Source organism: Amia ocellicauda, unplaced genomic scaffold (assembly GCF_036373705.1).
Source record: "Amia ocellicauda isolate fAmiCal2 unplaced genomic scaffold, fAmiCal2.hap1 HAP1_SCAFFOLD_34, whole genome shotgun sequence".
Lineage (NCBI taxonomy): Eukaryota > Metazoa > Chordata > Actinopteri > Amiiformes > Amiidae > Amia > Amia ocellicauda.
In genome coordinates this window covers 615,743-897,183 of record NW_027102909.1, presented here as the reverse complement: position 1 = coordinate 897,183, position 281,441 = coordinate 615,743, and the positions used below count along the sequence as shown (strand labels likewise).

Here is a 281,441-nt window from a genome sequence, read left to right as displayed (position 1 = left end):
ACAAATTCAGGTATAGCACGTGTCCCCCTTTTGAATGGGTTCTATATATAACATTTTAAAACGAATGGTTCTGTGTAGAACGCTATGTTTGGGGGTTCTTCATGTAACCCCTTTGAAGGGGTTCTACATAGAACCATAAAGGGATCCACCAGAGCGATTACTCGAGGAACCCTTTATGGTTCTGTGCAGAACAATTTCTTCTAAGAGTGTGGAGTGTCGCCACACAATTTCTCTCAGAGGGCTTTTGACCAATGGCAATCCAATCCTGAATGACGTCACCACTATCCTGTTGTACTTTATGGGAGAGATGTATTAAGTAGTTTATAATGAGAAGAATAACAATAATCACCTGTTTTTCATAGGTTTTGTATCCATGGTCTCCTTCATATTAGGAAAGGAAGTTGATCCATAGCCTACTCAGAGACAACTGAGAGTTGGTCTCTGAGCAGCAGCACAAAGGGGTCGAGTCTCTCAATGTCCGTGTGTTGGAGATATTCCACCATATTGGTCCCAGCCTTTAAAACAATGTTAAAGAAGATGTTAAAGATATTGTAGAAATATATTGCAGAAGAGCAGAACTACAATCACACTTTTTCAATGCTATTGCTGTTTTCAACCTCCCTGGTGAGGTACCAATGCGGGAAGTTTGAGAGAGTATTTCTAAAATGTGTATGATCCAATACACACAGTTATTTAAAAAGCTGACGTCTTGTACATGCTCACCAGAACCAAGCCTAATTAAATAACACATTTAATATTAAATAAGTACATGTGCAGTAGCCACTTGGACAATTACAGATCCCCAGGTCAAAACACAACAGAAAGACATGGAAGATCGTATTTTCAAATCACATCTGTGGCCCCCATAACTGTAATTTGGTATTAGTGGGTCAAAGGATTTATTTGGTTCAAGTGATAATAAGATCATATTTTGAAAACAAACACTACAGGATGTCATATTTAAAATGACTGTGAGTACCTTTCTTTAGTGACGGTTCTGAGGGGGGCAGGGATTAGTTGTGCTAATTGGAGCTGTGAAGTGTGCAGAGAAAATACAAATGTTTTCTTTTAATATGAAAACAAAGAACTTTTTTTTAACACCGACCTGGGATTGTGTTTCTTTCCAAGTTTCCTTATTGTTTCTGAGAAGAGACTGTTCACTTGCAAAGTGAACTGGACCCGTGTGACTCGCAGGTAAGGAGAGCCCGTGTTGAACTAAGATGGCTACAGTGAGTTTTCCTGGACAAAGCTCGGGCAAAGGATAGCGCAGAGTGCACCTGCACCTGAGATTGTGTTGAGAAGCTTTGTGATAAGAGCAGGTAAAGAGGGAAAAGAAACACAAGTATTTTCTTTGTTTGAAGAACACATTTTGTTTTAACTGAAACGGGACTACAACTTTTGAAAGGGAAATAGTTGCTAGTGCACTGTATTTTTATTGAGTTTATTAGAAGAAAAAAGCTTATATTTTGGACAGAACGAACTCGTTTGGCATGCAACTAGCAGCAAACGATGTGAAGCAAACAAAACAGTTAGCAAGTTAGCAAGTTAGCAAGTTACAGTCTGTCCTAGGTCCGGGGGTGCTTATGGTTGTTTATGGGTTCCCTTACCTTAGCCAGTGTCATGTACGGGTGTCCGTACCTTACTAGAGTGTTTGTTTTTATTATAATATATATATATATATATATATATATATAATATATAATAATGTAATATTTCAGATAAATCGTCACAGTGAGTGACACCAGCATTATTGGTTTTTTGAGAAATAAAAAAACAGAATGTAGAGAAGAAAATGTTGGAAGGAAGTTGGGAGAAAGACTGGTCTCCGAAGGAGCACCGGGACTGGTGGAAGCAACAACAACCAGATAAGACAGAGAAAGGAATTGTGATATTGTGTCAGGTTGGTGAGAATCAAGAAAAGAAAATAACAGAAATGGAAGATCATCATAAACAGTAATGTGAATTGAGAGAAGAAGTTGTGAAAAATACGATAGAATTAATAGAACTACAAGGCAAATTAGAAGGGCAAGAAAAGTGGTCAGAAAAGGTGAAGGTGTAGGTGCGCGATGTGCTGCCGTGTTAGGAGCGCGTCGCGACACAGATCACTCCGAGGACGACAGGCCCGATTGGGATGATTTAGATCGCAAAGCATGGGAATATGAAAAAGGAGGTTTTGCTAGCGCTCCTCCCCCATATAATCCGGAATATAAATCAATCACTGATTTTGGTTATAATAATACATTGTATCCAGATCTGACCGCTCTGAAAACGGTCCCAGCTGCACCCATGCAAGTCAAAACTAGACAGAGTAAAGAGGAAGGTCAATCAATAGTCTATACGACTAAAACCCATGTCCCCTTCTCCCCAGGAGAAAAAGAAATGATATGGGTGTCCCTCCCAAAATTAAAACCAAACCAGGGTAACACAACTTTTTGGGATATTCTAGATGAAAAGATGGTTATTCACCTCCTTCACCCGCACGATGTACACATCATCGTGAAGGCTAAATGTCCGCCCAACATTTGGATACAGTTACTACGAGAATATCAGACCGGGGAGTGGGCTAATGTAGCCTCTACAGATGAGGAGGAAATAACAGAACTTTTTCACAATTGATCAAGAAAACTGAGATAGTGAAATAATGAAATAATCGAGTGGGATTATTTGACATTTTATTCTAAATAATCATAAGCTTAAATAATAAGTTATAAGGGCTGTTTGAGACACTGCAGGGTCAATAAAACATGCCACAGATCGGATATCTGAATTATCTTTAGATATCAATGTGTATGTGCTTTGTGTGTTTATGAATATGTATAGTTTGAAGGTGATATAAGGTAAATGTCTATGTTTTGGCAATCATTTTAGAATTATATTTAAAAATGTAACAACAGATTTATCATATTCATGAGGATCTTTGGCTCTATACAGAGTGCCTCAAGCATCAGAAATCAGAAAGAAAGACTATTATAAGAAAAGTAATCCAAAATATACATTGAATAAACAGATGGATAATAATAGTAATACATAAATAGTCATGGTGTCTCCACAAGAAGAACCAGAATTTGTTTGTTAAACATCATGTTATGGACAAGCTCTGTCAAAAGTCAAATTCAAGGAAACGAAAGGCTAGAAGAGAGCCTGGTGCAGCCCTGACAGCCTGTGAAAGCAGGAGAATGTAAACAGTCTGGTGACATGTTACAGTCTTTCAGAAAATGTTTGGTTATTGGTGCCTAGCATATAATACCTGAAATGAAAGTCAAAGTAGACCATGGTTTTAAGATGAGTGATGTAGGAAAAGGGTAAGATACCGCAGAAGTATAAGATTACAACTATAGAATAAGTAAGCTCAAGTAATATAAAATGCTTTACAGGAGAAAAGTAAGAATGGAAAGGAAGAGTAAAAGAGAAGGTGTCCTAGGATTATGGGAATCATTATTGAGATCAATGGCCTATTGGCTAATATTTTGTTAGGTACATATATGACTTCAATAAACGAATAATGGAGTGACATCTGTATAAATATAAATAAAACATATTGATAAAAAAACCTGAATACATTTCTTGTAAGAAATTAAGAATAGGAGAAAGAATAGCTGTTAGAATGCAGAGCAATGTTAACCAAAGTTGAAGAGGGTTTGAGTAAGTTGACGAGGGTCTGAGTAAGTTGATAAGGCTTGGGAAGCAGGAAAAGGTGAGTTTGATGTGTGTGAGACAAATGTGCTGCCACTTTTAGCACAGAGAGCTTCTGATGGTGATTGAATGAAACGTGGGAAAATAAATAAACTTGATGTAGGATAAATGAATAAATAATTGAATGAGATATGAGCCGCAGAGACCTCCCACATTGGAAAGTGGACTACAGCAGATAATCCTCTCCTCTCCCAGGGCAGGGTGATTAAGTGGGGACGCGTGTGAAGAGTGCAGGTGGACCCAGGTGAGTTGTGAAAGAAAGAAGAAACAAAAATAATAAGGCACGCGTGCAAACAATCAAAATAATACTAAGTGAATAACAAATTAAACAATAAAGTGAAAGATAATCAACACACAAAATAATGGCAATATAGAACCAAACAAAATACACAAGCCATATTGCATAAAGTGAAGTGAAATATAAATATAATAAGTAATGGTGATTAAGGAGCTAATTAACACCGTCCGTGACATTTACATTGGTTGGGTGTGTGGATACCAGTAATAATTTTTGTTTTATTGAAATACAAAATAATTCTATTTTTCCGAAGTGCTGAACTTTAATACAGTCTAGAAAGATTAATATTTTTTGTCTTGGGCTATATTATTATTACCATAGTTTTTCTATTGTATAAGTATCTTGGAGTAGAGGCATAGGTGGGCATGTGGGCAGAGGAATAGGAAGGCCGGTCAAGCAAATAAGCTTGCTAAGGTACGCAGCAGCAGCAAGCAGCCCCCACATCCAGCCAGCCAGCCAGTCTGGCTGGCAGTGACTGAGTGGTTGACAGACGGCAAGCAACGGAATGTACGTGCTCTGTGATGTCATAGCAGTCAGCTGAGAGAGGCTCGTGATGTCATCGCTGAGCTGGCTGGCTGGCTGGCTGGCTGGCGGGCTGGCTGGCTCTGTGTGTGTGTGTGTTTGTGTGTGTGTCTGTTTTTCTGTTTGTCAGTCTGTCTGTCTGTCTCTCTCTCTCTCTCTCTCCCTCTCAATTCATTTGTATTGTCAAAAGCAATTGGACATACATACATTCATACATATATATATATATATATATATATATATATATATATATATATACATACATACATACATGCTAGAAAGTCATTACTATGTTATCTTAAAGGCTAACTAAGCAGAACATATATCATTATCGAACAGAGTTCATAGGTCTATACATGGTATTAGGGAACAGGCACGTAGGTCATTCTGTTTGACATTGTCTCCAAGGGTCTCATTGTAAATAACAAAGAGAAATCAAACTACCTTATGGCCTCCTGACCTTCTAGCTTGACCTTATCTTTCTTAAGTATACAAGAGAGAAAAACAGTTGTGAGAAAAGAATTTCTAACTTTCCTTCCACACATACATACATACATACATACATACATACATACATACATACAAACCAGAGGCATGCAAAAAAATATAAAGAGGAAGAAAATGTTGTATAGCACATACAAAAGGGATGGTGATGAAACAAAATACATAGAATATGTTGAGCTGCAAAGAGATCTTAAGAAAGGGATCAGGAAAGCAAAGAGGGAAATAGAAAGAAACATAGCTCTTGGAGCTACAACCAATGCAATGAGCTTTTTTCAAAATTACAACAGCAAGCGGTCAATTAAGGAGGAGGTGAAACAGATAAAGGGCAAAAATGGAGGTATCTTGGAAAACGAACAAGATGTGGCAAATATTCTATATGAGTATTTCACAGAGGTTTTTACAAAAGAAAAAACAGATGACATGCCACAGGTTGACAATCAATCCAGTCAAACCCTAAGAGAGATCAGGATAAATGAGGAGGAGGTACTAAAGGGACTAGCAGAATTAAAATCAAACAAATCACCTGGGCCAGATGGGATATTTCCAACAGTACTTAAAGAAATGAGGGAAATTATGTATAGGCCGTTAACTCGATTATTTCAAATGACACTTAGAACAGGGGATGTTCCCACTGACTGGAAGACAGCAAATTTCATACCAATCCACAAGAAAGGGGACAAAACTGAGCCAGGAAATTACAGACCAATCAGTCTCACCTACATCACCTGTAAAATGTTGGAAAAAATTATTAGACAGAAAATAGAGGAGCATCTCAATGAAAACCATATTCTTGGAGATAGTCAACATGGGTTTAGACGAGGCAGATCATGTCTTACTAACTTAATACATTTTTTTGAACATGCAACTGCAGCTGTAGATCACGTGAAAGCATATGATATGATATACTTAGATTTCCAAAAAGCTTTTGATAAGGTTCCACACCAAAGACTGATCCTCAAATTGGAAGCTGTAGGCATTCAGGGTAATGTAAGTAGATGGATTATGAACTGGTTGATGTATAGGAAACAGATTAGAGGAGTCACTTCTAACTGGAGTGAGGTTGTTAGTGGAGTTCCACAGGGATCAGTACTAGGGCCTTTGCTTTTTCTAATCTATATTAATGATCTGGACTCTGGGATACTTAGCAACCTTGTCAAATTTGCAGATGATACTAAAATAGGTGGCTTAGCAGATACAATCTTGGCAGCACATGCTATTCAGATGAACTTAGATAAATTCAGTTGTGGGCTGACACCTGGCAAATGAAATTCAATGTGGACAAGTGCAAGGTAATACATGCAGTAAAACAAAAATGTCCACTATAATTACACTATGGGAGGTACAGATCTAGATGAAGTAATGCATGAGAAAGACCTAGGAATCTATGTGGATTCACTTTCTCCATCCAAACAATGTGGGGAAGCAATACAAAAGGCATACAGAATGCTAGGGTATATCGTCAAAAGTGTAGAATTTAAGTAATGTTAAGACAGTACAATGCGCTAGACCTCATCTGGAATACTGTGTACAGTTCTGGGCACCACACTTCAAGAAGGATATTGCTGCTTTAGAGACAGTTCAGAGGAGAGCAACCAGACTTATTCCAGGTCTGAAGGGAAAGTCCTACTCGGAGAGACTGAGGGAACTGAACCTTTTCACCCTGGAACAGAGGAGATTACGTGGGTACTTGATCCAAGTCTTCAAAATCATGAAAGGTTCCTCAAACCAGAGGAGCTTTTCCAGATCAGCAGGGACACACGCACCAGGGGACAACAAATGGAAATTGGGCTTCAAGGCATTCAAGATGGAAAGTGGTAGAAGCTGAAAGTTTGGGAACATTTCAAAATAGACTGGATAGGATCCATGGATCACTTAGATATTAATGGACACCAAACGAGCATGATGGGTCGAATGGCCTCCTCTCGTTTGTAAACTTTCTTATGTTCTTATGTTCTTATGTTCTTATGAATGTTCCCTAAGCATGTTTCAAATGTTCCCTAATTTATGTTACAAATGTGCCTTAGCACCTCTCTCTCTCTCTCTCTCTCTCTCTCTGTCTCAATTCAGTGCATTTGTATTGTCAAAGCAATTGGACATGCATACATACATACATACATATATATGGAAAATAAACAATATGTGTACATCTCTGCATTAATGGTGCCCTAACAGATGTGCAAGTTACATGACAGACAGACAGACAGACACTCACACACACTTTCACACACACACACACACACACACTTTCACAGACAGACAGACAGACAGACACACACACACACACACACACTTGTATACCTGACACGTATAGAAGACTGGATAGGGAGATATAAATAGCAATGGGGAGACTCTTGTACTTGGTGTGGCTCTATCCATATAGTGGGGCCAGCAGCCACTTAGCAGGTGTAGCAATAGAAGCTCAGCCTGGGGAGACTGGATTTAGCATTTCCTCTCCATTTTGATAAGTATCCATAATCATTTCTGCAAAATACTTCTATGATACCTATGTATGTTTTTTACTTGTACTATATTATACTATCAAGTATCAGTGTACACATACAATGTGACCTGTTACATTAATACAGAGGCCACGGAAGGCCAGATCAGTAATAGCCACTGTCCCCTGATATTACACTTTTTTACAATCACTTTGGCACTCATTTCAGAACCTTGATGTCATTTTTCAAAACTCTAGACACAAAACTCACACCCGATGATCAAAATGCACATTTTTCAATTGCTTGGATACAATACACATCAACCTCAGATCATTTGTTCATTGAACTAAAATGATACAACTTAACGTCAAAGTATTACCATTTCAAAATGCAATTCACACATTACATCTGAGATCACTGTCTATTCATTTCATTACAAAGATCTAACTATCAATTGATACAGCTGCTCAAAATGATAAGTGACTGTTGCATTACTCTTAATTCATAGTTTTATGGAAACTGACGAACAGTATTCCATGTTTCGATCATGAAAGTTTCAGGATAATGAGATCCATTGACACCAATAACCGAGGAGCATGAACCAGTTGGACTACATTATCTATGGATGTAATATTTCATCATCATTCATCATCATGTAGCACTTTTCCACACCATGTTTTCAGTGTGGAAGGAAAGTTAGAAATTCTTTCTCTAATACCTGTTTTTCTCTCTTGTATACTTAAGAAAGATAAGGTCAAGCTAGAAGGTCAGGCCAGAAGGTAGTTTGATTTCTGCTTGTTATTTACGATGAGAATCTTGGAGACAATGTCAAACAGTATGATTGAAGTGCCTGCTCCCTAATCCATGTGTTGATCTATGAACTCTGTCCTATAATGATATAAATTCTGCTTAGCTAACTTTTAAGATAACATAGTAATGACTTTCTGATTATAACCAGCTCTTTGATTTTTGTGTATAAAAGCTCTGACTGTTAAAATGAAGGCAGAGCGACTTTGGGATCTTCTTGAGTCACTGTTCCTCTCCACGCTGCGTGTATTAAAGGCATTGCAACTAACGCTCCAACCTGGTTGAAGATGATTGTTCTTCCACATCAGATTTGACATTACTGTATGTATGCAGGCCCTTGTAATTGCTTTTCCAATACTGCCAACTGGTTATTGATGATTGATTTCACATTGTGGTACGAGTATCGAGTGAAATGAGTGCTATCCACCCCAGCAACACAGTGATAACATGGAGCCGGCAAGTCATCCAGGTCACAATAGAGGTCAAGCAGTGGGAGGAGGAAGACGTGGTGGTCAAAGGAATGGAAGGGGACATGCACCCCTTCTGAGAGGTGGTCGTGGGCCTCGTCATAGAGGAGGGCTTAGGCCTCACCAGAGAGGCAGCCATGGGCCTCATTTGAGAGGTGTTGGGGGAACGTGGTAGAGGACAAGGCCACGGACCAGACAGCGGCAGCAACAGCAAATAGTGTCCAGTGAAATCCGAGAAATAGTTGTAGAACATGTTGTAAATCATGGCATGACCATGACTGAGGCAGCTACAATGATTCAATCAAACCTCAGAATCAACTCAGGATCAACTGTGGCCTCAATCATCAGAAATGTCCGTACTGAGAAGCGGCAAGTCTTCAGCATGCACTAAACATTAGGCTACTCTCAATTGTCAAATGACTGTATACTGCATACCAATGTGTAGCACAGAGTATAGTGTGCCTTTTGAAAGAAATGCAGACAGAGTGAAGCAGCTGATGACTGAGTATGTTCAGGTATGTTCAGTTTCAAGATGCCTCTTGTGAAAAATGGTTGTGAGAACCTGAACCTGAACACAGGGCTGTTGGAAATTTAGAAGTACAGTAATCAATCCTTTGTTTTGCTTTTTACACTAAGCCAGGTGAGGAACACTGCAGTTGACATTTTACTGTAGTTTTGTTCGTTTTTGTAGCTAATTATTTTTGCATGGATTCAAAGAAACCTATGGTGTGATTTGATTGTATTGCATCAATACATTTCAGATTTTGTTCAATGATTCCACTGTGTCTGTAGTATTCTCTCTACTAGTCCTTTTACAGTGATGTATTTATGTGTAGTACCATAATGAAACATGTATCACATATTTTGTACTACAATATTTAATGATTGTACGAACAACTACACAGTGAAACTATCGGTATCTTCTGTGTGGGTGATCTAAATAAATGTTACTATGGTATTTCATGATAAATGAATTATTTGAACCAACAAGTCTGCAAGTGCAAGGTTTCTTTAAAGATATGAATGCACAATGCAATGTTTTGAACATTGGACAGCCTGTGTTACAAGTGATGACCGTTTTGAGTTTTGTGTCTAGAGTTTTGAAAAATGACATCAAGGTTCTGAAATTAGTGACAAAGTGATTGTAAAAAACTGTATATTCATCCTATTTAATGTGCTCTTTTAAAATGTACTTTTCTTTTTTATGTTGCCATTTCTGTTCTACCAATGTTTCAGTTGTTAGCCAAAGATTGACAGAGTACATCTCATACACACAGGCCAGACAGCAAGGATTTCTTTTTGAAATTCAATTACAAATGCTGCATGAACTCATCAATACGATTAGAGCTCCTGAAAGCAATATAACTAACTCACTCTACAGCATCTCATTAGCAGTGAAAAGAAATCAAGAAAGTTAGGACAGTCGACTGTTTACCACTATGTAACATCACCTTTTCTTTTAATAACACTTATTAAGCACTTGGGCACTGAAGACACCACTTGGTTAAGTTTAGCAAGTGGGATTTCCCCCCATTCATCCATTATGCATTTCCTCAGCTGCGCAACTGCACAGGGCCTTCGTTGTCTTAATTTGCACTTCATAGTGCGCCACACATTCTCAATTCGGAGACAGGTCAGGACTGCAGGCAGGCCATGCTAGCACCCGCACTCTCTGCCTACGCAACCATGCGCTTGTAATCTGGGCAGAATGTGGTTTGGCGTTATCCTGCTGAAAAATGCAGGGATGTCCCTGGAAAAGACGATGTCTGGATGGCAGCATATGTTGCTCCAAAATGTGTACATCTCTTTCTGCAAAAATGGTGCCCTCACAGATGTGCGAGTTACATGACAGACAGACACTCATACACACTGTCACACCCACACACACACACACACACTTTCACAGACAGACACACGCACACACACTCACTTTCACAGAGACAGACACACAAACACAGAGACAGACACACACACACTCACTTTCACACAGAGACACACAAACACATACACTTTCACACAGACACACACACACATACATACATACATACATACATACATACATATATAAGGAAAAGAAACAATACATTTAAAAATCACAAAAAGATGTAATAAAGTACAGAAAATCTAAATGTAATAAAATGTGATCTTTAATACACACAAATATGTATGGCTGGTCGGATGCGTCTTGGACTCGGGTTCCTCTTCATTACGTATAATGCTTTTGCCTTTTGCTATAGCTTTCCGTGGAGGGGATCGTGGGTGAGTTTGTACCATTCTTGGGAGGCTCTGCCTTGTTGGGGCGGAGCTGTGATCCAGGTGAACAGCAGATCGGACATAGGTGGGCATGTGGGCGGAGGAGGAAGGCCGGTCAAGCAAATAAGCTTGCTAAGGTACGCAGCAGCAGCAAGCAGCCCCACCATCCAGTCAGCCAGCCAGTCTGGCTGGCAGTGACTGAGTGGTTGACAGACGGCAAGCAACGGAATGTACGTGCTCTGTGATGTCATAGGAGTCACCTGAGAGAGATGTTTGTGATGTCATCGCTGAGCTGGCTGGCTCTGTGTGTCTTGCTGGCTGTGTGTGTGTGTGTGAGAGAGAGAGAGACTTTTTGACTTTTATCAGACTTCATTGCCTGTTTGCAACACGCAATAATTCATACAAAAGAAAATAAATAAATAAATAAAAAATAGTGTTCCCCTTTGTTTGTCTCCCCCCAACAAGCATTAACTCCGCCACTGATCTGTACACTTTTAAAGAAAGCAACCCAATACACACAACAAAACAACCATCAAATACTAAACCCTATAAATGAATTACATAATAAAAACCAACTCCCCGTCATACAATTCACAAAGGGCATCATTAATACACCAGACCTGTTCAAAACTCTCCAAATCATTCATCAGCCTGTAATAGTTAAACTCTAGTCTGACTCTGCACTTGACCAGCATGGCAAACACTCTCACTGCATCCTCACTGCCCTCCCCACACACTCTGTTCTTCCTAGTCTTATAGACGGCCATTTTAGCCTGGCCCAGCAAGAAGTTTACCAGCTGGTCCACATGTTTGGTCCTTCTGGTGTATCGCGCCCCTAAAATAAAAACCTTTGTGTTAAAAATCAGGTTAAGATCAGTAAAAAGACGAGTTAAAAGACTAAAAATGGGTGACAACCGAGAGCAAGTGCTGAAACAGTGAAACACGGTCTCTCTCTGAGCACAGAATGGGCAGGCGTCGGACACAGCAGGGTTAAGAACAGTAATAAAAGAATTGACAGCAATAATGGTGTGTAACACCCTCCACTGCAGATTGCCAGCTCTCTTATTGAGGGGGGCTTGTACAGGCTTCTCCAGGCGGGCGCAGTGTCTTCCCCCAGCCCCAGCCTGTAAAGTAATTTTAGGAATCACAAAGAAACAGTTGAAAGTGCTAAATAAGTATTTTGATGCACCATATTAATTTAGGAAATTTACATGTTGTTTTTCATCAGCTTCTGTATCTGATGGCTCCACATCACTGGCTGGATTGATAGCAACGACACTCTAAAAAAAGAAGTGTTAAGTTTGAGCATTCAGGACTTGTTTTGAAGATCCTGAATATCACTGGTCCACAATTTATCTGTGAAACTATGGGTTAATCTCCATATACAAAATACTTTTCACACACACTTTAAATTTACAACTAAATTTACATGTTGATGTCTTTCGTCAGCTTCTGTATTTGATGGCTCAATATAACTGGTTGCATTAACAGCAACGGCACACTACAAGAAAATAACATTATATTTAAACATTCAGGACTGGTTTAGCATCACCTCGAATATCCCTAGCCCTTGAGGTCGATTGTTATTGTGGTCTTCAAGACCAGTGCTTCTCAACCTTAGTCCTGGAGGAGGCCCACTGTCTGCTGATTTTCATTACAACAACATTGTAGGTTATATCAGTGACTGTGGTCCTAAAGTACCCCTATGCCTGCTGTTTTTTTTCCAGTTGAGCTCTTAATTACCTAATTGGCTTAACTGAAGCCATTTAACCCTTTTCCCAGGTCTTTGGTTGTTGATGAGTTACAAAGAGCTGGATTGTGGCCCGCCATGACTGGAAGTGAAGAACACTCACTCTAGGCCTTTAACTTAATGTTCATATGTAGGGGCCTATCCATCTGATTTGTTTTTGCACATTTATTAACAGAAAAATTGATGGTACGTGAAATCATCTGAGCTGAAAAATATAATGTTCCACCAATAATAAAATAAATGTATTAATTAAAATTATAGAGATAATAGAATGTTCACAGATTATTAGTTCAGAAAACAAAATATTTTTTTATATCTTAAATAGAATTAACACTCAAATCAGTTGTAGGGTAAACAAGGTCTATTTTTTGGATTGATTTTATAATTATACATGTATGGCTGCATGAAGCTTACCTGAGAATCTGATATTTTAGTAACTTTGTTGCTTCTTGTTGGGTAGTCCACGTTTGCCGCCGTTCTTTTTCTGTAAATGTAAATCAAAAGGCAATAATTACATACTGTAATTAAAATACAAAAAGTATAAACATTGTATTATTATTTTTGTATCCTGTTTCTCCATCTCGATGCTGTTCTTTTTGGAATTGCATATCTAGGTTTACTTAAATACTGTTTATAAGATTGTAAACTCATCATCCAAATTTCTTCATTTGCCAAACTTTATGTAGTGCGCTTGCAGTTTCAGAAGAAGAAAAAAAACTGTAACAGATGGGATATGTAGTACTTTATACTCGAGTGGTCTATGCGATTACACCCTGTTGGTGTTATTAAGAACGCCAAGTACCAGAATGCAGAGCGGGACTGTTTTTTGTGCCGTGACTTGTCGGGGGAAAAAGGCGCAGAAAAAACGGACGAGAAGGTGAAGGTAGTATGGCGGTGATGCACGCGTTGGTGAAGTGGGAAAGCGGGGTCGACAAAGACTCTTACAGCGTGATTCCCACTGCTTGCTTTCGCAATTTTGATTTATTCAGCATTGCTGATGATGACGAAGAGACGACTCGAAACTTCAGAGCAGAGTGGAGAGACACGAACAAACCTCCAAAAGGTGGATGGCCTGTCCATGAAGCGCAGATCATTATGACTGGTAACAATGTTTATTTAAAAAAAAAAACATTAAAGTCTTTACATGCTATTTGATATATACAATCACAGTATATTTGAAATGAATGTTTAAGTTATTAATGTGTTGTACTTCTAACATACTCTTATAACATGGTAGGTGGTGGTGAGGGCGCTAAAAACTCGTCATACTTGACTGGCATTTGTAAGAACGATTTATTGTGTGTTGTGCTTTACAATAAAATCCCCCAAATCACAAAATAAATTAAACCAGATATAATTTAACTTCAGTTTTGATTCACTGTTGGCTGTTCATCTTAATTTGTATGGTCAAAGCACAGTATTTTTATGACAAATAAATATAATCCCCAAATATCTGTGGACATAATGCAGGGTTTTATTTATTTTATTTTTATTTTAGGAAAAGAAGGCGAACTAAGAAGAAAACTTAATGACCTAACAAAAATGCCCTGTCCTAAAATGAAGACAGTACCTAAACCAAACAAAAAACTTCAAATTTCAGATGATAGTGACCTTGATGAACCACAGTTACCGGTGAGATAATTACAGTGACGATAATAAATGTATTGCAGGATTGTGTTTTTTAAATCATTTTCATATATATATATATATATATATATTCATTTTAAACTCTTTTTCTCTCTGAATACAGCACAAAATAAGAAAGAAAACCGATGGAGCTTCAAGAATTAGATCCCGTCATATTCTACAGACATTTAAAGAGTCCAGTGAAGTTGAGCTACAGCAAAACGTTAAGCAGCTCGAAAAGGAAATCACAAGACTTAAAAATGAAAACCAATGTCTTCGAAACCGTATGGTTGATGGTAAGTTTTTTTATTTATAGCAAATAATTCCTTACCTTGATAAATGTTATTCTTCAGTAATTTAGATTCCAGAGTAATGTATTATAGTTGATCATACTGAAGTAATCTAGAACCACAATACAGACTCTTAATGTGCACTGTCTAATAGTTTAATAATACTGATTATTAAATAAAGTTTTTCAACATAACTTCATAATCCTACATTAATGACTATATGCATTACATTAGACCTGGTAATTCTTGTATTTTATCTCTTTTATTTTTTTCGTAGCTAATGTTAATGACCCACAAAAAGGTCAGTTTGCCAATAACATAGAGCAAGTCTCTCAAGTATAATTGCAGGCATTGATGGTTTTGTTTTCACTTTGTATTAAATATATTACTAGAAATGATTATCATTTAATACTAAGGTTTTTTTCTCCAGAGATTCCAGACCTTTTGGACAATCTGAAAAAAATTGTAACAAAAGCCACATTTATCAGCGATGAAGACAAAAGTGTGTCACCATCAAGTGGTTCTGACAGCCCCACAGCAAATTGTTCTGAATCTGACAAAGAATCACCAAAACAGGTATAACACTCTTGGTCTACAATATTACAAAGACAAGGTAAAAATATATATATTGAAAACAAATATTGGTTGTAAACAATCTAATGATGCTACATTATCAGTTATATTCATAGTTATAGTTGATAATAAGAATGTAATTGAATTATGGGTGTCACAGATTCACTGACTTTATTATGTCTGTAAATTAATAAACTTAGAATTGAGACATACTGTGGTCTTTAATAACACATTTCTGTAACAAAATCACAGCCTTACTGATAATGTATTCCACTTAACATAATATAAGAATAGTTTGGGGATAAACTTGTTTTTTATTTACCATTGTCTTTTAGGTGGAAATATTCCCAGGCACTGGAGTTTACATTGACAAACTGTCCTGGATCCTTGCAGAGAGCTGCAGCACGAATACGTCATATGCAAGAACCCTGACGGTTGCTGTCTTTGACTTTCCAACATTACTAAAGAGCAATCTTCGTGGTGGTGGCAGCAAGAGAGATCCAACTTTGGAGACATTAAGATCCTCATTGATGTTATTGAGGATCATATACAGCTGCCTTCGGAAGGACACGACGTGTTTCAGTTGCGGGGCTTTGCAGCCCAGCGGGACCCTCTTAATGCCGGACATCAGCTGCCCGAGCCGGTGCGGATGAACGGAGGGACGTTAGACAGCGTTACCTTCCGGGCAGGAGCAGCGAGCGGCAACACCGGGGTGAAAGTGTCGTCTAACACTGTGCCATTAGCCACTAGCTGATTGAGCAGATCAGTGGTTTTTAAGAAGATAACAATGGCAGCAGACTTGATATTTTCACACCCTGCTACCTCCCCAACCGCTAACACACACTGCTCTAGGGGGCAGAACTGCACCGGAGCGATCTTGACTCCATGGCGTCGGGTCAGTTTTTCAAAAGATGCATTCAGGGGGTCCGACCCCCCGACCCGGGAAGAACTACCGGTACTCCCCCCTCCCCTCCCCTGTTCCCCCACAATAAGAAAAGCACTGAAAACAGAAGACAAAATAAACAAACTGAAAAAAGTAAAGCAACAAAAAAACGCAGCCAAAGGACAGAGCTCTCAGCAGCACTCCCGCTCACTGCAGACCCCTCCCACACACTCCTAGCTGAGAGAGAGAGAGAGAGAGAGAGAGAGAGAGAGAGAGAGAGAGTTAGTGTCTGTCTGTCTCTCTCTCTCTGTAGATGCATCATAGGGAACATATGTAACAATCTCTCTTTTTGTTTACCAAAAATGAGAATGAACGTATTTCAAGTGGGTGTTGCCTTGGTTGGAAACGTTTTAAGATTATTTATGAAGTGTAAAGTGGATTTGTCTCAGTTCTCCGTAGTTTTCAATGTATGTGCCATTCAGTAGCGTTCATGTTACAGATGTGCCCTATGCAGTGGTAGGGTCAATAAAATGTCAGTAAAACTTTATTTTAGCAATTATGGAGGGGAAGAACTGCAAATAGCGGGTCCCCACTAATTATCTAACTTACCAACAACGTTTAAAATTAGGTCTTGCGAAGCTGCCAAATAATGCTGTATAATCGTATGTGTCTTCATACACCGGCTGCTATAGTCTGATAGCTTTGATTATATATATATATATATATTTTCTCGTGAACCACAAATGCTATTTGCTTGATTTTTACAGAGTATGTTATAAATACCATTCTTATGAAGCCTGACAAATTGTATGCTGTAATTATGAATATTTTCAAATCATTTGTTTGTTTTTCCTAACATGTTACAAATGATCCCTATGTGAAAGATGCATTATATCTTAATAACGTCTAAACAATTACAGATATACAGATTATTATTTTCGGTAAAGTTATAACACATTGCTATTAACTATGTGTGTCAGTAAAAGTTTAAAAAATCCTAATAATTTTTTATTGATCCTGCAAAATAGGTGTTTAGGGAACATTTGTAACATTAGGGTTACGATTTGCCATAGACGCGGAATGAGTTTGATTGTGATGTTAAATGGGGTTTAAAGACGCAGTCGCCTCGGTGCTGATTACTATTGCTGTGTTTCTCCACTTCTACTCCATGCTTGGGAACGCCCACATCCAGTGACGTCAAAACCGGTGGAAAAGCGGGCCGGTTCAAAAAAGATCAGCTGGATCCCAGGCCGAGCAGCAGCTCCGGCTCCAGCACCGGCACCATGTCGCTGGAAAAGCGCTAAGTGAGCTCACAGTGAGCTCAGTGTAATGTCTGCTCTGGTGAGCTCACAGTGTGACCTAGTCGTGAGTTCACGTCTTCACTGGGTAGTCCATGACAACTTAATTGACTCAATTCTTGGGCTTAATTGGTCAAAATGACCATTGGTTGAAGGTACTCAGGGACTGATGTGTAGAGAGACTTATTAAACCTGCAGGATTGTGGTTTTCCCAGAACAGAATTAACCAGTGTAGCGTTATGTTGGGTGTATTCTGATAAGAGCATTTTAGCTCTGAGCTGAAGCACTGATCTAAAGAAGACCTCTCCCCCCCAAATTTATCAGATTTCCTTAACTCATCAGCATGTGAACTGGTTTACATCAAAGTGACAGTCTTGGGAGGATGGCACCAAGAATGGGCCAAATAGCTTGGAATCCCTGCTGTGAGATGTCTGGGGAAGGGGGCCTGTAGGAAATAAAAACTCTTTGAAATGGACGAGAGCCGAAATCCCGACACAGAGCTACGAACCCGTGCCAACCGGCATTTCCAAAAGATGGCATGGATTGACATCAGTCATAAATCAAGCCCCCCTCCAATAGGACACTGGGGGCTGAAGCCGAAATCCAATCTCACAAACTAAAGAACCAATCACCTATTGATCTGACAGGCGTATAAAGGGTAACGCACGGCATCTCTCTCTCTCTCTCACCTAAACCAGTAACTCGCTGCCACAGCTCAACTTGTATTTCTGTTGCCAGAACCGGAACCAGAAACCAACTAAGTCTTTACCAGCAACAGAAGGGTTAAACTGGGAGAAGGAGATTGAGCCGTACGAAGAATTCTTTTAAAGGACTTTATTAAATAAAGAACTTTACAGACTGCGCTGCCCGCCTGTGCCCAGCCATCCAGCTGGACAATTGACTAAGTCGACTGAATACGAAAGTCATTTAAATAGCTATTTGAGTCTTAAGAAACTTGACCCTTGGAACGAACAGGGCCCTGCTTTCCTCAAAGACTTTGTCTTCAAGTAACTACGGTGGAACCCTGCTTACAAAGAAGATTTTGTGCACAACCTTGGAGCCTTCAAACCAGTGGAAAATCTGTTTGGAAAAGACTCTACATTCGCGAAACCCCAACTTCCAGGTGCATCGACTGAGTGGAAGTTCTTGGACAAAGCCGAACCGGACTGCCTTTGTTCCAAACCACACGGACCTCGTGCCGTGTGCTGTTATCTGAGCCCGAAGCCAGAGAGGCCTCTCTGCGACGAAGTTCACATAAGTTTAACAGTTTGGAGTTTGTGATTCATGACATTTGAGAAATCAATTAGAAATGTTAATCTGTGATTCATAACTCTAGAATGTGTAATATCATTTAGTTTTCTTAAACATAAATGTGTGTTGCATTCAACTGTTTTGTTGATAATTTTAGAAATAAAATCTGTCAACGCCGAGAAATATCTTCTCATTCCTGTTTAACTGTTTAGTCTGAAATTGACACAAGTTAATAGACACCAGATTATAGGTGGCCCTGCCTATCCTTAATCATTGAATAATAATCAGTTAAGGGAAATTGTGGTAACAAGTAATGATAGGATCTTTCTCTCCACCTAAACGTTAATGAGACTGATATATATATAACGAGAAGTTACCTGACATAAATACTAACCTGCATAGTTATTGAATGTCTGACTAACAATACTAATGAGAGACTCACCTTCGTCTTACTAACCGGTATTGTAGTCAATGTGTTTATAACCTTTTTTGTTTAATGATTTGTGTGTTATCATATGCGATCCCATGGTCTTTGATTTGGTCACGGAAGTGATTTGTCTTTGATTTGTTGATCTAGAGTTGAATTTTAATTAGTTTTTCCCTTTTGTATAATTAGTGTAGTGCTACATTTAGTCTTTGTTTTTGAATAAATTTGACAATTTATATCTTTGGAATTGGTGTCTGCATCCAATTATTACAGAAAATGAGTTCTACAAGATTCCAGGATTCGTGATAAGGTGATACTATAAATTCACTTCTTTAATTGAATTTTATAAGTGTACCTTACGCTACACCTTTGACCACCACGTCTTCCTCCTCCCACTGCTTGACCTCTATTGTGACCTGGATCACCTGCCGGCTCCATGTTATCGCTGTGTTGTTGAGGTGGATAGCACGCATTTCACTCGATACTCGTACCACAATGTGAAATCAATCATCAATAACCAGTTGGCAGTATTGGAAAAGCAATTACAAGGGCCTGCATACATACAGTAATGTCAAATCTGATGTGGAAGAACAATTCCTTTATCCCTCTGTTCTCCACCAGGGTTGTGCTGATCGCCTCGATTGGCAAGTTTGCAGTGTGAGGAGTGGATCCATGTCGTCGTTCCTAGGCACTTCACAGCTGTGTGGGTGGTCAGGAGCACCTGGTAGGGCCCTGTCCACCTGGGCTGTTGGGAGGACTTTCTCTTGTGTGCTTTGATATACACAGTCATCTTGCTGGAAGGGGTGGTAAACCTGCTGGGATGGTTCAGTCTGGGCGGCTTTCATCTGTGAATGGACAGCTTCGAAAGCACGTGTTAGTCCCATACAAAAAGACAACATAGCATCATCCATCAAGTGGATGTCCATTTCCCTTACAGACAATGGAGGAGTGATGGAGAGTCTCATAAGTCATCCCATAATAATCTCACACGGAGAAAGACCTGTTTTTCTCAATTTGCTGACGATTTCATTGTCATTAGGACTATAGGAAGGGGATCTGGACGTTTGAGTCCTGTTTGTTTGCATATATTAGACAGCTTATTCTTTAATATCCCATTTTGTTTCTCCACTGCTCCAGCTGACTGAGCCTGATGGGGCAGTGAAAATGTTGTTTACCTCGCAGGGCTTTGCATAGTTCCTGCACTATTGTCCCAGTGAAGTGAGTGTTCCTATCACTGGAAATTTCCCTGGAATGCGAAATCTACATATAACATCCCTTAACTGTATTTTTGCTACTTTTACTACTTCAGCCTTCCTACGGGATAGGCTTCAACCCATTTAGAACACCTATATATTATTACAAGTATATATTCATATCCACAACATTTAAGCTCTTGAACACAATCTATTTGCATATTGCAGGATTATGAGCTTGACAAATGTGGCAAGTTCTACAATATTGCTAAGCTGTTACTATAAAACCTGGGGCAAACCAATTTAAAAGACTGATGCACACATCCCCCCTTTGCCCGTGTGGCCAACACCATGCGCCACATGGGCAAACCAGGGAAAGAGTGCCTGTGAGGCAACCAATGCATTAGCAAATGTTTGAGCTCTCTTATGGAAGGTGCAGTGGCCAGTTGCAATTTCCTGGAGCTTTTACAGTGCATCTCAAATTAAATTTCATCCAGCCCCAGGTCATAAAAGTCAAACCCTAGTTACGACATACATAACACATACATTTTGTTGCTTCAAAGAGAATACAAAAGTCAGCAAAACATTCTTTTTTACAAATTCAGTTTGTAAACTGTATTGTACATATATTTGTTGCGTTTTGATTTATAAACATTATACATTGTACAAATCTTAAGTGAAGGGCAATGGACTGATTCTGACTTCATGGCTGTCATTCTATTCATTTGAATAATGTGACATCTCCACTAATAGTACATTATAAATTAAACTATCAATAGAAGAATATGTGCTACTGCGGACGTCATCTGAGCAGTTTCACAATATATTGTAGATTCCTATAATCTGGAAAACCTTTAATTATAGTATTTTAACTTATTTCTCCACTGAGTCAAGCATCACTTCAGCGTAGTGGACCTCAGCATTGGTCTGTTCAAGTTGCTGTGAGGCTGTCTTTAAAGCCGCGCCCTTGGCCTACTGTGTCTCAACAAGAACACCAGCATCTTCTCCATATGGGTCAGACATCGGTTCCTTCAGGACACGATTCATAATATGCATATCTGCCATGTGGAATAAATCAGTCTGAAGACACAATGTGTGGTTCACACAACATCAGAGATCGTCCTTATAAAAGGCATCTCTATCACATTAGTTGACATTCGCACAATCTATAAGGTTTCTAGTAAAGGGACAATTCAAAATAATAATAATCTTGATTCCAATTTATCTCATTTATCAAATTATTTCAGTACAGCACTCAGCTGTCGTCAGCAGCATCATATCTCCTGTGTTTATTGAATCAGCTTTACTTCCTAGTGTAGATACTCTTTTTGTGTGGAGTTGTCAAAGTTTCAAAACAATGTGCTTATCTTTGTCCTTTTATCTAACTTAAATACCTGAGACCATTACAATAACTATTACAGCAGCTCCTTCAACACCATAGTTAATAGTAGTTGGGTAAATGATGGCAGTTATTAATCTTTGTTTCTCAATTCATTTTTTACCAATAAACCATAATTTGAAATTATTTCCATACTCCTATTATTCCTATTTTCATTATTATTAGTTTTATGCGGTTGTCATCTAGTATGTGACGTATTCGTCTGTATCAACATCAATATTATTATCATTATTAATACAAGCAGTGTAAATTACCATTCATTACACTCTTGCTCTGTTTGTAATAAGTTATGAACCCTTACACGTACTTACAGTCTCTGCCTTCTCTCTCTCTCTCTCTCTCTCTCTCTCTCTCTCTCTCATCTCAGGCTGCTTGTCTGCTCAGGCGAACAGGGGGAGCAGAGGAGCACATACGGCCCTTGCCCCCTGCCCCCCTCTTCCTAATTGATAGGGTATTTCTGTTTGTGAAAGGACTATTTCCAAACAGTTTTATAACTTGCCATGACTATGTTTCATTAAATTAGTTATGTTACACCTTTAGTTATACCTGTAGTAACTTCATTATTTTCCCTCATATTCCAGTCAATCACCATCAGAGTCTCTCGTGGCAGTACATTTGTCTCACACAGAACAAACTCTCCTTTCTCAACCGCTTTCAATTTTGGATAACATCGCACTGCATCCCAACAGCTGTTCTTTCTCCTATTCCTAATTTCTTACAAGAAAATGCAAGTTATATTTGATCGATTTGTATTATTACTATTTATATACATTTCACTACATTATTGTAGTTAATGAATGTATTTAATCTTTGGAAAATAAGCCTTTTCATTGATCTCAATAATGATGTCCAGGTACTTCAGGAAAGCACATTTTCAAAAAATGTGTCCAGTCAATGATTTCCCCAACTAAGAACCTGCGTGGGCACTAAGACTGTCCTCCTGCGCGGCTCATGTCTTTATTGTGTCACTTCCTCCTATTGAAGTCCAATCTACACCAGTACAGGTTCAGAAGAACTGTTCCCGAATCCAGATTGAACTGATCAATAGTTAATTTCTTACCTACACATTGTATTTAGGGATCTATTACTAGGGATTTAAAAACTCTTCATTGTGGAACTCATAGCTTCCAAATGAGCACATCGTTAATTTCCTGGAGTATCTGGTTATCTATTTATCAATATGTAAGAAACCTTCACCGAATGTTTGTGGTTGCCTCGGATTCCTATTTCTAAATTTGGCTCTAATTCCATTTCTAACATGTTACTTTTAACTTCTGTATTCGTAAGACCTATTTAAATAACTTAATTTTGTATTATTATTTCTGTTTGCAATAGCATTCTGTGTACAGTTAAATGCTGACTTTCTTGTAGGTCTGTTATTACAACATATTTAACTGGCGTTTTTTAGCTATCATTCTGTAACTATTTGTGACTTATGACTCTCTTAGTCATATTCTGGACTATACAGTACATGAAAAAGTCAAAATATGGACATTTACCTTGCGCAAACTGAAAACGTACAAACATACAAAGAGACACATATTAATTTATATCCATAGTAAATTCAGATACCATGGTTTTGGTTGGCATGTTATATTGACCTGCAGTGTCTCAAACTACCCTTATTTATTACTTATCTAGTAATTTTCCTTCAGTATCTTGAGGACTGTCATTTATACTGAAAAACATATACAGTGGGGGAAAAAAGTATTTGATCCCCTGCTGATTTTGTACGTTTGCCCACTGACAAAGAAATGATCAGTCTATAATTTTAATGGTAGGTGTATTTTAACAGTGAGAGACAGAATAACAACAAACAAATCCAGAAAAATGCATTTCAAAAAAGTTATAAATTGATTTGCATGTTAATGAGGGAAATAAGTATTTGAGCCCTTCAACTTATTACTTGGTGGCAAAACCCTTGTTGGCAATCACAGAGGTCAGACGATTCTTGTAGTTGGCCACCAGGTTTGCACACATCTCAGGAGGGATTTTGTCCCACTCCTCTTTGCAGATCCTCTCCAAGTCATTAAGGTTTCGAGGCTGATATTTGGCAACTCGAACCTTCAGCTCCCTCCACAGATTTTCTATGGGATTAGGGTCTGGAGACTGGCTAGGCCACTCCAGGACCTTAATGTGCTTCTTCTTGAGCCACTCCTTTGTTGCCTTGGCTGTGTGTTTTGGGTCATTGTCATGCTGGAATACCCATCCACGACCCATTTTCAATGCCCTGGCTGAGGGAAGGAGGTTCTCACCCAAGATTTGACGGTACATGGCCCCGTTCATCGTCCCTTTGATGTGGTGCAGTTGTCCTGTCCCCTTAGCAGAAAAACACCCCCAAAGCATAATGTTTCCACCTCCATGTTTGACGGTGGGGATGGTGTTCTTGGGGTCATTCCTCCTCCTCCAAACACGGCGAGTTGAGTTGATGCCAAAGAGCTCGATTTTGGTCTCATCTGACCACAACACTTTCACCCAGTTCTCCCCTGAATCATTCAGATGTTCATTGGCAAACTTCAGATGGGCCTGTACATGTGCTTTCTTGAGCAGGGGGACCTTGCGGGCGCTGCAGGATTTCAGTCCTTCACGGCGTAGTGTGTTACCAATTGTTTTCTTGGTGACTATGGTCCAAGCTGCCTTGAGATCATTAACAAGATCCTCCTGTGTAGTTCTGGGCTGATTCCTCACCGTTCTCATGATCATTGAAACTCCACGAGGTGAGATCTTGCATGGAGCCCCAGATTGAGGGAGACTGACAGTTATTTTGTGTTTCTTCCATTTGCGAATAATCGCACCAACTGTTGTCACCTTCTCACCAAGCTGCTTGGCGATGGTCTTGTAGCCCATTCCAGCCTTGTGTAGGTCTACAATCTTGTCCCTGACATCCTTGGACAGCTCTTTGGTCTTGGCCATGGTGGAGAGTTTGGAATCTGATTGATTTATTGCTTCTGTGGATAGGTGTCTTTTATACAGGTAATGAGCTGAGATTAGGAGCACTCCCTTTAAGAGAGTGCTCCTAATCTCAGCTCGTTACCTGTATAAAAGACACCTGGGAGCCAGAAATCTTGCTGATTGATAGGGGATCAAATACTTATTTCCCTCATTAACATGCAAATCAATTTATAACTTTTTTGAAATGCGTTTTTCTGGATTTTGTTGTTGTTATTCTGTCTCTCACTGTTAAAATACACCTACCATTAAAATTATAGACTGATCATTTATTTGTCAATGGGCAAACGTACAAAATCAGCAGGGGATCAAATACTTTTTTCCCTCACTGTATATATATATTTTTAATTTGTCTTCGGGGCATTCAGATTGAATTATGCCTGTTGTCTTTTCTTTCTTTTCTCTAACAAATGTTTTAAGATAGCTAGCTTTGGTTTCTCATTTCTTAATGCTTTGTATTCCTATTTTGCAAAACCGTTTTTAGGTGCTCAAGTCTATCTGAATCAAAAGTCCCATCTTCTGGAAACCTTAATTTTCTGTCACCTATTGTCCAGTCAAACGCACCGCTTCACTCCATAGTTATCATACATGTACCTTACATGTGTACCTTTAAGTGGCGGGTCGCCCGTCTTACTAGAGCTGTTCCCACACAGTAACACGTTTTCCCATTTTCTATGTATCGTTTTGTACACAACAACCAAGGCGTGCAAGCCCGCAAAATAACAATAAACGACAGGGGAGAAAACATAGCAAAAAACAAGAAAACACAAATAATACTAAATCCTATATAGGAATAACAACAAACATGCTTTTCAATGTTTGCATTTATAGAACTTGTATATAACTTAATGACTTTTCTTCATTTACCATAAACACTATAAACTTCTATAAACTATAAACACGTTATTTTATATTATCACCGGCGTATCAGATATTGAACAATTAATTAGCGCTCCTTTTTTTTTTTTTTTTCTAATAGTAGGTCAAACCCACTTAAGCCTGCGGGAACCCAGACAGGAAAATGCAGTCCTGTTCCTTCACAAACAAGAAGACACAGTCAAGTCTATGGTAACCCTAAGAAACCATGCTCCTCGGTTATTGGTGTCAATGGATCTCATTATCCTGAAACTTTCATGATCGAAACATGGAATACTGTTTGTCAGTTTCCATAAAACTATGCATTAAGAGTAATGCAACAGTCACTTATCATTTTGAGCAGCTGTATCAATTGATAGTTAGATCTTTGTAATGAAATGAATAGACAGTGATCTCAGATGTAATGTGTGAATTGCATTTTGAAATGGTAATACTTTGATGTTAAGTTGTGTCATTTTAGTTCAATGAACAAATGATCTGAGGTTGATGTGTATTGTATCCAAGCAATTGTAAAAAAGTGTTAGAGTTTTGAAAAATGTGCATTTTGATCATCGGGTGTGAGTTTAGTGTCTAGAGTTTTGAAAAATGACATCAAGGTTCTGAAATGAGTGCCAAAGTGATTGTAAAAAAGTGTAATATCAGGGGACAGTGGCTATTAGTGATCTGGCCTTCCGTGGCCTCTGTATTAATGTAACAGGTCACATTGTATGTGTACACTGATACTTGATAGTATAATATAGTACAAGTAAAAAACATACATAGGTATCATAGAAGTATTTTGCAGAAATGATTTTGGATAGTTATCAAAATGGAGAGGAAATGCTAAATCCAGTCTCCCCAGGCTGAGCTTCTATTGCTGCACCTGCTAAGTGGCTGCTGGCCCCACTATATGGATAGAGCCACACCAAGTACAAGAGTCTCCCCATTGCTATTTATATCTCCCTATCCAATCTTATATACGTGTCAGGGTGGGGTGCCTATTCCCCTGCATGCTTTGAAACCTATAGCACCTGGGACGCACACTTGGGATCCGGTTCCTCTGCCCCTCACATACACATGAGGAATCCCAGGTGCTCAATACGTCATACTGTCTCGTTCATCTCATGTGTAAACTATGGACAAATACATGACTAAACGTGTTTAGTTGCTTATCCCAGAATGCTTTGCGCCACGATATGCAAATACAGGGGACTATGATTGGCTCCCTGACATTACCCACACTGCGACTGATGCTACCCATTTCACTACCCAACAAAGACCCATAATATGCGTGTGTCTGTCTGTCTGTCTGTCTGTCTGTGTGTGAAAGTGTGTGTGTGTCTGTCTGTCTGTCTGTCATGTAACTTGCACATCTGTGAGGGCACCACTAATGCCGAAAGAGATGTACACATATTGTTTATTTTCCATATATATGTATGTATGTATGTATGCATGTCCAATTGCTTTGACAATACAAATGAATTGAATTGAGAGGGAGAGAGAGAGAGAGAGAGACAGACAGACAGACAGACAGAGAGACACACATACACACACACACACACACACACAGAGAGCCAGCCAGCCAGCTCAGTGATGACATGACGAGCCTCTCTCAGCTTACTGCTATGACAGCACAGAGCACGTACATTCCGTTTAACAAATCGTTAAACCAAAAAGGTTATAAACACATTGACTACAATACCGGTTAGTAAGACGAAGGTGAGTCTCTCGTTAGTATTATTAGTCAGACATTAAATAACTACGCAGGTTAGTATTTATGTCGGGTAACTTCTCGTTATATATATATCAGTCTCATTTACGTTTAGGTGCCGAGAAAGATCCTATTTGTTACCACAATTTCCCTTAACTGATTATTATTCAATGATTAAGGATAGGCAGGGCCACCAATAATCTAATGTCTATTAACTTGTGTCAATTTCAGACTAAACAGTTAAACAGGAATGAGAAGATATTTCTCGGGGTTGACAGATTTTATTTCTAAAATTATCAACAAAACAGTTTAATGCAACACACATTTATATTTAAGAAAACTAAATGATATTACACATTCTAGAGTTATGAATCACAGATTAACATTTCTAATTGATTTCTCAAATGTCATGAATCACAAACTCCAAACTGTTAAACTTATGTGAACTTCGTCGCAGAGAGGCCTCTCTGGCTTCGGGCTCAGATAACAGCACTCGGCACGAGGTCTGTGTGGTTTGGAACAAAGGCAGTCTGGTTCGGCTTTGTCCAAGAACTTCCACTCAGTCGATGCACCTGTAAGTTGGGGTTTCGGGAATGTAGAGTCTTTTCCAAACAGATTTTCCACTGGTTTGAATGCTCCAAGGTTGTGCACAAAATCTTCTTTGTAAGCAGGGTTCCACCGTAGTTACTTGAAGACAAAGTCTTTGAGGAAAGCAGGGCCCTGTTTATTCCAAGGGTCAAGTTTCTTAAGACTCAAATAGCTATTTAAGTGACTGACACTTTCGTATTCAGTCGACTTAGTCAATTGTCCAGCTGTATAACTCCACTGATCAGGTGGGTCTGTAAAGTTATTTATTTAATAAAGTCCTTTAAAAGAATTCTTCGTACGGCTCAATCTCCTTCTCCCAGTTTAACTCTTCTGTTGCCGGCAAAGACTTGGTTGGTTTCTGATTCCGGTTCTGGCAACAGAGCTACAGGTTGAGCTGTGGCAGCGAGTTTCTGGTTCAGGTGAGAGAAAGAGAGAGAGAAAGACTGTCCGCTGTTCCTTAAAGTCTGTCAGATCAGTAGGTGATTGGTCCCTGAGTTCTTGAGATTGGATTTCGGTTTCAGCCCCCAGTGTCCTATTGGAGGGGGGCTTGATTTATGACTGATGTCAATCCATGCCATCTTTTGGAAATGCCGGTTGGCCCGGGTTCGTAGCTCTATGTCGGGATTTCGGCTCTCGTCCACTTCAAAGAGTTTTTATCACCTACAGGCCCCTTTCTCCAGACATCTCATAGCAGAATTCCAAACTATTTGGCCTCTTCTCGGTGCCATCCTCCCCAAAACTGTCACTTTGATGCAAACCAGTTCCAAGCTGATGAGCTAAGGAAATCTGATAACTTTGGGGGGGGGAGAGGTCTTCTTTAGATCCGTGCTTCAGCTCAGAGCCCAAATGCTCTTATCCAAATACACCCAACATAACGCTACATATGTATGTATGTATGTATATATGTGTAGAAGGAAAATTAGAAATTATTTTCTTACACCTGTTTTTCTCTCTTGTATACTTAAGAAAGATACGGTCAAACTAGAAGGTCAGCCCAGAAGATAGTTTGATTTCTGTTTGTTATTTACGATGAGAACCTTGGAGACAATGTCAAACGGTATGACCTACGAGCCTGTTCCCTAAAACCATGTGTTGACCTATGAACTCTGTTCTATAATGATATATGTTCTGCTTAGTTAGCCTTTAAGATAACATAGTAATGACTTTCTAGCATGTATGGATGTTTGTATGTATGTATATATATATATATATATATATATATATATATATATATATATATATATGTATGTATGTATGTATGTATGTATGTCCAATTGCTTTGACAATACAAATGAATTGAATTGAGAGGAAGAGAGAGAGAGAGAGAGAGAGAGAGAGAGAGAGAGAGACAGACAGACAGACAGACAGACAGCTCAGCGATGACATCACGAGCCTCTCTCAGCTGACTGCTATGACATCACAGAGCACGTACATTCCGTTGCTTGCCGTCTGTCAACCACTCAGTCACTGCTAGCCAGACTGGCTGGCTGGCTGGATGGGGGGGCTGCTTGCTGCTGCTGCGTACCTTAGCAAGCTTATTTGCTTGACCGGCCTTCCTACTCCTCTGCCCACATGCCCACCTATGCCCGATCTGCTGTTCACCTGGATCACAGCTCCGCCCCAACAAGGCAGATCTTCCCAAAAATGGTACAAACTGATCCACGTTCCCCTCCACGGAAAGCTTTAGCCCAAAATAAGGGACACATTCTGTAACAACATAATGGATGCCCACCCAACCTGTGACAAAACTTAGAAAAAAGAAAAACGGTCAGTCCTCCTGGGGGAGGGACACACAGCCACCCTGGCTGCCCAATATGTCAGCGCCTACCACAGCCTGAAGGACACAGTGACACACGAGCACCGGCTGTAAATATAATGTAAATACTCATTTGTAATGCATGTCATTGTATTTCAAAAAAGGAATCTGGAAATAGTAAACCAATTTTCTTTATTTGTATGTATTTAAGATCACATTTTATTACATTTTCTTTTTCTGTACTTGATAACATCTTATTGTGATTCAAAATTCTATTATTTATTTTCCGTATGTATGTATGTATGTATGTATGTATGTATGTATGTATGTATGTATGGAAGGAAAGTTAGAAATTATTTTCTCACACCTGTTTTTCTCTCTTGTATACTTAAGAAAGATTAGGTCAAGCTAGAAGGTCAGGCCAGAAGGTAGTTTGAATTTTGTTTGTTATTCACGATGAGAACCTTGGAGACAATGTCAAACGGTATGATGGCAGCATCACTTACAATTTTGACAGCCGGAAGTCCCGCCCTCCCTACGTACCATAGACCGGAAGGCCCACCTCACCTTCCGGTTACCCCCACCTTTGAACCGGAACTTCTCTCTCCTTCCCATCACCCCCAGGGTTACCCTTTTACCCTCCCTTGTCAGCCATCTTGGATGATATCGGCCATATTGGATGTCAGCCATTTGTAAGGTCATAGGTCATCTGGTAAGATGGGAGCCATTTTGTTACCATTTGTAAGGTCATAGGTCATTTGGTAAGATGGTAGCCATTTTGCTAGGGTGACATCCATCATGGTGAGGGTCCGAGTGTACCTCACCCTGCTTGTGTGGAGGTGTAATGTTTTATAGCATAAACTGTGTTTTTAAGGTTATATTGTCTTATGATACTGTTTTAGTAAATTAAAAAATACAAGTTTTAAATACACACATATATATTGGACTTGGTCATGATAGGGATGGTGTTTCCAAAAGAACTCTGGAGAACTTTTTGAACAGCTGTAAAAGCAGGTACACCAGGACGTGGATCTTTATACAGCATTCTCTTGAGCATGTTGGGGAGGGCATCCACTGTTTTCACAATATCCTCAACCAGCAATGTCACATTAGGATTACCAGTGTCATACAAATCACCAAACTTGTGAGCTATTAGAGTGAGGATGGCATCTTCAAGCAGAGATTCCTCAAACATACGTATACATAAACCCACGGCAGCAGGAGTTTTCTTTCTCTGGAAAAAATATATATAATGTCTTATTGCAAAACAAATTTGTAAAACATCTTATAAGGCTTGTTATTTATAACCTTCTCAATTAATTGTATCACTTACTCATCTACACTTTCCAACAAGTCACTTAACCATCTCGAAGGTAGAGTGCATGTTTCTAAGCTATGCAAAAGAGATTTCACTTCTTTCTCAGTCTGTCTGGTGATGCATAGCCCACATAGGGCACGTGCAACACATAACACAACATTTAGAAAGTGGGTGACACTTATTTTGTTACATATAAGAGCGACACTACTCCAGACACTCCCTTGCTCGTGATCTAAAGTTAGACAGAGATGCTGTGCTTGGCTGGGGTCACCTATCAGACAGGCCTCACACTTATCAACTAATTCACGGCCAATACAATGTTGTAACACTAGCGCAATAATGCCCTTTATGGTGTGTGTCATCACTAGTGTTACATGATCATCATAGTTTTTACAATTATATCTCGGAACTTCCCTGTCTGAATCAAAACTCTTGTGGGTTCTAGCAAGGCAAGAACAGAAGCATGCAATGTTCAATCTTGTTCGGGGTCTTAAAGAGTTGACAGAGGAATCCATATCACTGGTGTCTGGTACTCCACTATTCTAATGAAGAGAAAAGAAAATAACACTTAAAACTGTAATGTGTGTCGGTCAGTAAAGAAGTACACAACTATACACAGTTGTAGGACCTCTATATTTACCTCTCTTTCCATTGATGGTCCAACTCCATCATCAGTGTCTGAGGTTTTATCCTCCCTGCCATGTTCATGGTCCTTGTCATCATCTTCAGATTCATCACCAGTGTTGACACCTTCGTCTTCATCAGACATTGGGAGAGCATCCCTGGGGCTCGGAGGAGGAGCGCTGACACTATTCTTTTGATAAACATACAAAGAAGAAAACATGCATTTAAATTCACTTTGCATTGAAATGTATATATACACACATACGGCCTAACAGCATGTAAACACCGGCATACGTTTAAAATTAATAATAATATTCTAAACACATTTTTAAAGTAAAATAAAGTGTTACCTCTTTTGGGTCCCTGTCTTCCGACCATCTTAATTTTGTGTTAGGTGCCCCCGCATCTTCATCAGCAGCGTGGTCGCTAGGGGGTGTCTTCTTAGCTGGTGTAGCCATAGTGCGCTATGGGGGTTTCCACCAGTTACCGCAGACCTGTTCTGTCCCGAACGGGTGACATGTTTTCTGTGTTTACCAGCATGCTCTTTATACTGTAAATGGTGGCCGGCGGCTCTACAGAGGAGGCGGGGTGTGGGTGGGGTTGGGGGCGTGTGTGGGGACACGTGGGTAAATGGGGGGCAGTGGCTCTACAGAGGAGGAGGAGTGTGGGCGGAGTTGGGTGCGTGTATGGGTGCCACGTGGGTACAGTCATTTGTACCCATTAGGCTCGTGTCCATAACAAATATGTGATAACAATTTATCTCTCCAAATGGTCACCTCACCCAGTGTGTACACGTTGTTTTGAACGTGAGACCATGACCATAGCACGCATAGATACAGATGTCTGTTGGAGATCAACTTTATCGGAGTGAAATAGACACCCCAACATACCGCCCCAACTGAATTCTGTAATAAGAACAACATTTTTGGCGGTTTCCTGGTATGTTATGTGGAATACAATTTTGTGTGATTCTTAGAAAAATTATGAAATACCATTTTGCCCCCCCATAAATAAGCCGCTCCAAGCAGTTAATTTTACACATCCAATATAATATATGAAGGGACACACTCTTCATAATGGCATCTGACTGGGGTCCATTTGATGAGGAAGAGCTAGTAAATGCGTTATCATGTATTGATGGTAAGAATGTTTTTTATAGTAATAGAGTTGGGTTTAAAAGTGTTAGTATATCATGCATAGTTCATGGTTTGTATAATTTAAGGTGAGAGAGAACCGAGATATTACAGCACAGAATAACAGAGCCGAGACTGTCGGGCCGAGCACCCCGCAGGGGACCACGGAGAGTGGAACTCACAACCCCCAACGCCTACGTCCCGAACAGCGCCTTCCAAACCGCAGGAGACACGTGTTCTGAAGGTGGGCCAAAGCAATGTGTTTAATGGCCAGTTTTATTCAGATTTCATGGTATGCCATAGAACAAGTTGTTACATATTATGAATTAATTACATCTTCTAAAACATAATATCGTGTACATTTATGTTTGTTATGTTTGTTTTTTGATTTGACAGTTGTTTAACCCACATAACTACACACTCCCCCACCCACCCCAAGTCACAGAGCAAACTTTGAATGGAGGTGTGTAACATTCACCGTTTTTACCAATGTTATTAATAATAATAATAATAATAATATATTTTGTATTTGTTCGAAATGTAGTGAAAAGTCACTGTATAAAGTGTAATTGACATGTTTGTTTTATTATAGCTAAAAATGCGGCACAGCCTGCATTGCCCTGCTTGAGAGGCTTGTCAAGTGGAAAACAGGTGAAGAGATCCGATCGTGCTGATAAAGGGAGGTCCGTTCTACAGCGGGGGAGACAGCCACCAGTCACACAAAGGGGAAACACAGCGCCCAGAAAAGCCCTGAGTAAGACAAACCGGGTGGCACACGACACCACCGATGTGGGGGTGCAATGTGTGAAAGTGAACCGACCGAGCTCCGCTACTGTAAAAAGAGGTAAACGGGGTAAAAGCACGGTTAAAGCCACCACTAGTGGGGATACTGAGATGAAATGTGATCAATCACCCTGTGTTGACATACAGACCCCTGGTGATTGTAGGGCCCTGGTGTTTAGCAAGATATGCAGTCAGCTTGTGGAGGCGTTAAACACCGCTCAGTGCATAATACATGTTTTGACAAATTTGTTAAAACAAATAGGGAATTGCCCCGTTTCTGATGAGAGTTTGATGAATCTGTAATTCACACTGTGAATCAATCAGTCTCTGCAAGATCGAGAAGGGTTGTTACAAAAAACAACCAATTCTGAAAACAACAATTGACAAACAATGAAAAAGGAGAAGCACAAAATCTGTCAGTCTGCTTGTGTAATTAGGGGGGTAATGCGAAATAAAATTAATGCTGCGAAAAGAATGCTGCGTAGGCTTAAATTTAGAACAAATGTGTCACAATTAGCACGGTCACAGACACTGTTGCACACTCTCCAGACGGGAGGCCATCCGGTAAACTTGGAAATTCAGGAATATATAGATCAGGATGTATCTAAGGAACTAGCATCGGTAGCTAATAACAATGATAATCAGATCGGGGGTGGTGATGCTGCAATGTTAGAGATGAATAATGAAAATGATGAACAAATGGCTGAGGGTGGCGTTGGCGGGGACCCTCCTCGGGGGTTTTTGGAGATTATTCGTCGCTATGACCGAGAAATTAATAGGTTTCAGGGTATGGAGTTTTATGAAGAATTCAGGTTTGTGAACCTGGATCTGGTACAATCTTATATGAATGCTGTCCGTATTGTGCATGGAGCTGTGCAAGGATTGCTAAATGAAATATCACACAATGTGGGTCCTAATGATTTTGTACAGCTGAGACCGAGCTCGGGGTCATTAAATAATCTTTTCTAATCGAGGAGGCGAAATGTGGGGGAGCTGGACGCTGCAGATTTCTTACAGAGCATAGCTAATTTACTACAAAGTCACAACAAAATTCTATCACATGTGAGTTTGCGAATAACGGTCACTGTGATTAGAAATATGCAAGGTGGTGGTGGTGCGCGGAGGCGCTTAAAAGGTATTTTATTTAGTAAAATAATAGACATAAACCAAGGTAACAATTTATGTTTTGCTGCCAGTGTGTACCGCCTGTGGAAGGGTAAAGAATGCACAGATTCCGAAATGTTAGATGGTGCCAAACGAATGCATAGCCAGCTAGGGTTTTCAATTCAGAAAAAAAAAATGTTTTTCAGATATTCAGGCATTTGAAAGACTATTGGGGGTCATTATCAAAGTATTGTACCATGAAAACGGATGGGAATATTTTACTACGGGGCCTACACCTATAAATTCTAAGTATCCGTTGCTCTTATCCTGTATCAAGTGTTGCTCATTGCTTCGCTGTCCTCGTCCTGTACCCTCAGTGTTTTCAGAGCCCGTTCTTGATCTTGTAGAAATATATTGCAGAAGAGCAGAACTACAATCACACTTTTTCAATGCTATTGCTTTTTTCTACCTCCCTGGTGAGGTACCAATGCGGGAAGTTTGAGAGAGTATTTCTAAAATGTGTATGATCCAATACACACAGTTATTTAAAAAGCTGACGTCTTGTACATGCTCACCAGAACCAAGCCTAATTAAATAACACATTTAATATAAAATAAGTACATGTGCAGTAGCCACTTGGACAATTACAGATCCCCAGGTCAAAACACAACAGAAAGACATGGAAGATCGTATTTTCAAATCACACCTGTGGCCCCCCTAACTGTAATTTGGTATTAGTGGGTCAAAGGATTTATTTAGTTCAAGTCATAATAAGATTATATTTTGAAAGGAAACACTACAGGATGTAATATTTAAAATGACTGTGAGTACCTTTCATTAACATTGTTTTAAAGGCTGGGACCAATATGGTGGAATATCTCCAACACACGGACATTGAGAGACTCGACCCCTTTGTGCTGCTGCTCAGAGACCAACTCTCAGTTGTCTCTGAGTAGGCTATGGATCAACTTCCTTTCCTAATATGAAGGAGACAATGGATACAAAACCTATAGGCAACTATGAAAAACAGGTGATTATTGTTATTCTTCTCATTATAAACTACTTAATACATCTCTCGCATAAAGTACAACAGGATAGTGGTGACGTCATTCAGGATTGGATTGCCATTGGTCAAAAGCCCTCTGAGAGAAATTGTGTGGCGACACTCCACACTCTTAGAAGAAATTGTTCTGCACAGAACCATAAAGGGTTCCTCGAGTAATCGCTCTGGTGGATCCCTTTATGGTTCTATGTAGAACCCCTTCAAAGGGGTTACATGAAGAACCCCCAAACATAGCGTTCTATACAGAACCATTCGTTTTAAAATGTTATATATAGAACCCATTCAAAAGGGGGACACGTGCTATACCTGAATTTGTTTTCCAAATACAATCTTTAAAAAATGTATGAGTTCATATATACAAACACACATACACAACGAAAAAATCGCACTACTAGTGAACTAACTTCATTTACATTATATGCCACAACTCCTCAATTTGGAACGCAAAAACAAGACATCTGATGTAAAAGTGTAAACTAATTACGAACAGCACTTTTGATTTTTATCTTCAATTCAGGGGCTACTTATTCGAACAGTAAACTGTATTCTCTCTTCAGAGTGACTGGAATGTTTTTGCCTACATTCAACTTAAATATGAAAGTTTCCAAAAACGGCATAGTTTTCTTTAAGGCTATTCAATGCCAAACACAAAATTCTCTCTGCTTTCAGTGCTTGTCCTTCAGCACAATTACACAGGTTCATGATGTTCTCATTTCAATACATTGTTTTCTTATTTAAACTATTTGACTTTGAGCTTACATTGAGAATAAAATCACTTTTGCAAGTAAAACCTGGCCAAGAAAGGAAGCAGCACTACAATAAAACAATACACAGAATACAAAGCAGTTCCTTCTAAAGTGAAAGTGATAAAGAGTGATGTCTGTCAGTAAATTACGTTGAGATCTATTGCATAATCTACAACACCTTATACATCAAACCCAATTTACTAATATTATTGTTATGCATTAATTTGTCACATCTGCCTTTGTTGGTTAGGATAACAGTACAGGATCATCAATATGTACTGAAACGAAACCTGTCCTAGTAAGGTCGTGTCCTAACTGGATTTGACAGAGGAGCGTGTAGCTGCCACCACCTTTGGTTTACCGGACGGTCCGGTCGAATAACCCTGGAAGCTAAAATTAGTGATGTTAAAGGGAGAGTGAAAAGCCAAGAGGAAGTATATAACCAAGTCTTTTTAATAACCAATTTAATACGCTGGGTACACAATGTGCAATTTAGGCAAATAGAATAACAATCACAGTATCACTAAACAATCCATAAAAAGTCAATATCCATTAAACAGTTAAGTTAATTTCTCCCTCAAATACATACGACCAATTATTATAATAAAACCGCAATTGACCTTCATTAAAGAAATACTAAAAAAAAACATACAATAAACACCAATGTAAGTGAAAAGAAACCACAATATAAACATCAGATAAACCATACAATAAACACACCAATATAAGTTACCACAATTACAACAGCAATTTCAACTAAAAAAGGACACAATACAAACTCTTCAATGTAAAGCCAAAATTCACAACAAGCCAAAAAAAAAAAAAAGACAGAATAAAAGTATGAATGTTGTGTTGATGTGCTGCGTATGATGACATTGTCCCGGCGCTCCCGTTTGGTGCAGCACACACCTCAACACAACATTCAGTCAGTGCGAGTGGTGCGGCCGAGCAGTGTGGCGAAAAAAAAATACGATCTTCCAACCGCAAGTTCAACTACAAAAGAACACAATACAAACTCTTCAATGTAAAGCCAAAATTCACAACAAGCCAAAAAAAAACAAAAAAAAAACGGGTTAATTGCTGTTTTAGATCAATTGATTGGAATATAGCTAATAGGATCAGCAAAATCCAATCAATCAATCACTCACTTGGCCCTGTTACACAGACTGATTAATAGCAGTATGTTTAAGTCTAACCATAAATTCATAAATTAAAGCAAAGACATTGTTACTATTGGCAAGGACTTGTATAAAACCAAGTTTAAACAATGAAAACATGTAATCAAATACACATAATCCCACAAACAAACACATATAGATTTAAAATAGAGTCAGAGAGCTCCCGTCAACTGAACAGCTCCCCAGTGGCTCCAGAGGTTCAGCTCCAGGCTGGATCTAAACATTTAACTGTATATAGAGTGCATATAGAGTGCATAAGGCATCACAAATTATAAATAAATTATATATTCTATTATGAGAATAATGTTAAAGTAATACACAATATACACTAAATAATAAAAATAAAGTAATAATAAAGTAAATAAATAGTAATGGTGTCGTCTAAGACCCAGAAGGACAAGGATTTGTTTGTTAAAAATCATATTATGGACAAATTCTATAAAGTCAAATTAAAGGGAAATGAAAGGCTGACATCCACAGGAGCAGCACTCTGGTGCAGCCCTGACAGCCTGATGTAAAATCCAGGCAGGAGAATGTAAACAGAATAGTGATATATTATAGTCTTATTTTCAGAAAATGTTTGGGGCCAGCATAAAATACCTGAAATAAATTAGACCTTGGATTTAAGATGAGTGAAGTAGTCAAAGGGTACGAATTTGAAGGATACAATAGAAATATAAAATGACAAGCATTGAAGAAGTGAGCTAAATTAACATTGAACCATTTAAAGGAGAAAATAAAAATAAAATACTATTTTACAACCCAGAAATACAAAATAAAATGTTGAAAATTGAATTTGAGCTAATTTCTGAAATGGGAATCTGAGGAAACAGTAAAATATGGTGAAGATATGAATACATAGATGTAGAACCGTCTCGGAAATAAGTGGAGAAATCGTGGAGATAAAGCAAATAGAACTTTAATCAAGCCGCTCGGAAGCCCCACGTCAGGAATAATTCCTTCAGTGAGAACTTAATGTTTACCAACATGAGTGCAGCTTTATAGGAAAATGACGTAACATCTTATGGCCGTTCATCCAATCAGAAGATACAGGTCCGGGTCCGTTTTATGATCTGTCCTCCCGTGAAGAGGTGATGGATCCAAAGCAGATGTCCGTCTTTGATGTGCACTAGGAAGATGCGATCCCACGGTCGTCATTTACCTAGTGTCAATCGCTCGTTAACAGAAACAATTCCTGCCTATCTGGAGAAACGATTAAGTCATAAACAAATTCTCAGCAGACATCTGTAGGCTATTTCGGCACTGTGTGATCTTTCATTTCTGACAGGAGTTTCTAACAAATCAACCTTGTTGACCCTTTACTTGTGCTGCTAAATCTAATCTGCTCAGTCTGTATACAAACTACTTCTAATGCTAGTATTAATATAAAACATTATATAATTATCACAAAACACTTTCTTCAACTTCCTATACAGAGTCTTCAATAGATAACCAGATACTCCAGGAAATTAAAGGGTCGTTTGGTAGCTGTGAGTTCCACAATGAAGAGTTTTTGAAATTCCCAGATATAAGATCCCTAAATACAATGTGTAGGTAAGAAATTAACTATTGATCAGTTCAACCTAGTTTCGGGAACAGTTCTTCTGAACATGTACCGGTGTAGATTGGACTTCAATAGGAGGAAGTTGACACAATAAGGACATATGAGCCGCGCAGGTGGACAGTCTTAGTGCCCACGCAAACTCTTCATTGGGGAAATCATTGACTGGACACATTTTTTGAAACTTTGTTTTCCTGAGGTACCTGGGAATCATTATTGAAATCAATTAAAAGGCTTATTTTCTAAAAGATATTTTGTTAAGTAAATATTTTAGTTAAAATAATGGAGTGAAATGTGTGTATAAATAGTAATAATACATGTCAATAAATATAACTTGAATTTTCTTGTAAGAAATTAGGAAAAGGAGAAAGAACAGCTGTTAGGATACAGAGCAATTTAGTGGGTCTGAGCGATGTTGAGGAAGGTTTGAGGAAGTTGACGACGGGTTTAAGAGTTAATAAGGCTTGGGAAGCTGGAAAAAGGGAGTTTGATATGTGTGAAAGACATGTGCTGCCACTTTCAGCATGAGAGTTGTGATGGTGGTTGAATGGAATATGAGGGAAAATAAGGAAGTTACTGAAGGTATAACTTAATGTAAAATAAATAAATCATTGAATGAGATATAGTTTAAAGTCTAAAGTCATGAAATTGTATGGAAATAGTCCTTTCACTAACAGAAATACCCTATCAATTAGGAAGGGATTCACCCCCCAGGAAGGAGGGGGGGGTCAGTGAAAGTGTCTGTGAGCTCAGCTGGGAAATTGAGAATAGTTACATTACTAATGCTAATAATATTGATGTTGATAGTCTTTGGCAAGATGGGCAAGATGGGCACTGCCTGTGGTATCTGTTCCAACAGAGCTCTCGATTGCTTAATTGAACCTTAATCAGAGCATTTTCATTATTTTTAACTGTAGAGGGTTTAAGTTAAGCATAGAATTGTATGAATAACATATTAAAGAACCAACTATTTTTTACACAATTTGAAAAGTACAATCTAAGCCGGTTGTTCATTCAATGGAGTCATTGAGTGTCCGGTTGAACAGAAAGAAGCAGGTCGGGGCCTAACCGATGAGCCGCTGCCCTCTGCTCAAACCTGCAGCTCGCCAGGCAGGCGAGTAGATCCAACACAATTCATATTAAAGATGCGACTCGGGTCCGAGACCGGCAGCAGCCAATGAGAGTCGAGCACATCCACGAAAACAAGTTACATTATTTTGAGTTTTTGATTTTGACTTTCATAAGTATTGATTCAAATACCTCAAATAACAATAGTTGTTTTGGGGCATCATGATGCAAAAGACCTAAATTCCGTGAAATCCTGCCTGTCGTTAAATGTGAGCAGCCCACCATTTTAAATATCGTCTGGGATTTAAAGAATCGCGTTAGCGTGGGTCTAGCTTTAATTTCAACACTTGTCAAGACACTTTTGGACTTTTGCACTTTTTTTACACAACATGAAATGAAAGCTTTTACTTTGCAGAACAATCTGAAGCAGAGTGACCATGATTTCACTTTGCTGTAAAATCATGGTTGCTCTGCGTCAGATTGTTGTGCAGAGTAAAAGTGTGGAAGTGGAAACAGTGTAGCTCATTGCCAGAGCCAGGGATCGGACCTGGGGCTTCATACCTTCAGTCTGACGCGCTCCCGACTGAGCTACTCGGGCAACTCCGGAAAGACCCGGAAGAGCGCTATTAACTGTGCGCTGTTTCTGCTGTCACTCATCTCCTGCAACAGGCCCGTAGCCAGCCTAGTGGAAGGGGGGTTCTTTTTTTCAAAAAGTGGACCTTTTTGCAGTTTTTCCCCTCATTTTGTATTCAATTATGAGGTTTAAATACTTCATTTTGGTTACTTTTTATGCACTAATTTGTGCTGGATTAGCTTGTCTGCTGGTATCTTAACGAGGACGCTTTTTGATGCACCGAAAATATTTACTACAATGTTGTCAAATTGCTTACCAAGATCATGTACCACCTTTTTCAGTCCAAACACACGCATGCACGCACGCAGACACACAGACACACGCACACACACACACACACACACACACACGTGAATGGAGCGCCGACACATCACACATATTCAGGGTAAAAATCTTCTGAATCGGTCACTGTAGCTAGCTAGTCCCACTGGATGGATAATGGTCAGAATTTACTGTGTTCTTCCTTGACCCATGCTACACCCCTCCACTGAGTTTCGTGAAAATCGGTCTTGTAGTTTTTGTGTAATCTGACAGACACAGACACACACGAGTAAAAACATTAGCTACCTTCTGCGTGGAGTTGACGACTGTTTGCTAGCACGTAGTTAGCGTTATCTATCTCAACTGTTAGATTAGGTAGTAAATATAACAACCTTACCCTGTTTGGCAGTGTTTTTGAACATATGTTCAATATTCTGCGACAATGACGCTGCTGCCTGCTTTCTCTCCCGTCTCTCCTGCTCTTTTCACCCCATACTCACTATCCAGCTTGATGTCGTTTGCATAACGTCAGTTGCTGCGCACAGGGCCAATTTGGTGCCCTAGGCAAGATTTTAAGTGGTGCCCCCTGCATCGCAGGGTCATTGTGTTCATACACTCACAGACTGCATAGCTTTATGTCTTTGAGATCTTCTTTATTTTAGAAACAAAACCCCCACACAAACAGTATAAAAACAGTATTAAAGAAACAAGTGACATAAAATGAATTATAAATACAGTATTAAAAAAGTATTGCACGAAAAAACGATATTACAGACACCTTAGTGCAATATGCATAATGTAGCAATGTTCTACAGCAGGGGTAGTCAATTATGTTGTGTCAGGGTCCACATTTCTTGGTCAAGGTATAGTCAAGGTCCAGACATGGACTAAATCTGTGAATTAGTCATTTACCCCGTTGCTTATATTTAGTACATTCATTTCACAAAGTACAAAAATCAACTGGTTAAATAAATGTATATATTTGTATTAAAACGGTTTCAGACCACTTACATTTTAATTTGTTAAAGATTATTGTAGTCATATAGATAAACATAATAGAAACTTTCAAGCATTTTGTGTCTTATTAGATTAAAGTCTGTACCATTTCCCTTTGTCCCACTGTGCACTGCACAAAATTAGTGTTGAAAAATGAGGGCGAAGACGATTGAGTAATTCAGGGTGCGGGTTCTGGGGAAGATGTTAACAACTGGAGACAAGTCAAAAAACAGCTCAAAATCTCCATGAAATCAGGCAGATTTGGACTCAAACATATCTTTGCTTCACAACCACACATCAGCAGCGGAAAATCCCATATCAAGCAACATTATATATGCAAACTGGACGCGGTGCCGGTGGGTGTGATGGAAACGTGTCGCTGCTGAAACGCGTCTGCACTGAAATCCGCTGCGTCCGCCGCTGCCGGACGAGTTTCTAGGTGAACACAAGCTATGGCACCGTGACCCCCGGTCGTGTGCGCACTTTTATATTTTAGAGGCGAGGTTGACAATGTCCAATTTTAGCTGCTTATGTATAGAAATCAGCAAAACCCAATAGCTGTGTTTGTGTTGTTTTTGACAGTACAAAGTGCCGCTGTTGCCCAGTGCAGAGAGAGCAGGGAATCTGCGCGCAGTCAACTCACTGACTGACTCCCTAACAGCAGCTCTATACAGGACATCCCATATTAACACTCACATCCTATTGGCTAATAACCAGGAATTGCTGTGACTTGGTTCCACACAATAACAAGCACTGAGTGCAACAAACCTCCGTACAAATGTTCACTCTTTCGGGCGCCCCTAGCATTTGCCTGTTCCGATAGGGCCGGCCTTGGCTTCGCATGTAATACTCCTGTAAAGGATCATTTTAATGAAGACAAAAAAACGGACTTTGGCTACAGGCATGTGCAATGCCGTGTTTATGTGAGAGCTGTGACGCGCTGTAGCAGCAACTACATGTTTTCTACATCTCATCTCTAATGTGAGACAATAAATACATGCATGTGCAAATAGTGCTACATGTTCAATGAATCGCCAACATTGGAATCGGCAGGGACATGTATCTATGTATTTAATATTGGTTTAGTTATTTATTCCTGTAGTGTAAAATAAAAACCGCAAGAGTAGAAAAAGCATTTTTGCACGACCACGGTGTATCTCTGCGCTCGATCATTGTAGCAGTGAATGACGTCATACAAGCCCGCTGTGTCAATCACAGCCAGTGGGCGGTGTCCAGTGCGCTTATTGGCCGACATTATACTTCAGCGTTTAGTGTCACCGTCTCACAAACACTGAAACCCCAGAGGAGATGAGATGTAGTAAACATGTAGTTGCTGCTACAGCGCGTCACAGCTCTCACATAAACACGGCATTGCAGGAGATGAGTGACGGCAGAAACAGCGCACAGTTAATAGCGCCCTTCCGCGCCGATGCTCCGTTGCCGGAGTAGCTCAGCTGGAGAGCAGCAGGGTGACGATCCGGAGGATCCGGGTTCGAGGTCTGGCCCGGCAATGTGTGACTTGACATCCAGCCAATGTTTTTTTATTTGCAGGACGATGTCAAGCAGCGACCATGATTGCACTGCGCTGTATAAGTCATGCTCGCACTGTCCCGGGCCTTTGCTTTTGTATGCAGGATAATCCATGCCAGAATTAAAAATGAATACACAGAGAAAATCATCAATGAATCAATACATGTTGAAAGAAATAAATGAATACATCAATAAATAAATAGACATTTAGACAATAGACATAGGTCAATATGCAGCGGCTCGTTTGGAAAACCGAGCTCAACATCCTTCCCCAACAAATAGGCCACGACTTGCCGCAGCCCTGTAGACGGGGCGTCCATTTTCCACATGAATTTACTAGCTAAGAGTTGTATTGTTGTGCAGAAGCTATTTTTGACTTTGTTCTGAATCGCACTGTCTGTTACACGTGGCTCGAAGCCCAATGTTTGCGCTACAATGTTAACGTTCATATTTCACACTTTCTATGTTTGTCTTTTTTTTAGCCCAAGTGTCCAGGCTTTTCGCGCATGTAGACGATGTGCAAAAAGAAGCGCACTTTCCCGCTCCAGCGCCGCGCTGTTATGTCATGCTGTAAATATAGTAGTACTGTGATGAGCCAGTCGGCTCTGTCACTGATTGAATTGGCTCTTATTAACCCTAATTGGACTGAGCATTGCGACCAATCACGGGATGTCATACCGGGAGCAGATGGGGATATAAGCAGTGCTCAGAAGACACAAGAGAGACTCTTTCTACGGCTAGCATTGCTTGTGTTGGTTTGTGTGCAGATAATAGGGGGCTGCTTGTTTTTACATGTGCAGTGTGCAGTGTGCAGTGTGCAGTGTGCAGTGTGCAGTGTGCGCCAAATGCTGGGGAGCTGTTCAGTTGACGGGAGCTCTCTGACTCTATTTTAAATCTATATGTGTTTGTTTGTGGGATTATGTGTATTTGATTACATGTTTTCATTGGGCAAGGACTTGTATAAAACCAAGTTTAAACATAGTAACAGTTTCTTTGCTCTAATTTATGAATTTATGGTTAGACTTAAACATACTGCTATTAATCAGTCTGTGTAACAGGGCCAAGTGAGTGATTGATTGATTGGATTGTGCTGATCCTATTAGCTATATTCCAATCAATTGATCTAAAACAACAATTAACCCGTTTTTTGTGTTTTTTTGGCTTTACATTGAAGAGTTTGTATTTTGATTTTATAGTTGAAATTGCTGTTGTAATTGTGGTAACTTATATTGGTGTGTTTATTGTATGGTTTATCTGATGTTTATATTGTGGTTTCTTTTCACTTACATTGGTGTTTATTGTATGGTTTATTTTAGTATTTCTTTAATGAAGGTCAATTGCGGTTTTATTATATTAATTGGTCGTATGTATTTGAGGGAGAAATTAACTTAACTGTTTAATGGATATTTACTTTTTATGGATTGTTTAGTGATACTGTGATTGTTATTCTATTTGCCTAAATTGCACATTGTGTACCCAGCGTATTAAATTGGTTATTAAAAAGACTTGGTTATATACTTCCTCTTGGCTTTTCACTCTCCCTTTAACATCACTAATTTTAGCTTCCAGGGTTATTCGACCAGACCGTCCGGTAAACCAAAGGTGGTGGCAGCTACACGCTCCTCTGTCAAATCCAGTTAGGACACGACCTTACTAGGACAGGTTTCGTTTCAGTACATATTGATGATCCTGTACTGTTATCCTTGCCAGCAAAGGCAGATGTGACAAATGAATGCATAACAATAATATTAGTAAATTGGGTTTGATGTATAAGGTGTTGTAGATTATGCAATAGAGGGCGGTGACGTGCACTAGGAGACTATACTATTTTGTGCATATGGCTCTCCTAATATTTTCGGTCAGCTTATTACCCAAAATATCAAATACTCTTCAGGATTGCATTCCACAAATAAAGCCAATCCGTTTTTAGTGTTTCTCTGAACACATCCAAGCTTACCTAGGCGCTACATATTATTTTCAATTACCCGTAATTCTGATCTGTATTTTGGCTTGTTAATAGAAGATATTGAAGTTGGACTCCTAATTCAAAATAACCAATATGTATCTCAACGTAATTTACTGACAGACATCACTCTTTATCACTTTCACTTTTGAAGGAACTGCTTTGTATTCTGTGTATTGTTTTATTGTAGTGCTGCTTCCTTTCTTGGCCAGGTTTTACTTGCAAAAGTGATTTTATTCTCAATGTAAGCTCAAAGTCAAATAGTTTAAATAAGAAAACAATGTATTGAAATGAGAACATCATGAACCTGTGTAATTGTGCTGAAGGACAAGCACTGAAAGCAGAGAGAATTTTGTGTTTGGCATTGAATAGCCTTAAAGAAAACTATGCCGTTTTTGGAAACTTTCATATTTAAGTTGAATGTAGGCAAAAACATTCCAGTCACTCTGAAGAGAGAATACAGTTTACTGTTCGAATAAGTAGCCCCTGAATTGAAGATAAAAATCAAAAGTGCTGTTCGTAATTAGTTTACACTTTTACATCAGATGTCTTGTTTTTGCTTTCCAAATTGAGGAGTTGTGGCATATAATGTAAATGAAGTTACTTCACTAGTAGTGCGATTTCTACGTTGTGTATGTGTGTTTGTATATATGAACTCATACATTTTTTAAAGATTGTATTTGGAAAACAAATTCAGTTATAGCACGTGTCCCCCTTTTGAATGGGTTCTATATATAACATTTTAAAACGAATGGTTCTGTGTAGAACGCTATGTTTGGGGGTTCTTCATGTAACCCCTTTGAAGGGGTTCTACATAGAACCATAAAGGGATCCACCAGAGCGATTACTCGAGGAACCCTTTATGGTTCTGTGCAGAACAATTTCTTCTAAGAGTGTGGAGTGTCGCCACACAATTTCTCTCAGAGGGCTTTTGACCAATGGCAATCCAATCCTGAATGACATCACCACTATCCTGTTGTACTTTATGCGAGAGATGTATTAAGTAGTTTATAATGAGAAGAATAACAATAATCACCTGTTTTTCATAGTTGCCTATAGGTTTTGTATCCATTGTCTCCTTCATATTAGGAAAGGAAGTTGATCCATAGCCTACTCAGAGACAACTGAGAGTTGGTCTCTGAGCAGCAGCACAAAGGGGTCGAGTCTCTCAATGTCCGTGTGTTGGAGATATTCCACCATATTGGTCCCAGCCTTTAAAACAATGTTAAAGAAGATGTTAAAGATCTTGTAGAAATATATTGCAGAAGAGCAGAACTACAATCACACTTTTTCAATGCTATTGCTGTTTTCTACCTCCCTGGTGAGGTACCAATGCGGGAAGTTTGAGAGAGTATTTCTAAAATGTGTATGATCCAATACACACAGTTATTTAAAAAGCTGACGTCTTGTACATGCTCACCAGAACCAAGCCTAATTAAATAACACATTTAATATTAAATAAGTACATGTGCAGTAGCCACTTGGACAATTACAGATCCCCAGGTCAAAACACAACAGAAAGACATGGAAGATCGTATTTTCAAATCACACCTGTGGCCCCCCTAACTGTAATTTGGTATTAGTGGGTCAAAGGATTTATTTGGTTCAAGTGATAATAAGATCATATTTTGAAATGAAACACTACAGGATGTCATATTTAAAATGACTGTGAGTACCTTTCTTTAGTGACTGTTCTGAGGGGGGCAGGGATTAGTTGAGTGTGCTAATTGGAGCTGTGAAGTGTGCAGAGAAAATACAAATGTTTTCTTTTAATATGAAAACAAAGAACTTTTTTTTAACACCGACCTGGGATTGTGTTTCTTTCCAAGTTTCCTTATTGTTTCTGAGAAGAGACTGTTCACTTGCAAAGTGAACTGGACCCGTGTGACTCGCAGGTAAGGAGAGCCCGTGTTGAACTAAGATGGCTACAGTGAGTTTTCCTGGACAAAGCTCGGGCAAAGGATAGCGCAGAGTGCACCTGCACCTGAGATTGTGTTGAGAAGCTTTGTGATAAGTATAGTAGTAAAATAGTATTTTCTTTCTTTGAAGCACACATTTTGTTTTAACTGAAACGGGACTACAACTTTTGAAAGGGAAATAGTTGCTAGTGCACTGTATTTGTATTGAGTTTATTAGAAGAAAAAAAGCTTATATTTTGGACAGAACGAACTCGTTTGGCATGCAACTAGCAGAAAACGATGAGAAGCAAACAAAACAGTTAGCAAGTTAGCAAGTTACAGTCTGTCCTAGGTCCGGGGGTGCTTATGGTTGTTTATGGGTTCCCTTACCTTAGCCAGTGTCATGTACGGGTGTCCGTACCTTACTGGAGTGTTTGTTTTTATTATAATATATATACATAATATAATATATAATAATGTAATATTTCAGATAAATCGTCACAGTGAGTGACACCAGCATTATTGGTTTTTTGAGAAATAAAAAAACAGAATGTAGAGAAGAAAATGTTGGAAGGAAGTTGGGAGAAAGACTGGTCTTCGAAGGAGCACCGGGACTGGTGGAAGCAACAACAACCAGATAAGACAGAGAAAGGAATTGTGATATTGTGTCAGGTTGGTGAGAATCAAGAAAAGAAAATAACAGAAATGGAAGATCATCATAAACAGTAATGTGAATTGAGAGAAGAAGTTGTGAAAAATACGATAGAATTAATAGAACTACAAGGCAAATTAGAAGGGCAAGAAAAGTGGTCAGAAAAGGTGAAGGTGTAGGTGCGCGATGTGCTGCCGTGTTAGGAGCGCGTCGCGACACAGATCACTCCGAGGACGACAGGCCCGATTGGGATGATTTAGATCGCAAAGCATGGGAATATGAAAAAGGAGGTTTTGCTAGCGCTCCTCCCCCATATAATCCGGAATATAAATCAATCACTGATTTTGGTTATAATAATACATTGTATCCAGATCTGACCGCTCTGAAAACGGTCCCAGCTGCACCCATGCAAGTCAAAACTAGACAGAGTAAAGAGGAAGGTCAATCAATAGTCTATACGACTAAAACCCATGTCCCCTTCTCCCCAGGAGAAAAAGAAATGATATGGGCGTCCCTCCCAAAATTAAAACCAAACCAGGGTAACACAACTTTTTGGGATATTCTAGATGAAAAGATGGTTATTCACCTCCTTCACCCGCACGATGTACACATCATCGTGAAGGCTAAATGTCCGCCCAACATTTGGATACAGTTACTACGAGAATATCAGACCGGGGAGTGGGCTAATGTAGCCTCTACAGATGAGGAGGAAATAACAGAACTTTTTCACAATGGATCAAGAAAACTGAGATAGTGAAATAATGAAATAATCGAGTGGGATTATTTGACATTTTATTCTAAATAATCATAAGCTTAAATAATAAGTTATAAGGGCTGTTTGAGACACTGCAGGGTCAATAAAACATGCCACAGATCGGATATCTGAATTATCTTTAGATATCAATGTGTATGTGCTTTGTGTGTTTATGAATATGTATAGTTTGAAGGTGATATAAGGTAAATGTCTATGTTTTGGCAATCATTTTAGAATTATATTTAAAAATGTAACAACAGATTTATCATATTCATGAGGATCTTTGGCTCTATACAGAGTGCCTCAAGCATCAGAAATCAGAAAGAAAGACTATTATAAGAAAAGTAATCCAAAATATACATTGAATAAACAGATGGATAATAATAGTAATACATGAATAGTCATGGTGTCTCCACAAGAAGAACCAGAATTTGTTTGTTAAACATCATGTTATGGACAAGCTCTGTCAAAAGTCAAATTCAAGGAAACGAAAGGCTAGAAGAGAGCCTGGTGCAGCCCTGACAGCCTGTGAAAGCAGGAGAATGTAAACAGTCTGGTGACATGTTACAGTCTTTCAGAAAATGTTTGGTTATTGGTGCCTAGCATATAATACCTGAAATGAAAGTCAAAGTAGACCATGGTTTTAAGATGAGTGATGTAGGAAAAGGGTAAGATACCGCAGAAGTATAAGATTACAACTATAGAATAAGTAAGCTCAAGTAATATAAAATGCTTTACAGGAGAAAAGGAAGAATGGAAAGGAAGAGTAAAAGAGAAGGTGTCCTAGGATTATGGGAATCATTATTGAGATCAATGGCCTATTGGCTAATATTTTGTTAGGTACATATATGACTTCAATAAACGAATAATGGAGTGACATCTGTATAAATATAAATAAAACATATTGATAAAAAAACCTGAATACATTTCTTGTAAGAAATTAAGAATAGGAGAAAGAATAGCTGTTAGAATGCAGAGCAATGTTGACCAAAGTTGAAGAGGGTTTGAGTAAGTTGACGAGGGTCTGAGTAAGTTGATAAGGCTTGGGAAGCAGGAAAAGGCGAGTTTGATGTGTGTGAGACAAATGTGCTGCCACTTTTAGCACAGAGAGCTTCTGATGGTGATTGAATGAAACGTGGGAAAATATGGACGTTACTGAAGATATAACTTGATGTAGAATAAATGAATAAATAATTGAATGAGATATGAGTTAGTTTAAAGTCTAATGTCATGAAACTTTGACTGTATGGAAATAGTTCTTTCACAAACAGTAATACCCTATCAATTAGGAAGGAAGTCCATAAATAAACCAGTGTAAGGGATTGAGATTAGGGAACTGCCTTATGAGTAAATGCAAGTGTTCTACTACAAACGGTGCAACAGTGTCTATAAACTAATGTCCTGGGATATAAGGAATGGTTACATTACTAGACGCAACACCACTTTTGCAACAGGGCCTAACCATCCTCACTGCTCCCTGGACAAGTCGGTGGCTCCCCCTGTCCAGTCCACGGGCCCTGTCACCCCCTGTGTCTGGACCGGACGGACCCCCACTTCTACCATGTCTGGATATCGGAACTGGAATGTCGCCTCATCCTCAGTGATAATGTCCTGCTGGTCTATACGGGAGAGTCTAGCCAGTGGGCAGCGCTGGGGCACATCTACAGGGTAGGGGAAAAGATTTAACACTGGCAACGGGACCCTACCCTGGCATACCCACGTGATGGTCCGTGCCACCTGCCGCTCTCGCTCCTCATCCCAAGCCTCGATCAGGACACAGTATTCCGCTATGTGGGGGAACTCTGGCACCTGTGCCCACAGCACCATCTCACTGCAGGGCGGAATGTGGACAGTGGACTGCCGGGTCAGCCTCGTTAACGTTAATGTTAACCCTCTTCTCGCTTTCTCTGTTTGCCGGTTTCCCTGTTTGCCGGTTTCCAGCTGCCCTGCCCACTGCACGGAGGAATACCCAAGCAACACAGCGCCCAGGTTAGTAGGTCCAGTATGTAAACAGACACTGTAATGTTCAATGTCTTTCCTCGATCGCTTATAATCCAAGGAGGGGAGAGGGGTGGGCACAGCAGGAAATCACTCGCAGCTTGGCGTCTTAAACTTCTCTACGTTTCCACACTCCATGGAAATCAGCGAAACCAAAGGTGCACTCACTGTAGCCTCCAGAGGAATCCATCTCTCTCTGCTTCTGTCCTAGTGATGGGAATTCCGGCTGGTTTCAGTGAGCCAGACCATTTGGCTCAATTCAGCAATAAGAGCGGGCTCTTTCGGCTCCCAAATGGCTCTTCATTTAGTACCACTTCTGGCTTTTATAATTCAGGCAAATTTAGCAATGTTTGGACCTATGATTGGTATGTGTGCACATACATCACTTATTCAATGTAATTATACTTAATCTTATAATTTCCAGAATACCATAATTTACATGTTTTGTATTAAAAAAAAAACGTAAATCATGTGAAAACATCAAACACTATTACACGTGTATTGAACGTTTTATTTATATTGAACTATCCAAAACACAAACCATTCCAAGCAAACCACACTCAAAATGGAACCATATAACAAATAAAAAATGAATTACAATGCGCATAACGGCAGCATCCAACAGTTCTAGATGTATATATTACCAGTGACCTTGTCTTTAGTGCAGACTGGCATTAAGAAAGTCTAAGTGCCTCAGCTTACAGGGGCTGATCCGGTTTCTGTTATTATCTGCCCTGTTTTGGAGAAGATTCTTTCTGAAGGGACTGATGTTGCTACGATGCAGAGTCTCCCTGCCATCACCTTGACCAGTCGTGGGTAGACTGAAGCCTCGGTCTCCCACCAGCTCAGCGGGTCTGTGGCTCTTTGGATAAGGGGCTCTTCAAGATAGGATCTTACTTCCAGTATAGCATCTGCTGTGGGATTCCTTCTTGCAGTGTCTCCTGTTGCTCTTTCATCAAAGAACCTCCAAACAGCAGACGTTTGTGGCTCCACTTCTAGTGCCCCTGCTCCCTCTTCTCCCTCTTGGCCTCCTAGTGGTGTAGCCTGCTGGCTGCTGGGGCTGCATCTTGCTGCTGCTGTTACTCTTTGAGGTGCCTCATCAACAGCTCTGTTGTCATTGAAGGACAGCTGTTTGAACCTTGGGTCCATTATGGTGGTTTCTGAGAGAACAGTATTGTATTCCATTCTGTGGAACTTTCTTTCCATAGATGCACAGAGAGCAGTCACCAACTCTCTCTCTTTCCCTTTGGTTACTGTTCCTCCTGTCTGGTGGTGGGCTGTTATTCTCTGCAGACCCTTGCACAGGAGTAGCATTTTGGAGGCTGTCACGTAGCTGAAAAAAAAAGAGAAAACTCAGAATTATGCTTTGTTTTATTATGTGGTATATGGACTTTGTTCAGTTTATTCTTGTCTATTATTACTGCCATTCCCCTCTAATATGCACCTCAAATATGCAATTATGTAATACTAATGTAAAAACAGTTGTCCATTGTACCTGTCTGCACTGATCTCCACAGTGACTGCTCAAAGGGTTCCTGAACAGTGCATGTCTCTCGCACTTCCTCCCACTCTTCTTGGCTCAGAGCATCAACAGGTGCATTGATAATGGCCAAGGTAGAGATGATTGCATCCTTGGACTCCAGAACCCGTTTCAGCATATGAAATGTTGAATTCCACCTTCTTGTTTGGACCTCAGCTCAGGCATACCCATCTGGCGTTGAGAAGACTTCAGCTTCTCTGTGGCTCGTGTGCTCTTATGGAAGAATTCCCGCATCGCCTTCACTTTGTTCACAGTGGGCTTCATCACCTTCAGGGCATGTCTTACAACCAGGTTGATTGTGTGCACGAGACATGGGTGGTGGGTCCATTTCAAGATGTTAAAAAGCTTTGGTGATGTTAGCTGCGTTGTCAGTAACACAGCAATCCACTTTGTTTTCTACTTGCCACTCTTAGCAGTCCCTCTGCCAAGTTATCTGAAGTGTGTCTGCCACTAAACTCAAAACAGTCCAGAAGATTGGACACCATTTTTTATAATTTTCAATGAAGTGACATGTAGCAGACATGAAGGAAGTGGTGGCTCTGGATGTCCAGCAGTCAGTTGTCAGGCAAACTGCTGTAGCCTTTTTAACCCTTTCTTGCAGTGAAGCACATTGTCTGTCATACAGTCTTGGAATAGTTGTTTGGGAGAGTGTTTTCCTGCTTGGAAGAACATACATTGGATTGAGAGCATGGGTGTAGCTTCTAAATCCCTTGTCCTCCACGACTGAGAATGGTTGGAATTCCCTTGCAATAATTTTAGCCAATACCTCATCAATTGTGTTTGGTCTTGCTGGGGTCATGGCCTTTGGCATAAATTGGCTTATAGAACTATGGGTTGCAATAGGTCGCAGTACCTGATGCCTGAGGGGTGGCTGTGAGCACTGCAGCAGCAATGGTTCCAGTAATCGCACAGGTATTTTCATTTTCAGTAGCAGGCATGCTAGCTTGCCTGTTTTCTTCCAACTGCATTGATGGATTTATAATTCTAATGTGTCTGTGAAGGTTGTTAGTAGACCCTGCTTGATATGATACTTTACAATTTTTACATTCTGCCTTTGTTGTTTATATTATCAAAATGCATCCAAATGCTACTTCGTTTGTGCCTGTCACTCATCTTGTTTTCTGACCCGTAATTAAAGATGAACTTTTCGCCACACTGCTCGGCCGCACCACTCGCACTGACTGAATGTTGTGTTGAGGTGTGTGTGCTGCACCAAACGGGAGCACCGGGACAATGTCATCATACGCAGCACATCAACACAACATTCATACTTTTATTCTTGTATTCATTTATAAGAAATAAAAACATAAGAACAGACATCCTTTCTCAGACGGGACCCGGCACATTCGCGAACGACATCACTATTCTGTCCCTGTGCGCCGTGTTGATCTGGGTCCTGCTCCCAGGTCTGCCACCTCCCCTCCTGTCTGCTGAAGTCCACTTTCCAATGTGGGAGGTCTCTGCGGCTCGTATCAGACGCTCCCTCCTCTCCTCTCCCAGGGCAGGGTGATTAAGTGGGGACGCGTGTGAAGAGTGCAGGTGGACCCAGGTGAGTTGTGCGGTGGTGATTGGCTCAAAGAAACACAAATAATAAGGCACACGTGCAAACAATCAAAATAATACTAAGTGAATAACAAATTAAACAATAAAGTGAAAGATAATCACCACACAAAATAATGGCAATATAGAACCAAACAAAATACACAAGCCATATTGCATAAAGTGAAGTGAAATATAAATATAATAAGTAATGGTGATTAAGGAGCTAATTAACACCGTCCGTGACATTTACATTGGTTGGGTGTGTGGATACCAGTAATTATTTTTGTTTTATTGAAATACAAAATAATTCTATTTTTCCGAAGTGCTGAACTTTAATACAGTCTAGAAAGATTAATATTTTTTGTCTTGGGCTATATTATTATTACCATAGTTTTTCTATTGTATAAGTATCTTGGAGTAGGGGCATCTCACCTGTCCTGTAAGATTTGGGAGGGTAGGAATAGTGTAGTTATTTTCTCTGTTTACTTGTTGTGTGCCCCATTACTGTTAGTTCAGGTAGCCACTGTGAATTTAAATCCTGAACCCTACTTTGCCAAATAAGGTCACAGCTTTACTTTGGTATGTAAAAAAAAAAAGAAATAAGAAAGAAAAGAAAACGCAGGATAGGCACATACCTCAAATTTGGCACATACCCCCTGTGGCCCCCCTAACTGGCACCGTGGACAAAACACTGTCAGCACCCCCCCCACCACTAACATCATGGACAATACACCCCCCCGATGATGGCCCCGCTACGATTACAACTGGCCCCAGCCATGCCCCCCGAGATGAAAGGGGCTAGAACCACCGCTGAATGGCTTGTTAGTGAGTTTGACTTAGGATCATGTTTTTAGTTGTTTAATATCTGCAATATGAATAGCCTACAATCATTACACATAAGTTTGATTTAAAATAACTAATTAAAGGTTAGATATACTGTATAACTTTGAATACTATTCTATACGGAGACATTATGTATTCTTACCATGGCAACTTCGATATTCTTGTTTCTATTAACTTTTGCATGTAAAGATTACATATTGTGGTTATGCGATACTTCGTTGCATTTTTTGGCATGTTGTTGTTTTCTTTTATGTGTGACTTTTAACTTTATACCCTATAGGATCCAATAACTTTAAACAGTATAACAATAATAATATTATAAGAGAAGACCAGCTAATGTATTGTTTACATGCAAAACCTTGGAAAAACATACTATTGTAAGCAAATGTAAACTATGAGGAAATATAATATTTGCACCCACAGTATAATGGACTGGGGGATAATCAGTATTTAAAAACTTTAAACTTTCAATATTTCCTTAAGTGACATTACGTGTACATCTAGATTGGTGATTGTTTCGTTACTCTGTAGTATTTCCTTCTTTGCGTCATCCTGCCGAGCTCATGAATTCTTGCCAAGGATGTTTTTCCTTGACTCCTTTGTCTCCGCAGTGAGGCTGACTGGGACGAAGTATGGCTGTGGAGATGGGGGTGTGGGGCCTGCACGGTCATGGTCTCGCAATACCAGCCCCAGTCCAAGAGGATACTGTATATTTTCTGTGACATCTTCCGAGGAACAGTGCCTTCATTGAAACTGTGGCGACATAGAAACTAAAGCAATCTTCTGTCCTGTCTCGAAGCAGTACAAGGAGAAGCTGACATGGGAGACGTCAAACAGCAGTTAGATTATTTATTATTATTTGTAAACCTAATAAACTGCCTGGCTTGAAATGTCTCTATGGTGACATAATGAAAAAAGGTGTTACGAGTTGGACGCCATGGCGTAACAAACTGAAAAAAACAGTTTTCGGCTAGAGAACATTTGACAGTACCTGATATTATGGCAACTGCCCTGTTTTGGAAATTACAACATTTAATATCTTTGGTTTATATTTACAATAGGGCTATTTTGAAACATTAAGGCAGATTGCATGCTTCTCCTGAAACCTCCGAAGTTTTCCTGTCCTGTCTTCCTGTCATGCGATATGTTTTTATTGTATATTGTTCAGCTCGGCTACTCTTTCTGATTAGCCAGCTATGTATTATATTGTATTTTTCTCATTGGGTCTGTGACCCGCTCCTATTGGATCAGGGGTCCACTGCCATGATATTGCGCGGAGGCCGCACAAGTGCTTGATTGCCTACACCAGACATTGTGCAAGTAGATTACGGCCTCGCTCCTAGCTGCACTAGTAGAGCAGCCGGCCTTGTTCTTGTAAGTGGAGGGCATAAGAGTTAACCTCTGTAGCCCCGCTTTGTATATGCTGATAGCAGACAGCTCCCGGTAGAGCGTGACTATGGTCCTCGCTCCTGGACGGCTCAGGTGCGGCCCTACGGGATCCCTGAGGTAACTGTCTGGAGTTGTGTTGCCTAGGCACCCTTGCGGTGCACCTCGTGGCAGGCTCCCTTATCAGCTCGCTGCCTCCGCCCCTGCGACGGCTTTGTTATACAGCAACCCCTCCCCCTTGGGCAGTGCTTCCGACTTGAAAGATAACGATAGGTTGCGTATGCAATACAGTACACACAAACCATTATTTGAATAGGCACACAAAGCGCCAACTAAGCATGAATGATAGTATAAATGAAAAACACTTGTGGCTTTTGCTTTTTCATGTACAGGGCATAGCAGTTTGCAATAAAGTTTATTCATACATGTAGTAAACACACATACACACAGGCATCCAAATGTGTAAAGTATGCTTCCAACAAGGCCGACTTCATCTCCGCCTTCGCCTCCCACCACTCTCTGGATTTCCTCGCTCTCACTGAGACATGGATCTCCCTGGAGAACTCATCCACCCCTGCTGCCTTATCCTCTGTGTTTGTCCTGTCCCACTCCCCCTGTCTTACTGGGTGGGGGGGGAATAGGGCTCCTGCTCTCCCCTTCTCTGCTATTCTCTGTGCCACCCCCCTCTCTCTCCTCTATCGCCTCCAACAGCTTTGAATTCCCTCTCACCTCTTTCTTCTAGTTCTCTACTGTCCTCCTGGTCCACTCACCACCTTCCTGGATGAACTCGACTTTCTTCTCTCCTCCCTCCCCTCGCTGTCCTCACCTACCATCCTCTCCAAACCCTCCCACTCTGCCGGATTTCTTCCTCTCTTTTACTCCTTTAACTTCTCTCTCTCCGTCTCCACCCACTCACAGAGCAGGCTGCCAGTTAGACCTCATCTTGTCTAGAGGCTGTTCCCCTTCGCAACTCTTCGTGACACCCCTGGACATCTCAGACTCAGAATCACCACCGAGACGGCTCTCCTGGCAGTCACTGACTCCCCCCGGTGTGCTCGGGCGGCCTCCCTCTCCTCAGTCCTCATCCTCCTTGATCTCTCTGCAGCATTTGACACTGTCGATCACTCCATCCTCCTCTCCTACCTCGCTGACCTCGGTATCTCTGGAACTGCTCTCACCTGGATCTCCTCCTACCTCAACGACTGGACCTACCAAGTGACATGGCAAGGTTCCTCATCCACCCCCCAACCTCTCCTCATAGACGTACCCCAAGGCTCCATCCTGGGCCCGCTCCTGTTCTCTCTCTACACTCGCTCCCTGGGCCCCCTCATCGCATCCCATGGTTTCTCCTACCACTTCTATGCAGATGATGCCCAGATCTTCCTGTCTTTTCCCTCTTCTGACCCTCTCATCCCTTCTCGCATCTCTTCCTGTTTGTCTGCTATCTCCGCCTGGATGCAGTCACACCACCTCAAGCTCAACCTCTCTAAATCGGATCTCCTCTTATTCCCCCACTCTTCCTCACCTTCTGCTGATCTCCCCATCTCAATCCCCTTGGAATCCACCACACTTTCTCCTGCTTCTTCCGCTAAAAATCTAGGAGTCATTCTTGATCCTGCGCTCTCCTACACCCAGCACATCACCACACTGACAGGCACCTGCAGATTCTTCCTGAGCAACATACGCCGAATCCGTCCCTTCCGCACCAACTTCTTGACTCAGCTGCTCGTCCAGTCACTGGTCCTCTCCCGCCTGGACTACTGCAACTCCTTCCTGGCCGGCCTGCCTGCAACTACTACCCACCGCTCCAGCTCATCCAGAACTCTGCGGCTCGCCTGGTAATCTCTTTCCCTCGCACACACTACTCCACTGCTCCGCTCCCGCCACTGGCTCCCGATACCGACACAATATTATTATTATTTTTTTTATTTCTTGGCAGACGCCCTTATCCAGGGTGACTTATAAAATAAGTGCAATACAAAGTGCAAGAATACAGTTAAATACAAGGCATCAAACATTACAGATTCAAATTTACATTAAACAAAGCAATTCAAGATATAATACATTTTACAACTTCCAATTTATACAGTTAAGTGCAGTAAGTGCGGACATACATCCTGGAAAGTAAAGCTAAGTGCTGTCAAGATGTAAGGTACAGTCAAGGGTTACAGGAAAGGGAGCAAGGAGGAAAATCAATCAATAATCCAAGAAGCATGACAAAATGCTATGAAGTGCTATCTAACTGGGATTAAAGGGACTAATATTACAAGTACTGTCTGAAAAGATGTCTTGAGTTAGCGCCGGAAGGATATATTAGTTGTAATATTAGTCCCTTTACTCTCCTGTAAGGTAGCACTTCACAACATTTTACCATGCTTCTTGCCTTGTATTACTAATACTTGTATTATTGATTTCCCCCTTGCTCCCTTTCCCGTAGCCCTTGACTGGGACCTAACATCTTGACAGCACTTAGCTTTCACTTTCCAGGATGTATGACTTTACTTATTGTATTTACTTGTGTAAATTGGAAGTTGTAAAATGTATTATGTTTTGAATTGCCTTGTATAATGTAAATTTGAATTTGTAATGTTTGATGCCTTGTACTGAATTGTATTCTTGCACTTTGTATTGCGCTTCTATTTTGTAAGTCGCCTTGGATAAGAGCGTCTGCCAAGAAATAAAAATAATACTAATAATGTGTATTCCCGAACATACAGTGAGGGAAAAAAAGTATTTGATCCCCTGCTGATTTTGTACGTTTGCCCACTGACAAAAAAATGATCAGTCTATAATTTTAATGGTAGGTGTATTTTAACAGTGAGAGACAGAATAACAACAAAAAAATCCAGAAAAACGCATTTCAAAAAAGTTATAAATTGATTTGCATGTTAATGAGGGAAATAAGTATTTGATCCCCTATCAATCAGCAAGATTTCTGGCTCCCAGGTGTCTTTAATACAGGTAATGAGCTGAGGTTAGGAGCACTCTCTTAAAGGGAGCACTCTCTTAAACGTACAAAATCAGCAGGGAATCAAATACTTTTTTCCCTCACTGTAACCCATTATCAATACAAATAAGGGGAATGTTTTTTTTTCTTTCTCTCAATGTTCTAACACTCCTCAAACAACAAAAATGCAGTAGAAGAAAAGACATTTGTGCTAGGAAAAAGAACAGAAAAAATTAGGCTACATCTCACCTTCTTTGTGGGTCTGGCCATAAGACTTCATCCACATCACATGCGATGTTGTCTTGAGCCAGGCAGCATGGAAAGTATCGCTTGGAGTGCCATATCCAGGCCTGGCATGACCCCTGATCGATGTCTCCACAAGCCTCCTCCATTGCCTGTAGAAGGGGTATGCGTTGGTGGGGCTGGCGATCATACACCTTCCAACGTCATACAGAGATGAATTCTTCAATAGGATTCAAGAACGCAGATTATGGGGGCGATTGAGTTTGATGAAAAGTGGGTGACCTGTGAACCAATTGCGGACCACAGCAGCCCGGTGGAAACTAACATTGTCCCAGATGATAACGTACCTGGGCTTTTCTGGCACCCAGTCATTAGGGATTAGTCTGTTTGTGGAGGGTGTCCAGAAATGTGATGATGTGTGCAGTGTTGTATGGGCCAAGGATTGCATGATGGTGAAGGACCGCACACATTGTTACGTTGCCACCACGTTGTCCTGGGATGTTGATGATTGCACGGTGTCCGATGATATTTCTGCCGTGGCCGCTTGTTTTTGCAAGATTGAAACCTGCCTCGTCCACATATATTAGCTCACGATGCACTGAATCTGCTTCTAGCTCCATGACAAAACAATGTAGCACAGTATGAAAAGACAGGGATCAGTCAATATGATGTAGCACCGTGCACTTCCAGATCCAGTACCAATGATAGGATAGTATAGCTTACGTGCAGATATTCATATCTCAGTTGTTTTACACGGTCTGAGTTTTGTTCGAAAGGAACTCTGTATAGCTGCTTCATCCCAATTCTATTAAGTTTCAGTAGACGAGAGAGTGCCGAGAGACTCACTCTGTTGATGTTGTGGAATGTGTGTTATCTGCCATTATGTGGTCCTGCAGTTCTCTGAGTGTGATGCAGTTATTTTATATTTACAATGTGCGTTTCCTGCTCTGGGGTGAACAGTCGACCAGATACTGGTTTTCTTGCAGTTCTCTAAAAACATTTGAATGGTTTTATAGTTTTTCCCAATTGCATACACACTATTATACCACAATACTCCTAAACTGTTAACACAATGCCCATAATAAAAAGTCACATCTGCTAAACACACACAGGGGAAAATTCTGGCCTAAAAACTATATACACAGCCCTCAAAATCAAAGAATTGGGTCAGAATCACACACACATACATCATATCTGTTTCTCACACTGAGCATTAAGAATACACTGTGTTTAGAAAAATAAAACTCTCTCCTCAAAATGGAAGATTCATGTAGGAAAACAAAAAGAATCCATCAACACAGACAGTAAAGAACTTTATATTATACAATGTTTGATCCTGGCCAGTCGTGGCACAGTGGTGTGTTGCCTTACAGCTCTAGGGGTCCCAGGTTCAAGACCCAGCTTGGGTTGCCTGTCTGTATGGAGTTTGCATGTTTTCCCCGGGTACATGTGGGTTTCCTCCCACCGTCCAACGACATGTGGGTTAGCTTAATTGGCCATACTAAATTGCCCTGTATGTGTGTGTGTGTGTTGCCCAGTGCTGGCCTGGCATCCTGCCCTGGGTGTGTTCCTGACTTGCACCCTATGCGTGCTAGGATCAGCTCCAGCTTCCCTGCGACCCTAAGTGGTTTTGAAAATGGATGGATGCATGGATGATCCTGCCTACCCAAAAATTATCAATGTATTTATATATAACAAGCAACAAAATGCAATGACTGATAGCAGCCCACATGGTTATGTTTCCACCCCTTTGGCCAGGGACCTGCTCGCTGGCCAATGATGTTCCTTCCCCAGCACCGCCTCTTGAATCCTACCTCGTCCACATAGATGAACTCAATGTGGTCATCGCTGGCATCAAGCTTGAGTATTCTCTGACCATGTAGGAACAGTGATTAGAACATGGTGCATTACTGCACTTCCTGGACCTCTGTCTCTTCCAAGTGCACAATAGTACTGGAAACAGTTTCATACTCACTTGCATGTAAAAGTAGCACATCTCTTTCACACGATCAGAGTTCCTCTCAAATGGTACACGATATATTTGCTTCATGCTCATCCTGTGCCTTCTCAGCAAACGATCAATAGTGGATATTGAAACATGGTCTATGTTCTGAAACATCCCATTATCCTCTATTATACACATTTGGATTTCTCTGAGTCTAATCACATTATTTGCCATGTGCCGTGTGGGTTTTCTCCAGGCTCTGCAGTTTCCTCCCACTGTCCAAAGACATGCAGTTTAGGTTATGTTAAATTGCTGTGTATATGTTGCCCAGCGATGGCCTGGCATCCTGTCCTGGTTGTATTCCTGCCTTGTGCCCTATCACTGCCGGGATCGGCTCTGGCTGCCCCGCGACCCTCACAGGAATTGTGTGTTTTGAAAATGGATGGATGGGTTTGCAGACGTGAAGTGTGTTGTAGTACATTAGCACTTTGAGTTTTGTCTGATGACTCATGTATTGCACAAAAGGTACAGGTGTTTTCTCAATGACAATTGTGCCAACACATTGAGAGTTGCGAGTAATGTTTTGCAACATGAGTGAACTGGACTCACCAATTGAGTTGAAGCAAGGTGAAGGTGTGCATAGTCCTGCAGAAGTGGTTCTGGGATGTTAGCTTGAACCTCGGATCACTCTGTGCATGCTTTCGGTCACAGTGTATAAACGACTGAGAAACTGTAGTGAGAGATCCTTCTCATTATGAAAGTACAGTACATATTACTGTACCAGTAAGACTACAGCACTTACCGGTTTCCATCTCAAAATATCCCAATTATACCTGCAACAGTATAACAGCTCATATTTGATTGAACCCATTGCTCACTTGTTAAATACATTGCCTAAAAGTGTTAATTATTTCAGAGATAGTACTTCAAGAATCACTGTTAGTGTTTAAGCATTCAGAAAAACCTGAAAATTGTCACGAGTGGCAGTGAACAGTGGGTCCAGGGGTGTCGCAAATGGGAAACCCCACCATGCTCTCCCTGGCTTCACCATCAGGATTTATTTTGCCTGGGGCCCCCACATACCCTAGAATCACCTCTGACTGGGTCGCATGAAGTCTCGCTACGCCATCCCAACTGAGTTACGCGAGGTGGGGACTCGCTCCCACTCACTTATTTCCCCCTGCAGGTAAGGTCCCAGGACAGACGTCACCAGTAAATAAGAAAGGTCTTATTCTAGTCCATTAAATAAAATTCACCATGTACAATACAACAGGGGCAACTAGCAGGGCACGAAATCTGACCGTTCTCTCAATGTTTTTTTTACAATTAAAATTGCCTTTAATCACCTGGGCAAAAATAAAAATACAGAAACCTATACAAAAGCTGAAAATATAATAAACTATACTAAATTCCCAAATAAAACTAAGCCCAGACAATACCCCCTATATTCACAATCAAAAAACGTATGTATGAAACGATGGAGAATGGCGAGAGAATGGTCTCAATTACACAGTCCCAACCCGGCTCGGCCTCCGGTTCCGTCCCAGGCTAGAGATCCTCACAAACGAGCAGCTCGTCCGCACAAGCAGCCCCAATCCAGGACAAAGAGCAGTCTCAGGAGGAGGACACGCTCGCTCACTGGCAAGTGCTGCGATCACAAGCTCACAGGGATATTGAGCGCGTCCCTCTCACCCGTCCGCTATGTGCTTCTCCCTCCGGCTGCTGGTCCGGAGCCCCAAAGTGCCGTCTATCGCCGAGAAGCTGGAAACCGCAGAGCCAAGAAGGCAAGTCCAGGAATACAGTCTTGTAGAAGCCAAGTCAATGTCTCTGGCCAGTAATAGTCCCTTAGATCCTCTTGTCGCTGTCGAGTCACTGCGTCCAGCGGCTAATGTTTCTCCAGGCAGCTCCCGATCTGCAGGGACCCGCTCCGACCCTGCGAGGAGTTAGTGCCTACCGGCTGGCACCCTCACAGCCGATATCCTCTCCTCTGTAACCCGTCCCGCAGTCACTGTCCCTGCTGGTGCTCCGCCGTGCCCCTTTGTTCTGGCAGGGCAGCCTTTATCTCCAGCTGAGTGTCCACAGGTGTAGTGGCCATGAGGGAAGGCGGCCGCTGCTCAGTGATACAGGTGCGCCGCATCGGGGATCAAAGCTTCTGCCTGTTCAATAATAGTGAATATCAATTAAAGTCAATCAATCAGTGAATACAATCAATGAAAACAAACAATTTGAGAACACGACTCAATCAGTGAATAATTAAAATTAAATCAAATAAACAATAATAACAGTATAAGTGCAATAAAGAATCACATGGAGCCTTGGTACAGTCTGTGATTAATGCAACACTGTGGAGTAGTGCTTAGGGCTCTGGACTCATATTGTGGGTTTTGGGTTCAAATCCCAGGTGGGGCAGTGCTGTTGTACCCTTGAGCAAGGTACTTCACTTACATTGCTCCAGTAAAATACCCAGTTGTATAGACCAACTCTGCCTCCTCCAGAACCGCTCCTTCTCATCCCTGGCACCTAAATGGTGGAACGACCTGCCCACCGAAGTCAAAACAGCAGAGTCCTTGACCTCATTCCGGCACTTACTCAAGACGCATCTCTTCCGACAGCACTTGTAATATTAGTCCTCTATCCCTGCTAGATAGCACTTCACAGTTGTATTATGCTTCTCGCGTTCTTGATTGTTTTCCTCCTTGCTCCCTTTCCCGTAGCCCTTGACTGTGACCCTACATCTTGACAGCACTTAGCTTTCACTGTCAAGGATGTAGGATGTCACTTACTGTACTTGTGTAAATTGTAAATTGAAAATTGTAAAATGTATTATTTTGAATTGCTGTTTTAGCTAAATTTAATTTGTAATGATTGATTGCCTTGTAGGAGGAGTAGAATTAGACACACGGAAAGGAACATAGAAACTCGTTGCCTAAATCCCACTGCTATTCATAAATTCACTACCCTGTTGCCAAATGCTAGCTTTATCAAAAGAAGGATCTGCAGATGAATTATTAAATAATTTCAACAATACGCTAAGCACTGCTTTAGTAGCCCCATTAAGGACACGACAAATAAAAACCAACAAAACACTCACCGTGGTTTGACGAACACACTCGCTCACTTAAAACAGAATGCCGTAGATGTGAGCGTAAATGGAGAGAATCAAAACTAGAGGTCTTCACATGGCATGGAATGACAGTATAATAAGATACAAGCAGGCCCTGTCCTCTGCTAGGTCTGCCTACTACTCCAATTTAATAGAGACGCATAAGAATAACCCGCGTTTTCTTTCTAATACAATAGCGACACTTACTAACCAGAAGGTAAAGCCTTCAGAGGTCATCCCCCCCAATTTCACCTGTAGTGACTTCATGGATCATTTCAATAGCAAAGTTAACAGCATTAGAAAACAGATAGAACAGGAAATGAAAACAACAACCTGCGCACTAGACCCTATACGCACTAAACTGCTAAAACAATCTCTGCCATGAATTATTCACAGAATACACAATATTATCAATGTCTCTTTATTCTCAGGATCTGTTCCTGAATCATTTAAAATAGCTGTAATTAAACCACTTCTTAAGAAACCCAGTGTCGACCCTAACCAACTTAAACACTATCGACCTATCTCAAACCTTCCCTTCCTTTCTAAGGTTCTAGAGAAAGTAGTTGAAAACCAACTGCAAGCTTTTTTAACCGATAATCATCTTTATGAAGAATTTCAATCAGGCTTCCGTTCCGGCCTTAGTACAGAAACGGCCCTGTTAAAAGTATTGAATGACGTGTTTCAGTCCTCCAATGTAGGGCACACCAGTGTTATTATTTTATTAGACTTAAGTGCGGCTTTTGACACAATCGACCACAAAATCTTGATACACCGCTTAGAAAACCGTATTGGCCTATCTCGCAATGTGCTTTCATGGTTTAAATCATATCTGTCAAACAGACTCCAATATGCACAGATTAACGAGAACCACTCAAATTTAACTGAGGTTAAGTACGGAGTCCCACAGGGCTCAGTCCTCGGACCTATACTTTTTTCATTGTACATGCTCCCTTTAGGTGATATCATTCGACGACATAATATTAACTTTCACAGTTACGCAGACGACACACAATTATATCTGTCAGTAAATCCTAACAACACCATAGACCTAGAAAAACGAATCTGCTGTCTGTCTGAGATTAAAACATGGATGAGAAAAAAAATTCTTATGCTTAATTCTGACAAAACAGAAGTCATAATTTTAGGAGACAAAAATCGAACTGTTCATCATTCACTAACAAAACTGAGTAATGATAACTTTAATTTCTCCCCTAAGGGGATGGCATGAAACCTGGGTGTCATCTGTGATCATAATCTATCTTTTGAATCACACATTCAGAATGTGTCGAGATCTTCCTTCCTCCAGCTTAGAAACATTGCTAGACTAAAACAATTCCTCTCGTTACAGGACACTGAGAAATTGATACACGCATTTGTTACATCTAGATTGGACTACTGTAATGCCATTCTGTCAGGCAGCACAAACAGAGCTATTTGTGCACTTCAGTCCAAAATGCTGCTGCAAGAATCCTAACAAAAACATAAAAACATGAACACATCACTCCAGTATTGGCTTCTCTTCACTGGCTGCCCGTGCACTACAGGATAGACTTTAAAGTGCTCTTATTAACATTTAAAGCACTAAAGGGACTGGCACCTCCCTACCCGTCTGATGAGGCACAACCCATCCCAGAAGCACCTCACAATGGAGGGTCAACGGGGCATCCACACCCAAGGTTTGATGAACCATCGCAACCCAAAGCCTATTGATGGTCCAAACCCTCCACCCCCGATGGCCAGCGAGAGGCCTCCTCCACAGGGAAGACCACAGCCAGCAGCACCGATAAAGAACTTTCTGATCTCCTTGCTGCTGTAATAAGTATACTGCCTGGAGGGGAGGCAACCATTAGGCCTAGGCCCTAGGCCGTGGACCCCCAGAGATTCATTTTCTCCTACATGCCATCCTTAGGAGTTTTCTTGTTTTTCTCTCCTCCGTTCCTAAATGCTTTATTTACTTAAATGTTCACTCACTTTATTCTAGATCATGTAAAATGTTTACAGGTCTATATTTGATTTTATTGTATTTATGTTTTTTATTTTGCTGTACGTTTGTTGTATGTTTACCAGTCTGTAAAGCACTCTGTGGCTACCCTGCGAAGGGCGCTATACAAATAAAAATGGATTGATTGATTGATTGTACTTCACTGTATTTTTGCAGTTATGTTGTAAGTCGCCCTGGATAAGGGCGTCTGCCAAGAAATAAAAATATTAATAATAATAATAATAATAATAATAATAATAATAATAATAATAATAATAATAATAATAAATGTAAGTCGCCCTGGATAAGAGCGTCTGCTAAATGACAAATAATGTAATGTAAACTCTGCCACCTACTGTTTGACATGTTAAATAGATAAATTCTGTGATCAAATTGCATTTCAACGATACAAACCAAGACCAGTTAGGGGAATTAAGAATTAAATATTTGAGACCCAAAGAAAGTAGAGATTAACTTTAAAGCTTTCCTTTTATACAAGTTAAAATGGTATTTCCACAACACAGTCCTAAATTCCTGTCATTTCTTTGGGGATTGTGTGCTGGAAATATATCACATTGACCATTTATAATGTGCTCTTTTTAGGGGTTTTAACAACTGGTACAGAAAACATTGTCAATAATGTATAATATCCTTACAAAAATGAATTATCTATAGCTGTACTTTAAGATTTACTTGCTTATTTATTTGGTGATCCTATTTTTTAACCCAGAAACATTGTGGAAATATCTCAGGTTCATGTTTAACTTACAGTTTCTCTGCTGTTCCTATGGATGTTTTACACCATCCCCCTTAAAGTATTCTTTATTTATTAATATGCTGTAAATGCATTGTTTGCTAGGGCTGTTAAGAGGGACATGAAGTCTTTGAAAATTGATATGTTTCACTGACTATTCAAAATGTATCAACACTATTTTCCTGGAAATTACACACAATTAAAGGTGAAAAATGCACGTTACTGAGACTAATGTGTTAATATATTTCTATATTGGATAATAATAATCATAGTAATGCAGTAAACTAGGTATTTTGAATAGATGAGTAATGCATTACATGCATTTGCTGGCAGTTTGTAATAGCAGGACTTTCTTTATGTTTGTACACTTATGTCCTCATTACTGGCATATTCCACTGAGGAGCTGTTTCCAATTGTCAACGGTGACTGTTGGGGTAAAATTGCCTCCTATGTATTGTATATACCCACTGTATAACTGTTAGAAAATATAGGAAACTTTCCAGTAAGTTACTAGTTAGGAACTGTGAGTTATTCATAACTTTACTTATTATCTATGTCTTATGCACACTGCTGAAATAGCTTGCAGAACTGCTTGTAATCCAAGCAGCTGTGGCAGACACAAAACATGTTGTTCGTACAGTATGTGCTACATTTTCCCCTTCCCGAAACACAAATATATTATGGGTTACACACATCCTCGGACAATAACATTCCCACGAGGCATGACATGTGTACCTGCTTGTGGGAACACTGCAAAATCAGTACTATTATGGTGTGTAACTACATATCGGGACTGCCCCGTAACTATCACTGAAGATGTTTGTTAGACTGTATAAAGGCTGTGTGAAACTTTAAATAAACTGAAGATAAACGAACGGACTACTTCTGTGTCTGTGCATTTTTCTTCCCGAGCGCTCGTCTCCTGCTGAAAAGTCTCCCCTGTAGCTGAAACGCTGACTGGCCTGACTGCCCGATTCACTGGGATCCGAAGGGCTGCTTCAACTGAAGCGTTGTACCTTAACAGTGACCTTGACAGATTTCCCTTCAAATAACCGAGATGTTAGATAGAGTCAGAGGGACATTAGTTATAGAATCAATAGCAAACTGTGATCACAATATGGTCATCTTTGAGGCATTCTTTCTAGAAACAAGGCCCAAGTCTAAAGCAATGGTCTACAATTTTAGAAAAGCAAACCTTGAAGGTATGAGGCGACACTTGGAAGAGGTAGACTGGAGCACACTGGATCAGATTCAGTTGAAAATGGATGGGTATATTTAAGAATATACTACTTGAGGCTCAGGAGAAATTTATACCAAAACTTAGCAAATTGAGGACCAAAAAACATTGGCCAAAATGGTTTAATGGAAGTATGCAAAAAAAATTGAAGAGAGAGAAAATGTGGTATAGCGCATACAAAAGGGATAGAGACTAAACAAAATACAAAGAATATGGTGAACTGCAAATAGATCTTAAGAAAGGGATCAGGAAAGCAAAGAGGGAAATAAAAAGAAACATAGCTCTATAACGAATGCAAAGAGCTTTTTTCAATACTACAACAGCAAGGTCAATAAAGGATGAAGTGAAACAGATAGAGGGCAAAAATTGAAGTATTTTGGAAAATGAACAAGATATGGGGTGGGGGTGTGTGGGGTTTCGGCCCAGGGTTGTGTCCTTGAGGACCTTTGCGAAGATCCTCACACCCGTCTTGTTGAGGTGGATGTGGTCATACAGGTGATGTGGCTGGATGTCTCAGTGGTGTGCCAGGTGGACGTTGGGGAGGAGGGCACATCTTCGGGACACTTCTGCGTTGATGGCCTGGATGATGTGCAGGGGCACGTCTGTGCGGGGCAGCAGTGTGGAGATGGTGATTTTGGCAGTTGGGAATTCCTCTGTGGCTTTCGTTGCCACCTGTCTCAGGGCTGAGGCCACATCGCCCCTGCGGGCACTCAGGTCGTTAGTGCCGGTGTGGATGAGGATGTGTTTGACCTGGCACAGCCTCCTCTTGGAGAGCAGCTCCAGGGCTCTCTGTGCTGTCGGGCACCAAAGCTTTTTCACTTTTCACCCAGGGAAGAGGCACCTCTCATCCTGGAACTTCCCATTGGAGTCGCTCAGAATGACCACCTCTGTGTTGACCTGCCACTCCGGGTTTGCGTCGGGAGTGGTGGGGGCAGCGGGTGTGTTTTAGGGGAGTGGCGTTTCAGGGGTTTGTGTATTAGTGGCAGGTCTGGTGATAGTGGGGGTGTCAGGAGTGGTGGGGAGTGTGGGTGGATCAGTGGGTGCGTCAGGGGTTGGAGGTGTTGTGGGTTCAGTGCAGTGCAGTCTCTGTGCTCCAGTGATGTGTAGCTCCTCTCTTAGCTCCTCCAGCTGGCTCTGCAGGCTCCTTAGCTGGCTGTGCTGGGGTGTCCTGGTCAGCTCCTCCCTCGCTCTGCGCAGCTCCGTCCTCAGGGTTTGTCTCTGCTCCTCCAGGTCTCTCACTGCTGCTCTCAGCTCATGGATCTCAGCCTTGTGCTGCATCTTTAGTCTGTGCATCTCATCCCGGAGCTGATCGCACAAGGAGATCTGGGCCAGGGTGCTCAGGGTCTGCTCCCTGAACTCCGCAAACTCCAGCTCCAGCACTGATAGGCATTCCTTTAGTGTTTTAATGTTGCTGGAGAGTTTGGGGAGACAGGGGGGCAGTCTGTGGGAGATGGGGCACTGTCTGGCTCCGTGTGGCTGGGGGCAGACTGCAGGGTGGCCGGCTCTGGCTCTTGTTTCTCTACCTCAGTCTGCTGCTTTGAGGTGTGGAAGCCGAGAGCTAATTGGTCCAGGCTGCTCTCGCTGCCCTGCACCATGATGGTCCCGTTGTGGTATACATTAAAAGTGAGCATCACACTGTCTGTGTCTTTCTCTACCAGCACTGAGATCTGCCTGCCTCTGCTAATGCCCCTCTTGTTGTTATTGGGGTATGTCTGGCACAGGGTTTTGTGAAAGGCGGTGTAGAACAGTACATTGTTCTTGACCCTGTTTTCTCCTTTACCGGTGTAGTCTAGGATGAGGGTCTCAGGAGATGCTCTCATCACAGCTTGTTTGTAGTCCTTCTTAGCCTGTGCAGAGCGAATGTCTTCAGGGTATCGGATTTCAAAAGGCAGCTCTGCAGTCAGACTGCTGTTCGATAGATTTGTATCAGTCTCAGTGGCAGTTGGGCTCTCTCCTACTGTCACTCTATTCAAATCGGAGCTCTGCATTTTCATTGGCTGAGTCAACTACTGAGAATGCTTATTTATTTTATTAATATATATTGTTTTGTTTAATAATTTGTCTCTATAGGTGAAAGGTCTTACCTCCAATTCTTGTCTTCAGCTTTTCTTTTCTCACTTTTCTTCCAGAACTGTCTCTCTGCTTTCTTCTTTTTGTGTTTTTCTTAAAATTATTATTTTTTGAATACTTTTTCATCTGAATTTCTATTCCATGTCTTCTGTGTATGTTTATAGTGCTATATATTCATTTGTAAATGACAAATTAAATCTGCTTATGTATAAAAACAAATGTTTTTAGGAGCTCATATTCCTCTCTCTCTCTCTATTTCTCTCTCTCCCTCTCAATTCAATTCATTTGTATTGTCAAAGCAATTGGACATACATACATATACATATATATATATATATATATATATATATATATATATATATATATATATATATATATATATATATATACACACACACACATACATACATATATACATATACACGGAAAATGAATAATAGAATTATGAATCATGTAATCAAGTACAGAAAAAGAAAATGTAATAAAATGTGATCTTTAATCTTTATTCTTTAATATCTTTAATACATACAAATAAAGAAAATAGGTTTACTATTTCCAGATTCCTTTTTTGAAATACAACGACATGCATTACAAACGAGTATTTACATTATATTTACAGCCGGTGCTCGTGTGTCACTGTGTCCCTCAGGCTGTGGTAGGCGCTGACATATTGGGCAGCCAGGGTGACTGTGTGTCCCTCCCCCAGGAGGACTGAGTGTTTTTCTTTTTTCTCAGTTTTGTCACAGGTTGGGTGGGCATCCATTATGTTGTTACAGAATGTGTCCCTTATTTTGGGCTAAAGTTTTCCGTGGAGGGGAACGTGGATCAGTTTGTACCATTTTTGGGAGGATCTGCCTTGTTGGGGCGGAGCTGTGATCCAGGTGAACAGCAGATCGGGCATAGGTGGGCATGTGGGCAGAGGAGTAGGAAGGCCGGTCAAGCAAATAAGCTAGCTAAGGTACGCAGCAGCAGCAAGCATCCCCCACATCCAGCCAGCCAGCCAGTCTGGCTGGCAGTGACTGAGTGGTTGTCAGACGGCAAGCAACGGAATGTACGTGCTCTGTGATGTCATAGCAGTCAGCTGAGAGAGGCTCGTGATGTCATCGCTGAGCTGGCTGGCTGGCTGGCTGGCGGGCTGGCTGGCTCTGTGTGTGTGTGTGTTTGTGTGTGTGACTGTTTTTCTGTTTGTCAGTCTGTCTGTCTGTCTCTCTCTCTCTCTCTCTCTCTCTCTCCCTCTCAATTCATTTGTATTGTCAAAGCAATTGGACATACATACATTCATACATTTATATATATATATATATATACATACATACATACATGCTAGAAAGTCATTACTATGCTATCTTAAAGGCTAACTAAGCAGAACATATATCATTATAGAACAGAGTTCATAGGTCTACACATGGTATTAGGGAACAGGCACATAGGTCATTCTGTTTGACATTGTCCTGACCTTCTAGCTTGACCTTATCTTTCTTAAGTATACAAGAAAGAAAAACAGTTGTGAGAAAAGAATTTCTAACTTTCCTTCCACACATACATACATACATACATACATACATACATACAAACCAGAGGCATGCAAAAAAATATAAAGAGGAAGAAAATGTTGTATAGCACATACAAAAGGGATGGTGATGAAACAAAATACATAGAATATGTTGAGCTGCAAAGAGATCTTAAGAAAGGGATCAGGAAAGCAAAGAGGGAAATAGAAAGAAACATAGCTCTTGGAGCTACAACCAATGCAATGAGCTTTTTTCAAAATTACAACAGCAAGCGGTCAATTAAGGAGGAGGTGAAACAGATAAAGGGCAAAAATTGAGGTATCTTGGAAAACGAACAAGATGTGGCAAATATTCTAAATGAGTATTTCACAGAGGTTTTTACAAAAGAAAAAACAGATGACATGCCACAGGTTGACAATCAATCCAGTCAAACCCTAAGAGAGATGAGGATAAATAAGGAGGAGGTACTAAAGGGACTAGCAGAATTAAAATCAAACAAATCACCTGGGCCAGATGGGATATTTCCAACAGTTCTTAAAGAAATGAGGGAAATTATGTATAGGCCGCTAACTCGATTATTCCAAATGACACTTAGAACAGGGGATGTTCCCACTGACTGGAAAACAGCAAATTTCATACCAATCCACAAGAAAGTGGAGAAAATAGAGGAGCATCTCAATGAAAACCATATTCTTGGAGATAGTCAACATGGGTTTAGACGAGGCAGATCATGTCTTACTAAGTTAATAAATTTTTTTGAACATGCAACTGCAGCTGTAGATCACGTGAAAGCATATGATATGATATACTTAGATTTCCAAAAAGCTTTTGATAAGGTTCCACACCAAAGACTGATCCTCAAATTGGAAGCTGTAGGCATTCAGGGTCATGTAAGTAGATGGATTATGAACTGGTTGATGTATAGGAAACAGATTAGAGGAGTCACTTCTAACTGGAGTGAGGTTGTTAGTGGAGTTCCACAGGGATCAGTACTAGGGCCTTTGCTTTTTCTAATCTATATTAATGATCTGGACTCTGGGATACTTAGCAACCTTGTCAAATTTGCAGATGATACTAAAATAGGTGGCTTAGCAGATACAATCTTGGCAGCACATGCTATTCAGAGGAACTTAGATAAATTCAGTTGTGGGCTGACACCTGGCAAATGAAATTCAATGTGGACAAGTGCAAGGTAATACATGCAGTAAAACAAAAATGTCCACTATAATTACACTATGGGAGGTACAGATCTAGATGAAGTAATGCATGAGAAAGACCTAGGAATCTATGTGGATTCACTTTCTCCATCCAAACAATGTGGGGAAGCAATACAAAAGGCATACAGAATGCTAGGGTATATCGTCAAAAGTGTAGAATTTAAAACAAGGGAAGTAATGTTAAGACTGTACAATGCGCTAGACCTCATCTGGAATACTGTGTACAGTTCTGGGCACCACACTTCAAGAAGGATATTGCTGCTTTAGAGGCAGTTCAGAGGAGAGCAACCAGACTTATTCCAGGTCTGAAGGGAAAGTCCTACTCGGAGAGACTGAGGGAACTGAACCTTTTCACCCTGGAACAGAGGAGATTACGTGGGGACTTGATCCAAGTCTTCAAAATCATGAAAGGTTCCTCAAACCAGAGGAGCTTTTCCAGATCAGCAGGGACACACAAACCAGGGGACACAAATGGAAATTGGGCTTCAAGGCATTCAAGATGGAAAGTGGTAGAAGCTGAAAGTTTGGGAACATTTAAAAATAGACTGGATAGGATCCATGGATCACTTAGATATTAATGGACACCAAACGAGCATGATGGGTCGAATGGCCTCCTCTCGTTTGTAAACTTTCTTATGTTCTTATGTTCTTATGAATGTTCCCTAAGCATGTTTCAAATGTTCCCTAATTTATGTTACAAATGTGCCTTAGCACCTCTCTCTCTCTCTCTCTCTGTCTCTCTCTGTAGATGCATCATAGGGAACATATGTAACAGTCTCTCTTTTTGTTTACCAAAAATGAGAGTGAACGTATTTCAAGTGGGTGTTGCCTTGGTTGGAAACGTTTTAAGATTATTTACGAAGTGTAAAGTGGATTTGTCTCAGTTCTCCGTAGTTTTCAATGTATGTGCCATTCAGTAGCGTTAATGTCACAGATGTGCCCTATGCAGTGGTAGGGTCAATAAAATGTCAGTAAAACTTTATTTTAGCAATTATGGAGGGGAAGAACTGCAAATAGAGGGTCCCCACTAATTATCTAACTTACCAACAACGTTTCAAATTAGGTCTTGCGAAGCTGCCAAATAATGCTGTATAATCGTATGTGTCTTCATACACCGGCTGCTATAGTCTGATAGCTTTGATTATATATATATATATTTTCTCGTGAACCACAAATGCTATTTGCTTGATTTTTACAGAGTATGTTATAAATACCATTCTTATGAAGCCTGACAAATTGTATGATTATGAATATTTTCAAATCATTTGTTTGTTTTTCCTAACATGTTACAAATGTTCCCTATGTGAAAGATGCATTATATCTTAATAACGTCTAAACAATTAAAGATATACAGATTATTATTTTCGGTAAAGTTTTAACACATTGCTATTAACTATGTGTGTCAGTAAAAGTTTAAAAAATCCTAACAATTTTTTATTGATCCTGCAAAATAAGTGTTTAGGGAACATTTGTAACATAGTTAGGGTTAGCCACTGGGTAAGGGTTACATCTTCAGCAGTAAGTTTATTCATGTTAATTATTCTCATCAATGTTAAAGAACAATAAGTTCTATTATGTGTGTCGATAAAATGCTGATATTCCATAACGTTTGCTTGTGTATTCTGCAAAACACATATTTAGGGAACATTTGTAACATTAGGGTTACGATTTGCCATAGACGCGGAATGAGTTTGATTGTGATGTTAAATGGGGTTTAAAGACGCAGTCGCCTCAGTGCTGATTACTATTGCTGTGTTTCTCCACTTCTACTCCATGCTTGGGAACGCCCACATCCAGTGACGTCAAAACCGGTGGAAAAGCGGGCCGGTTCAAAAAAGATCAGCTGGATCCCAGGCCGAGCAGCAGCTCCGGCTCCAGCACCGGCACCATGTCGCTGGAAAAGCGCTAAGTGAGCTCACAGTGAGCTCAGTGTAATGTCTGCTCTGGTGAGCTCACAGTATGACCTAGTCGTGAGTTCACGTCTTCACTGGGTAGTCCTTGACAACTTAATTGACTCAATTCTTGGGCTTAATTGGTCAAAATGACCATTGCAAATCGATTCTGAAAAGCAGAAGTCAGGCCAGCAACACACAGACACAGCCCGGTAAGCTGTACAACCTTAATTAAACATACAGATGGGCTCCAAACAGCACAGAGGAATTTAACAAAGCAATCAGTTCTACAGAAATAACCAACATCATCAACTCTTTCCTCAGCTCACAGTATCAGCCTGACATCTCAGGACTAAATCTGGCCATAAATGATATCAATCAAATATTTCAAATTGCAGCCACAATGGCAAATCTTAAAAAGACAAAGAAAAAGATAAACCAGAATCACACACACACACAGACATGGTTTGATGATGAGTGTAAATCAATACGAACAAATTTAAGGCACCTATCCAATCAAAAACATCCAGTTCTGGGAAATGTGGAACAATTTAAATTCAACAAAACAACAAGAATTGGCAATACAAAATGGAACCATTTGGAAAAAATACTTTGAAAAGCTTTATAAAGATATCCAACAAAATGATCTGACACACAAACAAATTGAACCCAGGGAAAAACTGAAATTACTCGAACAATCAATTAAAAATAATCAAAACCCAACTGATGCTCCAATCACCCTACAGGAAATATCTAAAAAGCTCCAGGCACTTCCACCCAGAAAAGCCTGCATCCCGGACAGCATCAGCACTGAGATGCTCAAACACAGCAGCGCACAACTGCAGGAGGCTGAGCTTAAATTGTTCAACATGGTCCTCAGCACCCCTGACTTTAACCTGGCAGTGAAGGCACTCAAAGACAAAACAAGAAGAGCTTTCTACACAATCAGAAGAAGAACACACCAAACCACGCATGCAGGGCAGAATAAGGCCGCTACCCAACTCTCATTAATATAAAGAAAAGAGCACTGCAATTCTGGTGCACCTGAAGAAAAGTGAGTCAGACTCACTGCAGTACAAGGTCCTCCAAACCCAAGAGTTCAGCCCTGAAAAGAGTCCCCTGAGTCAGCTGGCCCTGAAGCTCACGGCACTGACCCCCGCTAATACTGCGAACAGAGACCAGCTTCAGGTCAGCACTGCTTACCTGCCCCCAATTAGAGTCAACCAAATCATAAAGATAATCAAAACCTCCTATCTGGAACATTGGAACAATGAAACCAAATTCCCAAAGTAAACTGGATTGCTATCGGGCCCTAAACAGAGAAAACACCCTGACAGAGTATCTCTTCACTGTCAGAGATACGAAGCAGAGACGCATCCTGACCAAGTACAGGCTCAGTGACCACAGCCTGGCCATAGAGACAGGCCGACACAGGCAGAGCTGGCTGCCCAGAGAGGAGCGGCGCTGCGGTCACTGCGAGACAGGAGAGGTCCAGACAGAGATGCACTTCCTCCTCCACTGCAATAAATATGCCAAAATAAGGGACACATTCTTTAATAAATTCATAAATATTGTAAAATCATTTTCTGAATTGATACATGAAAAACAAATAGCTATCCTCCTGGGGGAGGGACACACTGCCCCCCTGGCCGCCCAATATGTAGCCGCCTGCCACAGCCTGAGGGGCTCACTGTGAAAACATACAGGAGCACCAGCTGTAAACTTGTTAAGTATAAATAAAGTAAATGTACATGTCTATTAAGATTTTATTTATACATTATTTTTCTTACCTTTTATTATTTTTCAATTTATGTATATAATATTAACTGCTTTGGCAACACTACGAAACTGTTTGTCATGCTAATAAAGCACCCTTGAATTGAATTGAATTGAATTGAGAGAGAGAGAGAGAGATTGTGTGAACAGAGCACTGCTGTAATACAGCATGAAAAGAGCCGGTGCAGTGAAGCGATGATTACAATAATGATTATTAAAAGAGTTATATATGATATTAATGATTTAATTGAGGTTATAATGGACAAGTCAAAAGGTTAAAATGTTTGGCTCTATGTAGGTTTCGATCCGCGCTGTTTGGGGGCCCAGTGCTGCTCCGACGCCGCCGCTCTGATGCTCTGGGCGTTTAACCCGCAGCGCAACCGGAGCAGCACCGTAAAACAACTAGAAGACAGATCTTATAAAGTGTTATTTAGTTGTACATATACTGCACAGCACAAGAAACATTGGGAAAACAAGACAGCTATATGAGTGACATGTAATGTTATATGTACCTTGGATATTTTAGACGTTTTATTAAAGCACTGTCCTGTGCTACTGAAATATCATCAACTATTACAATTTGAAAGCTCCCCAAATCCTTTCAGATGCCTCTCCTAATGAAATGTGTGGAATTCAGATCGGGAATATTTGCCCGTTTGTGATCCATTCGCTTGTTCTACGTGCACATGCTATACAAATGAAAAGAATAGAAACCTATTGTGAATCCAAGGTTGTCTATTACTGAGTAAGATGTTCATTAGATTCACATTTGAGTTGTATTTCATGTCAGGATGTGAGCGCAGTTGTGAAGGATTCAGAAATCAGTTCTTGGAATCGTATCCTAAACTGAGTGAGGGGCTGGATTTGAACTCATGAAGATTTCAGGATCTTGGATGTTATTCCTTGCCCTGATGAGGGGTACTCATGAAATATTGAAGGGACCCAGAAATCCACATTGGCTCTGCCATGATCTATGTAAGGCCACTACAAAGAGATCTTAATATGGATAAGGTACGAGCTTATTGTTTTTTGTTTTCATGTGTTTCCTAGTGCCAGTACATGATTATTCACCAGTCTTCTGTCCTGGGTTTTGAGGGTTTCACATGAAGCTGTATTGTAACATTTTTTTTGCTGTGAATCATGTGACTGCTGCAGTGCATGTTTTAGGTTCCTGTACTGTCCTTATCAACTGGGCCCCTGATGACGTGCCTCTTTTGTGACGGAGAGAGAATCACAGTGATGGCTGTAGCAGCGGGTATACAGTACTACATGATCTATTTTTAAAGTCTTACTTGTAGCAAAATGTATAAATGTGTTTAGTTGGTTACAGGAAATATGCATTCTAATTTAGTCTTACCAAAATAAATGTAATGCTCTCATTAAATGATTTCAAAATGAAGAAAAGCTGATTGGCTGCGATTTGATTTAATATCGTTTAAACTGTGATTATATGGTGTAGAACCGTGTGGGAAATAAGTGGAGAAATCATGGAGATAAAGCAAATAGAACATTAATCGAGCCGCTCGGAAGCCCCACGTCAGGAATAATTCCTTCAGTGAGAACTTAATGTTTACCAACATGAGTGCAGCTTTATAGGAAAATGACGTAACATCTTATGGCCGTTCATCCAATCAGAAGATACAGGTCCGGGTCCGTTTTATGATCTGTCCTCCCGTGAAGAGGTGATGGATCCAAAGCAGATGTCCGTCTTTGATGTGCACTAGGAAGATGCGATCCCACGGTCGTCATTTACCTAGTGTCAATCGCTCGTTAACAGAAACAATTCCTGCCTATCTGGAGAAACGATTAAGTCATTTAAGTCATTAAGTCAAACGATTAAGGGGGGCTTGATTTATGACTGATGTCAATCCATGCCATCTTTTGGAAATGCCGGTTGGCACGGGTTCGTAGCTCTGTGTCGGGATTTCGGCTCTCGTCCATTTCAAAGAGTTTTTATTTCCTACAGGCCCCCTTCCCCAGACATCTCACAGCAGGGATTCCAAGCTATTTGGCCCATTCTCGGTGCCATCCTCCCAAGACTGTCACTTTGATGTAAACCAGTTCACATGCTGATGAGTTAAGGAAATCTGATAAATTTGGGGGGGAGAGGTCTTCTTTAGATCAGTGCTTCAGCTCAGAGCTAAACTGCTCTTATCAGAATACACCCAACATAACGCTACACTGGTTAATTCTGTTCTGGGAAAACCACAATCCTGCAGGTTTAATAAGTCTCTCTACACATCAGTCCCTGAGTACCTTCAACCAATGGTCATTTTGACCAATTAAGCCCAAGAATTGAGTCAATTAAGTTGTCAAGGACTACCCAGTGAAGACGTGAACTCACGACTAGGTCACACTGTGAGCTCACCAGAGCAGACATTACACTGAGCTCACTGTGAGCTCACTTAGCGCTTTTCCAGCAACATGGTGCCGGTGCTGGAGCCGGAGCTGCTGCTCGGCCTGGGATCCAGCTGATCTTTTTTGAACCGGCCCGCTTTTCCACCGGTTTTGACGTCACTGGATGTGGGCGTTCCCAAGCATGGAGTAGAAGTGGAGAAACACAGCAATAGTAATCAGCACCGAGGCGACTGCGTCTTTAAACCCCATTTAACATCACAATCAAACTCATTCCGCGTCTATGGCAAATCGTAACCCTAATGTTACAAATGTTCCCTAAATATGTGTTTTGCAGAATACACAAGCAAACGTTATGGAATATCAGCATTTTATCGACACACATAATAGAACTTATTGTTCTTTAACATTGATGAGAATAATTAACATGAATAAACTTACTGCTGAAGATGTAACCCTTACCCAGTGGCTAACCCTAACTATGTTACAAATGTTCCCTAAACACTTATTTTGCAGGATCAATAAAAAATTGTTAGGATTTTTTAAACTTTTACTGACACACATAGTTAATAGCAATGTGTTATAACTTTACCGAAAATAATAATCTGTATATCTTTAATTGTTTAGACGTTATTAAGATATAATGCATCTTTCACATAGGGAACATTTGTAACATGTTAGGAAAAACAAACAAATGATTTGAAAATATTCATAATTACAGCATACAATTTGTCAGGCTTCATAACAATGGTATTTATAACATACTCTGTAAAAATCAAGCAAATAGCATTTGTGGTTCACGAGAAAATATATATATATAATCAAAGCTATCAGACTATAGCAGCCGGTGTATGAAGACACATACGATTATACAGCATTATTTGGCAGCTTCGCAAGACCTAATTTGAAACGTTGTTGGTAAGTTAGATAATTAGTGGGGACCCTCTATTTGCAGTTCTTCCCCTCCATAATTGCTAAAATAAAGTTTTACTGACATTTTATTGACCCTACCACTGCATAGGGCACATCTGTAACATGAACGCTACTGAATGGCACATACATTGAAAACTACGGAGAACTGAGACTAATCCACTTTACACTTCATAAATAATCTTAAAACGTTTCCAACCAAGGCAACACCCACTTGAAATACGTTCATTCTCATTTTTGGTAAACAAAAAGAGAGATTGTTACATATGTTCCCTATGATGCATCTACAGAGAGAGAGAGAGAGACAGACACTAACTCTCTCTCTCTCTCTCTCTCTCTCTCTCTCTCTCTCTCAGCTGGGAGTGTGTGGGAGGGGTCTGCAGTGAGCGGGAATGCTGCTGAGAGCTCTGTCCTTTGGCTGCGTTTTTTTGTTGCTTTACTTTTTTCAGTTTGTTTATTTTGTCTTCTGTTTTCAGTGCTTTTCTTATTGTGGGGGAACAGGGGAGGGGAGGGGGGAGTACCGGTAGTTCTTCCCGGGTCGGGGGGTCGGACCCCCTGAATGCGTCTTTTGAAAAACTGACCCGACGCCATGGAGTCAAGATCGCTCCGGTGCAGTTCTGCCCCCTAGAGCAGTGTGTGTTAGCGGTTGGGGAGGTAGCAGGGTGTGAAAATATCAAGTCTGCTGCCATTGTTATCTTCTTAAAAACCACTGATCTGCTCAATCAGCTAGTGGCTAATGGCACAGTGTTAGACGACACTTTCACCCCGGTGTTGCCGCTCGCTGCTCCTGCCCGGAAGGTAACGCTGTCTAACGTCCCTCCGTTCATCCGCACCGGCTCGGGCAGCTGATGTCCGGCATTAAGAGGGTCCGGCTGGGCTGCAAAGCCCCGCAACTGAAACACGTCGTGTCCTTCCGAAGGCAGCTGTATATGATCCTCAATAACATCAATGAGGATCTTAATGTCTCCGAAGTTGGATCTCTCTTGCTGCCACCACCACGAAGATTGCTCTTTAGTAATGTTGGAAAGTCAAAGACAGCAACCGTCAGGGTTCTTGCATATGACGTATTCGTGCTGCACCTCTCTGCAAGGATCCAGGACAGTTTGTCAATGTAAACTCCAGTGCCTGGGAATATTTCCACCTAAAAGACAATGGTAAATAAAAAACAAGTTTATCCCCAAACTATTCTTATATTATGTTAAGTGGAATACATTATCAGTAAGGCTGTGATTTTGTTACAGAAATGTGTTATTAAAGACCACAGTATGTCTCAATTCTAAGTTTATTAATTTACAGACATAATAAAGTCAGTGAATCTGTGACACCCATAATTCAATTACATTCTTATTATCAACTATAACTATGAATATAACTGATAATGTAGCATCATTAGATTGTTTACAACCAATATTTGTTTTCAATATATATATTTTTACCTTGTCTTTGTAATATTGTAGACCAAGAGTGTTATACCTGTTTTGGTGATTCTTTGTCAGATTCAGAACAATTTGCTGTGGGGCTGTCAGAACCACTTGATGGTGACACACTTTTGTCTTCATTGCTGATAAATGTGGCTTTTGTTACAATTTTTTTCAGATTGTCCAAAAGGTCTGGAATCTCTGGAGAAAAAAAACCTTAGTATTAAATGATAATCATTTCTAGTAATATATTTAATGCAAAGTGAAAACAAAACCATCAATGCCTGCAATTATACTTGAGAGACTTGCTCTATGTTATTGGCAAACTGACCTTTTTGTGGGTCATTAACATTAGCTACGAAAAAAATAAAAAAGATAAAATACAAGAATTACCAGGTCTAATGTAATGCATATAGTCATTAATGTAGGATTATGAAGTTATGTTGAAAAACTTTATTTAATAATCAGTATTATTAAACTATTAGACAGTGCACATTAAGAGTCTGTATTGTGGTTCTAGATTACTTCAGTATGATCAACTATAATACATTACTCTGGAATCTAAATTACTGAAGAATAACATTTATCAAGGTAAGGAATTATTTGCTATAAATAAAAAAACTTACCATCAACCATACGGTTTCGAAGACATTGGTTTTCATTTTTAAGTCTTGTGTTTTCCTTTTCGAGCTGCTTAACTTTTTGCTGTAGCTCAACTTCACTGGACTCTTTAAATGTCTGTAGAATATGACGGGATCTAATTCTTGAAGCTCCATCGGTTTTCTTTCTTATTTTGTGCTGTATTCAGAGAGGAAAAGAGTTTAAAATGAAAATATATATATATATATATGAATATGATTAAAAAAAAAACAATCCTGCAATACATTTATTTAATATTTGCAGTAATTATCTCACCGGTAACTGTGGTTCATCAAGGTCACTATCATCTGAAATTTGAAGTTTTTTGTTTGGTTTAGGTACTCTCTTCATTTTAGGACAGGGCATTTTTGTTAGGTCATTAAGTTTTCTTCTTAGTTCGCCTTCTTTTCCTAAAATAAAAATAAAATAAATAAAACCCTGCATTATGTCCACAGATATTTGGGGATTATATTTATTTGTCATAAAAATACTGTGCTTTGACCATACAAATTAAGATGAACAGCCAACACTGAATCAAAACTGAAGTTAAATTATATCTGGTTTAATTTATTTTGTGATTTGGGGGATTTTATTGTAAAGCACAACACACAATAAATCGTTCTTACAAATGCCAGTCAAGTATGACGAGTTTTTAGCGCCCTCACCACCACCTACCATGTTATAAGAGTATGTTAGAAGTACAACACATTAATAACTTAAACATTCATTTCAAATATACTGTGATTGTATATATCAAATAGCATGTAAAGACTTTAATGTTTTTTTTTTAAATAAACATTGTTACAAGTCATAATGATCTGCGCTTCATGGACAGGCCATCCACCTTTTGGAGGTTTGTTCGTGTCTCTCCACTCTGCTCTGAAGTTTCGAGTCGTCTCTTCGTCATCATCAGCAATGCTGAATAAATCAAAATTGCGAAAGCAAGCAGTGGGAATCACGCTGTAAGAGTCTTTGTCGACCCCGCTTTCCCACTTCACCAACGCGTGCATCACCGCCATACTACCTTCACCTTCTCGTCCGTTTTTTCTGCGCGTTTTTCCCCCGACAAGTCACGGCACAAAAAACAGTCCCGCTCTGCATTCTGGTACTTGGCGTTCTTAATAACACCAACAGGGTGTAATCGCATAGACCACTCGAGTATAAAGTACTACATATCCCATCAGTTACAGTTTTTTTTCATCTTCTGAAACTGCAATTTAGCACTTTCAACTGTTTCTTAGTGATTCCTAGAATTACTAACCGGTATTGTAGTCAATGTGTTTATAACCTTTTTTGTTTAACGATTTGTGTGTTATCCTATGGGATCCCATGGTCTTTGATTTGGTCACGGAAGTGATTTGTCTTTGATTTGTTGATCTAGAGTTGAATTTTAATTAGTTTTTCCCTTTTGTATAATTAGTGTAGTGCTACATTTAGTCTTTGTTTTTAAATAAATTTGACAATTTATATCTTTGGAATTGGTGTCTGCGTCCAATTATTACAGAAATTGAGTTCTACAAGACTCCAGGATTCGTGATAAGGTGATACTATGAATTCACTTCTTTAATTGAAATGTATAAGTGTACCTTACGCTACATATATGTATGTATGTATGTATGTATGTCCAATTGCTTTGACAATACAAATGAATTGAATTGAGAGGGAGAGAGAGAGAGAGAGAGAGAGAGAGAGAGAGAGAGACAGACAGACAGACAGACTGACAAACAGAAAAACAGACAGACACAGACACACACACACACAGAGCCAGCCAGCCAGCCAGCTCAGCGATGACATCACGAGCCTCTCTCAGCTGACTGCTATGACATCACAGAGCACGTACATTCCGTTGCTTGCCGTCTGTCAACCACTCAGTCACTGCCAGCCAGACTGGCTGGCTGGCTGGATGGGGGGGCTGCTTGCTGCTGCTGCGTACCTTAGCAAGCTTATTTGCTTGACCGGCCTTCCTACTCCTCTGCCCACATGCCCACCTATGCCCGATCTGCTGTTCACCTGGATCACAGCTCCGCCCCAACAAGGCAGAGCCCCCCAAGAATGGTACAAACTCACCCACGATCCCCTCCACGGAAAGCTTTAGCAAAAGGCAAAAGCGTTATACGTAATGAAGAGGAACCCGAGTCCAAGACGCATCCGACCAGCCATACATATTTGTGTGTATTAAAGATCACATTTTCTTACATTTAGTTTTTCTGTACTTTATTACATCTTATTGTGATTTATAAAAGTATTGTTTCTTTTCCATATGTATGTATGTATGTGTGTGTGTGTGTGTGTGTGTGTGTGTGCCTGTCTCTGTGTGAAAGTGTGTGTGTGTGTGTGTGTGTGTGTGTATATGTCTCTCTGTGAAAGTGTGTGTGTGGGTGTGACAGTGTGTGTGAGTGTCTGTCTGTCTGTCTGTCATGTAACTCGCACATCTGTGAGGGCACCATTTTTGCAGAAGAGATGTACACATTTTGGAGCAACATATGCTGCCATCCAGACATCATCTTTTCCAGTGACGTCCCTGCATTTTCAAACAGATCACATTTTATTACACTTTGTTTATCTGTACTTTATTACATCTTATTGTGATTTATACTTGTAATGTTTCTTTTCCATATATATGTATGTACAGTGGGGGAAAAAAGTAATTGATCCCCTGCTGATTTTGTACGTTTGCCCACTGACAAAGAAATGATCAGTCTATAATTTTAATGGTAGGTGTATTTTAGCAGTGAGAGACAGAATAACAACAAGAAAATCCAGAAAAATGCATTTCAAAAAAGTTATAAATTGATTTGCATGTTAATGAGGGAAATAAGTATTTGACCCATTTTCAATGCCCTGGCTTAGGGAAGGAAGTTCTCACCCATGATTTGACAGTACATGGCCCCGTCCATCGTCCCTTTGATGCGGTGCAGTTGTCCTGTCCCCTTAGCAGAAAAACAGCCCCAAAGCATAATGTTTCCACCTCCATGTTTGATGGTGGGAATGGTGTTCTTGGGGTCATTCCTCCTCCTCCAAACACGGCGAGTTGAGTTGATGGCAAAGAGCTTGATTTTGGTCTCATCTGAGACCACTTTCACCCAGTTCTCCTCTGAATCATTCAGATGTTCATTGGCAAACTTCAGACGGGTCTGTACATGTGCTTTCTTGAGCAGGGGGACCTTGCGGGCGCTGCAGGATTTCAGTCCTTCACGGCATAGTGTGTTACCAATTGTTTTCTTGGTGACTATGGTCCCAGCTACCTTGAGATCATTAACAAGATCCTCCCATGTAGTTCTGGGCTGATTCCTCACCGTTCTCATGATCATTGAAACTCCACGAGGTGAGATCTTGCATGGAGCCCCAGACTGAGGGAGACTGACAGTTATTTTGTGTTTCTTCCATTTGCGAATAATCGCACCAACTGTTGTCACCTTCTCACCAAGCTGCTTGGTGATGGTCTTGTAGCCCATTCCAGCCTTGTGTAGGTCTACAATCTTGTCCCTGACATCCTTGGACAGCTCTTTGGCCATGGTGGAGAGTTTGGAATCTGATTGATTGATTGCTTCTGTGGACAAGTGTCTTTTATACAGGTAACGAGCTGAGATTAGGAGCACTCCCTTTAAGAGAGTGCTCCTAATCTCAGCTCGTTACCTGTATGAAAGACACCTGGGAGCCAGAAATCTTGCTGATTGATAGGGGATCAAATACTTATTTCCCTCATTAACATGCAAATCAATTTATAACTTTTTTGAAATGCGTTTTTCTGGATTTTCTTGTTGTTATTCTGTCTCTCACTGCTAAAATACACCTACCATTAAAATTATAGACTGATCATTTCTTTGTCAGTGGGCAAACGTACAAAATCAGCAGGGGATCAAATACTTTTTTCCCTCACTGTATGTATGTATGTATGTATGTATGTATGTAAGTGTGTGTGTGTCTGTCTCTGTGTGAAAGTGTGTGTGTGTGTCTGTCTGTGAAAGTGATTGTGTGTGAAAGTGTGTGTGTCTGTCTGTCTGTCTGTGAAAGTGTGTGTGTGTGTGTGTGTGTGCGTGTGTCTGTCTGTGAAAGTGTGTGTTTGTGTGTGTATGGGTGTGACAGTGTGTATGAGTGTCTGTCATGTAACTCGCACATCTGTGAGGGCACCATTTTTGCAGAAAGAGATGTACACATTTTGGAGCAACATATGCTGCCATCCAGACATCGTCTTTTCCAGGGACGTACCTGCATTTTTCAGCAGGATAACGCCAAACCACATTCTGCCCAGATTTCAAGCGCATGGTTGCATAGGCAGAGAGTGCGGGTGCTAGCATGGCCTGCCTGCAGTCCTGACCTGTCTCCGAATTGAGAATGTGTGGCGCACTATGAACTGCAAATTAAGACAACGAAGGCCCTGTGCAGTTGCGCAGCTGAGGAAATGCATAATGGATGAATGGGGGAAAATCCCGCTTGCTAAACTTAACCAAGTGGTGTCTTCAGTGCCCAAGTGCTTAATAAGTGTTATTAAAAGAAAAGGTGATGTTACATAGTGGTAAACAGTCGACTGTCCCAACTTTCTTGGTTTCTTTTCACTGCTAATGAGATGCTGTAGAGTGAGTTAGTTATATTGCTTTCAGGAGCTCTAATCGTATTGATGAGTTCATGCAGCATTTGTAATTGAATTTCAAAAAGAAATCCTTGCTGTCTGGCCTGTGTGTATGAGATGTACTCTGTCAATCTTTGGCTAACAACTGAAACATTGGTAGAACAGAAATGGCAACATAAAAAAGAAAAGTACATTTTAAAAGAGCACATTAAATAGGATGAATATACAGTTTTTTACAATCACTTTGTCACTCATTTCAGAACCTTGATGTCATTTTTCAAAACTCTAGACACAAAACTCAAAACGGTCATCACTTGTAACACAGGCTGTCCAATGTTCAAAACATTGCATTGTGCATTCATATCTTTAAAGAAACCTAGCACTTGCAGACTTGTTGGTTCAAATAACTCATTTATCATGAAATACCATAGTAACATAGTAACACAGAAGATACCGATAGTTTCACTGTGTAGTTGTTCGTACAATCATTAAATATTGTAGTACAAAATATGTGATACATGTTTCATTATGGTACTACACATAAATACATCACTGTAAAAGGACTAGTAGAGAGAATACTACAGACACAGTGGAATCATTGAACAAAATCTGAAATGTATTGATGCAATACAATCAAATCACACCATAGGTTTCTTTGAATCCATGCAAAAATAATTAGCTACAAAAACGAACAAAACTACAGTAAAATGTCAACTGCAGTGTTCCTCACCTGGCTTAGTGTAAAAAGCAAAACAAAGGATTGATTACTGTACTTCTAAATTTCCATCAGCCCTGTGTTCAGGTTCAGGTTCTCACAACCATTTTTCACAAGAGGCATCTTGAAACTGAACATACCTGAACATACTCAGTCATCAGCTGCTTCACTCTGTCTGCATTTCTTTCAAAAGGCACACTATACTCTGTGCTACACATTGGTATGCAGTATACAGTCATTTGACAATTGAGAGTAGCCTAATGTTTAGTGCATGCTGAAGACTTGCCGCTTCTCAGTACGGACATTTCTGATGATTGAGGCCACAGTTGATCCTGAGTTGATTCTGAGGTTTGATTGAATCATTGTAGCTGCCTCAGTCATGGTCATGCCATGATTTACAACATGTTCTACAACTATTTCTCGGATTTCACTGGACACTATTTGCTGTTGCTGCCGCTGTCTGGTCCGTGGCCTTGTCCTCTACCACGTTCCCCCAACACCTCTCAAATGAGGCCCATGGCTGCCTCTCTGGTGAGGCCTAAGCCCTCCTCTATGACGAGGCCCACGACCACCTCTCAGAAGGGGTGCATGTCCCCTTCCATTCCTTTGACCACCACGTCTTCCTCCTCCCACTGCTTGACCTCTATTGTGACCTGGATGACTTGCTGGCTCCATGTTATCACTGTGTTGCTCGGCTGGATAGCACTCATTTCACTCGATACTCGTACCACAATGTGAAATCAATCATCAATAACCAGTTGGCAGTATTGGAAAAGCAATTACAAGGGCCTGCATACATACAGTAATGTCAAATCTGATGTGGAAGAACAATCATCTTCAACCAGGTTGGAGCGTTAGTTGCAATGCCTTTAATACACGCAGCGTGGAGAGGAACAGTGACTCAAGAAGATCCCAAAGTCGCTCTGCCTTCATTTTAACAGTCAGAGCTTTTATACACAAAAATCAAAGAGCTGGTTATAATCAGAAAGTCATTACTATGTTATCTTAAAAGTTAGCTAAGCAGAATTTATATCATTATAGGACAGAGTTCATAGATCAACACATGGATTAGGGAGCAGGCACTTCAAACATACTGTTTGACATTGTCTCCAAGATTCTCATCGTAAATAACAAGCAGAAATCAAACTACCTTCTGGCCTGACCTTCTAGCTTGACCTTATCTTTCTTAAGTATACAAGAGAGAAAAACAGGTATTAGAGAAAGAATTTCTAACTTTCCTTCCACACTGAAAACATGGTGTGGAAAAGTGCTACATGATGATGAATGATGATGAAATATTACATTCATAGATAATGTAGTCCAACTGGTTCATGCTCCTCGGTTATTGGTGTCAATGGATCTCATTATCCTGAAACTTTCATGATCGAAACATGGAATACTGTTCGTCAGTTTCCATAAAACTATGAATTAAGAGTAATGCAACAGTCACTTATCATTTTGAGCAGCTGTATCAATTGATAGTTAGATCTTTGTAATGAAATGAATAGACAGTGATCTCAGATGTAATGTGTGAATTGCATTTTGAAATGGTAATACTTTGACGTTAAGTTGTATCATTTTAGTTCAATGAACAAATGATCTGAGGTTGATGTGTATTGTATCCAAGCAATTGAAAAATGTGCATTTTGATCATCGGGTGTGAGTTTTGTGTCTAGAGTTTTGAAATATGACATCAAGGTTCTGAAATGAGTGCCAAAGTGATTGTAAAAAAGTGTAATATCAGGGGACAGTGGCTATTACTGATCTGGCCTTCCGTGGCCTCTGTATTAATGTAACAGGTCACATTGTATGTGTACACTGATACTTGATAGTATAATATAGTACAAGTAAAAAACATACATAGGTATCATAGAAGTATTTTGCAGAAATGATTATGGATACTTATCAAAATGGAGAGGAAATGCTAAATCCAGTCTCCCCAGGCTGAGCTTCTATTGCTACACCTGCTAAGTGGCTGCTGGCCCCACTATATGGATAGAGCCACACCAAGTACAAGAGTCTCCCCATTGCTATTTATATCTCCCTATCCAGTCTTCTATACGTGTCAGGTATACAAGTGTGTGTGTGTGTGTGTGTGTGTGTGTGTGTGTGTGTCTGTCTGTCTGTGAAAGTGTGTGTGTGTGTGTGTGTGTGAAAGTGTGTGTGAGTGTCTGTCTGTCTGTCTGTCATGTAACTTGCACATCTGTTAGGGCACCATTAATGCAGAGATGTACACATATTGTTTATTTTCCATATATATGTATGTATGTATGTATGCATGTCCAATTGCTTTGACAATACAAATGCACTGAATTGAGACAGAGAGAGAGAGAGAGAGAGAGAGAGGTGCTAAGGCACATTTGTAACATAAATTAGGGAACATTTGAAACATGCTTAGGGAACATTCATAAGAACATAAGAACATAAGAACATAAGAAAGTTTACAAACGAGAGGAGGCCATTCGACCCATCATGCTCGTTTGTTGTCCATTAATATCTATGTGATCCATGGATCCTATCCAGTCTATTTTTAAATGTTCCCAAACTTTCAGCTTCTACCACTTTCCATCTTGAATGCCTTGAAGCCCAATTTCCATTTGTTGTCCCCTGGTGCGTGTGTCCCTGCTGATCTGGAAAAGCTCCTCTGGTTTGAGGAACCTTTCATGATTTTGAAGACTTGGATCAAGTCCCCACGTAATCTCCTCTGTTCCAGGGTGAAAAGGTTCAGTTCCCTCAGTCTCTCCGAGTAGGACTTTCCCTTCAGACCTGGAATAAGTCTGGTTGCTCTCCTCTGAACTGCCTCTAAAGCAGCAATATCCTTCTTGAAGTGTGGTGCCCAGAACTGTACACAGTATTCCAGATGAGGTCTAGCGCATTGTACAGTCTTAACATTACTTCCCTTGTTTTAAATTCTACACTTTTGACGATATACCCTAGCATTCTGTATGCCTTTTGTATTGCTTCCTCACATTGTTTGGATGGAGAAAGTGAATCCACATAGATTCCTAGGTCTTTCTCATGCATTACTTCATCTAGATCTGTACCTCCCATAGTGTAATTATAGTGGACATTTTTGTTTTACTGCATGTATTACCTTGCACTTGTCCACATTGAATTTCATTTGCCAGGTGTCAGCCCACAACTGAATTTATCTAAGTTCCTCTGAATAGCATGTGCTGCCAAGATTGTATCTGCTAAGCCACCTATTTTAGTATCATCTGCAAATTTGACAAGGTTGCTAAGTATCCCAGAGTCCAGATCATTAATATAGATTAGAAAAAGCAAAGGCCCTAGTACTGATCCCTGTGGAACTCCACTAACAACCTCACTCCAGTTAGAAGTGACTCCTCTAATCTGTTTCCTATACATCAACCAGTTCATAATCCATCTACTTACATGACCCTGAATGCCTACAGCTTCCAATTTGAGGATCAGTCTTTGGTGTGGAACCTTATCAAAAGCTTTTTGGAAATCTAAGTATATCATATCATATGCTTTCACGTGATCTACAGCTGCAGTTCCATGTTCAAAAAAATGTATTAAGTTAGTAAGACATGATCTGCCTCGTCTAAACCCATGTTGACTATCTCCAAGAATATGGTTTTCATTGAGATGCTCCTCTATTTTCTGTCTAATCATTTTTTCCAACATTTTACTGGTGATGCAGGTGAGACTGATTGGTCTGTAATTTCCTGGCTCAGTTTTGTCCCCTTTCTTGTGGATTGGTATGAAATTTGCTGTCTTCCAGTCAGTGGGAACATCCCCTGTTCTAAGTGTCATTTGGAATAATCGAGTTAGCGGCCTATACATAATTTCCCTCATTTCTTTAAGAACTGTTGGAAATATCCCATCTGGCCCAGGTGATTTGTTTGATTTTAATTCTGCTAGTCCCTTTAGTACCTCCTCCTTATTTATCCTCATCTCTCTTAGGGTTTGACTGGATTGATTGTCAACCTGTGGCATGTCATCTGTTTTTTCTTTTGTAAAAACCTCTGTGAAATACTCATTTAGAATATTTGCCACATCTTGTTCGTTTTCCAAGATACCTCAATTTTTGCCCTTTATCTGTTTCACCTCCTCCTTAATTGACCGCTTGCTGTTGTAATTTTGAAAAAAGCTCATTGCATTGGTTGTAGCTCCAAGAGCTATGTTTCTTTCTATTTCCCTCTTTGCTTTCCTGATCCCTTTCTTAAGATCTCTTTGCAGCTCAACATATTCTATGTATTTTGTTTCATCACCATCCCTTTTGTATGTGCTATACAACATTTTCTTCCTCTTTATATTTTTTTGCATGCCTCTGGTTTGTATGTATGTATGTATGTATGTATGTATGTATGTATGTGTGGAAGGAAAGTTAGAAATTCTTTTCTCACAACTGTTTTTCTCTCTTGTATACTTAAGAAAGATAAGGTCAAGCTAGAAGGTCAGGAGGCCATAAGGTAGTTTGATTTGTCTTTGTTATTTACAATGAGAACCTTGGAGACAATGTCAAACAGAATGACCTACGTGCCTGTTCCCTAATACCATGTATAGACCTATGAACTCTGTTCGATAATGATATATGTTCTGCTTAGTTAGCCTTTAAGATAACATAGTAATGACTTTCTAGCATGTATGTATGTATGTATATATATATATATATATATATATATATATATGTATGAATGTATGTATGTCCAATTGCTTTTGACAATACAAATGAATTGAGAGGGAGAGAGAGAGAGAGATAGACAGACAGACAGACTGACAAACAGAAAAACACACACACACAGAGCCAGCCAGCCCGCCAGCCAGCCAGCCAGCTCAGCGATGACATCACGAGCCTCTCTCAGCTGACTGCTATGACATCACAGAGCACGTACATTCCGTTGCTTGCCGTCTGTCAACCACTCAGTCACTGCCAGCCAGACTGGCTGGCTGGCTGGATGTGGGGGCTGCTTGCTGCTGCTGCGTACCTTAGCAAGCTTATTTGCTTGACCGGCCTTCCTACTCCTCTGCCCACATGCCCACCTATGCCTCTACTCCAAGATACTTATACAATAGAAAAACTATGGTAATAATAATATAGCCCAAGACAAAAAATATTAATCTTTCTAGACTGTATTAAAGTTCAGCACTTCGGAAAAATAGAATTATTTTGTATTTCAATAAAACACACACCCAACCAATGTAAATGTCACGGACGGTGTTAATTAGCTCCTTAATCACCATTACTTATTATATTTATATTTCACTTCACTTTATGCAATATGGCTTGTGTATTTTGTTTGGTTCTATATTGCCATTATTTTGTGTGTTGATTATCTTTCACTTTATTGTTTAATTTGTTATTCACTTAGTATTATTTTGATTGTTTGCACGCGTGCCTTATTATTTTTGTTTCTTCTTTCTTTCACAACTCACCTGGGTCCACCTGCACTCTTCACACGCATCCCCACTTAATCACCCTGCCCTGGGAGAGGAGAGGATTATCTGCTGTAGTCCACTTTCCAATGTGGGAGGTCTCTGCGGCTCATATCTCATTCAATTATTTATTCATTTATCCTACATCAAGTTTATTTATTTTCCCACGTTTCATTCAATCACCATCAGAAGCTCTCTGTGCTAAAAGTGGCAGCACATTTGTCTCACACACATCAAACTCACCTTTTCCTGCTTCCCAAGCCTTATCAACTTACTCAGACCCTCGTCAACTTACTCAAACCCTCTTCAACTTTGGTTAACATTGCTCTGCATTCTAACAGCTATTCTTTCTCCTATTCTTAATTTCTTACAAGAAATGTATTCAGGTTTTTTTATCAATATGTTTTATTTATATTTATACAGATGTCACTCCATTATTCGTTTATTGAAGTCATATATGTACCTAACAAAATATTAGCCAATAGGCCATTGATCTCAATAATGATTCCCATAATCCTAGGACACCTTCTCTTTTACTCTCCCTTTCCATTCTTCCTTTTCTCCTGTAAAGCATTTTATATTACTTGAGCTTACTTATTCTATAGTTGTAATCTTATACTTCTGCGGTATCTTACCCTTTTCCTACATCACTCATCTTAAAACCATGGTCTACTTTGACTTTCATTTCAGGTATTATATGCTAGGCACCAATAACCAAACATTTTCTGAAAGACTGTAACATGTCACCAGACTGTTTACATTCTCTTGCTTTCACAGGCTGTCAGGGCTGCACCAGGCTCTCTTCTAGCCTTTCGTTTCCTTGAATTTGACTTTTGACAGAGCTTGTCCATAACATGATGTTTAACAAACAAATTCTGGTTCTTCTTGTGGAGACACCATGACTATTTATGTATTACTATTATTATCCATCTGTTTATTCAATGTATATTTTGGATTACTTTTCTTATAATAGTCTTTCTTTCTGATTTCTGATGCTTGAGGCACTCTGTATAGAGCCAAAGATCCTCATGAATATGATAAATCTGTTGTTACATTTTTAAATATAATTCTAAAATGATTGCCAAAACATAGACATTTACCTTATATCACCTTCAAACTATACATATTCATAAACACACAAAGCACATACACATTGATATCTAAAGATAATTCAGATATCCGATCTGTGGCATGTTTTATTGACCCTGCAGTGTCTCAAACAGCCCTTATAACTTATTATTTAAGCTTATGATTATTTAGAATAAAATGTCAAATAATCCCACTCGATTATTTCATTATTTCACTATCTCAGTTTTCTTGATCCATTGTGAAAAAGTTCTGTTATTTCCTCCTCATCTGTAGAGGCTACATTAGCCCACTCCCCGGTCTGATATTCTCGTAGTAACTGTATCCAAATGTTGGGCGGACATTTAGCCTTCACGATGATGTGTACATCGTGCGGGTGAAGGAGGTGAATAACCATCTTTTCATCTAGAATATCCCAAAAAGTTGTGTTACCCTGGTTTGGTTTTAATTTTGGGAGGGACGCCCATATCATTTCTTTTTCTCCTGGGGAGAAGGGGACATGGGTTTTAGTCGTATAGACTATTGATTGACCTTCCTCTTTACTCTGTCTAGTTTTGACTTGCATGGGTGCAGCTGGGACCGTTTTCAGAGCGGTCATATCTGGATACAATGTATTATTATAACCAAAATCAGTGATTGATTTATATTCCGGATTATATGGGGGAGGAGCGCTAGCAAAACCTCCTTTTTCATATTCCCATGCTTTGCGATCTAAATCATCCCAATCGGGCCTGTCGTCCTCGGAGTGATCTGTGTCGCGACGCGCTCCTAACACGGCAGCACATCGCGCACCTACACCTTCACCTTTTCTGACCACTTTTCTTGCCCTTCTAATTTGCCTTGTAGTTCTATTAATTCTATCGTATTTTTCACAACTTCTTCTCTCAATTCACATTACTGTTTATGATGATCTTCCATTTCTGTTATTTTCTTTTCTTGATTCTCACCAACCTGACACAATATCACAATTCCTTTCTCTGTCTTATCTGGTTGTTGTTGCTTCCACCAGTCCCGGTGCTCCTTCGAAGACCAGTCTTTCTCCCAACTTCCTTCCAACATTTTCTTCTCTACATTCTGTTTTTTTATTTCTCAAAAAACCAATAATGCTGGTGTCACTCACTGTGACGATTTATCTGAAATATTACATTATTATATATTATATTATGTATATATATTATAATAAAAACAAACACTCCAGTAAGGTACGGACACCCGTACATGACACTGGCTAAGGTAAGGGAACCCATAAACAACCATAAGCACCCCCGGACCTAGGACAGACTGTAACTTGCTAACTTGCTAACTGTTTTGTTTGCTTCACATCGTTTGCTGCTAGTTGCATGCCAAACGAGTTCGTTCTGTCCAAAATATAAGCTTTTTTCTTCTAATAAACTCAATAAAAATACAGTGCACTAGCAACTATTTCCTTTCAAAAGTTGTAGTCCCGTTTCAGTTAAAACAAAATGTGTTCTTCAAACAAAGAAAATACTTGTGTTTCTTTTCCCTCTTTACCTGCTCTTATCACAAAGCTTCTCAACACAATCTCAGGTGCAGGTGCACTCTGCGCTATCCTTTGCCCGAGCTTTGTCCAGGAAAACTCACTGTAGCCATCTTAGTTCAACACGGGCTCTCCTTACCTGCGAGTCACACGGGTCCAGTTCACTTTGCAAGTGAACAGTCTCTTCTCAGAAACAATAAGGAAACTTGGAAAGAAACACAATCCCAGGTCGGTGTTAAAAAAAAGTTCTTTGTTTTCATATTAAAAGAAAACATTTGTATTTTCTCTGCACACTTCACAGCTCCAATTAGCACACTCAACTAATCCCTGCCCCTTTCAGAACCGTCACTAAAGAAAGGTACTCACAGTCATTTTAAAAATGACATCCTGTAGTGTTTGTTTTCAAAATATGATCTTATTATCACTTGAACCAAATAAATCCTTTGACCCACTAATACCAAATTACAGTTATGGGGGCCACAGATGTGATTTGAAAATACGATCTTCCATGTCTTTCTGTTGTGTTTTGACCTGGGGATCTGTAATTGTCCAAGTGGCTACTGCACATGTACTTATTTAATATTAAATGTGTTATTTAATTAGGCTTGGTTCTGGTGAGCATGTACAAGACGTCAGCTTTTTAAATAACTGTGTGTATTGGATCATACACATTTTAGAAATACTCTCTCAAACTTCCCGCATTGGTACCTCACCAGGGAGGTAGAAAACAGCAATAGCATTGAAAAAGTGTGATTGTAGTTCTGCTCTTCTGCAATATATTTCTACAATATCTTTAACATCTTCTTTAACATTGTTTTAAAGGCTGGGACCAATATGGTGGAATATCTCCAACACACGGACATTGAGAGACTCGACCCCTTTGTGCTGCTGCTCAGAGACCAACTCTCAGTTGTCTCTGAGTAGGCTATGGATCAACTTCCTTTCCTAATATGAAGGAGACCATGGATACAAAACCTATGAAAAACAGGTGATTATTGTTATTCTTCTCATTATAAACTACTTAATACATCTCTCCCATAAAGTACAACAGGATAGTGGTGACGTCATTCAGGATTGGATTGCCATTGGTCAAAAGCCCTCTGAGAGAAATTGTGTGGCGACACTCCACACTCTTAGAAGAAATTGTTCTGCACAGAACCATAAAGGGTTCCTCGAGTAATCGCTCTGGTGGATCCCTTTATGGTTCTATGTAGAACCCCTTCAAAGGGGTTACATGAAGAACCCCCAAACATAGCGTTCTACACAGAACCATTCGTTTTAAAATGTTATATATAGAACCCATTCAAAAGGGGGACACGTGCTATACCTGAATTTGTTTTCCAAATACAATCTTTAAAAAATGTATGAGTTCATATATACAAACACACATACACAACGAAAAAATCGCACTACTAGTGAAGTAACTTCATTTACATTATATGCCACAACTCCTCAATTTGGAAAGCAAAAACAAGACATCTGATGTAAAAGTGTAAACTAATTACGAACAGCACTTTTGATTTTTATCTTCAATTCAGGGGCTACTTATTCGAACAGTAAACTGTATTCTCTCTTCAGAGTGACTGGAATGTTTTTGCCTACATTCAACTTAAATATGAAAGTTTCCAAAAACGGCATAGTTTTCTTTAAGGCTATTCAATGCCAAACACAAAATTCTCTCTGCTTTCAGTGCTTGTCCTTCAGCACAATTACACAGGTTCATGATGTTCTCATTTCAATACATTGTTTTCTTATTTAAACTATTTGACTTTGAGCTTACATTGAGAATAAAATCACTTTTGCAAGTAAAACCTGGCCAAGAAAGGAAGCAGCACTACAATAAAACAATACACAGAATACAAAGCAGTTCCTTCAAAAGTGAAAGTGATAAAGAGTGATGTCTGTCAGTAAATTACGTTGAGATACATATTGGTTATTTTGAATTAGGAGTCCAACTTCAATAACTTCTATTAACAAGCCAAAATACAGATCAGAATTACGGGTAATTGAAAATAATATGTAGCGCCTAGGTAAGCTTGGATGTGTTCAGAGAAACACTAAAAACGGACCTTCCTCACACCCGTCTTGTTGAGGTGGACGTGGTCATACAGGTGATGTGGCTGGATGTCTCAGTGGTGTGCCAGGTGGACGTTGGGGAGGAGGGCACATCTTCGGGATACTTCTGCGTTGATGGCCTGGATGATGTGCAGGGGCACGTCTGTGCGGGGCAGCAGTGTGGAGATGGTGATTTTGGCAGTTTGGAATTCCTCTGTGGCTTTCTTTGCCACCTGTCTCAGGGCTGAGGCCACATCGCCCCTGCGGGCACTCAGGTCGTTAGTGCCGGTGTGGATGAGGATGTGTTTGACCTGGCACAGCCTCCTCTTGGAGAGCAGCTCCAGGGCTCTCTGTGCTGTCGGGCACCAAAGCTTTTTCACTTTTCGCCCAGGGAAGAGGCGCCTCTCATCCAGGAACTTCCCATTGGAGTCGCTCAGAATGACCACCTCTGTGTTGACCTGCCACTCCGGGTTTTGCGTCGGGAGTGGTGGGGGCAGCGGGTGTGTTTTAGGGGAGTGGCGTTTCAGGGGTTTGTGTATTAGTGGCAGGTCTGGTGATAGTGGGGGTGTCAGGAGTGGTGGGGAGTGTGGGTGGATCAGTGGGTGCGTCAGTGGGTGCGTCAGGGGTTGTAGGTGTTGTGGGGTCAGTGCAGTGCAGTCTCTGTGCTCCTCTCTTAGCTTCTCCAGCTGGCTCTGCAGGCTCCTCAGCTGGCTGTGCTGGGGTGTCCTGGTCAGCTCCTCCCTCGCTCTGTGCAGCTCCGTCCTCAGGGTTTGGCTCTGCTCCTCCTGGTCTCTCACTGCTGCTCTCAGCTTATGGATCTCAGCCTTGTGGTGCATCTTTAGTCCCTGAACTCCGCAAACTTCAGCTCCAGCACTGATAGGCATTCCTTTAGTGTTTTAATGTTGCTGGAGAGTTTTGGGGAGACAGGGGGGCAGTCTGTGGGAGATGGGGCACTGTCTGGCTCCGTGTGGCTGGGGGCAGACTGCAGGGTGGCCGGCTCTGGCTCGTGTTTCTCTACCTCAGTCTGCTGCTTTGAGGTGTGGAAGCCGAGAGATAATTGGTCCAGGCTGCTCTCGCTGTCCTGCACCATGATGGTCCCGTTGTGGTATACATTAAAAGTGAGCATCACACTGTCTGTGTCTTTCTCTACCAGCACTGAGATCTGCCTGCCTCTGCTAATGCCCCTCTTGTTGTTATTGGGGTATGTCTGGCACAGGGTTTTGTGAAAGGCGGTGGGGTACTGAGTGTAGAACAGTAGATTGTTCTTGACCCTGTTTTCTCCTTTACCGGTGTAGTCTAGGATGAGGGTCTCAGGAGATGCTCTCATCACAGCTTGTTTGTAGTCCTTATAGCCTGTGCAGAGCGAATGTCTTCAGGGTATCGGATTTCAAAAGGCAGCTCTGCAGTCAGACTGCTGTTCGATAGATTTGTATCAGTCTCAGTGGCAGTTGGGCTCTCTCCTACTGTCACTCTATTCAAATTGGAGCTCTGCATTTTCATTGGCTGAGTCAACTACTGAGAATGCTTATTTATTTTATTAATACATATTTTTTTGTTTAATTATTTGTCTCTATAGGTGAAAGGTCTTACCTCCAATTCTTGTCTTCAGCTTTTCTTTTCTGACTTTTCTTCCTGAACTGTCTCTCTGCTTTCTTCTTTTTGTGTTTCTCTTAATATTATTATTTTTTGAATACTTTTTCTTCTGAATTTCTATTCCATGTCTTCTGTGTATGTTTATAGTGCTATATATTCATTTGTAAATGACAAATTAAATCCGCTTATGTATAAAAACAAATGTTTTTTAGGAGCTCATATTCCTCTCTCTCTCTCTCTCTCTCTCTCTCTCTTTCTCTCTCTCCCTCTCAATTCAATTCATTTGTATTGTCAAAGCAATTGGACATACATACATATACATACATACATACATACATACATACATACATCTACACGGAAAATAAATAATAGAATTATGAATCACAATAAGATGTAATGAAGTACAGAAAATGAAAATGTAAAAAAATGTGATCTTTAATACATACAAATAAAGAAAATAGGTTTACTATTTCCAGATTCCTTTTTTGAAATACAATGACATGCATAACAAACAAGTATTTACATTATATTTACAGCCGGTGCTCGTGTGTCACTGTGTCCCTCAGGCTGTGGTAGGCGCTGACATATTGGGCAGCCAGGGTGGCTGTGTGTCCCTCCCCCAGGAGGACTGGCGTTTTTCTTTTTTCTCAGTTTTGTCACAGGTTGGGTGGGCATCCATTATGTTGTTACAGAATTTGTCCCTTATTTTGGGCTAAAGCTTTCCGTGGAGGGGAACGTGGATCAGTTTGTACCATTTTTGGGAGAATCTGCCTTGTTGGGGCGGAGCTGTGACCAGGTGAACAGCAGATCGGGCATAGGTGGGCATGTGGGCAGAGGAGTTGGAAGGCCGGTCAAGCAAATAAGCTTGCTAAGGTACGCAGCAGCAGCAAGCATCCCCCACATCCAGCCAGCCAGCCAGTCTGCAACGGCAAGCAACGGAATGTACGTGCTCTGTGATGTCATAGCAGTCAGCTGAGAGAGGCTCGTGATGTCATCGCTGAGCTGGCTGGCTGGCTGGCTCTGTGTGTGTGTGTGTATGTCTGTGTGTGTGTGTGTGTGTCTGTTTGTCTGTTTTTCAGTCTGTCTGTCTCTCTCTCTCTCTCTCTCTCTCTCTCCATCTCAATTCAATTCATTTGTATTGTCAAAGCAATTGGACATACATACATGCATACATGCTAGAAAGTCATTACTATGTTATCTTAAAGGCTAACTAAGCAGAACATATATCATTATAGAACAGAGTCCATAGGTCTACACATGGTTTTAGGGAACAGGCACGTAGGTCATACCGTTTGACATTGTTTCCAAGGTTCTCATCGTAAATAACAAACAGAAATCAAACTAGCTTCTGGCCTGACCTTCTAGCTTGACTCTATCTTTCCGCCTTATATACTTGGTGAATAATTGAGGAAGTAGCACCAAGTGACCACATTAGGCTGCCTGAGGGTTTCTGGGGAGTGTAGTTGTCTAGGGTCGGTTTTCTTCCCTAGAGTGCAGACCTTGCAGCAGACCTGGCCTGACATGTCTGCCATGTATGACCCTGCCCCTTGGTTTGTCCCACATCCTCCCCCCCAGCTGCGACCCCATAGGTCGAGCGACAGCCGCAAAAAAGCATGCACCCGGGACAGCCCATCAACATTCCCCATGGCCTTCCCTGGCCTGTGCTGCAGGGTGAAATGAAAATGTTGGAGACTCAAAAACCACCTCATCACACGGGCATTCCTGTCTTTCGAACGATGCATCCAAGTGAGGGGGGCATGGTCAGTGATCAGGGTGAAGTGCCTGCCCAACAAATAGTATCGAAGACTGTCCAAAGCCCACTTCACTGCCAAACATTCTTCTTCAACTACCAAATAATTTATTTCATTGGATTCCAACTTTCTGCTAAGGAACAACACCGGGTGTTCGTGATCACCCATTCTTTGGGACAAAACCACTCCGATCCCCACCTCAGAGGCGTCCGTCCGGACTATAAATTCTTTCTGAAAGTCAGGTACCATTAAAACGGGGTTGCGGCAGAGCTCCTCCTGTAGGCTCCGGAAAGCCCGGTTTGCTGTATCACCCCATCTAACCATATTGGGTTCTGTAGCCTTAGTCATATCAGTCAGAGGGGCCGCTAAGGTAGCATAGTTGGGAATAAACCTCCGGTAATACCCAGTTAACCCTAAAAATGCCCTAACCTGCTTTTTATTGACAGGCCTAGGCCAAGAGTTTATGGCTTCAACCTTGGATATTTGGGGTTTCACCATACCCCTCCCTACTGTATAGCCCAAGTATTTGGCCTCTTCCAACCCCAAATTGCATATGGTTGGATTAGCCATCAGGCCTGCTGCATGTATTGAATCCAATACCGCTTGGAGCTGAGACAAATGTGATTCCCAATCTGGACTGTGAATGACCACATCATCTAAATATGCTGCCGCATACGTCCTGTGTGGTCTAAGTATGTGGTCCATCAACCTTTGAAAGGTGGCAGGAGCACCATGCAGGCCAAAGGGCATCACTGTGTAGTGAAACAGACCATCTGGGGTTGCAAAGGCTGTTTTTTCTTTGGCACCCGGGGTCAAGGGAATCTGCCAGTAGCCCTTGGCTAAGTCAATAGTTGAAATATAGCGAGAATTCCCAATATTCTCTAACAATTCATCTACTCGGGGCATTGGGTATGCATCAAACTTTGAAATTTCATTAACCTTTCTAAAATCATTACAGAATCTCCAGGAGCCATCAGGTTTGAAACCATGACTATAGGGCTGGACCACTCACTGTGGGATTCTTCAATAACCCCTGCCTCCAGCATTTCCTTAACCTCATTTCTAATAGTGTTCCTGCGAGCTTCTGGTACCCTGTAAGGCCTCATATTTACCTTCTTTCCTGGGAGAGACACAATGTTGTGAGAGACTAAATGGGTACGCCCCGGTATGCCTGAGAAAACTTCCCTATTATGTATTATCAAGTCGTTCACCTCCTTCAACTGGTCAGGTGACAAGGCAGCTGCAATATTCACCTTCGGTGTCCCTAGTGGCTGAGGGGGGTAAGTCAACATCAACACTTCCCTGTCCTTCCAGGCTTTTATTAAGTTGACATGATATATTTGTTCTGGGGGTCGGCGGCCGGGTTGCTGAACCTTATAGTTCACTTCCCGTATTCGCTCTATAATCTCATAAGGTCCAATCCACGTAGCCAGAAATTTACATTCTACAGTGGGAACCAACACCAACACCCTATCACCAGGCTGGAACACCCTCAGTGTAGCCTGACGATTATAGGCGAATTGTTGGTGTTCCTGTGCCTGCCTTAGGTGCTCTCTCACAATGGGAGTGGCTATTCTCTCTTGCATAGCATTGATGTGCTCGACTACACTCCGGAAAGGAGTGGACTCGTGTTCCCACGTTTCACGGGCTATGTCTAATATCCCCCTGGGGTGCCTCCCATATAACAGTTCAAAAGGCGAAAAGCCCAGGGAAGCCTGTGGGACTTCCCTAATGGCAGACATCAAGTAGGGCAGCATGAATTCCCAATTTTTCCCATCCTTATCGATTACCTTTCTTAGCATGGACTTCAGGGTCCTATTAAATCTCTCAACCAACCCATCTGTTTGTGGGTGGTAGACTGATGTTCTCAACTGCTTAACCTGCAACAATTTACACAGATCGGTCATAACCTTAGACATAAAGGGTGTGCCCTGATCTGTTAATATCTCCCTCGGTATCCCCACCCTACTACACATCAACATTAGCTCTTTTGCAATACCTTTTGAAGCCATGGTCCGCAGTGGAATGGCTTCTGGGTACCTGGTGGCATAATCCAAAATAACCAGTATATACTGATGCCCTCTGGCTGATTTCGGGAGAGGTCCCACCACATCCATAGCTATCCTAGCAAAGGGGGTCTCTATGATGGGCAAAGGGACCAGTGGGCTTCTGAAGGCTGGTTTAGGAGCATGTAGTTGACATTCAGGACATGAGCTACAATGTTCTGTCACGTCTGCATGTACGCCTGGCCAGTAAAACCTCCTCAGGAGTCTATCCTTGGTTTTGTCCATCCCCAGATGTCCCCCCAGGATATGCCCATGTGCCAGATTGAGAACTGTTCGTCTGAATGGGGTGGGAACTAGCAATTGCTCCACAATGTCCACCCCTATCTTATTTACACGGTACAATAGGTCATTTTTTACCATAAAATAAGGATAAGCTGTTGGCGGGTCTGCAGTAGTCATAGGGGTCCCATTTACTACCTTCACATTTTCTTTAGCATAGTGTAGAGTGAGATCTCGCACCTGTGCACTGCCAAAATCAGTGGGGAGTCCCTCTAACACTGACACTTCTACATTGTCAGCTTCAGGGGTCTCTATGAATGGATTCTCACCCACCCTGCTAGTGCTGGGTTCCTCACCCTCCATAGGGTCATCTACGTCACTACATTCCACCCCTATGTTTTCAGTTTAATTTTCCCCAACCAAAACCTTCACTGTCGACTCAACTGGAACCAGGTCTACTTTTAGCTCTAGTTGTGGGATCGAGGCAACTTCTGGCTTACAGTTTTCAGTGTGCATTTCCAATTTACTATGTTTTCTATCTAGTTTTCCAAAATTAGGAAAATATCGTCCCAGTATCACATCATATGGCATGTTGGGTACCACACCGACTTCGTAATCTAGTTTCCCGGCCTCTGTCTGTATGTTTACAAGGGCTGTGGGATAGGGGCGTGTGTCACCATGTGTGCATGTGATACTGAGCTCCTGATGTCTATCCAGCTTGTTGGTCGCTACTAATTTTTCTGTGACCAGTGTAACCATACTGCCAGAGTCGAGTAGAGCAGCCACTTCTTTCTCATCGACTATCACTGTACACATGTGTTTTGGATTAGGTACTCCGCCTATGAAAACATCCGTCCCAACAGGGCAGGCATAAAATACCGGTTTCTCTTTCCCCATATCACACACATTACATTGCATTGGTTCCTCTCTACCTGGGCAGTGGGCCGCAATATGTCCTACTTTTTCACAATTGTAGCAGACAATTGGTTGTGATGGTGACCCCCTATAACCCTTAGTCTCGGCTTTAGGCCCCACCTTTGCCCCCCCCAGTCTTGCTCTTTTCTTCCAACCCAGCGCGTCATGTTTCCCAGAGTACTTTGGAACCATCTTACCCGGTCCGCTGGTTCGTCATGGCCTGGGGAACGAGTTTTTAACCTCCGGTACATGCTCTGCTGCTCCGGCTGTATAGAACCGCTCTACAATGGCCACCAAGGTGTCAGCGGACAGCACCTAATTCTGGCCAACCCAGCGTCGAACGTCCTTGGGCAAACAGCGTTGGTAGTTGTCAAGGACTATGGCCTCCACCACCTCGGCTGATGAATGGACCTCTGGCTGTAGCCATTTCCTGGCCAGATGGATCAGATCAAACATCTGCGTTCGGATTGGTTGTCCTGGTTGGTAGGCCCACTGCTGAAACCGATGTGCCCTCACTGCGGTGGTCACGCCCAATCGGGTCATTATCTCCGCTTTCAATTTATCATAGACCTGGGCGTCCTTCAGCTCCAGATCAAAGTACGCTTTCTGTGCATCCCCTGCCAGATAAGGTGCCACAAGCCCTGCCCAGGAATCTTTTGGCCATCTCTCTCTCTGCTGTCCTCTCAAAGGTCATAAGGAAGGCCTCAACATCGTCCTGTTTTGTCATTTTCTGCAGAAAGTGATTGGTGCGGGGAGTGGAATGGGTTGCAGCCCCCTGTGGCCCAATCCTGGTTGCAAGTGCTTCAACACTCTCTTTCAGCTCTTTAGTCACCTTTTCCTGCTCTTCTCTAAACATTTTATTTGTATCATGCTGGACCTGCAGTGCTTCCTGATGCATCCGCATAGCATCCTGGTGAGCCACCTGCTGCACCCTGGTCGCTTCCTGTTGGGCTATTACAGCCTGTAGTTTTTTTTTTTTTGGATAAAAAAATTCACTCAGCCAGTCTGGGTTTCATGAGGTGCTGCCCGCATTCTACACCAAATGTGACAAAACGCCTTGGCTGTACACATGTGCGGGTCTTCTCTGTGATCTTCTTAGGAGTAAAAACCAGTCATGACCCAGGGAGGAGGTTGCAAATACAGGGCTGTGCCTGTATGTTTACTTCAAACAAAACAAATCTGAAAACAAAACCTAACTCACACTGGAGTTGTAACTAATCTTACATAATCATTCTATTTTAAACAAAGTCTGGAATAAATAAGTCTTGGCTTTCTCCTTATGAGCTACCTCTGTTTTCCAGATAACTCACCCTATTGTCTCTCACTTCTCTCTCTCTCAGGCCCGCCTTATATACCTGGTGAATAATTGAGGAAGTAACACCAAGTGACCACATTAGGTGCTAGAATGGCTGCCTGAGGGTTTCTGGGGAGTGTAGTTGCCTAGGGTCGGTATTCTACCCTAGAGTACACACCTTGCAGCAGACCTGGCCTGACATATCTGCCATGTATGACCCTGCCCCTTGGTTTGTCACAATACATACATACATACATATACACGGAAAATAAATAATAGAATTATGAATCACAATAAGATGTAATGAAGTACAGAAAAAGAAAATGTAATAAAATGTGATCTTTAATACATACAAATAAAGAAAATAGGTATACCATTTCCAGATTCCTTTTTTGAAATACAATGACATGCATTACAAACGAGTATTTACATTATATTTACAGCCGGTGCTCGTGTGTCACTGTGTCCCTCAGGCTGTGGTTGGTGCTGACATATTGGGCAGAATGTGTCCCTTATTTTGGGCTAAAGCTTTCTGTGGAGGGGAACGTGGGTGAGTTTGTACCATTCTTGGGGGGCTCTGCCTTCTTGGGGCGGAGCTGTGATCCAGGTGAACAGCAGATCGGGCATAGGTGGGCATGTGGGCAGAGGAGTAGGAAGGCCGGTCAAGCAAATAAGCTTGCTAAGGTACGCAGCAGCAGCAAGCAGCCCCCCCATCCAGCCAGCCAGCCAGTCTGGCTGGCAGTGACTGAGTGGTTGACAGACGGCAAGCAACGGAATGTACGTGCTCTGTGATGTCATAGCAGTCAGCTGAGAGAGGCTCGTGATGTCATGGCTGAGCTGGCTGGCTGTCTGGCTGGCTGGCTCTGTGTGTGTGTGTGTGTGTGTGTGTGTGTGTGTGTGTGCGTGTGTCTGTCTGTCTGTCAATTCATTTCAATTCAATTCAAAGGTGCTTTATTGGCATGATCTATCACAATATTGCCAAAGCAGATACAAATGTTCTATCAATCAAGACAAAACATTGCAATACAAGATTCAGTGGAACAAATATAGTACACATTGAAATAAAATTAAGTAGGATATAAACCATATTTGTTGTTTGTATCAAAATTTGTGTCATGACATCAGAAAAATCACTGTTTTTATTTTGTTTTGCAAATGGAGTGCCACAGGCTGGTGTCTACACACTGTCTCGCAGGCTGTGGCAGGTGGATACATATTGCGCTGCTAAGAAGGCAGTGCGCTCCTCCTCTCCCAGCAGGACGGGGAGTTTGCAGCAATCGGGGATCATGCTGAACTCAGGGATATGCATTTTTAATATTTTAAAGTATGTCTCCCTGATTTTTGTGTATTTAGGGCAGGACAGCAGGAAATGCGCCTGTGTTTCGACCTCCCCTAGGTCACACTGGCTGCACAGCCGCTCTTCTCTGGCAACCCAGAATTTTCTGTAGCGGCCTTTTTCAATGGCGAGGCTGTGGTCACTGAGCCTGTATTTAGTTAGATTTTGTCTCTCTTTTATATTTTGGATTTTTAAGTATTCAGCCAATGTAATGTTTCTATTCAGGGCCTGGTAGCATTCCAATTTGTTTTGTAATTCTAATTCGTGTCTCTAATCTTTTGTGTATTTGCTTTTCAGGTACATGTCAATTTTCCCAATTGTTGTTGTTTTGGTCATTGTGTGTTCGGGCTCTGTGAGCCTCAGAGCCGTGGGGGCGTTTCTGTGTACGTGTAAGATGTTTTTATTAAATTCTAGGTGGAATATTTCCATGGGGCTTTTGTCCCAATTGTTGTTATTGAGGTTCATGAGGGGACCCCACACTTCGCTCCCATATAGCAGGATTGGTTGGATGATGGAGTTTAATATTTTAATCCAAATACTTATTGGTATTGTTGTTTTCCCAAATTGTGTCTTTATGGCATAAAATGCCCGGCGTGCCTTGTCTTTTAATGCGTTTATAGCCAGGCTGAAGCTCCCTGACGCACTGATGGTCAGGCCAAGGTAGTTGTATCTGGTGCAGTGCTCTAATCCAGTGCTGCCCAGAGTGAAGCGGTACCTGTTTCCCTGAGATGGGGCTTTTTTCTGAAAAACCATAACTCTGGTCTTGTCCAGATTGACTGCCAGGGCCCATTTCTGACAGTACTGCTCTAGCAGCGCCAGGTTCTGCTGAAGCCCCTGCTCTGTGGGCGACAGCAGCACCAGGTCGTCTGCATAGAGCAGGAACTTGATCTCTGTGTCATGGAGAGTTAGGCTGCGGGCGTCAGACTGCTCCAACACTGTGGCCAACTCGATGATGTAGATGTTGAACAGTGTTGGACTCAGACTGCAGCCCTGTCTCACTCCCCGCCCCTGAGTGAAGAACTCTGTTCTTGAGTTGCCAATTTGAACTCCGCATTTGTTTTCAGAATACATTGATTTAATGATGTCATAAACTTTACCCCCTACACCACTCTGTAGAAGTTTATAAAATAATCCCTTGTGCCAGATTGAGTCAAATGCCTTTCTAAAGTCTACAAAACAGGCAAATATTTTTCCTTTATTGTTTTGGGTATATTTATTTATGAGGGTGTGTAGAGTGTAAATATGATCGGTTGTGCGGTGTTTTGGTAGGAAGCCAATCTGACTCTTATTCAGGACACTGTGCTTGGTAAGGAAGGCCAGTATCTGGGCGTTCATGATACTGCAGAACACCTTCCCCAGGTTACTGCTCACACAGCTGCCCCAGTAGTTATTGGGGTCTAATTTGTCTCCACTTTTAAAAATCGGGGTGATCAATCCTTGATTCCCGACCTCAGGGAAACACCCGGCTCTCAGCACCAGGTTAAAGAGTTTGAGCAGAGCCTCCTGCAGCTGCGGGCTGCTGTGCTTCAGCATCTCAGGGCTTATGCTGTCGGGGCCGCTGGCTTTCCTGGGTTTGAAGATTTTGAGTTGATGTTTTAGTTCCTGTATTGTAAATGGGTTATCTAAGGGATTTTGGTTATTCTTAATGATTTCTTCCAATTTATTTAGGTTTTTTAATATTTTAACCTGTTCTGGCTTTGGATTGTTTTCAACATTTTGGTAAAATTTTTCAAAGTGTGTTTTCCAGATTTCTCCATTTTGAATTGGTATTTCATTTTTTGTTTTTGGGGTATTTATTCTGCCCATATAGTGGTCTTTTTTCTTACTGAGGAGTTGCTTGTAGTGCCGCAGGGCCTGGCAGTAGCTGAGGCGAGCCTCCTGGTTGTCGGGCTCTCTGTGTTTAGTGTTGGAGAGATGTCTCAGGTGTTTCCTAGAAGTTTCACACTCCTGGTCACACCACTGTTCTTTTTTTCTTTTAGACGATTTCATATTTTGGTTTTTAATTGTTTTAATGTTTGATTTTAAAGCCAGTCTCTCAAATATTTCATTCAGTGTTTTGGTGGCTGAGTTTATTCCGTTTTGGTTTATTTGATAGTGTGAGGATTGATATCTGTCTAACATGTTTTCAATCTCATCACTATTCAGGGCTCTTGTGTAGTTCTCTGTGCTGGGCTCTGACCATCTCTAACTGGGTGGCAGGGAGACCAGTTTTGTGGGAAGTTTGGCTCTGACTTGTGGCTGCGCTGATCTTTTTAGGTAAAGTGTTATTTGGCTGTGGTCTGATAGTGGAGATTGTTGTCTGACTATAAACGCATTGTTGGCTTGTGGGTCCAGGTCAGTTATGGCGTAGTCCACCACACTGCTGCCCAGAGCCGAGCAGTATGTGAATCTCCCCAGAGAGTACCCCCTGGTCCTGCCATTGATGATATATAGACCCAGGCTTTTACATAGGCGCACTACCTGCTTCCTGCTCTTGTTTACCACGCTGTCGTGGCTGTGTCAGTGTGGAGGTGTGTGTGTGGCACAGCGGGGAGTCTCCGAACAGGTGTGTGTTCCCCTCTGTATTGATGTAGTCCATCTCTCTGCCAGTCCTGGCATTGAGATCGCCACACAGCAGTACAGAGCCCAGGGTCTGGAAGTGGCAGATTTCGTTTTGAAGCTCATGAAAGCCTTCCTCATTATAGTAGGGGGAGTCTGCGGGTGGCATATAAATTGCACATAGGTATATATCTGTGTTATTTTGTAGGGTGTCTTTTCTGATTTTCATCCACAGGTGTGTGTCTCCTCTCTGTACTGGGCATAGGGCTGCTCGGAGCTCCTCCCTGTACCACACGATAATCCCCCACGAGGCCCTGCCACACCTGACTTTGGGTTTTTTATAGGAGGGCACAATCAGCTCCCTGTATCCATTGTATCCATCCAGTGTATAGACATATCTGCACAGCACCAAGTCTCTACAAGAATGAAAACATCTGAACTATTTACAGTGTTGATCAGTTCAGGGCCTGTGCTCTTCATTCCAAAAGTTGAGGAGCGTAAACCCTGCATATTCCAACTGCTTATTTTAAAGGACATGTTAATATATTTTATTATACTTGTCTCTTCTACATAAGAAAGTTTAATTTGTGGTCTACAACTGATATTATATTACTATTAATAATTATATATGGATATACATAATAATCACTCAAAGATTTTATCTTTGCATCAAAATATCAGAATAATTAAATCACATTTTTTCTTACTCTCCATCTCCACAACCATATATATGTGTGTTGAGGCTCAGTTAACTCAGCAGTGTGGTACAGATGACACTGAGGAGTTGCCTTATCTGGGCCAGCTGGGCAGCATCGGGCCTCCAGGCTCTGGAAGCCGCTGCTGCGTGGCTGTGTGGCTGTGCTGGTCCCCGGCTGTCCGCTCTGCTGTGCTGGACGGGCCCTCTGGGGATGGGGGGGTGGGGAATGGGGCCGCGGGGTCTCAGGGGCTGGGGCTGGGGTGGAGCCGGTGGCTGGGGATGTGGCCGGGGGCTGGGGGGTTTGCTCCTGGTCTCGAGGTGGGGGTGTGTGGGGTTTCGGCCCAGGGTTGTGTCCTTGAGGACCTTTGAGATGATCCTCACACCCGTCTTGTTGAGGTGGACGTGGTCATACAGGTGATGTGGCTGGATGTCTCAGTGGTGTGCCAGGTGGACGTTGGGGAGGAGGGCACATCTTCGGGACACTTCTGCGTTGATGGCCTGGATGATGTGCAGGGGCACGTCTGTGCGGGGCAGCAGTGTGGAGATGGAAATTTTGGCAGTTGGGAATTCCTCTGTGGCTTTCGTTGCTACCTGTCTCAGGGCTGAGGCCACATCGCCCCTGCGGGCACTCAGGTCGTTAGTGCCGGTGTGGATGAGGATGTGTTTGACTTGGCAAAGCCTCCTCTTGGAGAGCAGCTCCAGGGCTCTCTGTGCTGTGGAGCACCAAAGCTTTTTCACTTTTCGGCCAGGGAAGAGTCGCCTCTCAACCAGGAACTTCCCATTGGATTCGCTCAGAATGACCACCTCTGCGTTGACCTGCTACTCCGGGTTTGCGTCGGGAGTGGTGGGGGCAGCGGGTGTGTTTTGGGGGAGTGGCGTTTCAGGGGGTTGTGTATTAGTGGCAGGTCTGGTGATAGTGGGTGTGTCAGGAGTGGTGGGGAGTGTGGGTGGATCAGTGGGTGCGTCAGGGGTTGGAGGTGTTGTGGGGTCAGTGCAGTGCAGTCTCTGTGCTCCAGTGATGTGTAGCTCCTCTCTTAGCTCCTCCAGCTGGCTCTGCAGGCTCCTTAGCTGGCTGTGCTGGGGTGTCCTGGTCAGCTCCTCCCTCGCTCTGCGCAGCTCCGTCCTCAGGGTTTGGCTCTGCTCCTCCAGGTCTCTCACTGCTGCTCTCAGCTCATGGATCTCAGCCTTGTGCTGCATCTTTAGTCTGTGCATCTCATCCCGGAGCTGATCGCACAAGGAGGTCTGGGCCAGGGTGCTCAAGGTCTGCTCCCTGAACTCCGCAAACTCCAGCTCCAGCACTGATAGGCATTCCTTTAGTGTTTTAATGTTGCTGGAGAGTTTTGGGGAGACAGGGGGGCAGTCTATGGGAGATGGGGCACTGTCTGGCTCCGTGTGGCTGGGGGCAGACTGCAGGGTGGCCGGCTCTGGCTCTTGTTTCTCTACCTCAGTCTGCTGCTTTGAGGTGTGGAAGCCGAGAGCTAATTGGTCCAGGCTGCTCTCGCTGCCCTGCACCATGATGGTCCCGTTGTGGTATACATTAAAAGTGAGCATCACACTGTCTGTGTCTTTCTCTACCAGCACTGAGATCTGCCTGCCTCTGCTAATGCCCCTCTTGTTGTTATTGGGGTATGTCTGGCACAGGGTTTTGTGAAAGGCGGTGTAGAACAGTAGATTGTTCTTGACCCTGTTTTCTCCTTTACCGGTGTAGTCTAGGATGAGGGTCTCAGGAGATGCTCTCATCACAGCTTGTTTGTAGTCCTTCTTAGCCTGTGCAGAGCGAATGTCTTCATGGTATCGGATTTCAAAAGGCAGCTCTGCAGTCAGACTGCTGTTCAATAGATTTCTATCAGTCTCAGTGGCAGTTGGGCTCTCTCCTACTGTCACTCTATTCAAATCGGAGCTCTGCATTTTCATTGGCTGAGTCAACTACTGAGAATGCTTATTTATTTTATTAATACATATTTTTTTGTTTAATTATTTGACTCTTACCTCCAATTCTTGTCTTCAGCTTTTCTTTTCTGACTTTTCTTCCTGAACTGTCTCTCTGCTTTCTTCTTTTTGTGTTTCTCTTAAAATTATTATTTTTTGAATACTTTTTCTTCTGAATTTCTATTCCATGTCTTCTGTGTATGTTTATAGTGCTATATATTCATTTGTAAATGACAAATTAAATCCGCTTATGTATAAAAACAAATGTTTTTTAGGAGCTCATATTCCTCCCTCTCTCTCTCTCTCTCTCTCTCTCTCTCTCAATTAATTTCATTTGTATTGTCAAAGCAATTGGACATACATACACATACATACATATACGCTCACCTAAAGGATTATTAGGAACACCTGTTCAATTTCTCATTAATGCAATTATCTAATCAACCAATCACATGGCAGTTGCTTCAATGCATTTAGGGGTGTGGTCCTGGTCAAGACAATCTCCTGAACTCCAAACTGAATGTCTGAATGGGAATGAAAGGTGATTTAAGCAATTTTGAGCGTGGCATGGTTGTTGGTGCCAGACGGGCCGGTCTGAGTATTTCACAATCTGCTCAGTTACTGGGATTTTCACGCACAACCATTTCTAGGGTTTACAAAGAATGGTGTGAAAAGGGAAAAACATCCAGTATGCGGCAGTCCTGTGGGCGAAAATGCCTTGTTGATGCTAGAGCTCAGAGGAGAATGGGCCGACTCGATTCAAGCTGATAGAAGAGCAACTTTGACTGAAATAACCACTCGCTACAACCGAGGTATGCAGCAAAGCATTTGTGATGCCACAACACGTACAACCTTGAGGCGGATGGGCTACAACAGCAGAAGACCCCACTGGGTACCACTCATCTCCACTACAAATAGGAAAAAGAGGTGAGACATTCAGATGGTAGAGTCAGAATTTGGCGTAAACAGAATGAGAACATGGATCCATCATGTCTTGTTACCACTGTGCAGGCTGGTGGTGGTGGTGTAATGGTGTGGGGGATGTCTTCTTGGCACACTTTAGGCCCCTTAGTGCCAATTGGGCATCGTTTAAATGCTACGGCCTACCTGAGCATTGTTTCTGACCACGTCCATCCCTTTTTGACCACCATGTACCCATCCTCTGATGGCTACTTCCAGCAGGATAATGCACCATGTCACAAAGGTGGAATCATTTCAAATTGGTTTCTTGAACATGAAAATGAGTTCACTGTACTAAACTGGCCCCCACAGTCACCAGATCTCAACCCAATAGAGCATCTTTGGGATGTGGTGGAACGGGAGCTTCGTGCCCTGGATGTGCATCCCACAAATCTCCATCAACTGCAAGATGCTATCCTATCAATATGGGCCAACATTTCTAAAGAATGCTTTCAGCACCTTGTTGAATCAATGCCACGTAGAATTAAAGCAGTTCTGAAGGCGAAAGGGGGTAAAACACAGTATTAGTATGGTGTTCCTAATAATCCTTTAGGTGAGTTCATCGTAGCTCTTAATACTCTCTTTCTGTCTGGAGGAGATATAATTGAAGTATTGTACACGTACCCGGCTACTTTCAACACCCATTGCTGCACTGATATTTTTCCCTCCATTTTTCTTTATCCATTTTTTTTTTGCTGGAAGTTCCGTCAATACCCGTCAGCCTTTAAGAGACATCATGCAGCCAGGGCTCTTGGCTTGCGGCCACACCGTCCTGAACGCGCCCGATCTCGTCTGATCTCGGAAGCTAAACGGGGCAGGGCCTGGTCAGTACTTTGATGGGAGACCTCCTAGAAATACCAGGTGCTGCAAGCTTTTTCGTCTCCTGGGTAACTTCATCATAGCTCTTAGTACTCTCTTTCAGTCTGGAGGAGATATTATTGAAGAATTCTACACGTACCCGGCTACTTTCAACACCCTTTGCTGCACTGATATTTTTCCCTCCATTTTTCTTTTTTCTTTTTTCTTTTTTATTTTTTGCTGGAAGTACCGTCAATACCCGCCAAATTTTAAGAGACATCATGCAGCCAGGCCTCTCGGCTTGTGGCCACACTGTCCTGAATGCGCCCGATCTCGTCTGATCTCGGAAGCTAAACGGGGCAGGGCCTGGTCAGTACTTTGATGGGAGACCTCCTAGAAATACCAGGTGCTGCAAGCTTTTTCGTCTCCTGGGTAACTTCATCGTAGCTCTTAATACTCTCTTTCTGTCTGAAGGAGATATAATTGAAGTATTGTACACGTACCCAGCTACTGTCAACACCCTTTGCTGCACTGATATTATTCCATCCATTTTTTTTTTTTTTTTTTTTTTTTTTTTTTTTTTTTTTCTGGAAGTACCGTCAATACCCGCCAACCTTTAAGAGACATCATGCAGCCAGGCCTCTCGGCTTGTGGCCACACTGTCCTGAATGCGCCCGATCTCGTCTGATCTCGGAAGCTAAACGGGGCAGGGCCTGGTCAGTACTTTGATGGGAGACCTCCTAGAAATACCAGGTGCTGCAAGCTTTTTACGTCTCCTGGGTAACTTCATCGTAGCTCTTAATACTCTCTTTCAGTCTGCAGGAGATATAATTGAAGAATTGTACATGTACCCGGCTACTTTCAACACCCTTTGCTGCACTGATATTTTTCCATCCATTTTTCTTTTTTTTTTTTTTGCTGGAAGTTCCGTCAATACCCGCCAACCTTTAAGAGACATCATGCAGCCAGACATCTCGGCTTGCGGCCACACCGTCCTGAACGCGCCCGATCTCGTCAGATCTCGGAAGCTAAACGGGGCAGGACCTGGTCAGTACTTGAATGTGAGACCTCCTGGAAATACCTGGTGCTGCAAGCTTTTACGTCTCCTGGGTAACTTTATCGTAGCTCTTAATACTCTCTATCTGTCTGGAGGAGACATAATTGAAGGATTGTACACGTACCCGGCTACCTTCAACACGCTTTGCTGCACTGATATTTTTCCCTCCATTTTTCTTTTTTCTTTTGTTTTTTGCTGGAAGTTCCATCAATACCCTCCAGCCTTTAAGAGACATCATGCAGCCAGGCTTCTTGGCTTGAGGCCACACCGTCCTGAAGACGCAAGATCTCGTCAGATCTCGGAAGAAAAACTGGGCAGGGCCTGGTCAGAAATTGGATGGGTGACCTCCTGGAAATACCAGGTGCTGCAAGCCTTTTACATCTCCTGGGTAACTTCAGCGTAGCTCTTAATACTCTCATTCAGTCTGGAGGAGACATAATTGAAGTATTGTACACGTACCCGGCTACTTTCAACAGCCTTTGCTGCACTGATATTTTTCCCTCCATTTTCCATTTTTTTTTTTTTTTTTTTTTGCTGGAAGTTCCGTCAATACCCGCCAGCCTTTAAGAGACATCATGCAGCCAGGCCTCTTGGCTTGCGGCCACACCGTCCTGAACGCGCCCGATCTCGTCAGATCTCGGAAGCTAATGGGGCAGGGCCTGGTCAGTACTTGGATGGGTGAGCTCCTGAAAATGCCAGGTGCTGCAAGCTTTTTACGTCTCCTGGGTAACTTCATCATAGCTCTTAATACTCTCTTTCAGTCTGTAGGAGATATTATTGAAGAATTGTACACGTACCCGGCTACTTTCAAAACCCTTTGCTGCACTGATATTTTTCCCTCCATTTTTCTTTATTCTTTTTTTTTTTGCTGGAAGTTCCGTCAATACCCGCCAGCCTTAAAGAGACATCATGCAGCCGGGCCTCTCGGCTTTCGGCCACACCGTCCTGAACGCGCATGATATCGTCAGATCTCGGAAGCTAAACGGGGCAGGACCTGTTCAGTACTTGAATGTGAGACCTCCTGGAAATACCAGGTGCTGCAAGCTTTTACGTCTCCTGGGTAACTTTATCGTAGCTCTTAATACTCTCTTTCAGTCTGCAGGAGATATAATTGAAGAATTGTACACGTACCCGGCTACTTTCAACACCCTTTCCTGCACTGATATTTTTCCCTCCATTTTTCTATTTTTTTTTTTTTTTTTTTTGCTGGAAGTTCCGTCAATACCCGCCAACCTTTAAGAGACATCATGCAGCCTGGCCTTTCGGCTTGTGGCCACACCGTCCTGAATGCGCCCGATCTCGTCAGATCTCGGAAGCTAAACGGGGCAGGACCTGGTCAGTACTTGGGTGGGAGACCTCCTGGAAATACCTGGTGCTGCAAGCTTTTATGTCTCCTGGGTAACTTTATCGTAGCTCTTAATACTCTCTATCTGTCTGGAGGAGATATAATTGAAGTATTGTACACATACCCAGCTACTGTCAACACTATTTGCTGCACTGATATTTTTCCATCCATTTTTCTTTTTTTTTTTTTTTTTTGCTGGCAGTTCCGTCAATACCCGCCAGCCTTTAAGAGACATCATGCAGCCAGGCGTCTCGGCTTGCGGCCACACCATCCTGAACGCGCCCGATCTCGTCAGATCTCGGAAGCTAAACGGGGCAGGGCCTGGTCAGTACTTGGATGGGAGACCTCCTGGAAATACCAGGTGCTGCAAGCTTTTTACGTCTGCTGGGTAAGTTTATCGTAGCTCTTAATACTCTCTTTCTGTCTGGAGGAGATATAATTGAAGTAATGTACACGTACCCGGCTACTTTCAACACCCATTGCTGCACTGATATTTTTCCCTCCATTTTTCTTTTTTTTTTTTTTATTGCTGGAAGTTCCGTCAATACCTGCCAACCATTAAGACACATCATGCAGCCAGGCCTCTCGGCTTGCGGCCACACCGCCCTGAACACCCCCAATCTCGTCAGACCTCGGAAGCTGAACGGGGCAGGGCCTGTTCAGTACTTGCATGGGAGACCTGCTGGAAATAAAAGGTGCTGCAAGCATCTTACGTCTCCTGAGTAACTTCACCGTAGCTCTTAATACTCTCTTTCTGTCTGGAAGAGATATAATTGAAGAATTGTACACGTACCCGGCTACTTTCAACACCCTTTGCTGCACTGATATTTTTCCCTCCATTTTTCTTTTTTCTTTTTTTTTTGCTGGAAGTTCCGTCAATATCCGCCAGCCTTTAAGAGACATCATGCAGCCAGGCCTCTCGGCTTGCGGCCACACCATCCTGAACGCGCCCGATCTCGTCAGATCTCGGAAGCTAAACGGGGCAGGACCTGGTCAGTACTTGAATGTGAGACCTCCTGGAAATACCTGGTGCTGCAAGCTTTTACGTCTCCTGGGTAACTTTATCGTAGCTCTTAATACTCTCTATCTGTCTGGAGGAGACATAATTGAAGTATTTTACACGTACCCAGCTACTGTCAACACCCTTTGCTGCACTGATATTTTTCCATCCATTTTTCTTTTTTTTTTTTTTTTTTTTTTTTTTTTTTTTGCAGGAAGTTCCGTCAATACCCGCCAACCTTTAAGAGACATCATGCAGCCAGGCCACTCGGCTTGTGGCCACACCGTCCTGAATGCGCCCGATCTCGTAAGATCTCGGAAGCTAAACGGGGCAGGGCCTGGTCAGTACTTGGATGGCTGACCTCCTAGAAATAACAGGTGCTGCAAGCTTTTTACGTCTCCTGGGTAACTTCATCGTAGCTCTTAATACTCTCTTTCTGTCTCCAGGAGATATAATTGAAGAATTGTACACGTACCCGGCTACTTTCAACACCCTTTGCTGCACTGGTATATTTCCCTCTATTTTTCTTTTTTTTTTTTTGCTGGCAGTTCCGTCAATACCCGCCAGCCTTTAAGAGACATCATGCAGCCAGGCATCTTGGCTTGCGGCCACACCATCCTGAACGTGGCCGATCTCGTCAGATCTCGGAAGCTAAACGGGGCAGGACCTGGTCAGTACATGAAAGTGAGACCTCCTGGATTTACCTAGTGCTGCAAGCTTTTACGTCTCCTGGGTAACTTTATCGTAGCTCTTAATACTCTCTTTCTGTCTGGAGAAGATATAATTGAAGAATTGTACACGTACCCGTCTACTTTCAACAGCCTTTGCTGCACTGGTATTTTTCCCTCTATTTTTCTTTTTTTGTTTTGCTGGCAGTTCCGTCAATACCCGCCAGCCTTTAAGAGACATCATGCAGCCAGGCATCTCGGCTTGCGGCCACACCATCCTGAACGCGCCCGATCTCGTCAGATCTCGGAAGCTAAACGGGGCAGGACCTGGTCAGTACATGAATGTGAGACCTCCAGGAAATACCTTGTGCTGCAAGCTTTTACGTCTCCTGGGTAACTTTATCGTAGCTCTTAATACTCTCTATCTGTCTGGAGGAGATTTAATTGAAGTATTGTACACGTACCCAGCTACTGTCAACACCCTTTGCTGCACTGATATTTTTCCATCCATTTTTTTTTTTTTTTTTTGCTGGAAGTTCCGTCAATACCCGCCAACCTTTAAGAGACATCATGCAGCCAGGCCTTTCGGCTTGTGGCCACACCGTCCTGAATGCGCCCGATCTCGTTAGATCTCGGAAGCTAAACGGGGCAGGGCCTGGTCAGTACTTGGATGGGAGACCTCCTAGAAATACCAGGTGCTGCAAGCTTTTTACGTCTCCTGGGTAACTTCATCGTAGCTCTTAATACTCTCTTTCTGTCTCCAGGAGATATAATTGAAGAATTGTACACGTACCCGGCTACTTTCAACAGCCTTTCCTGCACTGATATTTTTCCCTCCATTTTTCTATTTTTTTTTTTTTTTTTTTGCTGGAAATTCCGTGAATACCCGCCAGCCTTTAAGAGACATCATGCAGCCAGGCATCTCGGCTTGCGGCCACACCGTCCTGAAGACGCAAGATCTCGTCAGATCTCGGAAGAAAAACTGGGCAGGGCCTGGTCAGTAATTGGATGGGTGACCTCCTGGAAATACCAGGTGCTGAATGCTTTTTACATCTCCTGGGTAACTTCATCGTAGCTCTTAATACTCTCATTCAGTCTGGAGGAGATATAATTGAAGAATTGTACATGTACCCGGCTACATTCAACACCCTGTCCTGCACTGATATTTTTCCCTCCATTTTTCTATTTATTTATTTTTTATTTTTTGCTGGAAGTTCCATCAATACCCGCCAGCCTTTAAGAGACATCATGCAGCCCGGCCTCTTGGCTTGCGGCCACACCGTCCTGAACACGTCCGATCTCATCAGATCTCGGAAGCTAAACGGGGCAGGGCCTCGTCAGTACTTGGATGGGAGACCTCCTGGAAATACCTGGTGCTGCAAGCCTTTTACGTCTCCTGGGAAACTTCATCGTAGCTCTTAATACTCTCTATCTGTCTGGAGGAGATATAATTGAAGTATTGTACACGTACCCGGCTACTTTCAACACCCTTTCCTGCACTGATATTTTTCCCTCCATTTTTCTTTTTTTTTTTTTTTTTTTTTTGCTGGAAATTCCGTCAATACCCGCCAGCCTTTAAGAGACATCATGCAGCCAGATATCTCGGCTTGCGGCCACACCGTCCTGAACGCGCCCGATCTTGCCCGATCTTGTCAGATCTCGGAAGCTAAACTGGGCAGGACCTGGTCAGTACTTAAATGTGAGACCTCCTGGAAATACCAGGTGCTGCCAGCTTTTTACGTCTCCTGGGGAACTTCATCGTAGCTCTTAATACTCTCTTTCTGTCTGGAGAAGATATAATTGAAGAATTGTACATGTACCCGGCTACTTTCAACACCCTTTGCTGCTTTGGTATTTTTCCCTCTATTTTTCTTTTTTTTTTTCGCTGGCATTTCCGTCAATACCCGCCAGCCTTTAAGAGACATCATGCAGCCAGGCATCTCGGCTTGCGGCCACACCATCCTGAACGCGCCCGATCTCGTCAGATCTCGGAAGCTAAACGGGGCAGGGCCTGGTCAGTACTTGGATGGGAGACCTCCTAGAATTACCAGGTGCTGCAAGCTTTTTACGTCTCCTGGGTAACTTCATCGTAGCTCTTAATACTCTCTTTCTGTCTCCAGGAGATATAATTGAAGAATTGTACACGTACCCGGCTACTTTCAACACCCTTTCCTGCACTGATATTTTTCCCTCCATTTTTCTTTTTATTTTATTTTTTTGCTGGAAGTTCCGTCAATATCCGCCAGCCTTTAAGAGACATCATGCAGCCAGGCCTCTTGGCTTGTAGTCACACTGTCCTGAACGCGCCCGATCTCATCAGATCTTGGAATTTAAACGGGGCAGGGCCTGGTCAGTACTTGGATGTGTGACCTCCTGGAAATACCAGGTGCTGCAAGCTTTTTACGTCTCCTGGGTAACTTCATCGTAGCTCTTAATACTCTCTTTCTGTCTCCAGGAGATATAATTGAAGAATTGTACACGTACCCGGCTACTTTCAACACCCTTTGCTGCACTGGTATATTTCCCTCTATTTTTCTTTTTTTTTTTGCTGGCATTTCCGTCAATACCCGCCAGCCTTTAAGAGACATCATGCAGCCAGGCATCTCGGCTTGCGGCCACACCGTCCTGAACGCGCCCGATCTCGTCAGATCTCGGAAGATAAACGGGGCAGGACCTGGTCAGTACTTGAATGTGAGACCTCCTGGAAATACCTGGTGCTGCAAGCTTTTACGTCTCCTGGGTAACTTTATCGTAGCTCTTAATACTCTCTATCTGTCTGGAGGAGATATAATTGAAGAATTGTACACGTACCCGGCTACCTTCAACACGCTTTGCTGCACTGATATTTGTCCCTCCATTTTTCTTTTTTCTTTTGTTTTTTGCTGGAAGTTCCATCAATACCCTCCAGCCTTTAAGAGACATCATGCAGCCAGGCCTCTTGGCTTGAGGCCACACCGTCCTGAAGACGCAAGATCTCGTCAGATCTCGGAAGAAAAACTGGGCAGGGCCTGGTCAGTAATTGGATGGGTGACCTCCTGGAAATACCAGGTGCTGAATGCTTTTTACATCTCCTGGGTAACTTCATCGTAGCTCTTAATACTCTCATTCAGTCTGGAGGAGATATAATTGAAGAATTGTACATGTACCCGGCTACTTTCAACACCCTGTCCTGCACTGATATTTTTCCCTCCATTTTTCTATTTATTTATTTTTTATTTTTTGCTGGAAGTTCCGTCAATACCCGCCAGCATTTAAGAGACATCATGCAGCCCGGCCTCTTGGCTTGCGGCCACACCGTCCTGAACACGTCCGATCTCATCAGATCTCGGAAGCTAAACGGGGCAGGGCCTCGTCAGTACTTGGATGGGAGACCTCCTGGAAATACCTGGTGCTGCAAGCCTTTTACGTCTCCTGGGAAACTTCATCGTAGCTCTTAATACTCTCTATCTGTCTGGAGGAGATATAATTGAAGTATTGTACACGTACCCGGCTACTTTCAACAGCCTTTGCTGCACTGATATTTTTCCCTCCATTTTCCATTTTTTTTTTTTTTTTTTTTTGCTGGAAGTTCCGTCAATACCCGCCAGCCTTTAAGAGACATCAAGCAGCCAGGCTTCTTGGCTTGCGGCCACACCGTCCTGAACGCGCCCGATCTCATCAGATCTCGGAAGCTAAACGGGGCAGGACCTGGTCAGTATTTAAATGTGAGACCTCCTGGAAATACCAGGTGCTGCCAGCTTTTTACGTCTCCTGGGGAACTTCATCGTAGCTCTTAATACTCTCTTTCAGTCTGGAGAAGATATAATTGAAGAATTGTACACGTACCCGGCTACTTTCAACAGCCTTTGCTGCACTGATATTTTTCCTTCAATTTTTCTTTTTTTTTTTTTTTTCTTTGCTGGAAGTTCCGTCAATACCCACCAGCCTAAAGAGACATCATGCAGCCGGCCCTCTTGGCTTTCGGCCACACCGTCCTGAACGCGCACGATCTCGTCAGATCTCTGAAGCTAAACGGGCAGGGCCTGGTCAGTACTTGGATGGGTGACCTCCTGGAAATACCTGGTGCTGCAAGCTTTTTACGTCTCCTGGGTAACTTCATCGTAGCTCTTAATACTCTGTTTCTGTCTGCAGGAGATATAATTGAAGAATTGTACACGTACCCGGCTACTTTCAACACCCTTTCTGCACTGGTATTTCTCCCTCTATTTCTCATTTTTTTTTTCTGGATGTTCCGTCAAAACCCGCCAACCATTAAGAGACATCATGCAGCCCGGCCTCTTGGCTTGCAGCCACACCGTCCTGAACGCCCCCGATCTCATCAGATCTTGGAATTTAAACGGGGCAGGGCCTGGTCAGTACTTGGATGGGTGACCTCCTGGAAATGCCAGGTGCTGCAAGCTTTTTACGTCTCCTGGGTAACTTCATCGTAGCTCTTAATACTCTCTTTCTGTCTGCAGGAGATATAATTGAAGAATTGTACACGTACCCGGCTACTTTCAACACCCTTTCCTGCACTGATATTTTTCTCTCCATTTTTCTATTTTTTTTTTTTTTTTTTTTTTTTGCTGGAAGTTCCATCAATACCCGCCAACCTTTAGGAGACATCATGCAGCCAGGCCTTTCGGCTTGTGGCCACAACGTCCTGAATGCGCCTAATCTCGTCAGATCTCGGAAGCTAAACGGGGCAGGGCCTGGTCAGTACTTGGATGGGAGACCTCCTAGAAATACCAGGTGCTGCAAGCTTTTTACGTCTCCTGGGTAACTTCATCGTAGCTCTTAATACTCTCTTTCTGTCTCCAGGAGATATAATTGAAGAATTGTACACGTACCCGGCTACTTTCAACACCCTTTCCTGCACTGATATTTTTCCCTCCATTTTTCTATTTTTCTTTTTTTTTTTGCTGGCAGTTCCGTCAATACCCGCCAACCTTTAAGAGACATCATGCAGCCAGGCCTCTTGGCTTGAGGCCACACCGTCCTGAAGACGCAAGATCTCGTCAGATATCGGAAGAAAAACTGGGCAGGGCCTGGTCAGTAATTGGATGGGTGACCTCCTGGAAATACCAGGTGCTGAAAGCTTTTTACATCTCCTGGGTAACTTCAGCGTAGCTCTTAATACTCTCATTCAGTCTGGAGGAGATATAATTGAAGAATTGTACATGTACCCGGCTACTTTCAACACCCTGTCCTGCACTGATATTTTTCCCTCCATTTTTCTATTTATTTATTTTTTATTTTTTGCTGGAAGTTCCGTCAATACCCGCCAGCCTTTAAGAGACGTCATGCAGCCAGGCATCTCGGCTTGCGGCCACACCTTCCTGAACGCGCCCGATCTCGTCAGATCTCGGAAGCTAACGGGGCAGGGCCTGGTCAGTACTTGGATGGGAGACCTCCTAGAAATACGAGGTGCTGCAAACTTTTTACGTCTCCTGGGTAACTTCATCATAGCTCTTAATACTCTCTTTCAGTCTGTAGGAGATATTATTGAAGAATTGTACACGTACCCGGCTACTTTCAAAACCCTTTGCTGCACTGATATTTTTCCCTCCATTTTTCTTTTTTCTTTTTTTTTTTGCTGGAAGTTCCGTCAATACCCGCCAGCCTTAAAGAGACATCATGCAGCTGGGCCTCTCGGCTTTCGGCCACACCGTCCTGAATGCGCATGATATCGTCAGATCTCGGAAGCTAAACGGGGCAGGACCTGGTCAGTACTTGAATGTGAGACCTCCTGGAAATACCAGGTTCTGCAAGCTTTTACGTCTCCTGGGTAACTTTATCGTAGCTCTTAATACTCTCTTTCAGTCTGCAGGAGATATAATTGAAGAATTGTACACGTACCCGGCTACTTTCAACACCCTTCCTGCACTGATATTTTTCCCTCCATTTTTCTATTTTTGTTTTTTTTTCTTTTTGCTGGAAGTTCCGTCAATACCCGCCAACCTTTAAGAGACATCATGCAGCCTGGCCTTTCGGCTTGTGGCCACACCGTACTGAATGCACCCGATCTCGTCAGATCTCGGAAGCTAAACGGGGCAGGGCCTGGTCAGTACTTGGATGGGAGACCTCCTAGAAATACCAGGTGCTACAAGCTTTTTACGTCTCCTGGGTAACTTCATCGTAGCTCTTAATACTCTCTTTCTGTCTCCAAGAGATATAATTGAAGAATTGTACACGTACCCGGCTACTTTCAACACCCTTTGCTGCACTGGTATATTTCCCTCTATTTTTCTTTTTTTTTTTTGCTGGCAGTTCCGTCAATACCCGCCAGCCTTTAAGGGACATCATGCAGCCAGGCCTCTGGGCTTGCGGCCACATCGTCCTGAATGCGCCCGATCTCGTCAGATCTCGGAAGCTAAACGGGGCAGGGCCTGGTCAGTAGTTGGATGTGAGACCTCCTAGAAATACCAGGTGCTGCAAGCCTTTTACGTCTCCTGGGTAACTTCATCGTAGCTCTTAATACTCTCTTTCTGTCTGGAGGAGATATAATTGAAGAATTGTACACGTACTAGGCTACTTTCAACACCCTTTGCTGCACTGATATTTTTCCCTCCATTTTTCTTTTTATTTTATTTTTTTGCTGGAAGTTCCGTCAATATCCGCCAGCCTTTAAGAGACATCATGCAGCCAGGCCTCTTGGCTTGTAGTCACACCGTCCTGAACGCGCCCGATCATATCAGATTTCGGAAGCTTAACGGGGCAGGGCCTGGTCAGTACTTGGATGTGTGACCTCCTGGAAATACCAGGTGCTGCAAGCTTTTTACGTCTCCTGGGTAACTTCATCGTAGCTCTTAATACTCTCTTTCTGTCTCCAGGAGATATAATTGAAGAATTGTACACGTACCCGGCTACTTTCAACACCCTTTGCTGCACTGGTATATTTCCCTCTATTTTTCTTTTTTTTTTTTGCTGGCAGTTCCGTCAATACCCGCCAGCCTTTAAGAGACATCATGCAGCCAGGCATCGCGGCTTGCGGCCACACCATCCTGAACTCGCCCGATCTCGTCAGATCTTGGAAGCTAAACGGGGCAGGACCTGGTCGGTACATGAATGTGAGACCTCCTGGAAATACCTGGTGCTGCAAGCTTTTACGTCTCCTGGGTAACTTTATCGTAGCTCTTAATACTCTCTTTCAGTCTGCAGGAGATATAAATGAAGAATTGTACACGTACCCGGCTACTTTCAACACCCTTTCCTGCACTGATATTTTTCCCTCCATTTTTCTATTTTTTTTTTTTTTTTTTTGCTGGAAGTTCCGTCAATACCCGCCAACCTTTAAGAGACATCATGCAGCCAGGCCTTTTGGCTTGTGGCCACACCGTCCTGAATGCGCCCGATCTCGTCAGATCTCGGAAGCTAAATGGGGCACGGCCTGGTCAGTACTTGGATGGGAGACTTCCTAGAAATACCAGGTGCTGCAAGCTTTTTACGTCTCCTGGGTAACTTCATCGTAGCTCTTAATACTCTCTTTCTGTCTCCAGGATATATAATTGAAGAATTGTACACGTACCTGGCTACTTTCAACACCCTTTCCTGCACTGATATTTTTCCCTCCATTTTTCTATTTTTTTTTTTTTTTTTTTGCTGGAAATTCCGTCAATACCCGCCTGCCTTTAAGAGACATCATGCAGCCAGGCATCTCGGTTTGCGGCCACACCATCCTGAACGCGCCCTATCTCGTCAGATCTCGGAAGCTAAACGGGGCAGGACCTGGTCAGTACATGAAAGTGAGACCTCCTGGAAATACCTAGTTCTGCAAGCTTTTACGTCTCCTGGGTAACTTTATCGTAGGTCTTAATACTCTCTCTCTGTCTGGAGGAGATATAATTGAAGTACTGTACACGTATCCAGCTACTGTCAACACCCTTTGCTGCACTGATATTTTTCCATCCATTTTTCTTTTTTCTTTTTTTTTTTTTTTTTTTGCTGGAAGTTCCGTCAATACCCGCCAACCTTTAAGAGACATCATGCAGCCAGGCCTTTCGGCTTGTGGCCACACCGTCCTGAATGCGCCCGATCTCGTCAGATCTCGGAAGCTAAACGGGGCAGGGCCTGGTCAGTACTTGGATGGGAGACCTCCTAGAAATACCAGGAGCTGCAAGCTTTTTACGTCTCCTGGGTAACTTCATCGTAGCTCTTAATACTCTCTATCTGTCTGGAGGAGATATAATTGAAGTACTGTACACGTACCCAGCTACTGTCAACATCCTTTGCTGCACTGATATTTTTCCATCCATTTTTCTTTTTTTTTTTGCTGGCAGTTCCGTCAATAACCGCCAGCCTTAAAGAGACATCATGCAGCTGGGCCTCTTGGCTTTCGGCCACACCGTCCTGAATGCGCATGATATCGTCAGATCTCGGAAGCTAAACGGAGCAGGACCTGGTCAGTACTTGAATGTGAGACCTCCTGGAAATACAAGGTGCTGCAAGCTTTTACGTCTCCTGGGTAACTTTATCGTAGCTCTTAATATTCTCTTTCAGTCTGCAGGAGATATAATTGAAGAATTGTACACGTACCCGGCTACTTTCAACACCCTTTCCTGCAGTGATATTTTTCCCTCCATTTTTCTATTTTTTTTTTTTTTTCTTTTTGCTGGAAGTTCCGTCAATACCCGCCAACCTTTAAGAGACATCATGCAGCCAGGCCTTTCGGCTTGTGGCCACACCGTCCTGAATGCGCCCGATCTCGTCAGATCTCGGAAGCTAAACGGGGCAGGGCCTGGTCAGTACTTGGATGGGAGACCTCCTAGAAATACCAGGTGCTGCAAGCTGTTTACGTCTCCTGGGTAACTTCATCGTAGCTCTTAATACTCTCTCTCTGTCTGGAGGAGATGTAATTGAAGTATTGTACACGTATCCAGCTACTGTCAACACCCTTTGCTGCCCTGATGTTTTTCCATCCATTTTTCTTTTTTCTTTTTTTATATTTTTTTTTTGCTGGAAGTTCCGTCAATACCCGCCAACCTTTAAGAGACATCATGCAGCCAGTCCTTTCGGCTTGTGGCCACACCGTCCTGAATGCGCCTGATCTCGTCAGATCTCGGAAGCTAAACGGGGCAGGGCCTGGTCAGTACTTGGATGGGAGACCTCCTAGAAATACCAGGTGCTGCAAGCTTTTTACGTCTCCTGGGTAACTTCATCGTAGCTCTTAATACTCTCTCTCTGTCTGGAGGAGATATAATTGAAGTATTGTACACGTATCCAGCTACTGTCAACACCCTTTGCTGCACTGATATTTTTCCATCCATTTTTCTTTTTTCTTTTTTTATATTTTTTTTTTGCTGGAAGTTCCGTCAATACCCGCCAACCTTTAAGAGACATCATGCAGCCAGGCATCTCGGCTTGCGGCCACACCATCCTGAAGACGCAAGATCTCGTCAGATCTCGGAAGAAAAACTGGGCAGGGCCTGGTCAGTAATTGGATGGGTGACCTCCTGGAAATACCAGGTGCTGAAAGCTTTTTACATCTCCTGGGTAACTTCAGCGTAGCTCTTAATACTCTCATTCAGTCTGGAGGAGATATAATTGAAGAATTGTACATGTACCCGGATACTTTCAACACCCTGTCCTGCACTGATATTTTTCCCTCCATTTTTCTATTTATTTATTTTTTATTTTTTGCTGGAAGTTCTGTCAATACCCGCCAGCCTTTAAGAGACATCATGCAGCCCGGCCTCTTGGCTTGTGGCCACACCGTCCTGAACACGCCCGATCTCGTCAGATCTCGGAAGCTAAACGGGGCAGGGCCTCGTCAGTACTTGGATGGGTGACCTCCTGGAAATAAAAGGTGCTGCAAGCTTTTTACGTCTCCTGGGTAACTTCATCGTAGCTCTTAATACTCTCTTTCTGTCTCCAGGAGATATAATTGAAGAATTGTACACGTACCCGGCTACTTTCAACACCCTTTGCTGCACTGGTATATTTCCCTCTATTTTTCATTTTTTTTTTTGCTGGCAGTTCCGTCAATACCCGCCAGCCTTTAAGAGACATCATGCAGCCAGGCATCTCGGCTTGCGGCCACACCATCCTGAACGCGCCCGATCTCGTCAGATCTCGGAAGCTAAATGGGGCAGGGCCTGGTCAGTACTTGGATGGGAGACCTCCTAGAAATACGAGGTGCTGCAAGCTTTTATGTCTCCTGGGTAACTTTATCGTAGCTCTTAATACTCTCTATCTGTCTGGAGGAGATATAATTGAAGTACTGTACACGTACCCAGCTACTGTCAACATCCTTTGCTGCACTGATATTTTTCCATCCATTTTTCTTTTTTTTTTTGCTGGCAGTTCCGTCAATACCCGCCAGCCTTTAAGAGACATCATGCAGCCAGGCCTCTTGGCTTGCGGCCACACCGTCCTGAACACGACCGATCTCGTCAGATCTCGGAAGCTAAACGGGACAGGGCCTGGTCAGTACTTGGATGGGAGACCTCCTAGAAATACCAGGTGCTGCAAGCTTTTTACGTCTCCTGGGTAACTTCATCGTAGCTCTTAATACTCTCTTTCTGTCTCCAGGAGATATAATTGAAGAATTGTACACGTACCCGGCTACTTTCAACACCCTTTGCTGCACTGGTATATTTCCCTCTATTTTTCTTTTTTTTTTTTGCTGGCAGTTCCGTCAATACCCGCCAGCCTTTAAGAGACATCATGCAGCCAGGCCTCTTGGCTTGCGGCCACACCGTCCTGAACACGACCGATCTCGTCAGATCTTGGAAGCTAAACGGGGCAGGGCCTCGTCAGTACTTGGATGGGAGACCTCCTGGAAATACCTGGTGCTGCAAGCATTTTACGTCTCCTGGGAAACTTCATCGTAGCTCTTAATACTCTCTATCTGTCTGGAGGAGATATAATTGAAGTATTGTACACGTACCCGGCTACTTTCAACAGCCTTTGCTGCACTGATATTTTTCCCTCCATTTTCCATTTTTTTTTTTTTTTTTTTTGCTGGAAGTTCCGTCAATACCCGCCAGCCTTTAAGAGACATCATGCAGCCAGGCCTTTCGGCTTGTGGCCACACCGTCCTGAATGCGCCCGATCTCGTCAGATCTCGGAAGCTAAACGGGGCAGGGCCTGGTCAGTACTTGGATGGGAGACCTCCTAGAAATACCAGGTGCTGCAAGCTTTTTACGTCTCCTGGGTAACTTCATCGTAGCTCTTAATACTCTCTCTCTGTCTGGAGGAGATATAATTGAAGTATTGTACACGTATCCAGCTACTGTCAACACCCTTTGCTGCCCTGATATTTTTCCATCCATTTTTCTTTTTTCTTTTTTTATATTTTTTTTTTGCTGGAAGTTCCGTCAATACCCGCCAACCTTTAAGAGACATCATGCAGCCAGTCCTTTCGGCTTGTGGCCACACCGTCCTGAATGCGCCTGATCTCGTCAGATCTCGGAAGCTAAACGGGGCAGGACCTGGTCAGTACTTGGATGGGAGACCTCCTAGAAATACCAGGTGCTGCAAGCTTTTTACGTCTCCTGGGTAACTTCATCGTAGCTCTTAATACTCTCTCTCTGTCTGGAGGAGATATAATTGAAGTATTGTACACGTATCCAGCTACTGTCAACACCCTTTGCTGCACTGATATTTTTCCATCCATTTTTCTTTTTTCTTTTTTTATATTTTTTTTTTGCTGGAAGTTCCGTCAATACCCGCCAACCTTTAAGAGACATCATGCAGCCAGGCATCTCGGCTTGCGGCCACACCATCCTGAAGACGCAAGATCTCGTCAGATCTCGGAAGAAAAACTGGGCAGGGCCTGGTCAGTAATTGGATGGGTGACCTCCTGGAAATACCAGGTGCTGAAAGCTTTTTACATCTCCTGGGTAACTTCAGCGTAGCTCTTAATACTCTCATTCAGTCTGGAGGAGATATAATTGAAGAATTGTACATGTACCCGGCTACTTTCAACACCCTGTCCTGCACTGATATTTTTCCCTCCATTTTTCTATTTATTTATTTTTTATTTTTTGCTGGAAGTTCTGTCAATACCCGCCAGCCTTTAAGAGACATCATGCAGCCCGGCCTCTTGGCTTGTGGCCACACCGTCCTGAACACGCCCGATCTCGTCAGATCTCGGAAGCTAAACGGGGCAGGGCCTCGTCAGTACTTGGATGGGTGACCTCCTGGAAATACCAGGTGCTGCAAGCTTTTTACGTCTCCTGGGTAACTTCATCGTAGCTCTTAATACTCTCTTTCTGTCTCCAGGAGATATAATTGAAGAATTGTACACGTACCCGGCTACTTTCAACACCCTTTGCTGCACTGGTATATTTCCCTCTATTTTTCATTTTTTTTTTGCTGGCAGTTCCGTCAATACCCGCCAGCCTTTAAGAGACATCATGCAGCCAGGCATCTCGGCTTGCGGCCACACCATCCTGAACGCGCCCGATCTCGTCAGATCTCGGAAGCTAAACGGGGCAGGACCTGGTCAGTACATGAAAGTGAGACCTCCTGGAAATACCTAGTTCTGCAAGCTTTAACGTCTCCTGGGTAACTTCATCGTAGCTCTTAATACTCTCTATCTGTCTGGAGGAGATATAATTGAAGTATTGTACACGTACCCGGCTACTTTCAACAGCCTTTGCTGCACTGATATTTTTCCCTCCATTTTCCATTTTTTTTTTTTTTTTTTTTGCTGGAAGTTCCGTCAATACCCGCCAGCCTTTAAGAGACATCATGCAGCCGGGCCTCTTGGCTTGCGGCCACACCGTCCTGAACGCGACCGATCTCATCTGATCTCGGAAGCTAACGGGGCAGGGCCTGGTCAGTACTTGGATGGGTGACCTCCTGGAAATACCAGGTGCTGCAAGCTTTTTACGTCTCTTGGGTAACTTCATCATAGCTCTTAATACTCTCTTTCAGTCTGTAGGAGATATTATTGAAGAATTGTACACGTACCCGGCTACTTTCAAAACCCTTTGCTGCACTGATATTTTTCCCTCCATTTTTCTTTTTTCTTTTTTTTTTTGCTGGAAGTTCCGTCAATACCCACCAACCTTTAAGAGACATCATGCAGCCAGGCCTTTCGGCTTGTGGCCACACCGTCCTGAATGCGCCCGATCTCGTCAGATCTCGGAAGCTAAACGGGGCAGGGCCTGGTCAGTACTTGGATGGGAGACCTCCTAGAAATACCAGGTGCTGCAAGCTTTTTACGTCTCCTGGGTAACTTCATCGTAGCTCTTAATACTCTCTTTCTGTCTCCAGGAGATATAATTGAAGAATTGTACACGTACCCGGCTACTTTCAACACCCTTTGCTGCACTGGTATATTTCCCTCTATTTTTCTTTTTTTTTTTTGCTGGCAGTTCCGTCAATACCCGCCAGCCTTTAAGAGACGTCATGCAGCCAGGAATCTCGGCTTGCGGCCACACCATCCTGAACGCGCCCGATCTCGTCAGATCTCGGAAGCTAACGGGGCAGGGCCTGGTCAGTACTTGGATGGGAGACCTCCTAGAAATACCAGGTGCTGCAAGCTTTTTACGTCTCCTGGGTAACTTCATCATAGCTCTTAATACTCTCTTTCAGTCTGTAGGAGATATTATTGAAGAATTGTACACGTACCCGGCTACTTTCAAAACCCTTTGCTGCACTGATATTTTTCCCTCCATTTTTCTTTTTTCTTTTTTCTTTTGCTGGAAGTTCCGTCAATACCCGCCAGCCTTAAAGAGACATCATGCAGCTGGGCCTCTCGGCTTGCGGCCACACCGTCCTGAATTCGCCCGATCTCGTCAGAACTCGGAAGCTAAACGGGGCATGGCTTGGTCAGTACTTGGATGGGAGACCTCCTAGAAATACCAGGTGCTGCAAGCCTTTTACGTCTCCTGGGTAACTTCATCGTAGCTCTTAATACTCTCTTTCTGTGTCCAGGAGATATAATTGAAGAATTGTACACGTACTAGGCTACTTTCAACACCCTTTGCTGCACTGATATTTTCCCTCCATTTTTCTTTTTATTTTATTTTTTTTCTGGAAGTTCCGTCAATATCCGCCAGCCTTTAAGAGACATCATGCAGCCAGGCTTCTTGGCTTGTAGTCACACCGTCCTGAACGCGCCCGATCATATCAGATTTCGGAAGCTAAACGGGGCAGGACCTGGTCAGTACTTGGATGTGTGACCTCCTGGAAATACCAGGTGCTGCAAGCTTTTTACGTCTCCTGGGTAACTTCATCGTAGCTCTTAAAACTCTCTTTCTGTCTCCAGGAGATATAATAGAAGAATTGTACACGTACCCGGCTACTTTCAACACCCTTTGCTGCACTGGTATATTTCCCTCTATTTTTCTTTTTTTTTTTTGCTGGCAGTTCCGTCAATACCCGCCAACCTTAAAGAGACATCATGCAGCTGGGCCTCTCGGCTTTCGGCCACACCGTCCTGAATGCGCATGATATCGTCAGATCTCGGAAGCTAAACGGGGCAGGACCTGGTCAGTACTTGAATGTGAGACCTCCTGGAAATACCATGTGCTGCAAGCTTTTACGTCTCCTGGGTTACTTTATCGTAGCTCTTAATATTCTCTTTCAGTCTGCAGGAGATATAATTGAAGAATTGTACACGTACCCGGCTACTTTCAACACCCTTTCCTGCACTGATATTTTTCCCTCCATTTTTCTATTTTTTTTTTTTTTTCTTTTTGCTGGAAGTTCCGTCAATACCCGCCAACCTTTAAGAGACATCATGCAGCCAGGCCTTTCGGCTTGTGGCCACACCGTCCTGAATGCGCCCGATCTCGTCAGATCTCGGAAGCTAAACGGGGCAGGGCCTGGTCAGTACTTGGATGGGAGACCTCCTAGAAATACCAGGTGCTGCAAGCTTTTTACGTCTCCTGGGTAACTTCATCGTAGCTCTTAATACTCTCTTTCTGTCTCCAGGAGATATAATTGAAGAATTGTACACGTACCCGGCTACTTTCAACACCCTTTGCTGCACTGGTATATTTCCCTCTATTTTTCTTTTTCTTTTTTTGCTGGCAGTTCCGTCAATACCCGCCAACCTTTAAGAGACATCATGCAGCCAGGGCTTTCGGCTTGTGGCCACACCGTCCTGAATGCGCCTGATCTCGTCAGATCTCGGAAGCTAAACGGGGCAGGGCCTGGTCAGTACTTGGATGGGAGACCTCCTAGAAATACCAGGTGCTGCAAGCTTTTTACGTCTCCTGGGTAACTTCATCGTAGCTCTTAATACTCTCTCTCTGTCTGGAGGAGATATAATTGAAGTATTGTACACGTATCCAGCTACTGTCAACATCCTTTGCTGCACTGATATTTTTCCATCCATTTTTCTTTTTTCTTTTTTTATATTTTTTTTTTGCTGGAAGTTCCGTCAATATCCGCCAACCTTTAAGAGACATCATGCAGCCAGGCCTTTCGGCTTGTGGCCACACCGTCCTGAATGCGCCTGATCTCGTCAGATCTCGGAAGCTAAACGGGGCAGGGCCTGGTCAGTACTTGGATGGGAGACCTCCTAGAAATACCAGGTGCTGCAAGCTTTTTACGTCTCCTGGGTAACTTCATCGTAGCTCTTAATACTCTCTCTCTGTCTGGAGGAGATATAATTGAAGTATTGTACACGTATCCAGCTACTGTCAACACCCTTTGCTGCACTGATATTTTTCCATCCATTTTTCTTTTTTCTTTTTTTATATTTCTTTTTTGCTGGAAGTTCCGTCAATACCCGCCAACCTTTAAGAGACATCATGCAGCCAGGCATCTCGGCTTGCGGCCACACCATCCTGAAGACGCAAGATCTCGTCAGATCTCGGAAGAAAAACTGGGCAGGGCCTGGTCAGTAATTGGATGGGTGACCTCCTGGAAATACCAGGTGCTGAAAGCTTTTTACATCTCCTGGGTAACTTCAGCGTAGCTCTTAATACTCTCATTCAGTCTGGAGGAGATATAATTGAAGTATTGTACACGTACCCGGCTACTTTCAACAGCCTTTGCTGCACTGATATTTTTCCCTCCATTTTCCATTTTTTTTTTTTTTTTTTTTGCTGGAAGTTCCGTCAATACCCGCCAGCCTTTAAGAGACATCATGCAGCCAGGCCTCTTGGCTTGCGGCCACACCGTCCTGAACGCGCCCGATCTCATCAGATCTCGGAAGCTAACGGAGCAGGGCCTGGTCAGTACTTGGATGGGTGACCTCCTGGAAATACCAGGTGCTGCAAGCTTTTTACGTCTCCTGGGTAACTTCATCGTAGCTCTTAATACTCTCTTTCTGTCTCCAGGAGATATAATTGAAGAATTGTACACGTACCCGGCTACTTTCAACACCCTTTGCTGCACTGGTATATTTCCCTCTATTTTTCATTTTTTTTTTTGCTGGCAGTTCCGTCAATACCCGCCAGCCTTTAAGAGACATCATGCAGCCAGGAATCTCGGCTTGCGGCCACACCATCCTGAACGCGCCCGATCTCGTCAGATCTCGGAAGCTAAACGGGGCAGGACCTGGTCAGTACATGAAAGTGAGACCTCCTGGAAATACCTAGTTCTGCAAGCTTTTACGTCTCCTGGGTAACTTTATCTAAGCTCTTAATACTCTCTCTCTGTCTGGAGGAGATATAATTGAAGTATTGCACACGTATCCAGCTACTGTCAACACCCTTTGCTGCACTGATATTTTTCCATCCATTTTTCTTTTTTCTATTTTTTTTTTTTTTTTTGCTGGATGTTCCGTCAATACCCGCCAACCTTTAAGAGACATCATGCAGCCAGGCCTTTCGGCTTGTGGCCACACCGTCCTGAATGCGCCCGATCTCGTCAGATCTCGGAAGCTAAACAAGGCAGGGCCTGGTCAGTACTTGGATGGGAGACCTCCTAGAAATACCAGGTGCTGCAAGCTTTTTACGTCTCCTGGGTAACTTCATCATAGCTCTTAATACTCTCTTTCAGTCTGTAGGAGATATTATTGAAAAATTGTACACGTACCCGGCTACTTTCAAAACCCTTTGCTGCACTGATATTTTTCCCTCCATTTTTCTTTTTTCTTTTTTCTTTTGCTGGAAGTTCCGTCAATACCCGCCAGCCTTAAAGAGACATCATGCAGCTGGGCCTCTCGGCTTTCGGCCACACCGTCCTGAATGCGCATGATATCGTCAGATTTCGGAAGCTAAACGGGGCAGGACCTGGTCAGGACTTGAATGTGAGACCTCCTGGAAATACCAGGTGCTGCAAGCTTTTTACATCTCCTGGGTAACTTCAGCGTAGCTCTTAATACTCTCATTCAGTCTGGAGGAGATATAATTGAAGAATTGTACATGTACCCGGCTACTTTCAACACCCTGTCCTGCACTGATATTTTTCCCTCCATTTTTCTATTTATTTATTTTTTATTTTTTGCTGGAAGTTCTGTCAATACCCGCCAGCCTTTAAGAGACATCATGCAGCCAGGCCTCTTGGCTTGCGGCCACACCGTCCTGAACACGACCGATCTCGTCAGATCTCGGAAGCTAAACGGGACAGGGCCTGGTCAGTACTTGGATGGGAGACCTCCTAGAAATACCAGGTGCTGCAAGCTTTTTACGTCTCCTGGGTAACTTCATCGTAGCTCTTAATACTCTCTTTCTGTCTCCAGGAGATATAATTGAAGAATTGTACACGTACCCGGCTACTTTCAACACCCTTTGCTGCACTGGTATATTTCCCTCTATTTTTCTTTTTTTTTTTTGCTGGCAGTTCCGTCAATACCCGCCAGCCTTTAAGAGACATCATGCAGCCAGGCCTCTTGGCTTGCGGCCACACCGTCCTGAACACGACCGATCTCGTCAGATCTTGGAAGCTAAACGGGGCAGGGCCTCGTCAGTACTTGGATGGGAGACCTCCTGGAAATACCTGGTGCTGCAAGCATTTTACGTCTCCTGGGAAACTTCATCGTAGCTCTTAATACTCTCTATCTGTCTGGAGGAGATATAATTGAAGAATTGTACACGTACCCGGCTACTTTCAACACCCTTTCCTGCACTGATATTTTTCCCTCCATTTTTCTATTTTTTTTTTTTTTTTTTTGCTGGAAGTTCCGTCAATACCCGCCAACCTTTAAGAGACATCATGCAGCCAGGCCTTTCTGCTTGTGGCCACACCGTCCTGAATGCGCCCGATCTCGTCAGATCTCGGAAGCTAAACGGGGCAGGGCCTGGTCAGTACTTGGATGGGAGACCTCCTAGAAATACCAGGTGCTGCAAGCTTTTTACGTCTCCTGGGTAACTTCATCGTAGCTCTTAATACTCTCTTTCTGTCTCCAGGAGATATAATTGAAGAATTGTACACGTACCCGGCTACTTTCAACACCCTTTCCTGCACTGATATTTTTCCCTCCATTTTTCTATTTTTTTTTTTTTTTTTTTTGCTGGAAGTTCCGTCAATACCCGCCAACCTTTAAGAGACATCATGCAGCCAGGCCTTTCGGCTTGTGGCCACACCGTCCTGAATGCGCCCGATCTCGTCAGATCTCGGAAGCTAAACGGGGCAGGGCCTGGTCAGTACTTGGATGGGTGACCTCCTAGAAATACCAGGTGCTGCAAGCTTTTTACGTCTCCTGGGTAACTTCATCGTAGCTCTTAATACTCTCTTTCTGTCTCCAGGAGATATAATTGAAGAATTGTACATGTACCCGGCTACTTTCAACACCCTTTGCTGCACTGGTATATTTCCCTCTATTTTTCTTTTTTTTTTTTTGCTGGCAGTTCCGTCAATACCCGCCAGCCTTTAAGAGACGTCATGCAGCCAGGCATCTCGGCTTGCGGCCACACCATCCTGAACGCGCCCGATCTCGTCAGATCTCGGAAGCTAAACGGGGCAGGGCCTGGTCAGTACTTGGATGGGAGACCTCCTAGAAATACCAGGTGCTGCAAGCTTTTTACGTCTCCTGGGTAACTTCATCATAGCTCTTAATACTCTCTTTCAGTCTGTAGGAGATATTATTGAAGAATTGTACACGTACCCGGCTACTTTCAAAACCCTTTGCTGCACTGATATTTTTCCCTCCATTTTTCTTTTTTCTTTTTTCTGTTGCTGGAAGTTCCGTCAATACCCGCCAGCCTTAAAGAGACATCATGCAGCTGGGCCTCTTGGCTTTCGGCCACACCGTCCTGAATGCGCCTGATCTCGTCAGATCTCGGAAGCTAAACGGGGTAGGGCCTGGTCAGTACTTGGATGGGAGACCTCCTAGAAATACCAGGTGCTGCAAGCTTTTTACGTCTCCTGGGTAACTTCATCGTAGCTCTTAATACTCTCTCTCTGTCTGGAGGAGATATAATTGAAGTATTGTACACGTATCCAGCTACTGTCAACACCCTTTCCTGCACTGATATTTTTCCCTCCATTTTTCTATTTATTTATTTTTTATTTTTTGCTGGAAGTTCTGTCAATACCCGCCAGCCTTTAAGAGACATCATGCAGCCAGGCCTCTTGGCTTGCGGCCACACCGTCCTGAACACGACCGATCTCGTCAGATCTCGGAAGCTAAACGGGGCAGGGCCTCGTCAGTACTTGGATGGGAGACCTCCTGGAAATACCTGGTGCTGCAAGCATTTTACGTCTCCTGGGAAACTTCATCGTAGCTCTTAATACTCTCTATCTGTCTGGAGGAGATATAATTGAAGTATTGTACACGTACCCGGCTACTTTCAACAGCCTTTGCTGCACTGATATTTTTCCCTCCATTTTCCATTTTTTTTTTTTTTTTTTTTGCTGGAAGTTCCGTCAATACCCGCCAACCTTTAAGAGACATCATGCAGCCATGCCTTTCGGCTTGTGGCCACACCGTCCTGAATGCGCCCGATCTCGTCAGATCTCGGAAGCTAAACGGGGCAGGGCCTGGTCAGTACTTGGATGGGAGACCTCCTAGAAATACCAGGTGCTGCAAGCTTTTTACGTCTCCTGGGTAACTTCATCGTAGCTCTTAATACTCTCTTTCTGTCTCCAGGAGATATAATTGAAGAATTGTACACGTACCCGGCTACTTTCAACACCCTTTCCTGCACTGATATTTTTCCCTCCATTTTTCTATTTTTTTTTTTTTTTTTTTTGCTGGAAGTTCCGTCAATACCCGCCAACCTTTAAGAGACATCATGCAGCCAGGCCTTTCGGCTTGTGGCCACACCGTCCTGAATGCGCCCGATCTCGTCAGATCTCGGAAGCTAAACGGGGCAGGGCCTGGTCAGTACTTGGATGGGAGACCTCCTAGAAATACCAGGTGCTGCAAGCTTTTTACGTCTCCTGGGTAACTTCATCGTAGCTCTTAATACTCTCTTTCTGTCTCCAGGAGATATAATTGAAGAATTGTACATGTACCCGGCTACTTTCAACACCCTTTGCTGCACTGGTATATTTCCCTCTATTTTTCTTTTTTTTTTTTGCTGGCAGTTCCGTCAATACCCGCCAGCCTTTAAGAGACGTCATGCAGCCAGGCATCTCGGCTTGCGGCCACACCTTCCTGAACGCGCCCGATCTCGTCAGATCTCGGAAGCTAAACGGGGCAGGGCCTGGTCAGTACTTGGATGGGAGACCTCCTAGAAATACCAGGTGCTGCAAGCTTTTTACGTCTCCTGGGTAACTTCATCATAGCTCTTAATACTCTCTTTCAGTCTGTAGGAGATATTATTGAAGAATTGTACACGTACCCGGCTACTTTCAAAACCCTTTGCTGCACTGATATTTTTCCCTCCATTTTTCTTTTTTCTTTTTTCTTTTGCTGGAAGTTCCGTCAATACCCGCCAGCCTTAAAGAGACATCATGCAGCTGGGCCTCTTGGCTTTCGGCCACACCGTCCTGAATGCGCCTGATCTCGTCAGATCTCGGAAGCTAAACGGGGCAGGGCCTGGTCAGTACTTGGATGGGAGACCTCCTAGAAATACCAGGTGCTGCAAGCTTTTTACGTCTCCTGGGTAACTTCATCGTAGCTCTTAATACTCTCTCTCTGTCTGGAGGAGATATAATTGAAGTATTGTACACGTATCCAGCTACTGTCAACACCCTTTGCTGCACTGATATTTTTCCCTCCCTTTTTCTATTTTTTTTTTTTTTTTTTTTGCTGGAAGTTCCGTCAATACTTGCCAGCCTTTAAGAGACATCATGCAGCCAGGTCTCTTGGCTTGCGGCCACACCGTCCTTAACGCGCCTGATCTCATCATATCTCGGAAGCTAAACGGGGCAGGGTCTGGCCAGTACTTGGTTGGGTGACCACCTGGAAATACCAGGTGCTGCAAGCTTTTTACGTCTCCTGGGTAACTTCATCGTAGCTCTTAATACTCTCTTTCAGTCTGGAGGAGATATTATTGAAGAATTGTACACGTACCCGGCTACTTTCAACAGCCTTTGCTGCACTGATATTTCTCCCTCCATTTTTCTTTTTTTTTTTTTTTTTTGCTGGAAGTTCCGTCAATACCCACCAGCCTAAAGAGACATCATGCAGGCGGGCCTCTTGGCTTTCGGCCACACCGTCCTGAACGCGCCCGATATCGTCAGATCTCGGAAGCTAAACGGGGCAGGGCTTCGTCAGTACTTGGATGGGTGACCTCCTGGAAATACCAGGTGCTGCAAGCTTTTTTGTCTCCTGGGTAACTTCATCGTAGCTCTTAGTACTCTCTTTCTGTCTGGAGGAGATATAATTGAAGTATTGTACACGTACACGGCTACGGCTACTTTCAACAGCCTTTGCTGCACTGATATTTTTCCCTCCATTTTTCTTTTTTTTTTTTGCTGGAAGTTCGTCAATATCCGCCAACCTTTAAGAGACATCATGCAGCCAGGCCTCTCGGCTTGTGGCCACACCGTCCTGAGCGCCCCCGATCTCATCAGATCTTGGAATTTAAACGGGGCAGCGCCTGGTCAGTACTTGGATGGGTGACCTCCTGGAAATGCCAGGTGCTGCAAGCTTTTTACGTCTCCTGGGTAACTTCATCGTAGCTCTTAATACTCTCTTTCTGTCTGGAGGAGATATAATTGAAGAATTGTACACGTACCCGGCTACTTTCAAAACCCATTACTGCACTGATATTTTTCCCTCCATTTTTCTTTTTCTTTTTTTTTTTTTTTTTTTTTGCTGGAAGTTCCGTCAATACCCGCCAACCTTTAAGAGACATCATGCAGCCAGGCCTCTCGGCTTGCGGCCACACCGTCCTGAATGCGCCCGATCTCGTCAGATCTCGGAAGCTAAACGGGGCAGGGCCTGGTCAGTACTTGGATGGGAAACCTCCTAGAAATACCAGGTGCTGCAAGCCTTTTACGTCTCCTGGGTAACTTCATCGTAGCTCTTAATACTCTCTTTCTGTCTCCAGGAGATATAATTGAAGAATTGTACACGTACCCGGCTACTTTCAACACCCTTTGCTGCACTGGAATTTCTCCCTCCATTTCTCTTTTTTTTTTTTGCTGGATGTTCCGTCAAAACCCGCCAACCATTAAGAGACATCATGCAGCCCGGCCTCTTGGCTTGCAGCCACACCGTCCTGAACGCCCCCGATCTCATCAGATCTTGGAATTTAAACGGGGCAGGGCCTGGTCAGTACTTGGATGGGTGACCTCCTGGAAATGCCAGGTGCTGCAAGCTTTTTACGTCTCCTGGGTAACTTCATCGTAGCTCTTAATACTCTCTTTATATCTCCAGGAGAAATAATTGAAGAATTGTACACGTACCCGGCTACTTTCAACACCCTTTCCTGCACTGATATTTTTCCCTCCATTTTTCTTTTTTTTTTTTTTTTTTTTGCTGGAAATTCCCTCAATACCCGCCAGCCTTTAAGAGACATCATGCAGCCAGGCATCTCGGCTTGCGGCCACACCATCCTGAACTCACCCGATCTCGTCAGATCTTGGAAGCTAAACGGGGCAGGACCTGGTCGGTACATGAATGTGAGACCTCCTGGAAATACCTGGTGCTGCAAGCTTTTACGTCTCCTGGGTAACTTTATCGTAGCTCTTAATACTCTCTATCTGTCTGGAGGAGATATAATTGAAGTATTGTACACGTACCCAGCTACTGTCAACACCGTTTGCTGCACTGATATTTTTCCATCCATTTTTCTTTTTTTTTTTTTTTTTTGCTGGAAGTTCCGTCAATACCCGCCAACCTTTAAGAGACATCATGCAGCCAGGCCTCTCGGCTTGCGGCCACACCGTCCTGAATGCGCCCGATCTCGTCAGATCTCGGAAGCTAAACGGGGCAGGGTCTGGCCAGTACTTGGTTGGGTGACCTCCTGGAAATACCAGGTGCTGCAAGCTTTTTACGTCTCCTGGGTAACTTCATCGTAGCTCTTAATACTCTCTTTCAGTCTGGAGGAGATATTATTGAAGAATTGTACACGTACCCGGCTACTTTCAACAGCCTTTGCTGCACTGATATTTCTCCCTCCATTTTTCTTTTTTTTTTTTTTTTTTTGCTGGAAGTTCCGTCAATACCCGCCAACCTTTAAGAGACATCATGCAGCCAGGCCTCTCGGCTTGTGGCCACACCGTCCTGAACGCGCCCGATCTCGTAAGATCTCGAAAGCTAAACGGGGCAGGACATGGTCAGTACTTGGATGTGTGACCTCCTGGAAATACCAGGTGCTGCAAGCTTTTTACGTCTCCTGGGTAACTTCATCGTAGCTCTTAGTACTATCTTTCTGTCTGGAGGAGATATAATTGAAGTATTGTACACGTACACGGCTACTTTCAACAGCCTTTGCTGCACTGATATTTCTCCCTCCATTTTTCTTTTTTTTTTTGCTGGAAGTTCGTCAATATCCGCCAACCTTTTAGAGACATCATGCAGCCAGGCCTCTCGGCTTGTGTCCACACCGTCCTGAATGCGCCCGATCTCGTAAGATCTCGGAAGGTAAAAGGGGCAGGGCCTGGTCAGTACTTGGATGGGTGACCTCCTGGAAATACCTGGTGCTGCAAGCTTTTTTGTCTCCTGGGTAACTTCATCGTAGCTCTTAATACTCTCTTTCTGTCTGGAGGAGACATAATTGAAGTATTGTACACGTACCCAGCTACTGTCAACACCCTTTGCTGCACTGATATTTTTCCATCCATTTTTCTTTTTTTTTTTTTTTTTTTTTTCTTGCTGGAAGTTCCGTCAATACCCGCCAACCTTTAAGAGACATCATGCAGCCAGGCCTCTCGGCTTGTGGCCACACCGTCCTGAATGCGCCCGATCTCGTAAGATCTCGGAAGCTAAACGGGGCAGGGCCTGGTCAGTACTTGGATGGCTGACCTCCTAGAAATACCAGGTGCTGCAAGCTTTTTACGTCTCCTGGGTAACTTCATCGTAGCTCTTAATACTCTCTTTCTGTCTGCAGGAGATATAATTGAAGAATTGTACACGTACCCGGCTACTTTCAACACCCTTTGCTGCACTGGAATTTCTCCCTCCATTTCTCTTTTTTTTTTTTGCTGGATGTTCCGTCAAAACCCGCCAACCATTAAGAGACATCATGCAGCCCGGCTTTTTGGCTTGCAGCCACACCGTCCTGAACGCCCCCGATCTCATCAGATCTTGGAATTTAAACGGGGCAGGGCCTGGTCAGTACTTGGATGGGTGACCTCCTGGAAATGCCAGGTGCTGCAAGCTTTTTACGTCTCCTGGGTAACTTCATCGTAGCTCTTAATACTCTCTTTATGTCTCCAGGAGAAATAATTGAAGAATTGTACACGTACCCGGCTACTTTCAACACCCTTTCCTGCACTGATATTTTTCCCTCCATTTTTCTATTTTTTTTTTTTTTTTTCTTGCTGGAAATTCCCTCAATACCCGCCAGCCTTTAAGAGACATCATGCAGCCAGGCATCTCGGCTTGCGGCCACACCATCCTGAACTCGCCCGATCTCGTCAGATCTTGGAAGCTAAACGGGGCAGGACCTGGTCGGTACATGAATGTGAGACCTCCTGGAAATACCTGGTGCTGCAAGCTTTTACGTCTCCTGGGTAACTTTATCGTAGCTCTTAATACTCTCTATCTGTCTGGAGGAGATATAATTGAAGTATTGTACACGTACCCAGCTACTGTCAAACACCCTTTGCTGCACTGATATTTTTCCATCCATTTTTCTTTTTTTTTTTTTTTTTTGCTGGAAGTTCCGTCAATACCCGCCAACCTTTAAGAGACATCATGCAGCCAGGCCTATCGGCTTGCGGCCACACCGTCCTGAATGCGCCCGATCTCGTCAGATCTCGGAAGCTAAACGGGGCAGGGCCTGGTCAGTACTTGGATGGGAGACCTCCTAGAAATACCAGGTGCTGCAAGCCTTTTACGTCTCCTGGGTAACTTCATCGTAGCTCTTAATACTCTCTTTCTGTCTCCAGGAGATATAATTGAAGTATTGTACACGTACCCAGCTACTGTCAACACCCTTTGCTGCACTGATATTTTTCCATCCATTTTTCTTTTTTTTTTTTTTTTTTTTGCTGGAAGTTCCGTCAATACCCGCCAACCTTTAAGAGACATCATGCAGCCAGGCCTCTCGGCTTGTGGCCACACCGTCCTGAATGCGCCCGATCTCGTAAGATCTCGGAAGCTAAACGGGGCAGGGCCTGGTCAGTACTTGGATGGCTGACCTCCTAGAAATACCAGGTGCTGCAAGCTTTTTACGTCTCCTGGGTAACTTCATCGTAGCTCTTAATACTCTCTTTCTGTCTGCAGGAGATATAATTGAAGAATTGTACACGTACCCGGCTACTTTCAACACCCTTTGCTGCACTGGTATTTCTCCCTCCATTTCTCTTTTTTTTTTTTGCTGGATGTTCCGTCAAAACCCGCCAACCATTAAGAGACATCATGCAGCCCGGCCTCTTGGCTTGCAGCCACACCGTCCTGAACGCCCCCGATCTCATCAGATCTTGGAATTTAAACGGGGCAGGGCCTGGTCAGTACTTGGATGGGTGACCTCCTGGAAATGCCAGGTGCTGCAAGCTTTTTACGTCTCCTGGGTAACTTCATCGTAGCTCTTAATACTCTCTTTCTGTCTCCAGGAGATATAATTGAAGAATTGTACACGTACCCAGCTACTGTCAACACCCTTTGCTGCACTGATATTTTTCCATCCATTTTTCTTTTTTTTTTTTTTTTTTGCTGGAAGTTCCGTCAATATCCGCCAGCCTTTAAGAGACATTATGCAGCCAGGCCTCTTGGCTTGTAGTCACACCGTCCTGAACGCGCCCGATCATATCAGATTTCGGAAGCTAAACGGGGCAGGGCCTAGTCAGTACTTGGATGTGTGACCTCCTGGAAATACCAGGTGCTGCAAGCTTTTTACGTCTCCTGGGTAACTTCATCGTAGCTCTTAAAACTCTCTTTCTGTCTCCAGGAGATATAATTGAAGAATTGTACACGTACCCGGCTACTTTCAACACCCTTTGCTGCACTGGTATATTTCCCTCTATTTTTTTTTTTTTTTTTTGCTGGAAGTTCCGTCAATACCCGCCAACCTTTAAGAGACATCATGCAGCCAGGCCACTCGGCTTGTGGCCACACCGTCCTGAACGCGCCCGATCTCGTAAGATCTCGAAAGCTAAACGGGGCAGGACCTGGTCAGTACTTGGATGTGTGACCTCCTGGAAATACCAGGTGCTGCAAGCTTTTTACGTCTCCTGGGTAACTTCATCGTAGCTCTTAGTACTCTCTTTCTGTCTGGAGGAGATATAATTGAAGTATTGTACACGTACACGGCTACTTTCAACAGCCTTTGCTGCACTGATATTTCTCCCTCCATTTTTCTTTTTTTTTTTTGCTGGAAGTTCGTCAATATCCGCCAACCTTTAAGAGACATCATGCAGCCAGGCCTCTCGGCTTGTGGCCACACCGTCCTGAATGCGCCCGATCTCGTAAGATCTCGGAAGGTAAAAGGGGCAGGGCCTGGTCAGTACTTGGATGGGTGACCTCCTGGAAATACCTGGTGCTGCAAGCTTTTTTGTCTCCTGGGTAACTTCATCGTAGCTCTTAATACTCTCTTTCTGTCTGGAGGAGACATAATTGAAGTATTGTACACGTACCCAGCTACTGTCAACACCCTTTGCTGCACTGATATTTTTCCATGCATTTTTCTTTTTTTTTTTTTTTTTTTTTTTTTGCTGGAAATTCCCTCAATACCCGCCAGCCTTTAAGAGACATCATGCAGCCAGGCATCTCGGCTTGCGGCCACACCATCCTGAACTCGCCCGATCTCGTCAGATCTTGGAAGCTAAACGGGGCAGGACCTGGTCGGTACATGAATGTGAGACCTCCTGGAAATACCTGGTGCTGCAAGCTTTTACGTCTCCTGGGTAACTTTATCGTAGCTCTTAATACTCTCTATCTGTCTGGAGGAGATATAATTGAAGTATTGTACACGTACCCAGCTACTGTCAACACCCTTTGCTGCACTGATATTTTTCCATCCATTTTTCTTTTTTTTTTTTTTTTTTGCTGGAAGTTCCGTCAATACCCGCCAACCTTTAAGAGACATCATGCAGCCAGGCCTCTCGGCTTGCGGCCACACCGTCCTGAATGCGCCCGATCTCGTCAGATCTCGGAAGCTAAACGGGGCAGGGCCTGGTCAGTACTTGGATGGGAGACCTCCTAGAAATACCAGGTGCTGCAAGCCTTTTACGTCTCCTGGGTAACTTCATCGTAGCTCTTAATACTCTCTTTCTGTCTCCAGGAGATATAATTGAAGAATTGTACACGTACTAGGCTACTTTCAACACCCTTTGCTGCACTGATATTTTTCCCTCCATTTTTCTATTTCTTTTTTTTTTTTTTTTTTTATTGCTGGCAGTTCCGTCAATACCCGCCAGCCTTTAAGAGACATCATGCAGCCAGGCATCTCGGCTTGCGGCCACACCGTCCTGAACGCGTCCGATCTCGTAAGATCTCGGAAACTGAGTGGGGCAGGGCCTGGTCAGTACTTGGATGGGAGACCTCCTGGAAATACCAGGTGCTGCAAGCTTTTTACGTCGGCTGGGTAAGTTTATCGTAGCTCTTAATACTCTCTTTCTGTCTGGAGGAGATATAATTGAAGTATTGTACACGTACCCAGCTACTGTCAACACCCTTTGCTGCACTGATATTTTTCCATCAATTTTTTTATTTTTATTATTATTTATTTTTTCTGCTGGAAGTTCCGTCAATACCCGCCAACCTTTAAGAGACATCATGCAGCCAGGCGTCTTGGCTTGCGGCCACACTGTCCTGAACGCGCCCCATCTCGTCAGCTCTCGGAAGCTAAACTGGGCAGGGCCTGGTCATTACTTGAATGTGAGACCTTCTGGAAATTCCAGGCGCTGCAAGCTTTTTTCGTCACCTGGGGAACTTCGTCGTAGCTTTTAATACTCTCTTTCTGTCTGGAGGAGATTTAATTGAAGAATTGTACACGTACCTGGCTACTTTCAACACCCTTTGCGGCACTGATTTTTTTCCCTCCGTTTTTCTTTTTTTATTTTATTTTTTTTATTTGCTGGAAGTTCCGTCAATACCCGCCAGCCTTTAAGAGACATCATGCAGCCAGGCCTCTTGGCTTGCGGCCACACCGTCCTAAACTCCCCCAATCTCGTCAGATCTCGGAAGCTAAACGGGGCAGGGCCTGGTCAGTACTTGGATTGTTGACCTCCTGGAAATACCAGGTCCTGCAAGCTTTTTACGTCTCCTGGGTAACTTCATCGTAGCTCTTAATACTCTCTTTCAGTCTGGAGGAGATTTAATTAAAGAATTGTACACGTACCCGGCTACTTTCAACACCCTTTACTGGACAGATATTTTTCCCTCCATTTTTCTTTTTTCTTTTTTTTTTTGCTGGAAGTTCCGTCAATACCCTCCAGCCTTTAAGAGACATCATGCAGCCAGGCGTCTCGGCTTGTGGCCACACCGTCCTGAATGCGCCCGATCTCGTCAGATCTCGGAAGCTAAACGGGGCAGGGCCTGGTCAGTACTTAGATGGGAGACCTCCTGGAAATGCCAGGTGCTGCAAGCTTTTTACTTCTCCTGGGAAACTTTATCGTAGCTCTTAATACTCTCTTTCTGTCTGGAGGAGATATAATTGAAGTATTGAACACGTACCCGGCAACTTTCAACACCCTTTGCTGCACTGATATTTTTGCCTCCATTTTTCTTTTTCTTTTTTTTTTTCTGCTGGAAGTTCCGTCAATACCCTCCAGCCTTTAAGAGACATCATGCAGCCAGGCATCTCGGCTTGCTGCCACACCATCCTGAACGCGCCCGATCTCGTCAGATCTCGGAAGCTAAACGGGGTAGGACCTGGTCAGTACTTGAATGTGAGACCTCCTGGAAATACCTGGTGCTGCAAGCTTTTACGTCTCCTGGGTAACTTTATCGTAGCTCTTAATACTCTCTTTCAGTCTGGAGGAGATATAATTGAAGAATTGTACACGTACCCGGCTACTTTCAACACCCTTTCCTGCACTGATATTTTTCCCTCCATTTTTCTATTTTTTTTTTTTTTTTTTATGCTGGAAATTCCGTCAATACCCGCCAGCCTTTAAGAGACATCATGCAGCCAGGCGTCTCGGCTTGTGGCCACACCGTCCTGAACGCGCCCGATCTCGTCAGATCTCGGAAGCTAAACGGTGCAGGGCCTCGTCAGTACTTGGATGGGTGACCTCCTGGAAATACCAGGTGCTGCAAGCTTTTTCGTCTCCTGGGTAACTTCATCGTAGCTCTTAATACTCTATTTCTGTCTGGAGGAGATATAATTGAAGAATTGTACACGTACCCGGCTACTTTCAACACCCTTTGCTGCACTGATATTTTTCCCGCCATTTTTTTTTTTATTTTTTATTTTTTCTGGAAGTTCCATCAATATCCGCCAGCCTTTAAGAGACATCATGCAACCAGACATCTCGGCTTGCGGACACACAGACCTGAACGCGCCCGATCTCGTCAGATCTCGGAAACGAAACGGGGCAGGACCTGGTCAGTACTTGGATGGGAGATCTCCTGGAAATACCAGGTGCTGCCAGCTTTTTACGTCTGCTGGGTAACTTTATCGTAGCTCTTGATACTCTCTTTCTGCCTGGAGGTGTTATAATTGAGGATTTGTACACGTACCCGGCTACTTTCAACACCATTTGCTCCACTGGTATTTTTCCCTCCATTCTTCTTTTTTTTGCTGGAAGGTCCGTCAAAACCCGCCCGCCTTTAAGAGACATCATGCTGCCAGGCCTCTCGGCTTGCGGCCACGCCGTCCTGAACGCGACCGATCTCATCAGATCTCGGAAGCTAAACAGGGCAGGGCCTGGTCAGTACTTGGATGGGTGACCTCCTGGAAATACCAGGTGCTGCAAGCTTTATACGTCTCCTGGGTAACTTCATCGTAGATCTTAATACTCTCTTTCTGTCTGGAGGAGATATAATTGAAGAAATGTACACGTACCCGGCTACTTTCAACACCCTTTGCTGAACTGATATTTTTCCCTCCATTTTTCTTTTTTTATTTGCTGGAAGTTCCCTCAACACCCGTCAGCCTTTAAGAGACATCATGCAGCCAGGCCTCTCGGCTTGTGGCTACACCGTCCTGGACGCACCCCGTCTCGTCAGATCTCGGAAGCTAAACGGGGCATGGCCTAGTCAGTACTTGGATGGGAGATCTCCTAGAAATACCAGGTGCTGCAAGCTTCTTACGTCTCCTGGGTAACTTCATCGTAGCTCTTAATACTCTCTTTCTGTCTGGAGGAGATATAATTGAAGAATTGTACACGTTCCCGGCTACTTTCAACACCCTTTCCTGCACTGTTATTTTTCCCTCCATTTTTTAATTTTTTAATTTTTTATTTTTTGCTGGAAATTCCGTCAATACCCGCCAGCCTTTAAGAGACATCATGCAGCCAGGCATCTCGGCTTGCGGCCACACCGTCCTGAACGTGCCCGATCTCGTCAGACCTTGGAAACTAAACGGGCCAGGGCCTGGTTAGTACTTGGATGGGTGACCTCCAGGAAATACCAGGTGATGCAAGCTTTTTACGTCTCCTGGGTAACTTCATCGTAGCTCTTAATACTCTTTATCTGTCTGGAGGAGATATAATTGAAGTATTGTACACTTTGTCTTAGGGACAGTCTGGCTAGCAGTGACTGAGTGGTTGACAGACGACAAGCAGTGGAATGTACGTGCTCTGTGATGTCATAGCAGTCAGCTGAGAGAGGCTCGTGATGTCATCGCTGAGCTGTCTGTCTGTCTGTCTGTCTGTCTGTCTGTCTCTCTCTCTCTCTTTCTCTCTCTCTCTCTCTCTCTCTCTTCCTCTCAATTCAATTCATTTGTATTGTCAAAGCAATTGGACATACATACATACATATATATATATATATATATACATACATACATACATCCATACATGCTAGAAAGTCATTACAATGTTATCTTAAAGGCTAACTAAGCAGAACATATATCATTATAGAACAGAGTTCATAGGTCAACACATGGTTTTAGGGAACAGGCACGTAGGTCATACCGTTTGACAATGTCTCCAAGGTTCTCATCGTAAATAACAAACAGAAATCAAACTATCTTCTGGGCTGACCTTCTAGCTTGACCGTATCTTTTTTAAGTATACAAGAGAGAAAAACAGGTGTAAGAAAATAATTTCTAATTTTCCTTCTACACATATATACATACATACATACATATGTAGCGTTATGTTGGGTGTATTTGGATAAGAGCATTTGGGCTCTGAGCTGAAGCACTGATCTAAAGAAGACCTCTCCCCCCCCAAAGTTATCAGATTTCCTTAGCTCATCAGCTTGGAACTGGTTTGCATCAAAGTGACAGTTTTGGGGAGGATGGCACCGAGAAGAGGCCAAATAGTTTGGAATTCTGCTATGAGATGTCTGGAGAAAGGGGCCTCTAGGTGATAAAAACTCTTTGAAGTGGATGAGAGCCGAAATCCCGACATAGAGCTACGAACCCAGGCCAACCGGCATTTCCAAAAGATGGCATGGATTGACATCAGTCATAAATAAAGCCTCCCTCCAATAGGACACTGGGGGCTGAAACCGAAATCCAATCTCAAGAACTCAGGGACCAATCACCTACTGATCTGACAGACTATAAGGAACAGCGGACAGTCTTTCTCTCTCTCTCTCTCTCACCTGAACCAGAAACTCGCTGCCACAGCTCAACCTGTAGCTCTGTTGCCAGAACCGGAATCAGAAACCAACCAAGTCTTTGCCGGCAACAGAACAGTTAAACTGGGAGAAGGAGATTGAGCGAAGAATTATTTTAAAGGACTTTATTAAATAAATAACTTCACAGACCCACCTGATCAGTGGAGTTTTACAGCTGGACAATTGACTAAGTCGACTGAATACGAAAGTGTCAGTCACTTAAATAGCTATTTGAGTCTTAAGAAACTTGACCCTTGGAACAAACAGGGCCCTGCTTTCCTCAAAGACTTCGTCTTCAAGTAACTACGGTGGAACCATGCTTACAAAGAAGATTTTGTGCACAACCTTGGAGCCTTCAAACCAATGGAAAATCTGTTTGGAAAAGACTCTACATTCGCGAAACCCCAACTTCCAGGTGCATCGACTGAGTGGAAGTTCTTGGACAAAGCCGAACCGGACTGCCTTTGTTCCAAACCACACGGACCTCGTGCCGTGTGCTGTTATCTGAGCCCGAAGCCAGAGAGGCCTCTCTGCGACGAAGTTCACATAAGTTTAACAGTTTGGAGTTTGTGATTCATGACATTTGAGAAATCAATTAGAAATGTTAATCTGTGATTCATAACTCTAGAATGTGTAATATCATTTAGTTTTCTTAAATATAAATGTGAGTTGCATTAAACTGTTTTGTTGATAATTTTAGAAATAAAATCTGTCAACGCCGAGAAATATCTTCTCATTCCTGTTTAACTGTTTAGTCTGAAATTGACACAAGTTAATAGACATTAGATTATTGGTGGCCCTGCCTATCCTTAATCATTGAATAATAATCAGTTAAGGGAAATTGTGGTAACAAATAGGATCTTTCTCGGCACCTAAACGTAAATGAGACTGATATATATATAACGAGAAGTTACCTGACATAAATACTAACCTGCGTAGTTATTTAATGTCTGACTAATAATACTAACGAGAGACTCACCTTCGTCTTACTAACCGGTATTGTAGTCAATGTGTTTATAACCTTTTTTGTTTAACGATTTGTTAAACGGAATGTACGTGCTCTGTGATGTCATAGCAGTAAGCTGAGAGAGGCTCGTCATGTCATCGCTGAGCTGGCTGGCTGGCTCTCTGTGTGTGTGTGTGTGTGTGTGTGTGTGTGTGTCTCTCTCTGTCTGTCTGTATGTCTGTCTGTCTGTCTCTCTCTCTCTTACTCTCTCTCTCTCCCTCTCAATTCAATTCATTTGTATTGTCAAAGCAATTGGACATGCATACATACATACATACATATATATGGAAAATAAACAATATGTGTACATCTCTTTCTGCATTAGTGGTGCCCTCACAGATGTGCAAGTTACATGACAGACAGACAGACAGACACACACACACTTTCACACACAGACAGACAGACACAGACACACACAGACACACACACACATACTTTGACAGACAGACAGACAGACACACGCATATTATGGGTCTTTGTTGGGTAGTGAAATGGGTAGCATCAGTCGCAGTGTGGGTAATGTCAGGGAGCCAATCATAGTCCCCGTTATTTGCATATCGTGGCGCAAAGCATTCTGGGAAAAGCAACTAAACACGTTTAGTCATGTATTTGTCCATAGTTTACACATGAGATGAAAGAGACAGTATGACGTGTTGAGCACCTAGGATTCCTCATGTGTATGTGAGGGGCAGAGGAACCGGATCCCAAGTGTGCGTCCCAGGTGCTATAGGTTTCAAAGCATGCAGGGGAATATGCACCCCACCCTGACACGTATATAAGATTGGATAGGGAGATATAAATAGCAATGGGGAGACTCTTGTACTTGGTGTGGCTCTATCCATATAGTGGGGCCAGCAGGTGCAGCAATAGAAGCTCAGCCTGGGGAGACTGGATTTAGCATTTCCTCTCCATTTTGATAACTATCCATAATCATTTCTGCAAAATACTTCTATGATACGTATGTATGTTTTTTACTTGTACTATATTATACTATCAAGTATCAGTGTACACATACAATGTGACCTGTTACATTAATACAGAGGCCACGGAAGGCCAGATCACTAATAGCCACTGTCCCCTGATATTACACTTTTTTACAATCACTTTGGCACTCATTTCAGAACCTTGATGTCATTTTTCAAAACTCTAGACACTAAACTCACACCCGATGATCAAAATGCACATTTTTCAAAACTCTAACACTTTTTTACAATTGCTTGGATACAATACACATCAACCTCAGATCATTTGTTCATTGAACTAAAATGACACAACTTAACATCAAAGTATTACCATTTCAAAATGCAATTCACACATTACATCTGAGATCACTGTCTATTCATTTCATTACAAAGATTTAACTATCAATTGATACAGCTGCTCAAAATGATAAGTGACTGTTGCATTACTCTTAATGCATAATTTTATGGAAACTGACAAACAATATTCCATGTTTCGATCATGAAAGTTTCAGGATAATGAGATCCATTGACATCAATAAACGAGGAGCATGAACCAGTTGGACTACATTATCTATGGATGTAATATTTCATCATCATTCATCATCATGTAGCACTTTTCCACACCATGTTTGCAGTGTGGAAGGAAAGTTAGAATTTTTTTCTCTAATACCTGTTTTTCTCTCTTGTATACTTAAGAAAGATAAGGTCAAGCTAGAAGGTCAGGCCAGAAGGTAGTTTGATTTCTGTTTGTTATTTACGATGAGAATCTTGGAGACAATGTCAAACAGTATGATTGAAGTGCCTGCTCCCTAATCCATGTGTTGATCTATGAACTCTGTCCTATAATGATATAAATTCTGCTTAGCTAACTTTTAAGATAACATAGTAATGACTTTCTGATTATAACCAGCTCTTTGATTTTTGTGTATAAAAGCTCTGACTGTTAAAATGAAGGCAGAGCGACTTTGGGATCTACTTGAGTCACTGTTCCTCTCCACGCTGCGTGTATTAAAGGCATTGCAACTAACGCTCCAACCTGGTTGAAGATGATTGTTCTTCCACATCAGATTTGACATTACTGTATGTATGCAGGCCCTTGTAATTGCTTTTCCAATACTGCCAACTGGTTATTGATGATTGATTTCACATTGTGGTACGAGTATCGAGTGAAATGAGTGCTATCCACCCCAGCAACACAGTGATAACATGGAGCCGGCAAGTCATCCAGGTCACAATAGAGGTCAAGCAGTGGGAGGAGGAAGACGTGGTGGTCAAAGGAATGGAAGGGGACATGCACCCCTTCTGAGAGGTGGTCGTGGGCCTCGTCATAGAGGAGGGCTTAGGCCTCACCAGAGAGGCAGCCATGGGCCTCATTTGAGAGGTGTTGGGGGAACGTGGTAGAGGACAAGGCCACGGACCAGACAGCGGCAGCAACAGCAAATAGTGTCCAGTGAAATCCGAGAAATAGTTGTAGAGCATGTTGTAAATCATGGCATGACCATGACTGAGGCAGCTACAATGATTCAATCAAACCTCAGAATCAACTCAGGATCAACTGTGGCCTCAATCATCAGAAATGTCCATACTGAGAAGCGGCAAGTCTTCAGCATGCACTAAACATTAGGCTACTCTCAATTGTCAAATGACTGTATACTGCATACCAATGTGTAGCACAGAGTATAGTGTGCCTTTTGAAAGAAATGCAGACAGAGTGAAGCAGCTGATGACTGAGTATGTTCAGGTATGTTCAGTTTCAAGATGCCTCTTGTGAAAAATGGTTGTGAGAACCTGAACCTGAACACAGGGCTGATGGAAATTCAGAAGTACAGTAATCAATCCTTTGTTTTACACTAAGCCAGGTGAGGAACACTGCAGTTGACATTTTACTGTAGTTTTGTTCTTTTTTGTAGCTAATTATTGTTGCATGGCTTCAAAGAAACCTATGGTGTGATTTGATTGTATTGCATCAATACATTTCAGATTTTGTTCAATGATTCCACTGTGTCTGTAGTATTCTCTCTACTAGTCCTTTTACAGTGATGTATTTATGTGTAGTACCATAATGAAACATGTATCACATATTTTGTACTACAATATTTAATGATTGTACGAACAACTACACAGTGAAACTATCGGTATCTTCTGTGTGGGTGATCTAAATAAATGTTACTATGGTATTTCATGATAAATGAATTATTTGAACCAACAAGTCTGCAAGTGCAAGGTTTCTTTAAAGATATGAATGCACAATGCAATGTTTTGAACATTGGACAGCCTGTGTTACAAGTGATGACCGTTTTGAGTTTTGTGTCTAGAGTTTTGAAAAATGACATCAAGGTTCTGAAATGAGTGACAAAGTGATTGTAAAAAACTGTATATTCATCCTATTTAATGTGCTCTTTTAAAATGTACTTTTCTTTTTTATGTTGCCATTTCTGTTCTACCAATGTTTCAGTTGTTAGCCAAAGATTGACAGAGTACATCTCATACACACAGGCCAGACAGCAAGGATTACTTTTTGAAATTCAATTACAAATGCTGCATGAACTCATCAATACGATTAGAGCTCCTGAAAGCAATATAACTAACTCACTCTACAGCATCTCATTAGCAGTGAAAAGAAACCAAGAAAGTTGGGACAGTCGACTGTTTACCACTATGTAACATCACCTTTTCTTTTAATAACACTTATTAAGCACTTGGGCACTGAAGACACCACTTGGTTAAGTTTAGCAAGCGGGATTTTCCCCCATTCATCCATTATGCATTTCCTCAGCTGCGCAACTGCACAGGGCCTTCGTTGTCTTAATTTGCACTTCATAGTGCGCCACACATTCTCAATTCGGAGACAGGTCAGGACTGCAGGCAGGCCATGCTAGCACCCGCACTCTCTGCCTACGCAACCATGCGCTTGTAATCTGGGCAGAATGTGGTTTGGCGTTATCCTGCTGAAAAATGCAGGGACGTCCCTGGAAAAGACGATGTCTGGATGGCAGCATATGTTGCTCCAAAATGTGTACATCTCTTTCTGCAAAAATGGTGCCCTCACAGATGTGCGAGTTACATGACAGACAGACACTCATACACACTGTCACACCCACACACACACACACACTTTCACAGACAGACACACGCACACACACTCACTTTCACACAGAGACAGACACACAAACACAGAGACAGACACACACACACTCACTTTCACACAGAGACACACAAACACATACACTTTCACACAGACACACACACACATACATACATACATACATACATATATAAGGAAAAGAAACAATACATTTAAAAATCACAAAAAGATGTAATAAAGTACAGAAAATCTAAATGTAATAAAATGTGATCTTTAATACACACAAATATGTATGGCTGGTCGGATGCGTCTTGGACTCGGGTTCCTCTTCATTACGTATAATGCTTTTGCCTTTTGCTATAGCTTTCCGTGGAGGGGATCGTGGGTGAGTTTGTACCATTCTTGGGAGGCTCTGCCTTGTTGGGGCGGAGCTGTGATCCAGGTGAACAGCAGATCGGACATAGGTGGGCATGTGGGCGGAGGAGGAAGGCCGGTCAAGCAAATAAGCTTGCTAAGGTACGCAGCAGCAGCAAGCAGCCCCACCATCCAGTCAGCCAGCCAGTCTGGCTGGCAGTGACTGAGTGGTTGACAGACGGCAAGCAACGGAATGTACGTGCTCTGTGATGTCATAGGAGTCACCTGAGAGAGATGTTTGTGATGTCATCGCTGAGCTGGCTGGCTCTGTGTGTCTTGCTGGCTGTGTGTGTGTGTGTGAGAGAGAGAGAGACTTTTTGACTTTTATCAGACTTCATTGCCTGTTTGCAACACGCAATAATTCATACAAAAGAAAATAAATAAATAAATAAAAAATAGTGTTCCCCTTTGTTTGTCTCCCCCCAACAAGCATTAACTCCGCCACTGATCTGTACACTTTTAAAGAAAGCAACCCAATACACACAACAAAACAACCATCAAATACTAAACCCTATAAATGAATTACATAATAAAAACCAACTCCCCGTCATACAATTCACAAAGGGCATCATTAATACACCAGACCTGTTCAAAACTCTCCAAATCATTCATCAGCCTGTAATAGTTAAACTCTAGTCTGACTCTGCACTTGACCAGCATGGCAAACACTCTCACTGCATCCTCACTGCCCTCCCCACACACTCTGTTCTTCCTAGTCTTATAGACGGCCATTTTAGCCTGGCCCAGCAAGAAGTTTACCAGCTGGTCCACATGTTTGGTCCTTCTGGTGTATCGCGCCCCTAAAATAAAAACCTTTGTGTTAAAAATCAGGTTAAGATCAGTAAAAAGACGAGTTAAAAGACTAAAAATGGGTGACAACCGAGAGCAAGTGCTGAAACAGTGAAACACGGTCTCTCTCTGAGCACAGAATGGGCAGGCGTCGGACACAGCAGGGTTAAGAACAGTAATAAAAGAATTGACAGCAATAATGGTGTGTAACACCCTCCACTGCAGATTGCCAGCTCTCTTATTGAGGGGGGCTTGTACAGGCTTCTCCAGGCGGGCGCAGTGTCTTCCCCCAGCCCCAGCCTGTAAAGTAATTTTAGGAATCACAAAGAAACAGTTGAAAGTGCTAAATAAGTATTTTGATGCACCATATTAATTTAGGAAATTTACATGTTGTTTTTCATCAGCTTCTGTATCTGATGGCTCCACATCACTGGCTGGATTGACAGCAACGACACTCTAAAAAAAGAAGTGTTAAGTTTGAGCATTCAGGACTTGTTTTGAAGATCCTGAATATCACTGGTCCACAATTTATCTGTGAAACTATGGGTTAATCTCCATATACAAAATACTTTTCACACACACTTTAAATTTACAACTAAATTTACATGTTGATGTCTTTCGTCAGCTTCTGTATTTGATGGCTCAATATAACTGGTTGCATTAACAGCAACGGCACACTACAAGAAAATAACATTATATTTAAACATTCAGGACTGGTTTAGCATCACCTCGAATATCCCTAGCCCTTGAGGTCGATTGTTATTGTGGTCTTCAAGACCAGTGCTTCTCAACCTTAGTCCTGGAGGAGGCCCACTGTCTGCTGATTTTCATTACAACAACATTGTAGGTTATATCAGTGACTGTGGTCCTAAAGTACCCCTATGCCTGCTGTTTTTTTTCCAGTTGAGCTCTTAATTACCTAATTGGCTTAACTGAAGCCATTTAACCCTTTTCCCAGGTCTTTGGTTGTTGATGAGTTACAAAGAGCTGGATTGTGGCCCGCCATGACTGGAATTGAAGAACACTCACTCTAGGCCTTTAACTTAATGTTCATATGTAGGGGCCTATCCATCTGATTTGTTTTTGCACATTTATTAACAGAAAAATTGATGGTACGTGAAATCATCTGAGCTGAAAAATATAATGTTCCACCAATAATAAAATAAATGTATTAATTAAAATTATAGAGATAATAGAATGTTCACAGATTATTAGTTCAGAAAACAAAATATTTTTTTATATCTTAAATAGAATTAACACTCAAATCAGTTGTAGGGTAAACAAGGTCTATTTTTTGGATTGATTTTATAATTATACATGTATGGCTGCATGAAGCTTACCTGAGAATCTGATATTTTAGTAACTTTGTTGCTTCTTGTTGGGTAGTCCACGTTTGCCGCCGTTCTTTTTCTGTAAATGTAAATCAAAAGGCAATAATTACATACTGTAATTAAAATACAAAAAGTATAAACATTGTATTATTATTTTTGTATCCTGTTTCTCCATCTCGATGCTGTTCTTTTTGGAATTGCATATCTAGGTTTACTTAAATACTGTTTATAAGATTGTAAACTCATCATCCAAATTTCTTCATTTGCCAAACTTTATGTAGTGCGCTTGCAGTTTCAGAAGAAGAAAAAAAACTGTAACAGATGGGATATGTAGTACTTTATACTCGAGTGGTCTATGCGATTACACCCTGTTGGTGTTATTAAGAACGCCAAGTACCAGAATGCAGAGCGGGACTGTTTTTTGTGCCGTGACTTGTCGGGGGAAAAACGCGCAGAAAAAACGGACGAGAAGGTGAAGGTAGTATGGCGGTGATGCACGCGTTGGTGAAGTGGGAAAGCGGGGTCGACAAAGACTCTTACAGCGTGATTCCCACTGCTTGCTTTCGCAATTTTGATTTATTCAGCATTGCTGATGATGACGAAGAGACGACTCGAAACTTCAGAGCAGAGTGGAGAGACATGAACAAACCTCCAAAAGGTGGATGGCCTGTCCATGAAGCGCAGATCATTATGACTGGTAACAATGTTTATTTAAAAAAAAAAAACATTAAAGTCTTTACATGCTATTTGATATATACAATCACAGTATATTTGAAATGAATGTTTAAGTTATTAATGTGTTGTACTTCTAACATACTCTTATAACATGGTAGGTGGTGGTGAGGGCGCTAAAAACTCGTCATACTTGACTGGCATTTGTAAGAACGATTTATTGTGTGTTGTGCTTTACAATAAAATCCCCCAAATCACAAAATAAATTAAACCAGATATAATTTAATAATAATAATAATTTAATAATAATAATAATAATAATAATTTAATTTAATTTAACTTCAGTTTTGATTCAGTGTTGGCTGTTCATCTTAATTTGTATGGTCAAAGCACAGTATTTAATAAATAATTCCTTACCTTGATAAATGTTATTCTTCAGTAATTTAGATTCCAGAGTAATGTATTATAGTTGATCATACTGAAGTAATCTAGAACCACAATACAGACTCTTAATGTGCACTGTCTAATAGTTTAATAATACTGATTATTAAATAAAGTTTTTCAACATAACTTCATAATCCTACATTAATGACTATATGCATTACATTAGACCTGGTAATTGTTGTATTTTATCTCTTTTATTTTTTTCGTAGCTAATGTTAATGACCCACAAAAAGGTCAGTTTGCCAATAACATAGAGCAAGTCTCTCAAGTATAATTGCAGGCATTGATGGTTTTGTTTTCACTTTGTATTAAATATATTACTAGAAATGATTATCATTTAATACTAAGGTTTTTTTCTCCAGAGATTCCAGACCTTTTGGACAATCTGAAATTTTTTTTAACAAAAGCCACATTTATCAGCAATGAAGACAAAAGTGTGTCACCATCAAGTGGTTCTGACAGCCCCACAGCAAATTGTTCTGAATCTGACAAAGAATCACCAAAACAGGTATAACACTCTTAGTCTACAATATTACAAAGACAAGGTAAAAATATATATATTGAAAACAAATATTGGTTGTAAACAATCTAATGATGCTACATTATCAGTTATATTCATAGTTAAAGTTGATAATAAGAATGTAATTGAATTATGGGTGTCACAGATTCACTGACTTTATTATGTCTGTAAATTAATAAACTTAGAATTGAGACATACTGTGGTCTTTAATAACACATTTCTGTAACAAAATCACAGCCTTACTGATAATGTATTCCACTTAACATAATATAAGAATAGTTTGGGGATAAACTTGTTTTTTATTTACCATTGTCTTTTAGGTGGAAATATTCCCAGGCACTGGAGTTTACATTGACAAACTGTCCTGGATCCTTGCAGAGAGGTGCAGCACGAATACGTCATATGCAAGAACCCTGACGGTTGCTGTCTTTGACTTTCCAACATTACTAAAGAGCAATCTTCGTGGTGGTGGCAGCAAGAGAGATCCAACTTCGGAGACATTAAGATCCTCATTGATGTTATTGAGGATCATATACAGCTGCCTTCGGAAGGACACGACGTGTTTCAGTTGCGGGGCTTTGCAGCCCAGCGGGACCCTCTTAATGCCGGACATCAGCTGCCCGAGCCGGTGCGGATGAACGGAGGGACGTTAGACAGCGTTACCTTCCGGGCAGGAGCAGCGAGCGGCAACACCGGGGTGAAAGTGTCGTCTAACACTGTGCCATTAGCCACTAGCTGATTGAGCAGATCAGTGGTTTTTAAGAAGATAACAATGGCAGCAGACTTGATATTTTCACACCCTGCTACCTCCCCAACCGCTAACACACACTGCTCTAGGGGGCAGAACTGCACCGGAGCGATCTTGACTCCATGGCGTCGGGTCAGTTTTTCAAAAGACGCATTCAGGGGGTCCGACCCCCCGACCCGGGAAGAACTACCGGTACTCCCCCCTCCCCTCCCCTGTTCCCCCACAATAAGAAAAGCACTGAAAACAGAAGACAAAATAAACAAACTGAAAAAAGTAAAGCAACAAAAAAACACAGCCAAAGGACAGAGCTCTCAGCAGCACTCCCGCTCACTGCAGACCCCTCCCACACACTCCCAGCTGAGAGAGAGAGAGAGAGAGAGAGAGAGAGAGAGAGAGAGAGAGAGAGAGAGAGAGAGAGAGAGAGAGTTAGTGTCTGTCTGTCTCTCTCTCTGTAGATGCATCATAGGGAACATATGTAACAATCTCTCTTTTTGTTTACCAAAAATGAGAATGAACGTATTTCAAGTGGGTGTTGCCTTGGTTGGAAACGTTTTAAGATTATTTATGAAGTGTAAAGTGGATTTGTCTCAGTTCTCCGTAGTTTTCAATGTATGTGCCATTCAGTAGCGTTCATGTTACAGATGTGCCCTATGCAGTGGTAGGGTCAATAAAATGTCAGTAAAACTTTATTTTAGCAATTATGGAGGGGAAGAACTGCAAATAGAGGGTCCCCACTAATTATCTAACTTACCAACAACGTTTCAAATTAGGTCTTGCGAAGCTGCCAAATAATGCTGTATAATCGTATGTGTCTTCATACACCGGCTGCTATAGTCTGATAGCTTTGATTATATATACATATTTTCTCGTGAACCACAAATGCTATTTGCTTGATTTTTACAGAGTATGTTATAAATACCATTGTTATGAAGCCTGACAAATTGTATGCTGTAATTATGAATATTTTCAAATCATTTGTTTGTTTTTCCTAACATGTTACAAATGTTCCCTATGTGAAAGATGCATTATATCTTAATAACGTCTAAACAATTAAAGATATACAGATTATTATTTTCGGTAAAGTTATAACACATTGCTATTAACTATGTGTGTCAGTAAAAGTTTAAAAAATCCTAATAATTTTTTATTGATCCTGCAAAATAGGTGTTTAGGGAACATTTGTAACATTAGGGTTACGATTTGCCATAGACGCGGAATGAGTTTGATTGTGATGTTAAATGGGGTTTAAAGAGAGTCGCCTCGGTGCTGATTACTATTGCTGTGTTTCTCCACTTCTACTCCATGCTTGGGAACGCCCACATCCAGTGACGTCAAAACCGGTGGAAAAGCGGGCCGGTTCAAAAAAGATCAGCTGGATCCCAGGCCGAGCAGCAGCTCCGGCTCCAGCACCGGCACCATGTCGCTGGAAAAGCGCTAAGTGAGCTCACAGTGAGCTCAGTGTAATGTCTGCTCTGGTGAGCTCACAGTGTGACCTAGTCGTGAGTTCACGTCTTCACTGGGTAGTCCATGACAACTTAATTGACTCAATTCTTGGGCTTAATTGGTCAAAATGACCATTGGTTGAAGGTACTCAGGGACTGATGTGTAGAGAGACTTATTAAACCTGCAGGATTGTGGTTTTCCCAGAACAGAATTAACCAGTGTAGCGTTATGTTGGGTGTATTCTGATAAGAGCATTTTAGCTCTGAGCTGAAGCACTGATCTAAAGAAGACCTCTCCCCCCCAAATTTATCAGATTTCCTTAACTCATCAGCATGTGAACTGGTTTACATCAAAGTGACAGTCTTGGGAGGATGGCACCAAGAATGGGCCAAATAGCTTGGAATCCCTGCTGTGAGATGTCTGGGGAAGGGGGCCTGTAGGAAATAAAAACTCTTTGAAATGGACGAGAGCCGAAATCCCGACACAGAGCTACGAACCCGTGCCAACCGGCATTTCCAAAAGATGGCATGGATTGACATCAGTCATAAATCAAGCCCCCCTCCAATAGGACACTGGGGGCTGAAGCCGAAATCCAATCTCACAAACTAAAGAACCAATCACCTATTGATCTGACAGGCGTATAAAGGGTAACGCACGGCATCTCTCTCTCTCTCTCACCTAAACCAGTAACTCGCTGCCACAGCTCAACTTGTATCTCTGTTGCCAGAACCGGAACCAGAAACCAACTAAGTCTTTACCAGCAACAGAAGGGTTAAACTGGGAGAAGGAGATTGAGCCGTACAAAGAATTCTTTTAAAGGACTTTATTAAATAAAGAACTTTACAGACTGCGCTGCCCGCCTGTGCCCAGCCATCCAGCTGGACAATTGACTAAGTCGACTGAATACGAAAGTCATTTAAATAGCTATTTGAGTCTTAAGAAACTTGACCCTTGGAACGAACAGGGCCCTGCTTTCCTCAAAGACTTCGTCTTCAAGTAACTACGGTGGAACCCTGCTTACAAAGAAGATTTTGTGCACAACCTTGGAGCCTTCAAACCAGTGGAAAATCTGTTTGGAAAAGACTCTACATTCGCGAAACCCCAACTTCCAGGTGCATCGACTGAGTGGAAGTTCTTGGACAAAGCCGAACCGGACTGCCTTTGTTCCAAACCACACGGACCTCGTGCCGTGTGCTGTTATCTGAGCCCGAAGCCAGAGAGGCCTCTCTGCGACGAAGTTCACATAAGTTTAACAGTTTGGAGTTTGTGATTCATGACATTTGAGAAATCAATTAGAAATGTTAATCTGTGATTCATAACTCTAGAATGTGTAATATCATTTAGTTTTCTTAAATATAAATGTGTGTTGCATTCAACTGTTTTGTTGATAATTTTAGAAATAAAATCTGTCAACGCCGAGAAATATCTTCTCATTCCTGTTTAACTGTTTAGTCTGAAATTGACACAAGTTAATAGACACCAGATTATAGGTGGCCCTGCCTATCCTTAATCATTGAATAATAATCAGTTAAGGGAAATTGTGGTAACAAGTAATGATAGGATCTTTCTCTCCACCTAAACGTTAATGAGACTGATATATATATAACGAGAAGTTACCTGACATAAATACTAACCTGCATAGTTATTGAATGTCTGACTAACAATACTAATGAGAGACTCACCTTCGTCTTACTAACCGGTATTGTAGTCAATGTGTTTATAACCTTTTTTGTTTAATGATTTGTGTGTTATCATATGCGATCCCATGGTCTTTGATTTGGTCACGGAAGTGATTTGTCTTTGATTTGTTGATCTAGAGTTGAATTTTAATTAGTTTTTCCCTTTTGTATAATTAGTGTAGTGCTACATTTAGTCTTTGTTTTTGAATAAATTTGACAATTTATATCTTTGGAATTGGTGTCTGCATCCAATTATTACAGAAAATGAGTTCTACAAGATTCCAGGATTCGTGATAAGGTGATACTATAAATTCACTTCTTTAATTGAATTTTATAAGTGTACCTTACGCTACACCTTTGACCACCACGTCTTCCTCCTCCCACTGCTTGACCTCTATTGTGACCTGGATCACCTGCCGGCTCCATGTTATCGCTGTGTTGTTGAGGTGGATAGCACGCATTTCACTCGATACTCGTACCACAATGTGAAATCAATCATCAATAACCAGTTGGCAGTATTGGAAAAGCAATTACAAGGGCCTGCATACATACAGTAATGTCAAATCTGATGTGGAAGAACAATTCCTTTATCCCTCTGTTCTCCACCAGGGTTGTGCTGATCGCCTCGATTGGCAAGTTTGCAGTGTGAGGAGTGGATCCATGTCGTCGTTCCTAGGCACTTCACAGCTGTGTGGGTGGTCAGGAGCACCTGGTAGGGCCCTGTCCACCTGGGCTGTTGGGAGGACTTTCTCTTGTGTGCTTTGATATACACAGTCATCTTGCTGGAAGGGGTGGTAAACCTGCTGGGATGGTTCAGTCTGGGCGGCTTTCATCTGTGAATGGACAGCTTCGAAAGCACGTGTTAGTCCCATACAAAAAGACAACATAGCATCATCCATCAAGTGGATGTCCATTTCCCTTACAGACAATGGAGGAGTGATGGAGAGTCTCATAAGTCATCCCATAATAATCTCACACGGAGAAAGACCTGTTTTTCTCAATTTGCTGACGATTTCATTGTCATTAGGACTATAGGAAGGGGATCTGGACGTTTGAGTCCTGTTTGTTTGCATATATTAGACAGCTTATTCTTTAATATCCCATTTTGTTTCTCCACTGCTCCAGCTGACTGAGCCTGATGGGGCAGTGAAAATGTTGTTTACCTCGCAGGGCTTTGCATAGTTCCTGCACTATTGTCCCAGTGAAGTGAGTGTTCCTATCACTGGAAATTTCCCTGGAATGCGAAATCTACATATAACATCCCTTAACTGTATTTTTGCTACTTTTACTACTTCAGCCTTCCTACGGGATAGGCTTCAACCCATTTAGAACACCTATATATTATTACAAGTATATATTCATATCCACAACATTTAAGCTTTTGAACACAATCTATTTGCATATTGCAGGATTATGAGCTTGACAAATGTGGCAAGTTCTACAATATTGCTAAGCTGTTACTATAAAACCTGGGGCAAACCAATTTAAAAGACTGATGCACACATCCCCCCTTTGCCCGTGTGGCCAACACCATGCGCCACATGGGCAAACCAGGGAAAGAGTGCCTGTGAGGCAACCAATGCATTAGCAAATGTTTGAGCTCTCTTATGGAAGGTGCAGTGGCCAGTTGCAATTTCCTGGAGCTTTTACAGTGCATCTCAAATTAAATTTCATCCAGCCCCAGGTCATAAAAGTCAAACCCTAGTTACGACATACATAACACATACATTTTGTTGCTTCAAAGAGAATACAAAAGTCAGCAAAACATTCTTTTTTACAAATTCAGTTTGTAAACTGTATTGTACATATATTTGTTGCGTTTTGATTTATAAACATTATACATTGTACAAATCTTAAGTGAAGGGCAATGGACTGATTCTGACTTCATGGCTGTCATTCTATTCATTTGAATAATGTGACATCTCCACTACATTATAAATTAAACTATCAATAGAAGAATATGTGCTACTGCGGACGTCATCTGAGCAGTTTCACAATATATTGTAGATTCCTATAATCTGGAAAACCTTTAATTATAGTATTTTAACTTATTTCTCCACTGAGTCAAGCATCACTTCAGCGTAGTGGACCTCAGCATTGGTCTGTTCAAGTTGCTGTGAGGCTGTCTTTAAAGCTGCGCCCTCGGCCTACTGTGTCTCAACAAGAACACCAGCATCTTCTCCATATGGGTCAGACATCGGTTCCTTCAGGACACGATTCATAATATGCATATCTGCCATGTGGAATAAATCAGTCTGAAGACACAATGTGTGGTTCACACAACATCAGAGATCGTCCTTATAAAAGGCATCTCTATCACATTAGTTGACATTCGCACAATCTATAAGGTTTCTAGTAAAGGGACAATTCAAAATAATAATAATCTTGATTCCAATTTATCTCATTTATCAAATTATTTCAGTACAGCACTCAGCTGTCGTCAGCAGCATCATATCTCCTGTGTTTATTGAATCAGCTTTACTTCCTAGTGTAGATACTCTTTTTGTGTGGAGTTGTCAAAGTTTCAAAACAATGTGCTTATCTTTGTCCTTTTATCTAACTTAAATACCTGAGAACATTACAATAACTATTACAGCAGCTCCTTCAACACCATAGTTAATAGTAGTTGGGTAAATGATGGCAGTTATTAATCTTTGTTTCTCAATTCATTTTTTACCAATAAACCATAATTTGAAATTATTTCCATACTCCTATTATTCCTATTTTCATTATTATTAGTTTTATGCGGTTGTCATCTAGTATGTGATGTATTCGTCTGTATCAACATCAATATTATTATCATTATTAATACAAGCAGTGTAAATTACCATTCATTACACTCTTGCTCTGTTTGTAATAAGTTATGAACCCTTACACGTACTTACAGTCTCTGCCTTGTCTCTGACTTCTCTCTCTCTCTCTCTCTCTCATCTCAGGCTGCTTGTCTGCTCAGGCGAACAGGGGGAGCAGAGGAGCACATACGGCCCTTGCCCCCTGCCCCCCTCTTCCTAATTGATAGGGTATTTCTGTTTGTGAAAGGACTATTTCCAAACAGTTTTATAACTTGCCATGACTATGTTTCATTAAATTAGTTATGTTACACCTTTAGTTATACCTGTAGTAACTTCATTATTTTCCCTCATATTCCAGTCAATCACCATCAGAGTCTCTCGTGGCAGTACATTTGTCTCACACAGAACAAACTCTCCTTTCTCAACCGCTTTCAATTTTGGATAACATCGCACTGCATCCCAACAGCTGTTCTTTCTCCTATTCCTAATTTCTTACAAGAAAATGCAAGTTATATTTGATCGATTTGTATTATTACTATTTATATACATTTCACTACATTATTGTAGTTAATGAATGTATTTAATCTTTGGAAAATAAGCCTTTTCATTGATCTCAATAATGATGTCCAGGTACTTCAGGAAAGCACATTTTCAAAAAATGTGTCCAGTCAATGATTTCCCCAACTAAGAACCTGCGTGGGCACTAAGACTGTCCTCCTGCGCGGCTCATGTCTTTATTGTGTCACTTCCTCCTATTGAAGTCCAATCTACACCAGTACAGGTTCAGAAGAACTGTTCCCGAATCCAGATTGAACTGATCAATAGTTAATTTCTTACCTACACATTGTATTTAGGGATCTATTACTAGGGATTTAAAAACTCTTCATTGTGGAACTCATAGCTTCCAAATGAGCACATCGTTAATTTCCTGGAGTATCTGGTTATCTATTTATCAATATGTAAGAAACCTTCACCGAATGTTTGTGGTTGCCTCGGATTCCTATTTCTAAATTTGGCTCTAATTCCATTTCTAACATGTTACTTTTAACTTCTGTATTCGTAAGACCTATTTAAATAACTTAATTTTGTATTATTATTTCTGTTTGCAATAGCATTCTGTGTACAGTTAAATGCTGACTTTCTTGTAGGTCTGTTATTACAACATATTTAACTGGTGTTTTTTAGCTATCATTCTGTAACTATTTGTGACTTATGACTCTCTTAGTCATATTCTGGACTATACAGTACATGAAAAAGTAAAAATATGGACATTTACCTTGCGCAAACTGAAAACGTACAAACATACAAAGAGACACATATTAATTTATATCCATAGTAAATTCAGATACCATGGTTTTGGTTGGCATGTTATATTGACCTGCAGTGTCTCAAACTACCCTTATTTATTACTTATCTAGTAATTTTCCTTCAGTATCTTGAGGACTGTCATTTATACTGAAAAACATATATATATATTTTTAATTTGTCTTCGGGGCATTCAGATTGAATTATGCCTGTTGTCTTTTCTTTCTTTTCTCTAACAAATGTTTTAAGATAGCTAGCTTTGGTTTCTCATTTCTTAATGCTTTGTATTCCTATTTTGCAAAACCGTTTTTAGGTGCTCAAGTCTATCTGAATCAAAAGTCCCATCTTCTGGAAACCTTAATTTTCTGTCACCTATTGTCCAGTCAAACGCACCGCTTCACTCCATAGTTATCATACATGTACCTTACATGTGTACCTTTAAGTGGCGGGTCGCCCGTCTTACTAGAGCTGTTCCCACACAGTAACACGTTTTCCCATTTTCTATGTATCGTTTTGTACACAACAACCAAGGCGTGCAAGCCCGCAAAATAACAATAAACGACAGGGGAGAAAACATAGCAAAAAACAAGAAAACACAAATAATACTAAATCCTATATAGGAATAACAACAAACATGCTTTTCAATGTTTGCATTTATAGAACTTGTATATAACTTAATGACTTTTCTTCATTTACCATAAACACTATAAACTTCTATAAACTATAAACACGTTATTTTATATTATCACCGGCGTATCAGATATTTAACAATTAATTAGCGCTCCTTTTTTTTTTTTTTTCTAATAGTAGGTCAAACCCACTTAAGCCTGCGGGAACCCAGACAGGAAAACACAGTCCTGTTCCTTCACAAACAAGAAGACACAGTCAAGTCTATGGTAACCCTAAGAAACCATGCTCCTCGGTTATTGGTGTCAATGGATCTCATTATCCTGAAACTTTCATGATCGAAACATGGAATACTGTTTGTCAGTTTCCATAAAACTATGCATTAAGAGTAATGCAACAGTCACTTATCATTTTGAGCAGCTGTATCAATTGATAGTTAGATCTTTGTAATGAAATGAATAGACAGTGATCTCAGATGTAATGTGTGAATTGCATTTTGAAATGGTAATACTTTGATGTTAAGTTGTGTCATTTTAGTTCAATGAACAAATGATCTGAGGTTGATGTGTATTGTATCCAAGCAATTGTAAAAAAGTGTTAGAGTTTTGAAAAATGTGCATTTTGATCATCGGGTGTGAGTTTAGTGTCTAGAGTTTTGAAAAATGACATCAAGGTTCTGAAATGAGTGCCAAAGTGATTGTAAAAAAGTGTAATATCAGGGGACAGTGGCTATTAGTGATCTGGCCTTCCGTGGCCTCTGTATTAATGTAACAGGTCACATTGTATGTGTACACTGATACTTGATAGTATAATATAGTACAAGTAAAAAACATACATAGGTATCATAGAAGTATTTTGCAGAAATGATTATGGATAGTTATCAAAATGGAGAGGAAATGCTAAATCCAGTCTCCCCAGGCTGAGCTTCTATTGCTGCACCTGCTAAGTGGCTGCTGGCCCCACTATATGGATAGAGCCACACCAAGTACAAGAGTCTCCCCATTGCTATTTATATCTCCCTATCCAATCTTTTATACGTGTCAGGGTGGGGTGCCTATTCCCCTGCATGCTTTGAAACCTATAGCACCTGGGACGCACACTTGGGATCCGGTTCCTCTGCCCCTCACATACACATGAGGAATCCCAGGTGCTCAATACGTCATACTGTCTCTTTCATCTCATGTGTAAACTATGGACAAATACATGACTAAACGTGTTTAGTTGCTTTTCCCAGAATGCTTTGCGCCACGATATGCAAATAACGGGGACTATGATTGGCTCCCTGACATTACCCACACTGCGACTGATGCTACCCATTTCACTACCCAACAAAGACCCATAATATGCATGTGTCTGTCTGTCTGTCTGTCTGTCAAAGTATGTGTCTGTGTCTGTTTGTGTGTGTTTGTGTGTCTGTCTCTGTGTGAAAATGTGCCTGTCTCTGTGTGAAAGTGAGTGTGTCTGTGTCTGTGTCTGTCTGTCTGTGAAAGTGAGTGTGTGAAAGTGTGTGTGAGTGTCTGTCTGTCTGTCTGTCTTTGAAAGTGTGTGTGAGTGTCTGTCTGTCATGTAACTTGCACATCTGTTAGGGCACCATATGCAGAGATGTACACATATTGTTCCTTTTCCATATACACTCACCTAAAGGATTATTAGGAACACCATACTAATACTGTGTTTGACCCCCTTTCGCCTTCAGAACTGCCTTAATTCTACGTGGCATTGATTCAACAAGGTGCTGAAAGCATTCTTTAGAAATGTTGGCCCATATTGATAGGATAGCATCTTGCAGTTGATGGAGATTTGTGGGATGCACATCCAGGGCACGAAGCTCCCGTTCCACCTGTAGCGTAAGGTACACTTATAAATTTCAATTAAAGAAGTGAATTTATAGTATCACCTTATCACGAATCCTGGAATCTTGTAGAACTCAATTTCTGTAATAATTGGACACAGACACCAATTCCAAAGATATAAATTGTCAAATTTATTCAAAACAAAGACTAAATGTAGCACTACACTAATTATACAAAAGGGAAAAACTAATTAAAATTCAACTCTAGATCAACAAATCAAAGACAAATCACTTCCGTGACCAAATCAAAGACCATGGGATCGCATATGATAACACAAATCGTTAAACAAAAGAGGTTATAAACACATTGACTACAATACCAGTTAGTAAGATGAAGGTGAGTCTCTTGTTAGTATTATTAGTCAGACATTAAATAACTACGCAGGTTAGTATTTATGTCAGGTAACTTCTCGTTATATATATATCAGTCTCATTAACGTTTAGGTGGAGAGAAAGATCCTATCATTACTTGTTACCACAATTTCCCTTAACTGATTATTATTCAATGATTAAGGATAGGCAGGGCCACCTATAATCTGGTGTCTATTAACTTGTGTCAATTTCAGACTAAACAGTTAAACAGGAATGAGAAGATATTTCTCGGCGTTGACAGATTTTATTTCTAAAATTATCAACAAAACAGTTGAATGCAACACACATTTATATTTAAGAAAACTAAATGATATTACACATTCTAGAGTTATGAATCACAGATTAACATTTCTAATTGATTTCTCAAATGTCATGAATCATGAACTCCAAACTGTTAAACTTATCTGAACTTCGTCGCAGAGAGGCCTCTCTGCCTTCGGGCTCAGATAACAGCACACGGCACGAGGTCCGTGTGGTTTGGAACAAAGGCAGTCCGGTTCGGCTTTGTCCAAGAACTTCCACTCAGTCGATGCACCTGGAAGTTGGGGTTTCGCGAAAGTAGAGTCGTTTCCAAACAGATTTTCCACTGGTTTGAAGGCTCCAAGGTTGTGCACAAAATCTTCTTTGTAAGCAGGTTTCCACCGTAGTTACTTGAAGACAAAGTCTTTGAGGAAAGCAGGGCCCTGTTTGTTCCAAGGGTCAAGTTTCTTAAAACTCAAATAGCTATTTAAATGACTGACACTTTCGTATTCAGTCGACTTAGTCATTTGTCCAGCTGTAAAACTCCACTGATCAGGTGGGCACAGGCGGGCAGCGCAGTCTGTAAAGTTCTTTATTTAATAAAGTCCTTTAAAAGAATTCTTTGTACGGCTCAATCTCCTTCTCCCAGTTTAACTCTTCTGTTGCCGGCAAAGACTTGGTTGGTTTCTGGTTCCGGTTCGGGCAACAGAGCTACAGGTTGAGCTGTGGCAGCGAGTTACTGGTTCAGGTGAGAGAGAGAGAGAAAGAAAGGCCGTGTTTGTCCTTTATAGTCTATCAGATCAATAGGTGATTGGTTCCTGAGTTCTTGAGATTGGATTTCGGTTTCAGCCCCCAGTGTCCTATTGGAGGGGGGCTTGATTTATGACTGATGTCAATCCATGCCATCTTTTGGAAATGCCGGTTGGCCTGGGTTCGTAGCTCTATGTCGGGATTTCGGCTCTCATCCACTTCAAAGAGTTTTTATCACCTACAGGCCCCTTTCTCCAGACATCTCATAGCAGAATAACAAACTATTTGGACTCTTCTCGGTGCCATCCTCCCCAAAACTGTCACTTTGATGCAAACCAGTTCCAAGCTGATGAGCTAAGGAAATCTGATAACTTTGGGGGGGAGAGGTCTTCTTTAGATCCGTGCTTCAGCTCAGAGCCCAAATACTCTTATCCAAATACACCCAACATAACGCTACATACCCCCTTTCTTGAATGGGACTGAGGTCGACTAGGGCGTTATCCCCTTCAAGACAAAATAAGACGTTAAGCATTTATCTCAAAGTTATGTAACAGAATTCAACAGTGGACTTCACCATTCATGACCCCGAGAAATCAAAGAAAACAAACTAATAGTTCATTATTTAAGCAGAATGTATTCCAATCAAATTGACAATCCTATACTAGCACATATACAGGTTACATATTATAACACAAGTACATTAAAACAAAAAAACAATTGGTATTACTCAGTATTGAGTATGGTTACTGACGGTAACCAATAGGTGGAAGTTGATTAACAGAGGGAGGTGACTGGGAATTCAGGTGTTATTCAGGCACCTGACCTTCACTATGTCTATAATAGTTGGTAGGGACCTGGGTTCGAATGGTTGGCTTACATGGTAAGCCGGTGCCCCCTTTAGGGACATGCACAAAAAATGGTCTCATTGGGAAGTTGTACCTTGGTGGCTGTATCATATCTGTCATTCAATTCCACAGGCTTTGGTGATTCAACTTGAGCCCACAACCTGTTCAATAGGTCCTGACCAATGATCAACTTCTCTGTTTCAAATTTGGAAATATAAACTGGATGAACCAACTTAATCTTCCCAAAGGTGAACTCTAACAATGCCTTTTGAGTGAGCTGTGCCTTAGTCTCTGTGTAACTTGTAATGTTCACACTACAAGCTTCCACTTTCAGTCGTTGGTCTGAGGTTTCCATAATTTGTTTCAGGTTGCCCATTGTGGTGGCAGACATTAAACAAATTTCAGCCCCAGTGTCCAACAAGGCTCCTCACTCCCACACATTCTCAATGGTCACTTCTATGTAAACTTGCTTGGCTCTGCCTCTCTGTGTCAGATCACCCAGTAACATCACCAAAGGTTCAGCTTGCCTGCAGGCAACTTCCCCCACTGGGAGGTCCCAGTGGGCTGATGTGTCAGAGAAACCCCCCTGCTGTTCCTCACATCCAATCAAAAACACAGAGGCGGGGACAGGGGGTGGTTCCAGAGCTAGTCATTCCTTAGGTGGCGAGTCCGGCCCTTTACCCTGGCTACTAACTTCCAGTTTGGGAAGAGGGGGCAAAGGGAGCAGAGCTAAGCGTAGCAGTAGCTCAGAAACTGCAACATTGCTCAGAGACTGAGTTAACCCACCTAGGCTAGGAGCAGATTTCTTTTTTTTATTGTAAGCCTGGGTGTCTTGGATTCCATCCTTGGGAGGTTCTTTCCTTCTTTGAATCTCTGTCCCCTCTAACTCCAGTGGAGAAATAGGGCTCTCAGAGCGCCTTGCCAGTACTTGGGTGCTTGAATCTTTACGATCAGAAGTGCTATTGTACTTGCTTTCCCAAGCTTTCTGTGCCATTTTTTCGAATTTCAGCTATGTTCATATACGTTGCGTCTGCATGTAATATGATCATTTCCTTAATCGTTGGGAACAAATTAGCAACAAACAACCCTTTAAAGCTCACCTCTTCCTCGGCCCCGGGTCGATCTTGACCCGCAAAATAGGTTTTCCTAAGCTTTTCATAGTAATCACAGGGGGACTCATGCTTACCCTGTTTGATCTGGTGTGCGGCAGTCACTGCTGCCACTGGATCAATGAACCTGGAATAGTCCCTAACTAATGCTCTGCACAAGCGTTGAAACCTATCGCAGACCATGGACCCTTGCCTCTCCATCCAAGAATGGACTTGGCGAGAGGTAGTTTTGCGGATTAGGAGAACCTTTTCCTTCTCCGTAGCCTCAGGATAGAAACTCAAAGCATACTTAATGTCCTTAATATACGCTTCCACATTTCCTTCCTTGTCTGCTGGGTTAAAGGTTTCACAATCTTTAGCCAGTTCTCTCAACTGGCGCATGTTAACCTTTCGGTCTGGACTCTCGGGAGAGGAAGTTCGTCTGTGCGACGAGCTTCTTACCCTGGATGGAGAAAGACTACAGGGAGGGGTACGATCAGGACGAGGCAACCCGGGGCCTAAATGTGGAGACGGTGTGCGACTCCGTGCATTGGCCGGTTCCGGCTGTTCCTTTATGCTGTCAGGTGTCAGCTTTGCAGCCCACCAAGAGGCAGCTTTCAGGGCCCCTATTTGTTGCTTGAGACGCTCATTTTCAACTTCAGTTGATTTGAGTTCTCCCCTAAGCACCTGATTTACTCTCCTCATTTCTTCACTGTCCCTTTTTAAATGTATGACCTCGCCTTCGAGTATCTCCATTTTTACAGTGCCCAAATCTTTCTCCCTGACTGTTTTGCAAAGACGCATTTCCAAAACATCCCGGTCCTTCAAAACTATCCTTTCATTTTCAACCGCTTTACATCTGTCATTTTGCAGACCTTTTACTTGGATCAGAGTTGTTTCCAATTCAACTTGACATTGTCTTAAATCATTTCCTAATTGCTCTCTCTGTTCAATTAAGTCCTCTTTTTCAGCATTCAACACAATGACTTGTTTTCCACAAGTATCTAGCTTTCCTTCAAATTCTAAAACCATTCCATGCCGTTTGGCTCTTTCTTCTTTCGCTTTAGCATACTTTTCTCCTAGCTTTTTCAGTTTTTCAAACTTGCTTATGATCCAGTTCACTACCCTTGAGCTCGCAAGTGCTAAGCTAGCCATAACTTTCATCAGCTCTATCGACTCTTTTTCGAGTTGCGTCGTAGTGTCGTTTACCAACTGAGTTCGACGCGACTCTACTTCAAAGTCCAAACTGCCTAGGCGTCCAAGGAATTCAGGAATCTCTGTTCCTGGTACCTTAACAATCAATGCTTCACATGGGGACATTTGGGTAATCATTGTTTTGGCTATTCAGTAACAACCCAACAGAACAGTACTCGATTAATCACCTAATGACTCTAATGCCAACGCTTAGGATATCAACAATTTATCACAAGTAACTAAAACAGACTTAATCTTTTGTGACTTTGGATTTATGACTGATGTCAATCCATGCCATCTTTTGGAAATGCCGGTTGGCCTGGGTTCGTAGCTCTATGTCGGGATTTCGGCTCTCATCCACTTCAAAGAGTTTTTATCACCTACAGGCCCCTTTCTCCAGACATCTCATAGCAGAATTCCAAACTATTTGGCCTCTTCTCGGTGCCATCCTCCCCAAAACTGTCACTTTGATGCAAACCAGTTCCAAGCTGATGAGCTAAGGAAATCTGATAACTTTGGGGGGGAGAGGTCTTCTTTAGATCCGTGCTTCAGCTCAGAGCCCAAATACTCTTATCCAAATACACCCAACATAACGCTACACACCACATCCCAAAGATGCTCTATTGGGTTGAGATCTGGTGACTGTGGGGGCCAGTTTAGTACAGTGAACTCATTGTCATGTTCAAGAAACCAATTTGAAATGATTCGACCTTTGTGACATGGTACATTATCCTGCTGGAAGTAGCCATCAGAGGATGGGTACATGGTGGTCATAAAGGGATGGACATGGTCAGAAACAACGGGCCGTGGCATTTAAACGATGCCCAATTGGCACTAAGGGGCCTAAAGTGTGCCAAGAAAACATCCCCCACACCATTACATCCACCACCACCAGCCTGCACAGTGGTAACAAGGCATGATGGATCCATGTTCTCATTCTGTTTACGCCAAATTCTGACTCTGAAATCGAGACTCATCAGACCAGGCAACATTTTTCCAGTCTTCAACTGTCCAATTTTGGTGAGCTTGTGCAAATTGTAGCCTCTTTTTCCTATTTGTAGTGGAGATGAGTGGTACCCAGTGGGGTCTTCTGCTGTTGTAGCCCATCCGCCTCAAGGTTGTACGTGTTGTGGCATCACAAATGCTTTGCTGCATACCTCGGTTGTAACGAGTGGTTATTTCAGTCAAAGTTGCTCTTCTATCAGCTTGAATCGAGTCGGCCCATTCTCCTCTGAGCTCTAGCATCAACAAGGCATTTTCGCCCACCGGACTGCCGCATACTGGATGTTTTTCCCTTTTCACACCATTCTTTGTAAACCCTAGAAATGGTTGTGCGTGAAAATCCCAGTAACTGAGCAGATTGTGAAATACTCAGACCGGCCCGTCTGGCACCAACAACCATGCCACGCTCAAAATTGCTTAAATCACCTTTCATTCCCATTCAGACATTCAGTTTGGAGTTCAGGAGATTGTCTTGACCAGGACCACACCCCTAAATGCATTGAAGCAACTGCCATGTGATTGGTTGGTTAGATAATTGCATTAATGAGAAATTGAACAGGTGTTCCTAATAATCCTTTAGGTGAGTGTATATGTATGTATGTATGTATGCATGTCCAATTGCTTTGACAATTCAAATGCATTGAATTGAGAGAGAGAGAGAGAGAGAGAGAGAGAGAGAGAGAGAGAGAGTTGTAGTCCAGACCACTGCAAAATTCCTGCTGAAGTGATCTGGATCACCACCCAATGGCCCAAGGACCACTGCAAACTTGGATTTCAATGTATTTGTGTAATCTGTGTTGCAATAGCACCTACCATGTTCCTTTGTGGTGATCTGGTTAATTCTGATCTGGGAAAACCACAATCCTGCAGGTTTAATAAGTCTCTCTACACATCAGTCCCTGAGTACCTTCAACCAATGGTCATTTTGACCAATTAAGCCCAAGATTTGAGTCAATTAAGTTGTCAAGGACTACCCAGTGAAGACGTGAACTCACGACTAGGTCACACTGTGAGCTCACCAGAGCAGACATTACACTGAGCTCACTGTGAGCTCACTTAGCGCTTTTCCAGCGACATGGTGACGGTGCTGGAGCCGGAGCCGCTGCCCTTAGCCGGTGGCTAACCCACCTCTATGTTACAAATGTTCCCTAAACACTTATTTTGCAAGATCAATAAAAATCCTTTAGGAAATTTAAACTTTTACTGACACACATAGTTAATAGCAATGTATTATAACTTTACCAAAAATAATAATCTGTATATCTTTAATTGTTTAGACGTTATTAAGATATAATGCATCTTTCACATAGGGAACATTTGTAACATGTTAGGAAAAACAAACAAATGATTTGAAAATATTCATAATTACAGCATACAATTTGTCAGGCTTCATAACAATGGTATTTATAACATACTCTGTAAAAATCAAGCAAATAGCATTTGTGGTTCACGAGAAAATATGTATATATAATCAAAGCTATCAGACTATAGCAGCCGGTGTATGAAGACACATACGATTATACAGCATTATTTGGCAGCTTCGCAAGACCTAATTTGAAACGTTGTTGGTAAGTTAGATAATTAGTGGGGACCCTCTATTTGCAGTTCTTCCCCTCCATAATTGCTAAAATAAAGTTTTACTGACATTTTATTGACCCTACCACTGCATAGGGCACATCTGTAACATGAACGCTACTGAATGGCACATACATTGAAAACTACGGAGAACTGAGACAAATCCACTTTACACTTCATAAATAATCTTAAAACGTTTCCAACCAAGGCAACACCCACTTGAAATACGTTCATTCTCATTTTTGGTAAACAAAAAGAGAGATTGTTACATATGTTCCCTATGATGCATCTACAGAGAGAGAGAGACAGACAGACACTAACTCTCTCTCTCTCTCTCTCTCTCTCTCTCAGCTGGGAGTGTGTGGGAGGGGTCTGCAGTGAGCGGGAGTGCTGCTGAGAGCTCTGTCCTTTGGCTGCGTTTTCTTGTTGCTTTACTTTTTTCAGTTTGTTTATTTTGTCTTCTGTTTTCAGTGCTTTTCTTATTGTGGGGGAACAGGGGAGGGGAGGGGGGAGTACCGGTAGTTCTTCCCGGGTCGGGGGGTCGGACCCCCTGAATGCGTCTTTTGAAAAACTGACCCGACGCCATGGAGTCAAGATCGCTCCGGTGCAGTTCTGCCCCCTAGAGCAGTGTGTGTTAGCGGTTGGGGAGGTAGCAGGGTGTGAAAATATCAAGTCTGCTGCCATTGTTATCTTCTTAAAAACCACTGATCTGCTCAATCAGCTAGTGGCTAATGGCACAGTGTTAGACGACACTTTCACCCCGGTGTTGCCGCTCGCTGCTCCTGCCCGGAAGGTAACGCTGTCTAACGTCCCTCCGTTCATCCGCACCGGCTCGGGCAGCTGATGTCCGGCATTAAGAGGGTCCCGCTGGGCTGCAAAGCCCCGCAACTGAAACACGTCGTGTCCTTCCGAAGGCAGCTGTATATGATCCTCAATAACATCAATGAGGATCTTAATGTCTCCGAAGTTGGATCTCTCTTGCTGCCACCACCACGAAGATTGCTCTTTAGTAATGTTGGAAAGTCAAAGACAGCAACCGTCAGGGTTCTTGCATATGACGTATTCGTGCTGCACCTCTCTGCAAGGATCCAGGACAGTTTGTCAATGTAAACTCCAGTGCCTGGGAACTTTTCCACCTAAAAGACAATGGTAAATAAAAAACAAGTTTATCCCCAAACTATTCTTATATTATGTTAAGTGGAATACATTATCAGTAAGGCTGTGATTTTGTTACAGAAATGTGTTATTAAAGACCACAGTATGTCTCAATTCTAAGTTTATTAATTTACAGACATAATAAAGTCAGTGAATCTGTGACACCCATAATTCAATTACATTCTTATTATCAACTATAACTATGAATATAACTGATAATGTAGCATCATTAGATTGTTTACAACCAATATTTGTTTTCAATATATATATTTTTACCTTGTCTTTGTAATATTGTAGACCAAGAGTGTTATACCTGTTTTGGTGATTCTTTGTCAGATTCAGAACAATTTGCTGTGGGGCTGTCAGAACCACTTGATGGTGACACACTTTTGTCTTCATTGCTGATAAATGTGGCTTTTGTTACAATTTTTTTCAGATTGTCCAAAAGGTCTGGAATCTCTGGAGAAAAAAACCTTAGTATTAAATGATAATCATTTCTAGTAATATATTTAATACAAAGTGAAAACAAAACCATCAATGCCTGCAATTATACTTGAGAGACTTGCTCTATGTTATTGGCAAACTGACCTTTTTGTGGGTCATTAACATTAGCTACGAAAAAAATAAAAGAGATAAAATACAAGAATTACCAGGTCTAATGTAATGCATATAGTCATTAATGTAGGATTATGAAGTTATGTTGAAAAACTTTATTTAATAATCAGTATTATTAAACTATTAGACAGTGCACATTAAGAGTCTGTATTGTGGTTCTAGATTACTTCAGTATGATCAACTATAATACATTACTCTGGAATCTAAATTACTGAAGAATAACATTTATCAAGGTAAGGAATTATTTGCTATAAATAAAAAAACTTACCATCAACCATACGGTTTCGAAGACATTGGTTTTCAATTTTAAGTCTTGTGTTTTCCTTTTCGAGCTGCTTAACGTTTTGCTGTAGCTCAACTTCACTGGACTCTTTAAATGTCTGTAGAATATGACGGGATCTAATTCTTGAAGCTCCATCGGTTTTCTTTCTTATTTTGTGCTGTATTCAGAGAGAAAAAGAGTTTAAAATGAATATATATATATATATATATATGAAAATGATTTAAAAAACACAATCCTGCAATACATTTATTTAATATTTGCAGTAATTATCTCACCGGTAACTGTGGTTCATCAAGGTCACTATCATCTGAAATTTGAAGTTTTTTGTTTGGTTTAGGTACTGTCTTCATTTTAGGACAGGGCATTTTTGTTAGGTCATTAAGTTTTCTTCTTAGTTCGCCTTCTTTTCCTAAAATAAAAATAAAATAAATAAAACCCTGCATTATGTCCACAGATATTTGGGGATTATATTTATTTGTCATAAAAATACTGTGCTTTGACCATACAAATTAAGATGAACAGCCAACACTGAATCAAAACTGAAGTTAAATTATATCTGGTTTAATTTATTTTGTGATTTGGGGGATTTTATTGTAAAGCACAACACACAATAAATCGTTCTTACAAATGCCAGTCATGTATGACGAGTTTTTAGTGCCCTCACCACCACCTACCATGTTATAAGAGTATGTTAGAAGTACAACACATTAATAACTTAAACATTCATTTCAAATATACTGTGATTGTATATATCAAATAGCATGTAAAGACTTTAATGTTTTTTTTTTTTAAATAAACATTGTTACCAGTCATAATGATCTGCGCTTCATGGACAGGCCATCCACCTTTTGGAGGTTTGTTCGTGTCTCTCCACTCTGCTCTGAAGTTTCGAGTCGTCTCTTCGTCATCATCAGCAATGCTGAATAAATCAAAATTGCGAAAGCAAGCAGTGGGAATCACGCTGTAAGAGTCTTTGTCGACCCCGCTTTCCCACTTCACCAACGCGTGCATCACCGCCATACTACCTTCACCTTCTCGTCCGTTTTTTCTGCGCGTTTTTCCCCCGACAAGTCACGGCACAAAAAACAGTCCCGCTCTGCATTCTGGTACTTGGCGTTCTTAATAACACCAACAGGGTGTAATCGCATAGACCACTCGAGTATAAAGTACTACATATCCCATCTGTTACAGTTTTTTTTCTTCTTCTGAAACTGCAAGCGCACTACATAAAGTTTGGCAAATGAAGAAATTTGGATGATGAGTTTACAATCTTATAAACAGTATTTAAGTAAACCTAGATATGCAATTCCAAAAAGAACAGCATCGAGATGGAGAAACAGGATACAAAAATAATAATACAATGTTTATACTTTTTGTATTTTAATTACAGTATGTAATTATTGCCTTTTGATTTACATTTACAGAAAAAGAACGGCGGCAAACGTGGACTACCCAACAAGAAGCAACAAAGTTACTAAAATATCAGATTCTCAGGTAAGCTTCATGCAGCCATACATGTATAATTATAAAATCAATCCAAAAAATAGACCTTGTTTACCCTACAACTGATTTGAGTGTTAATTCTATTTAAGATATAAAAAAATATTTTGTTTTCTGAACTAATAATCTGTGAACATTCTATTATCTCTATAATTTTAATTAATACATTTATTTTATTATTGGTGGAACATTATATTTTTCAGCTCAGATGATTTCACGTACCATCAATTTTTCTGTTAATAAATGTGCAAAAACAAATCAGATGGATAGGCCCCTACATATGAACATTAAGTTAAAGGCCTAGAGTGAGTGTTCTTCACTTCCAGTCATGGCGGGCCACAATCCAGCTCTTTGTAACTCATCAACAACCAAAGACCTGGGAAAAGGGTTAAATGGCTTCAGTTAAGCCAATTAGGTAAGTAAGAGCTCAACTGGAAAAAAAACAGCAGGCATAGGGGTACTTTAGGACCACAGTCACTGATATAACCTACAATGTTGTTGTAATGAAAATCAGCAGACAGTGGGCCTCCTCCAGGACTAAGGTTGAGAAGCACTGGTCTTGAAGACCACAATAACAATCGACCTCAAGGGCTAGGGATATTCGAGGTGATGCTAAACCAGTCCTGAATGTTTAAATATAATGTTATTTTCTTGTAGTGTGCCGTTGCTGTTAATGCAACCAGTTATATTGAGCCATCAAATACAGAAGCTGACGAAAGACATCAACATGTAAATTTAGTTGTAAATTTAAAGTGTGTGTGAAAAGTATTTTGTATATGGAGATTAACCCATAGTTTCACAGATAAATTGTGGACCAGTGATATTCAGGATCTTCAAAACAAGTCCTGAATGCTCAAACTTAACACTTCTTTTTTTAGAGTGTCGTTGCTGTCAATCCAGCCAGTGATGTGGAGCCATCAGATACAGAAGCTGATGAAAAACAACATGTAAATTTCCTAAATTAATATGGTGCATCAAAATACTTATTTAGCACTTTCAACTGTTTCTTTGTGATTCCTAAAATTACTTTACAGGCTGGGGCTGGGGGAAGACACTGCGCCCGCCTGGAGAAGCCTGTACAAGCCCCCCTCAATAAGAGAGCTGGCAATCTGCAGTGGAGGGTGTTACACACCATTATTGCTGTCAATTCTTTTATTACTGTTCTTAACCCTGCTGTGTCCGACGCCTGCCCATTCTGTGCTCAGAGAGAGACCGTGTTTCACTGTTTCAGCACTTGCTCTCGGTTGTCACCCATTTTTAGTCTTTTAACTCGTCTTTTTACTGATCTTAACCTGATTTTTAACACAAAGGTTTTTATTTTAGGGGCGCGATACACCAGAAGGACCAAACATGTGGACCAGCTGGTAAACTTCTTGCTGGGCCAGGCTAAAATGGCCGTCTATAAGACTAGGAAGAACAGAGTGTGTGGGGAGGGCAGTGAGGATGCAGTGAGAGTGTTTGCCATGCTGGTCAAGTGCAGAGTCAGACTAGAGTTTAACTATTACAGGCTGATGAATGATTTGGAGAGTTTTGAACAGGTCTGGTGTATTAATGATGCCCTTTGTGAATTGTATGACGGGGAGTTGGTTTTTATTATGTAATTCATTTATAGGGTTTAGTATTTGATGGTTGTTTTGTTGTGTGTATTGGGTTGCTTTCTTTAAAAGTGTACAGATCAGTGGCGGAGTTAATGCTTGTTGGGGGGAGACAAACAAAGGGGAACACTATTTTTTATTTATTTATTTATTTTCTTTTGTATGAATTATTGCGTGTTGCAAACAGGCAATGAAGTCTGATAAAAGTCAAAAAGTCTCTCTCTCTCTCACACACACACACACAGCCAGCAAGACACACAGAGCCAGCCAGCTCAGCGATGACATCACAAACATCTCTCTCAGGTGACTCCTATGACATCACAGAGCACGTACATTCCGTTGCTTGCCGTCTGTCAACCACTCAGTCACTGCCAGCCAGACTGGCTGGCTGACTGGATGGTGGGGCTGCTTGCTGCTGCTGCGTACCTTAGCAAGCTTATTTGCTTGACCGGCCTTCCTCCTCCGCCCACATGCCCACCTATGTCCGATCTGCTGTTCACCTGGATCACAGCTCCGCCCCAACAAGGCAGAGCCTCCCAAGAATGGTACAAACTCACCCACGATCCCCTCCACGGAAAGCTATAGCAAAAGGCAAAAGCATTATACGTAATGAAGAGGAACCCGAGTCCAAGACGCATCCGACCAGCCATACATATTTGTGTGTATTAAAGATCACATTTTATTACATTTAGATTTTCTGTACTTTATTACATCTTTTTGTGATTTTTAAATGTATTGTTTCTTTTCCTTATATATGTATGTATGTATGTATGTATGTGTGTGTGTGTCTGTGTGAAAGTGTATGTGTTTGTGTGTCTCTGTGTGAAAGTGAGTGTGTGTGTGTCTGTCTCTGTGTTTGTGTGTCTGTCTCTGTGTGAAAGTGAGTGTGTGTGCGTGTGTCTGTCTGTGAAAGTGTGTGTGTGTGTGTGGGTGTGACAGTGTGTATGAGTGTCTGTCTGTCATGTAACTCGCACATCTGTGAGGGCACCATTTTTGCAGAAAGAGATGTACACATTTTGGAGCAACATATGCTGCCATCCAGACATCGTCTTTTCCAGGGACGTACCTGCATTTTTCAGCAGGATAACGCCAAACCACATTCTGCCCAGATTTCAAGCGCATGGTTGCGTAGGCAGAGAGTGCGGGTGCTAGCATGGCCTGCCTGCAGTCCTGACCTGTCTCCGAATTGAGAATGTGTGGCGCACTATGAAGTGCAAATTAAGACAACGAAGGCCCTGTGCAGTTGCGCAGCTGAGGAAATGCATAATGGATGAATGGGGGGAAATCCCGCTTGCTAAACTTAACCAAGTGGTGTCTTCAGTGCCCAAGTGCTTAATAAGTGTTATGAAAAGAAAAGGTGATGTTACATAGTGGTAAACAGTCGACTGTCCCAACTTTCTTGGTTTCTTTTCACTGCTAATGAGATGCTGTAGAGTGAGTTAGTTATATTGCTTTCAGGATCTCTAATCGTATTGATGAGTTCATGCAGCATTTGTAATTGAATTTCAAAAAGAAATCCTTGCTGTCTGGCCTGTGTGTATGAGATGTACTCTGTCAATCTTTGGCTAACAACTGAAACATTGGTAGAACAGAAATGGCAACATAAAAAAGAAAAGTACATTTTAAAAGAGCACATTAAATAGGATGAATATACAGTTTTTTACAATCACTTTGTCACTCATTTCAGAACCTTGATGTCATTTTTCAAAACTCTAGACACAAAACTCAAAACGGTCATCACTTGTAACACAGGCTGTCCAATGTTCAAAACATTGCATTGTGCATTCATATCTTTAAAGAAACCTTGCACTTGCAGACTTGTTGGTTCAAATAATTCATTTATCATGAAATACCATAGTAACATTTATTTAGATCACCCACACAGAAGATACCGATAGATTCACTGTGTAGTTGTTCGTACAATCATTAAATATTGTAGTACAAAATATGTGATACATGTTTCATTATGGTACTACACATAAATACATCACTGTAAAAGGACTAGTAGAGAGAATACTACAGACACAGTGGAATCATTGAACAAAATCTGAAATGTATTGATGCAATACAATCAAATCACACCATAGGTTTCTTTGAAGCCATGCAACAATAATTAGCTACAAAAAAGAACAAAACTACAGTAAAATGTCAACTGCAGTGTTCCTCACCTGGCTTAGTGTAAAACAAAGGATTGATTACTGTACTTCTGAATTTCCATCAGCCCTGTGTTCAGGTTCAGGTTCTCACAACCATTTTTCACAAGAGGCATCTTGAAACTGAACATACCTGAACATACTCAGTCATCAGCTGCTTCACTCTGTCTGCATTTCTTTCAAAAGGCACACTATACTCTGTGCTACACATTGGTATGCAGTATACAGTCATTTGACAATTGAGAGTAGCCTAATGTTTAGTGCATGCTGAAGACTTGCCGCTTCTCAGTACGGAAATTTCTGATGATTGAGGCCACAGTTGATCCTGAGTTGATTCTGAGGTTTGATTGAATCATTGTAGCTGCCTCAGTCATGGTCATGCCATGATTTACAACATGCTCTACAACTATTTCTCGGATTTCACTGGACACTATTTGCTGTTGCTGCCGCTGTCTGGTCCGTGGCCTTGTCCTCTACCACGTTCCCCCAACACCTCTCAAATTAGGCCCATGGCTGCCTCTCTGGTGAGGCCTAAGCCCTCCTCTATGACGAGGCCCACGACCACCTCTCAGAAGGGGTGCATGTCCCCTTCCATTCCTTTGACCACCACGTCTTCCTCCTCCCACTGCTTGACCTCTATTGTGACCTGGATGACTTGCCGGCTCCATGTTATCACTGTGTTGCTGGGGTGGATAGCACTCATTTCACTCGATACTCGTACCACAATGTGAAATCAATCATCAATAACCAGTTGGCAGTATTGGAAAAGCAATTACAAGGGCCTGCATACATACAGTAATGTCAAATCTGATGTGGAAGAACAATCATCTTCAACCAGGTTGGAGCGTTAGTTGCAATGCCTTTAATACACGCAGCGTGGAGAGGAACAGTGACTCAAGTAGATCCCAAAGTCGCTCTGCCTTCATTTTAACAGTCAGAGCTTTTATACACAAAAATCAAAGAGCTGGTTATAATCAGAAAGTCATTACTATGTTATCTTAAAAGTTAGCTAAGCAGAATTTATATCATTATAGGACAGAGTTCATAGATCAACACATGGATTAGGGAGCAGGCACTTCAATCATACTGTTTGACATTGTCTCCAAGATTCTCATCGTAAATAACAAACAGAAATCAAACTACCTTCTGGCCTGACCTTCTAGCTTGACCTTATCTTTCTTAAGTATACAAGAGAGAAAAACAGGTATTAGAGAAAAAAATTCTAACTTTCCTTCCACACTGCAAACATGGTGTGGAAAAGTGCTACATGATGATGAATGATGATGAAATATTACATCCATAGATAATGTAGTCCAACTGGTTCATGCTCCTCATTTATTGATGTCAATGGATCTCATTATCCTGAAACTTTCATGATCGAAACATGGAATATTGTTTGTCAGTTTCCATAAAATTATGCATTAAGAGTAATGCAACAGTCACTTATCATTTTGAGCAGCTGTATCAATTGATAGTTAGATCTTTGTAATGAAATGAATAGACAGTGATCTCAGATGTAATGTGTGAATTGCATTTTGAAATGGTAATACTTTGATGTTAAGTTGTGTCATTTTAGTTCAATGAACAAATGATCTGAGGTTGATGTGTATTGTATCCAAGCAATTGTAAAAAAGTGTTAGAGTTTTGAAAAATGTGCATTTTGATCATCGGGTGTGAGTTTAGTGTCTAGAGTTTTGAAAAATGACATCAAGGTTCTGAAATGAGTGCCAAAGTGATTGTAAAAAAGTGTAATATCAGGGGACAGTGGCTATTAGTGATCTGGCCTTCCGTGGCCTCTGTATTAATGTAACAGGTCACATTGTATGTGTACACTGATACTTGATAGTATAATATAGTACAAGTAAAAAACATACATAGGTATCATAGAAGTATTTTGCAGAAATGATTATGGATAGTTATCAAAATGGAGAGGAAATGCTAAATCCAGTCTCCCCAGGCTGAGCTTCTATTGCTGCACCTGCTGGCCCCACTATATGGATAGAGCCACACCAAGTACAAGAGTCTCCCCATTGCTATTTATATCTCCCTATCCAGTCTTCTATAGGTGTCAGGGTGGGGTGCCTATTCCCCTGCATGCTTTGAAACCTATAGCACCTGGGACGCACACTTGGGATCCGGTTCCTCTGCCCCTCACATACACATGAGGAATCCTAGGTGCTCAACACGTCATACTGTCTCTTTCATCTCATGTGTAAACTATGGACAAATACATGACTAAACGTGTTTAGTTGCTTTTCCCAGAATGCTTTGCGCCACGATATGCAAATAACGGGGACTATGATTGGCTCCCTGACATTACCCACACTGCGACTGATGCTACCCATTTCACTACCCAACAAAGACCCATAATATGCGTGTGTCTGTCTGTCTGTCTGTCAAAGTATGTGTGTGTGTGTCTGTGTCTGTCTGTCTGTGTGTGAAAGTGTGTGTGTGTCTGTCTGTCTGTCTGTCATGTAACTTGCACATCTGTGAGGGCACCACTAATGCAGAAAGAGATGTACACATATTGTTTATTTTCCATATATATGTATGTATGTATGTATGCATGTCCAATTGCTTTGACAATACAAATGAATTGAATTGAGAGGGAGAGAGAGAGAGTAAGAGAGAGAGAGAGAGACAGACAGACAGACAGACAGAGAGACACACACACACACACACACACACACACAGAGAGCCAGCCAGCCAGCTCAGCGATGACATGACGAGCCTCTCTCAGCTTACTGCTATGACATCACAGAGCACGTACATTCCGTTTAACAAATCGTTAAACAAAAAAGGTTATAAACACATTGACTACAATACCGGTTAGTAAGACGAAGGTGAGTCTCTCGTTAGTATTATTACTACGCAGGTTAGTATTTATGTCAGGTAACTTCTCGTTATATATATATCAGTCTCATTTACGTTTAGGTGCCGAGAAAGATCCTATTTGTTACCACAATTTCCCTTAACTGATTATTATTCAATGATTAAGGATAGGCAGGGCCACCTATAATCTAATGTCTATTAACTTGTGTCAATTTCAGACTAAACAGTTAAACAGGAATGAGAAGATATTTCTCGGCGTTGACAGATTTTATTTCTAAAATTATCAACAAAACAGTTTAATGCAACTCACATTTATATTTAAGAAAACTAAATGATATTACACATTCTAGAGTTATGAATCACAGATTAACATTTCTAATTGATTTCTCAAATGTCATGAATCACAAACTCCAAACTGTTAAACTTATGTGAACTTCGTCGCAGAGAGGCCTCTCTGGCTTCGGGCTCAGATAACAGCACACGGCACGAGGTCCGTGTGGTTTGGAACAAAGGCAGTCCGGTTCGGCTTTGTCCAAGAACTTCCACTCAGTCGATGCACCTGGAAGTTGGGGTTTCGCGAATGTAGAGTCTTTTCCAAACAGATTTTCCATTGGTTTGAAGGCTCCAAGGTTGTGCACAAAATCTTCTTTGTAAGCAGGGTTCCACCATAGTTACTTGAAGACAAAGTCTTTGAGGAAAGCAGGGCCCTGTTTGTTCCAAGGGTCAAGTTTCTTAAGACTCAAATAGCTATTTAAGTGACTGACACTTTCGTATTCAGTCGACTTAGTCAATTGTCCAGCTGTAAAACTCCACTGATCAGGTGGGTCTGTGAAGTTATTTATTTAATAAAGTCCTTTAAAATAATTCTTCGCTCAATCTCCTTCTCCCAGTTTAACTGTTCTGTTGCCGGCAAAGACTTGGTTGGTTTCTGATTCCGGTTCTGGCAACAGAGCTACAGGTTGAGCTGTGGCAGCGAGTTTCTGGTTCAGGTGAGAGAGAGAGAGAGAGAAAGACTGTCCGCTGTTCCTTATAGTCTGTCAGATCAGTAGGTGATTGGTCCCTGAGTTCTTGAGATTGGATTTCGGTTTCAGCCCCCAGTGTCCTATTGGAGGGAGGCTTTATTTATGACTGATGTCAATCCATGCCATCTTTTGGAAATGCCGGTTGGCCTGGGTTCGTAGCTCTATGTCGGGATTTCGGCTCTCATCCACTTCAAAGAGTTTTTATCACCTACAGGCCCCTTTCTCCAGACATCTCATAGCAGAATTCCAAACTATTTGGCCTCTTCTCGGTGCCATCCTCCCCAAAACTGTCACTTTGATGCAAACCAGTTCCAAGCTGATGAGCTAAGGAAATCTGATAACTTTGGGGGGGAGAGGTCTTCTTTAGATCAGTGCTTCAGCTCAGAGCCCAAATGCTCTTATCCAAATACACCCAACATAACGCTACATATGTATGTATGTATGTATATATGTGTAGAAGGAAAATTAGAAATTATTTTCTTACACCTGTTTTTCTCTCTTGTATACTTAAGAAAGATACGGTCAAGCTAGAAGGTCAGCCCAGAAGATAGTTTGATTTCTGTTTGTTATTTACGATGAGAACCTTGGAGACATTGTCAAACGGTACGACCTACGTGCCTGTTCCCTAAAACCATGTGTTGACCTATGAACTCTGTTCTATAATGATATATGTTCTGCTTAGTTAGCCTTTAAGATAACATAGTAATGACTTTCTAGCATGTATGGATGTATGTATGTATATATATATATATATATATATATATATATATATATATATATGTATGTATGTATGTATGTCCAATTGCTTTGACAATACAAATGAATTGAATTGAGAGGAAGAGAGAGAGAGAGAGAGAGAGAGAGACAGACAGACAGACAGACAGCTCAGCGATGACATCACGAGCCTCTCTCAGCTGACTGCTATGACATCACAGAGCACGTACATTCCGTTGCTTGTCGTCTGTCAACCACTCAGTCACTGCTAGCCAGACTGTCCCTAAGACAAAGTGTACAATACTTCAATTATATCTCCTCCAGACAGATAAAGAGTATTAAGAGCTACGATGAAGTTACCCAGGAGACGTAAAAAGCTTGCATCACCTGGTATTTCCTGGAGGTCACCCATCCAAGTACTAACCAGGCCCTGGCCCGTTTAGTTTCCAAGGTCTGACGAAATCGGGCACGTTCAGGACGGTGTGGCCGCAAGCCGAGATGCCTGGCTGCATGATGTCTCTTAAAGGCTGGCGGGTATTGACGGAATTTCCAGCAAAAAATAAAAAATAAAAAAATAAAAAAATGGAGGGAAAAATAACAGTGCAGGAAAGGGTGTTGAAAGTAGCCGGGAACGTGTACAATTCTTCAATTATATCTCCTCCAGACAGAAAGAGAGTATTAAGAACTACGATGAAGTTACCCAGGAGACGTAAGAAGCTTGCAGCACCTGGTATTTCTAGGAGATCTCCCATCCAAGTACTGACCAGGCCATGCCCCGTTTAGCTTCCGAGATCTGACGAGACGGGGTGCGTCCAGGACGGTGTAGCCGCAAGCCGAGAGGCCTGGCTGCATGATGTCTCTTAAAGGCTGACGGGTGTTGACGGAACTTCCAGCAAATAAAAAAAGAAAAATGGAGGGAAAAATATCAGTTCAGCAAAGGGTGTTGAAAGTAGCCGGGTACGTGTACATTTCTTCAATTATATCTCCTCAAGACAGAAAGAGAGTATTAAGATCTACGATGATGTTACCCAGGAGACGTATAAAGCTTGCAGCACCTGGTATTTCCAGGAGGTCACCCATCCAAGTACTGACCAGGCCCTGCCCTGTTTAGCTTCCGAGATCTGATGAGATCGGTCGCGTTCAGGACGGCGTGGCCGCAAGCCGAGAGGCCTGGCAGCATGATGTCTCTTAAAGGCGGGCGGGTTTTGACGGACCTTCCAGCAAAAAAAAAAAGAAAAAAGAAAAATGGAGGGAAAAATATCAGTGCAGCAAAGGATGTTGAAAGTAGCCGGGTACGTGTACAATTCTTCAATTATATCTCCTCCAGACTGAAAGAGAGTATTAAGAGCTACGATGAAGTTACACAGGATAAGTAAAAAGCTTGCATCACCTGGTATTTCCAGGAGGTCACCCATCCAAGTACTAACCAGGCCCTGGCCCATTTAGTTTCCAAGGTCTGACGAGATCGGGCGCGTTCAGGACGGTGTGGCCGCAAGCCAAGAGGCCTGGCTGCATGATGTCTCTAAATGGCTGGAGGGTATTGACAGAACTTCCAGCAAAAAAAAATGAAAAAAGAAAAATGGAGGGAAAAATATCAGTGCAGCAAAGGGTGTTAAAAGTAGCCGGGTACGTGTACAATACTTCAATTATATCTCCTCCAGACAGAAAGAGAGTATAAAGAGCTACGATGAAGTTACCCAGGAGACGTAAAAGCTTGCAGCACCAGGTATTTCTAGGAGGTCTCACATTCAAGTACTGACCAGGTCCTGCCCCGTTTAGCTTCCGAGATCGGATGAGTTCTGGCGCGTTCAGGACAATGTGTCCGCATGCCAAGAGGCCTGGCTGCATGATGTCTCTTAAAGGCTGGAGGGTATTGACGGAACTTCCAGCAAAAAAAAGAAGAAATAATAAAAATGGAGTGGAAAATATCAGTTCAGGAAAGGGTGTTGAAAGTAGCCGGGTACGTGTACAATTCTTCAATTATATCTCCTCCAGACTGAAAGAGAGTATTAAGAGCTACGATGAAGTTACCCAGGAGACGTAAAAAGCTTGCAGCACCTGGTATTTCCAGGAGGTCACCATCTAAGTACTGACCAGGCCCTGCCCCGTTTAGCTTCCGAGATCTGACGAGATCAGGCGCGTTCAGGACGGTGTGGCTGGAAGCCAAGAGGCCTGACTGCATGATGTCTCTTAAAGGCTGGAGGGTATTGATGGAACTTCCAGCAAAAAAAAATAATAAAAAAAATAGAAAAATTGAGGGAAAAATATCAGTGCAGCAAAGGGTGTTGAAAGTAGCCGGGTACGTGTACAATTCTTCAATTATATCTCCTCCAGACTGAATGAGAGTATTAAGAGCTACGCTGAAGTTACCCAGGAGACGTAAAAAGCTTGCAGCACCTGGTATTTCCAGGAGGTCACCCATCCAATTACTGACCAGGCCCTGCCCAGTTTTTCTTCCGAGATCTGACGAGTTCTTTCGTATTCAGGACGGTGTGGCCTCAAGCCAAGAGGCCTGGCTGCATGATGTCTCTTAAAGGCTGGCGGGTATTGACGGAACTTCAAGCAAAAAAAAATAATAAAAAAAATAGAAAAATGGATGGAAAAATATCAGTGCAGGAAAGGGTGTTGAAAGTAGCCGGGTACGTGTACAATTCTTCAATTATATCTCCTCCAGACAGAAAGAGAGTATTAAGAGCTACGATGAAGTTCCCCAGGAGACGTAAAAAGCTTGCAGCACCTGGTATTTCCAGGAGGTCTCCCATCCAAGAACAGACCAGGCCCTGCCCCGTTTAGGTACCGAGATCTGACGAAATCGGGCACGTTCAGGACGGTGTGGCCGCAAACAAAGAGGTCTGGCTGCATGATGTCTCTTAAAGGCTGGCGGGTATTGATGGAACTTCCAGCAAAAAAAATAAGAAATAAGAAAAATGGAGGGAAAAATATCACTGCAGCAAAGAGTGGTGAAAGTAGCCGGGTACGTGTACAATTCTTCAATTATATCTCCTCCAGACAGAAAGAGAGTATTAAGAGCTACGATGAAGTTACCCAAGTGACGAAAAAAGCTTGCAGCACCTGGTATTTCCAGGAGGTCACCCATCCAAGTACTGACCAGGCCCTGCCCCGTTCAGCTTCCGAGATCTGACGAGATCGGGCGCGTTCAGGACGGTGTGGCCGCAAGCCAAGAGGCCTGGATGTATGAAGTCTCTTAAAGGCTGGCGGGTATTGACGGAAGTTCCAGCAAAAAAAAAAGAAATAAGAAAAATGGAGGGAAAAATATCAGTGCAGCAAAGGGTGTTAAATGTAGCTGGGTACGTGTACAATTCTTCAATTATATCTCCTCCAGACAGAAAGAGAGTATTAAGAGCTACGATGAAGTTCCCCAGGAGACGTAAAAAGCTTGCAGCACCTGGTATTTCCAGGAGGTCTCCCATCCAAGAACAGACCAGGCCCTGCCCCGTTTAGGTACCGAGATCTGACGAAATCGGGCACGTTCAGGACGGTGTGGCCGCAAACAAAGAGGTCTGGCTGCATGATGTCTCTTAAAGGCTGGCGGGTATTGACGGAACTTCCAGCAAAATATAAAAAATAAATAAATAGAAAAATGGAGGGAAAAATATCAGTGCAGCAATGGGGGTTGACAGTAGCTGGGTACGTGTACAATACTTCAATTATATCTCTTCCAGACAGATAGAGAGTATTAAGAGCTACGATAAAGTTACCCAGGAGACGTAAAAGCTTGCAGCACCAGGTATTTCCAGGAGGTCTCACATTCAAGTACTGACCAGGTCATGCCCCGTTTAGCTTCCGAGATCTGACGAGATCGGGCGCGTTCAGGATGGTGTGGCAGCAAGCCGAGACGCCTGGCTGCATGATGTCTCTTAAAGGCTGGCGGGTATCGACGGAACTGCCAGCAAAAAAAAAAAAGAAAAATAGAGGGAAAAATACCAGTGCAGCAAAGGGTTTTGAAAGTAGCCGGGTACGTGTACAATACTTCAATTATATATTCTCCAGACAGAAAGAGAGTATTAAGAGCTACGATGAAGTTCCCCAGGAGACGTAAAAAGCTGGCAGCACCTGGTATTTCAAGAAGATCTCCCATCCAAGTACTGACCAGGTCCTGCCCCATTTAGTTTCCGAGATCTTCCGAGATCGGGCGCGTTCAGGACTGTGTGTTCGCAAGCCAAGAGACCTGGCTGCATGATGTCTCTTAAAGGCTGGCGGGTATTGACGGAACTTCCAGCAAAAAAAAATAAAAAAATAAAAAGAAAAAGAAAAATGGAGGGAAAAATATCAGTGCAGCAAAGGGTGTTGAAAGTAGACGGGTACGTGTATAATACTTCAATTATATCTCCTCCCGACAGATAGAGAGTATAAAGAGCAACAATAAAGTTACCCAGGAGACGTAAAAGCTTGCAGCACTAGGTATTTCCAGGAGTTCTCACAATCAAGTACTGACCAGGTCCTGCCCCGTTTAGCTTCCGAGATCTGACGAGATCGGGCGCGTTCAGGATGGTGTGGCCGCAAGCCGAGACGCCTGGCTGCATGATGTCTCTTAAAGGCTGGCGGGTATTGACGGAACTGCCAGCAAAAAAAAAAAGAAAAATAGAGGGAAAAATACCAGTGCAGCAAAGGCTGTTGAAAGTAGCCGGGTACATGTACAATTCCTCAATTATAACACCTCCAGACAGATAGAGAGTATTAAGAGCTACGATGAAGTTTCCCAGGAGACGTTAAAAGCTTGCAGCACCAGGTATTTCCTGGAGGTCTCCCATCCAAGTACTGATCAGGCCCTGCCCCGTTTAGCTTCCGAGATCTGACGAGATCGGGCGCGTTCAGGACAATGTGGCCGCAAGCCAAGAGGCCTGGCTGCATGATGTCTCTTAAAGGCTGACGGGTATTGACGGAACTTCCAGCAAAAAATAAAAAATAAATAAAGAAAAAGAAAAATGGAGGGAAAAATATCAGTGCAGTAATGGGTTTTGAAAGTAGCCGGGTACGTGTACAATTCTTCAATTATATCTCCTCCAGACAGAAAGAGAGTATTAAGAGCTACGATGAAGTTACCCAGGAGACGTAAAAAGCTTGCAGCACCTGGCATTTCAAGGAGGTCACCCATCCAAGTACTGACCAGGCCCTGCCCCGTTTAAATTCCAAGATCTGATGAGATCGGGGGCGTTCAGGACGGTGTGGCTGCAAGCCGAGAGGCCTGGCTGCATGATGTCTCTTAATGGTTGGCGGGTTGTGACGGAACATCCAGCAAATAAAAAAAAAGAGAAATGGTGGTAAAAATATCAGTGCAGTAAAGGGTGTTGAAAGTAGCCAGGTACGTGTACAACTCTTCAATTATATCTCCTCCAGACAGAAAGAGAGAATTAAGAGCTACGATGAAGTTACCCAGGAGACGTAAAAAGTTTGCAGCACCTCGTATTTCCAGAAGGTCACCTATAAAAGTACTGACCAGGCCCTGCCCCGTTTAAATTCCGAGATCTGACGAGATCGGGCGCGTTCAGGACGGTGTGGCCGCAAGCCGAGAGGCCTGGCTGCATGATGTCTCTTAAAGGCTGGCGGGTATTGACGGAACTGCCAGCAAAAAAAAAAAGAAAAATAGAGGGAAAAATACCAGTGCAGCAAAGGCTGTTGAAAGTAGCCGGGTACATGTACAATTCCTCAATTATAACACCTCCAGACAGATAGAGAGTATTAAGAGCTACGATGAAGTTTCCCAGGAGACGTTAAAAGCTTGCAGTACCAGGTATTTCCTGGAGGTCTCCCATCCAAGTACTGATCAGGCCCTGCCCCGTTTAGCTTCCGAGATCTGACGAGATCGGGCGCGTTCAGGACAATGTGGCCGCAAGCCAAGAGGCCTGGCTGCATGATGTCTCTTAAAGGCTGACGGGTATTGACGGAACTTCCAGCAAAAAAATAAATAAATAAATAAAGAAAAAGAAAAATGGAGGGAAAAATATCAGTGCAGTAATGGGTTTTGAAAGTAGCCGGGTACGTGTACAATTCTTCAATTATATCTCCTCCAGACAGAAAGAGAGTATTAAGAGCTACGATGAAGTTACCCAGGAGACGTAAAAAGCTTGCAGCACCTGGCATTTCCAGGAGGTCACCCATCCAAGTCCTGACCAGGCCCTGCCCCGTTTAAATTCCAAGATCTGATGAGATCGGGGGCGTTCAGGACGGTGTGGCTGCAAGCCGAGAGGCCTGGCTGCATGATGTCTCTTAATGGTTGGCGGGTTGTGACAGAACATCCAGCAAATAAAAAAAAAGAGAAATGGTGGTAAAAATATCAGTGCAGCAAAGGGTGTTGAAAGTAGCCAGGTACGTGTACAACTCTTCAATTATATCTCCTCCAGACTGAAAGAGAGAATTAAGAGCTACGATGAAGTTACCCAGGAGACGTAAAAAGTTTGCAGCACCTCGTATTTCCAGAAGGTCACCCATAAAAGTACTGACCAAGCCCTGCCCCGTTTAAATTCCGAGATCTGACGAGATCGGGCGCGTTCAGGACGGTGTGGCCGCAAGCCGAGAGGCCTTCCTGCATGATGTCTCTTAATGGCTGGCGGGTATTGACGGAACTGCCAGCAACAAAAACAGAAAAAAGAAAAATGGAGGGAAAAATATCAGTGCAGCAAAGGGTGTTGAAAGTAGCCGGGTACGTGTACAATTCTTCAATTATATCTCTTCCAGACAGAAAGAGAGTATTAAGAGCTACGATGAAGTTACTCAGGAGACGTAAGATGCTTGCAGCACCTTTTATTTCCAGCAGGTCTCCCATGCAAGTACTGAACAGGCACTGCCCCGTTCAGCTTCCGAGGTCTGACGAGATTGAGGGTGTTCAGGGCGGTGTGGCCGCAAGCCGAGAGGCCTGGCTGCATGATGTGTCTTAATGGTTGGCGGGTATTGACGGAGCTTCCAGCAAAAAAAAAAAAAAAAGAAAAATGGAGGGAAAAATATCAGTGCAGCAATGGGTGTTGAAAGTAGCCGGGTACGTGTACAATACTTCAATTATATCTCCTCCAGACAGAAAGAGAGTATTAAGAGCTACGATAAACTTACCCAGCAGACGTAAAAAGCTTGCAGCACCTGGTATTTCCAGGAGGTCTCCCATCCAAGTACTGACCAGGCCCTGCCCCACTCAGTTTCCGAGATCTTACGAGATCGGACGCGTTCAGGACGGTGTGGCCGCAAGCCGAGATGCCTGGCTGCATGATGTCTCTTAAAGGCTGGCGGGTATTGACGGAACTGCCAGCAATAAAAAAAAAGAGAAATGGAGGGAGAAATACCAGTGCAGCAAAGGGTGTTGAAAGTAGCCGGGTACGTGTACAATACTTGAATTATATCTCCTCCAGACAGAAAGAGCGTATTAAGAGCTACGATGAAGTTACCCAGGAGACGTAAAAAGCTTGCAGCACCTGGTATTTCTAGGAGGTCAGCCATCCAAGTACTGACCAGGCCCTGCCCCGTTTACCTTCCGAGATCTGACGAGATCGGGCGCGTTCAGGACGGTGTGGCCGCAAGCCAAGAGGCCTGGCTGCATGATGTCTCTTAAAGGCTGGCGGGTATTGACGGAACTTCCAGCAAAAAAAAAACAAAAAAAAAAGGAAAATGGAGGGAAAAATATCAGTGCAGCAAAGGGTGTTGAAAGTAGCCGGGTACGTGTACAATTCTTCAATTATATCTCCTCCAGACAGATAGAGAGTATAAAGAGCTACGATGAAGTTACCCAGGGGACGTAAAAAGCTTGCAGCACCTGGTATTTCCAGGAGGTCACACATCCAAGTACTGACCAGGCCCTGCCCCGTTTAGCTTCCGAAATCTGATATGATCGGGCGCGTTCAGGACGGTGTGACTACAAGCCAAGAGGCCTGGCTGCATGATGTCTCTTAAAGGCTGGCGGATATTGACGGAACTTCCAGCAAAAAAATAAAATAAAAAGAAAAATGGAGGGAAAAATATCATTGCAGCAAAGGGTGTTGAAAGTAGCCTAGTAAGTGTACAATTCTTCAATTATATCTCCTGGAGACAGAAAGAGAGTATTAAGAGCTACGATGAAGTTACCCAAGAGACGTAAAAGGCTTGCAGCACCTGGTATTTCTAGGAGGTCTCCCATCCAAGTACTGACCAGGCCCTGTCCCGTTTAGCTTCCGAGATCTGACGAGATCGGGCGCATTCAGGACGGTGTGGCCGCAAGCCGAGAGGCCTGGCTGCATGATGTCTCTTAAAGGTTGGCGGGTATTGACGGAACTTCCAGCAAAAAAAAAAAAAAAAAAAAAAATGGATGGAAAAATATCAGTGCAGCAAAGGGTGTTGACAGTAGCTGGGTACGTGTACAATACTTCAATTATATCTCCTCCAGACAGATAGAGAGTATTAAGAGCTACGATAAAGTTACCCAGGAGACGTAAAAGCTTGCAGCACCAGGTATTTCCAGGAGGTCTCACATTCATGTACCGACCAGGTCCTGCCCCGTTTAGCTTCCAAGATCTGACGAGATCGGGCGAGTTCAGGATGGTGTGGCCGCAAGCCGAGATGCCTGGCTGCATGATGTCTCTTAAAGGCTGGCGGGTATTGACGGAATTTCCAGCAAAAAAAAAAAAAAAAAATAGAAAAATGGAGGGAAAAATATCAGTGCAGGAAAGGGTGTTGAAAGTAGCCGGGTACGTGTACAATTCTTCAATTATATCTCCTGGAGAGAGAAAGAGAGTATTAAGAGCTACGATGAAGTTACCCAGGAGACGTAAAAAGCTTGCAGCACCTGGTATTTCTAGGAGGTCTCCCATCCAAGTACTGACCAGGCCCTGCCCCGTTTAGCTTCCGAGATCTGACGAGATCGGGCGCATTCAGGACGGTGTGGCCACAAGCCGAAAGGCCTGGCTGCATGATGTCTCCTAAAGGTTGGCGGGTATTGACGGAACTTCCAGCAAAAAAAAAAAAAAAAAAAAATGGATGGAAAAATATCAGTGCAGCAAAGGGTGTTGACAGTAGCTGGGTACGTGTACAATACTTCAATTATATCTCCTCCAGACAGATAGAGAGTATTAAGAGCTACGATAAAGTTACCCAGGAGACGTAAAAGCTTGCAGCACGAGGTATTTCCAGGAGGTCTCACATTCATGTACTGAACAGGTCCTGCCCCGTTTAGCTTCCGAGATCTGACGAGATCGGGCGCGTTCAGGATGGTGTGGCCGCAAGCCGAGATGCCTGGCTGCATGATGTCTCTTAAAGGCTGGCGGGTATTGACGGAACTGCCAGCAAAAAAAAAAAGAAAAATAGAGGGAAATATACCAGTGCAGCAAAGGGTGTTGAAAGTAGCCGGGTACGTGTACACTTCTTCAATTATATCTCCTGGAGACAGAAAGATAGTATTAAGAGCTACGATGAAGTTACCCTGGAGACATAAAAAGCTTGCAGCACCTGGTATTTCTAGGAGGTCTCCCATCCAAGTACTGACCAGGCCCTGCCCCGTTTAGCTTCCGAGATCTGACGCGATCGGGAGCGTTCAGGATGGTGTGGCCGCAAGCCGAGATGCGTGGCTGCATGATGTCTCTTAAAGGCTGGCGGGTATTGACGGAACTGCCAGCAAAAAAAAAAAGAAAAATAGAGGGAAATATACCAGTGCAGCAAAGGGTGTTGAAAGTAGCCGGGTACGTGTACAATTCTTCAATTATATCTCCTGGAAACAGAAAGAGAGTATTAAGAGCTACGATGAAGTTACCCAGGAGACGTAAAAAGCTTGCAGCACCTGGTATTTCTAGGAGGTCTCCCATCCAAGTACTGACCAGGCCCTGCCCCGTTTAGCTTCCGAGATCTGACGAGATTGGGCGCATTCAGGACGGTGTGGCCGCAAGCCGAAAGGCCTGGCTGCATGATGTCTCTTAAAGGTTGGCGGGTATTGACGGAACTTCCAGCAAAAAAAAAAAAGAAAAAAAGAAAAAAGAAAAATGGATGGAAAAATATCAGTGCAGCAAAGGGTGTTGACAGTAGCTGGATACGTGTACAATACTTCAATTATATCTCCTCCAGACAGAGAGAGAGTATTAAGAGCTACGATAAAGTTACCCAGGAGTCGTAAAAGCTTGCAGCACTAGGTATTTCCAGGAGGTCTCACTTTCATGTACTGACCAGGTCCTGCCCCGTTTAGCTTCCGAGATCTGACGAGATCGGGCGCGTTCAGGATGGTGTGGCCACAAGCCGAGATGCCTGGCTGCATGATGTCTCTTAAAGGCTGGCGGGTATTGACGGAACTGCCAGGAAAAAAAAAAAGAAAAATAGAGGGAAATATACCAGTGCAGCAAAGGGTGTTGAAAGTAGCCGGGTACGTGTACAATTCTTCAATTATATCTCCTGGAGACAGAAAGAGAGTATTAAGAGCTACGATAAAGTTACCCAGAAGACGTAAAAGCTTGCAGCACCAGGTATTTCTAGGAGGTCTCCCATCCAAGTACTGACCAGGCCCTGCCCCGTTTAGCTTCCGAGATCTGACGAGATCGGGCGCATTCAGGACGGTGTGGCCACAAGCCGAAAGGCCTGGCTGCATGATGCCTCTTAAAGGTTAGCGGGTATTGACGGAACTTCCAGCAAAAAAAAAAAAAAAAGAAAAATGGATGGAAAAATATCAGTGCAGCAAATGGTGTTGACAGTAGCTGGGTACGTGTACAATACTTCAATTATATCTCCTCCAGACAGATAGAGAGTATTAAGAGCTACGATAAAGTTACCCAGGAGACGTAAAAGCTTGCAGCACAAGGTATTTCCAGGAGGTCTCACATTCATGTACTGACCAGGTCCTGCCCCATTTAGCTTCCGAGATCTGACGAGATCGGGCGCGTTCAGGATGGTGTGGCCGTAAGCCGAGATGCCTGGCTGCATGATGTCTCTTAAAGGCTGGCGGGTATTGACGGAACTGCCAGCAAAACAAAAAAAGAAAAATTGAGGGAAAAATACCAGTGCAGCAAAGGGTGTTGAAAGTAGACGGGTACGTGTACAATTCTTCAATTATATCTTCTCCAGACAGAAAGAGAGTATTAAGAGCTACGATGAAGTTACCCAGGAGACGTAAAAAGCTGGCAGCACCTGGTATTTCCAGGAGGTCTCACATTTAAGTACTGACCAGGTCCTGCCCCGTTTAGCTTCCGAGATCTGACAAGATCGGGCACGTTCAGGACGGTGTGGCCGCAAGCCGAGATGTCTGGCTGCATGATGTCTCTTAAAGGCTAGCGGGTATTGACGGAATTTCCAGCAAAAAAAAAAAAAAAAATAGAGGGAAATATACCAGTGCAGCAAAGGGTGTTGAAAGTAGCCGGGTACGTGTACAATTCTTCAATTATATCTCCTGGAGACAGAAAGAGAGTATTAAGAGCTACGATGAAGTTACCCAGGAGACGTAAAAAGCTTGCAGCACCTGGTATTTCTAGGAGGTCTCCCATCCAAGTACTGACCAGGCCCTGCCCCGTTTAGCTTCCGAGATCTGACGAGATCGGGCGCATTCAGGACGGTGTGGCCACAAGTCAAAAGGCCTGGCTGCATGATGTCTCTTAAAGGTTGGCGGGTATTGACGGAACTTCCAGCAAAAAAATAAGAAGAAAAAAAGAAAAAAGAAAAATGGATGGAAAAATATCAGTGCAGCAAAGGGTGTTGACAGTAGCTGGATACGTGTACAATACTTCAATTATATCTCCTCCAGACAGAGAGAGAGTATTAAGAGCTACGATAAAGTTACCCAGGAGACGTAAAAGCTTGCAGCACCTGGTATTTCTAGGAGGTCTCCCATCCAAGTGCTGACCAGGCCCTGCCCCGTTTAGCTTCCGAGATCTGACGAGATCGGCCGCGTTCAGGATGGTGTGGCCGCAAGCCAAGATGCCTGGCTGCATGATGTCTCTTAAAGGCTGGCGGGTATTGACGGAACTGCCAGCAAAAAAAAAAAGAAAAATATAGGGAAATATACCAGTGCAGCAAAGGGTGTTGAAAGTAGCCGGGTACGTGTACAATTCTTCAATTATATCTCCTGGAGACAGAAAGAGAGTATTAAGAGCTACGATGAAGTTACCCAGGAGACGTAAAAAGCTTGCAGCACCTGGTATTTCTAGGAGGTCTCCAACCAAGTACTGACAACACCCTGCCCCGTTTAGCTTCCGAGATCTGACGAGATCGGGCGCATTCAGGACGGTGTGGCCGCAAGCCGAAAGGCCTGGCTGCATGATGTCTCTTAAAGGCTGGCGGGTATTGACGGAACTGCCAGCAAAAAAAAAAGAAAAATAGAGGAAAATATACCAGTGCAGCAAAGGGTGTTGAAAGTAGCCGGGTACGTGTACAATTCTTCAATTATATCTCCTGGAGACAGAAAGAGAGTATTAAGAGCTACGATGAAGTTACCCAGGAGACGTAAAAAGCTTGCAGCACCTGGTATTTCTAGGAAGTCTCCCATCCAAGTACTGACCAGGCCCTGCCCCGTTTAGCTTTCGAGATCTGACGAGATCGGGCGCATTCAGGACGGTGTGGCCGCAAACCGAAAGGCCTGGCTGCATGATGACTCTTAAAGGTTGGCGGGTATTGACGGAACTTCCAGCAAAAAAAAAAAAAAAAAAGAAAAATGGATGGAAAAATATCAGTGCAGCAAATGGTGTTGACAGTAGCTGGGTACGTGTACAATACTTCAATTATATCTCCTCCAGACAGATAGAGAGTATTAAGAGCTACGATAAAGTTACCCAGAAGACGTAAAAGCTTGCAACACCAGGTATTTCCAGGAGGTCTCACATTCATGTACTGACCAGGTCCTGCCCCGTTTAGCTTCCGAGATCTGACGAGATCGGGCGCGTTCAGGATGGTGTGGCCGCAAGCCGAGATGCATGGCTGCATGATGTCTCTTAAAGGCTGGCGGGTATTGCCGGAATTTCCAGCAAAAAGAAAAAAAAAAAAATAGAAAAATGGAGGGAAAAATATCAGTGCAGGAAAGGGTGTTGAAAGTAGCCGGGTACGTGTACAATTCTTCAATTATATCTCCTGGAGACAGAAAGAGAGTATTAAGAGCTACGATGAAGTTACCCAGGAGACGTAAAAAGCTTGCAGCACCTGGTATTTCTAGGAGGTCTCCCATCCAAGTACTGACCAGGTCCTGCCCCCTTTAGCTTCCGAGATCTGACGAGATCGGGCGCATTCAGGACGGTGTGGCCGCAAGCCGAGAGGCCTGGCTCCATGATGTCTCTTAAAGGTTGGCGGGTATTGACGGAACTTCCAGCAAAAAAAAAAAAAAAAAAGAAAAGTGGATGGAAAAATATCAGTGCAGCAAATGGTGTTGACAGTAGCTGGGTACGTGTACAATACTTCAATTATATCTCCTCCAGACAGATAGAGAGTATTAAGAGCTACGATGAAGTTACCCAGGAGACGTAAAAAGCTTGCAGCACCTGGTATTTCCAGGAGGTCTCACATTCAAGTACTGACCAGGTCCTGCCCCGTTTAGCTTCCGAGATCTGACGATATCATGCGCGTTCAGGACGGTGTGGCTGAAGGCCAAGAGGCCCGGCTGCATGATGTCTCTTTAAGGCTGGCGGGTATTGACGGAACTTCCAGCAAAAAAAAAAGAAAAAAGAAAAATGGAGGGAAAAATATCAGTGCAGCAAAGGGTTTTGAAAGTAGCCGGGTACGTGTACAATTCTTCAATAATATCTCCTACAGACTGAAAGAGAGTATTAAGAGCTATGATGAAGTTACCCAGGAGACGTAAAAAGCTTGCAGCACCTGGTATTTCCAGGAGGTCACCCATCCAAGTACTGACCAGGCCCTGCCCCGTTAGCTTCCGAGATCTGACGAGATCGGGCGCGTTGAGGACGGTGTGGCCGCAAGCTAAGAGGCCTGGCTGCATGATGTCTCTTAAAGGCTGGCGGGTATTGACGGAACTTCCAGCAAAAAAAAAAAAAAAAAAAAATGGAAAATGGAGGGAAAAATATCAGTGCAGCAATGGCTGTTGAAAATAGCCGGGTACGTGTACAATACTTCAATTATATCTCCTCCAGACAGATAGAGAGTATTAAGAGCTACGATGAAGTTTCCCAGGAGACGTAAAAAGCTTGCAGCACCAGGTATTTCCAGGAGGTCTCCCATCCAAGTACTGACCAGGCCCTGCCCCGTTTAGCTTCCGAGATCTGACGAGATCGGGCGTGTTCAGGACGGTGTGGCCGCAAGCCAAGAGGCCTGGCTGCATGATGTCTCTTAAAGGCTGGCGGGTATTGACGGAACTTCCAGCAAAAAATAAAAAATAAATAAATAGAAAAATGGAGGGAAAAATATCAGTGCAGGACAGGGTGTTGAAAGTAGTCGGGTACATGTACAATTCTTCAATTATATCTCCTCCAGACTGAATGAGAGTATTAAGAGCTACGCTGAAGTTACCCAGGAGATGTAAAAAGCTTGCAGCACCTGGTATTTCCAGGAGGTCACCCATCCAATTACTGACCAGGCCCTGCCCAGTTTTTCTTCCGAGATCTGACGAGATCTTGCGTCTTCAGGACGGTGTGGCCTCAAGCCAAGAGGCCTGGCTGCATGATGTCTCTTAAAGGCTGGCGGGTATCGACGGAACTGCCAGCAAAAAAAAAAAAGAAAAATAGAGGGAAAAATACCAGTGCAGCAAAGGGTTTTGAAAGTAGCCGGGTACGTGTACAATTCTTCAATTATATATTCTCCAGACAGAAAGAGAGTATTAAGAGCTACGATGAGGTTTCCCAGGAGACGTAAAAAGCTGGCAGCACCTGGTATTTCCAGAAGATCTCCCATCCAAGTACTGACCAGGTCCTGCCCCGTTTAGTTTCCGAGATCTTCTGACATCGGGCTCATTCAGAACTGTGTGTCCGCAAACCGAGAGGCCTGGTTGCATGATGTCTCTTAAAGGCTGGCGAATATTGACGGAACTGCCAGCAAAAAAAAAAAAAAAAAAAAAAAAAAAAGAAAAATGGATGGAAAAATATCAGTGCAGCAAAGGGTGTTGACAGTAGCTGGGTACGTGTACAATACTTCAATTATATCTCCTCCAGACAGAAAGAGAGAATTAAGAGCTACGATAAAGTGACCCAGGAGACGTAAAATCTTGCAGCACCAGGTATTTCCAGGAGGTCTCACATTCAAGTACTGACCAGGTCCTGCCCCGTTTAGCTTCCGAGATCTGACGAGATCGGGCGCGTTCAGGATGATGTGGCCGCAAGCCGAGACGTCTGGCTGCATGATGTCTCTTAAAGGCTGGCGGGTATTGACGGAACTGCCAGCAAAAAAAAAAAAGAGAAATGGAGCGAGAAATACCAGTGCAGCAAAGGGTGTTGAAAGTAGCCGGGTACGTGTACAATACTTGAATTATATCTCCTCCAGACAGAAAGAGACTATTAAGAGCTACGATGAAGTTACCCAGGTGACGTAAAAAGCTTGCAGCACCTGGTATTTCCAGGAGGTCTCCCATCCAAGTACTGACCAGGCCCTGCCCCATTCAGTTTCCGAGATCTGACGAGATCGGGCGCGTTCAGGATGGTGTGGCCGCAAGCCGAGATGCCTGGCTGCATGATGTCTCTTAAAGGCTGGCGGGTATTGACGGAACTGCCAGCAAAAATAAAAAGAGAAATGGAGGGAGAAATACCAGTGCAGCAAAGGGTGTTGAAAGTAGCCGGGTACGTGTACAATACTTGAATTATATCTCCTCCAGACAGAAAGAGACTATTAAGAGCTACGATGAAGTTACCCAGGTGACGTAAAAAGCTTGCAGCACCTGGTATTTCTAGGAGGCCTCCCATCCAAGTACTGACCAGGCCCTGCCCCGTTTAGCTTCCGAGATCTGACGAGATCGGGCGCATTCAGGACGGTGTGGCCACAAGCCGAGAGGCTTGGCTGCATGATGTCTCTTAAAGGTTGGCGGGTATTGACGGAACTTCCAGCAAAAAAAAAAAAAAAAAAAAAAAAGTAAAAGAAAAATGGAGGGAAAAATATCAGTGCAGTAATGGGTTTTGAAAGTAGCCAGGTACGTGTACAATTCTTCAATTATATCTCCTCCAGACAGAAAGAGAGTATTAAGAGCTACGATGAAGTTACCCAGGAGACGTAAAAAGCTTGCAGCACCTGGTATTTCCAGGAGGACACCCATCCAAGTACTGACCAGGCCCTGCCCCGTTTGGCTTCCGAGATCTGACGAGATCGGGCGCGTTCAGGACGGTGTGGCCGCAAGCCAAGAGGCCTGGCTGCATGATGTCTCTTAAAGGCTGGCGGGTATTGACGGAACAGCCAGCAAAAAAAAAAAAAGAGAAATGGAGGGAAAAATATCAGTGCAGCAAAGGCTGTTGAAAGTAGCCGGGTACGTGTACAATTCTTCAATTATATCTCCTCCAGACAGAAAGAGAGAATTAAGAGCTACGATGAAGTTACCCAGGAGACGTAAAAAGTTTGCAGCACCTCGTATTTCCAGAAGGTCACCCATAAAAGTACTGACCAGGCCCTGCCCCGTTTAAATTCCGAGATCTGACGAGATCGGGCGCGTTCAGGACGGTGTGGCCGCAAGCCGAGAGGCTTGGCTGCATGATGTCTCTTAATGGCTGGCGGGTATTGACAGAACTTCCAGCAAAAAAAAAAAAAAAAAAAAAAAGAAAAAGAAAAATGGAGGGAAAAATATCAGTGCAGTAATGGGTTTTGAAAGTAGCCGGGTACGTGTACAATTCTTCAATTATATCTCCTCCGGACAGAAAGAGAGTATTAAGAGCTACGATGAAGTTACCCAGGAGACGTAAAAAGCTTGCAGCACCTGGCATTTTCAGGAGGTCACCCATCCAAGTACTGACCAGGCCCTGCCCCGTTTAAATTCCAAGATCTGAAGAGATCGGGGGCGTTCAGGATGGTGTGGCCGCAAGCCGAGAGGCCTGGCTGCATGATGTCTCTTAAAGGCTGGCGGGTATTGACGGAACTGGCAGCAAAAAAAAAAAAGAAAAATAGAGGGAAAAATACCAGTGCAGCAAAGGGTGTTGAAAGTAGCCGGGTACGTATACAATTCTTCAATTATATCTTCTCCAGACAGAAAGAGAGTATTAAGAGCTACGATGAAGTTCCCCTGGAGACGTAAAAAGCTGGCAGCACCTGGTATTTCCTGGAGGTCTCACATTTAAGTACTGACCAGGTCCTGCCCCGTTTAGCTTCCGAGATCTGACAAGATCGGGCACGTTCAGGACGGTGTGGCCGCAAGCCGAGATGCCTGGCTGCATGATGTCTCTTAAAGGCTGGCGGGTATCGACGGAACTGCCAGAAAAAAAAAAAAGAAAAATAGAGGGAAAAATATCAGTGCAGCAAAGGGTGTTGAAAGTAGCCAGGTACGTGTACAATTCTTCAATTATATCTCCTCCAGACTGAAAGAGAGTATTAAGAGCTACGATGAAGTTACCCAGGAGACGTAAAAAGCTTGCAGCACCTGGTATTTCCAGGAGGACACCCATCCAAGTACTGACCAGGTCCTGCCCCGTTTAGCCTCCGAGATCTGACGAGATCGGGCGCGTTCAGGACGGTGTGGCCGCAAGCCAAGAGGCCTGGCTGCATGATGTCTCTTAAAGGCTGGCGGGTATTGACGGAACAGCCAGCAAAAAAAAAAAAGAGAAATGGAGGGAGAAATACCAGTGCAGCAATGGGTGTTGAAAGTAGCCGGGTACGTGTACAGTTCTTCAATTATATCTCCTGCAGACAGAAAGAGAGTATTAAGAGCTACGATGAAGTTACCCAGGAGACGTAAAAAGCTTGCAGCACCTGGTATTTCTAGGAGGTCAGCCATCCAAGTACTGACCAGACCCTGCCCCGTTTAGCTTCTGAGATCTTACGAGATCGGGCGCATTCAGGACGGTGTGGCCACAAGCCGAGAGGCCTGGCTGCATGATGTCTCTTAAAGGTTGGCGGGTATTGACGGAACTTCCAGCAAAAAAAAAAAAAAAAAAAAAAAAAAGAAAAATGGATGGAAAAATATTAGTGCAGCAAAGGGTGTTGACAGTAGCTGGGTACGTGTACAATACTTCAATTATGTCTCCTCCAGACAGAAAGAGAGTATTAAGAGCTACGATGAAGTTACCCAGGAGACGTAAAAAGCTTGCAGCACCTGGTATTTCTAGGAGGTCAGCCATCCAAGTACTGACCAGGCCCTGCCCCGTTTAGCTTCCGAGATCTTACGAGATCGGGCGCATTCAGGACGGTGTGGCCACAAAGCCGAGAGGCCTGGCTGCATGATGTCTCTTAAAGGTTGGCGGATATTGACGGAACTTCCAGCAAAAAAAAATAAAGAAAAATGGAGGGAAAAATATCAGTGCAGCAAAGGGTGTTGAATGTAGCCGGGTACGTGTACAATTCTTCAATAATATCTCCTGCAGACAGAAAGAGAGTATTAAGAGCTACGATGAAGTTACCCAGGAGACGTAAAAAGCTTGCAGCACCTGGTATTTCTAGGAGGTCTCCCATCCAAGTACTGACCAGGCCCTGCCCCGTTTAGCTTCAGAGATCTGACGATATCGTGCGCGTTCAGGACGGTGTGGCCACAAGCCGAAAGGCCTGGCTGCATGATGTCTCTTAAAGGATGGCGGGTATTGACAGAACTTCAAGCAAAAAAAATAAATAAAATAAAATAAAAATAAAAAAATGGATGGAAAAATATCAGTGCAGCAAAGGGTGTTGACAGTAGGTTGGTACGTGTACAATACTTCAATTATATCTCCTCCAGACAGATAGAGAGTATTAAGAGCTACGATAAAGTTACCCAGGAGACGTAAAAGCTTGCAGCACGAGGTATTTCCAGGAGGTCTCACATTCATGTACTGAGCAGGTCCTGCCCCGTTTAGCTTCCGAGATCTGACGAGATCGGGCGCGTTCAGGATGGTGTGGCCGCAAGCCGAGAGGCCTGGCTGCATGATGTCTCTTAAAGGCTGGCGGGTATTGACGGAACTGGCAGCAAAAAAAAAAAAGAAAAATAGAGGGAAAAATACCAGTGCAGCAAAGGGTGTTGAAAGTAGCCGGGTACGTGTACAATTCTTCAATTATATCTTCTCCAGACAGAAAGAGAGTATTAAGAGCTACGATGAAGTTCCCCAGGAGACGTAAAAAGCTGGCAGCACCTGGTATTTCCTGGAGGTCTCACATTTAAGTACTGACCAGGTCCTGCCCCGTTTAGCTTCAGAGATCTGACAAGATCGGGCACGTTCAGGACGGTGTGGCCGCAAGCCGAGATGTCTGGCTGCATGATGTCTCTTAAAGGCTGGCGGGTATTGACGGAATTTCCAGCAAGAAAAAAAAAAAAAAAAAAGAAAAATGGAGGGAAAAATATCAGTGCAGGAAAGGGTGTTGAAAGTAGCCGGGTACGTGTACACTTCTTCAATTATATCTCCTGGAGACAGAAAGAGAGTATTAAGAGCTACGATGAAGTTACCCAGGAGACGTAAAAAGCTTGCAGCACCTGGTATTTCTAGGAGGTCTCCCATCCAAGTACTGACCAGGCCCTGCCCCGTTTAGCTTCCGAGATCTGACGAGATCGGGCGCATTCAGAACGGTGTGTCCACAAGCCGAAAGGCCTGGCTGCATGATGTCTCTTAAAGGTTGGCGGGTATTGACGGAACTTCCAGCAAAAAAAATAAATAAAAAAAGAAAAATGGATGGAAAAATATCAGTGCAGCAAAGGATGTTGACAGTAGCTGGATACGTGTACAATACTTCAATTATATCTCCTCCAGACAGAGAGAGAGTATTAAGAGCTACGATAAAGTTACCCAGGAGACGTAAAAGCTTGCAGCACTAGGTATTTCCAGGAGGTCTCACATTCATGTACTGACCAGGTCCTGCCCCGTTTAGCTTCCGAGATCTGACGAGATCGGGCGCGTTCAGGATGGTGTGGCCGCAAGCCGAGATGCCTGGCTGCATGATGTCTCTTAAAGGCTGGCGGGTATTGACGGAACTGCCAGCAAAAAAAAAAAAGAAAAATAGAGGGAAATATACCAGTGCAGCAAAGGGTGTTGAAAGTAGCCGTATACGTGTACAATTCTTCAATTATATCTCCTGGAGACAGAAAGAGAGTATTAAGAGCTACGATGAAGTTACCCAGGAGACGTAAAAAGCTTGCAGCACCTGGTATTTCTAGGAGGTCTCCCATCCAAGTACTGACCAGGCCCTGCCCCGTTTAGCTTCCGAGATCTGACGAGATTGGGCGCATTCAGGACGGTGTGGCCACAAGCCAAGAGGCCTGGCTGCATGATGTCTCTTAAAGGCTGACGGGTATTGACGGAACTTCCAGCAAAAAAAAAATGGATAAAGAAAAATGGAGGGAAAAATATCAGTGCAGCAATGGGTGTTGAAAGTAGCCGGGTACGTGTACAATACTTCAATTATATCTCCTCCAGACAGAAAGAGAGTATTAAGAGCTACGATGAACTCACCTAAAGGATTATTAGGAACACCATACTAATACTGTGTTTGACCCCCTTTCGCCTTCAGAACTGTTTTAATTCTACGTGGCATTGCTTCAACAAGGTGCTGAAAGCATTCTTTAGAAATGTTGGCCCATATTGATAGGATAGCATCTTGCAGTTGATGGAGATTTGTGGGATGCACATCCAGGGCACGAAGCTCCCGTTCCACCACATCCCAAAGATGCTCTATTGGGTTGAGATCTGGTGACTGTGGGGGCCAGTTTAGTACAGTGAACTCAATGTCATGTTCAAGAAACCAATTTGAAATGATTCGACCTTTGTGACATGGTGCATTATCCTGCTGGAAGTAGCCATCAGAGGATGGGTACATGGTGGTCAAAAAAGGATGGACATGGTCAGAAACAATGCTCAGGTAGGCCGTAGCATTTAAACGATGCCCAATTGGCACTAAGGGGCCTAAAGTGTGCCAAGAAGACATCCCCCACACCATTACACCACCACCACCAGCCTGCACAGTGGTAACAAGACATGATGGATCCATGTTCTCATTCTGTTTACGCCAAATTCTGACTCTACCATCTGAATGTCTCACCTCTTTTTCCTATTTGTAGTGGAGATGAGTGGTACCCGGTGGGGTCTTCTGCTGTTGTAGCCCATCCGCCTCAAGGTTGTACGTGTTGTGGCTTCACAAATGCTTTGCTGCATACCTCGTTTGTAACGAGTGGTTATTTCAGTCAAAGTTGCTCTTCTATCAGCTTGAATCAGTCACCCCATTCTCCTCTGACCTCTAGCATCAACAAGGCATTTTCGCCCACAGGACTGCCGCATACTGGATGTTTTTCCCTTTTTACACCATTCTTTGTAAACCCTAGAAATGGTTGTGCGTGAAAATCCCAGTAACTGAGCAGATTGTGAAATACTCAGACCGGCCCGTCTGGCACCAACAACCATGCCACGCTCAAAATTGCTTAAATCACCTTTCATTCCCATTCAGACATTCAGTTTGGAGTTCAGGAGATTGTCTTGACCAGGACCACACCCCTAAATGCATTGAAGCAACTGCCATGTGATTGGTTGATTAGATAATTGCATTAATGAGAAATTGAACAGGTATTCCTAATAATCCTTTAGGTGAGTGTATATGTATGTATGTGTATGTATGTCCAATTGCTTTGACAATACAAATGAAATGAATTGAGAGAGAGAGAGAGAGAGAGAGAGAGAGAGAGAGAGAGAGGAATATGAGCTCCTAAAAAACATTTGTTTTTATACATAAGCGGATTTAGTTTGTGATTTACAAATGAATATATAGCACTATAAACATACACAGAAGACATGGAATAGAAATTCAGAAGAAAAAGTATTCAAAAAATAATAATTTTAAGAGAAACACAAAAAGAAGAAAGCAGAGAGACAGTTCAGGAAGAAAAGTCAGAAAAGAGAAGCTGAAGACAAGAATTGGAGGTAAGAGACAAATAATTAAACAAAAAAATATGTATTAATAAAATAAATAAGCATTCTCAGTAGTTGACTCAGCCAATGAAAATGCAGAGCTCCGATTTGAATAGAGTGACAGTAGGAGAGAGCCCAACTGCCACTGAGACTGATAGAAATCTATCGAACAGCAGTCTGACTGCAGAGCTGCCTTTTGAAATCCGATACCCTGAAGACATTCGCTCTGCACAGGCTAAGAAGGACTACAAACAAGCTGTGATGAGAGCATCTCCTTAGACCCTCATCCTAGACTACACCGGTAAAGGAGAAAACAGGGTCAAGAACAATCTACTGTTCTACACCGCCTTTCACAAAACCCTGTGCCAGACATACCCCAATAACAACAAGAGGGGCATTAGCAGAGGCAGGCAGATCTCAGTGCTGGTAGAGAAAGACACAGACAGTGTGATGCTCACTTTTAATGTATACCACAACGGGACCATCATGGTGCAGGGCAGCGAGAGCAGCCTGGACCAATTAGCTCTCGGCTTCCACACCTCAAAGCAGCAGACTGAGGTAGAGAAACAAGAGCCAGAGCCGGCCACCCTGCAGTCTGCCCCCAGCCACACGGAGCCAGACAGTGCCCCATCTCCCACAGACTGCCCCCCTGTCTCCCCAAAACTCTCCAGCAACATTAAAACACTAAAGGAATGCCTATCAGTGCTGGAGCTGGAGTTTGCGGAGTTCAGGGAGCAGACCTTGAGCACCCTGGCCCAGACCTCCTTGTGCGATCAGCTCCGGGATGAGATGCACAGACTAAAGATGCAGCACAAGGCTGAGATCCATGAGCTGAGAGCAGCAGTGAGAGACCTGGAGGAGCAGAGCCAAACCCTGAGGACGGAGCTGCGCAGAGCGAGGGAGGAGCTGACCAGGACACCCCAGCACAGCCAGCTAAGGAGCCTGCAGAGCCAGCTGGAGGAGCTAAGAGAGGAGCTACACATCACTGGAGCACAGAGACTGCACTGCACTGACCCCACAACACCTCCAACCCCTGACGCACCCACTGATCCACCCACACTCCCCACCACTCCTGACACACCCACTATCACCAGACCTGCCACTAATACACAACCCCCTGAAACGCCACTCCCCCAAAACACACCCGCTGCCCCCACCACTCCCGACGCAAACCCGAAGAGGCAGGTCAACGCAGAGGTGGTCATTCTGAGCGAATCCAATGGGAAGTTCCTGGTTGAGAGGCGCCTCTTCCCTGGGCGAAAAGTGAAAAAGCTTTGGTGCTCCACAGCACAGAGAGCCCTGGAGCTGCTCTCCAAGAGGAGGCTTTGCCAAGTCAAACACATCCTCATCCACACCGGCACTAACGACCTGAGTGCCCGCAGGGGCGATGTGGCCTCAGCCCTGAGACAGGTAGCAACGAAAGCCACAGAGGAATTCCCAACTGCCAAAATTTCCATCTCCACACTGCTGCCCCGCACAGACGTGCCCCTGCACATCATCCAGGCCATCAACGCAGAAGTGTCCCGAAGATGTGCCCTCCTCCCCAACGTCCACCTGGCACACCACTGAGACATCCAGCCACATCACCTGTATGACCACGTCCACCTCAACAAGACGGGTGTGAGGATCATCTCAAAGGTCCTCAAGGACACAACCCTGGGCCGAAACCCCACACACCCCCACCTCGAGACCAGGAGCAAACCCCCCAGCCCCCGGCCACATCCCCAGCCACCGGCTCCACCCCAGCCCCAGCCCCTGAGACCCCGCGGCCCCATTCCCCACCCCCCCATCCCCAGAGGGCCCGTCCAGCACAGCAGAGCGGACAGCCGGGGACCAGCACAGCCACACAGCCACGCAGCAGCGGCTTCCAGAGCCTGGAGGCCCGATGCTGCCCAGCTGGCCCAGATAAGGCAACTCCTCAGTGTCATCTGTACCACACTGCTGAGTTAACTGAGCCTCAACACACATATATATGGTTGTGGAGATGGAGAGTAAGAAAAAATGTGATTTAATTATTCTGATATTTTGATGCAAAGATAAAATCTTTGTGTGATTATTATGTATATCCATATATAATTATTAATAGTAATATAATATCAGTTGTAGATCACAAATTAAACTTTCTTATGTAGAAGAGACAAGTATAATAAAATATATTAACATGTCCTTTAAAATAAGCAGTTGGAATATGCAGGGTTTACGCTCCTCAACTTTTGGAATGAAGAGCACAGGCCCTGAACTGATCAACACTGTAAATAGTTCAGATGTTTTCATTCTTGTAGAGACTTGGTGCTGTGCAGATATGTCTATACACTGGATGGATACAATGGATACAGGGAGCTGATTGTGCCCTCCTATAAAAAACCCAAAGTCAGGTGTGGCAGGGCCTCGTGGGGGATTATCGTGTGGTACAGGGAGGAGCTCCGAGCAGCCCTATGCCCAGTACAGAGAGGAGACACACACCTGTGGATGAAAATCAGAAAAGACACCCTACAAAATAACACAGATATATACCTATGTGCAATTTATATGCCACCCGCAGACTCCCCCTACTATAATGAGGAAGGCTTTCATGAGCTTCAAAACGAAATCTGCCACTTCCAGACCCTGGGCTCTGTACTGCTGTGTGGCGATCTCAATGCCAGGACTGGCAGAGAGATGGACTACATCAATACAGAGGGGAACACACACCTGTTCGGAGACTCCCCGCTGTGCCACACACACACCTCCACACTGACACAGCCACGACAGCGTGGTAAACAAGAGCAGGAAGCAGGTAGTGCGCCTATGTAAAAGCCTGGGTCTATATATCATCAATGGCAGGACCAGGGGGTACTCTCTGGGGAGATTCACATACTGCTCGGCTCTGGGCAGCAGTGTGGTGGACTACGCCATAACTGACCTGGACCCACAAGCCAACAATGCGTTTATAGTCAGACAACAATCTCCACTATCAGACCACAGCCAAATAACACTTTACCTAAAAAGATCAGCGCAGCCACAAGTCAGAGCCAAACTTCCCACAAAACTGGTCTCCCTGCCACCCAGTTAGAGATGGTCAGAGCCCAGCACAGAGAACTACACAAGAGCCCTGAATAGTGATGAGATTGAAAACATGTTAGACAGATATCAATCCTCACACTATCAAATAAACCAAAACGGAATAAACTCAGCCACCAAAACACTGAATGAAATATTTGAGAGACTGGCTTTAAAATCAAACATTAAAACAATTAAAAACCAAAATATGAAATCGTCTAAAAGAAAAAAAGAACAGTGGTGTGACCAGGAGTGTGAAACTTCTAGGAAACACCTGAGACATCTCTCCAACACTAAACACAGAGAGCCCGACAACCAGGAGGCTCGCCTCAGCTACTGCCAGGCCCTGCGGCACTACAAGCAACTCCTCAGTAAGAAAAAAGACCACTATATGGGCAGAATAAATACCCCAAAAACAAAAAATGAAATACCAATTCAAAATGGAGAAATCTGGAAAACACACTTTGAAAAACTTTACCAAAATGTTGAAAACAATCCAAAGCCAGAACAGGTTAAAATATTAAAAAACCTAAATAAATTGGAAGAAATCATTAAGAATAACCAAAATCCCTTAGATAACCCATTTACAATACAGGAACTAAAACATCAACTCAAAATCCTCAAACCCAGGAAAGCCAGCGGCCCCGACAGCATCAGCCCTGAGATGCTGAAGCACAGCAGCCCGCAGCTGCAGGAGGCTCTGCTCAAACTCTTTAACCTGGTGCTGAGAGCCGGGTGTTTCCCTGAGGTCGGGAATCAAGGATTGATCACCCCGATTTTTAAAAGTGGAGACAAATTAGACCCCAATAACTACTGGGGCAGCTGTGTGAGCAGTAACCTGGGGAAGGTGTTCTGCAGTATCATCAACGCCCAGATACTGGCCTTCCTTACCAAGCACAGTGTCCTGAATAAGAGTCAGATTGGCTTCCTACCAAAACACAGCACAACCGATCATATTTACACTCTACACACCCTCATAAATAAATATACCCAAAACAATAAAGGAAAAATATTTGCCTGTTTTGTAGACTTTAGAAAGGCATTTGACTCAATCTGGCACAAGGGATTATTTTATAAACTTCTACAGAGTGGTGTAGGGGGTAAAGTTTATGACATCATTAAATCAATGTATTCTGAAAACAAATGCGGAGTTCAAATTGGCAACTCAAGAACAGAGTTCTTCACTCAGGGGCGGGGAGTGAGACAGGGCTGCAGTCTGAGTCCAACACTGTTCAACATCTACATCATCGAGTTGGCCACAGTGTTGGAGCAGTCTGACGCCCGCAGCCTAACTCTCCATGACACAGAGATCAAGTTCCTGCTCTACGCAGACGACCTGGTGCTGCTGTCGCCCACAGAGCAGGGGCTTCAGCAGAACCTGGCGCTGCTAGAGCAGTACTGTCAGAAATGGGCCCTGGCAGTCAATCTGGACAAGACCAGAGTTATGGTTTTCCAGAAAAAAGCCCCATCTCAGGGAAACAGGTACCGCTTCACTCTGGGCAGCACTGGATTAGAGCACTGCACCAGATACAACTACCTTGGCCTGACCATCAGTGCGTCAGGGAGCTTCAGCCTGGCTATAAACGCATTAAAAGACAAGGCACGCCGGGCATTTTATGCCATAAAGACACAATTTGGGAAAACAACAATACCAATAACTATTTGGATTAAAATATTAAACTCCATCATCCAACCAATCCTGCTATATGGGAGCGAAGTGTGGGGTCCCCTCATGAACCTCAATAACAACAATTGGGACAAAAGCCCCATGGAAATATTCCACCTAGAATTTAATAAAAACATCTTACACATACACAGAAACGCCCCCACGGCTCTGAGGCTCACAGAGCCCGAACACACAATGACCAAAACAACAACAATTGGGAAAATTGACATGTACCTGAAAAGCAAATACACAAAAGATTAGAGACACGAATTAGAATTACAAAACAAATTGGAATGCTACCGGGCCCTGAATAGAAACATTACATTGGCTGAATACTTAAAAATCCAAAATATAAAAGAGAGACAAAATCTAACTAAATACAGGCTCAGTGACCACAGCCTCGCCATTGAAAAAGGCCGCTACAGAAAATTCTGGGTTGCCAGAGAAGAGTGGCTGTGCAGCCAGTGTGACCTAGGGGAGGTCGAAACACAGGCGCATTTCCTGCTGTTCTGCCCTAAATACACAAAAATCAGGGAGACATACTTTAAAATATTAAAAATGCATATCCCTGAGTTCAGCATGATCCCCGATTGCTGCAAACTCCCCGTCCTGCTGGGAGAGGAGGAGCGCACTGCCTTCTTAGCAGCGCAATATGTATCCACCTGCCACAGCCTGCGAGACAGTGTGTAGACACCAGCCTGTGGCACTCCATTTGCAAAACAAAATAAAAACAGTGATTTTTCTGATGTCATGACACAAATTTTGATACAAACAACAAATATGGTTTATATCCTACTTAATTTTATTTCAATGTGTACTATATTTGTTCCACTGAATCTTGTATTGCAATGTTTTGTCTTGATTGATAGAACATTTGTATCTGCTTTGGCAATATTGTGATAGATCATGCCAATAAAGAACCTTTGAATTGAATTGAAATGAATTGACAGACAGACAGACACACGCACACACACACACACACACACACACACACACACACAGAGCCAGCCAGACAGACAGCCAGCCAGCTCAGCCATGACATCACGAGCCTCTCTCAGCTGACTGCTATGACATCACAGAGCACGTACATTCCGTTGCTTGCCGTCTATCAACCACTCAGTCACTGCCAGCCAGACTGGCTGGCTGGCTGGATGGGGGGGCTGCTTGCTGCTGCTGTGTACCTTAGCAAGCTTATTTGCTTGACCGGCCTTCCTACTCCTCTGCCCACATGCCCACCTATGCCCGATCTGCTGTTCACCTGGATCACAGCTCCGCCCCAACAAGGCAGATCCTCCCAAAAATGGTACAAACTGATCCACGTTCCCCTCCACAGAAAGCTTTAGCCCAAAATAAGGGACACATTCTGCCCAATATGTCAGCGCCAACCACAGCCTGAGGGACACAGTGACACACGAGCACCGGCTGTAAATATAATGTAAATACTCGTTTGTAATGCATGTCATTGTATTTCAAAAAAGGAATCTGGAAATGGTATACCTATTTTCTTTATTTGTATGTATTAAAGATCACATTTTATTACATTTTCTTTTTCTGTACTTCATTACATCTTATTGTGATTCATAATTCTATTATTTATTTTCCGTGTATATGTATGTATGTATGTATTGTGACAAACCAAGGGGCAGGGTCATACATGGCAGATATGTCAGGCCAGGTCTGCTGCAAGGTGTGTACTCTAGGGTAGAATACCGACCCTAGGCAACTACACTCCCCAGAAACCCTCAGGCAGCCATTCTAGCACCTAATGTGGTCACTTGGTGTTACTTCCTCAATTATTCACCAGGTATATAAGGCGGGCCTGAGAGAGAGAGAAGTGAGAGACAATAGGGTGAGTTATCTGGAAAACAGAGGTAGCTCATAAGGAGAAAGCCAAGACTTATTTATTCCAGACTTTGTTTAAAATAGAATGATTATGTAAGATTAGTTACAACTCCAGTGTGAGTTAGGTTTTGTTTTCAGATTTGTTTTGTTTGAAGTAAACATACAGGCACAGCCCTGTATTTGCAACCTCCTCCCTGGGTCATGACTGGTTTTTACTCCTAAGAAGATCACAGAGAAGACCCGCACATGTGTACAGCCAAGGCGTTTTGTCACATTTGGTGTAGAATGCGGGCAGCACCTCATGAAACCCAGACTGGCTGAGTGAATTTTTTTATCCCAAAAAAAAAAAACTACAGGCTGTAATAGCCCAACAGGAAGCGACCAGGGTGCAGCAGGTGGCTCACCAGGATGCTATGCGGATGCATCAGGAAGCACTGCAGGTCCAGCATGATACAAATAAAATGTTTAGAGAAGAGCAGGAAAAGGTGACTAAAGAGCTGAAAGAGAGTGTTGAAGCACTTGCAACCAGGATTGGTCCACAGGGGGCTGCAACCCATTCCACTCCCCGCACCAATCACTTTCTGCAGAAAATGACAAAACAGGACGATGTTGAGGCCTTCCTTATGACCTTTGAGAGGACAGCAGAGAGAGGGATGGCCAAAAGATTCCTGGGCAGGGCTTGTGGCACCTTATCTGGCAGGGGATGCACAGAAAGCGTACTTTGATCTGGAGCTGAAGGACGCCCAGGACTATGATAAATTGAAAGCGGAGATAATGACCCGATTGGGCGTGACCACCGCAGTGAGGGCACATCGGTTTCAGCAGTGGGCCTACCAACCAGGACAACCAATCCGAACGCAGATGTTTGATCTGATCCATCTGGCCAGGAAATGGCTACAGCCAGAGGTCCATTCATCAGCCGAGGTGGTGGAGGCCATAGTCCTTGACAACTACCAACGCTGTTTGCCCAAGGACGTTCGACGCTGGGTTGGCCAGAATGAGGTGCTGTCCGCTGACACCTTGGTGGCCATTGTAGAGCGGTTCTATACAGCCGGAGCAGCAGAGCATGTACCGGAGGTTAAAAACTCGTTCCCCAGGCCATGACGAGCCAGCGGACCGGGTAAGATGGTTCCAAAGTACTCTGGGAAACATGACGCGCTGGGTTGGAAGAAAAGAGCAAGACTGGGGGGGGCAAAGGTGGGGCCTAAAGCCGAGACTAAGGGTTATAGGGGGTCACCATCACAACCAATTGTCTGCTACAATTGTGACAAAGTAGGACATATTGCGGCCCACTGCCCAGGTAGAGAGGAACCAATGCAATGTAATGTGTGTGATATGGGGAAAGAGAAACCGGTATTTTATGCCTGCCCTGTTGGGACGGATGTTTTCATAGGCGGAGTACCTAATCCAAAACACATGTGTACAGTGATAGTCGATGAGAAAGAAGTGGCTGCTCTGCTCGACTCTGGCAGTATGGTTACACTGGTCACAGAAAAATTAGTAGCGACCAACAAGCTGGATAGACATCAGGAGCTCAGTATCACATGCACACATGGTGACACACGCCCCTATCCCACAGCCCTTGTAAACATACAGACAGAGGCCGGGAAACTAGATTACGAAGTCGGTGTGGTACCCAACATGCCATATGATGTGATACTGGGACGATATTTTCCTAATTTTGGAAAACTAGATAGAAAACATAGTAAATTGGAAATGCACACTGAAAACTGTAAGCCAGAAGTTGCCTCGATCCCACAACTAGAGCTAAAAGTAGACCTGGTTCCAGTTGAGTCGACAGTGAAGGTTTTGGTTGGGGAAAATTAAACTGAAAACATAGGGGTGGAATGTAGTGACGTAGATGACCCTATGGAGGGTGAGGAACCCAGCACTAGCAGGGTGGGTGAGAATCCATTCATAGAGACCCCTGAAGCTGACAATGTAGAAGTGTCAGTGTTAGAGGGACTCCCCACTGATTTTGGCAGCGCACAGGTGCGAGATCTCACTCTACACTATGCTAAAGAAAATGTGAAGGTAGTAAATGGGACCCCTATGACTACTGCAGACCCGCCAACAGCTTATCCTTATTTTATGGTAAAAAATGACCTATTGTACCGTGTAAATAAGATAGGGGTGGACATTGTGGAGCAATTGCTAGTTCCCACCCCATTCAGACGAACAGTTCTCAATCTGGCACATGGGCATATCCTGGGGGGACATCTGGGGATGGACAAAACCAAGGATAGACTCCTGAGGAGGTTTTACTGGCCAGGCGTACATGCAGACGTGACAGAACATTGTAGCTCATGTCCTGAATGTCAACTACATGCTCCTAAACCAGCCTTCAGAAGCCCACTGGTCCCTTTGCCCATCATAGAGACCCCCTTTGCTAGGATAGCTATGAATGTGGTGGGACCTCTCCCGAAATCAGCCAGAGGGCATCAGTATATACTGGTTATTTTGGAATATGCCACCAGGTACCCAGAAGCCATTCCACTGCGGACCATGGCTTCAAAAGGTATTGCAAAAGAGCTAATGTTGATGTGTAGTAGGGTGGGGATACCGAGGGAGATATTAACAGATCAGGGCACACCCTTTATGTCTAAGGTTATGACCGATCTGTGTAAATTGTTGCAGGTTAAGCAGTTGAGAACATCAGTCTACCACCCACAAACAGATGGGTTGGTTGAGAGATTTAATAGGACCCTGAAGTCCATGCTAAGAAAGGTAATCGATAAGGATGGGAAAAATTGGGAATTCATGCTGCCCTACTTGATGTCTGCCATTAGGGAAGTCCCACAGGCTTCCCTGGGCTTTTCGCCTTTTGAACTGTTATATGGGAGGCACCCCAGGGGGATATTAGACATAGCCCGTGAAACGTGGGAACACGAGTCCACTCCTTTCCGGAGTGTAGTCGAGCACATCAATGCTATGCAAGAGAGAATAGCCACAGTCACTCCCATTGTGAGAGAGCACCTAAGGCAGGCACAGGAACACCAACAATTCGCCTATAATCGTCAGGCTACACTGAGGGTGTTCCAGCCTGGTGATAGGGTGTTGGTGTTGGTTCCCACTGTAGAATGTAAATTTCTGGCTACGTGGATGGGACCTTATGAGATTATAGAGCGAATACGGGAAGTGAACTATAAGGTTCAGCAACCCGGCCGCCGACCCCCAGAACAAATATATCATGTCAACTTAATAAAAGCCTGGAAGGACAGGGAAGTGTTGATGTTGACTTACCCCCCTCAGCCACTAGGGACACCGAAGGTGAATATTGCAGCTGCCTTGTCACCTGACCAGTTGAAGGAGGTGAACGACTTGATAATACGTAATAGGGAAGTTTTCTCAGGCATACCGGGGCGTACCCATTTAGTCTCTCACAACATTGTGTCTCTCCCAGGAAAGAAGGTAAATATGAGGCCTTACAGGGTACCAGAAGCTCGCAGGAACACTATTAGAAATGAGGTTAAGGAAATGCTGGAGGCAGGGGTTATTGAAGAATCCCACAGTGAGTGGTCCAGCCCTATAGTCATGGTTTCCAAACCTGATGGCTCCTGGAGATTCTGTAATGATTTTAGAAAGGTTAATGAAATTTCAAAGTTTGATGCATACCCAATGCCCCGAGTAGATGAATTGTTAGAGAATATTGGGAATGCTCGCTATATTTCAACTATTGACTTAGCCAAGGGCTACTGGCAGATTCCCTTGACCCCGGGTGCCAAAGAAAAAACAGCCTTTGCAACCCCAGATGGTCTGTTTCACTACACAGTGATGCCCTTTGGCCTGCATGGTGCTCCTGCCACCTTTCAAAGGTTGATGGACCACATACTTAGACCACACAGGACGTATGCGGCAGCATATTTAGATGATGTGGTCATTCACAGTCCAGATTGGGAATCACATTTGTCTCAGCTCCAAGCGGTATTGGATTCAATACATGCAGCAGGCCTGATGGCTAATCCAACCAAATGCAATTTGGGGTTGGAAGAGGCCAAATACTTGGGCTATACAGTAGGGAGGGGTATGGTGAAACCCCAAATATCCAAGGTTGAAGCCATAAACTCTTGGCCTAGGCCTGTCAATAAAAAGCAGGTTAGGGCATTTTTAGGGTTAACTGGGTATTACCGGAGGTTTATTCCCAACTATGCTACCTTAGCGGCCCCTCTGACTGATATGACTAAGGCTACAGAACCCAATATGGTTAGATGGGGTGATACAGCAAACCGGGCTTTCCGGAGCCTACAGGAGGCGCTCTGCCGCAACCCCGTTTTAATGGTACCAGACTTTCAGAAAGAATTTATAGTCCAGACGGACGCCTCTGAGGTGGGGATCGGAGTGGTTTTGTCCCAAAGAATGGGTGATCACGAACACCTGGTGTTGTTCCTTAGCAGAAAGTTGGAATCCAATGAAATAAATTATTTGGTAGTTGAAGAAGAATGTTTGGCAGTGAAGTGGGCTTTGGACAGTCTTCGATACTATTTGTTGGGCAGGCACTTCACCCTGATCACTGACCATGCCCCCCTCACTTGGATGCATCGTTCGAAAGACAGGAATGCCCGTGTGATGAGGTGGTTTTTGAGTCTCCAACATTTTCATTTCACCCTGCAGCACAGGCCAGGGAAGGCCATGGGGAATGTTGATGGGCTGTCCCGGGTGCATACTTTTTTGCGGCTGTCGCTCGACCTATGGGGTCGCAGCTGGGGGGGAGGATGTGGGACAAACCAAGGGGCAGGGTCATACATGGCAGATATGTCAGGCCAGGTCTGCTGCAAGGTCTGCACTCTAGGGAAGAAAACCGACCCTAGACAACTACACTCCCCAGAAACCCTCAGGCAGCCTAATGTGGTCACTTGGTGCTACTTCCTCAATTATTCACCAAGTATATAAGGCGGAAAGATAGAGTCAAGCTAGAAGGTCAGGCCAGAAGCTAGTTTGATTTCTGTTTGTTATTTACGATGAGAACCTTGGAAACAATGTCAAACAGTATGACCTACGTGCCTGTTCCCTAAAACCATGTGTAGACCTATGGGCTTAGTTAGCCTTTAAGATAACATAGTAATGACTTTCTAGCATGTATGCATGTATGTATGTATATATATATATATATATATATATATATATATATGTATGTATGAATGTATGTATGTCCAATTGCTTTGACAATACAAATGAATTGAATTGAGAGGGAGAGAGAGAGAGAGAGAGAGAGACAGACAGACTGAAAAACAGACAAACAGACACACACACACACACAGACATACACACACACACACAGAGCCAGCCAGCCAGCCAGCTCAGCGATGACATCACGAGCCTCTCTCAGCTGACTGCTATGACATCACAGAGCACGTACATTCCGTTGCTTGCCGTCTGACAACCACTCAGTCACTGCCAGCCAGACTGGCTGGCTGGCTGGATGTGGGGGATGCTTGCTGCTGCTGCGTACCTTAGCAAGCTTATTTGCTTGACCGGCCTTCCAACTCCTCTGCCCACATGCCCACCTATGCCCGATCTGCTGTTCACCTGGTCACAGCTCCGCCCCAACAAGGCAGATTCTCCCAAAAATGGTACAAACTGATCCACGTTCCCCTCCACGGAAAGCTTTAGCCCAAAATAAGGGACAAATTCTGTAACAACATAATGGATGCCCACCCAACCTGTGACAAAACTGAGAAAAAAGTAAAACGCCAGTCCTCCTGGGGGAGGGACACACAGCCACCCTGGCTGCCCAATATGTCAGCGCCTACCACAGCCTGAGGGACACAGTGACACACGAGCACCGGCTGTAAATATAATGTAAATACTTGTTTGTTATGCATGTCATTGTATTTCAAAAAAGGAATCTGGAAATAGTAAACCTATTTTCTTTATTTGTATGTATTAAAGATCACATTTTTTTACATTTTCATTTTCTGTACTTCATTACATCTTATTGTGATTCATAATTCTATTATTTATTTTCCGTGTAGATGTATGTATGTATGTATGTATGTATGTATATGTATGTATGTCCAATTGCTTTGACAATACAAATGAATTGAATTGAGAGGGAGAGAGAGAAAGAGAGAGAGAGAGAGAGAGAGAGAGAGAGAGAGAGAGAGGAATATGAGCTCCTAAAAAACATTTGTTTTTATACATAAGCGGATTTAATTTGTGATTTACAAATGAATATATAGCACTATAAACATACACAGAAGACATGGAATAGAAATTCAGAAGAAAAAGTATTCAAAAAATAATAATTTTAAGAGAAACACAAAAAGAAGAAAGCAGAGAGACAGTTCAGGAAGAAAAGTCAGAAAAGAAAAGCTGAAGACAAGAATTGGAGGTAAGACTTTTCACCTATAGAGACAAATAATTAAACAAAAAAATATGTATTAATAAAATAAATAAGCATTCTCAGTAGTTGACTCAGCCAATGAAAATGCAGAGCTCCGATTTGAATAGAGTGACAGTAGGAGAGAGCCCAACTGCCACTGAGACTGATACAAATCTATCGAACAGCAGTCTGACTGCAGAGCTGCCTTTTGAAATCCGATACCCTGAAGACATTCGCTCTGCACAGGCTAAGAAGGACTACAAACAAGCTGTGATGAGAGCATCTCCTGAGACCCTCATCCTAGACTACACCGGTAAAGGAGAAAACAGGGTCAAGAACAATCTACTGTTCTACACTCAGTACCCCACCGCCTTTCACAAAACCCTGTGCCAAACATACGACAATAACAACAAGAGGGGCATTAGCAGAGGCAGGCAGATCTCAGTGCTGGTAGAGAAAGACACAGACAGTGTGATGCTCACTTTTAATGTATACCACAACGGGACCATCATGGTGCAGGACAGCGAGAGCAGCCTGGACCAATTAGCTCTCGGCTTCAACACCTCTAAGCAGGAGACTGAGGTAGAGAAACACGAGCCAGAGCCGGCCACCCTGCAGTCTGCCCCCAGCCACACGGAGCCAGACAGTGCCCCATCTCCCACAGACTGCCCCCCTGTCTCCCCAAAACTCTCCAGCAACATTAAAACACTAAAGGAATGCCTATCAGTGCTGGAGCTGAAGTTTGCGGAGTTCAGGGACTAAAGATGCACCACAAGGCTGAGATCCATGAGCTGAGAGCAGCAGTGAGAGACCTGGAGGAGCAGAGCCAAACCCTGAGGACGGAGCTGCGCAGAGCGAGGGAGGAGCTGACCTGGACACCCCAGCACAGCTAGCTGAGGAGCCTGCAGAGCCAGCTGGAGGAGCTAAGAGAGGAGCTACACATCACTGGAGCACAGAGACTGCACTGCACTGACCCCACAACACCTCCAACCCCTGACGCACCCACTGATCCACCCACACTCCCCACCACTCCTGACACACCCACTATCACCAGACCTGCCACTAATACACAACCCCCTGAAACGCCACTCCCCCAAAACACACCCGCTGCCCCCACCACTCCCGACGCAAACCCGGAGTGGCAGGTCAACGCAGAGGTGGTCATTCTGAGCGAATCCAATGGGAAGTTCCTGGTTGAGAGGCGCCTCTTCCCTGGGCGAAAAGTGAAAAAGCTTTGGTGCTCCACAGCACAGAGAGCCCTGGAGCTGCTCTCCAAGAGGAGGCTTTGCCAAGTCAAACACATCCTCATCCACACCGGCACTAACGACCTGAGTGCCCGCAGGGGCGATGTGGCCTCAGCCCTGAGACAGGTGGCAACGAAAGCCACAGAGGAATTCCCAACTGCCAAAATTTCCATCTCCACACTGCTGCCCCGCACAGACGTGCCCCTGCACATCATCCAGGCCATCAACGCAGAAGTGTCCCGAAGATGTGCCCTCCTCCCCAACGTCCACCTGGCACACCACTGAGACATCCAGCCACATCACCTGTATGACCACGTCCACCTCAACAAGACGGGTGTGAGGATCATCTCAAAGGTCCTCAAGGACACAACCCTGGGCCGAAACCCCACACACCCCCACCTCGAGACCAGGAGCAACCCCCCCAGCCCCCGGCCACATCCCCAGCCACCGGCTCCACCCCAGCCCCAGCCCCTGAGACCCCGCGGCCCCATTCCCCACCCCCCCATCCCCAGAGGGCCCGTCCAGCACAGCAGAGCGGACAGCCGGGGACCAGCACAGCCACACAGCCACGCAGCAGCGGCTTCCAGAGCCTGGAGGCCCGATGCTGCCCAGCTGGCCCAGATAAGGCAACTCCTCAGTGTCATCTGTACCACACTGCTGAGTTAACTGAGCCTCAACACACATATATATGGTTGTGGAGATGGAGAGTAAGAAAAAATGTGATTTAATTATTCTGATATTTTGATGCAAAGATAAAATCTTTGTGTGATTATTATGTATATCCATATATAATTATTAATAGTAATATAATATCAGTTGTAGACCACAAATTAAACTTTCTTATGTAGAAGAGACAAGTATAATAAAATATATTAACATGTCCTTTAAAATAAGCAGTTGGAATATGCAGGGTTTACGCTCCTCAACTTTTGGAATGAAGAGCACAGGCCCTGAACTGATCAACACTGTAAATAGTTCAGATGTTTTCATTCTTGTAGAGACTTGGTGCTGTGCAGATATGTCTATACACTGGATGGATACAATGGATACAGGGAGCTGATTGTGCCCTCCTATAAAAAACCCAAAGTCAGGTGTGGCAGGGCCTCGTGGGGGATTATCGTGTGGTACAGGGAGGAGCTCCGAGCAGCCCTATGCCCAGTACAGAGAGGAGACACACACCTGTGGATGAAAATCAGAAAAGACACCCTACAAAATAACACAGATATATACCTATGTGCAATTTATATGCCACCCGCAGACTCCCCCTACTATAATGAGGAAGGCTTTCATGAGCTTCAAAACGAAATCTGCCACTTCCAGACCCTGGGCTCTGTACTGCTGTGTGGCGATCTCAATGCCAGGACTGGCAGAGAGATGGACTACATCAATACAGAGGGGAACACACACCTGTTCGGAGACTCCCCGCTGTGCCACACACACACCTCCACACTGACACAGCCACGACAGCGTGGTAAACAAGAGCAGGAAGCAGGTAGTGCGCCTATGTAAAAGCCTGGGTCTATATATCATCAATGGCAGGACCAGGGGGTACTCTCTGGGGAGATTCACATACTGCTCGGCTCTGGGCAGCAGTGTGGTGGACTACGCCATAACTGACCTGGACCCACAAGCCAACAATGCGTTTATAGTCAGACAACAATCTCCACTATCAGACCACAGCCAAATAACACTTTACCTAAAAAGATCAGCGCAGCCACAAGTCAGAGCCAAACTTCCCACAAAACTGGTCTCCCTGCCACCCAGTTAGAGATGGTCAGAGCCCAGCACAGAGAACTACACAAGAGCCCTGAATAGTGATGAGATTGAAAACATGTTAGACAGATATCAATCCTCACACTATCAAATAAACCAAAACGGAATAAACTCAGCCACCAAAACACTGAATGAAATATTTGAGAGACTGGCTTTAAAATCAAACATTAAAACAATTAAAAACCAAAATATGAAATCGTCTAAAAGAAAAAAAGAACAGTGGTGTGACCAGGAGTGTGAAACTTCTAGGAAACACCTGAGACATCTCTCCAACACTAAACACAGAGAGCCTGACAACCAGGAGGCTCGCCTCAGCTACTGCCAGGCCCTGCGGCACTACAAGCAACTCCTCAGTAAGAAAAAAGACCACTATATGGGCAGAATAAATACCCCAAAAACAAAAAATGAAATACCAATTCAAAATGGAGAAATCTGGAAAACACACTTTGAAAAACTTTACCAAAATGTTGAAAACAATCCAAAGCCAGAACAGGTTAAAATATTAAAAAACCTAAATAAATTGGAAGAAATCATTAAGAATAACCAAAATCCCTTAGATAACCCATTTACAATACAGGAACTAAAACATCAACTCAAAATCCTCAAACCCAGGAAAGCCAGCGGCCCCGACAGCATCAGCCCTGAGATGCTGAAGCACAGCAGCCCGCAGCTGCAGGAGGCTCTGCTCAAACTCTTTAACCTGGTGCTGAGAGCCGGGTGTTTCCCTGAGGTCGGGAATCAAGGATTGATCACCCCGATTTTTAAAAGTGGAGACAAATTAGACCCCAATAACTACTGGGGCAGCTGTGTGAGCAGTAACCTGGGGAAGGTGTTCTGCAGTATCATCAACGCCCAGATACTGGCCATCCTTACCAAGCACAGTGTCCTGAATAAGAGTCAGATTGGCTTCCTACCAAAACACCGCACAACCGATCATATTTACACTCTACACACCCTCATAAATAAATATACCCAAAACAATAAAGGAAAAATATTTGCCTGTTTTGTAGACTTTAGAAAGGCATTTGACTCAATCTGGCACAAGGGATTATTTTATAAACTTCTACAGAGTGGTGTAGGGGGTAAAGTTTATGACATCATTAAATCAATGTATTCTGAAAACAAATGCGGAGTTCAAATTGGCAACTCAAGAACAGAGTTCTTCACTCAGGGGCGGGGAGTGAGACAGGGCTGCAGTCTGAGTCCAACACTGTTCAACATCTACATCATCGAGTTGGCCACAGTGTTGGAGCAGTCTGACGCCCGCAGCCTAACTCTCCATGACACAGAGATCAAGTTCCTGCTCTACGCAGACGACCTGGTGCTGCTGTCGCCTACAGAGCAGGGGCTTCAGCAGAACCTGGCGCTGCTAGAGCAGTACTGTCAGAAATGGGCCCTGGCAGTCAATCTGGACAAGACCAGAGTTATGGTTTTCCAGAAAAAAGCCCCATCTCAGGGAAACAGGTACCGCTTCACTCTGGGCAGCACTGGATTAGAGCACTGCACCAGATACAACTACCTTGGCCTGACCATCAGTGCGTCAGGGAGCTTCAGCCTGGCTATAAACGCATTAAAAGACAAGGCACGCCGGGCATTTTATGCCATAAAGACACAATTTGGGAAAACAACAATACCAATAACTATTTGGATTAAAATATTAAACTCCATCATCCAACCAATCCTGCTATATGGGAGCGAAGTGTGGGGTCCCCTCATGAACCTCAATAACAACAATTGGGACAAAAGCCCCATGGAAATATTCCACCTAGAATTTAATAAAAACATCTTACACGTACACAGAAACGCCCCCACGGCTCTGAGGCTCACAGAGCCCGAACACACAATGACCAAAACAACAACAATTGGGAAAATTGACATGTACCTGAAAAGCAAATACACAAAAGATTAGAGACACGAATTAGAATTACAAAACAAATTGGAATGCTACCGGGCCCTGAATAGAAACATTACATTGGCTGAATACTTAAAAATCCAAAATATAAAAGAGAGACAAAATCTAACTAAATACAGGCTCAGTGACCACAGCCTCGCCATTGAAAAAGGCCGCTACAGAAAATTCTGGGTTGCCAGAGAAGAGCGGCTGTGCAGCCAGTGTGACCTAGGGGAGGTCGAAACACAGGCGCATTTCCTGCTGTCCTGCCCTAAATACACAAAAATCAGGGAGACATACTTTAAAATATTAAAAATGCATATCCCTGAGTTCAGCATGATCCCCGATTGCTGCAAACTCCCCGTCCTGCTGGGAGAGGAGGAGCGCACTGCCTTCTTAGCAGCGCAATATGTATCCACCTGCCACAGCCTGCGAGACAGTGTGTAGACACCAGCCTGTGGCACTCCATTTGCAAAACAAAATAAAAACAGTGATTTTTCTGATGTCATGACACAAATTTTGATACAAACAACAAATATGGTTTATATCCTACTTAATTTTAATTCAATGTGTACTATATTTGTTCCATTGAATCTTGTATTGCAATGTTTTGTCTTGATTGATAGAACATTTGTATCTGCTTTGGCAATATTGTGATAGATCATGCCAATAAAGAACCTTTGAATTGAATTGAAATGAATTGACAGACAGACAGACACACGCACACACACACACACACGCAGAGCCAGCCAGACAGACAGCCAGCCAGCTCAGCCATGACATCACGAGCCTCTCTCAGCTGACTGCTATGACATCACAGAGCACGTACATTCCGTTGCTTGCCGTCTGTCAACCACTCAGTCACTGCCAGCCAGACTGGCTGGCTGGCTGGATGGGGGGGCTGCTTGCTGCTGCTGCGTATCTTAGCAAGCTAATTTGCCTGACCGGCCTTCCTACTCCTATGCCCAAATGCCCACCTAAGCCCGATCTGCTGTTCACCTGGATCACAGCTACGCCCCAACAAGGCAGATCCTCCCAAAAATGGTACAAACTGATCCACGTTCCCCTCCACGGAAAGCTTTAGCCCAAAATAAGGGACACATTCTGTAACAACATAACGAATGCCCACCCAACCTGTGACAAAACTGAGAAAAAAGAAAAACGCTCAGTCCTCCTGGTGGAGGGACACACAGCCACCCTGGCTGCCCAATATGTCAGCGCCTACCACAGCCTGAGGGACACAGTGACACACGAGCACCGGCTGTAAATATAATGTAAATACTCGTTTGTAATGCATGTCATTGTATTTCAAAAAGGAATCTGGAAATAGTAAACCTATTTTCTTTATTTGAATGTATTAAAGATCACATTTTATTACATTTTCTTTTTCTGTACTTCATTACATTATATTGAGATTCATAATTCTATTATTTATTTTCCGTATGTATGTATGTATGTATTATTGTATGGAAGGAAAGTTAGAAATTATTTTCTCAAACCTGTTTTTCTCTCTTGTATACTTAAGAAAGATAAGGTCAAGCTAGAAGGTCAGGAGGCCATAAGGTAGTTTGATTTCTGTTTGTTATTTACGATGAGAACCTTGGAGACAATGTCAAACGGTATGACCTACGTGCCTGTTCCTTAAAACCATGTGTAGATCTATGAACTCTGTTCTATAATGAAATATGTTCTGCTTAGTTAGCCTTTAAGATAACATAGTAATGATTTTCTAGCATGTATGTATGTATGTATGTATGTATGTCCAATTGCTTTGACAATACAAATGAATTGAATTGAGAGGGAGAGAGAGAGAGAGAGACAGACAGACAGACAGACTGACAAACACAAACAGACACACACACACACACACACACACACACACACACAGACACACACACAGCCAGCCAGCCAGCCAGCCAGCCAGCTCAGCGATGACATCACAAGCCTCTCTCAGCTGACTGCTATGACATCACAGAGCATGAACATTCCGTTGCTTGCCGTCTGTCAACCACTCAGTCACTGCCAGCCAGACTGGCTGGCTGGCTGGATGGGGGGGCTGCTTGCTGCTGCTGTGTACCTTAGCTAGCTTATTTGCTTGACCGGCCTTCCTACTCCTCTGCCCACATGCCCACCTATGCCCGATCTGCTGTTCACCTGGATCACAGCTCCGCCCCAACAAGGCAGATCCTCCCAAAAATGGTACAAACTGATCCACGTTCCCCTCCACAGAAAGCTTTAGCCCAAAATAAGGGACACATTCTGCCCAATATGTCAGCGCCAACCACAGCCTGAGGGACACAGTGACACACGAGCACCGGCTGTAAATATAATGTAAATACTCGTTTGTAATGCATGTCATTGTATTTCAAAAAATGGAATCTGGAAATGGTATACCTATTTTCTTTATTTGTATGTATTAAAGATCACATTTTATTACATTTTCTTTTTCTGTACTTCATTACATCTTATTGTGATTCATAATTCTATTATTTATTTTCCGTGTATATGTATGTATGTATGTATTGTGACAAACCAAGGGGCAGGGACATACATGGCAGATATGTCAGGCCAGGTCTGCTGCAAGGTGTGTACTCTAGGGTAGAATACCGACCCTAGGCAACTACACTCCCCAGAAACCCTCAGGCAGCCATTCTAGCACCTAATGTGGTCACTTGGTGTTACTTCCTCAATTATTCACCAGGTATATAAGGCGGGCCTGAGAGAGAGAGAAGTGAGAGACAATAGGGTGAGTTATCTGGAAAACAGAGGTAGCTCATAAGGAGAAAGCCAAGACTTATTTATTCCAGACTTTGTTTAAAATAGAATGATTATGTAAGATTAGTTACAACTCTAGTGTGAGTTAGGTTTTGTTTTCAGATTTGTTTTGTTTGAAGTAAACATACAGGCACAGCCCTGTATTTGCAACCTCCTCCCTGGGTCATGACTGGTTTTTACTCCTAAGAAGATCACAGAGAAGACCCGCACATGTGTACAGCCAAGGCGTTTTGTCACATTTGGTGTAGAATGCGGGCAGCACCTCATGAAACCCAGACTGGCTGAGTGAATTTTTTTATCCAAAAAAAAAAAACTACAGGCTGTAATAGCCCAACAGGAAGCGACCAGGGTGCAGCAGGTGGCTCACCAGGATGCTATGCGGATGCATCAGGAAGCACTGCAGGTCCAGCATGATACAAATAAAATGTTTAGAGAAGAGCAGGAAAAGGTGACTAAAGAGCTGAAAGAGAGTGTTGAAGCACTTGCAACCAGGATTGGTCCACAGGGGGCTGCAACCCATTCCACTCCCCGCACCAATCACTTTCTGCAGAAAATGACAAAACAGGACGATGTTGAGGCCTTCCTTATGACCTTTGAGAGGACAGCAGAGAGAGGGATGGCCAAAAGATTCCTGGGCAGGGCTTGTGGCACCTTATCTGGCAGGGGATGCACAGAAAGCGTACTTTGATCTGGAGCTGAAGGACGCCCAGGACTATGATAAATTGAAAGCGGAGATAATGACCCGATTGGGCGTGACCACCGCAGTGAGGGCACATCGGTTTCAGCAGTGGGCCTACCAACCAGGACAACCAATCCGAACGCAGATGTTTGATCTGATCCATCTGGCCAGGAAATGGCTACAGCCAGAGGTCCATTCATCAGCCGAGGTGGTGGAGGCCATAGTCCTTGACAACTACCAACGCTGTTTGCCCAAGGACGTTCGACGCTGGGTTGGCCAGAATGAGGTGCTGTCCGCTGACACCTTGGTGGCCATTGTAGAGCGGTTCTATACAGCCGGAGCAGCAGAGCATGTACCGGAGGTTAAAAACTCATTCCCCAGGCCATGACGAACCAGCGGACCGGGTAAGATGGTTCCAAAGTACTCTGGGAAACATGACGCGCTGGGTTGGAAGAAAAGAGCAAGACTGGGGGGGGCAAAGGTGGGGCCTAAAGCCGAGACTAAGGGTTATAGGGGGTCACCAACACAACCAATTGTCTGCTACAATTGTGACAAAGTAGGACATATTGCGGCCCACTGCCCAGGTAGAGAGGAACCAATGCAATGTAATGTGTGTGATATGGGGAAAGAGAAACCGGTATTTTATGCCTGCCCTGTTGGGACGGATGTTTTCATAGGCGGAGTACCTAATCCAAAACACATGTGTACAGTGATAGTCGATGAGAAAGAAGTGGCTGCTCTACTCGACTCTGGCAGTATGGTTACACTGGTCACAGAAAAATTAGTAGCGACCAACAAGCTGGATAGACATCAGGAGCTCAGTATCACATGCACACATGGTGACACACGCCCCTATCCCACAGCCCTTGTAAACATACAGACAGAGGCCGGGAAACTAGATTACGAAGTCGGTGTGGTACCCAACATGCCATATGATGTGATACTGGGACGATATTTTCCTAATTTTGGAAAACTAGATAGAAAACATAGTAAATTGGAAATGCACACTGAAAACTGTAAGCCAGAAGTTGCCTCGATCCCACAACTAGAGCTAAAAGTAGACCTGGTTCCAGTTGAGTCGACAGTGAAGGTTTTGGTTGGGGAAAATTAAACTGAAAACATAGGGGTGGAATGTAGTGACGTAGATGACCCTATGGAGGGTGAGGAACCCAGCACTAGCAGGGTGGGTGAGAATCCATTCATAGAGACCCCTGAAGCTGACAATGTAGAAGTGTCAGTGTTAGAGGGACTCCCCACTGATTTTGGCAGCGCACAGGTGCGAGATCTCACTCTACACTATGCTAAAGAAAATGTGAAGGTAGTAAATGGGACCCCTATGACTACTGCAGACCCGCCAACAGCTTATCCTTATTTTATGGTAACAAATGACCTATTGTACCGTGTAAATAAGATAGGGGTGGACATTGTGGAGCAATTGCTAGTTCCCACCCCATTCAGACGAACAGTTCTCAGTCTGGCACATGGGCATATCCTGGGGGGACATCTGGGGATGGACAAAACCAAGGATAGACTCCTGAGGAGGTTTTACTGGCCAGGCGTACATGCAGACGTGACAGAACATTGTAGCTCATGTCCTGAATGTCAACTACATGCTCCTAAACCAGCCTTCAGAAGCCCACTGGTCCCTTTGCCCATCATAGAGACCCCCTTTGCTAGGATAGCTATGGATGTGGTGGGACCTCTCCCGAAATCAGCCAGAGGGCATCAGTATATACTGGTTATTTTGGATTATGCCACCAGGTACCCAGAAGCCATTCCACTGCGGACCATGGCTTCAAAAGGTATTGCAAAAGAGCTAATGTTGATGTGTAGTAGGGTGGGGATACCGAGGGAGATATTAACAGATCAGGGCACACCCTTTATGTCTAAGGTTATGACCGATCTGTGTAAATTGTTGCAGGTTAAGCAGTTGAGAACATCAGTCTACCACCCACAAACAGATGGGTTGGTTGAGAGATTTAATAGGACCCTGAAGTCCATGCTAAGAAAGGTAATCGATAAGGATGGGAAAAATTGGGAATTCATGCTGCCCTACTTGATGTCTGCCATTAGGGAAGTCCCACAGGCTTCCCTGGGCTTTTCGCCTTTTGAACTGTTATATGGGAGGCACCCCAGGGGGATATTAGACATAGCCCGTGAAACGTGGGAACAAGAGTCCACTCCTTTCCGGAGTGTAGTCGAGCACATCAATGCTATGCAAGAGAGAATAGCCACAGTCACTCCCATTGTGAGAGAGCACCTAAGGCAGGCACAGGAACACCAACAATTCGCCTATAATCGTCAGGCTACACTGAGGGTGTTCCAGCCTGGTGATAGGGTGTTGGTGTTGGTTCCCACTGTAGAATGTAAATTTCTGGCTACGTGGATGGGACCTTATGAGATTATAGAGCGAATACGGGAAGTGAACTATAAGGTTCAGCAACCCGGCCGCCGACCCCCAGAACAAATATATCATGTCAACTTAATAAAAGCCTGGAAGGACAGGGAAGTGTTGATGTTGACTTACCCCCCTCAGCCACTAGGGACACCGAAGGTGAATATTGCAGCTGCCTTGTCACCTGACCAGTTGAAGGAGGTGAACGACTTGATAATACGTAATAGGGAAGTTTTCTCAGGCATACCGGGGCGTACCCATTTAGTCTCTCACAACATTGTGTCTCTCCCAGGAAAGAAGGTAAATATGAGGCCTTACAGGGTACCAGAAGCTCGCAGGAACACTATTAGAAATGAGGTTAAGGAAATGCTGGAGGCAGGGGTTATTGAAGAATCCCACAGTGAGTGGTCCAGCCCTATAGTCATGGTTTCCAAACCTGATGGCTCCTGGAGATTCTGTAATGATTTTAGAAAGGTTAATGAAATTTCAAAGTTTGATGCATACCCAATGCCCCGAGTAGATGAATTGTTAGAGAATATTGGGAATGCTCGCTATATTTCAACTATTGACTTAGCCAAGGGCTACTGGCAGATTCCCTTGACCCCGGGTGCCAAAGAAAAAACAGCCTTTGCAACCCCAGATGGTCTGTTTCACTACACAGTGATGCCCTTTGGCCTGCATGGTGCTCCTGCCACCTTTCAAAGGTTGATGGACCACATACTTAGACCACACAGGACGTATGCGGCAGCATATTTAGATGATGTGGTCATTCACAGTCCAGATTGGGAATCACATTTGTCTCAGCTCCAAGCGGTATTGGATTCAATACATGCAGCAGGCCTGATGGCTAATCCAACCAAATGCAATTTGGGGTTGGAAGAGGCCAAATACTTGGGCTATACAGTAGGGAGGGGTATGGTGAAACCCCAAATATCCAAGGTTGAAGCCATAAACTCTTGGCCTAGGCCTGTCAATAAAAAGCAGGTTAGGGCATTTTTAGGGTTAACTGGGTATTACCGGAGGTTTATTCCCAACTATGCTACCTTAGCGGCCCCTCTGACTGATATGACTAAGGCTACAGAACCCAATATGGTTAGATGGGGTGATACAGCAAACCGGGCTTTCCGGAGCCTACAGGAGGCGCTCTGCCGCAACCCCGTTTTAATGGTACCTGACTTTCAGAAAGAATTTATAGTCCAGACGGACGCCTCTGAGGTGGGGATCGGAGTGGTTTTGTCCCAAAGAATGGGTGATCACGAACACCCGGTGTTGTTCCTTAGCAGAAAGTTGGAATCCAATGAAATAAATTATTTGGTAGTTGAAAAAGAATGTTTGGCAGTGAAGTGGGCTTTGGACAGTCTTCGATACTATTTGTTGGGCAGGCACTTCACCCTGCTCACTGACCATGCCCCCCTCACTTGGATGCATCGTTCGAAAGACAGGAATGCCCGTGTGATGAGGTGGTTTTTGAGTCTCCAACATTTTCATTTCACCCTGCAGCACAAGCCAGGGAAGGCCATGGGGAATGTTGATGGGCTGTCCCGGGTGCATGCTTTTTTGCGGCTGTCGCTCGACCTATGGGGTCGCAGCTGGGGGGGAGGATGTGGGACCAACCAAGGGGCAGGGTCATACATGGCAGATATGTCAGGCCAGGTCTGCTGCAAGGTCTGCACTCTAGGGAAGAAAACCGACCCTAGACAACTACACTCCCCAGAAACCCTCAGGCAGCCTAATGTAGTCACTTGGTGCTACTTCCTCAATTATTCACCAAGTATATAAGGCGGAAAGATAGAGTCAAGCTAGAAGGTCAGGCCAGAAGCTAGTTTGATTTCTGTTTGTTATTTACGATGAGAACCTTGGAAACAATGTCAAACAGTATGACCTACGTGCCTGTTCCCTAAAACCATGTCTAGACCTATGGACTCTGTTCTGTAATGATATATGTTCTGCTTAGTTAGCCTTTAAGATAACATAGTAATGACTTTCTAGCATGTATGCTTGTATGTATGTATATATATATATATATATATATATATATATATGTATGTATGAATGTATGTATGTCCAATTGCTTTGACAATACAAATGAATTGAATTGAGAGGGAGAGAGAGAGAGAGAGAGAGAGAGAGAGAGCGAGAGAGACAGACAGACTGAAAAACAGACAAACAGACACACACACACACACACAGACATACACACACACACACAGAGCCAGCCAGCCAGCCAGCTCAGCGATGACATCACGAGCCTCTCTCAGCTGACTGCTATGACATCACAGAGCACGTACATTCCGTTGCTTGCCGTCTGACAACCACTCAGTCACTGCCAGCCAGACTGGCTGGCTGGCTGGATGGGGTGGCTGCTTGCTGCTGCTGCGTACCTTAGCAAGCTTATTTGCTTGACCGGCCTTCCAACTCCTCTGCCCACATGCCCACCTATGCCCGATCTGCTGTTCACCTGGATCACAGCTCCGCCCCAACAAGGCAGATTCTCCCAAAAATGGTACAAACTGATCCACGTTCCCCTCCACGGAAAGCTTTAGCCCAAAATAAGGGACAAATTCTGTAACAACATAATGGATGCCCACCCAACCTGTGACAAAACTGAGAAATAAGAAAAACGCCAGTCCTCCTGGGGGAGGGACACACAGCCACCCTGGCTGCCCAATATGTCAGCGCCTACCACAGCCTGAGGGACACAGTGACACACGAGCACCGGCTGTAAATATAATGTAAATACTTGTTTGTTATGCATGTCATTGTATTTCAAAAAAGGAATCTGGAAATAGTAAACCTATTTTCTTTATTTGTATGTATTAAAGATCACATTTTTTTACATTTTCATTTTCTGTACTTCATTACATCTTATTGTGATTCATAATTCTATTATTTATTTTCCGTGTAGATGTATGTATGTATGTATGTATGTATGTATATGTATGTATGTCCAATTGCTTTGACAATACAAATGAATTGAATTGAGAGGGAGAGAGAGAAAGAGAGAGAGAGAGAGAGAGAGAGAGAGAGAGAGAGAGAGAGAGAGAGGAATATGAGCTCCTAAAAAACATTTGTTTTTATACATAAGCGGATTTAATTTGTCATTTACAAATGAATATATAGCACTATAAACATACACAGAAGACATGGAATAGAAATTCAGAAGAAAAAGTATTCAAAAAATAATAATTTTAAGAGAAACACAAAAAGAAGAAAGCAGAGAGACAGTTCAGGAAGAAAAGTCAGAAAAGAAAAGCTGAAGACAAGAATTGGAGGTAAGACCTTTCACCTATAGAGACAAATAATTAAACAAAAAAATATGTATTAATAAAATAAATAAGCATTCTCAGTAGTTGACTCAGCCAATGAAAATGCAGAGCTCCAATTTGAATAGAGTGACAGTAGGAGAGAGCCCAACTGCCACTGAGACTGATACAAATCTATCGAACAGCAGTCTGACTGCAGAGCTGCCTTTTGAAATCCGATACCCTGAAGACATTCGCTCTGCACAGGCTAAGAAGGACTACAAACAAGCTGTGATGAGAGCATCTCCTGAGACCCTCATCCTAGACTACACCGGTAAAGGAGAAAACAGGGTCAAGAACAATCTACTGTTCTACACTCAGTACCCCACCGCCTTTCACAAAACCCTGTGCCAGACATACCCCAATAACAACAAGAGGGGCATTAGCAGAGGCAGGCAGATCTCAGTGCTGGTAGAGAAAGACACAGACAGTGTGATGCTCACTTTTAATGTATACCACAACGGGACCATCATGGTGCAGGACAGCGAGAGCAGCCTGGACCAATTAGCTCTCGGCTTCCACACCTCAAAGCAGGAGACTGAGGTAGAGAAACACGAGCCAGAGCCGGCCACCCTGCAGTCTGCCCCCAGCCACACGGAGCCAGACAGTGCCCCATCTCCCACAGACTGCCCCCCTGTCTCCCCAAAACTCTCCAGCAACATTAAAACACTAAAGGAATGCCTATCAGTGCTGGAGCTGAAGTTTGCGGAGTTCAGGGACTAAAGATGCACCACAAGGCTGAGATCCATGAGCTGAGAGCAGCAGTGAGAGACCAGGAGGAGCAGAGCCAAACCCTGAGGACGGAGCTGCACAGAGCGAGGGAGGAGCTGACCAGGACACCCCAGCACTGCCAGCTGAGGAGCCTGCAGAGCCAGCTGGAGAAGCTAAGAGAGGAGCACAGAGACTGCACTGCACTGACCCCACAACACCTACAACCCCTGACGCACCCACTGACGCACCCACTGATCCACCCACACTCCCCACCACTCCTGACACCCCCACTATCACCAGACCTGCCACTAATACACAAACCCCTGAAACGCCACTCCCCTAAAACACACCCGCTGCCCCCACCACTCCCGACGCAAAACCCGGAGTGGCAGGTCAACACAGAGGTGGTCATTCTGAGCGACTCCAATGGGAAGTTCCTGGATGAGAGGCGCCTCTTCCCTGGGCGAAAAGTGAAAAAGCTTTGGTGCCCGACAGCACAGAGAGCCCTGGAGCTGCTCTCCAAGAGGAGGCTGTGCCAGGTCAAACACATCCTCATCCACACCGGCACTAACGACCTGAGTGCCCGCAGGGGCGATGTGGCCTCAGCCCTGAGACAGGTGGCAAAGAAAGCCACAGAGGAATTCCAAACTGCCAAAATCACCATCTCCACACTGCTGCCCCGCACAGACGTGCCCCTGCACATCATCCAGGCCATCAACGCAGAAGTATCCCGAAGATGTGCCCTCCTCCCCAACGTCCACCTGGCACACCACTGAGACATCCAGCCACATCACCTGTATGACCACGTCCACCTCAACAAGACGGGTGTGAGGAAGGTCCGTTTTTAGTGTTTCTCTGAACACATCCAAGCTTACCTAGGCGCTACATATTCTTTTCAATTACCCGTAATTCTGATCTGTATTTTGGCTTGTTAATAGAAGTTATTGAAGTTGGACTCCTAATTCAAAATAACCAATATGTATCTCAACGTAATTTACTGACAGACATCACTCTTTATCATTTTTACTTTTGAAGGAACTGCTTTGTATTCTGTGTATTGTTTTATTGTAGTGCTGCTTCCTTTCTTGGCCAGGTGTTACTTGCAAAAGTGATTTTATTCTCAATGTAAGCTCAAAGTCAAATAGTTTAAATAAGAAAACAATGTATTGAAATGAGAACATCATGAACCTGTGTAATTGTGCTGAAGGACAAGCACTGAAAGCAGAGAGAATTTTGTGTTTGGCATTGAATAGCCTTAAAGAAAACTATGCCGTTTTTGGAAACTTTCATATTTAAGTTGAATGTAGGCAAAAACATTCCAGTCACTCTGAAGAGAGAATACAGTTTACTGTTCGAATAAGTAGCCCCTGAATTGAAGATAAAAATCAAAAGTGCTGTTCGTAATTAGTTTACACTTTTACATCAGATGTCTTGTTTTTGCGTTCCAAATTGAGGAGTTGTGGCATATAATGTAAATGAAGTTACTTCACTAGTAGTGCGATTTCTACGTTGTGTATGTGTGTTTGTATATATGAACTCATACATTTTTTAAAGATTGTATTTGGAAAACAGATTCAGGTATAGCACGTGTCCCCCTTTTGAATGGGTTCTATATATAACATTTTAAAACGAATGGTTCTGTGTAGAACGCTATGTTTGGGGGTTCTTCATGTAACCCCTTTGAAGGGGTTCTACATAGAACCATAAAGGGATCCACCAGAGCGATTACTCGAGGAACCCTTTATGGTTCTGTGCAGAACAATTTCTTCTAAGAGTGTGGAGTGTCACCACACAATTTCTCTCAGAGGGCTTTTGACCAATGGCAATCCAATCCTGAATGACGTCACCACTATCCTGTTGTACTTTATGGGAGAGATGTATTAAGTAGTTTATAATGAGAAGAATAACAATAATCACCTGTTTTTCATAGGTTTTGTATCCATGGTCTCCTTCATATTAGGAAAGGAAGTTGATCCATAGCCTACTCAGAGACAACTGAGAGTTGGTCTCTGAGCAGCAGCACAAAGGGGTCGAGTCTCTCAATGTCCGTGTGTTGGAGATATTCCACCATATTGGTCCCAGCCTTTAAAACAATGTTAAAGAAGATGTTAAAGATATTGTAGAAATATATTGCAGAAGAGCAGAACTACAATCACACTTTTTCAATGCTATTGCTGTTTTCTACCTCCCTGGTGAGGTACCAATGCGGGAAGTTTGAGAGAGTATTTCTAAAATGTGTATGATCCAATACACACAGTTATTTAAAAAGCTGACGTCTTGTACATGCTCACCAGAACCAAGCCTAATTAAATAACACATTTAACATTAAATAAGTACATGTGCAGTAGCCACTTGGACAATTACAGATCCCCAGGTCAAAACACAACAGAAAGACATGGAAGATCGTATTTTCAAATCACATCTGTGGCCCCCCTAACTGTAATTTGGTATTAGTGGGTCAAAGGATTTATTTGGTTCAAGTGATAATAAGATCATATTTTGAAAACAAGCACTACAGGATGTCATATTTAAAATGACTGTGAGTACCTTTCTTTAGTGACGGTTCTGAGGGGGGCAGGGATTAGTTGAGTGTGCTAATTGGAGCTGTGAAGTGTGCAGAGAAAATACAAATGTTTTCTTTTAATATGAAAACAAAGAACTTTTTTTTAACACCGACCTGGGATTGTGTTTCTTTCCAAGTTTCCTTATTGTTTCTGAGAAGAGACTGTTCACTTGCAAAGTGAACTGGACCCGTGTGACTCGCAGGTAAGGAGAGCCCGTGTTGAACTAAGATGGCTACAGTGAGTTTTCCTGGACAAAGCTCGGGCAAAGGATAGCGCAGAGTGCACCTGCACCTGAGATTGTGTTGAGAAGCTTTGTGATAAGAGCAGGTAAAGAGGGAAAAGAAACACAAGTATTTTCTTTGTTTGAAGAACACATTTTGTTTTAACTGAAACGGGACTACAACTTTTGAAAGGGAAATAGTTGCTAGTGCACTGTATTTGTATTGAGTTTATTAGAAGAAAAAAAGCTTATATTTTGGACAGAACGAACTCGTTTGGCATGCAACTAGCAGCAAACGATGAGAAGCAAACAAAACAGTTAGCAAGTTAGCAAGTTACAGGCTGTCCTAGGTCCGGGGGTGCTTATGGTTGTTTATGGGTTCCCTTACCTTAGCCAGTGTCATGTACGGGTGTCCGTACCTTACTGGAGTGTTTGTTTTTATTATAATATATATACATAATATAATATATAATAATGTAATATTTCAGATAAATCGTCACAGTGAGTGACACCAGCATTATTGGTTTTTTGAGAAATAAAAAAACAGAATGTAGAGAAGAAAATGTTGGAAGGAAGTTGGGAGAAAGACTGGTCTCCGAAGGAGCACCGGGACTGGTGGAAGCAACAACAACCAGATAAGACAGAGAAAGGAATTGTGATATTGTGTCAGGTTGGTGAGAATCAAGAAAAGAAAATAACAGAAATGGAAGATCATCATAAACAGTAATGTGAATTGAGAGCAGAAGTTGTGAAAAATACGATAGAATTAATAGAACTACAAGGCAAATTAGAAGGGCAAGAAAAGTGGTCAGAAAAGGTGAAGGTGTAGGTGCGCGATGTGCTGCCGTGTTAGGAGCGCGTCGCGACACAGATCACTCCAAGGACGACAGGCCCGATTGGGATGATTTAGATCGCAAAGCATGGGAATATGAAAAAGGAGGTTTTGCTAGCGCTCCTCCCCCATATAATCCGGAATATAAATCAATCACTGATTTTGGTTATAATAATACATTGTATCCAGATCTGACCGCTCTGAAAACGGTCCCAGCTGCACCCATGCAAGTCAAAACTAGACAGAGTAAAGAGGAAGGTCAATCAATAGTCTATACGACTAAAACCCATGTCCCCTTCTCCCCAGGAGAAAAAGAAATGATATGGGCGTCCCTCCCAAAATTAAAACCAAACCAGGGTAACACAACTTTTTGGGATATTCTAGATGAAAAGATGGTTATTCACCTCCTTCACCCGCACGATGTACACATCATCGTGAAGGCTAAATGTCCGCCCAACATTTGGATACAGTTACTACGAGAATATCAGACCGGGGAGTGGGCTAATGTAGCCTCTACAGATGAGGAGGAAATAACAGAACTTTTTCACAATGGATCAAGAAAACTGAGATAGTGAAATAATGAAATAATCGAGTGGGATTATTTGACATTTTATTCTAAATAATCATAAGCTTAAATAATAAGTTATAAGGGCTGTTTGAGACACTGCAGGGTCAATAAAACATGCCACAGATCGGATATCTGAATTATCTTTAGATATCAATGTGTATGTGCTTTGTGTGTTTATGTATATGTATAGTTTGAAGGTGATATAAGGTAAATGTCTATGTTTTGGCAATCATTTTAGAATTATATTTAAAAATGTAACAACAGATTTATCATATTCATGAGGATCTTTGGCTCTATACAGAGTGCCTCAAGCATCAGAAATCAGAAAGAAAGACTATTATAAGAAAAGTAATCCAAAATATACATTGAATAAACAGATGGATAATAATAGTAATACATAAATAGTCATGGTGTCTCCACAAGAAGAACCAGAATTTGTTTGTTAAACATCATGTTATGGACAAGCTCTGTCAAAAGTCAAATTCAAGGAAACGAAAGGCTAGAAGAGAGCCTGGTGCAGCCCTGACAGCCTGTGAAAGCAGGAGAATGTAAACAGTCTGGTGACATGTTACAGTCTTTCAGAAAATGTTTGGTTATTGGTGCCTAGCATATAATACCTGAAATGAAAGTCAAAGTAGACCATGGTTTTAAGATGAGTGATGTAGGAAAAGGGTAAGATACCGCAGAAGTATAAGATTACAACTATAGAATAAGTAAGCTCAAGTAATATAAAATGCTTTACAGGAGAAAAGTAAGAATGGAAAGGAAAAGTAAAAGAGAAGGTGTCCTAGGATTATGGGAATCATTATTGAGATCAATGGCCTATTGGCTAATATTTTGTTAGGTACATATATGACTTCAATAAACGAATAATGGAGTGACATCTGTATAAATATAAATAAAACATATTGATAAAAAAAACCTGAATACATTTCTTGTAAGAAATTAAGAATAGGAGAAAGAATAGCTGTTAGAATGCAGAGCAATGTTAACCAAAGTTGAAGAGGGTTTGAGTAAGTTGACGAGGGTCTGAGTAAGTTGATAAGGCATGGGAAGCAGGAAAAGGTGAGTTTGATGTGTATGAGACAAATGTGCTGCCACTTTTAGCACAGAGAGCTTCTGATGGTGATTGAATGAAACGTGGGAAAATAAATAAACTTGATGTAGGATAAATGAATAAATAATTGAATGAGATATGAGCCGCAGAGACCTCCCACATTGGAAAGTGGACTACAGCAGATAATCCTCTCCTCTCCCAGGGCAGGGTGATTAAGTGGGGACGCATGTGAAGAGTGCAGGTGGACCCAGGTGAGTTGTGTAAGAAAGAAGAAACAAAAATAATAAGGCACGCGTGCAAACAATCAAAATAATACTAAGTGAATAACAAATTAAACAATAAAGTGAAAGATAATCAACACACAAAATAATGGCAATATAGAACCAAACAAAATACACAAGCCATATTGCATAAAGTGAAGTGAAATATAAATATAATAAGTAATGGTGATTAAGGAGCTAATTAACACCGTCCGTGACATTTACATTGGTTGGGTGTGTGGATACCAGTAATAATTTTTGTTTTATTGAAATACAAAATAATTCTATTTTTCCGAAGTGCTGAACTTTAATACAGTCTAGAAAGATTAATATTTTTTGTCTTGGGCTATATTATTATTACCATAGTTTTTCTATTGTATAAGTATCTTGGAGTAGAGGCATAGGTGGGCATGTGGGCAGAGGAGTAGGAAGGCCGGTCAAGCAAATAAGCTTGCTAAGGTACGCAGCAGCAGCAAGCAGCCCCCACATCCAGCCAGCCAGCCAGTCTGGCTGGCAGTGACTGAGTGGTTGACAGACGGCAAGCAACGGAATGTACGTGCTCTGTGATGTCATAGCAGTCAGCTGAGAGAGGCTCGTGATGTCATCGCTGAGCTGGCTGGCTGACTGGCTGGCTGGCGGGCTGGCTGGCTGTGTGTGTGTGTGTGTTTGTGTGTGTGTCTGTTTTTCTGTTTGTCAGTCTGTCTGTCTGTCTCTCTCTCTCTCTCTCTCTCCCTCTCAATTCATTTGTATTGTCAAAAGCAATTGGACATACATACATTCATACATATATATATATATATATATATACATACATACATACATGCTAGAAAGTCATTACTATGTTATCTTAAAGGCTAACTAAGCAGAACATATATCATTATCGAACAGAGTTCATAGGTCTATACATGGTATTAGGGAACAGGCACGTAGGTCATTCTGTTTGACATTGTCTCCAAGGTTCTCATTGTAAATAACAAAGAGAAATCAAAATACCTTATGGCCTCCTGACCTTCTAGCTTGACCTTATCTTTCTTAAGTATACAAGAGAGAAAAACAGTTGTGAGAAAAGAATTTCTAACTTTCCTTCCACACATACATACATACATACATACATACATACATACATACATACATACATACATACATACAAACCAGAGGCATGCAAAAAAATATAAAGAGGAAGAAAATGTTGTATAGCACATACAAAAGGGATGGTGATGAAACAAAATACATAGAATATGTTGAGCTGCAAAGAGATCTTAAGAAAGGGATCAGGAAAGCAAAGAGGGAAATAGAAAGAAACATAGCTCTTGGAGCTACAACCAATGCAATGAGCTTTTTTCAAAATTACAACAGCAAGCGGTCAATTAAGGAGGAGGTGAAACAGATAAAGGGCAAAAATGGAGGTATCTTGGAAAACGAACAAGATGTGGCAAATATTCTAAATGAGTATTTCACAGAGGTTTTTACAAAAGAAAAAACAGATGACATGCCACAGGTTGACAATCAATCCAGTCAAACCCTAAGAGAGATCAGGATAAATGAGGAGGAGGTACTAAAGGGACTAGCAGAATTAAAATCAAACAAATCACCTGGGCCAGATGGGATATTTCAAACAGTACTTAAAGAAATGAGGGAAATTATGTATAGGCCGTTAACTCGATTATTTCAAATGACACTTAGAACAGGGGATGTTCCCACTGACTGGAAGACAGCAAATTTCATACCAATCCACAAGAAAGGGGACAAAACTGAGCCAGGAAATTACAGACCAATCAGTCTCACCTGCATCACCTGTAAAATGTTGGAAAAAATGATTAGACAGAAAATAGAGGAGCATCTCAATGAAAACCATATTCTTGGAGATAGTCAACATGGGTTTAGACGAGGCAGATCATGTCTTACTAACTTAATACATTTTTTTGAACATGGAACTGCAGCTGTAGATCACGTGAAAGCATATGATATGATATACTTAGATTTCCAAAAAGCTTTTGATAAGGTTCCACACCAAAGACTGATCCTCAAATTGGAAGCTGTAGGCATTCAGGGTCATGTAAGTAGATGGATTATGAACTGGTTGATGTATAGGAAACAGATTAGAGGAGTCACTTCTAACTGGAGTGAGGTTGTTAGTGGAGTTCCACAGGGATCAGTACTAGGGCCTTTGCTTTTTCTAATCTATATTAATGATCTGGACTCTGGGATACTTAGCAACCTTGTCAAATTTGCAGATGATACTAAAATAGGTGGCTTAGCAGATACAATCTTGGCAGCACATGCTATTCAGAGGAACTTAGATAAATTCAGTTGTGGGCTGACACCTGGCAAATGAAATTCAATGTGGACAAGTGCAAGGTAATACATGCAGTAAAACAAAAATGTCCACTATAATTACACTATGGGAGGTACAGATCTAGATGAAGTAATGCATGAGAAAGACCTAGGAATCTATGTGGATTCACTTTCTCCATCCAAACAATGTGAGGAAGCAATACAAAAGGCATACAGAATGCTAGGGTATATCGTCAAAAGTGTAGAATTTAAAACAAGGGAAGTAATGTTAAGACTGTACAATGCGCTAGACCTCATCTGGAATACTGTGTACAGTTCTGGGCACCACACTTCAAGAAGGATATTGCTGCTTTAGAGACAGTTCAGAGGAGAGCAACCAGACTTATTCCAGGTCTGAAGGGAAAGTCCTACTCGGAGAGACTGAGGGAACTGAACCTTTTCACCCTGGAACAGAGGAGATTACGTGGGGACTTGATCCAAGTCTTCAAAATCATGAAAGGTTCCTCAAACCAGAGGAGCTTTTCCAGATCAGCAGGGACACACGAACCAGGGGACACAAATGGAAATTGGGCTTCAAGGCATTCAAGATGGAAAGTGGTAGAAGCTGAAAGTTTGGGAACATTTAAAAATAGACTGGATAGGATCCATGGATCACTTAGATATTAATGGACACCAAACGAGCATGATGGGTCGAATGGCCTCCTCTCGTTTGTAAACTTTCTTATGTTCTTATGTTCTTATGTTCTTATGAATGTTCCCTAAGCATGTTTCAAATGTTCCCTAATTTATGTTACAAATGTGCCTTAGCACCTCTCTCTCTCTCTCTCTCTCTCTCTCTCTCTCTGTAGATGCATCATAGGGAACATATGTAACAATCTCTCTTTTTGTTTACCAAAAATGAGAATGAACGTATTTCAAGTGGGTGTTGCCTTGGTTGGAAACGTTTTAAGATTATTTATGAAGTGTAAAGTGGATTTGTCTCAGTTCTCCGTAGTTTTCAATGTATGTGCCATTCAGTAGCGTTCATGTTACAGATGTGCCCTATGCAGTGGTAGGGTCAATAAAATGTCAGTAAAACTTTATTTTAGCAATTATGGAGGGGAAGAACTGCAAATAGAGGGTCCCCACTAATTATCTAACTTACCAACAACGTTTCAAATTAGGTCTTGCGAAGCTGCCAAATAATGCTGTATAATCGTATGTGTCTTCATACACCGGCTGCTATAGTCTGATAGCTTTGATTATATATATATATTTTCTCGTGAACCACAAATGCTATTTGCTTGATTTTTACAGAGTATGTTATAAATACCATTGTTATGAAGCCTGACAAATTGTATGCTGTAATTATGAATATTTTCAAATCATTTGTTTGTTTTTCCTAACATGTTACAAATGTTCCCTATGTGAAAGATGCATTATATCTTAATAACGTCTAAACAATTAAAGATATACAGATTATTATTTTCGGTAAAGTTATAACACATTGCTATTAACTATGTGTGTCAGTAAAAGTTTAAAAAATCCTAACAATTTTTTATTGATCCTGCAAAATAAGTGTTTAGGGAACATTTGTAACATAGTTAGGGTTAGCCACTGGGTAAGGGTTACATCTTCAGCAGTAAGTTTATTCATGTTAATTATTCTCATCAATGTTAAAGAACAATAAGTTCTATCATGTGTGTCGATAAAATGCTGATATTCCATAACGTTTGCTTGTGTATTCTGCAAAACACATATTTAGGGAACATTTGTAACATTAGGGTTACGATTTGCCATAGACGCAGAATGAGTTTGATTGTGATGTTAAATGGGGTTTAAAGACGCAGTCGCCTCGGTGCTGATTACTATTGCTGTGTTTCTCCACTTCTACTCCATGCTTGGGAACGCCCACATCCAGTGACGTCAAAACCGGTGGAAAAGCGGGCCGGTTCAAAAAAGATCAGCTGGATCCCAGGCCAAGCAGCAGCTCCGGCTCCAGCACCGGCACCATGTCGCTGGAAAAGCGCTAAGTGAGCTCACAGTGAGCTCAGTGTAATGTCTGCTCTGGTGAGCTCACAGTGTGACCTAGTCGTGAGTTCACGTCTTCACTGGGTAGTCCTTGACAACTTAATTGACTCAATTCTTGGGCTTAATTGGTCAAAATGACCATTGGTTGAAGGTACTCAGGGACTGATGTGTAGAGAGACTTATTAAACCTGCAGGATTGTGGTTTTCCCAGAACAGAATTAACCAGTGTAGCGTTATGTTGGGTGTATTCTGATAAGAGCATTTTAGCTCTGAGCTGAAGCACTGATCTAAAGAAGACCTCTCCCCCCCAAATTTATCAGATTTCCTTAACTCATCAGCATGTGAACTGGTTTACATCAAAGTGACAGTCTTGGGAGGATGGCACCGAGAATGGGCCAAATAGCTTGGAATCCCTGCTGTGAGATGTCTGGGGAAGGGGGCCTGTAGGAAATAAAAACTCTTTGAAATGGACGAGAGCCGAAATCCCGACACAGAGCTACGAACCCGTGCCAACCGGCATTTCCAAAAGATGGCATGGATTGACATCAGTCATAAATCAAGCCCCCCTTAATCGTTTGACTTAATGACTTAAATGACTTAATCGTTTCTCCAGATAGGCAGGAATTGTTTCTGTTAACGAGCGATTGACACTAGGTAAATGACGACCGTGGGATCGCATCTTCCTAGTGCACATCAAAGACGGACATCTGCTTTGGATCCATCACCTCTTCACGGGAGGACAGATCATAAAACGGACCCGGACCTGTATCTTCTGATTGGATGAACGGCCATAAGATGTTACGTCATTTTCCTATAAAGCTGCACTCATGTTGGTAAACATTAAGTTCTCACTGAAGGAATTATTCCTGACGTGGGGCTTCCGAGCGGCTCGATTAAAGTTCTATTTGCTTTATCTCCACGATTTCTCCACTTATTTCCCACACGGTTCTACACCATATAATCACAGTTTAAACGATATTAAATCAAATCGCAGCCAATCAGCTTTTCTTCATTTTGAAATCATTTAATGAGAGCATTACATTTATTTTGGTAAGACTAAATTAGAATGCATATTTCCTGTAACCAACTAAACACATTTATACATTTTGCTACAAGTAAGACTTTAAAAATAGATCATGTAGTACTGTATACCCGCTGCTACAGCCATCACTGTGATTCTCTCTCCATCACAAAAGAGGCACGTCATCAGGGGCCCAGTTGATAAGGACAGTACAGGAACCTAAAACATGCACTGCAGCAGTCACATGATTCACAGCAAAAAAAAATGTTACAATACAGCTTCATGTGAAACCCTCAAAACCCAGCACAGAAGACTGGTGAATAATCATGTACTGGCACTAGGAAACACATGAAAACAAAAAACAATAAGCTCGTACCTTATCCATATTAAGATCTCTTTGTAGTGGCCTTACATAGATCATGGCAGAGCCAATGTGGATTTCTGGGTCCCTTCAATATTTCATGAGTACCCCTCATCAGGGCAAGGAATAACATCCAAGATCCTGAAATCTTCATGAGTTCAAATCCAGCCCCTCACTCAGTTTAGGATACGATTCCAAGAACTGATTTCTGAATCCTTCACAACTGCGCTCACATCCTGACATGAAATACAACTCAAATGTGAATCTAATGAACATCTTACTCACTAATAGACAACCTTGGATTCACAATAGGTTTCTATTCTTTTCATTTGTATAGCATGTGCACGTAGAACAAGCGAATGGATCACAAACGGGCAAATATTCCCGATCTGAATTCCACACATTTCATTAGGAGAGGCATCTGAAAGGATTTTGGAGCTTTCAAATTGTAATAGTTGATGATATTTCAGTAGCACAGGACAGTGCTTTAATAAAACGTCTAAAATATCCAAGGTACATATAACATTACATGTCACTCATATAGCTGTCTTGTTTTCCCAATGTTTCTTGTGCTGTGCAGTATATGTACAACTAAATAACACTTTATAAGATCTGTCTTCTAGTTGTTTTACGGTGCTGCTCCGGTTGCGCTGCGGGTTAAACGCCCAGAGCATCAGAGCGGCGGCGTCGGAGCAGCACTGGGCCCCCAAACAGCGCGGCTCGAAACCTACATAGAGCCAAACATTTTAACCTTTTGACTTGTCCATTATAACCTCAATTAAATCATTAATATCATATATAACTCTTTTAATAATCATTATTGTAATCATCGCTTCACTGCACCGGCTCTTTTCATGCTGTATTACAGCAGTGCTCTGTTCACACAATCTCTCTCTCTCTCTCTCAATTCAATTCAATTCAATTCAAGGGTGCTTTATTAGCATGACAAACAGTTTCGTAGTGTTGCCAAAGCAGTTAATATTATATACATACATTGAAAAATAATAAAAGGTAAGAAAAATAATGTATAAATAAAATCTTAATAGACATGTACATTTACTTTATTTATACTTAACAAGTTTACAGCTGGTGCTCCTGTATGTTTTCACAGTGAGCCCCTCAGGCTGTGGCAGGCGGCTACATATTGGGCGGCCAGGGGGGCAGTGTGTCCCTCCCCCAGGAGGATAGCTATTTGTTTTTCATGTATCAATTCAGAAAATGATTTTACAATATTTATGAATTTATTAAAGAATGTGTCCCTTATTTTGGCATATTTATTGCAGTGGAGGAGGAAGTGCATCTCTGTCTGGACCTCTCCTGTCTCGCAGTGACCACAGCGCCGCTCCTCTCTGGACAGCCAGCTCTGCCTGTGTCGGCCTGTCTCTATGGCCAGGCTGTGGTCACTGAGCCTGTACTTGGTCAGGATGCGTCTCTGCTTCGTATCTCTGACAGTGAAGAGATACTCTGTCAGGGTGTTTTCTCTGTTTAGGGCCCGATAGCAATCCAGTTTACTTTGGGAATTTGGTTTCATTGTTCCAATGTTCCAGATAGGAGGTTTTGATTATCTTTATGATTTGGTTGACTCTAATTGGGGGCAGGTAAGCAGTGCTGACCTGAAGCTGGTCTCTGTTCGCAGTATTAGCGGGGGTCAGTGCCGTGAGCTTCAGGGCCAGCTGACTCAGGGGACTCTTTTCAGGGCTGAACTCTTGGGTTTGGAGGACCTTGTACTGCAGTGAGTCTGACTCACTTTTCTTCAGGTGCACCAGAATTGCAGTGCTCTTTTCTTTATATTAATGAGAGTTGGGTAGCGGCCTTATTCTGCCCTGCATGCGTGGTTTGGTGTGTTCTTCTTCTGATTGTGTAGAAAGCTCTTCTTGTTTTGTCTTTGAGTGCCTTCACTGCCAGGTTAAAGTCAGGGGTGCTGAGGACCATGTTGAACAATTTAAGCTCAGCCTCCTGCAGTTGTGCGCTGCTGTGTTTGAGCATCTCAGTGCTGATGCTGTCCGGGATGCAGGCTTTTCTGGGTGGAAGTGCCTGGAGCTTTTTAGATATTTCCTGTAGGGTGATTGGAGCATCAGTTGGGTTTTGATTATTTTTAATTGATTGTTCGAGTAATTTCAGTTTTTCCCTGGGTTCAATTTGTTTGTGTGTCAGATCATTTTGTTGGATATCTTTATAAAGCTTTTCAAAGTATTTTTTCCAAATGGTTCCATTTTGTATTGCCAATTCTTGTTGTTTTGTTGAATTTAAATTGTTCCACATTTCCCAGAACTGGATGTTTTTGATTGGATAGGTGCCTTAAATTTGTTCGTATTGATTTACACTCATCATCAAACCATGTCTGTGTGTGTGTGTGATTCTGGTTTATCTTTTTCTTTGTCTTTTTAAGATTTGCCATTGTGGCTGCAATTTGAAATATTTGATTGATATCATTTATGGCCAGATTTAGTCCTGAGATGTCAGGCTGATACTGTGAGCTGAGGAAAGAGTTGATGATGTTGGTTATTTCTGTAGAACTGATTGCTTTGTTAAATTCCTCTGTGCTGTTTGGAGCCCATCTGTATGTTTAATTAAGGTTGTACAGCTTACCGGGCTGTGTCTGTGTGTTGCTGGCCTGACTTCTGCTTTTCAGAATCGATTTGCAATGGTCATTTTGACCAATTAAGCCCAAGAATTGAGTCAATTAAGTTGTCAAGGACTACCCAGTGAAGACGTGAACTCACGACTAGGTCATACTGTGAGCTCACCAGAGCAGACATTACACTGAGCTCACTGTGAGCTCACTTAGCGCTTTTCCAGCGACATGGTGCCGGTGCTGGAGCCGGAGCTGCTGCTCGGCCTGGGATCCAGCTGATCTTTTTTGAACCGGCCCGCTTTTCCACCGGTTTTGACGTCACTGGATGTGGGCGTTCCCAAGCATGGAGTAGAAGTGGAGAAACACAGCAATAGTAATCAGCACTGAGGCGACTGCGTCTTTAAACCCCATTTAACATCACAATCAAACTCATTCCGCGTCTATGGCAAATCGTAACCCTAATGTTACAAATGTTCCCTAAATATGTGTTTTGCAGAATACACAAGCAAACGTTATGGAATATCAGCATTTTATCGACACACATAATAGAACTTATTGTTCTTTAACATTGATGAGAATAATTAACATGAATAAACTTACTGCTGAAGATGTAACCCTTACCCAGTGGCTAACCCTAACTATGTTACAAATGTTCCCTAAACACTTATTTTGCAGGATCAATAAAAAATTGTTAGGATTTTTTAAACTTTTACTGACACACATAGTTAATAGCAATGTGTTATAACTTTACCGAAAATAATAATCTGTATATCTTTAATTGTTTAGACGTTATTAAGATATAATGCATCTTTCACATAGGGAACATTTGTAACATGTTAGGAAAAACAAACAAATGAATTGAAAATATTCATAATCATACAATTTGTCAGGCTTCATAAGAATGGTATTTATAACATACTCTGTAAAAATCAAGCAAATAGCATTTGTGGTTCACGAGAAAATATATATATATAATCAAAGCTATCAGACTATAGCAGCCGGTGTATGAAGACACATACGATTATACAGCATTATTTGGCAGCTTCGCAAGACCTAATTTGAAACGTTGTTGGTAAGTTAGATAATTAGTGGGGACCCTCTATTTGCAGTTCTTCCCCTCCATAATTGCTAAAATAAAGTTTTACTGACATTTTATTGACCCTACCACTGCATAGGGCACATCTGTAACATTAACGCTACTGAATGGCACATACATTGAAAACTACGGAGAACTGAGACAAATCCACTTTACACTTCGTAAATAATCTTAAAACGTTTCCAACCAAGGCAACACCCACTTGAAATACGTTCACTCTCATTTTTGGTAAACAAAAAGAGAGACTGTTACATATGTTCTCTATGATGCATCTACAGAGAGAGAGAGAGAGAGAGAGAGAGAGAGAGAGGTGCTAAGGCACATTTGTAACATAAATTAGGGAACATTTGAAACATGCTTAGGGAACATTCATAAGAACATAAGAACATAAGAAAGTTTACAAACGAGAGGAGGCCATTCGACCCATCATGCTCGTTTGGTGTCCATTAATATCTAAGTGATCCATGGATCCTATCCAGTCTATTTTTAAATGTTCCCAAACTTTCAGCTTCTACCACTTTCCATCTTGAATGCCTTGAAGCCCAATTTCCATTTGTGTCCCCTGGTTTGTGTGTCCCTGCTGATCTGGAAAAGCTCCTCTGGTTTGAGGAACCTTTCATGATTTTGAAGACTTGGATCAAGTCCCCACGTAATCTCCTCTGTTCCAGGGTGAAAAGGTTCAGTTCCCTCAGTCTCTCAGAGTAGGACTTTCCCTTCAGACCTGGAATAAGTCTGGTTGCTCTCCTCTGAACTGCCTCTAAAGCAGCAATATCCTTCTTGAAGTGTGGTGCCCAGAACTGTACACAGTATTCCAGATGAGGTCTAGCGCATTGTACAGTCTTAACATTACTTCCCTTGTTTTAAATTCTACACTTTTGACGATATACCCTAGCATTCTGTATGCCTTTTGTATTGCTTCCCCACATTGTTTGGATGGAGAAAGTGAATCCACATAGATTCCTAGGTCTTTCTCATGCATTACTTCATCTAGATCTGTACCTCCCATAGTGTAATTATAGTGGACATTTTTGTTTCCTGCATGTATTACCTTGCACTTGTCCACATTGAATTTCATTTGCCAGGTGTCAGCCCACAACTGAATTTATCTAAGTTCCTCTGAATAGCATGTGCTGCCAAGATTGTATCTGCTAAGCCACCTATTTTAGTATCATCTGCAAATTTGACAAGGTTGCTAAGTATCCCAGAGTCCAGATCATTAATATAGATTAGAAAAAGCAAAGGCCCTAGTACTGATCCCTGTGGAACTCCACTAACAACCTCACTCCAGTTAGAAGTGACTCCTCTAATCTGTTTCCTATACATCAACCAGTTCATAATCCATCTACTTACATGACCCTGAATGCCTACAGCTTCCAATTTGAGGATCAGTCTTTGGTGTGGAACCTTATCAAAAGCTTTTTGGAAATCTAAGTATATCATATCATATGCTTTCACGTGATCTACAGCTGCAGTTGCATGTTCAAAAAAATTTATTAAGTTAGTAAGACATGATCTGCCTCGTCTAAACCCATGTTGACTATCTCCAAGAATATGGTTTTCATTGAGATGCTCCTCTATTTTCTCCACTTTCTTGTGGATTGGTATGAAATTTGCTGTCTTCCAGTCAGTGGGAACATCCCCTGTTCTAAGTGTCATTTGGAATAATCGAGTTAGCGGCCTATACATAATTTCCCTCATTTCTTTAAGTACTGTTGGAAATATCCCATCTGGCCCAGGTGATTTGTTTGATTTTAATTCTGCTAGTCCCTTTAGTACCTCCTCCTTATTTATCCTCATCTATCTTAGGGTTTGACTGGACTGATTGTCAACCTGTGGCATGTCATCTGTTTTTTCTTTTGTAAAAACCTCTGTGAAATACTCATTTAGAATATTTGCCACATCTTGTTCGTTTTCCAAGATACCTCCATTTTTGCCCTTTATCTGTTTCACCTCCTCCTTAATTGACCGCTTGCTGTTGTAATTTTGAAAAAAGCTCATTGCATTGGTTGTAGCTCCAAGAGCTATGTTTCTTTCTATTTCCCTCTTTGCTTTCCTGATCCCTTTCTTAAGATCTCTTTGCAGCTCAACATATTCTATGTATTTTGTTTCATCACCATCCCTTTTGTATGTGCTATACAACATTTTCTTCCTCTTTATATTTTTTTGCATGCCTCTGGTTTGTATGTATGTATGTATGTATGTATGTATGTATGTATGTATGTGTGGAAGGAAAGTTAGAAATTCTTTTCTCACAACTGTTTTTCTTTCTTGTATACTTAAGAAAGATAAGGTCAAGCTAGAAGGTCAGGACAATGTCAAACAGAATGACCTATGTGCCTGTTCCCTAATACCATGTGTAGACCTATGAACTCTGTTCTATAATGATATATGTTCTGCTTAGTTAGCCTTTAAGATAACATAGTAATGACTTTCTAGCATGTATGTATGTATGTATATATATATATATATATATATAAATGTATGAATGTATGTATGTCCAATTGCTTTGACAATACAAATGAATTGAGAGGGAGAGAGAGAGAGAGAGAGACAGACAGACAGACTGACAAACAGAAAAACAGACACACACACAAACACACACACACACAGAGCCAGCCAGCCCGCCAGCCAGCCAGCCAGCCAGCTCAGCCATGACATCACGAGCCTCTCTCAGCTGACTGCTATGACATCACAGAGCACGTACATTCCGTTGCTTGCCGTCTGTCAACCACTCAGTCACTGCCAGCCAGACTGGCTGGCTGGCTGGATGGGGGGGCTGCTTGCTGCTGCTGCGTACCTTAGCTAGCTTATTTGCTTGAGCGGCCTTCCTACTCCTCTGCCCACATGCCCACCTATGCCCGATCTGCTGTTCACCTGGATCACAGCTCCGCCCCAACAAGGCAGATCCTCCCAAAAATGGTACAAACTGATCCACGTTCCCCTCCACGGAAAACTTTAGCCCAAAATAAGGGACACATTCTGTAACAACATAATGGATGCCCACCCAACCTGTGACAAAACTGAGAAAAAAGAAAAACACTCAGTCCTCCTGGGGGAGGGACACACAGCCACCCTGGCTGCCCAATATGTCAGCGCCTACCACAGCCTGAGGGACACAGTGACACACGAGCACCGGCTGTAAATATAATGTAAATACTCGTTTGTAATGCATGTCGTTGTATTTCAAAAAAGGAATCTGGAAATAGTAAACCTATTTTCTTTATTTGTATGTATTAAAGATATTAAAGAATAAAGATTAAAGATCACATTTTATTACATTTTCTTTTTCTGTACTTGATTACATGATTCATAATTCTATTATTCATTTTCCGTGTATATGTATATATGTATGTATGTGTGTGTATATATATATATATATATATATATATATATGTATATGTATGTATGTCCAATTGCTTTGACAATACAAATGAATTGAATTGAGAGGGAGAGAGAGAAATAGAGAGAGAGAGGAATATGAGCTCCTAAAAACATTTGTTTTTATACATAAGCAGATTTAATTTGTCATTTACAAATGAATATATAGCACTATAAACATACACAGAAGACATGGAATAGAAATTCAGAAGAAAAAGTATTCAAAAAATAATAATTTTAAGAAAAACACAAAAAGAAGAAAGCAGAGAGACAGTTCTGGAAGAAAAGTGAGAAAAGAAAAGCTGAAGACAAGAATTGGAGGTAAGACCTTTCACCTATAGAGACAAATTATTAAACAAAACAATATATATTAATAAAATAAATAAGCATGCTCAGTAGTTGACTCAGCCAATGAAAATGCAGAGCTCCGATTTGAATAGAGTGACAGTAGGAGAGAGCCCAACTGCCACTGAGACTGATACAAATCTATCGAACAGCAGTCTGACTGCAGAGCTGCCTTTTGAAATCCGATACCCTGAAGACATTCGCTCTGCACAGGCTAAGAAGGACTACAAACAAGCTGTGATGAGAGCATCTCCTGAGACCCTCATCCTAGACTACACCGGTAATGGAGAAAACAGGGTCAAGAACAATCTACTGTTCTACAGCGCCTTTCACAAAACCCTGTGCCAGACATACCCCAATAACAACAAGAGGGGCATTAGCAGAGGCAGGCAGATCTCAGTGCTGGTAGAGAAAGACACAGACAGTGTGATGCTCACTTTTAATGTATACCACAACGGGACCATCATGGTGCAGGGCAGCGAGAGTAGCCTGGACCAATTATCTCTCGGCTTCCACACCTCAAAGCAGCAGACTGAGGTAGAGAAACGTGCCAGAGCCAGCCACCCTGCAGTCTGCCCCCAGCCACACGGAGCCAGACAGTGCCCCATCTCCCACAGACTGCCCCCCTGTCTACCCAAACTCTCCAGCAACATTAAAACACTAAAGGAATGCCTATCAGTGCTGGAGCTGGAGTTTGCGGAGTTCAGGGAGCAGACCCTGAGCACCCTGGCCCAGACCTCCTTGTGCGATCAGCTCCGGGATGAGATGCACAGACTAAAGATGCAGCACAAGGCTGAGATCCATGAGCTGAGAGCAGCAGTGAGAGACCTGGAGGAGCAGAGACAAACCCTGAGGACGGAGCTGCGCAGAGCGAGGGAGGAGCTGACCAGGACACCCCAGCACAGCCAGCTAAGGAGCCTGCAGAGCCAGCTGGAGGAGCTAAGAGAGGAGCTACACATCACTGGAGCACAGAGACGGCACTGCACTGAACCCACAACACCTCCAACCCCTGACACCTCCAACACTGATGCTCCCACTGATCCACCCACACTCCCCACCACTCCTGACACCCCCACTATCACCAGACCTGCCACTAATACACAAACCCCTGAAACGCCACTCCCCCAAAACACACCCGCTGCCCCCACCACTCCCGACGCAAACCCGGAGTGGCAGGTCAACACAGAGGTGGTCATTCTGAGCGACTCCAATGGGAAGTTCCTGGATGAGAGGCGCCTCTTCCCTGGGCGAAAAGTGAAAAAGCTTTGGTGCCCGACAGCACAGAGAGCCCTGGAGCTGCTCTCCAAGAGGAGGCTGTGCCAGGTCAAACACATCCTCATCCACACCGGCACTAACGACCTGAGTGCCCGCAGGGGCGATGCGGCCTCAGCCCTGAGACAGGTGGCAACGAAAGCCACAGAGGAATTCCCAACTGCCAAAATCACCATCTCCACACTGCTGCCCCGCACAGACGTGCCCCTGCACATCATCCAGGCCATCAACGCAGAAGTGTCCCGAAGATGTGCCCTCCTCCCCAACGTCCACCTGGCACACCACTGAGACATCCAGCCACATCACCTGTATGACCACGTCCACCTCAACAAGACGGGTGTGAGGATCTTCGCAAAGGTCCTCAAGGACACAACCCTGGGCCGAAACCCCACACACCCCCACCCCATATCTTGTTCATTTTCCAAAATACTTCAATTTTTGCCCTCTATCTGTTTCACTTCATCCTTTATTGACCTCTTGCTGTTGTAGTATTGAAAAAAGCTCTTTGCATTCGTTATAGAGCTATGTTTCTTTCTATTTCCCTCTTTGCTTTCCTGATCCCTTTCTTAAGATCTATTTGCAGTTCACCATATTCTTTGTATTTTGTTTAGTCTCTATCCCTTTTGTATGCGCTATACCACATTTTCTCTCTCTTCAAATTTTTTTGCATACTTCCATTAAACCATTTTGGCCAATGCTTTTTGGTCCTCAATTTGCTAAGTTTTGGTATAAATTTCTCCTGAGCCTCAAGTAGTATATTCTTAAATATACCCATCCATTTTCAACTGAATCTGATCCAGTGTGCTCCAGTCTACCTCTTCCAAGTGTCGCCTCATACCTTCAAGGTTTGCTTTTCTAAAATTGTAGACCATTGCTTTAGACTTGGGCCTTGTTTCTAGAAAGAATGCCTCAAAGATGACCATATTGTGATCACAGTTTGCTATTGATTCTATAACTAATGTCCCTCTGACTCTATCTAACATCTCGGTTATTTGAAGGGAAATCTGTCAAGGTCACTGTTAAGGTACAACGCTTCAGTTGAAGCAGCCCTTCGGATCCCAGTGAATCGGGCAGTCAGGCCAGTCAGCGTTTCAGCTACAGGGGAGACTTTTCAGCAGGAGACGAGCGCTCGGGAAGAAAAATGCACAGACACAGAAGTAGTCCGTTCGTTTATCTTCAGTTTATTTAAAGTTTCACACAGCCTTTATACAGTCTAACAAACATATTCAGTGATAGTTACGGGGCAGTCCCGATATGTAGTTACACACCATAATAGTACTGATTTTGCAGTGTTCCCACAAGCAGGTACACATGTCATGCCTCGTGGGAATGTTATTGTCCGAGGATGTGTGTAACCCATAATATATTTGTGTTTCGGGAAGGGGAAAATGTAGCACATACTGTACGAACAACATGTTTTGTGTCTGCCACAGCTGCTTGGATTACAAGCAGTTCTGCAAGCTATTTCAGCAGTGTGCATAAGACATAGATAATAAGTAAAGTTATGAATAACTCACAGTTCCTAACTAGTAACTTACTGGAAAGTTTCCTATATTTTCTAACAGTTATACAGTGGGTATATACAATACATAGGAGGCAATTTTACCCCAACAGTCACCGTTAACAATTGGAAACAGCTCCTCAGTGGAATATGCCAGTAATGAGGACATAAGTGTACAAACATAAAGAAAGTCCTGCTATTACAAACTGCCAGCAAATGCATGTATTGCATTACTCATCTATTCAAAATACCTAGTTTACTGCATTACTATGATTATTATTATCCAATATAGAAATATATTAACACATTAGTCTCAGTAACGTGCATTTTTCACCTTTAATTGTGTGTAATTTCCAGGAAAATAGTGTTGATACATTTTGAATAGTCAGTGAAACATATCAATTTTCAAAGACTTCATGTCCCTCTTAACAGCCCTAGCAAACAATGCATTTACAGCATATTAATAAATAAAGAATACTTTAAGGGGGATGGTGTAAAACATCCATAGGAACAGCAGAGAAACTGTAAGTTAAACATGAACCTGAGATATTTCCACAATGTTTCTGGGTTAAAAAATAGGATCACCAAATAAATAAGCAAGTAAATCTTAAAGTACAGCTATAGATAATTCATTTTTGTAAGGATATTATACATTATTGACAATGTTTTCTGTATCAGTTGTTAAAACCCCTAAAAAGAGCACATTATAAATGGTCAATGTGATATATTTCCAGCACACAATCCCCAAAGAAATGACAGGAATTTAGGACTGTGTTGTGGAAATACCATTTTAACTTGTATAAAAGGAAAGCTTTAAAGTTAATCTCTACTTTCTTTGGGTCTCAAATATTTAATTCTTAATTCCCCTAACTGGTCTTGGTTTGTATCGTTGAAATGCAATTTGATCACAGAATTCATCTATTTAACATGTCAAACAGTAGGTGGCAGAGTTTACATTACATTATTTGTCATTTAGCAGACGCTCTTATCCAGGGCGACTTACATTTGTACCCATTTATTATTATTATTATTATTATTATTATTATTATTATTATTATTAATATTTTTATTTCTTGGCAGACGCCCTTATCCAGGGCGACTTACAACATAACTGCAAAAATACAGTGAAGTACAATCAATCAATCAATCCATTTTTATTTGTATAGCGCCCTTCGCAGGGTAGCCACAGAGTGCTTTACAGACTGGTAAACATACAACAAACGTACAGCAAAATAAAAAACATAAATACAATAAAATCAAATATAGACCTGTAAACATTTTACATGATCTAGAATAAAGTGAGTGAACATTTAAGTAAATAAAGCATTTAGGAACGGAGGAGAGAAAAACAAGAAAACTCCTAAGGATGGCATGTAGGAGAAAATGAATCTCTGGGGGTCCACGGCCTAGGGCCTAGGCCTAATGGTTGCCTCCCCTCCAGGCAGTATACTTATTACAGCAGCAAGGAGATCAGAAAGTTCTTTATCGGTGCTGCTGGCTGTGGTCTTCCCTGTGGAGGAGGCCTCTCGCTGGCCATCGGGGGTGGAGGGTTTGGACCATCAATAGGCTTTGGGTTGCGATGGCTCATCAAACCTTGGGTGTGGATGCCCCGTTGACCCTCCATTGTGAGGTGCTTCTGGGATGGGTTGTGCCTCATCAGACGGGTAGGGAGGTGCCAGTCCCTTTAGTGCTTTAAATGTTAATAAGAGCACTTTAAAGTCTATCCTGTAGTGCACGGGCAGCCAGTGAAGAGAAGCCAATACTGGAGTGATGTGTTCATGTTTTTATGTTTTTGTTAGGATTCTTGCAGCAGCATTTTGGACTGAAGTGCACAAATAGCTCTGTTTGTGCTGCCTGACAGAATGGCATTACAGTAGTCCAATCTAGATGTAACAAATGCGTGTATCAATTTCTCAGTGTCCTGTAACGAGAGGAATTGTCTTAGTCTAGCAATGTTTCTAAGCTGGAGGAAGGAAGATCTCGACACATTCTGAATGTGTGATTCAAAAGATAGATTATGATCACAGATGACACCCAGGTTTCATGCCATCCCCTTAGGGGAGAAATTAAAGTTATCATTACTCAGTTTTGTTAGTGAATGATGAACAGTTCGATTTTTGTCTTCTAAAATTATGACTTCTGTTTTGTCAGAATTAAGCATAAGAATTTTTTTTCTCATCCATGTTTTAATCTCAGACAGACAGCAGATTCGTTTTTCTAGGTCTATGGTGTTGTTAGGATTTACTGACAGATATAATTGTGTGTCGTCTGCGTAACTGTGAAAGTTAATATTATGTCGTCGAATGATATCACCTAAAGGGAGCATGTACAATGAAAAAAGTATAGGTCCGAGGACTGAGCCCTGTGGGACTCCGTACTTAACCTCAGTTAAATTTGAGTGGTTCTCGTTAATCTGTGCATATTGGAGTCTGTTTGACAGATATGATTTAAACCATGAAAGCACATTGCGAGATAGGCCAATACGGTTTTCTAAGCGGTGTATCAAGATTTTGTGGTCGATTGTGTCAAAAGCCGCACTTAAGTCTAATAAAATAATAACACTGGTGTGCCCTACATTGGAGGACTGAAACACGTCATTCAATACTTTTAACAGGGCCGTTTCTGTACTAAGGCCGGAACGGAAGCCTGATTGAAATTCTTCATAAAGATGATTATCGGTTAAAAAAGCTTGCAGTTGGTTTTCAACTACTTTCTCTAGAACCTTAGAAAGGAAGGGAAGGTTTGAGATAGGTCGATAGTGTTTAAGTTGGTTAGGGTCGACACTGGGTTTCTTAAGAAGTGGTTTAATTACAGCTATTTTAAATGATTCAGGAACAGATCCTGAGAATAAAGAGACATTGATAATATTGTGTATTCTGTGAATAATTCATGGCAGAGATTGTTTTAGCAGTTTAGTGCGTATAGGGTCTAGTGCGCAGGTTGTTGTTTTCATTTTAGTAATTAAGGAGACCAATTCCTGGTGATTTACTACGTTAAATGAGTCCAAGGTAGGCAGGGGCTGTGAAGGACTGCATGTGTCAGCTATAGTATCTGTGTATGTTTCCTGTTCTATCTGTTTTCTAATGCTGTTAACTTTGCTATTGAAATGATCCATGAAGTCACTACAGGTGAAATTGGGGGGGATGACCTCTGAAGGCTTTACCTTCTGGTTAGTAAGTGTCGCTATTGTATTAGAAAGAAAACGCGGGTTATTCTTATGCATCTCTATTAAATTGGAGTAGTAGGCAGACCTAGCAGAGGACAGGGCCTGCTTGTATCTTATTATACTGTCATTCCATGCCATGTGAAGACCTCTAGTTTTGATTCTCTCCATTTACGCTCACATCTACGGCATTCTGTTTTAAGTGAGCGAGTGTGTTCGTCAAACCACGGTGAGTGTTTTGTTGGTTTTTATTTGTCGTGTCCTTAATGGGGCTACTAAAGCAGTGCTTAGTGTATTGTTGAAATTATTTAATAATTCATCTGCAGATCCTTCTTTTGATAAAGCTAGCATTTGGCAACAGGGTAGTGAATTTATGAATAGCAGTGGGATTTAGGCAGCGAGTTTCTATGTTCCTTTCCGTGTGTCTAATTCTACTCCTCCTACAAGGCAATCAATCATTACAAATTAAATTTAGCTAAAACAGCAATTCAAAATAATACATTTTACAATTTTCAATTTACAATTTACACAAGTACAGTAAGTGACATCCTACATCCTTGACAGTGAAAGCTAAGTGCTGTCAAGATGTAGGGTCACAGTCAAGGGCTACGGGAAAGGGAGCAAGGAGGAAAACAATCAAGAACGCGAGAAGCATAATACAACTGTGAAGTGCTATCTAGCAGGGATAGAGGACTAATATTACAAGTGCTGTCGGAAGAGATGCGTCTTGAGTAAGTGCCGGAATGAGGTCAAGGACTCTGCTGTTTTGACTTCGGTGGGCAGGTCGTTCCACCATTTAGGTGCCAGGGATGAGAAGGAGCGGTTCTGGAGGAGGCAGAGTTGGTCTATACAACTGGGTATTTTACTGGAGCAATCTAAGTGAAGTACCTTGCTCAAGGGTACAACAGCACTGCCCCACCTGGGATTTGAACCCAAAACCCACAATATGAGTCCAGAGCCCTAAGCACTACTCCACAGTGTTGCATTAATCACAGACTGTACCAAGGCTCCATGTGATTCTTTATTGCACTTATACTGTTATTATTGTTTATTTGATTTAATTTTAATTATTCACTGATTGAGTCGTGTTCTCAAATTGTTTGTTTTCATTGATTGTATTCACTGATTGATTGACTTTAATTGATATTCACTATTTTTGAACAGGCAGAAGCTTTGATCCCCGATGCGGCGCACCTGTATCACTGAGCAGCGGCCGCCTTCCCTCATGGCCACTACACCTGTGGACACTCAGCTGGAGATAAAGGCTGCCCTGCCAGAACAAAGGGGCACGGCGGAGCACCAGCAGGGACAGTGACTGCGGGACGGGTTACAGAGGAGAGGATATCGGCTGTGAGGGTGCCAGCCGGTAGGCACTAACTCCTCGCAGAGTCGGAGCGGGTCCCTGCAGATCGGGAGCTGCCTGGAGAAACATTAGCCGCTGGACGCAGTGACTCGACAGCGACAAGAGGATCTAAGGGACTATTACTGGCCAGAGACATTGACTTGGCTTCTACAAGACTGTATTCCTGGACTTGCCTTCTTGGCTCTGCGGTTTCCAGCTTCTCGGCGATAGACGGCACTTTGGGGCTCCGGACCAGCAGCCGGAGGGAGAAGCACATAGCGGACGGGTGAGAGGGACGCGCTCAATATCCCTGTGAGCTTGTGATCGCAGCACTTGCCAGTGAGCGAGCGTGTCCTCCTCCTGAGACTGCTCTTTGTCCTGGATTGGGGCTGCTTGTGCGGACGAGCTGCTCGTTTGTGAGGATCTCTAGCCTGGGACGGAACCGGAGGCCGAGCCGGGTTGGGACTGTGTAATTGAGACCATTCTCTCGCCATTCTCCATCGTTTCATACATACGTTTTTTGATTGTGAATATAGGGGGTATTGTCTGGGCTTAGTTTTATTTGGGAATTTAGTATAGTTTATTATATTTTCAGCTTTTGTATAGGTTTCTGTATTTTTATTTTTGCCCAGGTGATTAAAGGCAATTTTAATTGTAAAAAAAACATTGAGAGAACGGTCAGATTTCGTGCCCTGCTAGTTGCCCCTGTTGTATTGTACATGGTGAATTTTATTTAATGGACTAGAATAAGACCTTTCTTATTTACTGGTGACGTCTGTCCTGGGACCTTACCTGCAGGGGGAAATAAGTGAGTGGGAGCGAGTCCCCACCTCGCGTAACTCAGTTGGGATGGCGTAGCGAGACTTCATGCGACCCAGTCAGAGGTGATTCTAGGGTATGTGGGGGCCCCAGGCAAAATAAATCCTGATGGTGAAGCCAGGGAGAGCATGGTGGGGTTTCCCATTTGCGACACCCCTGGACCCACTGTTCACTGCCACTCGTGACAATTTTCAGGTTTTTCTGAATGCTTAAACACTAACAGTGATTCTTGAAGTACTATCTCTGAAATAATTAACACTTTTAGGCAATGTATTTAACAAGTGAGCAATGGGTTCAATCAAATATGAGCTGTTATACTGTTGCAGGTATAATTGGGATATTTTGAGATGGAAACCGGTAAGTGCTGTAGTCTTACTGGTACAGTAATATGTACTGTACTTTCATAATGAGAAGGATCTCTCACTACAGTTTCTCAGTCGTTTATACACTGTGACCGAAAGCATGCACAGAGTGATCCAAGGTTCAAGCTAACATCCCAGAACCACTTCTGCAGGACTATGCACACCTTCACCTTGCTTCAACTCAATTGGTGAGTCCAGTTCACTCATGTTGCAAAACATTACTCGCAACTCTCAATGTGTTGGCACAATTGTCATTGAGAAAACACCTGTACCTTTTGTGCAATACATGAGTCATCAGACAAAACTCAAAGTGCTAATGTACTACAACACACTTCACGTCTGCAAACCCATCCATCCATTTTCAAAACACACAATTCCTGTGAGGGTCGCGGGGCAGCCAGAGCCGATCCCGGCAGTGATAGGGCACAAGGCAGGAATACAACCAGGACAGGATGCCAGGCCATCGCTGGGCAACATATACACAGCAATTTAACATAACCTAAACTGCATGTCTTTGGACAGTGGGAGGAAACTGCAGAGCCTGGAGAAAACCCACACGGCACATGGCAAATAATGCGATTAGACTCAGAGAAATCCAAACGTGTATAATAGAGGATAATGGGATGTTTCAGAACATAGACCATGTTTCAATATCCACTATTGATCGTTTGCTGAGAAGGCACAGGATGAGCATGAAGCAAATATATCGTGTACCATTTGAGAGGAACTCTGATCGTGTGAAAGAGATGTGCTACTTTTACATGCAAGTGAGTATGAAACTGTTTCCAGTACTATTGTGCACTTAGAAGAGACAGAGGTCCACGAAGTGCAGTAAGGCACCATGTTCTAATCACTGTTCCTACATGGTCAGAGAATACTCAAGCTTGATGCCAGCGATGACCACATTGAGTTCATCTATGTGGACGAGGTAGGATTCAAGAGGCGGTGCTGGGGAAGGAACATCATTGGCCAGCGAGCAGGTCCCTGGCCAAAGGGGTGGAAACATAACCATGTGGGCTGCTATCAGTCATTGCATTTTGTTGCTTGTTATATATAAATACATTGATAATTTTTGGGTAGGCAGGATCATCCATGCATCCATCCATTTTCAAAATCACTTAGGGTCGCAGGGAAGCTGGAGCTGATCCTAGCACGCATAGGGTGCAAGGCAGGAACACACCCAGGGCAGGATGCCAGGCCAGCACTGGGCATCACACACACACACATACAGGGCAATTTAGTATGGCCAATTAAGCTAACCCACATGTCGTTGGACGGTGGGAGGAAACCCACATGTACCCGGGGAAAACATGCAAACTCCATACAGACAGGCAACCCAAGCTGGGTCTTGAACCTGGGACCCCTAGAGCTGTAAGGCAACACACCACTGTGCCACGACTGGCCAGGATCAAACATTGTATAATATAAAGTTCTTTACTGTCTGTGTTGATGGATTCTTTTTGTTTTCCTACATGAATCTTCCATTTTGAGGAGAGAGTTTTATTTTTCTAAACACAGTGTATTCTTAATGCTCAGTGTGAGAAACAGATATGATGTATGTGTGTGTGATTCTGACCCAATTCTTTGATTTTGAGGGCTGTGTATATAGTTTTTAGGCCAGAATTTTCCCCTGTGTGTGTTTAGCAGATGTGACTTTTTATTATGGGCATTGTGTTAACAGTTTAGGAGTATTGTGGTATAATAGTGTGTATGCAATTGGGAAAAACTATAAAACCATTCAAATGTTTTTAGAGAACTGCAAGAAAACCAGTATCTGGTCGACTGTTCACCCCAGAGCAGGAAACGCACATTGTAAATATAAAATAACTGCATCACACTCAGAGAACTGCAGGACCACATAATGGCAGATAACACACATTCCACAACATCAACAGAGTGAGTCTCTCGGCACTCTCTCGTCTACTGAAACTTAATAGAATTGGGATGAAGCAGCTATACAGAGTTCCTTTCGAACAAAACTCAGACCGTGTAAAACAACTGAGATATGAATATCTGCACGTAAGCTATACTATCCTATCATTGGTACTGGATCTGGAAGTGCACGGTGCTACATCATATTGACTGATCCCTGTCTTTTCATACTGTGCTACATTGTTTTGTCATGGAGCTAGAAGCAGATTCAGTGCATCGTGAGCTAATATATGTGGACGAGGCAGGTTTCAATCTTGCAAAAACAAGCGGCCACGGCAGAAATATCATCGGACACCGTGCAATCATCAACATCCCAGGACAACGTGGTGGCAACGTAACAATGTGTGCGGTCCTTCACCATCATGCAATCCTTGGCCCATACAACACTGCACACATCATCACATTTCTGGACACCCTCCACAAACAGACTAATCCCTAATGACTGGGTGCCAGAAAAGCCCAGGTACGTTATCATCTGGGACAATGTTAGCTTCCACCGGGCTGCTGTGGTCCGCAATTGGTTCACAGGTCACCCACTTTTCATCAAACTCAATCGCCCCCATAATCTGCGTTCTTGAATCCTATTGAAGAATTCTTCTCTGTATGACGTTGGAAGGTGTATGATCGCCAGCCCCACCAACGCATACCCCTTCTACAGGCAATGGAGGAGGCTTGTGGAGACATCGATCAGGGGTCATGCCAGGCCTGGATATGGCACTCCAAGCGATACTTTCCATGCTGCCTGGCTCAAGACAACATCGCATGTGATGTGGATGAAGTCTTATGGCCAGACCCACAAAGAAGGTGAGATGTAGCCTAATTTTTTCTGTTCTTTTTCCTAGCACAAATGTCTTTTCTTCTACTGCATTTTTGTTGTTTGAGGAGTGTTAGAACATTGAGAGAAAGAAAAAAAAACATTCCCCTTATTTGTATTGATAATGGGTTACAGTGAGGGAAAAAAGTATTTGATTCCCTGCTGATTTTGTACGTTTAAGAGAGTGCTCCCTTTAAGAGAGTGCTCCTAACCTCAGCTCATTACCTGTATTAAAGACACCTGGGAGCCAGAAATCTTGCTGATTGATAGGGGATCAAATACTTATTTCCCTCATTAACATGCAAATCAATTTATAACTTTTTTGAAATGCGTTTTTCTGGATTTTTTTGTTGTTATTCTGTCTCTCACTGTTAAAATACACCTACCATTAAAATTATAGACTGATCATTTTTTTGTCAGTGGGCAAACGTACAAAATCAGCAGGGGATCAAATACTTTTTTCCCCTCACTGTATGTTCGGGAATACACATTATTAGTATTATTTTTATTTCTTGGCAGACGCTCTTATCCAGGGCGACTTACAAAATAGAAGCGCAATACAAAGTGCAAGAATACAATTCAGTACAAGGCATCAAACATTACAAATTCAAATTTACATTATACAAGGCAATTCAAAACATAATACATTTTACAACTTCCAATTTACACAAGTAAATACAATAAGTAAAGTCATACATCCTGAAAAGTGAAAGCTAAGTGCTGTCAAGATGTTAGGTCCCAGTCAAGGGCTACGGGAAAGGGAGCAAGGGGGAAATCAATAATACAAGTATTAGTAATACAAGGCAAGAAGCATGGTAAAATGTTGTGAAGTGCTACCTTACAGGAGAGTAAAGGGACTAATATTACAACTAATATATCCTTCCGGCGCTAACTCAAGACATCTTTTCAGACAGTACTTGTAATATTAGTCCCTTTAATCCCCGTTAGATAGCACTTCATAGCATTTTGTCATGCTTCTTGGATTATTGATTGATTTTCCTCCTTGCTCCCTTTCCTGTAACCCTTGACTGTACCTTACATCTTGACAGCACTTAGCTTTACTTTCCAGGATGTATGTCCGCACTTACTGCACTTAACTGTATAAATTGGAAGTTGTAAAATGTATTATATCTTGAATTGCTTTGTTTAATGTAAATTTGAATCTGTAATGTTTGATGCCTTGTATTTAACTGTATTCTTGCACTTTGTATTGCACTTATTTTATAAGTCACCCTGGATAAGGGCGTCTGCCAAGAAATAAAAAAAATAATAATAATATTGTGTCGGTATCGGGAGCCAGTGGCGGGAGCGGAGCAGTGGAGTAGTGTGTGCGAGGGAAAGAGATTACCAGGCGAGCCGCAGAGTTCTGGATGAGCTGGAGCGGCGGGTAGTAGTTGCAGGCAGGCCGGCCAGGAGGGAGTTGCAGTAGTCCAGGCGGGAGAGGACCAGTGACTGGACGAGCAGCTGAGTCAAGAAGTTGGTGCGGAAGGGACGGATTCGGCGTATGTTGCTCAGGAAGAATCTGCAGGTGCCTGTCAGTGTGGTGATGTGCTGGGTGTAGGAGAGCGCAGGATCAAGAATGACTCCTAGATTTTTAGCGGAAGAAGCAGGAGAAAGTGTGGTGGATTCCAAGGGGATTGAGATGGGGAGATCAGCAGAAGGTGAGGAAGAGTGGGGGAAAAAGAGGAGATCCGATTTAGAGAGGTTGAGCTTGAGGTGGTGTGACTGCATCCAGGCGGAGATAGCAGACAAACAGGAAGAGATGCGAGAAGGGATGAGAGGGTCAGAAGAGGGAAAAGACAGGAAGATCTGGGCATCATCTGCATAGAAGTGGTAGGAGAAACCATGGGATGCGATGAGGGGGCCCAGGGAGCGAGTGTAGAGAGAGAACAGGAGCGGGCCCAGGATGGAGCCTTGGGGTACGTCTATGAGGAGAGGTTGGGGGGTGGATGAGGAACCTTGCCATGTCACTTGGTAGGTCCAGTCGTTGAGGTAGGAGGAGATCCAGGTGAGAGCAGTTCCAGAGATACCGAGGTCAGCGAGGTAGGAGAGGAGGATGGAGTGATCGACAGTGTCAAATGCTGCAGAGAGATCAAGGAGGATGAGGACTGAGGAGAGGGAGGCCGCCCGAGCACACCGGGGGGAGTCAGTGACTGCCAGGAGAGCCGTCTCGGTGGTGATTCTGAGTCTGAGATGTCCAGGGGTGTCACGAAGAGTTGCGAAGGGGAACAGCCTCTAGACAAGATGAGGTCTAACTGGCAGCCTGCTCTGTGAGTGGGTGGAGACGGAGAGAGAGAAGTTAAAGGAGTAAAAGAGAGGAAGAAATCCGGCAGAGTGGGAGGGTTTGGAGAGGATGGTAGGTGAGGACAGCGAGGGGAGGGAGGAGAGAAGAAAGTCGAGTTCATCCAGGAAGGTGGTGAGTGGACCAGGAGGACAGTAGAGAACTAGAAGAAAGAGGTGAGAGGGAATTCAAAGCTGTTGGAGGCGATAGAGGAGAGAGAGGGGGGTGGCACAGAGAATAGCAGAGAAGGGGAGAGCAGGAGCCCTATTCCCCCCCCACCCAGTAAGACAGGGGGAGTGGGACAGGACAAACACAGAGGATAAGGCAGCAGGGGTGGATGAGTTCTCCGGGGAGATCCATGTCTCAGTGAGAGCGAGGAAATCCAGAGAGTGGTGGGAGGCGAAGGCGGAGATGAAGTCGGCCTTGTTGGAAGCATACTTTACACATTTGGATGCCTGTGTGTATGTGTGTTTACTACATGTATGAATAAACTTTATTGCAAACTGCTATGCCCTGTACATGAAAAAGCAAAAGCCACAAGTGTTTTTCATTTATACTATCATTCATGCTTAGTTGGCGCTTTGTGTGCCTATTCAAATAATGGTTTGTGTGTACTGTATTGCATACGCAACCTATCGTTATCTTTCAAGTCGGAAGCACTGCCCAAGGGGGAGGGGTTGCTGTATAACAAAGCCGTCGCAGGGGCGGAGGCAGCGAGCTGATAAGGGAGCCTGCCACGAGGTGCACCGCAAGGGTGCCTAGGCAACACAACTCCAGACAGTTACCTCAGGGATCCCGTAGGGCCGCACCTGAGCCGTCCAGGAGCGAGGACCATAGTCACGCTCTACCGGGAGCTGTCTGCTATCAGCATATACAAAGCGGGGCTACAGAGGTTAACTCTTATGCCCTCCACTTACAAGAACAAGGCCGGCTGCTCTACTAGTGCAGCTAGGAGCGAGGCCGTAATCTACTTGCACAATGTCTGGTGTAGGCAATCAAGCACTTGTGCGGCCTCCGCGCAATATCATGGCAGTGGACCCCTGATCCAATAGGAGCGGGTCACAGACCCAATGAGAAAAATACAATATAATACATAGCTGGCTAATCAGAAAGAGTAGCCGAGCTGAACAATATACAATAAAAACATATCGCATGACAGGAAGACAGGACAGGAAAACTTCGGAGGTTTCAGGAGAAGCATGCAATCTGCCTTAATGTTTCAAAATAGCCCTATTGTAAATATAAACCAAAGATATTAAATGTTGTAATTTCCAAAACAGGGCAGTTGCCATAATATCAGGTACTGTCAAATGTTCTCTAGCCGAAAACTGTTTTTTTCAGTTTGTTACGCCATGGCGTCCAACTCGTAACACCTTTTTTCACTATGTCACCATAGAGACATTTCAAGCCAGGCAGTTTATTAGGTTTACAAATAATAATAAATAATCTAACTGCTGTTTGACGTCTCCCATGTCAGCTTCTCCTTGTACTGCTTCGAGACAGGACAGAAGATTGCTTTAGTTTCTATGTCGCCACAGTTTCAATGAAGGCACTGTTCCTCGGAAGATGTCACAGAAAATATACAGTATCCTCTTGGACTGGGGCTGGTATTGCGAGACCATGACCGTGCAGGCCCCACACCCCCATCTCCACAGCCATACTTCGTCCCAGTCAGCCTCACTGCGGAGACAAAGGAGTCAAGGAAAAACATCCTTGGCAAGAATTCATGAGCTCGGCAGGATGACGCAAAGAAGGAAATACTACAGAGTAACGAAACAATCACCAATCTAGATGTACACGTAATGTCACTTAAGGAAATATTGAAAGTTTAAAGTTTTTAAATACTGATTATCCCCCAGTCCATTATACTGTGGGTGCAAATATTATATTTCCTCATAGTTTACATTTGCTTACAATAGTATGTTTTTCCAAGGTTTTGCATGTAAACAATACATTAGCTGGTCTTCTCTTATAATATTATTATTGTTATACTGTTTAAAGTTATTGGATCCTATAGGGTATAAAGTTAAAAGTCACACATAAAAGAAAACAACAACATGCCAAAAAATGCAACGAAGTATCCCATAACCACAATATGTAATCTTTACATGCAAAAGTTAATAGAAACAAGAATATCGAAGTTGCCATGGTAAGAATACATAATGTCTCCGTATAGAATAGTATTCAAAGTTATACAGTATATCTAACCTTTAATTAGTTATTTTAAATCAAACTTATGTGTAATGATTGTAGGCTATTCATATTGCAGATATTAAACAACTAAAAACATGATCCTAAGTCAAACTCACTAACAAGCCATTCAGCGGTGGTTCTAGCCCCTTTCATCTCGGGGGGCATGGCTGGGGCCAGTTGTAATCGTAGCGGGGCCATCATCGGGGGGGTGTATTGTCCATGATGTTAGTGGTGGGGAGGGGTGCTGACAGTGTTTTGTCCACGGTGCCAGTTAGGGGGGCCACAGGGGGTATGTGCCAAATTTGAGGTATGTGCCTATCCTGCGATTTCTTTTCTTTCTTATTTCTTTTTTTTTTACATACCAAAGTAAAGCTGTGACCTTATTTGGCAAAGTAGGGTTCAGGATTTAAATTCACAGTGGCTACCTGAACTAACAGTAATGGGGCACACAACAAGTAAACAGAGAAAATAACTACACTATTCCTACCCTCCCAAATCTTACAGGACAGGTGAGATGCCCCTACTCCAAGATACTTATACAATAGAAAAACTATGGTAATAATAATATAGCCCAAGACAAAAAATATTAATCTTTCTAGACTGTATTAAAGTTCAGCACTTCGGAAAAATAGAATTATTTTGTATTTCAATAAAACAAAAATAATTACTGGTATCCACACACCCAACCAATGTAAATGTCACGGACGGTGTTAATTAGCTCCTTAATCACCATTACTTATTATATTTATATTTCACTTCACTTTATGCAATATGGCTTGTGTATTTTGTTTGGTTCTATATTGCCATTATTTTGTGTGTTGATTATCTTTCACTTTATTGTTTAATTTGTTATTCACTTAGTATTATTTTGATTGTTTGCACGCGTGCCTTATTATTTGTGTTTCTTTGAGCCAATCACCACCGCACAACTCACCTGGGTCCACCTGCACTCTTCACACGCGTCCCCACTTAATCACCCTGCCCTGGGAGAGGAGAGGAGGGAGCGTCTGATACGAGCCGCAGAGACCTCCCACATTGGAAAGTGGACTTCAGCAGACAGGAGGGGAGGTGGCAGACCTGGGAGCAGGACCCAGATCAACACGGCGCACAGGGACAGAATAGTGATGTCGTTCGCGAATGTGCCGGGTCCCGTCTGAGAAAGGATGTCTGTTCTTATGTTTTTATTTCTTATAAATGAATACAAGACAGAATAAAAGTATGAATGTTGTGTTGATGTGCTGCGTATGATGACATTGTCCCGGTGCTCCCGTTTGGTGCAGCACACACACCTCAACACAACATTCAGTCAGTGCGAGTGGTGCGGCCGAGCAGTGTGGCGAAAAGTTCATCTTTAATTACGGGTCAGAAAACAAGATGAGTGACAGGCACAAACGAAGTAGCATTTGGATGCATTTTGATAATATAAACAACAAAGGCAAAATGTAAAAATTGTAAAGTATCATATCAAGCAGGGTCTACTAACAACCTTCACAGACACATTAGAATTATAAATCCATCAATGCAGTTGGAAGAAAACAGGCAAGCTAGCATGCCTGCTACTGAAAATGAAAATACCTGTGCGATTACTGGAACCATTGCTGCTGCAGTGCTCACAGCCACCCCTCAGGCATCAGGTACTGCGACCTATTGCAACCCATAGTTCTATAAGCCAATTTATGCCGAAGGCCATGACCCCAGCAAGACCAAACACAATTGATGAGGTATTGGCTAAAATTATTGCAAGGGAATTCCAACCATTCTCAGTCGTGGAGGACAAGGGATTTAGAAGCTACACCCATGCTCTCAATCCAATGTATGTTCTTCCAAGCAGGAAAACACTCTCCCAAACAACTATTCCAAGACTGTATGACAGACAATGTGCTTCACTGCAAGAAAGGGTTAAAAAGGCTACAGCAGTTTGCCTGACAACTGACTGCTGGACATCCAGAGCCACCACTTCCTTCATGTCTGCTACATGTCACTTCATTGAAAATTATAAAAAATGGTGTCCAATCTTCTGGACTGTTTTGAGTTTAGTGGCAGACACACTTCAGATAACTTGGCAGAGGGACTGCTAAGAGTGCAAAAAAAGGGTGGCAAGTAGAAAACAAAGTGGATTGCTGTGTTACTGACAACGCAGCTAACATCACCAAAGCTTTTTAACATCTTGAAATGGACCCACCACCCATGTCTCGTGCACACAATCAACCTGGTTGTAAGAGATGCCCTGAAGGTGATGAAGCCCACTGTGAACAAAGTGAAGGCGATGCGGGAATTCTTCCATAAGAGCACACGAGCCACAGAGAAGCTGAAGTCTTCTCAACGCCAGATGGGTATGCCTGAGCTGAGGTCCAAACAAGAAGGTGGAATTCAACATTTCATATGCTGAAACGGGTTCTGGAGTCCAAGGATGCAATCATCTCTACCTTGGCCATTATCAATGCACCTGTTGATGCTCTGAGCCAAGAAGAGTGGGAGGAAGTGCGAGAGACATGCACTGTTCAGGAACCCTTTGAGCAGTCACTGTGGAGATCAGTGCAGACAGGTACAATGGACAACTGTTTTTACATTAGTATTACATAATTGCATATTTGAGGTGCATATTAGAGGGGAATGGCAGTAATAATAGACAAGAATAAACTGAACAAAGTCCATATACCACATAATAAAACAAAGCATAATTCTGAGTTTTCTCTTTTTTTTTCAGCTACGTGACAGCCTCCAAAATGCTACTCCTGTGCAAGGGTCTGCAGAGAATAACAGCCCACCACCAGACAGGAGGAACAGTAACCAAAGGGAAAGAGAGAGAGTTGGTGACTGCTCTCTGTGCATCTATGGAAAGAAAGTTCCACAGAATGGAATACAATACTGTTCTCTCAGAAACCACCATAATGGACCCAAGGTTCAAACAGCTGTCCTTCAATGACAACAGAGCTGTTGATGAGGCACCTCAAAGAGTAACAGCAGCAGCAAGATGCAGCCCCAGCAGCCAGCAGGCTACACCACTAGGAGGCCAAGAGGGAGAAGAGGGAGCAGGGGCACTAGAAGTGGAGCCACAAACGTCTGCTGTTTGGAGGTTCTTTGATGAAAGAGCAACAGGAGACACTGCAAGAAGGAATCCCACAGCAGATGCTATACTGGAAGTAAGATCCTATCTTGAAGAGCCCCTTATCCAAAGAGCCACAGACCCGCTGAGCTGGTGGGAGACCGAGGCTTCAGTCTACCCACGACTGGTCAAGGTGATGGCAGGGAGACTCTGCATCGTAGCAACATCAGTCCCTTCAGAAAGAATCTTCTCCAAAACAGGGCAGATAATAACAGAAACCGGATCAGCCCCTGTAAGCTGAGGCACTTAGACTTTCTTAATGCCAGTCTGCACTAAAGACAAGGTCACTGGTAATATATACATCTAGAACTGTTGGATGCTGCCGTTATGCGCATTGTAATTCATTTTTTATTTGTTATATGGTTCCATTTTGAGTGTGGTTTGCTTGGAATGGTTTGTGTTTTGGATAGTTCAATATAAATAAAACGTTCAATACACGTGTAATAGTGTTTGATGTTTTCACATGATTTACGTTTTTTTTTTAATACAAAACATGTAAATTATGGTATTCTGGAAATTATAAGATTAAGTATAATTACATTGAATAAGTGATGTATGTGCACACATACCAATCATAGGTCCAAACATTTCAGGCTAAATTTGCCTGAATTATAAAAGCCAGAAGTGGTACTAAATGAAGAGCCATTTGGGAGCCGAAAGAGCCGGCTCTTATTGCTGAATTGAGCCAAATGGTCTGGCTCACTGAAACCAGCCGGAATTCCCATCACTAGGACAGAAGCAGAGAGAGATGGATTCCTCTGGAGGCTACAGTGAGTGCACCTTTGGTTTCGCTGATTTCCATGGAGTGTGGAAACGTAGAGAAGTTTAAGACGCCAAGCTGCGAGTGATTTCCTGCTGTGCCCACCCCTCTCCCCTCCTTGGATTATAAGCGATCGAGGAAAGACATTGAACATTACAGTGTCTGTTTACATACTGGACCTACTAACCTGGGCGCTGTGTTGCTTGGGTATTCCTCCATGCAGTGGGCAGGGCAGCTGGAAACCGGCAAACAGGGAAACCGGCAAACAGAGAAAGCGAGAAGAGGGTTAACATTAACGTTAACGAGGCTGACCCGGCAGTCCACTGTCCACATTCCGCCCTGCAGTGAGATGGTGCTGTGGGCACAGGTGCCAGAGTTCCCCCACATAGCGGAATACTGTGTCCTGATCGAGGCTTGGGATGAGGAGCGAGAGCGGCAGGTGGCACGGACCATCACGTGGGTATGCCAGGGTAGGGTCCCGTTGCCAGTGTTAAATCTTTTCCCCTACCCTGTAGATGTGCCCCAGCGCTGCCCACTGGCTAGACTCTCCCGTATAGACCAGCAGGACATTATCACTGAGGATGAGGCGACATTCCAGTTCCGATATCCAGACATGGTAGAAGTGGGGGTCCGTCCGGTCCAGACACAGGGGGTGACAGGGCCCGTGGACTGGACAGGGGGAGCCACCGACTTGTCCAGGGAGCAGTGAGGATGGTTAGGCCCTGTTGCAAAAGTGGTGTTGCGTCTAGTAATGTAACCATTCCTTATATCCCAGGACATTAGTTTATAGACACTGTTGCACCGTTTGTAGTAGAACACTTGCATTTACTCATAAGGCAGTTCCCTAATCTCAATCCCTTACACTGGTTTATTTATGGACTTCCTTCCTAATTGATAGGGTATTACTGTTTGTGAAATAACTATTTCCATACAGTCAAAGTTTCATGACATTAGACTTTAAACTAACTCATATCTCATTCAATTATTTATTCATTTATTCTACATCAAGTTATATCTTCAGTAACGTCCGTATTTTCCCACGTTTCATTCAATCACCATCAGAAGCTCTCTGTGCTAAAAGTGGCAGCACATTTGTCTCACACACATCAAACTCGCCTTTTCCTGCTTCCCAAGCCTTATCAACTTACTCAGACCCTCGTCAACTTACTCAAACCCTCTTCAACTTTGGTCAACATTGCTCTGCATTCTAACAGCTATTCTTTCTCCTATTCTTAATTTCTTACAAGAAATGTATTCAGGTTTTTTTATCAATATGTTTTATTTATATTTATACAGATGTCACTCCATTATTCGTTTATTGAAGTCATATATGTACCTAACAAAATATTAGCCAATAGGCCATTGATCTCAATAATGATTCCCATAATCCTAGGACACCTTCTCTTTTACTCTTCCTTTCCATTCTTACTTTTCTCCTGTAAAGCATTTTATATTACTTGAGCTTACTTATTCTATAGTTGTAATCTTATACTTCTGCGGTATCTTACCCTTTTCCTACATCACTCATCTTAAAACCATGGTCTACTTTGACTTTCATTTCAGGTATTATATGCTAGGCACCAATAACCAAACATTTTCTGAAAGACTGTAACATGTCACCAGACTGTTTACATTCTCCTGCTTTCACAGGCTGTCAGGGCTGCACCAGGCTCTCTTCTAGCCTTTCGTTTCCTTGAATTTGACTTTTGACAGAGCTTGTCCATAACATGATGTTTAACAAACAAATTCTGGTTCTTCTTGTGGAGACACCATGACTATTCATGTATTACTATTATTATCCATCTGTTTATTCAATGTATATTTTGGATTACTTTTCTTATAATAGTCTTTCTTTCTGATTTCTGATGCTTGAGGCACTCTGTATAGAGCCAAAGATCCTCATGAATATGATAAATCTGTTGTTACATTTTTAAATATAATTCTAAAATGATTGCCAAAACATAGACATTTACCTTATATCACCTTCAAACTATACATATTCATAAACACACAAAGCACATACACATTGATATCTAAAGATAATTCAGATATCCGATCTGTGGCATGTTTTATTGACCCTGCAGTGTCTCAAACAGCCCTTATAACTTATTATTTAAGCTTATGATTATTTAGAATAAAATGTCAAATAATCCCACTCGATTATTTCATTATTTCACTATCTCAGTTTTCTTGATCCATTGTGAAAAAGTTCTGTTATTTCCTCCTCATCTGTAGAGGCTACATTAGCCCACTCCCCGGTCTGATATTCTCGTAGTAACTGTATCCAAATGTTGGGCGGACATTTAGCCTTCACGATGATGTGTACATCGTGCGGGTGAAGGAGGTGAATAACCATCTTTTCATCTAGAATATCCCAAAAAGTTGTGTTACCCTGGTTTGGTTTTAATTTTGGGAGGGACGCCCATATCATTTCTTTTTCTCCTGGGGAGAAGGGGACATGGGTTTTAGTCGTATAGACTATTGATTGACCTTCCTCTTTACTCTGTCTAGTTTTGACTTGCATGGGTGCAGCTGGGACCGTTTTCAGAGCGGTCAGATCTGGATACAATGTATTATTATAACCAAAATCAGTGATTGATTTATATTCCGGATTATATGGGGGAGGAGCGCTAGCAAAACCTCCTTTTTCATATTCCCATGCTTTGCGATCTAAATCATCCCAATCGGGCCTGTCGTCCTCGGAGTGATCTGTGTCGCGACGCGCTCCTAACACGGCAGCACATCGCGCACCTACACCTTCACCTTTTCTGACCACTTTTCTTGCCCTTCTAATTTGCCTTGTAGTTCTATTAATTCTATCGTATTTTTCACAACTTCTGCTCTCAATTCACATTACTGTTTATGATGATCTTCCATTTCTGTTATTTTCTTTTCTTGATTCTCACCAACCTGACACAATATCACAATTCCTTTCTCTGTCTTATCTGGTTGTTGTTGCTTCCACCAGTCCCGGTGCTCCTTCGAAGACCAGTCTTTCTCCCAACTTCCTTCCAACATTTTCTTCTCTACATTCTGTTTTTTTATTTCTCAAAAAACCAATAATGCTGGTGTCACTCATTGTGACGATTTATCTGAAATATTACATTATTATATATTATATATATATATATATTATAATAAAAACAAACACTCTAGTAAGGTACGGACACCCGTACATGACACTGGCTAAGGTAAGGGAACCCATAAACAACCATAAGCACCCCCGGACCTAGGACAGCCTGTAACTTGCTAACTTGCTGTTTTGTTTGCTTCTCATCGTTTGCTGCTAGTTGCATGCCAAACGAGTTCGTTCTGTCCAAAATATAAGCTTTTTTTCTTCTAATAAACTCAATACAAATACAGTGCACTAGCAACTATTTCCCTTTCAAAAGTTGTAGTCCCGTTTCAGTTAAAACAAAATGTGTGCTTCAAAGAAAGAAAATACTATTGCTGCTGACTTGTGTTTCTTTTCCCTCTTAACCTGCTCTTATCACAAAGCTTCTCAACACAATCTCAGGTGCAGGTGCACTCTGCGCTATCCTTTGCCCGAGCTTTGTCCAGGAAAACTCACTGTAGCCATCTTAGTTCAACACGGGCTCTCCTTACCTGCGAGTCACACGGGTCCAGTTCACTTTGCAAGTGAACAGTCTCTTCTCAGAAACAATAAGGAAACTTGGAAAGAAACACAATCCCAGGTCGGTGTTAAAAAAAAGTTCTTTGTTTTCATATTAAAAGAAAACATTTGTATTTTCTCTGCACACTTCAGAGCTCCAATTAGCACACTCAACTAATCCCTGCCCCCCTCAGAACCGTCACTAAAGAAAGGTACTCACAGTCATTTTAAATATGACATCCTGTAGTGTTTCATTTCAAAATATGATCTTATTATCACTTGAACCAAATAAATCCTTTGACCCACTAATACCAAATTACAGTTAGGGGGGCCACAGGTGTGATTTGAAAATACGATCTTCCATGTCTTTCTGTTGTGTTTTGACCTGGGGATCTGTAATTGTCCAAGTGGCTACTGCACATGTACTTATTTAATATTAAATGTATTATTTAATTAGGCTTGGTTCTGGTGAGCATGTACAAGACGTCAGCTTTTTAAATAACTGTGTGTATTGGATCATACACATTTTAGAAATACTCTCTCAAACTTCCCGCATTGGTACCTCACCAGGGAGGTAGAAAACAGCAATAGCATTGAAAAAGTGTGATTGTAGTTCTGCTCTTCTGCAATATATTTCTACAAGATCTTTAACATCTTCTTTAACATTGTTTTAAAGGCTGGGACCAATATGGTGGAATATCTCCAACACACGGACATTGAGAGACTCGACCCCTTTGTGCTGCTGCTCAGAGACCAACTCTCAGTTGTCTCTGAGTAGGCTATGGATCAACTTCCTTTCCTAATATGAAGGAGACCATGGATACAAAACCTATGAAAAACAGGCGATTATTGTTATTCTTCTCATTATAAACTACTTAATACATCTCTCGCATAAAGTACAACAGGATAGTGGTGACGTCATTCAGGATTGGATTGCCATTGGTCAAAAGCCCTCTGAGAGAAATTGTGTGGCGACACTCCACACTCTTAGAAGAAATTGTTCTGCACAGAACCATAAAGGGTTCCTCGAGTAATCGCTCTGGTGGATCCCTTTATGGTTCTATGTAGAACCCCTTCAAAGGGGTTACATGAAGAACCCCCAACATAGCGTTCTATACAGAACCATTCGTTTTAAAATGTTATATATAGAACCCATTCAAAAGGGGGACACGTGCTATACCTGAATTTGTTTTCCAAATACAATCTTTAAAAAATGTATGAGTTCATATATACAAACACACATACACAACGTAGAAATCACACTACTAGTGAAGTAACTTCATTTACATTATATGCCACAACTCCTCAATTTGGAAAGCAAAAACAAGACATCTGATGTAAAAGTGTAAACTAATTACGAACAGCACTTTTGATTTTTATCTTCAATTCAGGGGCTACTTATTCGCACAGTAAACTGTATTCTCTCTTCAGAGTGACTGGAATGTTTTTGCCTACATTCAACTTAAATATGAAAGTTTCCAAAAACGGCATAGTTTTCTTTAAGGCTATTCAATGCCAAACACAAAATTCTCTCTGCTTTCAGTGCTTGTCCTTCAGCACAATTACACAGGTTCATGATGTTCTCATTTCAATACATTGTTTTCTTATTTAAACTATTTTACTTTGAGCTTACATTGAGAATAAAATCACTTTTGCAAGTAAAACCTGGCCAAGAAAGGAAGCAGCACTACAATAAAACAATACACAGAATACAAAGCAGTTCCTTCAAAAGTGAAAGTGATAAAGAGTGATGTCTGTCAGTAAATTACGTTGAGATACATATTGGTTATTTTGAATTAGGAGTCCAACTTCAATAACTTCTATTAACAAGCCAAAATACAGATCAGAATTACGGGTAATTGAAAAGAATATGTAGCGCCTAGGTAAGCTTGGATGTGTTCAGA

At 42.6% G+C, this 281,441-nt stretch overlaps 52 non-coding genes and 107 pseudogenes across 52 annotated transcripts; 100 read left to right on the top strand and 59 right to left on the bottom strand.

Moving 5' to 3' along the window:
- Positions 1-10,916: 10,916 nt before the first annotated feature.
- LOC136732153 (U5 spliceosomal RNA) lies at positions 10,917-11,031 on the top strand. The gene has a single exon (XR_010809791.1). It is a non-coding gene; the product is annotated as a U5 spliceosomal RNA (small nuclear RNA).
- Positions 11,032-84,151: 73,120 nt separating this feature from the next.
- LOC136732142 (U5 spliceosomal RNA) lies at positions 84,152-84,266 on the bottom strand. Its single transcript, XR_010809780.1, has one exon. It is a non-coding gene; the product is annotated as a U5 spliceosomal RNA (small nuclear RNA).
- A 29,240-nt stretch (positions 84,267-113,506) lies between these two features.
- On the top strand, positions 113,507-113,625 carry LOC136732442 (5S ribosomal RNA). The gene has a single exon (XR_010809934.1). It is a non-coding gene; the product is annotated as a 5S ribosomal RNA (ribosomal RNA).
- Positions 113,626-113,849: 224 nt separating this feature from the next.
- On the top strand, positions 113,850-113,968 carry LOC136732244 (5S ribosomal RNA). The gene has a single exon (XR_010809891.1). It is a non-coding gene; the product is annotated as a 5S ribosomal RNA (ribosomal RNA).
- Positions 113,969-114,196: 228 nt separating this feature from the next.
- Positions 114,197-114,315, top strand: LOC136732243 (5S ribosomal RNA). Its single transcript, XR_010809890.1, has one exon. It is a non-coding gene; the product is annotated as a 5S ribosomal RNA (ribosomal RNA).
- A 212-nt stretch (positions 114,316-114,527) lies between these two features.
- Positions 114,528-114,646, top strand: LOC136732327 (uncharacterized; annotated as a pseudogene).
- Positions 114,647-114,861: 215 nt separating this feature from the next.
- On the top strand, positions 114,862-114,980 carry LOC136732097 (uncharacterized; annotated as a pseudogene).
- Positions 114,981-115,200: 220 nt separating this feature from the next.
- Positions 115,201-115,318, top strand: LOC136732460 (uncharacterized; annotated as a pseudogene).
- Positions 115,319-115,534: 216 nt separating this feature from the next.
- On the top strand, positions 115,535-115,653 carry LOC136732135 (uncharacterized; annotated as a pseudogene).
- A 219-nt stretch (positions 115,654-115,872) lies between these two features.
- Positions 115,873-115,991, top strand: LOC136732184 (5S ribosomal RNA). The gene has a single exon (XR_010809821.1). It is a non-coding gene; the product is annotated as a 5S ribosomal RNA (ribosomal RNA).
- Positions 115,992-116,206: 215 nt separating this feature from the next.
- Positions 116,207-116,325, top strand: LOC136732377 (5S ribosomal RNA). The gene has a single exon (XR_010809928.1). It is a non-coding gene; the product is annotated as a 5S ribosomal RNA (ribosomal RNA).
- Positions 116,326-116,540: 215 nt separating this feature from the next.
- LOC136732619 (uncharacterized) lies at positions 116,541-116,659 on the top strand (annotated as a pseudogene).
- Positions 116,660-116,874: 215 nt separating this feature from the next.
- On the top strand, positions 116,875-116,993 carry LOC136732318 (uncharacterized; annotated as a pseudogene).
- Positions 116,994-117,222: 229 nt separating this feature from the next.
- LOC136732354 (uncharacterized) lies at positions 117,223-117,341 on the top strand (annotated as a pseudogene).
- Positions 117,342-117,880: 539 nt separating this feature from the next.
- On the top strand, positions 117,881-117,999 carry LOC136732551 (uncharacterized; annotated as a pseudogene).
- Positions 118,000-118,208: 209 nt separating this feature from the next.
- On the top strand, positions 118,209-118,327 carry LOC136732191 (5S ribosomal RNA). The gene has a single exon (XR_010809830.1). It is a non-coding gene; the product is annotated as a 5S ribosomal RNA (ribosomal RNA).
- Positions 118,328-118,546: 219 nt separating this feature from the next.
- On the top strand, positions 118,547-118,665 carry LOC136732642 (uncharacterized; annotated as a pseudogene).
- Positions 118,666-118,886: 221 nt separating this feature from the next.
- On the top strand, positions 118,887-119,005 carry LOC136732300 (uncharacterized; annotated as a pseudogene).
- Positions 119,006-119,225: 220 nt separating this feature from the next.
- On the top strand, positions 119,226-119,354 carry LOC136732108 (uncharacterized; annotated as a pseudogene).
- Positions 119,355-119,564: 210 nt separating this feature from the next.
- On the top strand, positions 119,565-119,683 carry LOC136732240 (5S ribosomal RNA). The gene has a single exon (XR_010809887.1). It is a non-coding gene; the product is annotated as a 5S ribosomal RNA (ribosomal RNA).
- Positions 119,684-119,899: 216 nt separating this feature from the next.
- LOC136732473 (uncharacterized) lies at positions 119,900-120,018 on the top strand (annotated as a pseudogene).
- A 209-nt stretch (positions 120,019-120,227) lies between these two features.
- On the top strand, positions 120,228-120,346 carry LOC136732374 (uncharacterized; annotated as a pseudogene).
- A 215-nt stretch (positions 120,347-120,561) lies between these two features.
- LOC136732121 (uncharacterized) lies at positions 120,562-120,680 on the top strand (annotated as a pseudogene).
- Positions 120,681-120,901: 221 nt separating this feature from the next.
- Positions 120,902-121,020, top strand: LOC136732299 (uncharacterized; annotated as a pseudogene).
- Positions 121,021-121,240: 220 nt separating this feature from the next.
- Positions 121,241-121,359, top strand: LOC136732349 (uncharacterized; annotated as a pseudogene).
- A 217-nt stretch (positions 121,360-121,576) lies between these two features.
- On the top strand, positions 121,577-121,694 carry LOC136732564 (uncharacterized; annotated as a pseudogene).
- Positions 121,695-121,901: 207 nt separating this feature from the next.
- LOC136732293 (uncharacterized) lies at positions 121,902-122,020 on the top strand (annotated as a pseudogene).
- A 224-nt stretch (positions 122,021-122,244) lies between these two features.
- Positions 122,245-122,363, top strand: LOC136732474 (uncharacterized; annotated as a pseudogene).
- Positions 122,364-122,920: 557 nt separating this feature from the next.
- LOC136732480 (uncharacterized) lies at positions 122,921-123,038 on the top strand (annotated as a pseudogene).
- A 554-nt stretch (positions 123,039-123,592) lies between these two features.
- Positions 123,593-123,711, top strand: LOC136732213 (5S ribosomal RNA). The gene has a single exon (XR_010809856.1). It is a non-coding gene; the product is annotated as a 5S ribosomal RNA (ribosomal RNA).
- A 210-nt stretch (positions 123,712-123,921) lies between these two features.
- On the top strand, positions 123,922-124,040 carry LOC136732363 (uncharacterized; annotated as a pseudogene).
- Positions 124,041-124,256: 216 nt separating this feature from the next.
- Positions 124,257-124,375, top strand: LOC136732544 (uncharacterized; annotated as a pseudogene).
- A 210-nt stretch (positions 124,376-124,585) lies between these two features.
- LOC136732595 (uncharacterized) lies at positions 124,586-124,704 on the top strand (annotated as a pseudogene).
- A 218-nt stretch (positions 124,705-124,922) lies between these two features.
- LOC136732446 (uncharacterized) lies at positions 124,923-125,041 on the top strand (annotated as a pseudogene).
- A 561-nt stretch (positions 125,042-125,602) lies between these two features.
- LOC136732228 (5S ribosomal RNA) lies at positions 125,603-125,721 on the top strand. Its single transcript, XR_010809874.1, has one exon. It is a non-coding gene; the product is annotated as a 5S ribosomal RNA (ribosomal RNA).
- A 548-nt stretch (positions 125,722-126,269) lies between these two features.
- Positions 126,270-126,388, top strand: LOC136732160 (5S ribosomal RNA). The gene has a single exon (XR_010809797.1). It is a non-coding gene; the product is annotated as a 5S ribosomal RNA (ribosomal RNA).
- A 225-nt stretch (positions 126,389-126,613) lies between these two features.
- Positions 126,614-126,732, top strand: LOC136732217 (5S ribosomal RNA). Its single transcript, XR_010809861.1, has one exon. It is a non-coding gene; the product is annotated as a 5S ribosomal RNA (ribosomal RNA).
- A 225-nt stretch (positions 126,733-126,957) lies between these two features.
- Positions 126,958-127,076, top strand: LOC136732582 (uncharacterized; annotated as a pseudogene).
- A 221-nt stretch (positions 127,077-127,297) lies between these two features.
- On the top strand, positions 127,298-127,416 carry LOC136732340 (uncharacterized; annotated as a pseudogene).
- A 210-nt stretch (positions 127,417-127,626) lies between these two features.
- Positions 127,627-127,745, top strand: LOC136732314 (uncharacterized; annotated as a pseudogene).
- A 208-nt stretch (positions 127,746-127,953) lies between these two features.
- LOC136732209 (5S ribosomal RNA) lies at positions 127,954-128,072 on the top strand. The gene has a single exon (XR_010809851.1). It is a non-coding gene; the product is annotated as a 5S ribosomal RNA (ribosomal RNA).
- Positions 128,073-128,282: 210 nt separating this feature from the next.
- LOC136732445 (uncharacterized) lies at positions 128,283-128,401 on the top strand (annotated as a pseudogene).
- A 219-nt stretch (positions 128,402-128,620) lies between these two features.
- Positions 128,621-128,739, top strand: LOC136732159 (5S ribosomal RNA). Its single transcript, XR_010809796.1, has one exon. It is a non-coding gene; the product is annotated as a 5S ribosomal RNA (ribosomal RNA).
- Positions 128,740-128,964: 225 nt separating this feature from the next.
- Positions 128,965-129,083, top strand: LOC136732274 (5S ribosomal RNA). The gene has a single exon (XR_010809918.1). It is a non-coding gene; the product is annotated as a 5S ribosomal RNA (ribosomal RNA).
- A 225-nt stretch (positions 129,084-129,308) lies between these two features.
- LOC136732581 (uncharacterized) lies at positions 129,309-129,427 on the top strand (annotated as a pseudogene).
- A 221-nt stretch (positions 129,428-129,648) lies between these two features.
- Positions 129,649-129,767, top strand: LOC136732262 (5S ribosomal RNA). Its single transcript, XR_010809907.1, has one exon. It is a non-coding gene; the product is annotated as a 5S ribosomal RNA (ribosomal RNA).
- A 209-nt stretch (positions 129,768-129,976) lies between these two features.
- LOC136732648 (uncharacterized) lies at positions 129,977-130,095 on the top strand (annotated as a pseudogene).
- A 218-nt stretch (positions 130,096-130,313) lies between these two features.
- On the top strand, positions 130,314-130,431 carry LOC136732284 (uncharacterized; annotated as a pseudogene).
- A 216-nt stretch (positions 130,432-130,647) lies between these two features.
- LOC136732157 (5S ribosomal RNA) lies at positions 130,648-130,766 on the top strand. The gene has a single exon (XR_010809795.1). It is a non-coding gene; the product is annotated as a 5S ribosomal RNA (ribosomal RNA).
- Positions 130,767-130,976: 210 nt separating this feature from the next.
- On the top strand, positions 130,977-131,094 carry LOC136732276 (uncharacterized; annotated as a pseudogene).
- Positions 131,095-131,310: 216 nt separating this feature from the next.
- Positions 131,311-131,429, top strand: LOC136732343 (uncharacterized; annotated as a pseudogene).
- Positions 131,430-131,644: 215 nt separating this feature from the next.
- Positions 131,645-131,763, top strand: LOC136732482 (uncharacterized; annotated as a pseudogene).
- Positions 131,764-132,312: 549 nt separating this feature from the next.
- On the top strand, positions 132,313-132,431 carry LOC136732156 (5S ribosomal RNA). The gene has a single exon (XR_010809794.1). It is a non-coding gene; the product is annotated as a 5S ribosomal RNA (ribosomal RNA).
- A 211-nt stretch (positions 132,432-132,642) lies between these two features.
- LOC136732216 (5S ribosomal RNA) lies at positions 132,643-132,761 on the top strand. The gene has a single exon (XR_010809860.1). It is a non-coding gene; the product is annotated as a 5S ribosomal RNA (ribosomal RNA).
- A 225-nt stretch (positions 132,762-132,986) lies between these two features.
- Positions 132,987-133,105, top strand: LOC136732215 (5S ribosomal RNA). Its single transcript, XR_010809859.1, has one exon. It is a non-coding gene; the product is annotated as a 5S ribosomal RNA (ribosomal RNA).
- Positions 133,106-133,330: 225 nt separating this feature from the next.
- LOC136732579 (uncharacterized) lies at positions 133,331-133,449 on the top strand (annotated as a pseudogene).
- A 219-nt stretch (positions 133,450-133,668) lies between these two features.
- Positions 133,669-133,786, top strand: LOC136732263 (5S ribosomal RNA). Its single transcript, XR_010809908.1, has one exon. It is a non-coding gene; the product is annotated as a 5S ribosomal RNA (ribosomal RNA).
- Positions 133,787-133,996: 210 nt separating this feature from the next.
- LOC136732647 (uncharacterized) lies at positions 133,997-134,115 on the top strand (annotated as a pseudogene).
- A 223-nt stretch (positions 134,116-134,338) lies between these two features.
- Positions 134,339-134,457, top strand: LOC136732214 (5S ribosomal RNA). Its single transcript, XR_010809857.1, has one exon. It is a non-coding gene; the product is annotated as a 5S ribosomal RNA (ribosomal RNA).
- Positions 134,458-135,013: 556 nt separating this feature from the next.
- Positions 135,014-135,132, top strand: LOC136732207 (5S ribosomal RNA). The gene has a single exon (XR_010809849.1). It is a non-coding gene; the product is annotated as a 5S ribosomal RNA (ribosomal RNA).
- A 210-nt stretch (positions 135,133-135,342) lies between these two features.
- LOC136732444 (uncharacterized) lies at positions 135,343-135,461 on the top strand (annotated as a pseudogene).
- Positions 135,462-135,680: 219 nt separating this feature from the next.
- On the top strand, positions 135,681-135,799 carry LOC136732155 (5S ribosomal RNA). The gene has a single exon (XR_010809793.1). It is a non-coding gene; the product is annotated as a 5S ribosomal RNA (ribosomal RNA).
- Positions 135,800-136,019: 220 nt separating this feature from the next.
- On the top strand, positions 136,020-136,138 carry LOC136732371 (5S ribosomal RNA). Its single transcript, XR_010809927.1, has one exon. It is a non-coding gene; the product is annotated as a 5S ribosomal RNA (ribosomal RNA).
- Positions 136,139-136,349: 211 nt separating this feature from the next.
- Positions 136,350-136,468, top strand: LOC136732336 (5S ribosomal RNA). The gene has a single exon (XR_010809924.1). It is a non-coding gene; the product is annotated as a 5S ribosomal RNA (ribosomal RNA).
- Positions 136,469-136,684: 216 nt separating this feature from the next.
- Positions 136,685-136,803, top strand: LOC136732324 (uncharacterized; annotated as a pseudogene).
- Positions 136,804-137,024: 221 nt separating this feature from the next.
- Positions 137,025-137,143, top strand: LOC136732376 (uncharacterized; annotated as a pseudogene).
- Positions 137,144-137,362: 219 nt separating this feature from the next.
- On the top strand, positions 137,363-137,481 carry LOC136732144 (5S ribosomal RNA). Its single transcript, XR_010809782.1, has one exon. It is a non-coding gene; the product is annotated as a 5S ribosomal RNA (ribosomal RNA).
- A 220-nt stretch (positions 137,482-137,701) lies between these two features.
- On the top strand, positions 137,702-137,820 carry LOC136732138 (5S ribosomal RNA). The gene has a single exon (XR_010809776.1). It is a non-coding gene; the product is annotated as a 5S ribosomal RNA (ribosomal RNA).
- Positions 137,821-138,030: 210 nt separating this feature from the next.
- LOC136732384 (5S ribosomal RNA) lies at positions 138,031-138,149 on the top strand. The gene has a single exon (XR_010809929.1). It is a non-coding gene; the product is annotated as a 5S ribosomal RNA (ribosomal RNA).
- A 216-nt stretch (positions 138,150-138,365) lies between these two features.
- On the top strand, positions 138,366-138,484 carry LOC136732345 (uncharacterized; annotated as a pseudogene).
- A 220-nt stretch (positions 138,485-138,704) lies between these two features.
- On the top strand, positions 138,705-138,823 carry LOC136732451 (uncharacterized; annotated as a pseudogene).
- Positions 138,824-139,038: 215 nt separating this feature from the next.
- On the top strand, positions 139,039-139,157 carry LOC136732546 (uncharacterized; annotated as a pseudogene).
- Positions 139,158-139,371: 214 nt separating this feature from the next.
- LOC136732509 (uncharacterized) lies at positions 139,372-139,490 on the top strand (annotated as a pseudogene).
- Positions 139,491-139,715: 225 nt separating this feature from the next.
- On the top strand, positions 139,716-139,834 carry LOC136732453 (5S ribosomal RNA). Its single transcript, XR_010809935.1, has one exon. It is a non-coding gene; the product is annotated as a 5S ribosomal RNA (ribosomal RNA).
- A 210-nt stretch (positions 139,835-140,044) lies between these two features.
- Positions 140,045-140,163, top strand: LOC136732292 (uncharacterized; annotated as a pseudogene).
- A 218-nt stretch (positions 140,164-140,381) lies between these two features.
- On the top strand, positions 140,382-140,500 carry LOC136732548 (uncharacterized; annotated as a pseudogene).
- A 215-nt stretch (positions 140,501-140,715) lies between these two features.
- LOC136732190 (5S ribosomal RNA) lies at positions 140,716-140,834 on the top strand. The gene has a single exon (XR_010809829.1). It is a non-coding gene; the product is annotated as a 5S ribosomal RNA (ribosomal RNA).
- A 217-nt stretch (positions 140,835-141,051) lies between these two features.
- On the top strand, positions 141,052-141,170 carry LOC136732520 (uncharacterized; annotated as a pseudogene).
- Positions 141,171-141,378: 208 nt separating this feature from the next.
- Positions 141,379-141,497, top strand: LOC136732403 (uncharacterized; annotated as a pseudogene).
- Positions 141,498-141,719: 222 nt separating this feature from the next.
- LOC136732283 (uncharacterized) lies at positions 141,720-141,838 on the top strand (annotated as a pseudogene).
- A 210-nt stretch (positions 141,839-142,048) lies between these two features.
- On the top strand, positions 142,049-142,167 carry LOC136732291 (uncharacterized; annotated as a pseudogene).
- Positions 142,168-142,387: 220 nt separating this feature from the next.
- Positions 142,388-142,506, top strand: LOC136732594 (uncharacterized; annotated as a pseudogene).
- A 216-nt stretch (positions 142,507-142,722) lies between these two features.
- Positions 142,723-142,841, top strand: LOC136732230 (5S ribosomal RNA). The gene has a single exon (XR_010809877.1). It is a non-coding gene; the product is annotated as a 5S ribosomal RNA (ribosomal RNA).
- Positions 142,842-143,059: 218 nt separating this feature from the next.
- On the top strand, positions 143,060-143,178 carry LOC136732282 (uncharacterized; annotated as a pseudogene).
- A 210-nt stretch (positions 143,179-143,388) lies between these two features.
- Positions 143,389-143,507, top strand: LOC136732289 (uncharacterized; annotated as a pseudogene).
- Positions 143,508-143,723: 216 nt separating this feature from the next.
- Positions 143,724-143,842, top strand: LOC136732526 (uncharacterized; annotated as a pseudogene).
- A 210-nt stretch (positions 143,843-144,052) lies between these two features.
- On the top strand, positions 144,053-144,171 carry LOC136732406 (uncharacterized; annotated as a pseudogene).
- A 209-nt stretch (positions 144,172-144,380) lies between these two features.
- On the top strand, positions 144,381-144,499 carry LOC136732308 (uncharacterized; annotated as a pseudogene).
- Positions 144,500-144,721: 222 nt separating this feature from the next.
- Positions 144,722-144,840, top strand: LOC136732593 (uncharacterized; annotated as a pseudogene).
- Positions 144,841-145,055: 215 nt separating this feature from the next.
- Positions 145,056-145,174, top strand: LOC136732219 (5S ribosomal RNA). The gene has a single exon (XR_010809863.1). It is a non-coding gene; the product is annotated as a 5S ribosomal RNA (ribosomal RNA).
- Positions 145,175-145,400: 226 nt separating this feature from the next.
- On the top strand, positions 145,401-145,519 carry LOC136732450 (uncharacterized; annotated as a pseudogene).
- A 224-nt stretch (positions 145,520-145,743) lies between these two features.
- LOC136732131 (uncharacterized) lies at positions 145,744-145,862 on the top strand (annotated as a pseudogene).
- Positions 145,863-146,085: 223 nt separating this feature from the next.
- On the top strand, positions 146,086-146,204 carry LOC136732653 (uncharacterized; annotated as a pseudogene).
- Positions 146,205-146,420: 216 nt separating this feature from the next.
- On the top strand, positions 146,421-146,539 carry LOC136732178 (5S ribosomal RNA). Its single transcript, XR_010809814.1, has one exon. It is a non-coding gene; the product is annotated as a 5S ribosomal RNA (ribosomal RNA).
- Positions 146,540-146,756: 217 nt separating this feature from the next.
- On the top strand, positions 146,757-146,875 carry LOC136732373 (uncharacterized; annotated as a pseudogene).
- Positions 146,876-147,094: 219 nt separating this feature from the next.
- Positions 147,095-147,213, top strand: LOC136732361 (uncharacterized; annotated as a pseudogene).
- Positions 147,214-147,428: 215 nt separating this feature from the next.
- Positions 147,429-147,547, top strand: LOC136732083 (uncharacterized; annotated as a pseudogene).
- Positions 147,548-147,753: 206 nt separating this feature from the next.
- Positions 147,754-147,872, top strand: LOC136732418 (5S ribosomal RNA). The gene has a single exon (XR_010809932.1). It is a non-coding gene; the product is annotated as a 5S ribosomal RNA (ribosomal RNA).
- Positions 147,873-148,081: 209 nt separating this feature from the next.
- On the top strand, positions 148,082-148,200 carry LOC136732656 (uncharacterized; annotated as a pseudogene).
- Positions 148,201-148,421: 221 nt separating this feature from the next.
- Positions 148,422-148,540, top strand: LOC136732380 (uncharacterized; annotated as a pseudogene).
- Positions 148,541-155,048: 6,508 nt separating this feature from the next.
- On the top strand, positions 155,049-155,163 carry LOC136732152 (U5 spliceosomal RNA). The gene has a single exon (XR_010809790.1). It is a non-coding gene; the product is annotated as a U5 spliceosomal RNA (small nuclear RNA).
- Positions 155,164-182,079: 26,916 nt separating this feature from the next.
- LOC136732151 (U5 spliceosomal RNA) lies at positions 182,080-182,194 on the bottom strand. The gene has a single exon (XR_010809789.1). It is a non-coding gene; the product is annotated as a U5 spliceosomal RNA (small nuclear RNA).
- Positions 182,195-188,661: 6,467 nt separating this feature from the next.
- LOC136732421 (uncharacterized) lies at positions 188,662-188,780 on the bottom strand (annotated as a pseudogene).
- A 221-nt stretch (positions 188,781-189,001) lies between these two features.
- Positions 189,002-189,120, bottom strand: LOC136732555 (uncharacterized; annotated as a pseudogene).
- A 209-nt stretch (positions 189,121-189,329) lies between these two features.
- On the bottom strand, positions 189,330-189,448 carry LOC136732407 (5S ribosomal RNA). The gene has a single exon (XR_010809931.1). It is a non-coding gene; the product is annotated as a 5S ribosomal RNA (ribosomal RNA).
- A 216-nt stretch (positions 189,449-189,664) lies between these two features.
- Positions 189,665-189,783, bottom strand: LOC136732427 (uncharacterized; annotated as a pseudogene).
- A 214-nt stretch (positions 189,784-189,997) lies between these two features.
- Positions 189,998-190,116, bottom strand: LOC136732129 (uncharacterized; annotated as a pseudogene).
- A 216-nt stretch (positions 190,117-190,332) lies between these two features.
- LOC136732429 (uncharacterized) lies at positions 190,333-190,450 on the bottom strand (annotated as a pseudogene).
- Positions 190,451-190,671: 221 nt separating this feature from the next.
- LOC136732090 (uncharacterized) lies at positions 190,672-190,790 on the bottom strand (annotated as a pseudogene).
- A 221-nt stretch (positions 190,791-191,011) lies between these two features.
- Positions 191,012-191,130, bottom strand: LOC136732517 (uncharacterized; annotated as a pseudogene).
- A 216-nt stretch (positions 191,131-191,346) lies between these two features.
- On the bottom strand, positions 191,347-191,465 carry LOC136732180 (5S ribosomal RNA). The gene has a single exon (XR_010809817.1). It is a non-coding gene; the product is annotated as a 5S ribosomal RNA (ribosomal RNA).
- Positions 191,466-191,680: 215 nt separating this feature from the next.
- On the bottom strand, positions 191,681-191,799 carry LOC136732516 (uncharacterized; annotated as a pseudogene).
- Positions 191,800-192,019: 220 nt separating this feature from the next.
- On the bottom strand, positions 192,020-192,138 carry LOC136732515 (uncharacterized; annotated as a pseudogene).
- Positions 192,139-192,693: 555 nt separating this feature from the next.
- On the bottom strand, positions 192,694-192,812 carry LOC136732375 (uncharacterized; annotated as a pseudogene).
- Positions 192,813-193,021: 209 nt separating this feature from the next.
- On the bottom strand, positions 193,022-193,140 carry LOC136732280 (uncharacterized; annotated as a pseudogene).
- Positions 193,141-193,365: 225 nt separating this feature from the next.
- On the bottom strand, positions 193,366-193,484 carry LOC136732362 (uncharacterized; annotated as a pseudogene).
- A 211-nt stretch (positions 193,485-193,695) lies between these two features.
- Positions 193,696-193,814, bottom strand: LOC136732539 (uncharacterized; annotated as a pseudogene).
- A 209-nt stretch (positions 193,815-194,023) lies between these two features.
- Positions 194,024-194,142, bottom strand: LOC136732351 (uncharacterized; annotated as a pseudogene).
- A 227-nt stretch (positions 194,143-194,369) lies between these two features.
- LOC136732439 (uncharacterized) lies at positions 194,370-194,488 on the bottom strand (annotated as a pseudogene).
- A 211-nt stretch (positions 194,489-194,699) lies between these two features.
- Positions 194,700-194,818, bottom strand: LOC136732502 (uncharacterized; annotated as a pseudogene).
- A 215-nt stretch (positions 194,819-195,033) lies between these two features.
- Positions 195,034-195,152, bottom strand: LOC136732132 (uncharacterized; annotated as a pseudogene).
- A 214-nt stretch (positions 195,153-195,366) lies between these two features.
- Positions 195,367-195,485, bottom strand: LOC136732449 (uncharacterized; annotated as a pseudogene).
- Positions 195,486-195,695: 210 nt separating this feature from the next.
- Positions 195,696-195,814, bottom strand: LOC136732261 (5S ribosomal RNA). The gene has a single exon (XR_010809906.1). It is a non-coding gene; the product is annotated as a 5S ribosomal RNA (ribosomal RNA).
- Positions 195,815-196,033: 219 nt separating this feature from the next.
- Positions 196,034-196,152, bottom strand: LOC136732428 (uncharacterized; annotated as a pseudogene).
- A 216-nt stretch (positions 196,153-196,368) lies between these two features.
- LOC136732494 (5S ribosomal RNA) lies at positions 196,369-196,487 on the bottom strand. The gene has a single exon (XR_010809939.1). It is a non-coding gene; the product is annotated as a 5S ribosomal RNA (ribosomal RNA).
- A 214-nt stretch (positions 196,488-196,701) lies between these two features.
- Positions 196,702-196,820, bottom strand: LOC136732592 (uncharacterized; annotated as a pseudogene).
- Positions 196,821-197,038: 218 nt separating this feature from the next.
- LOC136732137 (5S ribosomal RNA) lies at positions 197,039-197,157 on the bottom strand. Its single transcript, XR_010809775.1, has one exon. It is a non-coding gene; the product is annotated as a 5S ribosomal RNA (ribosomal RNA).
- A 212-nt stretch (positions 197,158-197,369) lies between these two features.
- Positions 197,370-197,488, bottom strand: LOC136732571 (uncharacterized; annotated as a pseudogene).
- Positions 197,489-197,697: 209 nt separating this feature from the next.
- LOC136732183 (5S ribosomal RNA) lies at positions 197,698-197,816 on the bottom strand. The gene has a single exon (XR_010809820.1). It is a non-coding gene; the product is annotated as a 5S ribosomal RNA (ribosomal RNA).
- Positions 197,817-198,025: 209 nt separating this feature from the next.
- LOC136732246 (5S ribosomal RNA) lies at positions 198,026-198,144 on the bottom strand. Its single transcript, XR_010809892.1, has one exon. It is a non-coding gene; the product is annotated as a 5S ribosomal RNA (ribosomal RNA).
- Positions 198,145-198,368: 224 nt separating this feature from the next.
- Positions 198,369-198,487, bottom strand: LOC136732598 (uncharacterized; annotated as a pseudogene).
- Positions 198,488-198,695: 208 nt separating this feature from the next.
- LOC136732173 (5S ribosomal RNA) lies at positions 198,696-198,814 on the bottom strand. Its single transcript, XR_010809810.1, has one exon. It is a non-coding gene; the product is annotated as a 5S ribosomal RNA (ribosomal RNA).
- A 213-nt stretch (positions 198,815-199,027) lies between these two features.
- On the bottom strand, positions 199,028-199,146 carry LOC136732654 (uncharacterized; annotated as a pseudogene).
- Positions 199,147-199,356: 210 nt separating this feature from the next.
- LOC136732543 (uncharacterized) lies at positions 199,357-199,475 on the bottom strand (annotated as a pseudogene).
- A 209-nt stretch (positions 199,476-199,684) lies between these two features.
- Positions 199,685-199,803, bottom strand: LOC136732224 (5S ribosomal RNA). Its single transcript, XR_010809869.1, has one exon. It is a non-coding gene; the product is annotated as a 5S ribosomal RNA (ribosomal RNA).
- Positions 199,804-200,028: 225 nt separating this feature from the next.
- Positions 200,029-200,147, bottom strand: LOC136732385 (uncharacterized; annotated as a pseudogene).
- Positions 200,148-200,356: 209 nt separating this feature from the next.
- Positions 200,357-200,474, bottom strand: LOC136732623 (uncharacterized; annotated as a pseudogene).
- A 208-nt stretch (positions 200,475-200,682) lies between these two features.
- Positions 200,683-200,801, bottom strand: LOC136732320 (uncharacterized; annotated as a pseudogene).
- Positions 200,802-201,016: 215 nt separating this feature from the next.
- On the bottom strand, positions 201,017-201,135 carry LOC136732440 (uncharacterized; annotated as a pseudogene).
- Positions 201,136-201,354: 219 nt separating this feature from the next.
- On the bottom strand, positions 201,355-201,473 carry LOC136732311 (uncharacterized; annotated as a pseudogene).
- Positions 201,474-202,023: 550 nt separating this feature from the next.
- Positions 202,024-202,141, bottom strand: LOC136732265 (5S ribosomal RNA). The gene has a single exon (XR_010809910.1). It is a non-coding gene; the product is annotated as a 5S ribosomal RNA (ribosomal RNA).
- Positions 202,142-202,361: 220 nt separating this feature from the next.
- LOC136732163 (5S ribosomal RNA) lies at positions 202,362-202,480 on the bottom strand. Its single transcript, XR_010809800.1, has one exon. It is a non-coding gene; the product is annotated as a 5S ribosomal RNA (ribosomal RNA).
- Positions 202,481-202,701: 221 nt separating this feature from the next.
- On the bottom strand, positions 202,702-202,820 carry LOC136732572 (uncharacterized; annotated as a pseudogene).
- A 554-nt stretch (positions 202,821-203,374) lies between these two features.
- LOC136732456 (uncharacterized) lies at positions 203,375-203,493 on the bottom strand (annotated as a pseudogene).
- Positions 203,494-203,703: 210 nt separating this feature from the next.
- On the bottom strand, positions 203,704-203,822 carry LOC136732364 (uncharacterized; annotated as a pseudogene).
- Positions 203,823-204,031: 209 nt separating this feature from the next.
- LOC136732220 (5S ribosomal RNA) lies at positions 204,032-204,150 on the bottom strand. The gene has a single exon (XR_010809865.1). It is a non-coding gene; the product is annotated as a 5S ribosomal RNA (ribosomal RNA).
- A 228-nt stretch (positions 204,151-204,378) lies between these two features.
- LOC136732176 (5S ribosomal RNA) lies at positions 204,379-204,497 on the bottom strand. Its single transcript, XR_010809812.1, has one exon. It is a non-coding gene; the product is annotated as a 5S ribosomal RNA (ribosomal RNA).
- Positions 204,498-204,708: 211 nt separating this feature from the next.
- On the bottom strand, positions 204,709-204,827 carry LOC136732454 (uncharacterized; annotated as a pseudogene).
- A 227-nt stretch (positions 204,828-205,054) lies between these two features.
- On the bottom strand, positions 205,055-205,173 carry LOC136732366 (uncharacterized; annotated as a pseudogene).
- A 210-nt stretch (positions 205,174-205,383) lies between these two features.
- On the bottom strand, positions 205,384-205,502 carry LOC136732597 (uncharacterized; annotated as a pseudogene).
- Positions 205,503-205,711: 209 nt separating this feature from the next.
- LOC136732248 (5S ribosomal RNA) lies at positions 205,712-205,830 on the bottom strand. Its single transcript, XR_010809894.1, has one exon. It is a non-coding gene; the product is annotated as a 5S ribosomal RNA (ribosomal RNA).
- A 210-nt stretch (positions 205,831-206,040) lies between these two features.
- On the bottom strand, positions 206,041-206,159 carry LOC136732461 (uncharacterized; annotated as a pseudogene).
- Positions 206,160-206,383: 224 nt separating this feature from the next.
- On the bottom strand, positions 206,384-206,502 carry LOC136732412 (uncharacterized; annotated as a pseudogene).
- A 212-nt stretch (positions 206,503-206,714) lies between these two features.
- On the bottom strand, positions 206,715-206,833 carry LOC136732527 (uncharacterized; annotated as a pseudogene).
- Positions 206,834-207,060: 227 nt separating this feature from the next.
- On the bottom strand, positions 207,061-207,179 carry LOC136732604 (uncharacterized; annotated as a pseudogene).
- Positions 207,180-207,389: 210 nt separating this feature from the next.
- LOC136732667 (uncharacterized) lies at positions 207,390-207,508 on the bottom strand (annotated as a pseudogene).
- A 219-nt stretch (positions 207,509-207,727) lies between these two features.
- On the bottom strand, positions 207,728-207,846 carry LOC136732329 (uncharacterized; annotated as a pseudogene).
- A 217-nt stretch (positions 207,847-208,063) lies between these two features.
- Positions 208,064-208,182, bottom strand: LOC136732501 (uncharacterized; annotated as a pseudogene).
- A 210-nt stretch (positions 208,183-208,392) lies between these two features.
- LOC136732298 (uncharacterized) lies at positions 208,393-208,511 on the bottom strand (annotated as a pseudogene).
- Between the last annotated feature and the right edge of the window lie 72,930 nt (positions 208,512-281,441).